The sequence below is a fragment of the Panthera onca genome, chromosome B4 (genome assembly GCF_046562875.1).
Source record: "Panthera onca isolate mPanOnc1 chromosome B4, mPanOnc1 haplotype 2, whole genome shotgun sequence".
Taxonomy (NCBI): Eukaryota; Metazoa; Chordata; class Mammalia; order Carnivora; family Felidae; genus Panthera; species Panthera onca.
The window spans coordinates 15252048-15540405 of NC_138345.1; the positions used below are offsets into that span (position 1 = coordinate 15252048).

The 288358-nt window shown below is 41.9% G+C and overlaps 2 protein-coding genes, 1 long non-coding RNA gene and 1 other non-coding gene across 7 annotated transcripts in view; all 4 read right to left on the reverse strand.

Moving 5' to 3' along the window:
• Positions 1-2748: 2748 nt before the first annotated feature.
• On the reverse strand, positions 2749-205031 carry RSU1 (Ras suppressor protein 1). 4 transcript variants are annotated; one of them, XM_060659563.3, is made up of 9 exons: positions 204903-205030; positions 204555-204666; positions 164762-164812; positions 146306-146426; positions 138856-138974; positions 137148-137230; positions 136763-136877; positions 92048-92180; positions 2749-3329 (listed from the first exon to the last, which is right to left on the reverse strand). In XM_060659563.3, the coding sequence occupies exons 2-9, from the start codon at positions 204661-204663 to the stop codon at positions 3227-3229; spliced, it is 834 nt and encodes a 277-aa protein (XP_060515546.1). In that variant the 5' UTR covers positions 204664-204666; positions 204903-205030; the 3' UTR covers positions 2749-3226. The 4 variants fall into 4 exon arrangements, with proteins under 4 accessions (XP_060515546.1, XP_060515548.1, XP_060515550.1 ...); XM_060659566.2 differs by lacking the exon at positions 2749-3329 and adding an exon at positions 25611-25629; XM_060659565.3 differs by lacking the exon at positions 164762-164812 and having other exon boundaries at positions 204903-205031.
• LOC145715605 (uncharacterized) lies at positions 111435-121482 on the reverse strand. Its single transcript, XR_014137897.1, has 2 exons — positions 116525-121482; positions 111435-116291 (listed from the first exon to the last, which is right to left on the reverse strand). It is a non-coding gene; the product is annotated as an uncharacterized LOC145715605 (long non-coding RNA).
• Positions 155591-155672, reverse strand: TRNAR-GCG (transfer RNA arginine (anticodon GCG)). Its single transcript has one exon. It is a non-coding gene; the product is annotated as a tRNA-Arg (tRNA).
• Positions 205032-212363: 7332 nt separating the features above from the next.
• Positions 212364-288358, reverse strand: part of CUBN (cubilin) — a 273361-nt gene continuing 197366 nt past the window's right edge. Inside the window, exons 49-67 of the mRNA XM_060659546.3 lie at positions 285264-285435; positions 283940-284146; positions 281524-281673; positions 279226-279347; positions 278521-278746; positions 276858-277045; positions 270128-270284; positions 267485-267634; positions 256986-257186; positions 254101-254230; positions 251066-251283; positions 233665-233873; positions 225491-225653; positions 224924-225129; positions 221835-221982; positions 220571-220752; positions 217224-217389; positions 215488-215723; positions 212364-212833 (exon numbers count right to left, since the gene is read on the reverse strand). Of these exons, the coding sequence (XP_060515529.3) occupies positions 212726-212833; positions 215488-215723; positions 217224-217389; positions 220571-220752; positions 221835-221982; positions 224924-225129; positions 225491-225653; positions 233665-233873; positions 251066-251283; positions 254101-254230; positions 256986-257186; positions 267485-267634; positions 270128-270284; positions 276858-277045; positions 278521-278746; positions 279226-279347; positions 281524-281673; positions 283940-284146; positions 285264-285435 (3339 nt within the window). The 3' untranslated portion in view covers positions 212364-212725. The remainder of the gene's footprint in view (positions 212834-215487; positions 215724-217223; positions 217390-220570; positions 220753-221834; positions 221983-224923; positions 225130-225490; positions 225654-233664; positions 233874-251065; positions 251284-254100; positions 254231-256985; positions 257187-267484; positions 267635-270127; positions 270285-276857; positions 277046-278520; positions 278747-279225; positions 279348-281523; positions 281674-283939; positions 284147-285263; positions 285436-288358) is intronic.

Here is a 288358-nt window from a genome sequence, read left to right on the forward strand (position 1 = left end):
TCCAGCTATACGATCACTGAAGTCCTGGGGATGTAATGTACAACAGAAGGACTTCAGTTAACATTGCTGTATGGTCTATTTGAAAGTTAAGAGAGTAAGTCTTGAACACTCATCACAAGGAGAAAACTTTTTTTTTAATCGATATGAAATGATGGACGTTAAATTATGGTGGTAATCATTTCACAATACGTGCAAGTCAAATCATGACGTTGTGCACTTTAAACTTACACAGTGCTGCATATCAATTATATCTAAATAAAACTGGTAATAAAAACTACCTTGTAAGCTGTGGATAAAATGTTAATTAGGGTATCAAGTAACCAAAAAGAGTGTGTGGAAAAACATGTGAAAACCCACGTTAGTGACAAGGAAAAAAAAAAACACCCTGAGATTTTATACTATGCTTGAATTCAAATATATGTTATTTTCTGGACTGCTTAAGATATGCATTTCATCTTGAAAACAAATATTTAATATTTTTTGATTACAAAAGTATACATTATCACTATAGAAAATTAAAGTACAGAGTATTTAAAATTAAAAAAAATAATAGATGATGGGGACTAAAGAGTACAGTTAACATGATGAGCACTGAGCAACATATCGAATTGTTGGGTCACTCACCTGAAACATAACACTGTATGTTAACTGTACTGGAATTAAAATTAAAAAACTGAATAAAAATAAAAAAAAATTTAAAAACATTTGAGAGAGTGCACGTGAGAGTGAAGAGGGGAGGGGTGGAGAGAGACAGGGAGAGGGAGAATCCCAAGCAGGCTCTGAACTGTCAGCACAGAGCCCCAGTGTGGGGCTTGATCCCATGAACAGTGAGATCATGACCTGAGCTGAAATCAAGAGTTGGATGCTTAGCTGACTGAGCCACCCAGGTACCCCAAAATACAAAAATGTTCAAAAATAAAATTAAAAAACAATCTTAACCCACCACAGAGAGATAATTGATCAACCATAAAATCCTGGTCCATTTCCATTTAATTTTTCTACATGTATGTATTACAACCACAATTTCCTTTTTATACAACGAGGACCATATAATTTTTTAATTTTACTTTTTTACTGAACTGGATAGGACATCTCCCTTTGCCCTTAGATATTGTTCCGTAAGTTTAATGTCTTCAGAAAAGTTTGTCATGTGGATGGATACATGGGGGGTGGGGGTAGGTATTCTTCCATGAGGGGTGGGGCAATGGCTTTACCCCTCATGTCCACTGTGTAAAGAGTTGAAAGGACGATTTTCAAACACAGCTCTCTGCGCACATCTCTGACAGGGTCCTCAGGATAAATTGCCGGAAATAAAAATTCTGGGTCCGAGCACACAATTTTGAGGTTTTGCTACATGCTATCAAAATGCTAGCATCTTCCTGGAGAGAAATTTATATTCCCAACAGCAGGTGCCTAAGAACGTTTAGCTCATGTTACTCCCCACCACTAACTACGGCCTTGAAAAAATATTTGCACATTTCTCATTGTTACACATTTTTATTTTTGGTTTGATTTGTATTTTTTTGATTACCAGTGAGCTTGGACGTTTTTTCATGCTCCTTAGAGAGATTTCCTCTCTGTGAATTTATGTGTACTGCCTACATTTCTATTGAGAATGTTCATCTTTTAAAGAAATTATTCGTAAGAGTATATTGTGATATTTTTACTAATGCCTTGTTGCCACTTCACTTTTAGACAAAAGTCTTTCTAATCCACAACACAGGCATTGTCTTTCCTCCAGCATTATGAGCTAAAAAATCAAATTAAACAATTCAGGCCGCGGCAAAGATTGCACCTAGAAAACTTCAGTCAGTCTTAACCCCAAACAGGTGAGGACACCTGGGGATTCCTTAGCCCACAGGAATGTTCTATCAAGACCTTTTCCAGAAACAGTGCCTGTGATCCACGGTCTTTCTGATTTAAATGCCACGTCCAACTCCTAAGTAATTCAGGATTCGTTGTTGTCGTGTTTTGATTCTGGCTTTTCCTACTTCCTGGCAGTCCTGGTCTTGGGGGTTCCGCTGTGAAAGTGAAGGGAGGGGATACAGAGGTAGAGATGCCCCGATCTGTCTGACAGTGTTATGCCTTCACACTCCTTTTGTTCCAAGGCACTGGTGTTGGCAGGCCTCGTTAGCACAAGGGTCCTGTGCCTGGGTTTATTTTCACTTACATCCACATGACTGTTGGTAAGAACACAGCTGCCTATCACAGATGCTAAACAATCGGTTGTTTAATGACCCTGCTGCTGCGGTTTCTACCCCACAAGTGGGGTGGGGGGAGAGCGTGCCCGTTTACACAACCTCGCTGGCACCATCGAAGCCACGCGGAAGAATGCTCTGATGTGAGATTTTCTGCAGTGATGAGAAACATACTTGAGTTTTTCTCCCTCCGTTTCACAACTTTTGTCTACCAGCCACTGGCAGAAGTCACCATTTCTTCAGCTAAGAAATGCTGCTTTCCAAAATCCTTTGGCAGAGTCTCCCAGAGATTTGTTTTTCTGCTCCTTCCTAATTTAGAAACAGTCTTCAAAGGAAACACACACACACACACACACACACACACCCCAACTAACCAACCTAACAAATCCATGTGAGAAGACACCAACTCTGATGTAATTTTGTATTTCTTTCCCACAAAGTTTCAGAGTTTATCATCTACAACCAATACAATCTGGACGGCATAGTTTGAAGGGAGAAGGTAAACAAAAATGTGTATACCCCCAGATCATTCTCTATTCAAGGAGCACCATGTGATACAAATTCAAGATTTTATTAAAAATTACTTGTAAGTTAACACAATACCTTGATGGTTAAGGAAAGCTTTTCACAAAACAAAGTAATGAGTTCTGTGAATAAACAGAAGAGCGAACAGTGTTAGTGGTGACATTTAAGTGATCGCATGATTTTTTAATTATTCTTTTGAGAACACGCACCTTAGTGAACATCTATTCAAGGAGCTGCGGTCTGTGCCTCCTCTGGAATTTGCAGTTGAATTAGAGCTTTGTTTCCTGCCTTTGGCAGTGGTAAGGAAACAAATGGAAATGATTTTGAGAACTTATAAAAATCTACCACCTACCAAAAGCATGTTAAGAGGTGAAGTGGTAAGTGCTAGAAGGAGAGAGTGGAAAAGCGACAACGCATTGTATTTATTGGTGACATACAGTAACAGGGAACAGAAGTAATAGCAAGGAAGAGGAGTAACGAGAAGTCCAGCCCATGCCAACCCTTTATTTGTTCTTGGCTGTCAGGGGTTTCCGGCTGATCTTTTTCGATTTGTCATTATTTTTCTTCGGCGGTTCTGGGTTCGCCTGCATGTGTCTGCCGTAGAGGCTGAAAAGAGAGAGGAAGAAACGTGAGATCCACCTTGCTAACACAGGAAAAGCTTTTACTGGTAGGGCTTTGGAGAACAGATTATTATTATCCAGGAATATTCAGGAAGCCAGAGAAGACTAAAAGACGCCTTCTGCTGTCTCCGGCTCATACCTTTTATTTAGGAATTCGAAATTCTCTTCCACACGTGCGCACACACGCGCAGGGCATGATGAGGTCAATTCTGGACAAGTGTCCCGGAATTTCACGTTCACTGGGCAGAGTGTGACAACACCAAAGGCAGAAGAGATCTGGGGCTGTGAGAACCGGTAATGCTCAGCCCAGCTGTTCCGGAATGAAGCTCTAACGGCTGTGAGCGTTTAAGTCGACAATGACAAAAACTGGGTCGAACTGAAGAGACAGAGTGTCCATTTAGTGAAAAGTGAGCATCACGCCTGGCCGGAAAGCCCAGGGGCTGGATAATGTGACAGAGAGCAATGGTGTCCGAGCCTGCTCAGGCTGCTCACACGTGATTGATGGCAGTGGGACGGCGACCACACATCAATGCCGCGTTAATAAGTACCGTTGATTAAATGTTGACAAAGTACCCGACAATTACAGCGGGTGGCATTCATCCCAGAGCGATGCTAGCCTGTGGCGGCGAGGATTGAACCAAACGGCAGATAATAATTAATCGATAATTTATGAGTGCTTCTGATTAAACAAAATTAAAAGCCACCCTAAAATAAATACGGCTCAATCTTAACCCCCCTTATTGATATAATTGTGTCCGAGAGAGAGCCTGGCGTGTGTCTCAGTTCCTCCGGGGAAAGGCAATGCCTGATCTGCCTGTTGTGATGGTCTTGTGCCAACTGAATGGGACGGGATGACACAAGGACTGACCTCCCGGTACAAGGTGTCCCTCGTTCTAAAGTCCACTCAAGGCATCGACACCCCTCTTGATGCTCGCACCCTGCCAGGCAAACTGGTGGCATCTACCAATGCTCTTGAGGACGTGGACAGCGTGGCTGGCAGGCCAAGGGATGGACCTAGCACACAGAGCTGGCCAACTGATGGAGCAGTTAGGGCAGGTTGACAGGTGATAGTGTGGTCTATCTTCTCCAGAGGCTTCCGAATGTCTCCCTAGAAGTGCTCCGAGCAGGTCCCACCGGCAGTGGCCATGAAAATAGGTCTCTGCTCCCAAAGAGTTCAGAATGCAGGGTCTGGAGCTGGCAGCACGGACCTATGAGCCGGGGGACATATGTGCAGCCAGGTCCTGGGAATGTTCTCCAGGTGAAGTGGACCGGGGGGGGGGGGGGGGGGGTGTTGTTAACCACATGCCTGACAGGTAACATTAGAAACTGCAAGCTCGCTTTCAACTTCTGTAGAAATGAGCTTTAAAGACTCTTGCTCCTCTCACGGAGAGGCCCAGTCCTGCTCAGCCTGAGAGCGTGTCCCTACAGGAGAAACACCTCCTTCCCCAGGACAGCTTGTCCTCCGGGAAAATGGATCTTTTTGAAATCCACATGAGCCCTCCTCCAATGCTCCTCACTTTAAAAAGGGCCAGGGATGCCCCTGAAGTCTATGTCACGGACATTCAGACGTCCTGGAGCCCAGGAAAGGAACCACTGGTTTCAGCAGAGAGGAAGTTTCTGCCCAGCTGTCCTGCTGTTGCTGCCCCAATCCCATTGATGTCCCTGTCCCAGTTCCTGGGACTTGTGACTACCGACTTACACAGGCAAAGGGGCTCTGTGGAAGCAATTAAGCATCTCGGCGATGGCAAGCTTGTCCTCTATTATCTGGGGACCCCCCCCCCCTTCCTTCAGTCCTGCAGCATCTCTCCCACCACATGCATCAAACAGGTTAAAGAAACAGCCACGGTAGACTCATCTATTATATCCCTCAGCTTTAGCAACACATGCCCTGAAACATACTTTTTCCTCTAAGAGCCCCGGCCTAACCCCTCATCCCAGGATGCGGCTTTCTTTGCGTTAACACAGCAGTGTGGTGTGGGGTGTGCCCGGGAGGCCTCTACTGTCCAAGCTCCCCTCACCCGGCATATGGCAAAGGTCTGATTCTGGTCTGTGCATTCATAGGTTCCCTCCAGCCTCAAGGATCTCTCCTCTAGTTTGCAAACCCCTACCCCCATAAGGGGGAACAGTATGCATGTTCTTGCTCACAGATAGCATTTAACTTTGAGGCTTACAAAAATCTGCAGAAATAGTTTATGAACTGGGAAACCCGGCAACAGCGACACAAATAAGAGGTCAGAGGAGGGAAAAGAGAATAAAGATCTGATAAGGGCCCCAGGTATCAATCACATCCTGAATGAGTAAGAGCCGAGGTGGGCACAGAAGGGTTCCCAGAAGAGGTCGGGGTTTCGCTGGGCCTGACGGTGGTAATCCAGCAAAGTCATTTTAGAAGGGGGTGCAAAAGCTGTTTGGAACTCAGCAAGGCTCCCCTTGTTAGGAAGGAACCGGAATGTTCCAATGTTTCAATGTCTGCCTTTTTATATTCAGACACCACTGTGCCTGGATCTCCTGGGGCGACACAGCAAGTCCCTACAGAGGGCCAGGTCAGAGACAGCATTCCTGAACTTGACGTTGAAATCCTCCTTTTGCAAGTTATTAGCTGCTGACTCTGGGCAAATGATTAGCATCCCCCCCCCCCCCCCGATTCCCTCACTGTGCCTCAGTTTCTTAATCTGTAAAAACAAAACAAAACAAAACAAAACAAAACAAAAAACGATGCTGCTTTCCTAGCAAGGAGGCTGCACTAGTGAAATAAGCCCAGTACCTGGTATGTCTACCAGAAGCGGTCAGTGGATGCTTCCTGAGACACAGGACTGATGTGGAGTTAGAGTCGGAGGGATTAAAGAAAGACAATTAAATGATTACTTCCTTAGGACTTTATGCTCTGAAAAAAATGACATGGTATTTTCTATCAGTGCCAAACCCACGTGTCTCTAGGAGAAAGATTTTATTCCTCTCTGAAGAAAGCAACTAAGGCAGAACTAAATGCATCCCCGCCCCCCACCACCCACCACCCACTTCCTCGGTGAGTCACTGCCAGAGCCGGGATGATGCCGTGTCCTCCCGGTGATCCCTCATTCCTCCAGCTGAGTGGGCAGAGGAGAGTGGTGATTTACTAAGTGGCCATTCCCACATGGAGACATCACTGGGGCAGAGCGGTAATGACCAGCATTTTAGGGTCCTAGGTCTGGGGTTCCATTCCTGGCTCTACCAGTGATTAGCCATGGGGCTTCCATTGTGTAAGTGTGGTAGGCAGAATAACGGCCCCCCAAAACAGGGACATTCTGATCCCTGAAACCTGTATCATAAAGGGACTCTGTGGAAAAGGTTAATTAAGGATCTAGAGCTGGAAGATTACCCTGCATTTTCTTGGTGGGCTCAGTGTCATCACCAGGGTCTTTAGAAGAGGGAGGCTGGAAGGTCTGAGTCAGAGAGATCTGAACATGGTACACTGATGGCTTTCAAGGAGGAGGGAAAGGGCTACCAGCAAGAAATGCAGGTAGCTTCTAGAAACTAGAAAGGCGAGGAAATGCATTCTCCCCTGGAGCCTCCAGAAGAAAGCCACCCTGAGGACACCCTGATTTCAGACTTCTGACCTCCACAACCATAGGAAGATATATTTGTTTTATTTTCAGCCACCAAGTTCACGGTACTTTGTTACCACAACAGGGACCTAATACAGGAAATGAACCTCTCTGGGCCTGACAGGGCAGCCTGGAAGTGAGAAGTCTGCTTACCTTCAGCAGAGGACGAACGGGAGACTTCTGGGGTAGCAGCTCATTGAAAAGGATGACAAGTTAAAAAACTGTTTCAAAAAGGACAAAGGATGCCCCAAAGGGGGCAGGGGAAAGGGTGCTGTTTCTATCAGAAGAAAAGGGAACAAGTGGAAAAACTGTCCTCTCTGTACTACAGAAGGATCGGACGCTCCCTGCCCCCTCTGTTGTCTGAAGCTAATGCCTTGGCCCATGTTTTGAATGGACCCAGATTTAACTTCTAGAGGTGAACGAGTGAGACGTGGAGAGGTCAATGCCTTTGAACGAAGCTTCTCAAGGGGAGGGTGCACGCCACACCACACAAGGCCGCGAGGGGAAGTACCAGGGTCCATTAGGAGGGAGAAGGAACAAAGCAGGAAGCAGAATCCAAGTACTTCAAGGTGGTTTCATGGGAAGGAAAGGACGGGGTTGAGTGGATTTAGGATTGCAGAGTTTGAATAGTTCCCAGGGGCTCAAGGCTGTCACAGTGGTCTCCAGGTGTAGGGGACCTGGTCCTGGGGTGATTTAGGGCAGGGGAAATACTGGCTTGGAGTGTGAGTTTGATACAGGAGGTGGTCAGGTGTTGGCTTTGAATCGGTTGGTTTGCGTATCAAAGGCAAAGTAGCAGATAAGTTGGTCGCTATCTCTAGGAATTAAGCTAGCCCTGGAAAGGGCAATGTCTCTCCAGCCAGTAAGACCTCCAAGATGTCAAAACATCATAAAAGACAGAAAATAAACAACATGACTAATCAATGCAGTCATGGCCTTCAGGATGGCTTCTGTCTTCCTGACCCTGTATCTTCCTCTCCTGACACACCTGCCTCTCAGCCTTCCTGAAGATGGCTTCTCTCTTGCCCCACCTGCTAGTTCTACCTCCTTCACCTGGGAAATACCCCACCAGCCCTCAGACCCTGGCACAAGGCACTTCCCAAGCCAGCATGTCTCCCTCATGCTCGGTTCAGGTGGCACCTGTCCGGCCCCACGTGAGCCCATGGCACCCTGCCCAGGGGACCCAAGACAACAGACCTGGGGCTTCACTTACCTCTGCATTCTGGCACCCTGCTCGCCCTCAATGACGTGTGACCTTGGGAAAGTGACTACTTTCCATAGTCAAAAGTCCTCATCTGCAAGGATGAGGGTGAAAATGCCCAGCTACCTTGGAGGGCTTGGGGGAAGATTAAATCAGACACAGAAAAGGTCTGGTCTGTGCAGGTACTTAGCAGATGTTCCAGAATGGCAGCTGCCGCCTTTAACCTCTCACAGGAGGTCCGAGACTCAGGCTAAGCTGGCCAGCCCCTTCCACTTGAGCACACAGTTGCCTTGGAGCACACAGCAGATCCAGGAACGTGGCCCTGCCAGCTTGACAGTGTTGACAAAAGGAGCCTGGCTCAAGGTCACCAACAGTGCAGCCACTGCAGGTGGACGAAATGTTCGACCCACAAAGTGGGGGGACCCCATGTCACAGAGTCTTAGAAACTCTTCTCTCCCCTGACATCTGAGGTTTATGGGGGGAAACTGGGAGATGATAAAGGAGTGTAAAAAACCAACAAAGAACAATCCAAAGTGACAGGAAAGGTTCCATTATGCACAGGAGTCTGATGAGCATGCTTCTGTCACTGAAGAGAATCTCAAAGGCTCTCCCATGGCTGCTCTCGGCTGTGGGAGATGAGCAAGCCAGCACCGATCTGCCCCCCGGGGGCTCTCTGTTCTCATCTGTGCAGGAGGTGGGGGGTGGGCCCTGCCCCAAACAGCGGCTGAATTCCTGCTGAAGACCACCCCTGGAGGAATCCTTGTGAAACGAATCCAGGGAGAGCCAGGGTCATCTGACCGATTACTTCGGACGCATCTGGTTACAAGCAGCCTGCGTGCCGGCCACTTGAAGCAACTGAACACGCCTGCCCGTTGACGTCTGGGACTGCAGCAAAAAATTCCAGCCCACCAGAATCAGAATAAAGTTTGCAACTAATATCAGGGCAGGTGATATGCACGCTTTTCATTTACTGCTATGTAAACTTGCCATATGTATATGGGCATTTTCACCGTGGGAAAAGATCCATTCGAGTCTTATCCTTTCTTTTGGATCCCAGGCTCTCTCACAGACCCTCAGTCCCTCCAAGTTGCGGCAGAAGACCACCGTGGGCCCACCCCTTTCCTTCCTGAAAATTTCCTCGCTTGGCTGCAAATAGACTATCTTGGTTCTTAGTCTCTCCTTCTGACACTGCTTCAAGTCCTTATGTTTCTGCTGTCATCTTTGTTTTTTCTTTCCTAGAAAGGACATCTAATTTTCCAGCTTCAATGATTACCTCTTAGAAACACCTCCACGTCCCCACCCCCTACGGAGCCAACCACCGTCTTCAAACCCTGCTGTGCCTTATTCCCACCTGGACACTGAACTATTAAATCCAACCAGGGCACGGAACAGTTCCCTAGCCCGACTTTCACAGGTCTGTCCCTCTGTGTCTCCAGACCTTCAGGATCAAATCACTTCAGTGGTTTTGACACATGCCTCTTTTTTTTTTTTTTTTGGTTATCCCATGAATGAAGTTTGAGTGAAGCTTCCCCTGCAACAGGCATTCTGAGTCTGGGCCCAGGGAAGTATCCAAAACTCCAAGCAAAGCTCTATGTGTTTTTTCAGCAGAAGGAGAACGCAACTTTCAACAGCTTCTCAAAAGGCTCAGTTATGTAACTCAATGGATTAATCAGTCACTTTATGGTGCTTATTCTTATTTTCACAAACGTGTGATTTTATCTATTCTTTTTCGCCTTCCCGAATAGAGGCCCCTATCAGATGGTCATTAGATTATTATAATGGGTCCTTTCATTCCTCCAACGTGTCCTACGACTGGCAGAATAGTCTCTCCTTGGTTTACGCATGGAAAATGGCATCCACTGTCCACCAGGTCGTATCCCCAACCTGGTATGTGTTATAAAGCAGCCACAAAACGTATCACGTGATGCTTAACTCCGACAACCTTGTCTCTCTGTCCACCAGCAGACCGGAGCACAGTAAGGCTGTTCTGGAGGAAGGCAGAGGGGAGCACAGTAAAGGGGAACCGAGGGTGAGCTCTGCCACCTGTTAACTGAGTAACCCAGAGTCCTTTCTCTTTCCAGAATGTGTGTTACCTTAACTGGAAAATGGGAATACGTGCAGTCAGACCGGCTTGGGCTCATGCGTGTGTTTGAAAAATAAAATGGTGCTAAATCGATCCAAGCCCTGGAATTAGCTCTTCCTCCCGGGCAGCATTCCTTTTGGTCTGTTTCTTGCTGATCTGGGTTAGTATCATCAGGAATGCCTGCCTGCCTGGGTCCTTCTCTGCAACTTAGATCCCATCTGTAGTTTTAGGCTTTTCAGAGCTTTCGTCCCCCTGCCCCAATTTCTGCCTTCACAAAACACTACGCGAGTTATCAGGACTGCACCATTAAGTCCTTGATGATACACAGGTTCCTGCTCTTGGCTTGTTGGTTTGAACTACCAGCAGAGTGCCGTGATAACGACACGTTACAGTTACGGCTACCAGCCATTCAGCGTTCGCTGCCACGACAATCCAGGGAAGAAGGGGCGTTTCTTATTTCCGTTTTTCAAAGGAGGAAACTGAGGCTCAGCAAGTTTAGACCCGGATCAAACCCAGGCAACTACGCCAAAGTTCGAATCCTTAATGCACTATGTTATCTTGTTTTCCATCTTTTTTTTGCATTTCCTAGATCTGTCTTCTCAATAAGCCTGCCATTTTCTTGAGGGTGGGGACTGAAGAGTTCACTTCTTTTGTATTCTGTATACTCAAGGCACTGGTAGAAGCATGTTGTGTGCTATGTAAATATTGTGTTTCCGAATGCCAGGTATATGAGAGGTACAATATGCTGTTCTTAAGTCATTTGCTCGTGTCATATGCCTCCCTCCTGTTGTTTTGGGTGTTTCCATGGAAAGTCCTTATACAGACCAAGAAAAGAACCAATTTGAGAATCCAAGTTATATGGCCAGTGACAATAATAGAGAGAAATAATTCTGTTTATAATCTGTAATCTTATGGTAGGTTGCTAAATTTAACATGTCTACAAATAAATCTGTGGACAAAGTGTGAAGCCTAGATTATTAACAAGCGTTTGCAGTATCTTTATTTATCCTATCTAGCAGCTATGAGGGGCTGGTGACAGAACCTTTAGCACAGAAACTGCTGAGTCTTAAAGAAGAAAAAAAATTAATAGTTAACCATATTCCCGGGAGAAATCTCATTAATTCAAAAGGCAATGATTTTTTGAGATCAAGCCTCCAAGAGATGGTTCCATGCAGGTCGCTAATGGCAGTATGTGTCTTTCACGTTTTTCTCCATTACAACCCTCACCGCCCTCCGTTCCCCAACACCCAGTGTAAAGGAAAGTATAAACATGCATTTGAAATCCACGGAAATAGCCAAAAGGAATTTGCAGATGGCCTAAGATACAGATTAAGCTATACGACAATATAAAATATAAACCGGGTTTTAAAACACCCTATACATTCTAGACTTACTCTCTGCCCCACTGGAGGGGAGAAATGAGGATTCTGGCAGAGCAAAGCTAACAGTCTCATGCACAAAAGATGCTCATTAAACTTCATCATCCTGTCTACTCTAATGATGCTTTTACTTAATAAAAATTCCCCGAGCAGTTGCAAGGATATTAGGCAAGGTCTTTGGTTATGTATCAGAGGTCCGAGCTGTCACGAGCAAGCATGCAGTTCAGGGGGTATGTTCCCTGGGGAAGGAGCAAATCCAGCTTTCACGGAATACATGCAGAGCAAAATCAATAATTCCAACTTGCTTCCCTGCTTAAGCATTTAAGAAAATAGGTAATCCTTTTAAATTAAACTGTGAAGTGCTAAATGATGCAATTTCCAGAATAAACTAAAAAGCAAGAGGAAACAAGTCTAAGGGCATTTGTAAGTTTCCCAAACACGCTTCCTTAATAGACTTCATACCTGGACTGCATATTTTTTATGGAGAGAATTATTTTTTGATTTCATACTTATCACTTGTAGAGATTAAAAAAGAGACATCCAACCACATATGTGTGTGTCTGTAATACACACACATATGTACAGACTTCACCATAAACACAAAGGAAAAATTATTTTCATATGTGCAATTCACCCTCTTCAAAAATTACACTTAAAAAACACTACTATAAAAATTAACTAAATGGAATCTGACTCTCAAAAGCTAAATAATAATTATATAATGGATCCCTTAATGCGGACAGCTGGATATTAATACTACATAACCGTGAATTATGTGTTGAGATTATATAACTTATTTTTAAAATTTTGATTTATTTACTCATTTATTTTTGAGAGAGAGAGAGAGCGAGAGTGAGCAAGGAGCAGAGAGAATCTCACAAGGTGCAGAGAGAGAGGCAGGAGCGAGGGTAAGCATGTGTGGAGCCTGGAGTGGGGCTTGAGTTTACCCGAAGTGGGGCTTGAACTCACGAACCAGATCATGACCTGAGCTGAAGTTGGGTGCTTGACCTACTGAGCCATCCAGAAGCCCCTATATAATTTCCTTTAGAATTCACGACCTGACAAACAGACCTGACTGGAGAGATCACATCAGTTAGGGCAAGAGTGAGGCACCAAGCAAAATCCTGAATTTAAAGGTAAAAAAGACTGTCCAGCTAGGTGTTCGATGATAACATGGACACAAAATGAATCAAAGCATTAACGGGAAAAGTCATTCTGAATATCACCAGCTCAACTCCAATGAGCATAGACAGTAAACTGACTGATGGTATTAACAAAGCTGGAGAGAGAATCTGTCCCTCAGAAGTGTTGGTTTTGGTCAGCGATACAAACAACGGGATAAATGCTCACAGTGGGCATCTGAGGCGCCTTCTGGAGAAAGGGGAGTTCTGGGCATGCCCGGCCAGGGCTGTCTCTAAGAGGAAGCAGCGAAAACAAACACGGAGCTGCCCCCACCCTTCACACTCTGAGCCACACCTGTCAGCTCTCTCCCCTCTTCCACTTCTACCCTCCCACATTCCCAACCCCCAGCATGTGGGCAAATGGGTAAGGCCCCTGCCCACTTCTGAGGTTTGTACTTGCTATTTACCTGGAATATTCTTCTCCTGGTGTCCCGGAGACAGGCACTATCACCAACCCCGTTTTACAGATGAGGGTATAGATGCCCAGAGAGATTAAATGCCTCTGAGGTGAATAGCTATGCTGCCTCAGTTTTAGTGTCAAAACACAACTCAGTCACAGGGCGCCTAGATGGCTCAGTCGGTTAAGCATATGACTTCGGCTCAGGTCATGATCTCGTGGTCTGTGGGTTCAAGCCTCGCGTTGGGCTCACGGATTCTCGCTCTCTCCTCTCTCTCAGACCCTCTCCCGCTCATGCTTTCTCTCTCTCTCCAGATAAATGAATAAACTTTAAAAATAAAAACATGACTCAGTCTGAAACCTTTCCCTTTTTCTGGGGGACAGTGACTATTCATACATGATCCTATGGCTAATTTAAGCCAACTGGAGAAAGACTTAAGGTTTTCCCTCAAACTGCCATGGGGAAAAGTCCTTTGTTTTCTATTTATTTCAGTTAGGAGCCCAGAGCTACTGTCAGACCTGCTGACATCTTGTGAAGAGAGCATTCCTGGGAGAGAAAGCAGCCCAGACAAAGCAGAACTGGAAGACGGAGAGACGTGGGTCTGACGACATCGAGCCCTCGCACCACGCCGGGCCTGAAGTTTACCGTTATCGCTGATTATTTTTAGTAGAAAATGACCAAATAATCGCCACTCCTCTTAGTTTTGTGTTTCTTGCAATCAAAGGGACGCTGAGTCCTGAAGGACACATCGGTCTCACCTCATCGGTCCCATCGGTCTCACCTTTCTCCAAATGCGAAATCCTAGGGGAGATCCTTTTGCCCACGATAGCCATCACATTCTTTTCCTTCATATCAAGAGTCGCCATATAATTATTTTATTTATCTGATTGTTTGTTCTTCCCAGCCTCCCTTAACAGAAGGTTAACTGTGGGAGAGTAGGAACCCTTCTGTCTTGTTTGGTATCCCGTGTGACTGGTACACCACGGGCATGAAATGAACACTTGGTGACGGAAGGAATAAAAGCGTACATCACCGCACTTCCTAGGGTATACTCGAAGTATCCACGTGGGCTTCCTCCCAACTGGATTATTAGTGCCTCTGAAACAGGGACTGTCTTAATCATTTTGCTTCTCTAGGGCCCACCGGCCACTAGTCACCTAATACATACTTAATGGCGGACTGAAAGAGCATCTTAGCCAACGCGTACGTTTCCCCATGTCCTCCGTTCCATGCTCCTCGGGCTGAGTACACATCAGCTTCCCACTGAGAGCTGACTACTGAAAGAATATGTGCTATGCAGACCGAGGCAAGTGTTCTGGCCTTTGGAAGCAGCTACCCTCTGTTAAGGAATCTTGGCTTGTACACCAGTTTCCTATGTGTTTTCCTGGGTTTCTGCAGCATTTCTGAGGCTGGAAGGCTGACAGTGTGGCTGCAAGTTCAGTAAGCGCATCACCTCGCAATTCTGCGAGGCCTCTTGGGACCCCGGTCTGCCATCCTCTCGTGGATACTCTCTCCCATAGCACTGTGGCCAGGGTCTGCCAAAAATTCCTTTAAAGCACGGTGGACTTTTATGGAATACTAATCCTATCTGATACTAGTAAGAACTCACTGAAGATAGTAACTTTCTAAAAAAGAATTAAGCTGAAATGAAAATGATGAAACCAGTGGGGTCCCCCCTGCGTTTCCTTTGGAAAAATTAAAAATCGGAATAAATTTTTCTGGTCATGGAAAGGTAAGAGTCTTTGTGGCCACACGTGGGTCCTTCACAAATGGCTCAGGGTTGTTCACGACCTCTCACGTGATTAAGCTAGTGAGTGAGCACAATAGCAACACCCATCTAGCACTTACTGTACGTTAGCATTTCTTTAACAGGCTTCTGTGGCATTTTCCATCTAGCAGCTCGCATAAGCTTTAAGCAGTATCACATGAATGACAGAAGCCAGGTGACTCCAAATATAAGTGATACGACAAATGAGGAACTAATGGCACAGGACTAGGAACACTAGTGTCTAAACAGAAGCTTTGCTTTTTCTTTTTTCCATCTTTCAGACAAGGAAAAACGGTAAAAGCAGATTGAGAGGTTATTATTCACCCCCCCCCCCCCGCCCTTAACAATTTGGACTCTCTGTTCCTGAGACTGTTCCTTCCTCAGTTTCTCTCTGTCCAGCTGGCTTGGTGATTTGGCCATGGCAGGGGACTCATGGCCAAGCCCACAGAAAGCTAGCCATCTCTTCAAATTTAAGTACAAGCCTATAGGTTGCAGATGCAGGGCAAAGAACTCTGAACTAGATTCACAAGTCTTTGGAATTAATCTTGTTATCTGGGTAATCTGTTTCCCCAGATGGAAGATGGGGTGTTTGGACCTAAATAGGGGCAGTAACTGTCCAGCCTGGATGCTGCCACACCCCTCACGCAATGACTGAGCACAGCCTGACGGTACCTCAACCCCTGTCCAACTTGAACAGTCCAGGCCACGGCTTCAACCCCCTCAGCGTTGGACATCTGAATGGAACTTGCCGACTTTACACATGAAGCTTGCATAAGCACTTTGCTTTTATTAACTTGTCTAACCCTTAAGCAAAATTATGTTAAATGAAACCTTACAGGGCTCACATCTCTGAGGTTCCTTTTATGTTCTGCTCAGATTAAGGCATGATGCTTGCGGTCTGTAGACCACACTGTATTACTTGCCCCTACTTTCTGTGTGTGGATTTTCTGTGAGGTGACTCATGTTCTGCTCCCAGATAAAGCCAAGACATTAAAATAAAAAATGAAAAGATGAAAACGAAAAAATAAAAACCAGAAAGCATCCATCTACGTACAGGTGGACTTATGCACACAGCGCTTTATCCATGAGGCTCTCACCGGAGGGATTTCAGGAAGTGGCAGGTAAAGACCAGTAAATGCTGCCCAAATGCCCCAGCCTGCTTCCCTGGTGAAGCAGAAAGCCTCAGATAAGCTGAGCTCTCTCTAAAGTGGCAGACCCCACCCTTGCAACATGGCCTATCAGGTTGAACTGTGCTTTTCATCCATTCCTGATACCAATGTTTGAATCACTGGCCATGAATAAGGGAAGACTAGCAGGAGGGGAGGAGACCAGCTTTTGGTGGCTGAGAGACAAAGTGGTATTTGGGAACAAGCCAACAACTGTCAAAAGAATAACGGAGAAGACACGTATGGGAGCTCGACAGGAGACAAGCCTGTAGGTCCCACCCTTCTTTGGTTACACTTTCATGTTTCTGAGTTTTGTGGAGAAAACCTACTCCCAAAAGGAATGGAACATTTAAAAAATACTTTTAGCCCTGATGTATTCATCAGACTTAGTGTGTGTCATCCATTTCCTCCTAGATTTTGTAAATCAGATTTTTAAGAGTCTCGAAGAAATTTATGGTCTTCAAGGGCAAAAAGGTTAAAAATGAAGACGTCTGTGGTTTGTGCTTGATGTTAAAAATTATATCAAGGATCCATCCATGCACTAGCAATAAATCTGAGTGGGGACCCCAGGAACCTATCAAGAGGAGGAGAGGACTCTGTCTTGGGGCTCAGGTTTTAGTTGTTTGATGCCCTCGACAGGCCTTGTAGACTCAGAGCAAAACTGTGGCCGTGGGCGGGGAGGGGAGAGCTCACGCTTGTCACAACAGACCTCATCCAAGAACCTCAAGTGTTTCATCTAGGAATCTCACCCACAAAACACTCCTGGAAGGTGTGAGAGCATTCTAAATACAGATGGTGAAAGTCAAAGCAGGAGGTGGAGATGCCAGAGGACCAGGGTATCTGTGGAATACCGCCCAGGGCTGCTCTTTTCTTATGCTTTCCAGGATATCCAGTGGTTGTGGCCATGATGTGGCCAACAGGATGACACTTGGGCAAAAAATGACGAAGGAAGGGGGGCACATGAGTTATTTCAAATACTGACAAACTGTCTGCAACAACTGAATCAAACTGACCTATGTTCTCAGGGAAAAATACCCCTGAATACCTGCTATTCAATAGCTATTCAAGATGTCTGCTCAGGACACCTGGGTGGCTCAGTTGGTTAAGCATCTGACTCCTGCATTAGGCTCAGGTCATGATCTCATGGTTCATAAGATCGAGCCCGGCGTGGGGCTCTGAGCTAACGGTGTGGAGCCTACTTGGGATTCTCTCTCTCTCTGCCCCTCCCCACTTGTGCATTATCTCAAAAAAAAAAAAAAAAAAAAAAAAGATTTCTGTCCAATATATTTCCTCCAGAATGGCAAAAGCCCCTTTTAGTCAGTACTTACTATACTGAATACCTAGTGATTCCCCTCATCAATATTTCAGAAAGTTATTTTTAAAATCTTATTTTTAAAACACATATTAGTACTTCTAATTTGTAGACACGTACTCTATACTTTCATATATCTATAGACTAGCTCTGTCCGAAATATAAAATCCATACAGATAACTTTCACTTTTCTAGCAGCCACATTAAAAAAAGTAAACAAATGAAATCAACTTTGATATACGTTTTAACCCAATATATCTAAAATATGATCATTTCAACATGTAATCAATATAAATGTGATTAATGACCTATTTTATCCTTAATTTACAGACAAAAGACTTAGCAAATCTATCATATAAGTTTAATGATTTTTTTTTTTTTTTTTTTTTGCCCTAAGTGTCTTTGAAACCTGGTGAGGATTTCAAAGCACATCCTAATCAGACAGGTTAACAATTCAAGAGCTCAAGAGCTGCATGCTGTTTGTGGTCACATGCTGCACAACAGAGAGAGACCATGTGAATATGGTGGGGTCAAGCCTTTCTTGTACTAGATGAAAGGCATTCTGAAAGCTGATGGGACTCTTTCTTGGTGCTTGGTTAGTTTTTGCACTTCAGCAAAAGGAAGGATGGACACACACACACACACACACACACACACAGTACTTTTTAAAAAAGTAATCCCACTTAGCTAGTAGGTTCTTCCCTGTTTTTAATTGCTTACAACAGTTCCGAGTATGAGCCTGGAAAAGTCTTCAGGCCAATACAAGTAAGTCCTAAAGCCCATGAAACTACTTGGCTGGAGAAAAGCATAGTTGGGCCTTCTCTTTCCCAAAAGCAACAACACATAAAAACGGCTTTAGGAGCCACAGGTCCTGAGCTCACAGCTGACCAGGCTGCACTTTCCACAAGGCCTTCAGTAGCAGGGGCTCAAAAAGAAGCAGGTGTAGGTCATGTGGACTCATGAGTTTTGCCATTTCCCAAGCAAGCCAGGCTTCCTCACTCAGCTGCTTCTTGTGAAGTGGCAAATACCAAGTCTAGACTCTGGCTCAGTCTCCATGTCCGTCTCTGATCTCTGGGCCAGGGAGTCTGGAGGGTGGGTCTACAGAAGCTCACTGCAGATGTCCACGAGGCACGGCATCCGAGTCATGGCTGTGCTTACAACAGACTGGGGACAAATGTTCAATGTACTGGCTCTCCCATGGCTGACAGTAGTTTTAAATTCTCCATTCCTCACCAGGATATTTTTTCTATGGAACTCAGAAATAAGAAATTGAAACCTAAAGGAAGGGTGAGAGCCAAAGACTTGTCTACTATGGAGCTCCCAGACATGCCTTTGTCGTTCTTTTGACAATTGTTGACTTGTTCCCAAACGCCACTTGGCTTCTTTCCACCCAACAATACAGTCCCCTTACCCACTAGCCTCTTTGGGCTCCCTTGCCCTGCTCGTGTCTCCCATATTACTGGGGCCTGTCATCATTGTCTTTGGCTAACACTGATGGTGACCGTCTCTTATGGGGGCACTTTGAAACTGCCCACAGTGAACAGTGTAATACTGGCTAGATATAAAAGTTCCAGACAGAATTAGTGGCTGTGTAGCTTGGACTATTCTAAGCCCAGTTCTTCAATCTATAAAATAGGAATTTTAATCAGACCTACACTGCCTACAATTGTGAGGAATGAATGAAGCAATCATGCAAAAAGCTTATCACCGTGTCTCGCCACCCATTAAGCATGAACTATTTTTTTCATTACAACTACTCTTAAGAGAGGTTAGGTCAGTTTTTCAGGATTTCTAGCAAATGAAAAAGGAAGGGCCCAAGTCCCGATGTGTCTGATTTCAAAATCCAGCCAGCTTTTCCAGAAATAGAGAAAGTGAGTGACAAAGAGCCCAAGAGAGTCCAAGGGAGTGCACGCAGGAGAGGGAGAGAAAGCAAGAGAAAGGGTAGCTCTCTCTGTGCTCAGCATCTGTGAGGAAGTTGAAACACCTGGCAGATGTTAGTCCTGGTTTTGAAGTTCATCTATAACAACTGGGTTGTTATAGCAGCTGGGTAACCTTGGCCAACTTACCTAACCTCTCTGAACATGCTCTGCCATCTGGGAAGTGGGAATGACACTCATAGTACATACCTCATAGGGTCACTAGGAGGATGAAACCAGAGTGTTTAGCAGGTACCACACAGGTGCTCAGTAAACCAAGGCTGTTACGCACACTGTGCCCTGAATTGGGATTGCCCATTGTAAGCTTGGTTGAAAGCCAGAGCTGAAAAACGGGGTTGTGTGCTACAAGTTTCATGCAAAACACAGTCTTGTCCCAAAGAGATGGTTTTTTAAAATGTCACATGTGTGCTTGAGGAAAAAGGCAAATGGCAGAGAAAATCAGGTGAGGACCTTCAATATAAAATGGCTAACAAGCCTGGTCACTTTCTGACCCTGGTCTTCACTGAATATTACACAGGGCCATGCTAGTCAAAGAGAAGAGAATCATGGCGAATCTTCCTGCAAGAAGATTCACGGGCTTTTGCTCTGTCCGGGGTCCTGAATGGGCGGCTTCCCAGGACTAAGTGAAAAAAATGAATAAGGGCATTGAGCACATTGTGGTCCTCCTCTTGCTTCAGCTCTCCCATTCACAGGCTAAGCTATTCTCAGATCTATTCAGATGGGAACCACATTACGTAAGAGTCAATAATCTTTATGGTAACTCTGCAGTGAAAGTGTCATTTGTTGTAATGAACACTGATCATAAGTTAAGCCCCTAGCTACTCTCTCTGTTATTTTTCATTATACTGTTCCTTGCTCTGTTATATTTCAGGAGTACTGAGGGAATTCATCCAACTATGTTCGCTAGTCAGCTCTTCGTTACTCAGATTACATTCTGCTAAGATGCAACGAAGCAATTTGCAAACACACGGATTCTCAAGGAAATGCATCAGACGCTGGTTATATGTTCTCCTTGCCAATGCCAGCGGGCACCCGCCCCTCCCTGGTTATTTGTCCCCTTAATTTGCTATTTTCCTCTCTATTTATCTTCCACTCAATTCACAGTATGGTTCTTTGGACCCAAATCTGAGAGACTATTAAAGTGTTTCTGGGTAGTTTTTCCTTCGGTAATGACTCTTTGTTCAATTCCACACCCAGAATAACGTTTCCCAAATCATCATCGCCTTTCATGTAGCCCTCACTTGCAAACACCACTCTGCTTACATTACAGTCATTCCCCCCTCCGGCTGCTTTAAAGGGCACTAACTCCAAAAGGCACACCAGTGAGGGAAAGCTGGAGGTTTTCCATTTCTTAAAAGCCCAGTATGAAAAATTCATTTTGCATGGTGTATATTAAGCTCGAGAGTGGAATTTCCATATGCCTCTGTGCTTCGTGCTCTTGGACGTGCTTACGGGTAGGCTGGGAGTCCTCAGAGGGACCACGTCATCGCCATACCTCAGAGGTCCCCAGCATAATGGCTTGGAGACCAGGTGGGCTGGACCTCTGGCCACGAACACTTGCAGGTTTCACCACTCTTACTGAGTCTGAGGCTTCCGTCCATCCCCAGCTAATACTGGGCATCTCCACTTTTCCTGTGGCCATCAGGTTTGATCGTGTTTGCCATGGTGCCAGGCAATTTAATTTAAAATATTAAGAATAAAAAAAATGGCACCTGCAGACACCAAAGTTCTGGGTTTGCCACCCTGGATATCTTTTTAGGGCAGACTTGGCTTTTCAGAGAAATCTAGCTCAATGAATTGAAATGGATTCAGACAGGCAGGCTACAGTAATGCCATATTCTCTTTTACTGTACTTTTCTCCGGATACACAGCAGACAAAAGCTGAGGAGAAGCTTTTATTAAAATGTCTACAGCTCTTTAGAAACATTAAAAAAACTTCCCCCAGACATGATACAGTGCTTCTGGTGAATGCAGAAGGCTATCTATTCACTCATATGAAGATAACGTGTACTGCAAACCAGTATCCAACAATCCTGTGCCAGGTGGTACTCCTTGGGAATTTTGTGGTTGTGGGCAGGGTGGGCATAGAATCAAGGCCACAAAATAAGAGTTCAAGAGAAGGGTAAGGAGGCTAATTTCTTTAAAGGTGAGGTGAGCCATATGGACTCATAACGAACAAGAAGGACAAAATTGGTACACGAAGTTCCCCTCTACTTAAGGGAAATAATCGTGCTGAGTAGTTAATTAACCAAAATCTCAATTTCACATTAGGTGTAACACATGGAAACAGTAAACAAGCAAAAGCATCAGAAAATTCTAGCAGATATAAATTAGGAAACAGCTAGCATTTGACAAGTATAACTGTATGCAGAAGCTAAAAAGAAAGCTTGCTTACAATGGTACAGATTTACCCCACGTTCAAGAAGAATCATTAAGGAATCTATTGGCAAACAGAACCTGTCTGAGGCTCATTTTGTACATGAAAGAGGCATTCTCTGTGCCACCTAATAGGGTTAGTTATGAGGACCTAATGTCAGGTACTCAGCACCTTAATATGGTTCCCCTTGAACGTTAAGGGAATAACTACTATCCAAATGGCCCAAAGTACATGTATTTGTTGTCAAATACTAAGCAATTAAAAGTGAATGGGAACGCATAGATGGAAGGATGCTTAAGTAAATACGTGAGGTAACAGTCCTGTCATTTAAAAAATGTTCTAGGGGTGCCTGGGTGGCTCGGTCGGTTAAGCGTCCAACTTCAGCTCAGGTCATGATCTTGCGGTTCGTGGGTTCCAGCCCCCCATCGGGCTCTGTGCTGACAGCTCAGAGCCTGGAGCCTGCTTCCAATTCTGCGTCTCCCTCCTTCTCTGCCCTTCTCCTGCTCATGCTCTGTCTCTCTGTGGCTCCGAGCCAATAACTGTTAAACATTTTTTTTTTTTGAAAAAAATAATAAAAAATGTTCTATACATTCTGCTGGCAAACAACTATCACCGTGGCTTATGTAGCAGTACCAGTCATGTTTCTACTCCAGTCTTGTCAATTTGGTCCAGTTACAAGTCTTCACTAGTGAAAAAGTTGATGGTGACATGGTCCATAATGAATTACCCTTCTGTGACAGCAACATGAATGGCCGCTGTCACAAAAAGTGAACTGATCTAGGCATGCGGCAAGTTCCTCACCCTTTCTTTTTACAGGTAAGGCCGAATCTCATCCCAGAGGCATTCATATTAAAAACCAGTCACAACAGAGGGAGCGGCCCCACCGCCTGCTTCCCATCAGGACGTATTTTGGCTGTGTACCCCAAGGAAGGAGCCTGCATGCTTCCTTCAACAAAAAAGTAGCTTCCTTCAGCTGTCTGCCCCAAGGGACAGCAAATCAGCTCTGAAAGACTGCTGACCCCAGACCCCAGGACACACGGACATTTATCTGTAATGTGCAGAATATGGACGTTTCTTGGCTGGAATTGTAGAGAAAAAGTAACTGTGACAGGAATCTAAACTGTATCTTCCTTCATTTTTAACTTACAAATTTCACTTTTAAAACAAATAGAATATATTACAACCCATTTAGAAAATCAGAACAGGGTTGGGTGCCTGGGTGGCTCAGTCGGTTAAGCATCTGACTTTGGCTCAGGTCATGATCTCATGGTTCATGGGTTCGGGCCGCGCATAGGGCTCCGTGCTGACAGCTCAGAGCCTGGAGCCTGCTTCGGATTCTGTGTCTTCCTCTCTCTCTGCCCCTCCCAGACTCATGCTTTCTTTCTCTCTCTCTCTCAAAAATAAACATTAAAAAAAAAAAAAAAAAAAAAGGAATTCAGAACAGGTTGAAAAGAAAACAGCCAGAAGTCTCTCACTTAAACATAAATTCTACTAGCATTTTTTTTGTGAATATTTTTTAAGTTTTCTTCCAGAGTATATATGTTTTAATAGTAATCATCATGGCTTATATTATAGTTAGGTTTCTAATTTTTTTTGAAGATTTTTTGGATAATTTCTACACGCCACATGGGACTCGAACTCATAACCCTAAGATAAGGAGGCACGTGCTCTGCCGGCTGAGGCAGACAGGTGCCCTTAGATCGAATAATCTTAAATAGATGTTACTGCATTAGTATTTGCCACATCATAAACACAATTATTGGCAGGCAACCCGTGAATCCATACTGTATGTCATAACTGAAGCAAACATTTCTTTGTTTTGGGGACAGACTGCTTCCAATATTGTTTTTAACAGAATTGCATCTTTAGTAGTGTGGCTTTGGGAAAATCATGTAACCCAGCCAAGCTTCAATTTTCTCAGTGAAAACAAACAAACAAAACAAAACAAAACAAAACAAAAAATAGGAATAAATGATATTAACCAGCATCATTCAAGAGAATACATTTAAAACAGTAAGTATCTCGCAAAGACACAGGCCTCCACTGGTGTTTACTACTGGTGGTAACAAATGAAATCATTTCTCACAATGAGCCCGTCTGCATCTAGGTCAGAAACACACGAGGGGGGTCAGGGAGATCCAACCTGCTCTTACAGGGAAGGGACCAGGTGCTTCCTGAGCAGGTATCAGGAGAGGCCAGGGCCACTTCCATTTTGGGGGTAGGGAAATTATGGGCACAGTCACAAAAAAACTAAAATGTGGTCACAAAAAGTACAGTATATTTTATATTTTATTTTTTAAAATTTATTTTTGATATATACACATATACGTATATATATAGAGAGAGAGAGCGAGAGAGAGTGAGAGAGAGCACGAGAGCGAGCTAGGGAGGGGCAGAGAGAGAGGGAGACACAGAATCTGAAGCAGGCTCCAGGCTCTGAGCTGTCAGCACAGAGCCCGGTACGGGGCTCGAACCCACAAACTGTGAGATCATGACCTGGGCTGAAGTTGGACGCTCAACCGACTGAGCTACCCAGGCGCCCCAAAAAAGTACAGTATATTTTAAATATACATACCTAGCAAACCGACAATTTAAGACAACAACAACATGACTCATATATAACAGAGTGCTACTCAACCAGGCTCGATTTTGCCCTCCACCAGGGCTCTTTTTGGCAGTGTAGAAACATGTTTGGTTGTTGCACCCGGGGGGTGTGTGGCTGGCATCTCCCATCTAGTGGGGGTGTGGTGTGTGTGGCTGGCCAGGGATGCTGCCCAACATCCTATAATGCACAGAACAGTCTCCAAGAACAAAAAATTATCCAGCCCCAAAGTCAATAGTTGAGGTTGAAAAATCCTGGTGTAAACAAAACTTACAAGTCAAATGAAACCAGAGGCCCTTACTGAATATTAAAGCCCGGAAGAAGTGGGTCTGTTTCCCGAACCCCACTCGGCCCCCGAGGACGGAACATCTCCCCCCAAGCAATGTCTCCCAAGGGTGTTCTGTGAGATGATTATGTGTGGAGATTCCAGCTTTAATTACTATGTACGTTTATTAATTGTAAGTGATGCCAACTTATCATCCAGAGTATGGCTAAACCGTTTCATTTAAAAATAAATTTAAGAATGAGAATGGATTTAAGGAAAAATATTAAACCTGTAACAACAGAGGTGCTACCCGGCTATGGTGAAAGTCACTCCCTTAGACAACACGGTTTCTGTACACATTTTATTTTTTGTACAGATACTCTTTAACAGATTCGAGGCTGACAATGACATGAGGTTAGTAAATTTCTCCAAGTTACATAATGGAAAGAGCAGGAAACAGCACAGCCCTACTGTTTCCAAGGTTTCTTTTTCTCTGAAGGGAACTGTGCTTTTAGTGACGCTCAGAGATGTCAGAACCAGGCCATCAGGGCGGCATGCCAAAGACAGGAACCGTTCGGGACTGTATCAAAAGCAGAGGGTAGGATTCTGGAAAATGCTCCAAGAGTTTCTTAGTTGGGCCAAGGACTGTTCTGGATATCTGGATTTAGTGGAAAAGGCCGTTCATAAAGCAAGGCTGGGCAGGGTTCATGCCCACACACACGCGGGTACAACCGGGATGGAAGTCACTAATGCGAAGAGATGTACAAGGTACGAGTTCTGTGGCAGTGTGAGGACAGAGAGGGGGCACGCTCGGCCCCCTGAGAGGAGTCTGAATCTATAGACAAAAATGGGCACGTCTAAGGCTCAAAGTTCAGGACTCTTGACTGACAGCTCTCCTTGGATGGTGTGAGGGAAGCGCTACCCAAGAAAGTCCGTGAAGCAGGGTGGAGACTTGTGGGACCGCTGCGCCCGCCACGGCGCTGGGTCGGGTGCTTTCACGGAGTTGTCGGTTTACAGATCAACGCTGCAACCTGAGTTTCTAGGGATGAAATTAAGAGAGAATTGAAAATTGGCCAATTTGAGCTTGAAGAACAAACACGCAAACAAACTACCGCAGAAAATTAACACTCTGTCGGGCAAAGTAAAAAAAAAAAAAATAAATAAAAGCCTATTACAACTTAATCTTCATATAACCCTTCAATCGCTAGTGATTCAAGGAACTAGAACTTGATGGATATTACCACATCAGTGTCAAAAGAGACTTGGAACACAGAAACACGGACGGACGTTCTGAAGGGCTTCCTATTAAGCCCCTTGTTCTGGGCGCTAGTTTATTAAGGAGCTGAGTGAGTGGTCCCTTTGCGAATACACAGCGCACTGAGTTTGTGCTCCAACCACCACCCCTGCCCTCCAGCTCAGGGACCCAGGAACCTACAGGAGACCACGCCTGAGCCCAAGCGCAGGTACGAGCAGCGCCAACAGGGTCACTCTTTTTTTTTTTTTAATTTTTGTCATGTTTGTTTATTTTTGAGAGACAGAGACATACGCAGAGCGTGAGCGGGGGAAGGGCAGAGAGAGAGGGAGCCACAGAATCCGCAGCAGGCTCCAGGCTCTGAGCTGTCGGCACACAGTCTGACATGGGGCTCGAACCCACGAACCATGAGATCGTGACCTAAGCCAAAGCTGGATGCTCAACCAACTGAGCCACTCAGGCACCCCAGCAGGGTCACTCTTAAAACAGCCGGTGGACAGACTGGGCACGGAGGAGCGGGAGCAAACGTGCCAGCGTGCCGCCCGTGACTTCCCTTTCAGGTTCAACCGGCCCTGCTCCCTTCCTCCCCTGGGGCTGCCCAGGGCTCCTCACCCCTTGGAAGTCTCCCACTCCTCTTCGGAGCTCAGCTGTAGTCATCCCAACTCCTTCTGCCTACAACTGTGGTCTGCCAGCTGGTCCTCAAACCTTTTTGTCCATGCCACTGTAACTGGGGACGTGATGCTCTCCCAGCCCTTTATACTGGCGCACTACTGGGACCCCAGCACAGGGAGGACACCGCGTAGAGAAAGCTGTCTCCCACCACACTGCCATGCTCCTGTTCTGCCGCCTTTCCCTTCCCTGTCCCGATACTGTACTCAATTCGGTGGAGACCCTGAAGGCCAAGACAGTATCCTATAAATCTCTGTCCACACAGCCTGGTCTCGTACACACCAACTATACTTAATACAAAATTGCTCGTGTGCTGATGGATTAAGAGAAGCTCCGACTCACTCCCTTCCTAGGTTCCTAAGAAGAAATACACCATAAAGCTGAAGGATACAGCTGGCTTCCTAATTAATATTAGTCACTTGGCAGTTCTTAATTAAGAACTCCAAAATAAAGACCCACCTTCCTACCATGCCAAGTACATCTCACCTTCATTAGTATTTAAGAGCTGTACCACGACTTCATTTTTATGCTCTTTTCTCTGGTCTGCCAGATGGGAACATTAGCTGCATAGTATTTATTAATATAATAAACAAAGACAAGTGCAGAAGCTTGGGGGAAATTCAGGCAGAATTAGTCACTGCACTCCTTCAGCACAAGCTTTACATGGAAGCGGAAGGAAGCCTTCTCTTGTCGTGCAGGAAGCAGCTCTCTGCCCCAGTCACCACCTACAAAGAGCTTCTGTGCCCTGGGGGTCTGGTGTGGGGTCCCCAGGCCCGCCCCCCACCTATTTTTGTGATGCTCTGAGGGGCACTGATTCAAGGCTTGCCTGTCCAAACCACCTCTGCCCTTGGGAAAGCAGGAATGTCAACTTTGCAAACTGGGGAAAGATCTCAAAAGACAAAAAGGTCCTATCCCTTTCAAGATGGTCACACAGTCACTGTGGGTAGCAAAGCAGAGTTCCTGTGGGAGCCGAGTCCCCAGCGTGTTCTGACCAGGAAGCGCACGGCATTTTCTAGCTCTGTGTGTGATCGTCAGTCACCAACTGGTGAGTGTTCCCTTCCTCAAGCCTCTAAGCTGGCCATCGCTGAGTGACCCACATCCGTGTCCTGCTAAGAAGAGCGCCTGCTTTCATTCTCAAAAGTGTCCTCCTTCGGCCAATCAACTATTTGGGCACCTTACTGAGGAGGAAATGAGAAAGTAAAAGGACATCAAGAAAAGGTGGGCGAGTGGTTACCAACAGGTTATGCATGCTCCCTCCTTCTAACGGCCCAGCTCTAACGAGGTGTGGGAGCTGCTCTCGGCAGTTAAAATGAACTCGAAGCCCAGTTCTGTTTCTCACCGGCTGAGTGACCTTGGGGAAGAGGCTCAAACTCAAGTGTCCCAATTTGTTTAAAGGCAATCAACACAATGGCATTGCAGGTTTGTCGTGAACATTAGGTCATGCATGCAAAGCACCTGGCCAGAGGAGATAGCCACAGCCAGGGCTGAGGGTGGGGGTGTGTGGGGAGGGTTCAATGAATCTCACATCGCAATTCTGAGAAATGACCCGCAAAGCCTACATGTGTTTTAATGCAGGTTAAATGCAGGGATTCTAGCATCAAGGACAGTCTGGAACCCAACTTCATTATTTCCTGCCTATGTGGCTTTGGGAAAATGACAGAGGCTTCAGTTGCTACTCGTGAAAGACAGAGATGAAACCAGGGTATCCTTGCCTCATGGGGTGACCATAACCCCCTGCAGACCTTTTCTAGAAATTGGTGGGGGCCTTTGTGGTTGTCCTCATGCCTGGAAAGCTATAGTGGCATTTACTGGATGAAGGCTGGGGAGATGATGTCTTCTGATAAAGCCAGACCTGGTATGTTGAGAGCGGTCTCCCAGGCCCCAGGAGTTCTCAACGTCTGTGGGACATTCGTGTAGATGGAAATCCTAGAACCTCAATTTGTTTTATGGAGGAACACAAAGTATTTTCTGTCCAGCATCGATGTAGACTGGATATTCCAGCCATGCAGCTTTTGTGCAAATCGAGATGAGGCCATATTTTGCTATGTTTTTGGAGCTTTGCTAAGATTCGTTCGCCATCTTGGAAAATCACATCACTGACATCGAGACATCTTATAGTATCTGGGTAGCCCATCTGTCCTATCTCTTTCTGCCTGTTTAGAGCTGCCAGATATCCAGATAGGATTTCTATGCACAGCTGCAAACATCTGACCACTATGACCCATCCCCCAGGGTAGCCAGGAGCAGGCTTTTATATATTCAATGAATTCAGTAATAAGCCACACTCTTTTCATTTCTCCACTATGTTACAGTTGGAAAATTACAATGACTTTGAAAAAACTATGCGTGTTGGTTACGGTAGCTACAAATCTGTTTCAGGACTGCAGTGGCATGACCCAAACAATGGTCACATAAATGATGTGAGAGGTTTGGGAAACACTGCACTTTCTCTTAGGGCTGCCGGGAATATAAATGTGGTAACTGAAATCAGAGCACTGCACAGAGAGCCTCGTGTGTAGTAACTGCTCAGGAAACGTTAGTGACTTTTCGTATCGGTAACGTTACCAGTAACCACCCCTTTCACCTAACGCTGCTTGACTAACCACTAGTATAAAATGAAACTCACCTTCTGGTTCTCTGGCTAATTCCATCCAGAGGTGAGACCGGCAATGGTGAAGGGCATTCTTTCCTGCATCAGAGGGAGACTAATAACATATGGCAAGACGCCCAGAAGGGAGAGAGACTTTTCCCAATAGCTCTGACACTCACAGAGGGTACTTCATTAGCCTGTCTATTACAAACCACTTCAGACACATATTTATTGACAGCAATCTGCCAATTGATTAAACATCTCAATATATGAAACTGACTTTACGTTAATTAGCAGTTTGGAGAACATGATCCTAGAAGTTAGGATGGATAGTTTTGGAGATCCTGGCAACACTTCATTTGCTTTAACCTTTCTGTAAAATACCAACAACACACTATAAAAACAAGGAGCTGGTAATAATCTTCCTCCATATCACATTATGTACACACACGTATTAACACATTTACATACGTTTCACAGGGGGCTCGATTTATAGTGTCCTCTGTTTATGTTTTTGCACGTAATACTTAATTTTTTTCAATATATATCTTAAAACCCTCATTGAACATGTAATATAACTGCCTCTACATGAGCTAAGTTTCAATTTTCGCTTGTTAGGTAGAATCCAGTGACTGCAAGAAATGGTACATTTTTCCTGTATGTTCTATAAAACGTTGTGCATTTAAGAAACAGCCACGTGAGACAGGAAGGAAAAACATTCGTTGCTGCATGCTGCGTATTCGTTCTTAACGATAAATATGAGTAATTATTTTACACAACATAGGATTTTTCACTTTGGAGCTGTTTTATAAGAAATACGAACTTTGAGGGGAAAAACAGAGGGCCGGGGAGTCCTGCAATTAGCTCAAAATAATAACCTTGAGAAGTATGGCTTATCACTAAGTTTTAGCCTTCTCTCTTTTTATTAATTCTTACTTTTTACTAGTTGGACTCTACTGTTTGAACTCCCAAGCAACCCGGGATGGTTTTTTTTCCAAAGTAAAAACAAACCCGAAAAAAACCCTGTGTTCTTCAACTCCATAAAAAGCAAGGTCCACGGAAAAAGATTTCTCTTTTTCCAGCTTCTCCTGCGTTCAGGTCCTATGCCTTCCTCCTGAGTGTCGCGGTCTTCTGTCGCGATTTGAGAATCGTATTCCTCAAATTCTTCACTCCTGGCCACAACACTATTAATGTGGTTATCGTGGCGTGATACTCAACTGTGCTCTTCTGCCAAGTAGCACAGGGTTCACGTGCAGTCCTGCCAGACGTACAAAGCTCCCAAACTTCTGTGTGCACGGGAATTACCTGGGGCATCTGGGCACATGCCGATTCTGAGTCAGCGGGTCGAGGGGCCCGAGATCTTCCATTTCTGACCCCATTACCAGGTGACGCCCAAGCTGCCGGTCAGGGCACTCCACTGAGTATCAGGGGACCTGAGATTGGGTCCTTGTATTAATTAGCGAAGGTTTAAAAGAAGACCCATTGGCAACAAGATGATCTAGGAACAGTGTGGCCTCAGTGCACGGTGACACAGAACGTGCAGTAACAGTAAAAACAGAGGGCTACCTGAGTACACGTCTTCCAAGTGATCACGTTACAAGTTTCCATCTCATTCCACCCGCCATGCACCCACCAATCACTGAGCCCTGCCTTCGTGACAGGTGGGGTCACTAGCAAGCTGATCGGAACATTATGTGATGGTTCTGTGAGTCATAAAGAAGCTCCGGATTCCAAGCCCATCTTAACATTCCCTGATGTGTAAACCCAGAGAAGTTCCCTAGTCTCTCTGGGTCTCTATCTCCTCATCTGCAAACAGGGACAGTACCTACATACACCCTACGGGTACAAGGACACTAACAGAACCTCCCTCTTAAGGTTGTGAAGAATGAATGAGATCATGTCTCTGTCAGTCTGGACGCATCTAATTACTCATGAAATGGCAGATGTTCTTAGAAATAGTGACTCTAACCTCAGGCAGCACAGAGGATGCTATTTTTGAAATTCAACTTGTCCCAAATGGAAAAAAGTAATTTTGTTTGGTTTTCTTTTCCATTTTGGTAGCACAACTATTAGACCTGTTAAACTTGAAAATCACCTTTTTTACCCACTAAAATTAAAAAAAAAAAGTATAGATTTTAAAAAATGAGGGTGACCTAAATTCACTTTGGTTAAATGTGTTGTTCCGCAGATGAGAAATTGGGGTGTGGTTGGGCCAAATGAGTCGACCAAAGTGACAGGTGGTCGATGGCAGAAATGTGCTCAGAAACTCCCGGAAACCCCAGGCCGGGCTCTTGTCAGTCTGACTGCCTGGCCCTACCCGAAGTCACCCAAAAGGTCTCAAGCGAGTTGACAGGATCCAGAGATAGCCACCTGATGAAACCGCTGTCAGTGTGTGATTATCGAAGATTCAAAAACTAAGGAGTGCAAAATGGTAAGTCTTGTGTCCATTTAAGAAAGGAACACGCCCGGTTGGTGATATAGCTCTTGGGCTGTATTAACTTGGCGTCCGCGGGCTCTGTAAGGACACAGGGCTGCTGCAATGCACAGCTGGGAACGGACCCCGAGGGTGGGGCCCATGCTCTCTTTACCAGGATGGGCAGGGCTCCCATTCACATACCTACTTGAAGTAATGCTCAGCAAGTCTCTGTGAACGAGTGAGTGCACGAACGAGTGTGAGAATAAACGAAGACACTCCCGAGCAAAGCCAGTGTTCATGCTGTTGGCTTGGCCCCTGGCCTCGTCACCCCTTCACCAGAACGAAAATGCCCATCTCTACCTGTGCAGGGGTACTCTGCCACTGCCCAGGTTTCCCTGGAGCAGAACTGGGATGCATGGGAGGCTCGGAGTCTCTTTAAACACAGAGGGTTTTCCTCCCTGGCTCATAAGAGGGAGAAGTAAGGTCACTGAGTTGCTGCCCGGTAAGAATTAAAATCATCAAGAAAAGGCTGAAAGAGGCACAGAGAAATGAGATTTAATGAGTGTCATTCCCTTAAACTTCCTGTTCATCATACCTTGTACTTATACCCTGGAAGCAGGAAAAACTTTCAGGAAATTCAACCGAAAGGGTAACTGCAGAAAAATTTCAAAGCCTTTCAAATAGCTCCTTCTGACACAACTGTATCCTCAACTGTGCCAGGGAACAAAGCAGTGGATCTTTGTGGACCTGTCTTTGCCTCTGTCTACGTTTTTTGGGCTAAGAGTGGTGCAGGAGTGGGGGCACTCGCTGTACTCTGACTTCCCCAGGTAAGGCCTAAAGGCAAGTTTGTTTCTGCCAGACAATCTTATCTGATGATTATGGAAATGCAACATTAGACAAAATTTATTTTGTATATTGTGACTATATATCAGCCACCAAATTTAATAGGAATTATGAGTCACTTCACTTTCCTTGAGGAAAAAACACTATTTAAAAATCCATGGAATCCCAAAAAAAGTACGTAGGGGTGCCCTTTATTTACTTAGTCATTAAAGATGATTCAAGCACATATGCTGGAACGTTGCCTGTAGCCTATCAAAAAGCCTTACTAAAGAAAGCCAGCCCATTCACATACCTACTTGAAATAATTAAGACATTTCCTGTTCTTTTCTCTACTTTCCCCACTAATGCTGGATTGCCTTTTTGCAATCTCCCAACAGGTTATCATCCTTTCCAGCGATCAAGGATCTGCTGGCCTCCTCCTTGCTTGTCCCCAACCAGAGCCGGCAACAGCATCCGCCATGCGTCACACGGCCCCGTGAAGTACGCACCTGCCTTCATGTCTATACCTCATTAACGTAACCGATGATGAGAAAGAATGACATGGTACCCAAAGCCCGTATTAGCGCAGGCCAACTCCCAAAACATCCCTTTGTGAGCTGGGCAGCTTTGTTCACTACATGATTCCACGCTACAGGTGCGTTTCATGATTCTTTCTCCAGTGCTCATGATCCATTTAATTGAAAATAATTCTTCCCAGGTAGAACCTGCTAGAAATTTTACACAAACCCAGGACACAGCATGAAGTCAGATTGGATAATCAAACTCAGACATTATGAGAACACCTTCCCAAATGTCACCTCAAATTTAATCAATGCCTATTTTTGCCTTTGCATTGAAATATCCAAACTCAAACCCCTCTTCACCGGGAAGTAACAATTAATTAACCACTTGTTCAGTCCTTTCCCCGCGAACACAGGGGGAGAAGCTGTTGGCTCAGGTCACGGTTAACCAAAGCTGCATGGCTTGATCTGCCTCGCTCTGAGTTGTTCCCCAGGACCCAACCCACAAAAAAGAAATCCTTTCATATTTTATGGTGTTTCCTTTTCACCGCCACCAACAAACATCAACAGATTTGGGTGCAAGGGCCCAGGGGTCCCAATCATAATTAGCATCCAACTGTCTGCCAGCAAACCACTTGTGATAATTAATCCGGCCGTCACAGACAAAACTGTCATGTGCCATGGGAGAGGATCGGAAGACAAGCTTTTGCCTGAGAGCTGCACTGCCGTCATCGGCAAGGGACGGTTCAGACCACGTCTCCAGAGGGAACAATTTCCAGCACTAAGATGACTGAAGCCGCAAACAAGCTCAGGGCACATCGGTGCTGGGTCCTGCCTTCACAGTGGGGAGCACTCACTCTTCGGAGAGAGCACTTGCCCAGTGCTGTGCATTATCAGGACCTCAGCTGACCCTGTGTTGCCATGAGTCTCACAAAAGGAAACAGAGAAGGGTGATTTTATATATATATATATATATATATATATATATATATATATATATATATAAATTTTATATATAAATATATACTTTTATATATATTTTATATATATATAAAAGAGAAGGGTGATTTTATATATATATATAAACATTATATATAAATATATACTTATATATATTTATATATAAACATTATATATATATAAATATATTTATTTTTATTATATATTAAATATATACTATATATTATATATTTAATATATTATATAAAATATAAATTTTATATATATAAATAAATGTATATATATGTGTGTGTGTGTGTGTGTGTTTTACCATGAATAACTAGTACTACCAAAGGAGGATTTCTAGAACACCTTGAAATCCCAAATGGTCCCCACTCCTTCAACAACAGCTCACTAATCTTAGTTTTCATTTAAAGGTGACAACAGTCATTCGATGCTCATGCTAACCAGCCAGGAAAGAAAAAGGGAACTTCGGCGGGTGGGGCAATTCAGAATCCTCCAGTCGGCCTCTGCTGCCAGTATACTCCTACCACGGTGTTGTCTCCCTGAGTTACATTCACTGTGGGCCCGGGGAACCCCCCGAACCCTCCTTTTACACCCCTAAAGAGTGTGTGTTTCCTGTTTCCATCCCACACACAGGGGGGACCCCAGCAGTGCTCACTCCCACCATTTTCAAGTTTGGTTTTGGACGGAGTCAAAGAAATGGGGGAAGAGGGAGCCTTCACTGACACTTAGAGCAAATGTGACAGGGTGTGTGCTTCTGGAAGCCGTCCAGAGAGGCACTGGAGCTAATCTAATTAGCTTCTGCCTTGACTGACAAGCTCTTCTGCGTCCTCTCTCAGCATGGGTTCTACCCCTAAAAAGGGTGGGTGGGAAATTATTCAGCGTCTGTTCTGTTCTCCTACTATTACACATCAAAACCTGCACTGAGGTCGAGTTTGCCTTCTTCTGACAACGTGAAAAACACATTCATGTGATTTTTCCCCCTTTTGTCTCCCCTACTACAAAACAAAATCCACAAAACAAGCCCTCCACCAAATAACCAACAATGCACCAGATTTAGCAAACTACGTCAACTATGGAAAACAAACTGCTTTCTGGAATGTATGAATAAAGGAGTGAAAACACAAGGCCTTTTAAATCTCTTTGATCTTGACTGCTCACTCTTCTCTTAATTAGAGGTAACCTAGACCTCATTGGTTTATTAGCGAGAAGTTGGATGTATCTTAAAAAAAAAAACCCAAGAGTGCTGTAAAAATAAGTCCCTGTTTAGGATTCAAAGGTGTCTGCCACTCTGAGTTAAGTTACGGATGAAAGCGAGCGAAGAGCAAAGCCGCCAACATCGTATTCTAACCACACACCCCACAACTGATTCTCAATGAATTCTTTCTATGGTGAACTACTTGGCTCCGCTCTAACTCTTCTGTAAGAGCCACGGAGAATATAAATAACTGCAGAACCTCTGCTGCTCATGAAATTAAGACTCTTGCATCTCCCTAGATACCAACAAAGCTGAGTGCCACAGCACAACCCCGTGAACTGTGCTGGCCACCAACGGAAGGGGCTACCGGTGGGCTTGCAACCACTGGCTCCTTTAGTCCAGAGTTTCCCACTCCCACCGCAAAGACCTTTTGGACCAGGTAGTTCTTTGTTGCGCAGGGCCCCCCGGTGCACTGCAGGCTGTTCAGGAGCATCCCTGGCCTCTACTCATTAGCTGCGCGTAGCATCCCCACATCAGATATGGCAACGATGGGGTCTCCAGTAACTGTCAAATGTCCCTTGGGAACCAAACTGCCCTGGTTGAAAATCACTGCTTTTGCATTATAAATACGTGGACTTTTGAACAGCTATGAAGAATGGAAGCCCAATGGAAGAAAGGAGTCATCTTTAGAGATCAAAGTAAAGATAAATCAGAGCCACTTAAGAGATGACGGTCCCTGACTGGGGAAAAGAACGCTTACTTGTGTGGTTCTTCACCCCACTGAGAAAGAACAAAAATAAAATGCCCATGATCTAGTCCCCCCTAGGGAGAGAAACAAAACCAGACACAGCTGCCACTCCATGCTAGTGGTGCAGATGCTTTTGGCTTTAGATTCTTTCCCCATGTCACAGAAGAAAGGTCCCACGGCACGGGCTCGGTAAGGTTGTACCCTGTGGGCATGTCCTGAGAAGTACGTGGGTCCTACAGTGAATGTGCTGAGGTAGTGAGTTCCAGGTCACTCTAGGTTCTCAAGCAGATGCTGGCTGACAATCAGGCCAGGGATGCTGTGGAAGGCACTTCACACGTTGCAAAGAGTTCGGCCTGACCTCTAAAGTTCAAATCCAAGATCCCCTATGAATGCCTTTCAAAACCCAGGTCTTTCAGAATCCCTTCTGAGAAAGCAGAGGGCATTCATCTGTCCCTGAGTGGATGAGGACCTCACAACCGCAGGACCCCGAGGGGTGACGGGCACCAACTGGCCATTTGCCTCCACCGCCAGTCACAGCTTAGTCAAGACTTCCCACTGGCTTGGAGCGGTCTCCCAGTGGCTTGTCCCCTCCCCTCCCCTAATTCTCATTACCCTGAAAGGCAAACTATACAGGAGAATGTGATCTCACACTGATGTTCAACCTGTCTTTTCTAGCATCCTCTATTTATCAGATGGCTTCAACCACGGGAACATGGCACCCCAGTCTTTGCTGAAGCACATCCTTCACTGTGCAGTGCTGAAGTTTGGGAACAGACAGCTGAGATGTCTCGGAGACATGCAGCCATGTACACGGAAGTCCATGTATGGACAAGACGTACAGAAAGACGGCAATGGGGTGCTCTCTCCCATCGCTGGAAGGAAACAGAAATGTTCTCTGCTCTCGGCCGGAGAGCGCCCAGATGAGCAGGACACTTGTCCAGCGGTTCTGCAATAGTAACAGAGGCCAATGTTGCATTCCTCTCATTTCCAAGCAAGCCACAGAAATCTTAACAGTGCACGTGTAGGGAGGGAGTTTGTTCTTAAATCACCCAACTGTGTCTCCCAGTATGTACGTCCTAACAAAAGCAAAATGGGAGCTATTCACAAGCACACAACTTTTCAATATAAAATTCTGAGTTGAATGCTCTGTCACCTTACAACGTTTTCTTCTAAAGACTACATCATTTCCACATGCAACTGTGTGCTTCATGTAAGCCTAATCCGTTTGCCTCTGCACCTTACGTTCTAGATTTTCTTCCTGTGTCCTGCACATTAAACGCAACTCAACTCCCGCAGAATAAAAATGTGCAGGTATCAGGCTTTCTGTCTGTTTATGACCATGTGGTCGAATTTCAGCAAAACTCACAGAATGTGGGATCTCAAAAGGGAACTTGCAGATGACCTCGTTTATATCTTCCGTGTAGCTTCTGGGGAAATTGAGTCTGTAATAGTTCGGTGACTTTGCTAAGACTCGGTAATGACTAAGCCGAGACCATGAATTTCTGCTATCTTGCATTTCCCATTTACTATACGTTTATTTTCTACCCAACAGGGTGAAGCATTCGCCTGGTTACTTTTGCAGAACAGCCACTTCAGAAAACTGGCAGTTTCTTTCCAAGTTAAATATATGTCTATTCTACGACCCAGTGATTCTGTTTCTAGGAACCTACCCAGGGGAAATGAAAACATATGTCCATATAAAGACTTGTACAAAAATGCTCATAGCAGCTGTATTCATAATAACCCCCAACTGGAAACAATATTAATGTACAATAATAGGCCAATGGATAAACAAATTGTGGTGTATATATAAACTGGAACATTAATTATTTTCGCAGGTATTCTGGGCAAGCTCTCCTGATGCAGTGAGCACAAAGAGGCAAGTTCAATTCGCGTGGATTATCACCAGGGTCCTTTGTAGTCCTGGCCATCTTCACTTATTTCTTTGGTACATCCCTTCTCCCACTGCTAGCCGATTTTATACCTTCTTCTCCCAAACCTCAAATACTTTACAACTTCCTCATCCATCCTGCCTCCTCTCGTTACCCTGCATGAAGTGCCTGGATCCCTAGCCAGGCCAACCCCTCTGCTTGCTTTCCGGACCCCCAGCCCTTCTACCTTCACGATGACATTGCTCTAGCAACTGTCCCCTCTCCATCATCGATCCTTCCCTCAACACGTTAACCGTTCACATTAACACAAAACACACTTTATTCTTGCCTGTCTGGACCCAACATCCTCCTCCAGCTATCGCCCATCCCTGCCTTCCCTCGGAGCCAACTCTCCAAAGACATATCTGTGTTTAACACATTCCAAGCTAATCTTCCTATTCCAACCTCTTTGTTAACAAAACAAGCTCCTAGTTTTGATGAGACCTCAGCATTGTTAACTCCAAAGGGCAATCTCAAGTCTTATCTTACCCCAGTTTTCCACGGCAGCTGGAAAAACTGATAAATTTCCACCTCTCTGACACCACTCATTTATATGCTTTCTGGAACATTACGCTTTCTTGGCTTGCTTTATGATTGAGGGCTCGCTCTCAGTTCCCTGTACTGTTTTTTCCCCTCCTGCTGCCTCTCAAACACTGGGGAGCCTGGGGCCTGGTCTCTGGACCTCTTCTCTTTGTACTCCCTAGATGATGGTCTTCAGACTCATGACTTTCAGTCATGCTACCCACCCTGGACGCTCACGCTTGGATCTCCAGCCAGGTCCTTGTCCTGCCTCCAGAATATGACAGCCACCTGCCAACCAGCCCCTTCAGCACATCCAAGCTCCCCACTCTCTCAAATCCACTCCAATCCCAGGATTCCATTCAGGCAATGCCAACTTCTGGCTTTCCATCCCACGTCCAACTCACCAGCAAACTCTGTCAGCCTCTCCCCTTGTGCTGCTTCTAATCCATTCCATCTCAGCCACCCCACCACCACCCTCCTGCTCGGGTTACTGCAATGGCTTTCGAGTTGTCTCCTCTGCTCCCCCTTTCACCCCCCAGGACCAGTGATCCTTCTAAATGATTAACCAGATCTTGTCGCTCTTCTGCTCAAAACACACCCATGGCGTCCTGTCTCATGGAGAGCAAAGCCAACTTTTGTCACCATCATCTCTTTGAGCTCACAGTGGCTTCACTCTTTCTTCCCGCGTGGGTGTACCTGTGTGGACCACTCCTCGCCTCAATTTCTGCATGTCCTTCAGGTCCCTGAGGCCTTTCTTGACACCTCCCACCCTCTCGCTCTCTTGCCATCTAACATTTGTTCACTGACTGTCTCTCTCCACTAGAATGCAAACTTCCCCAGGACAGGTATTGTATTTTATTCCCTGTTGGACCCAGGGCCAGTAATAGGCACTGTAAATCTTGGTGGAGTAAACGAATAACAAAAGAATACTACGCTTTGTATTGAGTGGAACACGCTCCTTCTACTTCCTGCAACCAAAGCATTATAAGTAAATTACATTAGCAACAAATTAGCTCGCTGAGACCATCCGAGCTGTTCTCCAAATCGCCATGAGAGAATCAATAGCAGCGAATCAAACCACGAAGAAATTCAATCTTGCCTCCACATGAAATCAAAACAGCATTTATGGTATGCAAAGTTACTTATTAATTTGATAAACATTTCCGAACAGGCAACTGTGAGCAGAAACTAGCTGAAGAGAAAAAAATGAGGCGGTTGGAGCCAGAAGGAGGTTTCTTGTAGTGCAGGCTGTCTACATATCTGTACAGCAAGGGATTTGCCGTGACTTTCACTCCCTTTGCCCCCCTCACCCTTTATTTAGAGTTTAAGCCAATCTGGAAAAGCTGAGTGTGGGAAACAGACAGCTAATTATAGGGTTGTGTTAATATAAAGACAAAACTGATTAGGCAATATTAATAACTGACAGCGAGCAGTTAGAAGACACTATAAACACAACTAGTAAAACCACTTAAAACTAACGCTCAGATCAACCACATGCTATAAAGATCATTTTTTGCAGTTAGTAATGTGGACACTTAAAGAAGAGATTTTCCCAGCATACAAAAGAGTTGGGCGGGAAGAATAAAAGACACAGAGAACGGTGTCCAGACCACTAGAATCTGAACAATTAAAGAATCTGGCACACGGTTTCTCTGACACTCTATTTCCAAAAAGATCAAAGCAGAAAACCGTAATTGGTTATATTTTTTATGGTACTTCACAGCCTTGAAAATCACATGAACAATCATCATTATATCTTCTACCCTGACAAAATTTGTGCTGTGGACAGCACAGTGTAACTAATGTTTAAAGCAACAACAACAAATAAACAAATAAAAACCACAGACCCAAAATGGCATCACTTAGGTTAAGGCCCCATGGCGGTAAATCAAGACTTCCCACCTAACCTAACTGCAGTTTCAACCTTCTAGATATGTAGCCTTCAACGAGTTAACATGCTTAGTACTAGGAAATTTTACTGATTAGACCCCTTCGGCTCCGTGTAGGAGGGCAACTTTGCCTCAACAATGCATTTCTTGCTAATACATCCCTTTCTTTTTAAAAAAAATTTTTCTCTGCCTTTTATTTTTTTTTTTTTATTTTTTTTTTTTTAATTTTTTTTTCAACGGTTTTTATTTATTTTTGGGACAGAGAGAGACAGAGCATGAACGGGGGAGGGGCAGAGAGAGAGGGAGACACAGAATCGGAATCAGGCTCCAGGCTCTGAGCCATCAGCCCAGAGCCTGACGCGGGGCTCGAATTCACGGACCGCGAGATCGTGACCTGGCTGAAGTCGGACGCTTAACCGACTGCGCCACCCAGGCGCCCCTTTCTCTGCCTTTTAAAGCCTTTCTTTTGTGGGTGGCTCAGTCAGTTGAGCCTCTGACTTCAGCTCAGGTCAGGATCTCACAGTTGGTGAGTTCGAGCCCCACGTCGGGCTCTGTGTGGACAGCTTGGAGCCTGGAGCCTGCTTCGGATTCTGCGTCTCCCCCCACCCCCCTCTGCCTTCCCCTGCTTGTGCTCTGACTCTCTATTTAAAAAATAAACATTAAAAATGATTTTAAAAATACCTATAAAAGCCTTCCATTTGTTGGGCTCCGCGAAACTCCCCTCTACTTGCTGGATGGGATGCTGTCTGATCCACAAATGGTTTACTTATTAAACCACATTATTAATTATTTTATTATTAATTTAACAATGATTTAATAATTTTATTAATTGATTATTAAACCACAAATGGCTTAATGAAGCCAATTACATCTTCAGATTTACCTGATTGAACTTTGTTGAACTCCATATGCTTTTTACATGTTTTATATATTTTGATTTGTATATTTCATAGAGAAAGAAAGTGAGGGTAGGACACTTCCAAAAACAAAAACAAAAACAAACAAAGACGCTCTAGGGTCAATAAAGTTTGGGAAATGCTGCACCCTGCATACCCTACCTAGACACCAAAGATGAACACTCACCTATCAGCGAACAGTCTTCCCCAAAGTTTTCCAAGCTTCTTTGAACAGAACGCCCTTTAACGGGCCTATTAATATCCTTGCAACATACACAGATCACCCTAGCCTCAAGAGTCTCCAATATCACTGGGTGGCCTCAAAAGACTTTCCAGAACTGAGGCCCCAGTGGGTTTGTGATTTAAAATAAAATCTTGATGAAAATGACAAGCATCAACTAGCCGGGTGCCTGCTGTTACAGTAGTCAATCACTGAGTGTGAGTTTCTTTGCTTCGGTGTAAGGACAGGGGCTGGAGGTGTTCTCTCAGGGGCTTGTTGAGAAGCAGCTTGGGATGGGATGAGACTGTGCTTTCCCTGAGATGACAGTGGCTACCCAGAGGCCAGCACGCAAGGAGGCTCTGAAAAGCCTGAGCTAAAAAGTATGCCACATGTGCCATTAAGATACACAGAGCACAATCTAGTCCATCTGATAGCTTCTGACATGCACTGAAGCCTGGAGATGCTGGGCTGGAGGAAGAGTGTTAGACAAGAAAATTCTACAATGCAGCATAAATTCAATCCCTTACAGTTTTCCCAACTGCAAGGATGGATGTGGACCTCACCGGGTAATCATGCTTATTAAATACACGTGAAATGATTGTGATACATCTTCACTCCTGTTTCTCAAATCACTTCGTGAAAGCCAGACTTGGCGTCCACAGAAATAACAGAAGGCCGTACAGAATGATCTCATTATTAAAAGTACCTTTGAATGTAAAATGATCTTGGACAATTATTCGGTTGTGATCCTGCAGGACTCTGCTGCTGTTTATGAGTGCTAACGTATGGGGTAAATTATTTCCCTGATATCACGCAAATGGAACTTCTGAATTCATTATGCATAAATTGTTAAGTTATAAAACACGACTGCTAATAAAATCGTGGCTACAAGAAGTGTGATTAAAGTCACACGTGACTGTGACCTATTAAACAATAATGTATTAATTCATAAAGCTGTATGCAGCTTATCCAGTTCCTATAATTAAAATATGCTTCATCACTAATTGCCTTACCAACCCTTAAATTTCCCCGAAACTATTCACAAATGATGGCAAAACGGCAGCTCTTGCTATTATACGTCTTCTGGCATTGGTAACTAAGAAAACACTTGTAATAAAAAACTTTTTATCTCTGTTCTAATGCAATCCTATTGATTAGTCGTAGATTTACGGCTGGAAAATATTTTGGTAAAATGAATGCGTGTTTAAAGGTAGGGGGGAAAATATCCAGGCACAGAAATTGAGGGGAATAACAATGTTTCACATATTTCTGCCAACATATTAACTAATACAGCAAAAAAAGATCCTTGATATGTCATTTGCTGACTGATGCGTGCACAGAGCTGAGGCTCCAGCACGGAATTTTATTGCCGAAGACATTTTCATCTGCAGCCAAATCACCAGGGAAACACTTTGTCAAACAACTTCATTCTGCATGGAGACTTTGTGACAATATTGGCATCCTAAGAATTTGTTCGGGCTTTTCCTATTGTATCTACCTGTCTGTGCCTGGAAATATTTACAGCAACATTGCAATTCATGCAGACGTTTGGTTTTAGCACCGAGAAACAACCTAGCCAGCTCATGTTTTATCTCCCAGAGAGTTTAAAGTAAGTGCTCCGAAGTTATATGTTTTTAACATAAATGAGACAATATATTTTGGGAAAAATTCATATCAAGCCTCCAATTCATATTAATAGGAACGGATCTGGCATGGGGCACTTGCAAAGTTAGAGACCAAAGTTCCTCTGCAAGCAGCTAATCTTTTGTACCAGAAAGTTAAATAATTAAGAAAGAGGGAGAGGGGGAGAGGGAGGGAGGGAGGGAGGGAGGAAGTGAAGGAGGGCGAAAGAGAAGGGGGAAGAACATAATACATGGCTTGTTGGATTCCAGTTATTTTGAAGGGTACTTTTAATTTTAGACCCTGAATTTATTTTGTCTAAAGTGAGAACACAACCCCTCAAAACAGCCCTGGACACTTCACCCTTCCTCCTATCCAATCATCACATACATGCTTCCAACTTTTTCCCCTCAATAACTTTCTCAACCTCTTCATCATCCCCTGGTCGAAGCTACACTGCCTCATATCTGGGCCCCTGCTGGGGCCCAGCAAGTGGTCTCTCTACCTCCACCAGCCCCCTCACTCTGTTCGGTGCGCGGAGTCGAGAGCAACCTTTCCAAAAGCGAACCCGCTCACACTCCCGCCCTGCCGCACTGGCCATTTTCCCTTCACTCCGGGATAAAAATCCTCAGATGGGCTACCGGCTAGCACCAGGTCGTTCGCGCCCAGCACTGACCTCAGCTGGGACCAGTCTCTTTGCTACAGGCAGAGTCAGCTCCTCACATGAGCCTTGCCCTCTGCTGCCACAAGGCCTTGGCGTGTGCAGCTTTCCCCGCCAGGAATGCCCTTCCACACTTGCTGCTGGACTCCCCTTACCCTTGTCATTCCTTCACTTGTTAGCTCCTGCCACTTCTCACAGCTTTCTAGGCTCTCAGGTCCCCTGCTGCAAGATCTCACAGCACAGTGGACTTCTCCTTTTCCATACTTAACGAGTTTCTGATACGTATCTATATTTGAGACTGCGTAGAGAGTGACTTCCCTATTGCACTGTACCATTCACATGGGCAGGGGACAAATCTAGCTTCACATGAGTCCCTGTCTTGAATGCAGAACAGGCGCTCAATCAATGCAACTGAAGCAGGGAGCCGAACAATGGGTCCCCTCCTCTCAATATTAGGCAGGAAGCCTACTAGCCTTCCCACCACCACCACCATTGAAACTAGGACTCTGCAGAGCCACACAGGCAATCACCTGACGGGATGGCCTGTCACCAGCAAACCGTTTAGGTTATCAAGGGTTTTTTTTGCCTCAAAGTGGTGGGAAGAATTAAACAAGGCTATTTACACACACACTCTCTCTCTCTCTCTCTCTCTCACTCTCTCTCTCTCTCTCACTCTCTCTCTCTCTCTCTCCCCCCACCCTCTCTCTCTCTCACACACACACACACACACACACTCCTATATATGGTATGGGCTGTTGTGGACACATCTTTATTGAGACAGTCATAGAGAAGGGCTTGGTCTGTGTGGAGGTGCTCATGGAAATCAGTTTGATTTTAGTCTGATTTTTACTTCCTCCATCATCTCACACATTACCTGGTGACAGAAAAGCACACTGACGTTATTAAAGTTGCAAAAAAGCAGATGGGTGTGCAAAGGCAGGTAGGGGAGGAGGGAAAGAAGCAAACGACATGGGAAGAGACGGTTTGGGAAAGCAGTGAATGATCGGCTGAGAACCGCAGACCAACCAGGCGCTGCTCTGTGGAGACCCGGAGATCTGGACAGAAACCGGTGGAAAAGGTAGAAACTGTACCAGTACCAGCTTCTGACTTTGAACTCTGGTTGGCAACAGAAATCTCCCACCAGCTACGGCATCTGGATCTCTAATTTTTTTCATCGGCATTTTTTTTCACACACTGCATGCTGTAGGCTGAGGAAGATCCGCTTTCTTTTGTCTTAAATTTTCTGGCCATTAATTATATCCAGGATGGCATGTTGCCATACAGTAGGTAAACAAAGAAATATCGTGCCTGGATTTGGAGGGATATCGGTGTTATGTAAAATTACATTATTCAGGGGCGCCTGGGTGGCGCAGTCGGTTAAGCGTCCGACTTCAGCCAGGTCACGATCTCGCGGTCCGTGAGTTCGAGCCCCACAGGCTCTGGGCTGATGGCTCGGAGCCTGGAGCCTGTTTCCGATTCTGTGTCTCCCTCTCTCTCTGCCCCTCCCCCGTTCATGCTCTGTCTCTCTCTGTCCCAAAAATAAATAAAAAACGTTGAAAAAATTAAAAAAAAAAATTACATTATTCATAAAACCCATTCTGTAACATTCTTTCCCATTCATACAGATAGACAGTTTCTTCAAGGATGCTGAAGAACAATCGATTAGGTAAAAGCACCAACCTTAAGCCTATTTCCAAAAGACTAACCACCTCATAGAACAACATCCTTGTGAATGCTCCATTTGAAATTTATATACGATTCTTTGCTAGCCTCGAGATTTCAAATATTTATGCTTTTCTTTACTTTTTAAAAGTTATATATATACACCAGGTTTCTGGTATATAATATATGCAGCACAGAAAAATCTCACGCTTAATCTTTAAGTAATAAGCCAAAAGAGAAATTTATCAGTGTGTTAAAATTAAAATGTTAATTCTAAAAGGTAAATAGTTCTTTTTGGTCAACACATGTGTTTATTGCTTAATGTACACAGGAGACAAAACCAACCAACCAACCAACAATCAAAAAAGAAACTCTGAACAATATTTTCATAATGAAGGGATGTATAAAAGAGGATGGCTATTCAGAGATACTACTATGAAGGATTGTTAAGGATTTGTACAGAGCTCCTTTATTTAAAAATCAGAATGAGATTTTTATGAGAAGCAAACACAATAACATCCTGCCATGTGAATCATATAGATTTGTCTGGACAGCATCAAACACACAGTGATCATTTGTGGAGAAGGGTAAGGGATGTGATCTGTTACCGAGAAGAGGGTTACCCTTTACCTCAGAGTGGGTTTATTGTGGACCCTTGAAGATGTAAAAATGGTTTTTGCTATGTGAAAAATGGTATAAACTCTTGTTGCACCTTACTCCACCTCCTTCCAAGAATTAAAATGACAACTTGTGTCATAATTCACTCCCACCCAAGTAACATATAAAAGTGATAATACGTCAAATGATCCACTTCGTTACAGATCCTGGTACCGCCTGTGTTGACCATGTAACCTCGGGAAAATCACCTAACTTCTCTTTGCTTCGATTTCCAAATCTACATAATCCTGACAGGGTTGCGGTTCGGCTGAATTAGAAAATACAAGTCCATCACCTCCCACCTCCAGCCCCTGAGCTGTGCCTTGCACAGCCCAGCCCTCAATAAAGAGAAGCCGTGTCAACGATCGACAACGTGCCCACAACGCACCCGGATGAAGACGACCTACAAATGACACAGGGGATTCATGTTTCCAAAGTGAGTTATCACCACAACAGTAACGTTTCCGGACAGTCTAACAGATTTGAATTTAAATACTGGCCTTTCCCACTAAGTACAGTGGGACCACAGTGACAAGGACAGGGTACGGAAGTGGGCTGGCCCACCTGCCAGGTGCCCTGCCCTGGGCTTGCCGTGCGCGATCTCAGTTATTCCTCGCGGCAGTCCTAGGAAGTAGGCAGTATTTCTGATTTTATGTGTTACAAAAGAGGATATCGACATGTAGGTGAGGTTAAAGGACTTGCTCAAGGTCACACAGCAATGCTGGATTGGAACCAGACTCTGTGGGTCTCCAAGGCCTTGGAACTAACTGCCACACAGAGTGCAGAGTTCCGATGTGTGCGTACTGAATGGGTCTGCAGAAAGAAGGGAAGGGAAGGGAAAGGAATTATTTATGGTGAACTGGAGGGTAATGTTCACAAGCACAAAGCACTAGGAAAGAGAGTTTTCTCATCGCTATTAACAGCGATCTTACGCTAAAATATGTAATATGATGTATATTTAATTATATTTAAGAAAATACTTGTACTAATAACTGAGCTTCAATTATTTCATGGCATTTTTGCAAGAGCTTATTTGCCGTGAAAGCATTCCAGAAAATTCCCTGCTCTGGATCTAATTTTATCTAAAGGAAAATAAAATCTGGGGAATTGTGTGACAATAGTTAATAGTTCTGAATCCTCAGCACCCTCTTTCAGGGGGAAAAAGTAATGCTGGAAAGGTTCCAGAAGTTTCAACACACAAATCTATTTCTCCTTAAGCCATCAAACATCAGAACCAATTGGCAAAAGCATGTTATATGGCTTTGTAAAATATCATGTCAGAGTTGCAAATTTAGTAAACATAAATGAGGATTTGAGCTCATTGGGGATGCTGAAAGTTGCTTCTCCTGTACATCTTTTCAAGATGATCTTGGAGTGTCTTTAAGAGGCAGAAGTGTACTAGGTGAGATTTAGTACCAAAGGTGGTTTTATCTGTAAGCTCCACAGAAGCTGATCTTTTTCTCCAAAACCATTATAAGTGCTATCAGAAAGAGAACCGAAAACAAAACACCTGAAAATAAATATTTAATCAGGGAAGAATAAAATTTTACAAAAGAAAAAAATTGTTTTACACACACAAAAGACCCAGGGAGGTCATTTCATATTTCATCAATTTCAGACTACAAATCACATATTTTTCTAAAAGGAATTTTTTTTTTGGGGGGGGGGGTCAGATATCAGTTGGGCACTAAAAGGGATTCTCATGTGCGTTAAAAAAAGGACAAGTAACACAAGCAGCTTCGGGACCAAATGGACACAGCTCTTATTCAGCTGCTGAGTGAGATCCTGTCCCATCTTAACAGATATGAGAAAGCACTTTCCCCCATCACGAAGGCTGTCGTAAAGGAGAAAGACACCAGCCCAGCAGTGCTATACAAAACCGTTGCCTACAAGATTTTGACAGTCAAGGAATCAAGATCCACAATGGCCACTCGTGGTTCTCAAGAGTCAGGAGCTGTGTCTTTTCATTCTGATTGCCCCCCTTCTTGGTTCAATGACTGAGACAGAACTGTTCACGGTATAACGAATATGGCCTCTGCCATGTTTTTCTTTCCCCTCTTGATCAAAGCCCTTCTCTCCAGCAGAAGTAAACTCTTCCACCCTTATGTTCCCACTGTTCGGTGTTCATGCTTCCTTCCACCATCGCGCCCCAAAGACTTTACTTCATATATTCGTTAACAAGTACTGTCCTTCCTTTTACCCTGTAGGCCACCGAGGCGGCGCCCAAAGCTCTTCTCAGCTTAGGTACAGGCATGGCACACGGTAGCAGATACTTCTGGCTAGCAGTTTCATCAGGTCCCACGGTAGCGAGTACCAGTTTGTAAGATACTCTCCCAACATGAAAACCTGTGAATAAGCACATGAAAACAGGCTCCACATCACAGCCAGGATGGAAACGTAAACTAAAACCATAGTACCATTTCACATCCACTAGGATGGCTATCATCAGAGAAGACGAAAAGGAACACGTGAGGGCCAGGATGTGGAGACACCGGAGCCCCCACACATTGCTGGCGTGAATGCAAAATGGCGCACACCCTCTGGAGAACAGTCTGGATGCGAACTGTATGAATATGCTAAAAGTCACTGAACTGTACACTTCCAATGGGTGAGTCGTATGGTCTGTCAATTATTATCTCAAGAAAGCCGTTAGAGAAGCAACAACAGGTGAGCTTTCAGCACGTGACTGTTCTCTGACTGGCCCATAAGCAAGAACTGGAACGGTGTCTGACTGATGCTCTTCGAATCACGTTTTTCAGTCAGGTTCGTAACTTGAGGAACCAGGAAGGACACAAGGGTGAGGGAGGCAGGTATGCAGATGGCGGAGATAGACAACCAACATTCGCTTTTCCCCCAAAATTCAATAGAAACTTCAATGATTCACTCTCGTACTTAAAAGCAATGGGTTTTTTTTGTTTGTTTGTTTGTTTTTTGTTTTTTACAGAGAATCAAATGTACCTGGATTCTATACAGAAGATTTCCAACAAGGGTTTCCATAATTGCTGTTGAAAAGCAAGATAATGTTTTCTAATTACTAGCTCTGCTTAACCCAACTATTAAAAACAGGGAACAATGGGGGTAAAAAGTGCTACATTTGTCCAAATCTTAAAGTATACAAGCATTAGTTATGGCAGATGACTTTTAGGTTCCTTTTAAGGAGGTAGTATATTCCTCTTCCTCTTTCTGCTAAGTGTCCTCTAAAATGAGATTCTGTCCTGAGACGTCTAAATAGTTAAGGGAAATCCATTTAAATATTTCTTGAAAAAATACCACGAGAACTTTATGAACCTGGACATCAAAGACCTTAACAATCTCATTTTTATTTTTAATTTATTTTTTGAACCATCAATGCAGCTTTAACTTAAAACGTGTTTTCACTCAAATTTATTCATAAGCAAGACAAACACCCTGACAAAATGTAGATTAGGAGGGGTCCTTGTGAATCGCGAAGACACAATACTCAGCGTGTTTGAAAACAGAATTAAATTACTCTCCCTCTCTGAGATACGCATCTTATTCCTTCAATATCCAAACAACTAGGATAACTTATTTATCCAAGTCAATTAACAAAATTAAAAAGAAAAAGTGCGTTCAAAGGGAAGAATCTTATCGGCATTTAAAAAGGAGTATGGTACCTGAAAGAACCCAAGACAGAGCTTTGTAAACCCTAAGAGGTCCTTAAATACAGAGCTAAGAAAAGAAGACAAAGAGGAAGATTTTAACTTTGCTACATGGGAGAGGCACAAAAAGAAAGAAAAGGAAATCAAAGGCTTTGTTACCACTATCTTGCAAATCACGATAGAGAAAAATGCACCAAGGGGTAGAAACATCCTCTCCTCTCCTCCCCACTAAATTCTTCACAGGCAAGTGATTTCAGTAGGGGGATGGATGGAACACAACTGAGTTCTTCACTGAGCTCAGTATGAAAATCCTTGGCAGGAAAAAGACACAAGGATCTTCACACATCATGAGTGGTTGACTGAACGGCCCAACGTTACTGGAAATCACTCCTTAATCTTGATTGAAATGAAATTTGGTAAGACATTAAGGACATTTGTTGGGAAAAAACCCATTTACACACAGTGATAAAATGAATTCCCAACTTCATAACCATCGAAAACTTTTTATAGCACTGAACACTAGTTCAGGACTTCTGTTTAAAAAATAAGACATGTTCTGCTCTTGAAAGCTCTTCCCCAACTCCACTCCCTACAAAGGATGATTTGGAGCAGGCATTTCTCATCACAAAGTAACACACCTGTAGAATGCTTTGTCAACTTACACGTATGCAATTATCTCATTACTTTAGACAATAACTAACTTGCTTCTTTCCCTTAGGCTCAATCTGTTATAATGGAATAATGCTAATACAAAACTAAATTAAAGCACAAAGACACGGGCATTGAGGAGGGCACTTGTTGGGATGAGCAGTGGGTGTTGTACGGAAACCACTGTGTCAATAAATTATGTTTAAAAAAACAAAAACAACAACAAATGAAACATGAAGGCATGTCCACTCCGTAAAAGCAGAGACCATCTTCTTAGCTCGTTTTGGTTGTTTTAAAGATCCTCTGTATCTGCGGGCACGTCACAAGGTTGAGAAGACAATAAGCAGGCTGGTACTGTTCCATTTATCACCTTCCCGATACAACAGAGGTTTGAATAAAGACTGTACGGTAAGTAGTAGCATAGACAGCGAAGCATGAGTTTAGCAACATTTTTCTTCCTACTGGAAATAATGACCTACTGTCGGTGTTTGTCAAACATGGCACACAGTAGTTGCTTCATAAACACTCGCTGCTACTGATAACCATAGTGAAAAGGGTATCCTTTGAGGAGAGACTCTAACAGACAGGTACCGAAAAGAGACACGATGGCAAGAGGTGAATTTAAACTAACACTCTGAAAATCAATGAAAGGAAGCCCTGAAAGACTTTTTATGTTTTTGTCTAAAAAAGAGAAGGCAGTGAATTTTTCATAATATATATTTCATTCGGGTTTTTAATATTTATAACTGATGTGTATGATTTATGAACAAAAATGTGAACTATGGAATTTATTTAGATCTGATTTACTAGCATCATCTTTATTAGATAAATTAATTTTTTATTGTCACATATCCAAGATGATTCTCTGCCCATGAATTTTTACTACGAAATAGTTTAAAAATTTAAATGCTATAGGCTATAGTCTAAGTTTTTACTACTGAGCTATCATGTTTCTTTTTATGTTTCGTCTAAAGTTTATTTTTCAAGCTGATGTCAAACAAGGCATGTGCGATTGAATCAATGACACGAAATTACCTCTTCATTCTTTTCTTTCCAGGTTAAAAGGCGCTCTATTCTCTCTAGGCTAAAAGGTGTTCTGTGTTTAATGACGAAACTTATTCACTTATTTTGCCTATTTTTCATCTAAAATTTATTCGAGGAAGAGCCAGTTCAAATTTACATTTGAAGGAAAAATGCCAAATGCTCACCCTTCAAGATTGTATTTTTTACCTTCCTTTAGCATAAGCAGATAAATTCTCCATGTCACTGCTGCTGAGTTTCCCCTGCTATTTTTATTTTCTACTGACAGAATATTCAAAGCTGACAAATGTTGTAGAACAGACATAGTTATTAAAAGCTTCAATTTACAGCAAATAGTGACAGTTTGCTTTTGCTGCTCATAAAGCAAAATCGAATAGGTGTAAATACACAGGGAAGGTAGAACAAACATACTTTCGATCTTTTTAAAACAGTTCCAATAAGCAATGCTCATTTGACGAATTATTCCAAAAGTATTAGTTTAGTCATTGATTCAAAAGATAAAAACAGAATGATGGCTGGCAATGTTCAGTAATACTTTAAAAACCTTACTTATGGTCATCCTTTATATCTAAGGAATGCTTTTAAAAAATCACAGATAAGTGACTTAAAACACAAGACGGAGAGTTCTGTACTAATCAAGAGCCATCATCTATCTGCAGGAGGAAAAAAAAAAATAAGGCAAATAAGCAAAGTACTTCCTGGTTTGCCTCTGAGATGAATTTCCTAAAATTGACAATCACGCAGATTTTTAGTACATTTTGCTAATTTCTGAGGGGAAGAAAGACTTCTGTACACAACAACTACGGAAATTCTGGGTAATGGAAGGGGTCAGATAATGTCAAACACCAAAACGTTTCTGATATGGAACATTCCAAAACCCTTACATGACCTCCGTGGAGGCTGAATCACAGTAGTGGTAAACCATAAAACATACTGCCAGCAGAATTTAGTAATGGGAAGAGAGACCTGGAGCGGGGTGGGGAGAATGGACACGGGAAAAATCATAGAGAAAAAGCAAGCAAATTGTCTCCCATTCAAAAGTCATGTCCTCGGCCAAAGGGGCTAATTCAGAAAGTCTGCTGTAAGGCTATGGACGAGGGACAGTCAACGTGAGGAGGTGATGGACAATGCCCCAAAGCAAGAAAATCAAGGAGGAATCTGGAGAAAATGAACCATACCCAAACACAGACAAGCTTCTGCCAAAACTCCCAAGGTGACAGGAATGTTCTATATCCTGACAGGGGGGACCTCGATATATTCATTTGTCAAAACTCAGGGAACTACATGCTTACGTCTACGCATTATATTATGTAACTTCAATTAAAAAAAAAAACTTACAGATGTATTCCAAACATATATTTATTTTATCGCATTAGATGCAAAATTAACAGTCTTCTGTTAGTTTTTTTTTTTAAACTTTCTTCAAGAGAAGAAAAATATAAAAGGGAGAACTGAGAACATCTGCGTTGGGGGGGGGGGGGAGAGATAAAAAAACAGGAATGGAGCAGAGAGATAAACCATCAAACTCTGAGTCACCATTGAAAAAAAAAAATCTTTCCAAAGACTCAAATGGTGCTCCCGGGAGCAAGTGAAAAAAGGGAAGGAACGATGCCTCCTATTTTTGTATGACTTGACATACATTATCTACATTTAATAAAGAAGCTTTTGTTTAATAAACTAGGCGGTGAGGAGCATCTCCGTTGTAAAGTCGATGAAAGACACAGAAGAGTTCAGTGATGTGCCTAAGGATACACAATTAGGAACGAGCCAGGATGCAAATAGCTCTCAGACTCCCACACATAACTCATCTCACAAAACAATACTCTGTGTGCATAATGTGTGTGTGGTGTGTAAAACATAAAAAGAAGGACCACTGTTAGCTTCATATAGTAGAGATGAGGCTTTCCGCCTCGCCTCCACACAGGATGGGCGAGTATAAATGTGCTGGAAACTATGCACATGAACTAAAACAATCAAGGGTTCTTTTTCTTAAATATTCATTCATTCCGTGGCTTCAAATCTGCAACATTATACTTGGGTATGCAAATATATATCAGCTAAACGCTTAACAGCCTAAGAGCTCTCTGACTAGATATGTTGAGTATAATTTTATTCTCTTAGCACAATTTTTAATTACGATTTGATTAAAGTTAGTTGTACTTGATTTTAGGAGAGCAGGCAGAAGAAAACGCCAGACGAGACTGCGTTTTCCGTGGATTAGTTACCAAGATGTGCTTTTTGGGAATCTCACAGAAAGTGGGAAAGCATGGGACTCTCAAAGGGATTACACAGAAGTCCACTGAGGCCCAAATGTGACACCAGAGGTAATGGATGCCTCGGCTGGTCCTGGAAGCAGTGTTCTCACTTATACCCCTTAGCTTCCTACACACACACACACACACACACGATTCTGCACTAGCAATGCCCTTCCTTCCATATGCTCTCTGGTAACCTCAGCTGCCCAGCCTCAGTCACTGCATGACCTCGAAGCACAAATAATTTGCCCTATGTGGTTCACTGCACTTACTCACACTTAAAACACACATCCCCACCCCCACCAAGCAGCAAATCGGTATAAATTTCAAAATCGCAGTCACTGAGGCAACCTACATATATCTTTCCTTCCTAAATAGAAACATACATTTTGCCGTCCTCTGTAAAATGTGCAAAATACAATCTACTGACTACTCAGTGGATGTTTCAGAATGTCATATGGGTGCAAACCACCCATTTCAATTCAGTTGTGACAATCTGTAATATTAACTCTCAAATGGAGTTTGTATGTTCTTCCACCATGAGAAATGGAGACCAGTTATAGGATGATAAAGGCAAAACCACTGCTAACATTTAATGACAACCAAAAAAGGGCATAATGACAAAAGTGTGGTGCTTAAGAGCACAGGCTTGAGTTTCAGACTCCTGTTCAGAGCTGGGCTCTGTCACTCAGTAGCTGCATGACTGAGGGCAAAAAATCCAACTGGCCAAAGCCTCAGTTTGCTTATCTATAAAGTGGGGATGATTACATTTTCTTTCAACTTCATAAATTACTCTGAGGAATCAATAAGAAAACTTACATGAAGGGCTTAGCAATAAAACATGTGGCATATATGATCAATAGTTACATAACTTATATATAATTTTGTATATGTGTATACATAATAACGCATATATAACTAACTCTGTAACAATTATTTGAACAGTGCTATAATAACAAAAATGCACTAAGTGTGTGTTTCCTTTTTTCCCTTAATACTTTACAAAATTTTATTAGAACATCTATTTACATGATGTGACTGAAAATGTTAAGTTGTATGTTGTTAGAGAAAAATCAGACAGTCATAGAAAGCATAAAGAATAGACACCACATACAATACTACCACTTGCAAAAACTATATATACTTTACAAAATTTTATTAGAACATCTATTTACATGATGTGACTGAAAATGTTAAGTTGTATGTTGTTAGAGAAAAATCAGACAGTCATAGAAAGCATAAAGAATAGACACCACATACAATACTACCACTTGCAAAAACTATATATACTATATATATATATATATGGTATATATAGTTTTTTTTTTTTTTTTTGAGAGAGAGAGACAGCGTGCATGTGAGTGGGAGAGTGGCAGAGAGAGAATCCCAAGCGGGCTCCACTCTGTCAGTGCAGAGCCCAATGTGGGGCTCAAACTCATGAACCATGAAATCATGATCAGAGTCAAAATCAAGAGTCAGGTACTTAACGGGCTGAGCGACCCAGGGACTCCAAGAAAACTATAGATATTTAAGGTCCATCCTTTAAAGCTTTTTTTTTTTTTTTTTAATACAAATGGGCTTGTAAATATAGGTATAGAGCCTGCTTTCTAAATTCATAATATATTATGAAAATTCTCCAAAGCCTTTTGTTTTATACATTAAATGGCTGTGTAGCATTCAATCATATTCCTGCATCATTATTTCCTTAATCATATATGGTGGGGCCTCTGGTATTTCCCATCATTGCTATTATAAATGAGGTTAAATTTTTGTTATGTACTTACATAAACACATTATGTAATACACAAAGTAGAGCTTTAACAAAAGTGAGAAATTTTACTCAGGGTTTTACGGGAAAAAATTGTGAGAATATGTCATTTAATAATAATAAAAAAAATCTCTTGTACTATTTAATTAACAAAATTAGAATCAGCAGAAACAAAATGAGACACTAAACATCTTAGTAGCTGTCTATAATGTTTTTCAGTACCATAAAAATAGCAGAATCAAAAGGATAAATAATGTTTCAAGGAAAAAACACCCTTCACTTAAATCCTGGAAACATGCAAATACAATACAGCTTCGTACACTCAGGAAACTGGTTCTTTATTCCGCAGAGATTTTTCTGTCAGTGTTACAAGCTAAAAACAAAATATGAATGACAAGTGCACATACTTAGCTGATGGAAAATACAGAGCCCAACAGTAACCACATTAATCTCTCATAGAGGTTATGTGACTTCCAGGCAGAAATATTGATTCAGACCTAGTCTCCTGCCACCAAGTTTGACAAGTATTCTAATCTGAGCTGGGAAATTTCTCCCCAAAATGGTAACTTCCTGTATTTCCTATAACTCATCTGGCTAACCAGCTAACTAACTTGATGGTCTAGTTTAATTCATGCATTAAGACCTCTTCAATAAAAAGGCTGCTGGATAATAAGAGTATGTATACACAGATGTCACAGATACTGAGTTATTCAAAAGCTACCAATTGAAAGAAGCAGGCAACAGTGTCCATGTAGTTATTCTAGGTTACATTTTTAGCTTTGGCAGGGGGGGTGGTTCTCTTCATTTTTTTAACATTACCACACATCTTAACCATGCTCAACGACAGCAACTATTCGGTAAACAATTCTAGAGCTTGAAATTAGACTTTGGTGCGTGCCTAACTGAGAGTTTGGAAAATTCTCATCCTGCCTCTCCCACAGTTTCCTCTAGTTGCCCCAGGGTCATCCCCACAGACCGCTCTTGAAACCGTGGTCGTCTGAGTCTTCAGTCCTCCTTGGCCCATGTCACGGCACAAGATTTTCCAAAGGATTCTTTTTCTTGTGGATAATCGGGTTTTGTGGCATGAATGTCTTCATCTCAAACACAAGGAGTTCTAGTGGCTTATGGCTTTTCCTTTCCTCTAATCACTGTGCGTCTTGTGTTTTGATTTTTCATTTTGCACGTAACTTGTATGTCAAGTTAAATCACGACAGAAATAAAAGCACGATACAGAAGACTATTCCTTGACATTTTCTTTTGAATTATCTAAACTTGGGGGTTGGGATTAAAAACAAACAAACAAACAACAACAACAACAACAACAACCTGGTGTCATCTGGTATGTTGTGAATCTCTCAGCAGACCTTTCTTTCCTCTTGAAAATATAAACCAAATCTACCCCCGTGTTCAAGGTTTGAGCAGAGAATATTTTGGCTTCAAAGATAACTTAGTGCTTATTAAGAAAGCAATGTAACTTTTTTGTTAAGTTACTTTTCTCCTTACATGTGATAAAACGCAAGGAAAGTCAGACTAGATTTGGCTGCCTGGGTCTTGGAAGGGAATAAGATGATGAGAACATGAGAATCCCCTCTACTCTCATCCTTCCCCACCAACAGTACTGCCCCAAATTTTCATCTGGCCAAACTGGTAGATATCAAATGGTATCACTGTGATTTTGATTTCCGGCTCTCAGATTACGGAGGCTGATTGCCTTCTATGTTCATTCACCAGTCATGTTTCCTTTTCTTTAAAAATGTGTGTTCATACCTCTGACCTATTGTTATTTTATTCATATGATTTCTTTATCTGTTTTAGATACTAATCCATTGTCGGTGATATATGTTGCGAGATTACTTCTCCCCACTGGGGCTTGTCTTTTCAATTTGTTCAAGATACCCTTTGGGGTGCCTGAGTGCTCAGTTGGTTAAGCGTCCAACATTGGCTCAGGTCATGATCTCACGGTTTGTGGGTTTGAGCCGCACATCGGGCTCTGTGCTGACAGCTCAGAGCCTGGAGCCTGCTGGGGATTCTATGTCTCTGTCTCTCTGTCTCTCTCTCTGACTGTCCCCCGCTCACACTCTGTCTCTATCTCTCAAAAATAAACATTGAAAAAAAAGATATCCTTTTGATAAACCATTTATTTTGCATATAGTTGAATTTATCAATTATTTTCCCTAGCAGTTTGTGTATTTTGGGTTTGGTATGAGAAATCTCCCCCTCCCCCGCTTTTTTTTTTTTTTTTTTTTTTTTTTGCATTCAGTTTCTTTTATTTTACGATAAGGCTAATTTCAAATCTACATTAAACTAAGTTGAATACAAAGTCTTAGTGCAGGAAGTCTGGTGGTCTCATTTATAAAAACGTATGACCACCGTGCTTAAGTCTTCGAGTTTCAGGAAGGATCCTTCAGACGGCTTTGTATTTGCATGTTTCAGTGCTGGAGCACAGGGAGAGACCTCGTGTTCACTCGGCTTTCACCAGCCCCCAGCACCTCATCTCCTCTGCAGATCACTTTCAGCTAAAGAAATTATGTCCACAAACTTTCCACCCCCTGGCTTTGCCTCAGGTCTTAAATTTTCAGCCTCATCTTCACTAACAGTTTCTGTCATAAGGTGTATGATACAGTCTGAAAACCATGGATCCATACATGCAGCTAGACAGCACTTACCAACATCACTTTTGTTGCCAGTTTCTTCCTTAAACTCCCAGAGAGAATCTCAGTCTTAATCTCTCTCTCTCTCTCTCTTTTTTGGTTCATTGAAAATTCCACAGTTTTGAGGCACCTGGGTGGCTCAGTCAGTTAAGCCTCTGACTTCAACTCGGGTCATGATCTCGCGGTCCGTGGGTTCAAGCACGGAGCCTGGAGCCTGCTTTGGATTATGTGTCTCCCTCTCTCTCTGCCCCTCCCCTGCTCACGCTCTGCCTCTCTCTGTCTCAAAAATAAATAAACATTAAAAAAAAATTTTTTTAATTACAAAAAGGAAAATTCCAGTTTTACTTTCCTCTTAAAACTTTGTTCCATGATTTAAAGATTCAACTATTTAGGGGCACTTGGGTGGCTCAGTCGGTTAAGCATCCGACTTTGGCTCAGGTCATGATCTCCCGGCTTGTGAGTTCAAGCCCTACGTCGGGCTCTGTGCTGACAGCTCAGAGCCGGGAGCCTCTTCAGATTCTGTGTCTTTCTCTCTCTCTCTGCCTCTCCCCTGCTCACACTCTGCCTCTCAAAAATAAACATTAAAAAAAATTTAAAGATTCAACTATTTAATCTACCTGGAACTGACTTTCTGTGTATGTCACAGTCTGTTTTTTTTTTTTTTCTTCACATGTATAATCTTGTAACTGCATCGTTAATGAACAGTTCATCCTCTCCCCACTGATCTGCAACATGCATTCTGTCATAAAGCAAGTTTGCATGTATGCATGGTACTGTGTATAGGCTTTCTATATAGTTCCAGTGGTTTCTTTGTCTACACCAATACTCTAATTCCATAGTCTTGATTACAATAGTTTTTGTTTTTTAATGTTTAAGAGAGTGCAAGTCGGGGAGGGGCAAAGAGGGGGGGGAGCAGAGGATCTGAAGTAGGCTCTGTGCTGAGAGCAATGAGCCCGATATGGGGCTCGAACTCAAGAACCATGAGATCATGACCCGAGTGAAAGTCAGACGCTTAACCCACTGAGCCACCCAGGTACCCCAATTATTATAGGTTTATAACAGACCTTGGTCTCCATAAGGCAAGACATCTTACCTTTCCTTTTCTGGTTCTTTTTTGGAAAGGTCCTGGTTATTTTTGACCCTTTGCTTCTCCAAAGAATTCTAGAACTAGCCTGTCAATTTGAACTATGCTTTCTCTTTGGGAGCCTGCAGTACCACCATGATATGTCTAAATATGTATTTACGTTGCTTGTTATGCAGGGTGTTGTCTCTGTATGAGCATTCTAAACTTTCAACATTTCTGGAAAATTCTGTGTTGATACCTTAAACAAATTACCTCTCTGCTACTAGGAAATAATTTTCCACTGGACTCCTATTTCTGCATGTTTTGTGAGTACAGGCACTGATAGCTTTGGCTCTGGGATAACTTTCCAAGGATATCTGTATAGCAAACAACCTTAGAAGACAGTCTCCCTCTGGAGCAGAGAGCAGATTTGTTTACTGTCCTGGAGATAAAATAATGTCTCCCTCCTGGCCAAACAAAGAGCAGATTTGCTTATAGTCCATTTTATTTTTGTTTTCTCCAAAAAAATTTTTTTAAAGTTTAGTTTTATTTATTTGAGAGAGAGAAAGAGAGAGAGAGAGAGAGAGAGAGAGAGAGAGAGAGAGAGAGAGAGAATCCTAAGCAGGCTCCATGCTATCAGTGCAGAGCTCGATGTAGGGCGTCATCCCATGAATCATGAGATTATGACCTGAGCAGAAGTCAACAGTCGGATGCTTAATCGACTGAGCCACCCAGGTGCCTCTATAGTCCATTTTAAAAGATTGGGGGGTCTCTGGATGTGACTCTGACTTTCTGCATATCCCACTCTGCATCACCCCCAGGGGACATGGGAGGCAGGGGGAGCTGGCTTGAACATATAGCTCATGCTGCTTACTACGCTGTAATAAGATCCTTCGCGTTTGGCCCAGGAGTCTCGCGTCTTCAAAAACCATCTGTGAAATTGTAGCAAGCTCATTTACTAAAATAAAGACAAAATTTTCCTTATTTATTAAATTGTTATTTGGATGAAGTTTCAGATCCTTCAATTCTGGACCACTCCCTCCATTTTCAAGATTTTAACATCTGGAATTCCAAATGGACATATGTTCCACCTTCTCCTTCTATCAGCCCTCTAACTTACTCTGGACTCTTTCTCACCCCCGCCGTCTCTCTGCCCTTCATGTCAGATGTCCTTCCTAATCTTTGAGGCCATTCACCCCTCTTCAGCTGTGTGTAATCTTCTACTTAACCCACTAATGAGTTTTTATTTCCAACTATTCTTTTTTTTTTCTTCTAATTCTATTTGCTTCCTTTTCAGATGTTTCTATGTTTGATGGTCTCTTATTCCTTGTTCAATTTTGTTCGTATGGACTTCCTGTACATTGGTTTTATATCCAAAACCAGCATTCCAGTGTTCTTCGGCATGGCGGATCTAATCTATTGTTTCTGTTGACTTCTGTGAACTATGCCTTGTGTTATTCCCCATTTGGTAATTTCTGGATTTCTCTGTTGAGTGTCTGCCATTTTTTTTTTTTTATAGGTAACCTTGTATAAGCTGAATCTGTAGGACCTTCTGAGAGAACAGGACTGTTAATGTTTTCCTCCAGAGAGGACTTAAATGCTTATATTTACCAGGTCCAGAGGGTTCTGCCAATCCAGAAACTTGTTAAGTTTCTTAGGCTAGGGTTTCCATGACCTTGCAAGAATTGTAAATTTATGCCCCAGACCCACTGGAAACAAGCTTGTAGTAACAAATGCTCAAAGATGATGACTACAACGTTACTACCTTCCTTCCCCTTAGACCAACAGCAAAACAGTTTTCCTCAACTGCTCCCTTTTCCTGGGGAGCTCATTTTCTTGTCCAGCTCTCACTCGCACCTGCACCTGAGGGTACAGTTTCTATGAAGGTTCTTGCTCTGTGAGTGTTTCATGTTTGGCCTTCCGACTGTACTCAGACCCCAGAACTCCTCGTCTCTTTTTGCCCAAGGCAGTTAAGCTGCGAGTCCCTGATGCAGGCAGTCCCAGTAGGGCAGTCCTGGCCTCTCCACCATAGCACTTTGGTTTCAAATTACTATACAGACTTTTTGCCTTACAGATTTCCCTTACTCTCTTCCAAGTTGAACAGAACATCTACAAGGCAAGTTTCTCTGAGTTTTTTCTGCATCTAGTCTTTCAGGGTGAAAAGGCTTCCAGAATATCTGCTTTCCCACACGCTACCATTTACCATGTTTTCTTTTTTGTCCACCCAGCCAAACCATGGTCATCTTTTGTTCTGCAAGTGCCTTTTAGAGATGTTTGAATTTAGCTGACCATGCAAGTAGGCAAGAGAGACTGAAATAACAGCTTTTCTGTAAACTACAACATTTAGACCAAAAGCCTTCTGCAGCTCCCATGCAGCTGGTCTAATCTGATACTACATTCGTCAGGCTGACGTTTATATGTTCCTGTGAACAAATGCTTAAGACAAAGCATTTTCACTTATCATTTTGCCCCATGTGGCCAGGGTAGCTATAGGTACCACTTTTCTTTGAGAAACATAGGTGAATTCCGTGACTGAATATCTCATGAAGCAAAAGACCGGAAATCCTTGCGATCCAATATTTAAGATACACCATAAACTACTACCATATACTTGAAAGAGAAGCCGCCTTGAATTTTTGTTGAATAACATAATACAGCTTAGTTTCTTAAGGTCCCACAAAGACTTCTCCATGTTCACTTTCCTAATAAAACCACACTGCCACTTTTTAAACCATCCTTCTCATACACATCCTGACCTGTCGTAACTCTTAATAGACTTTTGGGCATCTTAATTTTGGCCGTTTTTGGTCACAGCTTTAGAAATATGTGTTTGAGGGACACCTGGGTGGCTCAGTCAGTTAAGCGTCTGACTCTTGATTTTAGCTCAGGTCATGATCTCATGATTTATGAGTTCAAGCCTCACACAGGACTCTGCACTGACAGCATGGAGCCTGCTTGGGATTCTCTGTCTTCCTCTCTCTCTGTTCCAAGCTCTCTCTCACAAAAATAAATAAATAAACTTAAAAAAAAAAAAGAAGTATATTTTTGGCTATTGGAAACATGAAAAAAAATCAGAGACTGTAGAGAAGAATCAATAAACGAAAACGCCCTTCAAATTCTGTGTGTTTAAAGCCCAGATGCTTCCAGACATCAATTAGTTAGATATTCTCTGATAGTTCATATGCTAATTCATGCTTACTTTAATTAAAGAAAAAAAACTGGAAGCACTTTTTCTTGGCGTTTTGAAATGAAGGGACAAAATAAAGGAATCAAGCAAAAGAAGACTATTCTGTGGCCTTAAAGAGAAGATTAAATTTGAATGTAAGCCAAGGCTGACTGGGATGTTGGCGGTGGTGATAGTTTGGGGGGCATCTCTCAGCAGTCTTTGAAAAGCCCCTCTAAATTTGAAAGCATGAAAGCATATTTACTCATAAAAACAAGAAAGGAGTCAGAAATCATGACATCATGAAAAGCCCACTCTTGTTCCTTGGACTGTTGCCTTCTCTTCACGTGGCCTGTACACCTTGAAGTATCCACCAGTCACCTCTCTATGGGCCATGACTAGACTAGCACCCATGTCCACTACCGTTCTGAAACAGGTTTCTCAGGATGGTCCATCCAAAGTCATCCTGCTCTAAACCAGGGGCACTGTGTGTTCACATTCACCAGGAGGAAGAATCATTTGTAACGGCCTCCCTCGTTCTGCCCCTTTTTGTGCCCTCCGAGTGAAGAGTCTTTATCTTGGGAAGATGAAGGGATTAAAAATAAAGATGGATTACTATTTTAGGTTATAATTTGTTCATTTGGGAATCTACTTTCTTAAATGGAAGGAGCTGCAAAGCTTCATCAAGACTCTGAACATTTCCTCCTACTGCTCCTGGTAATGGGTTAAAAATATTCTTCAATTAAGCCTCAACACTGCTCTGCAGAGCAAGCCTGCGACCATCAGCTCTCCCATCGTGTGCTCAGAGCAGGAGGCTGGCAGGCTGGGAGCGGTGCTGACAACCAGAAAGGTCACAAAACTCGCCACTCGTGGAGCAGGAACCACCACCTGTGTCGTCAGTATGCAAAGGTCAGCCATTGGTCACTCTCAGTCTCACATGTGGTCTCCATGAAAACACACAAGAAGGACTCCACTCAGCACACCCCACAAGGCAGTGTGACGACAATCTTGTTACTTTAACCACAGATACAAAAGTGCAGCTGAGTGGGAAGGCGAGAGCCTAACCCCATGCTGTTAAAGAGGTGAAATCACTCCTTTTCATTTTCTCCCATGATGAAAGACTGGCCCCAGACTCAGGGTGGTCAGTATCTCCAAGAAAGAGAATGCCCAGGCAGGCAGTGGGGTCAATCTGGGAGTTGGTGAGCAATGGGGCACTTTCAAAGAGGAGCAAGTTCGATTAATATACACTCCAGGAATTCCAAAAGGGACTGGGGTTAAATATGCCCCCGTGAACACTGTTTACGGTACAAACACTGACCTTTCCTTTACTGAGAATTTTATAGAACACACTAAAACATAACAGCTGAGAAGCATCTAATACATCTCCTTTAACACATGACTCTGATTTATAAGGAAGAAAGGGTTCATTTTAATGTTAGAAATTTATGAGATCTCCAGGGAAATTCTACACCACTTCAAGGGCATTCCCTTTTCCGACGGATAAGGCTATTGTCCCATCGAGGCATTCAGATAGAGCTGCTCACATTCACTGAGGACATTGCTAGTTCGAGGACAGTCAATAGTTTTTTCCATGACTCTTGGGTGTACAGAAATGTATTTCTAGAGGATTAACAACCACCAGGACATCAAATCAAGAGGAGCTAGAAGTGTTATATACTGGATAAGAAGTCACATACATAACACAATGACATCTAGGACAGGTTCAATGAATGTGCCTGTGGATAAGTCAGCATTTTAGTAAAATAGATGGAATACTTAACTTTGAGCCAGAAGACCTGGGTTATAGAGTCTGCTGTCCTAGCTTGATAATCCTGAAGAGGTCACTCAATCTTTTACAGCTGCCTTTTTCATCCACACAAAGAGAGAGGGGATTAAACTAGACTGTCTGAGACTCCTATGAACTCTAGTATAATTAATATTCTCTAGTTTAAAAAGCTTTTATTCTTCTTTCCTAACATCATCTTCTGAGTTTGTACCAATTTAGAGATGTGTTCTCAGTGCTCTATCTACATTATCTCATGGAATCTTCCTTAATAACCTTGCAAGGCAGACACCATTATCATTCAATACTAGAGATGAGACAGTGCTCAAAAAGTTAAATAAATAAGTAATAAGTGGTGGGCTTAGGATATGAAATGAAGGCATTTCAGCTCCAGAACTCACCACCACAACTACTGTCACACTGACTGGCCACAGCAACACACGACTCAACAATACCTAAAGCAAACACAGCTCTCCATAAAAATCTACATAAAGATTGCACACTTCTATTTTCTATTATTCTGAAAAATACACATCTTGTCCGAATTTTTAGGTAACAGGAATATTTAGATACCTGCAGATTAATGATACAATAACTTTCCATACTAAATAAAGATTTCTGTCTGAAATACACTCCCTTAAGAAAAAAAAACAACTTGTGATTTTCCTATGGAGACAGATGATTTCTTCTAAAGCTATGTAAAAGATCACATTAGGCAAAATAGAAATGATAAAATATGTATTTAGGAGACGGTGATACTGAAAATATTCCATGGATCATTCTAAAATTTAGACAAAGTTCTATTACAGTGCCATGATAAAATGGACAAGATAATATATTGAATCAAGGAACAAGAACTCAACAGTTCATCTGGGCAGCTACGCAGTTATGAATAATTTTAATAAATATGCAAAGCTGGTATTCTGCCACATAAAATAGCTAGGCAATTGTGAATCTGAAATATATTTTTAGACTATAATGTATCTGTCCTTGGAATTAAATAATTGATTGTCACTTTCATGAATACTACTATTTTTGATTTTAGGATATCTGCATTTTGTCTTGTTCTTTCTTAAGATTAATTCTAGTCTCTTCACCATTTTATCTGTGACTATTTTATAGATTAATTTTATAACTCAATTTTTATTCTACAGCTAGGTTTTTGCATACCAGAATACACTGCTGATCACTTGCCAAATGCATTTCTATACCCTAGAGATAACACCGCTGAACTAAGTTCAAGGATATGATTTGAAATAATAAATCCTATCTGCACCACACAAAATATATACACGATGACATGGAATACACACAGAAACAAATGCATCTTAAAGACCAAAGAAAGGACAAAGAAGTACTCACCTCTTGCTGTAACTGAATGAGGACATTAACAACTACACCGTCGAATTACATGCTAATTTGAAAATATTTACTCTAGCCTTTCCTAATGGTCCATACCCAAAAGACTGGTTCAGACAGTTATGTTAACTACCACCGTATCATAAAGACCCTGGATCCATCTTGTTCTCAAGGATAAAACCAACAAGTTTTTCATCCTTAGCAAGGATGAAACTTATACCTAGCTGCCGATCTAGTTAAAAAATCAGCTCTGGAAAGCAACAAATTTTTCCAGATTCACTTTTCTAACTGTATTTAGTACGGGTACCAAACAGAAGTAGGGAATAAAAGTTAAGAGCCTTGGATACCAGGTGAGACTCTGTCTTGGGTCTCAAGCTAAGTCACCTCTAAGCCTGTTTATAATTAAAGCCCCTCAATTATTGAGTACTTACCAACTGACACGACCTAGTGTGCACCAGGTGTGCATTTTCTCAGAGTTCTTCTAACAATGCAGTTGTACTATGGTACCACAGGCAACTGTATGACAGTGCAGTGCAATGAGAATAATACTATAAAAATACAGTAGTAACTCTACATATGAAAAAATATATGCAATGAGCCTCGTATCACATAATCTCACAGATAAATATAACATTATAAGAGCAGTAAGTGCCAAGACAGGCACAAGGTATCTTGACAATAGAAAAGTGTGGTGAGTTGACCTCAGACCTTGAGTAAGACTGCGTTTGAATTCTGGTTCTAGCACATATAATTATATCGCTGGGCAAGTTAGTTAGTTAATGCCCCTGTATTTCAGTTTCACCCTCTGCAAAGTGCAGCTAACCTCTATCTACCTCATAGAGTTGTTATGATGATTAATTAGTAAGTCTTCAATAAACAGATGTGGGTGCTTTCTTGCTATTGTAATTATCTGATCTTATCAAGGGGTGAGGGCAGTGGGGTAGACTCCTCAGATAAAGGGATCCCTAACTTAAAATTTGCAGAATGGTGGGGGAGGAGGGGTGCTGGGTAGGAGAAATATTTCAGACACTTGAAGAGGTTCAATGAACACAATATGACATGAACTAGCTAGCTAATCTTAGATCATTTAATCATTTGGGGATTCAATTTCATCACCTGAAAAATAAGGAGGGAAATGAGATAATCTCTATGATTTCATGATACTTATACTTCTATAAAATTTGAACACAGTAAAACAAAGCATTGGAAACAGATTTGAAACAAACAGGTTTTACTCCTTTTTCAGTTCCAAATGCAGCCCAAAAGGCCTTAGATGTAAATTTTAAGACCATTCCCACTTTATCTCCTTTCTACTCCCCTTGTTCTGGTCTCCCTCATTATTAACTTTCCTACATCTGTAAATAAAAGTAATCACGCTGCAGTAACCTTGTTTTCCACCTGTGAAGGTGGTTTACATTTCTCTAACTGTAATGTTAATTTTCTCCTTCAGGAGTATCATCCATCGACATGATTCCAGGTGGCTATGTTTTATCAAAAGGACTGCTGTATATAAATATGGCCGGATGTTTAAATTTATGTTTACATTTACCAAATTGCTGATATGACGTTATATATATTTATGACCAAATCTTCCTCCTTAGTTGGCAGGCTGGTGTCTAGTTAAAGGAGAGGCCCTGGGAAGACTTAGCCAAAAGAAAGATGAACTCTATCTCTAGCCTAATTGGCTTCCTAAATTCTAGGACCATAAAACATCATCCTTATTAGATCTCTCTCCATTGAGGGTAGTCCAGAAAAGTCAAATTCAGGGTATATAACACCAAACTCATCTTTCATTCCTTCCTGCCCTGCCTCCTCCCTTTCCTCCGGGGTCCCTGTTGGACAGCACTGGTCAGCACCACGGATAGCTCCACAGGCACTTTTAGCTCCAAACTGTGGGATGAAAAAACAATCTTTTACAGCTTGCTGGGAAGAAATGGGTGGAGGGCATGGGATCTGAGCTATTTTTTATTATTTTAAGGTCAAATAATGTAACATGGAGTTTAACAGGCACTATCTCCACAACAATTCTATCACAGTGGCACTAATAATTCTTCATTCATTACATTTAAAATACTGTCAACTTTATTTGGAAAATTTTTACCCATACTCAAAAGTCAAGAGAATAATATAAGTCCCCATGTACCCATCCATCCCGTTTCAAAAACTATCTATACAGGGCATGTTCTATTTCATTTGTTTTCACTTCTACTTCCCTCCTCCTTAACTATGACCAAATCTAAAAATTCCTTACTCTCATCAAATATCCACTATCCAAATTTCCTGGTTATCTAATATATCTATCTATCTATATGTATATAGATAGATAGATAAATAGATATTTGCATTTTGTTTGAATGAGATTTTCTGAAAACATACTGAATGTGTTTTAATAAACTGTAGTTATTATTCTTACTGATAATCCAAACAGTCCCAGTTTTGGCCAGTGGGACCCTCTTCAACCTGGCATCTCAAATTCTTCTGACACAGTCTTTGATAGCTTCCTTGCTTTCTAGATTGACAGGATATTACAGGCTCCGTTGTATATTCTCCTCATAAAGACCTGGAATTAGCTTTTTTATTTTATTTTATTTTTTAAAGATCCCAGACTTCTTTCAATGGGAAATGGTATTTAAAGACACAATCCAGGGGCACCGGGGTGGTTAAGCATCCGACTTCAGCTCAGGTCATGATCTCGTGGTTTGTGAGTTCGAGCTCCACATTGGGATCTCTGCTGATCCTCTGTCCCCCTCTCTCTACCCCTCCCCTACTTGTGCTCTCCCCCAAATAAATAGATATTAAAAAAAAAAAAAGACAACAGTCCAGAAGCTAAGAGTGGTATCGCTACTGTATTAGTCATTTTTTTTTCTAGGTCTCTTTGGTGGGCAGGAAAAAAAAATTTTTTTAAGGGAAAAAAAAATCATTAGTTTTTCCTGTATTTCCAATTCTAACTTATGATTGTAGGATTTAACTTCTCTAATTTTTGTTATCTCCTTGCTCTTTTGCTGAAAATTTCAATCCTTAATTACACTAACATAATTACTCTTTGCTTTATACTATAATAAATACGCAATCATTTCAAAAACAATGCAAATGTTATTACTAATAATATATCTGAAAACATATCACTTCCTCCAGTTCTTTCTGTCATGGGAGTTTAACCTAATAGAATGTAAAACCAAATCACTGTATTTTCAAGTCATTTATAACAGTTTTTAAACTGTAAAAAAGAAGTATTACCAAAAAGTCCATAAAATATATATCCTTTTAACAATGCAAGTTCATTTAACAAGAATTTAAAAATGAATAATCGTGTAACCATTACCTAAGACAAGAATGAAAACAAGGTAGAGCCACTCTCCCTGACATCTCCTCCCTTTCCTCCAGAGTTAATCAGTATCCTGACTTTTGTGAGAGATAAAAAAAGATCCAAATAATCATGAGATGAAAACTATAATGGGGTAGTTATCAATTTTTAATTCAAAGTAACAAAAAGATCTAAAATGACACTCAGAACACAGGATTAAACAAACGAACAGAACATAGCTGTGGAACAACTACAAGAGGCTAAATAAAACATGTATAAACAGAGTCCTGAAAAGAGAGTCAAGACTGGGGGACAGGGATGGGGAGGGAGAGTGAAAAAAATATTTGTAAAAACAACAGCTGAAAATTTTCAGATTTGATGAGAACTATAAACCCACCGATCCATTAAGCTCAGCAAACCCCAAGCAAAAAAACAAACAAATGGACAAACAAACAAAAAGCGAGGAAAACTACACTAAGGCACATTAAAATCAAATGCTCAAAACCAGTGATAGAGACAACCTTGAAAGCATCCAAGGTTGGGCGAAAGGGTTACATACAAAGGAACAGAAGGAACACAGCAGATTTCTTGTCAGGAACAATTCAAGTGAGAGACAGTGGAACAAAACCTTTAATGAAAGACAAAAAACTGTCTATCCAAGATTCTACACCAGTGAAAATATCATTCAAAAAATAACGTGGAAGAGTTCTGGAGGTATATGAAATCTGAAATAATTCATACGTGGAATATCCACACAATAAGAAAAGCTAACAGAAGTCCTTCTAATAAAAGGAAAATTATAGATAGAAATACAGACCTATACAAAGGAGTGAAGAGCACTAAAAATGCGTAAATACCTAAATGCATAAATACATAACAAAATGTATAAGATGCTTTACTTCTATTTAGATCTCTACAAAATAGATTTCACTGATATAAAAATAATAAAAATGTAATGTGGAGTTAATAACATTAGAAGTAAAATGTATGACAACAAAAGCATCTGGAGGATGAGATATCCAAGTATATTATGTTAAAGTTCTCCTAACTCTATGTGAAGTGATAACATCACTGTGAAATGTCAAAGATGTAAATTATAAACACTAAAGCACACCCTAAAATTAGAAAAGATTACAACTGGTAAGTCAACAAAATAATGATAAAATGATGTCTTCAAAAATATACAATCCAAAAGGCACAAAAAAATAAAAGTGGGAAAAACAGATGGAATAGGAAAAAAACATATACTAAAGGATAGATTCAAACCTGTCCACATCACTAATCACATTGTGTAAATGGTTAACAAACCCCAATTAAAAGAGACTGTCATATGAGATGGAAAAATTGGTCCAAACTATATGCTGCCCACAAGAAACTCACTTTAACATAAAGATATAAAGAAGTCAAAAAGCAAAAAAGGAAAATGATATACCATGCTTACATTAGTGAAAATAAATATGGAGTACAGCTACATTAATATTTAGCAAAGTCGATTTCTGGCCAAAGAATGTTACTATCGCTAAATAATTTCACTTCATAATGTAAAAGGAGTCAATCAACAGGACATAAACAAACTAAATATTTATAAATCTAATTACAGACCCTGAAACTACATGAAGCAGAAACTGACAGAACTGAGAAGAGAAAGAGACAAATTCATAATTATAGTCTGAGACTTATACCCCTCTCTCCATAACTGATAGAACAAGCAGACAGAAAATCAGAAAGGATCCAGAAAACTTAAACAACATAACCAACCAATCTGCACCCAAATGGGTAGAAAATACTGAATATGCAAAAAAATATGAACTTTGATCCACACCCCACATCATATAAAATATGAACTCAAAATGCATCACAGACCTAAATGCAAAACCTAAAATTATAAATTTTCTGGACTAAAACAAAGGAGACAATCTTATTAATTTGAATTAGGCAAAGAATACTTGGATAGGACACCAAAAGTACAATCCATAAAAGAACTAACTAGACTTCAAAAAAATTACAAATATTCTTCAAGAGACACTGCAAAGAGAATGAAAAGAGAAATCACAGAAAGACAGAAAAGCTTTGCAAAGTATACAACTGAAAAAGGATTTCTATCTGAACACATAAAGAATCTCAAAAGAATAATAAACTATTAAAAATGGATGGATTTGAAAATTTCACTAAGGAAGATAGAGGGATGGCAAAAGCTCAACATCATTTTTCATCAGATAAATGCAAATCAAAACCATAATGGGAACCTACTATAATGGATAAAAATGAAAAAACTGGCCATGCAAAGTCTTAACAAGGATATGGAGGAACAACACTTAGACACTGCTGGTTGGTACAGAAAATGATACCATCATATTGAAAATGGCTTGGCAGTTACTTAGGAAGGTAAATCTATACTTACCATATGATCCATCCATTCCACTCCACATAAAAAAAGAACAGCACATATCCAATCAAAGACTTGCACACAAAAACCCATCACAAGTTTATCTGCAATAGCCTCAAACTGGAAACAACCCAAACATCCACAAATAGGCAGCTGGATAAATGAACTATGGTATCCCCACTCCATGGACTACTACTAACCAATACAAAGAAATGAACTACTGATGCATGCAAGAACAACTCTCAAAATCATTACGCCGAACTAAAGGAGCCAGTTTAAAAAGAAAACAAACAATACACGCTGTATGTCTCTATATAATACTCTACAAACGTATAGTTAGGAAGTAAATCAGTGCTCACCTGGAGACGGGCTAAAATGAGGGACAGCATGAGGCAGGGATAAGGTCCACACAGGAGCACAAGCAAACTTTTGGGTGTGACAAATAAGTTGACTCTCCTGATTCTGGTGACTACTCTACAAGTGTATACCCACATCAAAATGTATTCAATTATGCACCTTATATATGTAGTTTATTGTTTAACAACGACTCAATAAAGATGCTAAATTAAAAACAAAATCAAATTGGCCCAATGTTACGAAGCTAGCAAAAGGTAAGAGTGGGATTTGAACTAGGGAAACTGCCTCCGGAGCCAGTGCTCACATCCACTGGTCTCCTGCATGCCTCCTGGAGCGCGTTTATGCACCAAAGCCGCACAGGCTTGATGTTAAGTGACTGAGCCCTCCTCTTCCTGTGTTCCCTCCCAGGTAGTACCAAGAGACACTTCACTGTGTATTTACATTTCCTTTGGGAGAATCCAGAAGCCCTTTGGGTTCAGGAAAATGCTTCTCTAGGGTCCCAAGTTCGCCTGGCACAAGTGTGCACCTCCAGAAGCCGGCAAGGCTCTGAGCCAGAAGTAGGCTGATCCTGGCTGTGGTTCTGACGGCTGCCGTGCAGCCTCTAGTTCTCTTTTGTAATGGAGGCAGTTACATTTATTGTTGAAAGCAGGAATCTTGGCATAACGTAAACAGAGTGGTGACAATTCTTTCACTCACGTGCTCTGTTTTGGTGGTGCACGTAAATTAAAACTAAGTCACACTGCTGCCATCACATGCCATGCCATCTTTTTGTCCTTCAACACACAATTAGCAGTAAAAATTTGACAGAGAGAATTTTGTTTGCAATCTACAAAACTAATGAAACTTGTGAGACAATTTAATATCAAACTTGGAAGTAGCGCCCTGGCAGATCGTTCTGTGTGCAGACAAGCCAAATATTTCTACGAGCACACACACTACTCACCCTTGTTGGGAAACTCCTGAGTTCAACAAGTCAGACAGCACATCAGTGACACGGGTGAGGGAGGTAAGTAATGGCAGGCAGCCTCCTCCAGGCTATGGCTCCTCTTCAATGCAGCTGATGAGAAGTCGACTGGTTCCCCAAAGCTGGGCAACTACTGAGGGCTTCTCTATACCCTTTCACATCTAGGTTTTTACGTTCAGAAAATGGGCTCCAAGTACTTTTTCTGACCTGTCCACCAAACTTATTTCGAGGGCTGGAGCTAGGGGGGATGAACTATCTCCCATTCCCTTCCTTGGGCTTTGCTATATGTTTCTAAGCAGTTGTTATAGTTCAAAGCCTGCCAGTTCACCTTCTACAGAGTCTCTCACACCATCATGATGGAAGGCAGCAGCCACACCTGCATCATGGGGTGCTCAAGTGGCCAAGAGCTAGGTCCCTCCCATTGACCCCCCAGAAAGGTATCTGTTAGAGGATGGAGGCTGGCTGACTCAAAAAATAGAAACACAAACAGGCTCACGGGCTGAACCTAGGTCAAATACCCCCTTGAGGGCTCTGTTAGTTTTTTCCATATTACCCTCAAACATTCCACGTGTGGGGTTTCTTTCAGAGCCTAGCTGAAAAGAGCTACGACATTTGATGGGGAATGGCTGGCTAGGGAAGGCTGCAGCCTTGGAAACATCACAGAAACATTTATGGTGATGGAAGCGACACTAATAATATCACGAAATCTTAGCAACTCAGACACGAGAAGAAAAAGGGAAACACTTAAGAATGTGTAATGGATGTGCGACAGAAGGTTTTTAAAACTGTTCCTCCAGCAGCAACGTCGAACCTGCAGGCAGCAACGTATACTTGAAAGAAACACCACTCTCATTCACCGAGGATTTCGAGAGCTGAGGGGGTGCCAGGCACTGTCTGAGGCTCCTGGCGACGCACAAGTGCACAAAACAAAGTCCCAGCTCTCGGGGGAACCTTCACTCTAGAAGTTACAGGCAGGGGTGCGTGGTGGGGTCTGTTTTAGAGACGGTGATACAGAAGGTGTTTTGCTGAGCTGACGTATGAGCAAAAACTTGAATGGGATGAGAAGGAGCCAGACGTCATTTGGAGGTTAAATCCAAGAGCAAAACTATGTGTGTTTACAGACAAATATTCGTGCCCAAGAAAACAAAGAGGGTGAACACACATCAGAAGTTCAAAAGGTTGTACTGGTATGTCTTTCCTGCTTCTGTGTTTCTATCTTTTAACTGAATGGGAGTCTACCTAGAAACCAGGTGATCCACACCTTAGTGTTACTGAGCGGCTCACACCTTTGGTTTTTTTCACTATAAAACCCAGAAGGAAATTACTGTTTCTTTCTCTTTTTGGGTGTTCTGGGGATAGCGACAAGGTTTCCTAGACTTCACACACTTAGCAGTTCATTCCAGAACACTTGAGGCCGGGTCAGGAAGAAAATGACGGCATGCAAATGTGGAGTCGCTAGTCACGTAAACGCATGCATGATTTAGTATGTGGCACTTGGCAAAGGGGGAACTGGGTTAATAAACCCCAATAACTGGGTGTCCGGGTGGCTCAGTCGGTTAAGCGTCCGACTTCGGCTCTGGTCATGATCTCGCAGTTTGCGAGTTAGAGCCGTGTCAGGCTCTGTGCTGACAGCTCGGAGCCGGGAGCCTGCTTCAGACTCTGTGTCTCCCTCTCTCTCTCTCTGCCCCTGTCCTGCTTGCTTGCTCGCTCTCTCGCTCTCTTGCTCTCTCGAAAATAAACATTAAAATATCTTAAAAAATAAAAATAAACTCCAATAACAGAGTAAAGCCAAGACAGATTTAATGTTCAGGTAAACTGGAATGGTCAACGGAACTGCACGCTCCTTTGAACACAGGTAATTTTTCTGTTTTGTCACTCTAATGGCTGGCAGATCTCATGTCACTCTAACTTTGATGCCTGTTTGGAAGATACATACTTCTGGACCTTAGGTTTTGAATTCTAATGTTATCTGCCACTTAAAAGAACCAAGACTCCTTGGAGAAAAGTCAGTTCTTTTGTTGAGAATTATAACCTGGGACTGGCGCTAATAAGAAAACTAAGAAACAGGGGAGCCTGGGTGGCTTAGTCAGTTAAACGTCCAACTTCGTTCGGCTCAGGTCACGATCTCGCGGTTTGTTGAGTTCGAGCCCCACGTCAGGCTCTGTGCTGACAGCTCAGAACCTAGAACCTGGAGTCTGCTTTGGATTCTGTGTCTCTCTCTTTGCCACTCCCCTGCTTGTGCTCTGTCTCTCTCTCAAAAATAAATAAACATTAAAAAATTCTTTTTAAAAAAGAAAGAAAAGCAAGACACAAAGAAGAGATCACGGAAAACTTGGGAGGGGCTGTAGCAGCCAATCTGATTTCAGTCGCTGGTACCTGAATGTTATATCCTATGCTTTCAACTATAGGATGGGGATATGGCCCTACAGGGCACTGGGATTTAAAAATTTTCTTCAACATTTAGTTATATGTGAGAGAGAGACAGTGCATGAGTGGAGGAGGGATAGAAAGAGAGGGAGACACAGAATATGAAACAGGCTTCAGGCTCTGAGCTGTCAGCTTGAAGCCCGATGTGGAGCTCGAACCCACAAGCTGTGAGATCATGACCTGAGCTGAAATGGCATGCTCAACCGACTAGGGCTGGATTTAAGAACCAGAAAAGCTGAATGATGATAACTGTACCATTAAGCGTCATACTTTAACTTCCTTTTGAGAATGTCGGTATAATCTCGGCATTTCCTTTCTCTTCCTAAATAATACTCAAAAAGCAACAGGTAGAATATGAGAATATGAATTTTTTTATTAAATTCTTTTTTAAGTGTTAATTTATTTACTTTGAGAGAGAGAGAGCATGCGCGTGAGCGAGCAGGGGAGGGGCAGAGAGAGAAAGGTAGAGAACCTCAAGCAGGCTCCACGCTGTCAGTGCAGAGCCCAAAGTGAGACTTAATCTCATACACTGTGAGATCATGACCTGAGCCCAAATCAAGAATCAGACGCTTAACAGAATGAGCTGCCTAGGCACCCCCAGCAGTGCTCTTTTGAGTAAGACTGATGGAGTTTGATGTCTGGCTCTACCACTCGGGTAAACCTTGGTCATTGTACTTAATCTGCAGCTCTCCATTTTCACATCTGAAAGCCAGGTGAACTGACACTTAAGTCTCACGGAGTCATAAAACTGCAGGAGATGAAGCCTGCAAGGAACCTATCAGGGCCTCGAACACAGCAGGACATCCATGAATGTCAATTCTCTCTCCTCAACGTAACTAAGGCAACTTCTCTCACTCACTAATCCACCTGGATGTTAGTCCATGAATAAAAGCAAAATGGAGGAAGCGGAGAGGGTACTGGACATCCTCATGTTCCGAATGTTTCTAGTAAAAGCTTGTATAATGTATTCACATGCTGGTCTCGAGGGAGCATTTGCCTCATATCCCATTGTATCTTTCTCTAACCGTGTTTCAGTATCAAAATAATAAAGATAATAAAGACATTTTCATTCAATCAACCTCATGACTGGTATGCTCCCTGTTGATCTTATTAAAAGTTTATATAAAAATAAAAAAGTCTGTTTCAGAAAACTAGAAAAAAAAAACAGTTCCAAGATTTTAAGTATTTCAAAGCAAAAACTGTTATTAACAAAATTTGCATTCCTTAGGAATTATCTAGAATTGAGTACCAAAATAAATTCCCTAGTTGCAAGACATAGTCTATTAAAAGATCACCACTCACGCAGTTTCTATTGAGAATGCACAGGAACAGATTAAAAATGCTCATAATCTCACATAAACAGTCTGAAACACACACGTCATCTTAACTTACAGCCAAAAAAAATTAAATGAGAGAAGAATTATAACAAAAAAAAATCCATGTCTTACATGGGAACCTGAAGCTTAATCTCATCATCTCATATGTAATGAATTCTTCGAACATCCATTCTTTCTTATTTCAAACTCTCATGACATTTCAAATATAGAAAAACTTACTTTCAGTCACTTCAACTCTAAGGGGGGAAAATACCTCTATTTAAAGAAACTCAGCGCTCAAGTACGTTTTGTTTTTTCCTTATTTTCCTCTGTTACATCTTTGTGAATGACCACCTTTTCCCATCTCACATTGGATTATGACAGAAAAATGGATTGTTGCAGATTCTTCCAAGGACGCAGGAAAGCCTGATGCTATATCTGTGACATGTTATAAAAAAACATAGGATTTCACAATACTTAAGCAAAGAATAGGAATGATCAACCTCATTAAGTAAGAAACCTTCTTTCAAGCTCTCTCAGAGAATCCCTTTCTAAGACTCAGGACTTCTTTCTTATGAACCTTCTTTAAGAAGGTTTGGGTGTACCTGGTTAAAGAAAGACTGTAAGAAGGGTTCTACTCAACTGAGGCAAATGAACTGAAAAGAGCTATCACAGGAGACAAAAACCAATCACAGGCATGCATTCCTCAGACATAGTGAGGGTTTGGTTCCAGGCTCTACAATAAAGCAAATACTTATTTACTTATTTTAATCAGTAAGCCAAACGAATTTTTTGGTTTCCCAGTGCATGTAAAAGTTGCGTTGACATTATCCTGTAGTTTACTAAGGGTGCTATAGTATTATGTCTAAATAAATGCATATTTTTGCTAAAAATGCTGACCATCACGTGAGCTTTCAGTGAAATCATCATCTTTTTGCTGGTGGAGGGTCTCCCCTCGATGTTGATGGCCGCTGACTGATCAGGGTGCTGGCTGCTTGATACTGGAGTGACTGCGGCAATTTCTTACGATAAGACAATAATGAAGTTTGCTGTCTCGACTCACTCTCTTTTACCGACAATTTCTCCGTATCACGTGATGTTGTTTGAGCATGCTATTCACAGGAGAACTTCTTTCAAAAGTCAATCCTCTCAAACCCTACAGCTGCTGTATCAACTAAGTTTGGGTAACTGTCTAAACCTTTTTTGTCATTTTGAACAATCTTCAAAGCACCTTCACTTCACCAGTAGATTCTGCTTTAGGAAACCACGTTCTTTGCTCATCCATAAGAAGCAACTCCTCATCCAGTCAAATTTGACCATGAGACTGTAGCCATTCAGTTCCATCTTTAGGATCCACTGCTAATTCCAGTTCTCTTGTTATTCCTACCCTATCTCTCAGGGAAGAGAGGCCAGAGGAGTAGGACAGAGACAGGGGAACAGCCCATCAATGGAGTAGTCAGAACACACAACATCTATCCATTCAGTTTGTGTCTTAGATGGGCGCAAATCATGGTACCCCACAACAATGACACTAGTATCATCAAAGATCACTGATCACGGATCACCATAAGAAATGTAGCAATACTGATTGGGATTGCATTGAATGTGTAGATAGCTTTGGGTAGTACTGGCATTTTAACAATATATTTTCTTCCAATCCATGAGCACAGAATATTTTTCCATTTCTTTTTTCTCGCAGCTACAACAAGCAATCCTAAAATTTGTATGGAACCACAAAAGACCCCGAAGAGCCAAAGTAATATTGAAGAAGAAAGACCAAAGCAGGAGGCATCACAATCCCAGACTTTAGCCTCTACTACAAAGCTCTAATCATCAAGACAACATGGTACTGGCACAAAAACAGACACATAGACCAATGGAATAGAATAGAGACTCCAGAATTAGACCCACAAAAGTATGGCCAACTAACCTTTGACAAAGCAGGAAAGAATATCCAATGGGAAAAAGACAGTCTCTTTAACAAATGGTGCTGGGAGAACTGGACAGCAACATGCAGAAGAATGAAACTAAACCACTTTCTTACACCATACACATAAATAAACTACAAATGGATAAAGGACCCGAATGTAAGACAGGAAACCATCAAAACCCTAGAGGAAAAAGCAGGAAAAAACCTCTCTGACCTAAGCCGCAGCAATTTCTTACTTGACACACCTCCAAAGGCAAGGGCATTAAAAGCAAAAATGAACTTTGGGACCTTATGAAGATAAAAAGCATCTGCACTGCAAAGGAAACAATCAACAAAACTAAAAGGCAACTGATGGAATGGGAAAAGATATTTGCAAATCACATATCGGACAAAGGGCTAGTATCCAAAATCTATAAAGAACTCACCAAACTCCACACCCGAAAAACAAATAATCCAGGGAAGAAATGGGCAGAAGACATGAATAGACACTTCTCTAAAGAAGACATCCAGATGGCCAACAGGCACATGAAAAGATGCTCAACGTCACTCCTCATCAGGGAAATACAAATCAGAACCACACTCAGATACCACCTCATGCCAGTCAGAGTGGCCAAAATGAACAAATCAGGAGACTACAGATGCTGGAGAGGATGTACAGAAATGGGAACCCTCTTGCACTGTTGGTGGGAATGCAAACTGTGCAGCCGCTCTGGCAAACAGTGTGGAGATTCCTCAAAAAATTAAAAATAGATCTACCCTATGACCCACCAATAGCACTGCTAGGAATTTACCGAAAGGATATAGGAGTACTGATGCATAGGGGCACTTGTACCCCAATGTTTATAGCAGCACTTTCAACAATAGCCAAATTATGGAAAGAGCCTAAATGTCCATCAACTGATGAATGGATAAAGAAATTGTGGTTTATATACACAATGGAATACTACGTGGCAATGAGGAAGAAATATGGCCTTTTGTAGCAACGTGGATGGAACTGGAGAGTGTTATGCTAAGTGACATAAGTCATACAGAGAAAGACAAATACCGTATGTTTTCATTATGTGGATCCTGAGAAACTTAACAGAAGACCATGGGGGAGGGGAAGGAGGAAAAAAAAAAGTTAGAGAGGGAGGGAGCCAAACCATAAAAGACTCTTAAAAATTGAGAACAATCTGAGGGTTGATGGGGGGGTGGGAGGGAGGGGAGGGTGGGTGATGGCTATTGAGGGCACCTGTTGGGATGAGCACTGGGTGTTGTATGGAAACCAATTTGACGACAAATTTCATATTAAAAAAAAAAAGAAATGTACCAATAATGAAAAAGCCTGAAATATTGTGAGAATTACCAACACATGACACAGAGATAATAAGTTGGCAAATGCTATTGGAAAAATGACACCAACAGAGTAGTTCAACACAGGGATGGCCACAAACCTTCAGTATGTAAAAAACCTCATTATGTGAGAAGCATAATAAAGCAAAGTGCAATAAAACGAAGCATGCCTGCATACAGCTACATGCTTTGTGGTTTCTTAGCTTCAAGGGCCCTACAGGTTATTCTTTGGTTTTTAAACAATCTGTTAAATAGTGATATTAATATTTAATAGTGTACAAAATGATACATATTATATATACATGTAATATATGTGTAATATATACACATAATAAACATGTATGTATATATGTAAACATAAACATCTATGTATACATTGTGTACATAGATACAGAATGATATAACAGCTAGTAACGGACAAAATAGAACATTCAATCGGTTCCAAATGGTAAAAAGGGAGACTATGTCTTGCCCTGCCTGCCTCTACCCATAAAGTTTCCCTGCCTGGAGATAACCACCTGTACCAGCCGGTACACTATGTCTCTCTCGAAAATATTCCAAACATTTACAACACAACCACACACTCCAGACAGCACGAAACACTCTTCTTGATGGACAAAGAGAAGGCACAAGAAATGAACACAGAGTCTGCAGATTCACATAGAGGAAGGTCTCGCTTTCCAAATACAATTTGTTTGTGAAGTTAAAACACAATTTCGTTTCTAATATGGGAGTATGGCGGGAAAAAGAGATCAACAGAAACAATGAAAGACTACTGTGAAGACAGAATTTTCACTCAATACTATACTGTATAGTGAGAATGGATTTTAATGTTTTGACTATTGTTTACTGTGCACAGCAAAAACAAAAACAAAAAACTGTAACTTGGTGCATTCTAGATGCCAGAAAGGTGTTTTGTTTTTTGTTTTTCTTCTTTCTTTCAGGAATCAGGGCAGCCTATCTGAGGCTCCTCTGCATGAGGCAGGTCATTTATAGAAGACACAGAGGCTATGCCACAAGCAAAGCCCAGGCATGAGGGAATCTTGAGTAATGCTCTCAGAAAGATTACAGCCTCTTAAGGGAAAGAAAACATGTACTCAGTTCCCTTCACCAACAAATAAAGGTAGTATTCACAGAAATGATCAACAGCATTTATAATGAGTTTAGCACAATGCCTGTCACATGGTAAATACTCAATAACTGATCATTATTATCATTAAAATTGCTACTAAGGAAAAAGAAAAGGCACTGAAGAAGGATGATAAAAGGGATTTGGAATAGATGGGCAATAGGGGAATATTCACAAAAAGGTCTCTAAGGAAGCAATATTTGATACTTGAAAAACACTTGGGCATTCAGTAGGTAAGTACGGGAAGAAGGAACATTCCAGGCAGAGAAAACAGCACTTAAGGAGGTGCGAGGTGGGAAGCAGGTTGTATCTCTGATGGGAAGCAACCCAGCCTCATCTTTTGGGTCCACTCCCAGTGGTTCCGTATTTAGCTCCTCAGTGCAGCTCAGCTCTTCCTTGGGCCACTGCCATGACCCTTCTGTCTTGTAGACAATTGGGAGTCTGGTACCCTCAGGACGGGGCTCAGGTGATGGAAAAGCTCCCCTCCCAACAGCTCATCCCACATGATGAGGATCCAATCTTTTTTTTCCACGCTGTCAGAATGGTGTCAAAAACAGGGCCAAGAATACAGCAGACGTAAACCTGTGCCTCATTTCTCAGAAGGTACACGCGGAGCCCGTCCACAAGAGCGGCAGTCTGCCTACTGCTGCCTCCCCAGGCCACTTCAAAGAGTTCAAGCTTAGTAATCTCGCTCCGATTGGAAAGGACAGAGCTTGATAGTTCTGAACTTTGGATGACAATGGTAACAGAATCCCAAAGAAAAATGTAGATCCTCTTAAAATAAATGCTGTAAGCGAATCATTGGAACATGATGTTTCCTACTTTCTGTCTGTTTAGCATCCCCAGTCCTACAGTCAGACCCAACGGAATATTCTACTGGAGAAAAACAAAGAAAAGAGGTTTCACCTAAGAAGGTAACAATCACCCTGCTGATTCTTCGCATGAAATTGTAGGTAAGTTCTCTGATACTGGTTGTAAATATAACACACAACCGACAAAAAGCACAGTCTTAAACGATCCTTTACATGCCACTTTCTCTACCCTATTAAGATGCTCGTTGTTTCTTTGATTTATCTGATAATAAATTTTTGATGACTGGTAAGTCTCATAAAATTGCTCTGGTGCTGACTACACTGATTAATAAGTCTGAAGAATCGAAAGTGTCAGGAATTCATGTGTAGGAATAAGTTACTGCCAAACATATATTAGGTATTCCATAAAATATAGAATAAAAAGGTTGATCTGGTAATTTTATCTTGTATCCATTTTCCTGTAACAATTTATATTCAGGGTCATCATCATCTTCTGTTGCCTTAAAAAAAAAATCAATGAAGTAAAGCCATATGGAGGGGCAAATTAAGGAATTAAACTAAATTTTTTAAAAATAATGAATATACACAATAAAACATGTTTCCCAGAGGGGGAAAAAATGGAATTAAAAATCATTGCTGGGGGGCGCCTGGGTGGCTCAGTAGCTTGGGCGACTGACTTCGGCTCAAGTCATGATCTCACAGCTCGTGAGTTCAAGCCCCGTGTCGGGCCTGTGCTGACAGCTCAGAGCCTGGAGCCTGCTTCGGATTCCTCTCTCTCTACCCCTCCCAAGCTCATACTCTGTCTCTCTCTCTCAAAAATAAACATTAAAAAAAAAATGATTGCTGGGGCAACTTTGAGATGATCTAGTTTGAATCACTCACTTTGAGATGGGGAAGTTGAAAGTGGGTGTGAAGAGGCCGTCTGCCACCGACCAGCAGGTGGGACAAGAAGCCACCTCTAAGGACCAGGACATACACTAAGAACAGACTTCTTTTTCCTCAGAGTATGCCTTTGTCTTTACGTCATGGTGCATCATAAGAAAATATGCATGCTATCTCTGATGTCTCTCTCTCTCCCTCTGCTGGGAAAGCAAACCTGTCTTAATTAGGTAAGAACAGAACTCCCTACTTTGTTATGAGTAGTCTCATTCTTGCCTGTAAAGACTCTGGAGATCTCTGGAGATAAGGTAAAGAAAATGAAGCAAAGTTACAAGGGCTCCAAATGTGGTTACCGCAACTCTGAGACGAGTCAGGAAATCCCTGATCCCTTACTGAGTACAATGCTAGGAGCTACCACTCAAGACCACAAAGTCCCAGGGAGAAGATTCCTTACTTACTAGCATGGGTCCCACGGCATGAAGCAGACAGGAGGACAAAGGCCCCCTGCACAACATCTCCCCTCTAGAAGATTCTGTGAAAGAAACAGCATGGGGTCCAGGGGTTGGTGCTCTATGTAAGCCTTCCTTGTTGAATTCTCTAGCCAATGGGACAAAGGAAGGGGCTGTGTTAGGTGCCTTTCATTCCCAAGGAACGTTTAAATCCTGACCAGTTTCTGTTTTAATGTGGTCTGCTGTTACACGAAGATGAGAAGTAAAAAACACTGACTCCTCTGCCAAGAACAAGAGCCTATCACATGTGTCCCTGAAATGAAACAGGAGTCAATCTGCATGCTTTGGGGGAACAGAACCCCAAAAGCCAAGCACATTAGGAGAGGCATGGGGTGGGTGGGGGGTAGATCAAGCCTCACACAGTCAGTGAAACCTACTAATAAACAGAACATGCCTACGGTGAAGCTATGGGGGTGGCGGAGGAAAAGAATAGAGAAGGTGGTGGACAAATAGAGAACTGAACGCAATTTGTGGGCGTCTGAGTAACAAGAGTGCCATGGGTTAACTGTACCCCTATCCGCTCCCAAACTCATCTGCTGAAGTCCTAGCCTCCAGCACCTCAGAATGTGATATTTGCGTCCTTATAAGAATGGGAAATTTGGACGCAGAAACAGATAAACACGCAAGGAAGATCATGTGAAGACACACGGGGGGTGGGGGGGGGGGGGGAGAATGGCCATCTGCAGGCCAAGGAGAAAGGCCTGGAACAGATCCATCCCTCAGCAAAAACCAACCCCTCCAACCCTTGATCTCAGACTTCCAGCCTCCAGGACAGTAAGATAATAAAGTTCTGCTGAATGGCTTCAACAGCCACAATTAGACAAAACTAGGTATCAGCAGGAAGAAAAAGAAAAAAGCTATGTGCTTATCTGGTAAACGTGACATCTAAAACAACCACATCCTCAATGATAATTTATTTATTTTCTAAAAACACACTATCTACTTGGATGGAGAATAAGACATACATTTTGAAGGTGATGAAACAGTGTATGCTACAAGTGAGACTACCTAAAAATTAACTGTTGTGGGGAATATGCCTGAGGAACTCCCGGAGCTTGCACCCCTGGGTTAACAAGGCATAAAGAATTAGGAAGCCACAGAATGTAAGCATCCAAGATTAGGTAATCAAGATTACGTATTTTGGGTGACAACGCCCCCCAACTTAGTACAATAGCTGCTTTCACAGGAGAGAAGGACCAAAATAGGTAAACACCTAAACTGCGCTCTAGACCAAAGCAGGGTGAAATTGCCAGGAGCAGAGCTAATTAGCAAAAGAAAGGTGCCTTGTTGACCCTGAGGTAGCATGCTGGGTCTTATCCCCTAGGCTAGCTAAGATAAAAAGACCCAAAGGGGAGCCTCTTGCCCGCCCAAACAACCATCTGCCTGGCTCCAGGATTTTGTTTTGTATTGACCCAACCCCTAACACAGCAGTATCTTCGAATCCTTATTTCCCCACACGCATGAGTTAATGTTCAAGGTTTCACTGTCTCTTTCTGCACATCTATCACGCTTGTAAGCCTTCTGATCCTAATAAAAATGGAGCACGGACCCTCACTCTGGGCTCTTGTCTCCTCCTGAACATTAGCCTCTCTTGCATTTTAATCCTGTGTCTGCTCTCTTGCTGGACGAGAGAACTTCAGACCCAGAGTCTACGACAAACTATTACAGTGGAAATAGTATTTTTTTAAATTTTTTTTTTAACGTTTATTTATTTTTGAGACAAAGAGAGACAGAGCATGAACAGGGGAGGGGCAGAGAGAGGGGGAGACACAGAATCTGAAACAGGCTCCAGGCTCTGAGTGGTCAGCACAGAGCCCGACGCGGGGCTCGAACTCATGGACCGTGAGATCATGACCTGAGCCAAAGTTGGACGCTTAACCGACCAAGCCACTCAGGCGCCCCAGAAATAGTATTTCTTGACCACAAACTTTTTGTACCATGAGTCTTTTTTTTTTTTTTTTTAGGTTTATTTATTTAGAGAGAGGGTGGGGGGGAGCACACAGGAACAATTGAGGGAGAGGTAATGGGAGAGGGGGAGAGGGAGAATCGCAAGCAGACTCTGCACTGTTAGCTGTGGGGCTCAAACTCACAAACTGTGTAATCATGAGCTCAAGTTGGACGCTTAACCAACTGAGCCATCCAGGTGTACTGATACCATGAGTCTTAAAAATATACATGAAATAATATACAAACAGAAGAGGATAAAATATGAAAAGTTGTTGCCCTAATGGCTGACAAATAAATTGGAACATCAACAAGTGCCTATAAACGTAACTCACAGTTGAGTTTTTTATAGGATAAAGCTGATTGAAACTCCTTTCATATTGTAAAGATTCTAAACCAGAATAGCTGACAGTACTGAACTCCCAAAAATTTACCAAAAACTCCTCCTCAAAACCCTCCAGTAATTCGCAACCAGAATAGGAGACCAGGCCTCAATGAAAAGCCCACATGTAATAAAACAAGGTATTGCTGTGTAGAGAATAGAAACCACAAGGTTTTTCTTTATTATAAAAGCACCACTTATTAATTTATCTCTCAAATAAAAACTGCAAATACAGGCAATAGCTCATCTTAGCTGGACAGAAAGCATCAAACATTGAACTTAAGACGAATGGAAGTTAAAAAAAAAAAGTTGTCAATACGCAAGGCTGATCAATTTCATTTCACTGAGGAGGTCAATACTCAATAGATCAATGTGATTCTATCAAGTGAATACCATCTAAAAATGGAACTCAAAATAGCTCTTGAAGAGGAAGTAACCTGACACATTTCCCCTTCAGAGGGCAAGCTGGGTCTAGGCTATGTTGATTTTCTCCTGTCAAGTGGAACAAATTATCTGTATTCTATTTACCTTAAATTGAAACTGTAACGAATCACACTGTACATAAACAGTACAGCTGTACAAGACAGGCTTAATGCAAGCTGGACAGTCAACATACAAGCGAGGAGATGGGGTGGGGGAGGGAGGACATGAAGGTTCTGTTCTTTACAGTATTACATAAAGGTGTGAGGTTCAGAATAAACATCACTCTTCTCCCTTTGACGTGGAAGTTGTGTTTTTTTCCCATTTATTCTAAATGTATTCAACTTTTTTTTTTTTAATGTTTGTATTTAGTTTTAAGACAGAGAGAGACAGAGCATGAGCAGGGGAGGCAGAGAAAGAGGGAGACACAGAATCCAAAACAGACTCCAGGCTCTGAGCTGTCAGCACAGAGCCCGATGCGGGGCTCAAACTCACAAGCTATGAGATCGTGACCTGAGCCGAAGTCGGATGCTTAACCGACTGAGCCGCCCAGGCGCCCCTAAATGTATTCAACTTTTTAGTGGTAAGGACACCAGTGGCTACATAAAATGCAGAAAGACTGACACAGCTCCTGCCCATCGGCCAAACATGCCCGAACCTGTCCCCACAGGGCTGGCAGGCCAGCACAATGTGGCTACAGCGTGACCACACTGGAGGACCACAGCGAACATGGGTTTGGGAGGGAAGCTTTTCCAAGTGTGCGCGTATATTCAAGTCAGAGTAAAAAACATCGCGAAATATGTATAAGACAGGGTTTCCCAGATGCGTTCAGGAATAACAGGTAGCATCCTGAAGCTAGTTTGTAAACCCTGGCAAGGTTCAACTTTGACCTTACTATGTTTAGGGGGTAGAGGTTCCCTCCTTTAACTCTCCCAAACTTCAGGTGCACCGGCAATATCGAATGGGAAACACCTTCCATTTAAAAAACCAAACCATTTTGCACGAACTATAAAATAAAATAAAACTAGAAAAATAAAGCTTCACAAGGCATGTAAAAACTTCATGTATTGAAAGAAATGTGCACATGTACAAAGAAAATGGAAAATTACTAATTACCTCTCAAGTTTACCTGAATAATAGTGCTAAACAAGTTAAAAGCAGAAGAGCAAAAATCCTTTTAAATGTAAATTACATTAATCTAATCAAAAAACTCGTAAGAGAGAGAAAATTGTTATGTACTCTTTTCTCACATGATCTGTTTTCTTCTTGTTACCTTAAGAGGGAGGTATTAATTTACCAGAGCAATGAATTGCTCATGGCCACAGACAGCAACAGGTGAATGAGTATGTCAAAGGACGACAGCTGATACTACATCCCAAATTACATCTGTTCAGTGGAATAAACAGGTCTCAACTCCTTGTGCTGGTAACATACTATCTGGAGAAAAAGGAGCGCTGTGTAATTTTACCACTGAAGGTAACATCAGATAAGGGATATGACCTCATACTACCCAAAATATACTTTATGGACAGTTTCCCTTTTCTCTTTGCTATTTCTTAGCGATGTTAGATAAATGCAACATATTTGCATGCAAATAGATCTGGAGATGTCAAGAATTTGAATCATATTTTATGTTATGGTGCAAATGTGATAATATGTTTATTAACAAGAAAAAAATACACATATGTAACATCTATAGAGGAAATATAAATTACCAGCCACCCAATACACAGTCAACCTTTAAAAATAAAAACAATCTTTTATGTCCAAAGCTTTAGGGGGGAAAAAAAACCAAAACTGGTTCTTCATTTTCATGTCTACTCTAAGGAAATATTGTTTTTCTCTGACTTAATTTGAGCTGTTTTCAGATACAGTAATGAAAGAGAAGTCTACGTTTTTTCTGCATTCCTAAGTCACTATGTAAAATTCACTAACTGCTAGAAAGGTCCTGGAAGTTTAACACTCTCCTTCATCTTTCCATGATATTTATAAAACCATCTGCTAGTTCTGTGCATCCATTTTTATACTTCACCAGAGAATAATAAGGTTTGGAAAGTTTTGTTAAATGGGATTTCCTTCCTGAAAGGCCTGTCTTAAAATGAACGGGTGGTGGTGGGGGGGGGGGGGTCACCTATTAGGTTTGAAATGCTTTAGCCTTTTGGTAGACCAGATATATCTGTTATCTAAGGATCTTCTAGGTCACAGACTCAGCAGGCATTAGAGGATATGACAGTTGTTTAATAAAGCCCATTTACGTCCGTCCACTAGAGCCTGTGATAGGTTGGCACACAGTGAAGAAAAAAAGAAAACATTACTTAGTTTTAACTGTACGAGTAAAATAAGTTTGGAGATGATACCCAGAAGATCAAAGTATTCCTCCTTATAAGCCGAACAGGATGACTTATTTTGCCAGATTTGTAGTGAAAAGAAATTGCTGGCATTTTTCTCATCACTGCCCACCATCCACCAAATACTGCTTTGTTAAAATGTTTCCAAGAACCGGCATGAATAATAGTATGGCCAGTCTCCACTGAAGATTAAAAAAGAAAATAAAGTAAGTGAGTGTGGCGCCTTCCCCTAGAGACAAAAGCAAGTCACAAGACAGGAAAATGCCAGGGAAGCATCCTTTGAGTTATGCCGCTCTGGAAATGAGGCTTAAGGACAGCCATGCTTCTCAAATTGCAGCCTTCATGAGGGTGCCTGTTTTCCAAATGCCTCTTTCAACCAACACATTTTCAGCCTAACATTTGTCAAACCTCTTCTTTTGTTAAGAGTTAACTTGTCAGCTTTTAAAATGGCTTGCGGTTCCCATCCACCTTCCTTGATGGAAATGTGAAAAGTGTGAGTTACTCCCTTTCACAAAGAATCTTGTCAAGGATCCTGACTCTAATCTGACTTCTCCTCCTGGAGGTAAAAAAAAAAAAAAATCTACCTTCTGGAAACTAAACAAGTGGTGACTATTCTATCATAATTCTGCTTCACAGAAATAAAAGAGGTCAAACAAGGAGAAAACCACCACCGGATACAGCGTTAGGAGGTGACCCTATGGCCTAAGGACAGCCTGAAAAATGCTAATGTACTTGTAGGGTGTACTTGTAGGGTTTGCTCCTCAAAAACTGGATGAGCGGCTTTTTTTATGCAATGACACCAGCCAATATGTTCCCCTGGCTGAAAGTATGACAAATAACAAAGAACAGTCCCCACCTGAGAAATGAGTTGGAAGGCATGATGAATGCCCCAAGCGTGTTCTACAGCACGCTACCATAACACGCTCCCGGCCACACCTACCCGCGTCTCCCCGGCCCCTGCTCCACTGCGCAAGTTCCTATCTTCCTCGTGTCAAATCCTCTCGGAACATTTTAATTCTTCCTCAACACTGATTGCACTGTTTTGTTGCCAATGTCCGCGGCTCCTCTTGGAGTCCATTAGAGCCTGGAAATCAGATAATCTGTCTTCTCCACCTGTCCCTGCTCTACACTCAGAAGGCCTCTGAGGATGTGCCTGGAACGTGAAGGTCGCTGTGAAAGTCGACCGCAGACATGAATGAAAACGAGACATGCCGGTGAGGTGTTTACTGATCTCACTTAGGAATGGGTCGATTGGTTAGAAAAAAGGAAAATAAGGAAGCAGAGGCGTTGGCAAGTAAGTGCCAAAGCAAAATGAAAATGTGCTTTCATGGGAGTTGTCTCAAGATCGATACACAAAAAAGGGACTTTTTGCTGGAAGGGGTATATGTGGCTTACACAAAAAAGGACAAGCGAGAGTAGAAACTGCAGCTTTTACAACGGAATATCTAAGGTGAAGGTGCTGAATGTGAAATTGGCTTTTTTGAAAAAAATATGTGTAATGAATAAACCGGCTCCTTCAAAGTCATCACATGCCCAGCTTTAAAAAAAAAAGTAGCCAAGCACCTGCTTAATTAGAATAACATTTTTTCAGGTAGTTGATAAGGATGCAAAAGGTCCTCTAATTAGGAAGTGGCTGCTGAAAAAAATTAAAGAATTAAGTTGGGTTCTAGTTACATGAGGACACAGTAATGTACAGCTATTCATATAAAAGAGGTTCTTCCCTTTTATTGTATTTTTTAAGTTTACTTATTTTGAGAGAGAGAGAGAGAAAGCCTTTACGAGTCAGGGAAGGGCAGAAAGAGAGAATCCCAAGCAGGATCGTCACTGTCAGCACAGAGCCCTTCACGGGGCTCAAACTCACGAACCGTGAGATCATGACCTGAGCCCAAACCAAGAGTAGGAAGCTTAACCAACTGAGCCACTCAGGCGCCCCAAGAAGACCTTACATTTTAACACTCAGTGAAACATAATGGTGGCATTTTTGTGTAAGTACTATTTTAAAAAAGACTAAGAGTCTGACTTAGCACCTAACTCAGTTAATAGGCCACGTGTTCAGCTAGTACGTTCAGTAAAGGAGCGAACCCAGAAGATGTGGGAGAATGGGCGAAGGACAGAAAGCTGAAATACCAAGCCACTAACACTTCTCTCCTTCCTAAGGAGAAGGGGAGAACTCTGAGGGAATTCACCGAGGGTCCCTGCCCTTAAGGAGGTCACATCAAGTGTATCCTCCCAGTTGAGGCTCCCACAGACTCCTCTAAAAGCAGTGAACGTTGTACTAACTGGTCCCCCAAGAAAGGGGGTTATGACTCCCCTACGCTTACTTAAGCTTGTGGATGCTCTTGTCACTGTATAAAGGATAACATCGTTCTCCAGGAGGAAATCAGAACATAAGCCAGTGGGCAAATTGTTTACATTACTCTGATCCTCAAAACTAGGATGCTAGTAAGAGAGACGGGGCCAGAGGCAACAAATATGCTACTGATGAAAATGCTGTGTCATATACAGTCCCTTTCAAAGAGCCCACTAACGAACTCAATCGAAGCCGTGAGCCTCATTCATCCAACATCCTAACCATGTTCAAATAACCAGAAATAGTTCGTAACATACAACAGTTTGTGTATGATGGTGATTAGTCAAGGACTTGGAGTTAACACAATATCCATCAATTCAAAACGTAATCTTTTAAAATGAAATTAAAATTAGAAGTGCTTTTATAGGCAATGTGCTCTAATACTCTATAGATTATAAATTAATGGATGATAAAATAAAACAGGGTTATCTAGAATGAAAAACAGAATATTTTCCCCAGTTCTGAGTTCATAAAAGCTTGTTTGTGTATTTTTCTCTATGTTAAGGTATATACAATGATATTCTGAAAAGATAACCTGCAAACGAAGATCTATGGAGACTCCCATTTACTGAGAAAATATCAGACCTCTATCTAAAACTGATGATAGCAATGATTAACAATTTAAGAGGAAAAAAATGAACAATACGCTGCTCATTTGCAATTATATTTTCACACATTTTCATAATGAACTAATTTCCAAGGCTGAGCTATATTCATATTTAAAGACACTATATATATCATTGCAAGTAACTAGGAGGCTCATGAAACAATAAAACACAGCTTCTACTTCTCTCAGTTTACTCTTGAGGTAAGTCTTGAAAGGCATATTGTAAATGTCACGGTATCATCTTAAAAGAAACCTAAATCATGCTTTAAGCGGCTTTCACATATGAGGATATGCTATCATTTCAGCAATTTAAGCGTATTTAATTTTAACGCCATCGTTCTTCCCGGATCATCTTCTCTGTGGCTCTGCCCGAGGCAAACAGGACTACATCAAGTCCTAGATGTGAGACCAGGAACACGGTACACGGGAGGAGGGTCCAGAAGCACACAGCTGACAATCTACCGGCAGGGATTCTGCCCTGTGGGTTAATCCTGACCCGCTGCCCCAGCACGGACTCAGTGAGGCCTGTGTTGAGTGGGGGGGATTTTTTTTAAGCCCCAAAAAGCAAACTCCTAACTGAATGTGACCTTTAATGATTCTCGCGCTCTTCTCTAGTAGCTGGGATGTGAAATTCTCAAAGGATGGTGCTGGACACAAAATCTGATTAAATCAGAGTATGGATTTTTTTTTTTTTCCAGTCTCTTCTGTATTTGTTTAACACTAGAAGGGACTAGATTTCACCATTAAGGATCGGGAAGCACTGCGATAAATGATCATTTCAACTGAGGGATGGGGGCGGGATGAGGGGGAAATAACGTCAGAAGATGCAGGAACCAACAGGGCAAGTGGGGATGGAAGAATTCCAGCTGCCCTTTGACACAATGAGGAAGAAACAGGTGTGGACAGTTAGGCCCTAGAGCTGGCTCCCCAAGGTCGCCCTTGACCCAGGGCAAGGACTTAAGGGATTTTGATGCTGTGACTAAAGCTGGCTGATTCCTCCTCCTCTTTTTCTGCCTTTTCTTTTTCCCTTAGAGAGATTATCATCTTGCTAGAGTAAGAGCTTCTAAAGAATAGAATGATGCTTTCCTAGTATCTCCTCCTAATGCTATAAATAAACTGCTTAACAATTTTGTTCATAACATTTCTTATTCTTTGCATTCAAAGGAGAAAAAAGTACGTGCTGATCTTAATGTGTCTGGTGAATTTCGTTAGTGCCATGAATATGCAACCAATTTAATGCCTTAAAATTTTTCTCAACAACTCTGGTGTGAATTCCCCTTGAAAACGTCAATTAAGAATAATCTATAAATAACAGGGGCAATTACTACCTGTGGTTATTAATAAAACATTTAAAAATACTATAAGCTAACCACCACCAATATGACAAGGTCATATGATAGTTTTTAAAAATGGCATAATTACAAATACTGTAAAACGACAGTATACTAATTTAGAGAATCACAGTCTACTTACTATTTGTATGTCTCAGAACGGATATATTCAAACACGTGGGACACGCCAAGCTGGAACTGGTCAGCAATGGGGGTAACCCAGGGATTGTTCTCTGCTTTGAACACTTGCTTCTGACCAGTTAAATCCAAGTTTCCTGAAATGATGGAAGGAAAAGAGGAGAGGTGACGTTCATTTCATCTAACACAAATCAGGTCTAAGGAGTCCTGCCCAGTAACCACGGCACAACCCAAAATACCTCTTGGATCATTTGGGTTGATTTTTTAAAAATGTTACTTCAAGTCCTCACTGGTATGCAAGAAATGTTAGTGATAGTACCCTGGCCCAAGAAATTAACAACAGAAGGAAGGAAGGAAGGAAGGAAGGAAGGAAGGAAGGAAGGAAGGGAGGGAGGGAGGGAGATAAAAAGGTAAGAAGGAAGGAAACCTGGAAGGAGTTCGTGCACATGCAGCACATACTTTATTTTTCTAGGTATTTTTTACAGAGAAGGAAATGACCCATCCAAGACTGAAAGATACAAGCCTTTTAGAACCTCCTGAAATTCTATTTGACAATGTATATTATTGCTTGTCCAATCTCATCTAAACCCAATCCAATCAACATCACCATTCATCAAAGCAGACCATGAGTGAAGGAAGATAAGAACGTTGCCCAAGTAAAATTATTGTTTTATTACTCAGGGACCATAAGCACATCACAGAATCAGCACTGAATCTCATTAACACAGAAATGCTGGAAACTCACATCTGTATACTCCTTACCAGCTGATGAATTAGCTTTAAAAACCATTTCTTCATTTGATTACCTAGCAATCCCTAAGGTCAATAATTGACATCGCTTTATAGATGGAGAAATGGAAACATGGCAAAATTAAGTAATATGTCCAAGATCAGAACATGTCAAAGTCGGGATTTGAACCCAAGGCTCCTGACCCCAAATCTTGTGTTCTTTCTACACTGTCTGGTGAAGCTTTCAGGTTACATATTCTAGATCAACCACGGATGAGTTAAGGAAGGTAGCATAACAAAGTCAGCAAGTGCCACCCATCTGAATATCATCTGTTAATAGTCAGCTGACCTTTTCCCCCCCGTTTGGTATATTCAAAAATGGTAAAGGCTACGTGTGAAAGAGCTTCCCACCACACGCTTGCCTACGCAAGAGACAAGGACAGCACGGTGTTGGAGCAGCAGCGTATTCAGGTTACTTGGCATCAGACTCACCTAAAGCCTTCCCCTAAAGGCCCTACTGAGGAAGTCCACTTTCAGACTCCCAGCCTGCAGGACAAGAGACTCACCGATTATTCTTCCCAAGATACATCCAACGTGCCTTGCCTGTCCAGTTTTGAAACTTTACTTGCCAATTGTGTCATAACTGATAACTCAGGATAAGGAAAACACATTCTGGGATGCAAGTATACCATGAAGCACATAATGTCCTAGCTGATCTGAACTTAAGAAATGCACAAACATTTGTACTGGGAAGATGGTGTAATACTTCTTCTTAAAACAATTGATGGTTTCAATTTGTCTTTTTGTTATACGAACTTGTAACTATTCAGAAAAATAAAGACCAATATAAAAGTGATTACAATTTAATAAAATGCTTCTCAAGAAAACAGATATTACCAAATATAATGAGTGGGTAATTCGTCATTTTTCCAAAGCTACTTAGAATTTGTTGGTGTCAACTACAAAAATAAGCAGATAAATTTCTCTCCAAGATTATCAAATTGTCAGTTTCCTCATCCTAATGGTTAAACATCATTAGTCAGATATTAAATCACTGGGTAAATTAATAGGCTTTATTCTCTAAACCAGGAGTCAGAAAACTGCCTCAGGCAAGTCAAAATCCCTGAGTTGTCCAAATTCTCTTAGCTGCATATCCTACTTGGGTGTGAGCTATAAGTCCTGAGCTATTTGTTTTTTATCTTCTCCTGGGGAGGGGTTTTAGCTTTCCAAGAATAAAAATTTGTATCTTGTTTAAATTCCTCTGTAATTATTTTTTTCTTTTAGGATCTTGTTTGCTGTCTCTATGTCCTCTCTTCCACATAATTCTATTACTTTTTCCAATTTTTTCTTTTCCTAAAAATGAATATAACATCTGAAAAAAAGTCTTCCGTTTAAAAACAATTCTAGGGGTGCCTGGGTGGCTCAGTCGGTTAAGTGGATGACTGTTGATTTCAGCTCAGGTCATGATCTCACACTTCGTGGGATCGAGTCTCACATCAGGCTCCATGCTGACAGCACAGAACCTGCTTAAGATTCTCTGCCTCCCTCTCCCCCCTCCCCTGCTCTCTCCCTCTCTCTCTAAAAATAAAAACAATTCTAAAAGAGACAATAAAACCAATTCCATATTTAAAAAAAATTTTAATGTTTATTTATGAGAGAGAGAGAGAGAGAGAGAGCGCATGCAAGCAAGGGAGGGGCAGAGAGAGACACACACAGAATCCGAAGCAGGTTCCAGGCTCTGAGCTGTCAGCACAGAGCCTGACACCGGGCTTGAACTCACGAACTGTGAGGTCATGACCTGAGCAGAAATCGGATGCTTAACCGACTAAGCTACCCAGGCACCCCAACAATCCCGTATTTCTTAAGTGGCCTGTTTTAAACGTACAGTGAATATGCTGCCCATTGTTCTTAGGAAGCATGGTCACTGAGGGAAGGCCCCACAGCAGGCAACAGTCACCATGGTATAGCAAATTCACTAATAAGCTGGGAGTGGAGGCAGTGGAAGTAAACACCTCTCTTAAAATCTTCACCCCATAAACAAGCTATGTTTATCCTGCCTCTGAGGCCTGCCCACTGACATCGGCATGAAACCAACTATGAAAAAATAAATAACAGACATCTGGAAAAATATACGTATTCCAAAGTGGCTAAGAAAAAAAGGAAGAGAAGCCACAAAAGGCATGAATGGCATAAGGAAGCAAACCATTTCCTAAACAAGGGGATCTCCCTGTTAGTGGCTACTCTGACCTGAAGATCTTTCCTCCTTGTTCCCCAAATCATCTATCCTACTGAGAAATACAGTCTGAATTTCTAATGGGTATAATTTAATCTGGTGAACATCTGGGACTCCCCAACATTCGCATATCACCAGGAATTAATTCAACGGGATTGCTTTCTCTTAACATGTGGTTCAGACTAGTCTGCGGAAGAAGAGGGGGAGGATGAGGGAAGGGAACTCGATACCTGGAGCACAGAGCACTTCTCACCATGCTGTGTTTTCAGGGCCCTGGGTCCATGTGAGAAAACTGTGGACCAGGGACAGTCTCCAGGAAAGACCCCACAGGCAATCCTCAGCTCGGGGATGACGTCCATGGGACAGTGAGAGAAAGAAGACTCTCTTTTCTCCTGGGCTGCATCATAAGCTTGCTTCCACCAAGGTCCAAGGGTTGTCCCGAAACTGCGGGAGTACAGGTATGCTCTGAGCGAAGCAAATCTTAATGGATCATCTTTGAGCTTGAGATACAAGTACATGTCTCTGTGCGAAGGAAGAGCCTGCTTCCTACCACCTACCCACTTGGGAATGCACGTGGCCTCTTGTTAACTTATTAGCAGCCTCTTACGAAGCCGGTAGCCTTTTTAGTGGTAAGCCTCTGAAAATCACGTACTAAAGTTCTATGCTCCCTGACTGCCACACATGGAAGACAGAGCTAGAGGAGTAATGCCAAGAAAGGTCAGCCGTGTTCTCTGGGCCCTTTTGTCTGAAGCCTCTAACCCCCTGGAGATCTGTCAGTCCCTAGCAATGTCTCTATTTAAGGGCTGTCAACGGAGACAGAAGAGACGGAGGGGACTGCTAATGACGTCTGCTAACTGGAGCACGCAGGAGCAGGAGACGCTGGATGCCAGCTAGACACGTACCCTTTGGGGAAAAGGAGTGCGAAAGTCGGGGTACAACACAAAGGATCATGGGATATTCATGAGCATTCTCGTTTCTAACACTTTACACTCATCTGTGCATTCCAGAGGGGGAGGGGGCCTGGGGCACCCTCTCCCCCACCCCCATGTGCTTAATTTTAGTATCAAACACAGCTACTGAGTCAGATTCCCAGATCTTCACCGGGCTGCCAGAATTGGCAGGGAGTGATTCAAGTTCCCTGGGGGGAGGGGGCGAGCCAAAACAATAGCTCGGTGGTGGTCGAAGCTGCTCTTTCCTTGTAAACAAAGAAGCAGGAAGACCATGTTTAACATCCACAGCAAACCCTAAAGCAGACGACTGCTGCAGGTGACAGAGACGGAGATCGTGCAAGCCAAACCCGGGCACTGCCTCTTCGGAGCTCTAACCCGGCTCGGGGTAATAGGACGTGCTTATTTTGCTTTTCAACTTAATGTCATCGGCGGAGAGCACAATACCTGCCTCTGTGCGGCTGGAATCTTCCCAGCCGGCTATTTGTCTCCGGCCTCCCTACCTGCCGGTGTGCCGGCCCAGAATGCAGCAATTTCAGAAGGGGGTTAATATAATTAGAGTAAAGCTGGGCCATTATACTATGTGAAAAGATGACACCCGTCTCATATTGGCCTAGCAACAAGTTACCCTTGCCTCGGCAAAGCTCATCTGTCAGCTGTCGGAGGTAGGTTCCCTTTTAAGTAATAACATGCAGGAAGCGTCTCGCCCCCGCTGTCAGTCAGGATGCAATCCCCCTCACTGCCGCACGCTTCAGTGCGTCTAGTTAGGCGCCCTCGCCCAGCTCCTTTATTAGAAGCCCGAGCGGCACTCTGGTGGTGTTCTAACAAGGATCAGGCAGCAGGATTAAGCACTGTGACAAAGAGGATCTAATAAGCTAGAAAGTGGTGCATCTACAGACAGGCTGGCTGGCTCCCAGACATAGATTCACTCTGCTCACTCTTCGGTGGGAAGGCCCGGGCCACAGGGGAAGCCAGCCAGCTCCGTGATTAGCGGTGACCCCCTGACCGAGGCTGCTATGAAGATCATATATCACTCAGAGGCTTATTCTGCAATCGCAAATTGGATTTGCCATTTTATTACCTGCAAAAGGACCACATATGCTTCTTTCCAAAGCCGCTGGTACAGTAAGCTTTGCCGTGCCACCGTAATTTTGTAAGCACTAAATCATGCAAAACAATCGTTCTCCTTGCTGGTTACAGATGGGATTGAATGCAATAGGCAATTGCGGCCCCATTAATAAACATGGTCATTTTCACTTACGGAAATTGGTTATTTTCATAATCACCCTGTTCAGAATTCTTCCTGTGTACTTGGAATTCTGAAACATGTGGCCGGTAAATATTATTTATCATATATTAGGAAATCCAGAGGATCTGGGCCAATTTTTCACACCATCAAAGCGGCATTCCCTTCTTTCGTAATTCCAAAATTCCATGGAGCGCTTTTTTAAATTAATGCACTCTAAAAGCCAGGTGCTCACTCCCAGAAATCTAAGGCCATGGTCTAACAAGGTAAAAGTAGCAAACCATGGCTGACTGGGCAGTCTATCATTAGTGTACTAGGTTCGCCCAAACGCAGATAATTGATTTGCTCTGGAAGGGGTCTAGATGGGACATTATAACAGCTGAAAGATCACCCCTGCTCCTCAGTGAAACCACACACTGAAGCTAACCACAAATGACTCCAACACAAAATACAAGCTACATTTACGGCTGCTCCATACATAAAGAGATACTCTACACCTAAATCTCTATAATTCTTATTACCACAAACCATACCACTCATCGCAAAAGTACATGATTACAGGTAACAACTCAATACGGAAGGCTCCTACTTTTCCCCTTCTTTAGCAAAACACTTTACTGAATGGAAAATGATCATATGGCTCATAAAATAATGCTTACATTGTAACAGTAAATGTTTGTGGTAATAAAACACACCGTAAACAAACAGAATGTTCACCAACAGGTGAGAAGCAGAATAATGTATGTTCCAGCCCTATAGGTATGGAATGGATTTATTTGCATGTCCTGGCCTAGAAAGAGGTCTACAGTATAATTAAAAAAAATAATAATAAGAGTATTCTAAATTTGCTCTTATTTTTGAAAAAAGTACCTCAAAAAAATCCCATACATGTGCATGAGTAAATGTTTATGTGAAAAGTAAAAGAAGAAGGCACATACGTCAAATCGTGAATGTGGGTTTCCCTGAAGAGGGGAAGTTAAGGCAGGACAGGGATTTGAACCAGCAGAGCAAAGGATAAACTACTCATTTTCTCTTTTGAGAATTCCATGTGCTTACAAGTATGGATTATTTTTATAATAAAAGCATAAAGTACCCTGAAAGGAAATGCCAAATACAATTTCAAAATACATGAAGCACATTAATTAGCACAAAGGAGCCCATCTTATTTAAAATGGCATCGTCCATGGGGCGCCTGGGTGGCTCAGTTGGTTGAGCGGCCGACTTCAGCTCAAGTCATACAGCTCGTGCGTTCGAGTCCACGCTGGGCTCTGCGCTGACAGCTCGGAGCCTGGAGCCTGCTTCCGATTCTGTGTCTCCCTCTCTCTCTGCCCCCAACCCACTCACATTCTGTCTCTGTCTCTCTCAAAAGTAAATACACATTAAAAATAAAAAAATTAAATGGCATCATCCTACTGCAGTGAACACCAAACTTCGTAGATGATGGTCTATAAAGCCGTAACTGGACTGAGAATCTAGATCTGAAGGTGCTTCTCTTTCTGGGCATCATCAATGCAATCAAAGTAAGCTGGGATGTCTCATGACAGCTCTCAAATTTATTCCGTGGGGAATTCGAGGCCACACTGTCATTCTGGCAATTGTCTGCTTAGCCTTTCTGGCAACACGTCATTCATTTAATACACCCAATGAATGCACTGCTGCTTTAGGATACATACTTAAATAGACAGCTGCTCTTCTGATCTTGTTGGGGAAGAGTACAATTTAAATAAAAAAAAAAAATAAAAATAATATCCTGCCAAATGGCTCCAACAAAGTGGCCTCTGATTTATATGTATCCCTGTGTACAAGGGTTCAGAAACCCTTTTCACCAATGAAGAAAAATTGCATGTTACATAGGTTTCCCTCTGATACTCTTCTTGGCCATTTGAGATCTGTGTTCCAGGGTCAGATGGAAAAAGGGGGCCCTCGGTCACTTATAAACATGACGGCCCAACAATGGAACCGCAGCAGCCCCAATACACACCACCATGGTTGTTTCTTCCTGCAAGGCACCTTCTATGGATGTTAAATAAATAATTCGTGTTTTAACCTGCTGCTCATATAGGATTTCCCAATCATCCTTTCAAATGTGGGAGGTAATCTCATTTGTGCTTGCCAGATTTCCCTTTGTTATGTAATGCTACCAAGGGTAGACAGAAGCCCAGGAGATCTGGCCAGAGGACCTGGCTCCCGATCCCAAATAGCACACATCAACTTTGTGACAGACACGTTTGGGGTCAATCTTTGTTCTTTTTTTCTGAGGTTTGCCTTCCTCAGCTGTCCTGTGGGGATAACAGTACCAACTGATAGGACTACAGACAAGAGCCAACAAGTGTACAGAATGGTTCCATAAACTGGAAAGCACTATATACAGTATGCTCCTCGTTATTATTATTTCAAGTGAAATCTGCAAAGGAGTGAAATGTATACTCGAAAACAATGTGCCTAAAGTGGGTTTGCTGAATGAATTTATAACCCCCGGAAACAGGAGGTGCCCTAAGTCAGTTATTATTTATGCAGTGACACTCTTATGAGGAAGGGGCCCTGTTCATGATCTTCTCAAGGGTCTGTGATTGAAAGGAGAGGAAAAATAAAATTTAGCAACACTGATTTCATTTCCTGGAAGTCTGAATGATGTCTAAACAGCAGCAGTCTGAGGCACCCTCCTGGAGTCAGTTCCCAGAGTACACTGGGGGCACCCACCGTCCCCCTAGCCCTCATTCTCTCCATTCTAATTCCCGAGTTCAGGACATCCTTATGCCTGCCTGGGAAGCTGGGAATGTCAACACCGAGGGAGCTTCCGTTACCCTGGAGACTCCAGAAGTCACTAATTAATGCAACATAAACTAAAATAAATTTATGTTCAAAGAATAAGTTTCAGTATAATCTTTTTTAAGTTTATTTATTTTGCAAGAGAGCAAGTGAGCAGGGGAGGGGCAGAGAGAGAGAGGGAGAGAATCCCAAGGAGACTGCACAGTCCGTGTAGAGCTCAATGCAGGGATTGAACTTGAACTAACCATGAGACTGTGACCCGAGCCAAAATCAAGAGTTGGACACTTAAGTGACTGAGTGAGCCACGAAGGTGCCCTTCAGTATCATAACTTTTAATAGGATTGATAAATATATATCACAAACCGGCCTTCACCATAGCTGTTTAAGATAAACGTATACAGAAAGGCCACCTTCTTGATAAAACTTTTTTTTCAGCCAGTGTAGCATTCAGTTCATCTTTTATCTCAGGTTCCTTCAACAATTCCCTCATTAGCAAGATTTAATATTTATAATAGCATTACCTAATTGATTTGTGATACTGCAGACAGGAACAATTTGTTGTTTTCTTCCTTGAAGGCCCTCTAGTCCCTAGTTAATCCCTACAGGTATATGGGGCTCACCATCACATCCACATTGCCTAGTTATTTTTGTTCCATAGCACACCTTTAGAAGACCTGCAACTCCCTTTCAGTGAAACATATGGAGTCTTGAAGAAGTAAGGAGCAGGCTGTATAAGAAGAGTAAACTGTATAAATTAACACCATTAGCATGTAAGAAACAAAATCCAAGACAGCATCTACCATTCATGCTTGTGAACACACAAGTATAAGGAAACGCAAACACTAGAAGACAGTGAGTTCTATCCTGTTCACTTGCAGTTCAGAAACATCCTCCTCTCAAATTAGCAGATATTCAAAAAGACTGGGGCTCCCAAGGTTGGCCAAGGGTCGAGAATTAGACAGTTCCCAATATGGCTGGTCAGAGTACAAAATGGCACCTCTTTACGGAAAGGTAATTTTGGCAATATATATTCAGAGCTATAAAAATGTTCATACTGTTTGACCTAGTAATTCCATCCTGGTAATAAATTTATGCTAAGGAAATGATCATAGATATCCCCAATGATTTATGAATACAAATTTTCAACTCAGTGTTGCTTATGTTCCTCCTCAACATCTGTAAACAACTCAGATGTCTAAGGGCTTGGTTAACAAATTATAAACACTCATATTATGTAGCCACATGATTAAAAATGTTTTCAAATAAAATTTAATGACATACAGTGATGGTCATGACTTAATATTGAACTGAACACAATAGGCTATTGAACTCATAAAGTATGGTAGGTTTTTTTTTTTTTTTAAATAGGTATTTACACATACATGTAAGGAAAAAGGCTAAAAAAATACACATAAGTATCAATACACAAGAATAGAGAAAAGGTGGGAGGGAAGTACACTCAGAATCCTAACAGTGGCCATTTCTGAAAGACAGGATCGAGAAAGTTACCCCTTTCTGTGTTTTTCAGATTTTCTAAAGCTGTTTCTAAAGTTGTTAAAAACACTATATTGTACACCTGAAACTAATAGAACACTGTATTTTAACTATTCTGGATTAAAATAAAAAAAAGTAGGTTAAAGCAATATAGAAAATAAATAAATAAATAAATAAATAAATAAATAAATAAATATTTAAAAAGACTTGGGTGAGGCCCAAGAGTTTCCATTTCTAACAAGTTCTTACGGGCAGATAATGTTTCTTGTGGAGACCACACTCAGAAAATAGTCACTACTGACAACCGTAATTAGAAATTAGAAATAACTGTATAATGTGTAGGCATTTTAAATATAGACAATTATATCTGTCAATTACTCCTCAATAACGTTAAAAAAATTTGATCAAAGGTTTTTTAAATTTTAAATAAAGCAGCCAAAAAATAATAAATCTTGACTACTGAGAAAGAAATCTAACTTTTAGACAATATTACTAGTACTATTAAAGACGTCAAAAAAAAAAACCAAAAAACCCACAGATCAATGAATACTCACCATTACCATCATTTTCATCACTGTAATTACAATAGCTCTTATTTGCAGAGCGTGTACCATATACCGGTCGTAGCTTCAGGTGCTTTGCATACACGTTATCCTAAGCAGTTACTAAGATCTTGCATGGAAAGTATTATCATCTCATTTAAGAAAAGCAACAACATTCAGGGCGGTTAAGATCCATATCCAAGGTCACATGAGTAGTACAAGGCAGAGCTGGGATTCAAAGGCCAATTTATCTGGGCTCTTGGTCTTTCCAGGACAGGACACGCATCTCCTACCACAAAAAGGTATTGATTGAGGAAGCATTGGAACAGTCAATAACTTGACCAGGTTTAATGAGCACCAGGGAGGCATCTGCGGAAATACACTCTTTACCTCCCTCACAGGTCTAATATTCCATTATCAGAACCATTATCTTAAAGGTTGAAAGCCTAGTTGCCTCTAGGTTATTTTCTTTTTATATTAAAACACCCTGGTAGAGTAATGCATTATTAGGCTGATACACTTTCATTAACAGGACAGAGTGACTACTTTTAAGAGGTAGCATTAATACAGACAGGCATGCACTTCCCTATCCGCCGTTTTTACTCAAAATCTGCAACTATGCTTTGAGGTGGCTCATGTACAAATACACTGACTGTAACATTACTTATACAGAAGCTGATCAAGATCGAGATGTCAGTTTAACTCAGAAGCCCATTCAGGGAAGTTGGGAGGGAGGGGTCTTGTGGGGATGGAGTCTTAAACATATGTAGATTTCTATGCGATTTTATTTTCCAAATCATGTGAAAAGAGGAAATGACTGCTGAGATAACTTTACAGGACATAAAAAGCCAGAGAAATATAAACTGATTCAATTAGTGTGAATACGGTCCCATAATCTTAATAATACTAATGGTGGGGAGCCTGGTAGCTCAGTTGGTTGAGCATCCGACTTCAGGTCACCATCTCCCTGTTCTTGAGTTCAAGCCCTGCATCAGGCTCACTGCTGTCAGCATGAAGCCCACCTCACATCTCTGTCCTCCTCTCTCTGCCCATCCCCTGCACTTTCTCTCTAAAATAAACATTAAAAACAACAGTAATAATAACTGTAATGACCTTTCCAAAAGGCAACAACTTGTTTAATGGCTAACCTCAAAAACGGTTACTAAAAAAGTATGGCAATTGTTCCGCCAACAGGACCAGGACTGAAGTTTAAGTGTCATTGTAATATATTACCAGGTACTTGCTCATGAGGAAGTATGAAACGAAATTAATTTTATTTTTTATTTATATATAAATACCCCTGAATCCAACTTTATTAAAGGTTAAGTAAGGGATCAATCTACTACACAGGACCTAAACTTAAGTTATATGTAAAAATGGCTTGTTTCGGCTTTGCTCCTCACTCTGGAGCTTATATTTTTATTACTTTGGTGCCAGGTGCCACGCTCTCTGCAGAGGCTGTAGGTGGTAGGAGTGTGGATATTATGTCACGTAAAATATGTACTAAGATAATTAAGAATCGTGAGTGACACAAATGCTAAAACTACATGAAAAACTGCAACAATTGTAACTCAATTTCCAGTGAATTCAAAATTACTCATGCTAAAAGAAACCCCGAATGTTTTTTAGGTAATGTACTAACAGCCCATTTTAATAAGTTTGATGAACTTACTTTTGCTTATTTTCAAGTGTAACAATAATAGCTTAGAACCAAGATGTAATGGAAAGAAAATCACAACTATCTTGAAGTGGTATTTCCATGTGTGTGAATACACACATGCATGTACGTACCCACATACACACTCACCCTACTGTAGCATCTGACAAATAAAAGAAAAGCAAAGACTACACCCAAAAGCAGAAAAGCCGTATAGTTGTGGGGAGCGGGGGGGGGGAAGTTCAAAAAATGGTAAGTTTCTACTTTTACAGATACCTATATACTTCTTTTTCAGTATAAGTGATATAAGGCAAATAAACATCCCAAACTAATATAAACAAGAGGACCTTACTGTCTGGTGCTAATCCGGAGTCAAGCACAGGCCAAGGATACAAGCTGATGACTATGTTAAAAAAATTTAATAATAAGCCTTAAGAAACAGGAAAGCCAAAGGACAATACAACTCAAGGTACAAAAGTCTGCCCCACTTCCCAAAGCTCTACTTAGACAATTTGCCATTCCTAATGTACGAAGGAAGTATTAACTATAAATAACCGAGAGAAAATGGAGATCTACCACAATTTGGGATTTGGGTGAGGATGATCACATCATGAATTTGTTTCCAGTATTTTTGGAAAGCCAACTGTCTTGGGTTAAAAATATGAAATCCTGTCACAGTTAACAAACAATAAAAAAGGAAAGTACTATGATACTCTACTCAAGGGAAAAACAATCAACAACTATGAGACAGTTTTCAGTGTGTGAAGGTGTTTCAGAGACTCAATTTATTTACCGAAGAATAGAGTTTGAATTAGCCAAGTCCTGGCTTCGTTCCAGGCAGTGGCACTTCGCGACAAGTGTCGTGATTGCTACTGGTTTACCCAGCGTGGTCTATCGGCAAACTCCATCTTGCTACTGTCAAGAGTCAGACTATCCTGAGAGTCCTTAACCACTATCATCATAAACACTTACCAGAAGAAAAGAGAAACAGAATTAATATCTTTCCAATGACACCACCTGTTTAAAACACAAAATAACCACCTTAAGAAGTAACTAATTGATACGAGACATTTTTGACGCTATTTGAATTTACTATCTTATTTGATCTTCACCATCCGGAGACCTAAAGAGATGTTCACAAGGGAAACATTTTTGCTTGGTAGTAAATTTGACATCAACAAATAAAAACAAATGGTGTCCTATGGCTTCAGCAAGAGCCAGGTCCCTCTCTTCGATAATGCAAATTTATAAGAGTAAGAGGGGCAAACCTAGAATAAATAAAGCAGGCTCCGCACAGTGGCCAGAACGGCGGCTTCAATTTTTAAACAAGTGTATTTTACAAACGGTATTGTGGGGGCACCTGGGTGGCTCAGATGGCTAAGAGTGTCTGACTCTTGATCTTGGCTCAGGTCACGATCTCATGGTTCGTGAGTTTGAGCCCTGTGTCGGGCTCTGGGCTGACAGCTCAGAGCCTGCTTGGGATGGTCTCTCTCTCTCTCTCTCTCTCTCTATGCCCCTTCCCCGCTTGCACACTCTCTCTCTCAAAATAAATTAACTTAAAAAAAATTTTTTTTAATCATTCACAGGGCATTCATACTCACTTTCCATCAACAATGTGTGACTTACTTGGGACGACCATGAGCAAACATACCATAGTGTTTCTTGCTTCTACACCTACCTCCATGCTTTCTCCCCTGTGCCTCCTGACAAAAACCCCATTCCATGTCACCTCTTTAGGGAAGCCTGCCTGGACTTCTCCACAGAAATCTGAGCCCTATGATTCTTGTCTATCACAGCACTTATTTGTTTTGCAGTACTTATTACATTGTATAATTTTTTCCTGGGTTGTTTTTTTCCTTTGGTCTGTTCTTCCACCTCCACTGGAAGCTCCGTGGGCACAGAAGCTCTTATCGACCGTCTTGCTCTGTGAGGTGCCTGGCTCCTCTCACAGCAGCGGCTGCTGTGTCTACACTCCCATTACATAACCAAAGTGGAATTACAACCAAATTGTTTCCCTTTCGGAGTCCTTCATGAAATAGGGTGGGCATTTTGTCTTACACGTTTTTCTTTTCCTGGTGTCTAATGCATAATGATGATGCGTTTCTCCAACGGGATGAGAGGTGGTCCCTCTCCGGGTGCCTTTCACCTGAACTGGGATAGAGTTTTAAAGGCAACTATACACTTGTCCACCTACACTTCATCCCAGGCCCACCACAGATTGCGACGTGTCCCCTTCTGTCCCACTTGACAGTAATGACTGGCACTGGAGACGTCACTGAGCTGGGCATGGAAAGACTACCCGGGAGGGGGAGAAGAAACACTAACAGCAATGCAGCAGGCTCTCACAGGTACGTCGAATCAGTAGACTATCCGTGTTTATTCCCAGTGTGCACAATGGCTTAAGTGATAAGCACATAATCTGAAAATGAGAAAAATGCTTCTTGGATCTACGCATCACCGACTAGCCTAGATGCCTCATCCATAGCATCTCAAAGGTGTCTGAGAAGGGGCCACACAGTTAAGGAACAGGAGGTTCAGAGAGGATTCTGTCGTTTCCCGAAGGCGCATGGCAACATTGAGATTCACACCAAGGTCTGCTCCTTCCTACATGCCACGGTCAGTCATCAGGAAGGACCAGTTTGTCTGTTTGCTCATTCTTGCCCATTTTTCCTCCTTCCTCTCTCTTCCCTTTTCAAGAAAAAACCACAGTGACAATATAAACACACTTTCAAGTGTGTTGGGGTCAGCACAAAATAGCCAACTATGCCTAGAACAGCACCTAACCATGGTTGTGATGTAAAACGTAGGTTATCCCATAAATTATTCTAGAAGACAAATAATTATATATACATATGTGTTTCAGAAACACGTCTGCAAATATCAATACCTAATAAAAATCAAATAGAAAACAGAAATGCACAGAATCACTGAGTACAGACAGTAGCTGAATTACACAGATGATCTCCATTTCACAATACAAAACAGTATGTATGATACCAATAAGAACGTTTAGGGAATGAAAACGTCCTGAGTCTTTTACAGCTAACTCAGGTTCAGGTTCAGGAGAAAACCCTCCTTATTTCTCGCTAAACATTTTCTCACGTACTAGAGGTTTCTTATTAAGACTCCTACACCGAAAATGAATTACGCCAAGGACTGCAATTCTCTTTCACGTGTTGTTTATGTGCACACGTGAGACTTTAGAGATTACACAGGTTTCGGAAGTGATTTTATATGCCACCACAGTCCTATGCCGGGACTGCCGTCCAAAACAGCACAGACTAGGTGCCTTACACAACAGAAGGTTATTTTTTCACGGTTCTGGAGGCCAGCAGCCTAAGATCAAGGTGTCGGCAGATGTGGTTTCTCCTGAGGCCTTGCTCCTTGGCTTCTAGATGGCCACCTTCCAGCTGTGAACTCACATGGCCTGTGGGAGTACCAGCCTGGTGTCTCTGTGTCCAAATTTTCTCTTCTTAAAAGATACCAGTCAAATTGGATTAGAGCCCTCCCTAAGGGCCTCATTTTAACTTAATTACCTCCTTAAAGACCCTATCTCCAAAGAGAGTCACATTCTAAGGTGTTAGGTCTCCAGCATATGAATCTTAGTGGGGGTGGCGGTACGGATGGGCATGGAAACCAGTTCAGCCTGTAACAGCCACTGTCTCCATTTTCTTAATAGTCAAGTGGCTGGAGTTTCAGAAAGTCTGCCCTACATATCTGTTTTTGATTAATCAAGGTACTTATCCACTCACAAACACCTGTTTAGTAGAGTTTATGTCCCAAAGATAAGAAAACTTGTCCCCAGTGAGCTTGTGGTCTAGTGATTCAAATGAATACAAAACAGAGATAATTACAACACAATAAGCCCTTGATTCAGAGTGGAAGTGGAGGCAGAGGGTAGGACCAACGCGGGGAGTGACTCTTAACAGGATCTCAGTGGAGTCTCCAGAAAAAGGGGACAGGGGCAAAAAGTAGAAATCACAATGACAACAGGAAGACTGGGAGCTTTGTCTGGAAAGGCAGGCAGGGGGCGCTAGATCACCGGAAGCCTTATCTGGCAGAGCACCTGGGGCTTTATCTGCGTGTGCTTACACCAATGGAAGGTTTAAAGCAGGAAAGCCACAGCTCACATCTCCACAGACTACACAGGTCAGTCATTTGGTGCAAAACAACGGTCTTTGCTGCAGAGGCACTCTGGTATGTGGCATGAGCCCTTAGCGGCTTCCTAAGCCATGTCCTACACGGATTTGTTACTGAGAGTCGAATGATTTATAAAATGTTCTTTAAAAATCAGACTGGATCTGCGACCAGCTCTATAATGTCAACATGCTTATACACCCGGGTGAGAAATGGATGGAGAACAGCCAGTGTACCCATAACCGCAAGAGAAGAAACAATGCTCGGGGCGATTCTTATCCATTTCCATATACGGTATTTCCATTCAAATCCCAGATGCATTTAACTAAGACTCTAGACAGATCACACATGCTCTCCTCTGCATGATGAAGAACGTTAAGTGTTTACCTCCCAGGGTTATTAAGGGACTAGAATGGTTAATAAATGTACAGCTCTCAGAACGTTGTCTAACACACAGCAGTACAACAGAAATATACTCTATTACTACCACAGCAATTGATACTGCTCTACCGTTAAAGACAGTTAGAACTTCTGATCTAGAAAAGTGATGTGACTCTTATGTGGATCCTGAGAAACTTAACAGAAACCCATGGGGGAGGGGAAGGAAAAAAAAAAAAGAGGTTAGAGTGGGAGAGAGCCAAAGCATAAGAGACTCTTAAAAACTGAGAACAAACTGAGGGCTGATGGGGGGTGGGAGGGAAGGGAGGGTGGGTGATGGGTATTGAAGAGGGCACCTTTTGGGATGAGCATGGGTGTTGTATGGAAACCAATTTGACAATAAATTTCAAAAAAAAAAAAAAGAAAAGAAAAGTGACGTGAAAAACCCTAAGAATGGACACCCTGGCTTTTACACGGCAAACACATGAAGAGTGGTTTTCACTCTTTGACACAGTTGTGTCTTCAACACAATTCAGGAAGAGAAGAACACTATTTCAAACATGATGTGACGGACCTATGGGATATCAACATGGAAACGGTCACGAGGCATAGGATATAGGGCCTGCACTCTCAGGTAAGTGGAAGAGCTAGCTGGAGATTACGAAGGTGGAACTTATAAGTAATACAATACACAGTAAGTTAAGTGTCTTTAAAACAGGCCTGCCTAGCATTTATGCAAGAGCCAAATAGACAACATTCCAGAAAACACAGGTGGGAAAAAAAAATGAAGGAAGAGCAGACTACTTGTATGTAATCCAAACTACTATATATTTATATAAAATATTATGTAATTTAATATATTAATTGACGAGGCACTTGGGTGGCTCAGCTGGTTAAGCATCTGACTTCGGCTCAGGTCACAATCTCACAGTTCGTGGGTTCGAGCCCCATGTTGGGCTCTGTGCTGACAGCTCTGAGCCTGGAGCCTGCTTGGGATTCCGTGTCTCCCTCTCTGTCTGCCAATCCCCCACTCACACTCTGTCTCTCTCTCTCTCTCAAAAATAAACATTAAAAAAAAAAAAAAAAAAATATATATATATATATATATATATATATATATATATATATGAATTGACATAATGTGAGCTGTAGGAGTAAAAATCTGATTTTGTTATTCTTTTGGCATTTCTAGCTATGGACATCATTTGGTGGGTCAGAAAGACAAGGAGACTATCAGACATAAAGATTAAATTTCTCTTTAATTATATAACATCCAGTATTTTCTCATCCTTTAGATAAAAGTGCTTCCTCAAAAACGTTGCTGCCACTTTAAATCTTTAAGCTGTGTATATTCTTCAAAGAAGTGTGGCTCCTTTGTAAAGTCACCGCTCTATTTTCAGGGGGCCGCCATGTTGGTACCAAATGGCACACAGCAGAACACGAGGCACCTCACTACAGTTCAGTTAGGCATGAGAGCAGGAGCTCCGATGGCAGTTTTCAGATGCTATTTGATGATGAATGATAATATTAAGCTCCTATTCAAAGGCAGCATACAATAATTCTCCATTCCCTGATACTGAAAACCTGTAAAGGAACATAAAGCTAGCCTCATACTACAATTTACCCCCACTGGTGAAAGCACTCTTCTGAGGGAACCCCTCAACGAAAGCAGGGGGAAAAAGAGACAGGTCAGCAAGAGACTGGGCACGGAAGGGCGGTGGCCCTATGCCAGGTAAATTAGGAAGAATGCCGAGATGGCACCAAAAAGCCACTGTTTTCCCATAATGGTAAATCTGCACGATCGGCCTTAGATTTTATATGTACTTTTTCAGGGGCACCTGGGTGGCTCAGTTGGTTAAGTGGCCGACTTCAGATTGGGTCACAATTTCAGTTTGAAAGTTTGAGCCCCGCATCAGGCTCTATGCTGTCAGCACAGAGCCTGCTTTGGATCCTCTCTCTCTCTCTCTCTCTCTCTCTCTCTCTGCCCCTCCCCTGCTTGCTGTCTCTCAAAAAAAAAAAATAAAATAAATATTTAAAAAATATTAAAAATAAATAAACGTCCTTATTCAAATCTAAGGTAACTTAGGAGACATCCAGTTAACCAGGATGGAGTAAAAGCACTTTTCCATCAGGGGAAAGGGTTTCCCAGAGAAACCCCCTTCCACAGCAAACTACACAAGAGGAGCTGACAGGTGAGATGCAAGATGCCTCTTTGCCCCCTGCTGCCCAGGGCAGCGACGAGGGAGCAGAGGCAGTGGTGCCACAGTGGCACTCTGAGAGCCTCTGATCCCACAGTGGGCCCCAAATGGGGAAGGTCTCAAAGGTGGGAGAGATTTTGCTTTAAGCAAATACATAGCTCAAGCGAGAAGTGGGACACAGGCACAGCTAATTCCCATTGTAGGACCAGTGGGAATGAATGAAATACAGCCATATGCGACCACATAGATGAGCCTCTAAACACAGAATAACCTACTGAATGGTGCCCTTTATGTGAAATTCAAAAACAGCAAAATTCAATAATAGTATTAGAAGTTAAGGCAGTGGTTACCTGGGGGCAGAAAGGAAGGCCTTGCATATGACCAAGAGGCCTGAGGGGGACTTTTGAGATGCTGTTGGTTTTCTATTTCTTGATCTATGTAGTTGTTGCTTGAGTTTCTACAGGGTGAGAATTCACTAAGCCATAAGCATATGCCACATGACTTTTATCTATGTGTTATGCTTTAATAAATATAGTGGAGAAAGAGGGAGAGATAAAATAAGTAAGTATTCTTACACTTCCTCAGTCAGTGAAAAATCAGACCGGCCTCTGATATCTGTCTAGCAACATTCAATGTCAAAAGACAATGCCCACAAAGATCCAGGAAAAGAAAAGGTTATTCAAGAATTTTATACCCAAATTATCTATCAAATAAAACAGGACAGATATTCTCAAGTATGCAAGAACTTAGGACATAAAACAGCCTCTCTGAAAAACAACTACCTAACAAATCTAACCAATTAAGCAACAGAACAAAAAGCCATCAATCCACTTTGAAAAATAGTTTAAAAATATAAATGTATTTACATATAAAACTTTGGTATTTATCTATAGATTGACACCTAGTGTAGGACACCTCAATATTATCAGTAATTTTTATTTTTACTTCACATGATCTTTTAGGAATTAATACCTTAATATTCTTGGTCAAGTGGTACAATTTTCGTAATTTCCTCATTTGATGGTCCTTTCTTAAATTCAAATAAAATGTAACATTTGAAACAATATTGTTTTTTACTTATAAATGTAGTTGCCTTTCTACCTCCTGACACACCCTTCTGTCCACATCAGAGACTCGTCTTGAATGACAATCACTAAAACGTAGTAATTAAATTGCTGAGGTTTTTAAAAAAATGTTTATTTATTTTGACAGAGAGAGAGAGAGGATGTACATGTGCATGTGCATGTGCATGAGTGGAGGAGGGGCAGAGAGAGAGGGAGAGAGAGAATCCCAAGCAGGCTCCTCACAGTGTAGAGCCTGACGTGGGGCTTGACCCCACAAAACACAAGATCATGACCTGAAATCAAGAGTTGGACACTTAACCAACTGAGCCACCCAGGTGCCCCTAAGTCGTTGAGATTTGGAGTGAATTTTTTGACCTTTGCGAATGTTTTAGTTATTTAAAATAATGAACATAAATTATAATAGCAATATGGTGTTTTTTTCCAAATTGAATTATTTGGTACCAAAACTGGTGTCCCTTCATTTTGTTCACCACCATCCCTACCCCTACCAAAGACGAGCAAAAGAAAAAGAAAGCAGTATTTAATGTACTAAAAACACAGACCTCAGGATCTATGATCCGTCCCTACTGGACTAAGTGAACCCTGAGTTTCAAGGAAGATCCGGTGCCTCAATGACAAAATAGGATCCCACACAAGAAAAGGAACTGTATAGGATTTGACTGTTTTACAAACAAAATTACCGTGGGGACACCTGGGTGGCTCAGTCCGTTAAGGATCCAACTCTCGATTGCAGCTCAAGTCATGATCTCACAGTTGATGAGGTTTTGAGTTCAAGCCTCACATCGCTCCATGCTGACAACACACAGTCTGCTTCAGATTCCGTCTCCCCCTTTCTCTGCCCCTTCCCCACTCTTACACGCACGCCCTCTATCTCATCAAAATAAATAAATAAACTTAAAAAAAAAAGATGACATACTCCGATGACTGTGACGGCTAAACTTGCTTTCTTGTTGTCAAAACCAACACTCTGCGCTCCAGAACATTTTCTCTAAAAACTCACCTGGAGTGAACGAGGCAAGAGTTTCAAGCAACTGATCACTGCACATCCCTCCCAACGCAAGACGCCAGTCGGCCGTGTCCGTGGAGAGGCCCACCAGAGAAGGAACAGGTTTTCACCCCCACCCCTGCGGTGACAGCAGCCACTGACTTCAGAGGCCACTCATCTGGGAGGCAAGAGTAAAGACGGTCCGCCTGGCGGAGTAGATAACTAAAATGGACACAAACGGATACGAATCCTCCCAACGCACCCCATTCAATTTTCCCATTAAACAAAAACCAGCTCTACCTTTTCTGAGATAAATATGTGTTTCCGGTAAATTCACAATCACCGTGAAGGCCAGTAAAAGTTCAAACATAAGCCAGCAAGCATTTTGGAATTCCTTTTCCTTGACCACGGCAGACTATGTGTTCAACTGTGGATGACATCTAAGTGTTCCTGATCATGCAGGGTAATAAGAGAGCTGGAATTTCAGAGTTCCCATCTCTCAGAAGACACGCTACGGATCACTCATGGCCACTGTTTTTGGCACAAGTTTCAGGAGACTCTTTAGGAGAACGTTTTGCATTTTTCACTCCAGATCCATACTGTGAACCAGGGACTGAAATTTCCAGTGGTGAAATGAGTAAACATTAACAGTAAAGTGATAAAATAAGAAAAATTTAAAAACAGTATCGAAGACACCTCTAGCCAAGCGGCGTCGTGCTAATGACTTCTACTTTTAGATGACAAGTCGCGCTATTTAAACAACCAAATTTCACTGCAGACATCCTTCAGGAACAGGTACCAAGGCAACCGCACTGGTGCCAGGCTGTGGGGGGCTGTGGGAGGCTGTGGGGAAGCGGGGGCGTCAGAGCGCCTCGATATACTGATAACGATCCAAAACACCGCCGCACACTTGAAAAATTATCTGAGGAAAAACTAAAAAACTGGACCTCATTCAACATCCATCTGGCATCCCCAAAAAAGAAATAACTTAGGACTCCCTGTCTCTTCAAAAACTTTGATATTTCAAAACTGCAAGTAAGGAAGAGTCAAGTGTTCTGAATGAGATTATTTTAACGAGGTTTTGTGGTTGACACTTTAGAGGTATTTCTGGACATGCCGTCGTCTTTGGCTGATTACTCAGGTACGGGATACGAAGCTAGCATCCTGTAACTTACTCCTCTCAGAGCAGCTAAAAGCACGACAGTGCTTCTGTCAAAATACGTCATAAAAGACTCCTATTTCAAAAACGGTTTTGTGTTAAAAACTATTAGTCATAATACCAATATGTAGAATGAGGGAAGACACACAAACTTCATTTCTCCTCGATCTGAATAATGAAAATCAAGTTACACATACACCCACATGCTTCATCAAACTCAGACTCAAATCCCAGGGGAATGAGGATCTTCCAGTCAATAGATACACTACAGACCAGCCAGCTTACGTGATTCTGGAGGATGGGAGGTGGGCCCACCAAGAAGCGGGGAAAAAGAAATGATTTTCACGAAAGCAGCTGCATTCTGAAGCTCTTGTGTACTTTACCATGTGGGGTACGGAACAAGCATCCCCCAAATATCTTCATGTCCCAATCCCCAGAACCTGTGGGTGGCAGCTTCTATGGCAAAAAAGACTCTATAGATGCGATTAAGTCAAGGATCATAAAATGGGAAGATTACGTGGGTGGGCCTGATGTCACCGCAGTGGTCCCGCTATGAGGGACGGAGGAGCCATCAGTGGGGTGGCCACAGACCAAAGAATGCAGCAAACACCGGAAAAGCTGAGAAAGGCAAGGAGCTTGATTCTCCCACTGAGCCTTCTGAAGGAACCAATGCTGCTGATACCTTGACTTCAGGTCCGTGCAACTGACTTCAGATGCCTGACCTCCAGAACCGTAAGAGAATAAATTGTACTGTTTTAAGCCACTAAATCTGTGGCAATCTGCTACGACACCAACAGGAAACTCATACACTGTGAAAAAATATTCTGGGTGCTTAACTACATTAGGACTTGCAGGTATTCATTCACAACATCACCTTTCCCCAAATGCCTCATGATACTATTCACAAAAGGTCTATGAACGTTGTTGCCTCCTGTCACACAAAGTGAGAGCAACATAATACATTTCTATCCTGATACGGAAAATTTCCAAGTTAAATGAAATGTTTTCATTCTTATAGAAGCTGTACAACAATATTAGCAATAGTATAAAAACAAATATGTACTTCACATCACACCCGGAAAACTGGGCATTCCTCTAATAAACCTATTAACCCTCCATGCCATTTCCATTTGACTGGTTGTCTTCTGCATGTGTTAGGAAGTTTCAGTTAAAGAGAAAAAAAAATTAGGGGTGCCTGGCTGGCTCAGTCGGTAGAGCACGCAACTCCTGACCTTGGGGTTGTGAGTTCGAGCCTCACACTAGTGGTAGAGAGGACTTAAAAATAAATAAATAAAATCTTAAACAGAAAAAAAAATTACTGGACAATCACAAGCTCCTGGCTACTCTGCCTGGGGAAGGGAGAAGGGAAAGGAAGGCTGGAAAACCAGTGGAAAACCAACTGTATGTCGTTATTGGCTCACTACCTGCCTTCCTACTCATCATGACCAAGAAGGAATATAAGAAGAACTATGATGTTATCAAAACAAAGATATTAGGACTCTCAGAGGCTGTCAGATTAGGACTTCAAGTTGATTAGGGGTTTCTTTTAATTTTTTTTTAATGGAATTTAAATATCCTTGCTTATGTCAAAGATGGCTTAACAGAAACAGCTGCAGTAACACCCCCCACCCCCATAACCAGGCCCTTATTTCCTTTGAACATTGACCCTGGGCTTAGTCACATGACTTGCTTTGTCCAATGTGACACTGGCAAATGTGAACCAAGCAGAGACTTGGAAAGTGCTTGGCTGACAGCCTGCCAGCCCACAAACATGTGAGCGAGACCATCCTTCGTCAACAGCCATCAGCCAACCCCCAGCTGACCCGGATCCATGAGAAAGCCAAGTAAAAACGAGCTGCTGGGGCAGTCTGCACCAAGAAGTCTGACCAAATAAAATGGCTCTGTTTTTAATCCACTAGGTTTGAGGACGGTTTGTTGTACAGTAAAAGCTAACTTGATATCGTTAATAAAGTTAACACAAATACGTTGTAGAAATTTTGAAGAATTAAAAAAAAAAGTAGACCAACATACGAAGATACTAGTCAAAAACTTTTTGATTAATTCATTTCACTGTAGCTATCTAAACACTCTCTATAATTAGAATCACACTGCAAACTCAACCTTAGAGGGTACTGATGTTAGCATTTACCATGTCATTTTATATTCCATAATCTACCACGGTTTATTTAACCATGATTTTATCACTGGACTTTAAGGTGGCTTCAAAATTTTCATTATAAATACTGCTGCAAAAAAATTTACATATAGAAATTATTTATATAGATTTCCCCAGAAAGAAACATACTACAACAAAAGGTGAGGAGCTTCTAATTTTTTTTGAATTTATTTATTTTTGACAGAGAGGGCACAAGTAGAAGGGGGGCAGAGAGAGAGGGAGCCACAGAATCCGAAGCAGGCTCCAGGCTCTGAGCTGTCAGCACACAGCCTGATATGGGGCTTGAACCCACAAACCAGGAGATCATAACCTGAGTTAAAGTAGGATGCTTAACCGACTGAGACACCCAGGCGCCCCATGGTGGTGAGCTTCTATAGTGCCTGATACATACAGTTAAAATACAGTCTGGGATGACCACACTAATTTACCACCCAACAGCAATGTACGAAAATGTTCATTTCACCAAACACCCACCATCACTTTGTATTACTATATTTTAAAGTCTTGGGGCGCCTGGGTGGCGCAGTCGGTTAAGCGTCCGACTTCAGCCAGGTCACGATCTCGCGGTCTGTGAGTTCGAGCCCCGCGTCAGGCTCTGGGCTGATGGCTCGGAGCCTGGAGCCTGTTTCCGATTCTGTGTCTCCCTCTCTCTCTGCCCCTCCCCTGTTCATGCTCTGTCTCTCTCTGTCCCAAAAATAAATAAAAAACGTTGAAAAAAAAAAATTTTTTTTAAAGTATCTGTTAACTGACATACTTAAAAATGGCAATATGACTTAACTTGCATTTGATTGCTAGTAAGGGTGACTAGTTTTTCATATGGCTGGCCACCCGTCGTCTCCTGTGAAACATGTGTTCTTATTAATTTTTCCTACTGAGATATGAAAAGTACGTGCCATTTATCTCCAACGCCTTTAACTGGAGCTAAGATAAGTTGATGAGGTCAGGGCAGAGATTTTTAACCACAGGTACAATGGTGCTCTGTATAGAAGTTGTTTGTGTGTGACCTGTCATGTACTTCTGTGCCCAGGGCCGCACATACGCCATTGTGGGGGGCTTAGTTGGCCAGCCTTGGAATCAGAACTGGCCCTTCCGTTCCTGATGCCAAGAGGGATTAACTTGCTTCACCTCCTTGAGGCAGACCAGATCTATCTGGAATAGGTCAGGGAGGACAGAGAAACATGCAGACGCCCAGGCTCCTGAGATTGTGAGATACGATAAAAGAAACAGAGAAAAACCAGCTCACTCAGGACTCCACTCAGGCAAACCTCGTGACTAACTGGAGATCACACACGGGTGGTGCACGTACTGCCCTGGCGGGAAGAGCCAGTTGGAGGCCCCGCCAGAGGGAAGGACGCTCTGCCCGGGACCCTCAATTCCAACTCACAATAAGCCTATTCACCGAGGGCCATCCCTAGTCAGAAGGTTGGATGGTGCGAGTATCTGATTTGATGTATTAACCCTTCTTTGCTCTTTGCTATACTCTCTCCCTCTGTATGCTTACTTTAATTAATTCCACACATTCCCTTTCCCTTATACTAAAGTTTTCCTCCACAAAACATAAAGTGTGGCTATCTTGAATTACTATTACTCAGAACAAATGGTCAGGTATGTACATTTTTTTTCCTAGGGTGAATCCACTGCCTTCATCAGCTTCCTTAAGTAGTGCATGGATCTCATAAACTCTGAGAACCAACTGGCCTAAATGGTAAAGAAGAGACAGCATTAACAGGTTTCACCATTGGGATGCTCTAAGTTGTCCAACCAGTCACAGAATCTGTAACTGAATGAAAGGCAGGAGTTCTGGTTAGTGACGGAGGAAGATATATGAGGAGACAGGAATGATGGCAAAACCATAGGTTAAATGTGTATTTAAGTCCAGAAATTTAATACATATCATGATTTCCTTTTTTTTTTTTTTTTTTTAAAGGCCAGCTGTATGCTCATCTCTACCTGCTACGGGCTGTCTCATTATTGAAGTCCTAATCACCAATGTGATATTTGGAAGTGAGGCCTTTGGCAAGTGATTAGGTCTTATGGGTAGATAGATCCCTCATGTTGGAATTAGTGCCCTTATAAGAAGAGACACAAGAGAATCTCTCTGTCCGCCACGTGAAGACATGACAAGAAGGAGTCTTTTTGCAAACCAGGAAGAAGGCCCTCACTGGAAACCAAATCGGCCAGCACCTTGATCTTGGACTCCCCAGCCTCCAGAACTGTGAGTTTAAGGCTCTCCATCTGTGACATCGTTGCTCTAGGGCCCAAGCTCAAGTCTTTGTAGATCACCTGAAGCCATGACGGTCTTTGCCTGGGCGCAATCCTACCGCAGTTATAGCGGGTATCCCAGTTTATCAGTCCCTTAACTGTTCTTCAGGTTTCATTAGACTATGGGCTCCATTAAGAGAGAAGTCTGTGTCTTTCACAAGGCCTGGGAAGATATTAGAGAATACACACTTGATAAACATTTAACTGATTCCTAGTCGCTGCCACGGAACATACATATTGGGTGAAAGCAGAGAGTCTGACAGACACAGATTCTCCCTGTGGCACTCTGTCAAGGCAGCTCCTCTAGCCTTCAGTTTCCTCACCTGTAAATGGGCAAAACAGTAACCCCCACCTCACGGGAGTGTCTTATTTAGGAATAACTATCTGATTTAGAAGAGGTAAGTGCTCATAAATCGTAGCTATTAGTATCATCATCATTATTAGCAGCACACTTTCAAGGTCACACATTTATAAAAACTGCTCAATTTAAGAGAGCAAAACGGCAACTTATGAAAAATCTTACCAACACAGAAAACTCCTTGTTGTTCAAAGTGGTGTTAGCTACAGTCCGTGCGTCGAGGTCATGATCTGATATAGCAAAATCTGCTAGTATGGAGTAAGAGAAAGTTGTGATAAACTGAGGTTCAAAACATTAGGAAGGATTCAAACACAGACCAGGAAGAGTTTTGTTAAAGAAGTAGGTGAACAGCTAAAGTAGCATAAAAATTAAAGAAAAAAGTATACTGAGTGAGGAAAAGTTCTGGAGTATCAATTAAAAGCATGCAAGAAAAGACCAGTCTTGATCTTTTGATCTTCTGGTCACTGTCCTAGGAACATAGTAAGCTGAGAAATCTTCTCCACACTCTTATAAAGTTGGGCAACTCACTTTTCTGCATTCTATTTCAGCAAATTATAGCTAGTGAAGTCTTTCAGATAGCAATTGCTTTTACTTCGGTCAACCGAAATGACCAAACAATGAACCTTTAACACCAACCATTGATCTTGTTAATTGCATCTGCCACTATATTTGTTTCTTTTGTTTCCAGTCAGTCCTCTTTCCAACACTATTCCAACTGTTAAATGGTCAGAACACACAAAGTGACAGATTTACTGCTCCACTGGCAATTTATGTAACTGACTGCAACGTTGTTGTTGTAGTGAATCATGATTTATCTGTCTCACATTGCAGCACATAACCTTTTTAAATGCAAGGGGAAAAAGGCAACACCTCCTTAAAGTTTATATATTACCATCTACCACTATAACCTATGAACTAGATTTGAAAGAGAACGGGCCAAATAAGTGATGGATTTCTCTTTCTGTAGCTATCACTTTATGCACAAACCATTCATGTATCTTGGGCTCAATATTCTTTATTTGCATGTAACTCACAGGAAGATCTGAGATATACATAAATGATGCCCATCCCAGTTAGCTAACAGAACCCAGAATTAAAGGGTTCAAACAAGGAATACTTGGGGTGAGAATTCTAGATTTAAGAGTCCATGCATGGATTGGGGGCATCTTAAAATTCCCCAAGTTATACCTAAAATTTCCTATATTAAAATGCACATTTTGGGGAGAGTAGCTCTATAGTTTTCACTGGTTTCTCAAAGGGGTGATTCTTGAAAAGATTAAAAATGATGGCTTAAGGGAGCTAGACCTATTGTTGCAAAATAAAAGGGATCAAAGGCATAAAGAAGCTCGTGAACAATGAAATATCCAAAGACATCAAGTTTTACACCAAGGTTATAACTAAAGAAATGAGAGAAATGATTGGTGCTATGGACTGAATTGTTTCTTCCCCCCTAAAATTCATGAAGTCCTAACTCCTAGTCCTTCAGGATGAGAGTATATTTGAAGATAGGGTCTGTACAGATGTGATCTGCTTAAAATGAGATTAGGATGGGCCCTAATCGAATATGGCTATTGTCCTTACGGGAAGAGGAAATCTGAACACGCAGAGTTATATGTGTATGCACAGAGGAAGAACCATGAGGACACAGAGAGAAGGTGGTCATTTACAAGCCAAGGAGAGAGATCTGGAACAAATCCTTTCCATACGGCCCTTGGAAGGAACCAATTCTACTGATACCGTGATGTGGAACCTCCAGACTCCACAGCTGTGAGAAAATAAATCTCTCTTGTTGAAGCTAACCACTCTGTGGTACTTTTTATGGCAGCTTTCACAAATTAAATATTTGGTCTTATCTACAACAGTGAATTAAGAGATAATTCAAAAAGCAGTTAAGACCAGGGCACCAGGCTGGCTCAAATGGTAGAGAAAGTGACTCTTGATCTTAGGGTCATTAAGTCTGAGCCCCATGTTGGGCATAGAGTTTACTTAATAAAGAGTTAAAAATTTAAAAAAAAAAAAAAAAGCAGTTAAGACCAAGAGATTATTTGGAGATTAAAAACATAGCAATACCAAAAGTGAAAGTGTAAATGGTCTTGAGATATTTAAGTAATATGGAAGTTGACAACCATAATACTTCCACTCCTGCTACAGTACCCAGCCAGTGAGTGCAAGGTTGAGCAGATAAACAGTAAAAATCACATCCTGAGAACACCGTAAACAGGCAAGAAAGAGGCAGAAGATATTTACATTTCAACTGCTCACCCTGAAAGTTATCGAAAATTCATAGAGACTTCTGCTTCCAGCCATGGTAACGTGACTAGAAAAAATGTATAATGTTAATTGCTTCTAGATCCTGGACAAGCAGCAGCACCAAACTCATCATCTCTGAGAGAAAAGAAACAAGTGTACGGAACCCCACGATCACCCTAATTTTCCCCTGGAAGCATCTCCAGTCATGGAGGAAGTGGGAGATCAAGCAACATGGTGGCGCTGTTGAGCTAAAAGGAGAGATATCAGAGTTTGAGGCTGTGGAGGGAGGAATAAGGAGCCGGCGCAGGGTAGTAGAAACAAAGTAGCTATAAAGAAAAATAGCTCCAGAAAACTGCAGAGGGGATCTTTGAGTCTTTGGCTGAAGAGTAACTGCCATGTCCAGGGCAAGGCTCTCAAGGCTAAGAAAGAAAGATAAAACAAAATAACAAGGGGAAAACTACAGAGGAGATAAAGCCAAATCATCACTGGCATTAGCACAAGGCTAGGAAACATTCATTTCCAGCAGCCAGAGAGGAGATACCTCACTGAACACCCTGGTCATTCGACAGAGATTCCAGAAGCCTTAGGAAAGGACTCATCTAGCCCACAAGTAAAGGTGAGTCTGGACCAACTCCAAGCACGATTAAAGGCAGGCCTTAAAAAAAAAAATCAAGCTGGTCACAAAGAAATTGCTTCCTTAAATGAAACTCAGCAGCCCACAAAAGGAGACAATAATATCTCTACATCAAAAACATACTATTCATATCTACAATGACACCATAATAAAAAAATACTAAGCATGCAAAGAAACAGAAAAAGGTGATGTATAAACAAGAGAAAAATCAGTCAACAGAAACAGAATCAGAAATTACATCAGTAGACCAAAAAAAAAAAAAAAAAAAAAAAAAAAAAAAAAAAAAATTAAAACATATTTAAAATGTGTCCAAAAATTTAAAGGACAATGTGAACATAATAAGGAAATAAAGAGGAACTATTCATAGAGAAGTGCAATTACAAGAACTATATGGATATAATTGAACTCAATGATACAAGATGTGAAATGAATATTTCATTGAATATATGCTTGTCAGGAGATTAGACACTGCAGAAAGATCTGTTAACTTGAAAACACAGCAAAATAAACCACCAAAACTGAATCGCAAAGAGGGGCACACGGGTTGAAAAAAACAAAATAGAAGAAAAAGTTTTGGGCAGCTGACTTGTGGAAAACATCAAGTGATCTAACCTAAGTGTAATCTGACTTCCAGAAAAGGAGGAAGAAATAGGAGGTAACTAGCTAAATAGGTAATAAGTAGGTAAATACATAAATATAGAAATAATGGCTAAAGTTTATCTAATTTGGTGAATATTACAAACCATATATCAAAGAAGTTCTACACAACCCTTGAGAAGAAGAAACAATGGAAACCGCAGGAAGGCACATAATTAAACTGCTAAAAATCAATGATGAAGAAAAAATTTTAAAGGCAAAGAAAAATAAGACACAGTACATATTACGGAGAACAATGGTAAAAATGACACCAAAACAATGCAAATTAGAAGACAACGGAACACTACCTTTAGAGAGTTGGAAGGAAAAAATAAAACTGTCAACCTAAAATTCTCTGTCTAGAAAAAAATTCTTCAACATGAAGGCAAAATAAAGGCAATTCAGATGAAGAAAAGCTGAGAGAATTTGTGGCCAAAACAATACAACAAGAAATATAAAAGGAAATTCTTCAGGATGAAAGTAAGTTATACTCATATCTCTATCAAGGGCTAAAAAGCACTGGAAATGGTAAGTGTGCCTTGAAATACTAAAGATTTTTTTCTCTCTTGTTAACTTTTTAAAAAGATAGCTGACTTAAAAGAACTTATAGCACTGTTACTTGAGGTTTTAACAAATCAACTAATTTGACCTGATATTTATATAACACTATAGGATACTTAACCTTTTAATGTGCATATGGAAAATTCATCAACACAGACAATATACTGGGCCATAAACCAAGGCTATGAACTTCTAAAAGAGGAGAATCATACAGATCATGATTTGTGACCATAATTAAGGTTTAAATCAATAACAAAATGACTACAAAATCTTTGAAAACAAATCATCTCTAAATAACCCACATGCCAAGGAAGAAATTACAAGGCAACTGAAAAAAATTTTTATTTATTTATTTTTTATAGAGAGAGAGATAAAGAGACATGTAAGCAGGGGAGAGGGGCAAAAGGAGAGAGAGAGAAAGAGAGGGACGGAGGGAATCTTAAGCAGGCTCCACACTCAGTGCGGAGCCTGACACGAGGCTCGATCCCATGACCCTGGCGTCGTTATCTGAGCTGAAAACAAGAGTCAGACGCCCAACCGACTGAGCCACCCAAGTGCTCCGAAAATATTTTTAAATGAAATGATGGTTAAAACACAAAATGTGTGGGACGCAGATCAAACAATGATTAGAGAGAAATACATTTCTTTATTTCTAGAAACGCTTATAGTAGGAAAAGAGAAAGACTGAAAATCAATGATCTAAGCTTTCCCCTAAAGAAATTAGAAAAATCAGAGCTAATTGTTCTCAAAGCGAACAGAAGATAAGGAAATCAATGAAATACAAAACAAAGAATTAAGAAATTCAATTAAACACCAGTTTTTTAAAAAGAAATAAAATTGATAAAGCCTAGCCAGACCAATCAAAAGCAAAGAAAATAGAAAAAACCTAAATTACTACTACCATAAATAAAAATGGGGATGTCATTATAGATGCTACAGACCAACTTAGAAGAAACAAAAATTACCAATGCTAAAAGAAATAGAGAAAACTGAGGAGCCTGATATCTATGAAAATACTGAATTCATAATTCAGAACTTTTCTGCAAAGAAAATTCAAGACCCAAAGAGCTTCACTAATGAATTCTGTCAAACATTTAAAAATACCAATTTTACCAACTTTATGAGACCAGGATATCCCTGATACTGTACAAAGATACTGTTAAAAAAAAAAAAAAAGTACAGACCAATATCTCTCATGAACTGAATGAAGGAGAAAATCTTTCGAGAAAATATTAGCAAATCAAATCTAGAAATACCAAAAGTACAAAAAACAAAAACCACATTATCATCTCAACAGATGCAGGAAGTGCATTTAACAAAATCTTAATACCTTTTCATGATAAAAATCATCCTACAAAGAACAGAGGGCACTTTCTACATCTGACAAAGGTCATCTACAAAGAACTCACAGGAAATGTACTCAGTGGAGAAAGACCAGCAGCTTTCTGTCTAAGATCAGGAATAAGATAAAAATGTCTGCTCTTGTTACTTATATTCAACACTGTTCTAGAGGTTGTGGCCCAAGTAGTCAGGCATGAAAATGAAATAAAAGGCATCTAGAAGAGAAGGGAGGAAGTGTAACTATCTCTAATTGCAGATGACAAGACCTTGGACACAGAAAATTCTAAGGAATCCACTAAAAACTAATTAAAACAAACAAGTTCAGCAACATTACAGGACACAAGATCAGTATGAAGATCAACTGTATTTTTCTGTACCAGCAATGAATAAACTGAAAATAAATTAAGAAAAGAATTTTATTTACAATAGCGTCAAATAGAATAAAATGTTGAGAAATACATTTAACAAAGGAAGTGTAAACCATATACTCTGAAATTGACAAACTATTGTTGAAGGAAATTTAAAAAGATCTAAAGAAAAGATATTTTATGTTCATTGATCTCAAATTTAATATAAGACAGCAATACTCTCCAAAATAATCTACAGATTTATCGTAATCCCTATCAGAACACCAGTTGGCTTCTTTGCAGAAATTGATAAGCTGATTGATTCTAAATTTATTTGGAATGTCAAAGGACTCAAAATAGTCAAAATAATGTTGTAAACGAATAACAAAGTTGGAACTAACAAGTCCCAATTTCAGAACTTACTAAAAAAGCAACAGTATTAACAACAGTGCAGAACTTATATAGGATACAACTATATACGTCAATAAATAAACATGAGTCCAGAAATGAAATCACATATCTATGGTCAAATAAGTGTTAACAAGGATGTCAAGACCCAATGAGCAAAATAGTCTTTTCAACAAATGGTGCTGTAACAACTGGATAGCCACATGCAAAACAATGAAACTGGACCTTTATCACACCACATACGAAAATTAACTCAAGACGGATCAAAATTCTAAATGTAACTGACAAACTATAAAAATCCTGGGGGAGGGGGGGAATTGTGGAATGCTAGCTATAGGGTATTGAGTTTCTTTTTAAGCTAATAAAAATGTTCTAAAACTGTGGTGATGGTAGTACAACTCTGAGCATACTAAAAATGCTGAACTGTATACTCCAAATGTGTGAATTATATGGTATGTAAATTTTATCTCGATAAAGCTTCCACCCAAAAAAAAAAAAAAAGGATAAAAGAGTAATACCAAGTGGGATTTAGTATAAAAATACAAGACTGATTTAACATTGAACAATCACTGTCATTTGCCACAATGACAAATGAAGCAGACATATTAGTTATGCACTACTAAAGAACAGAGTACTGCAAAACTTGGAATTTAATACAATTAACATTTATTATCTTAACATTTTCCCAGGGTACGAATCTGAGAGTGACTTATCTAAGAAGTTCTGGATCAGGGGCTCTCAGGAAACAGTCAAGTTGCCAGTCTGGGGCTTGTCTAGCTTGACTGGGGCTGGATGATCCACTTCCAAGTTCGGTCAGTAAGGTTGTTCACAACAGAACAACTGGCTTTCCCTAAGAGTAAGTGATTCAAAAGAGAGTGAGAGAGACAAAGGACAAGACAGCATACCCAAGATGGAAGCTGCAGCGTCTTTTATAATTTAATCTCACAAGTGACATGCTATTATTTCTGCTGTATTATATTGGTCACAGAAACCCATAGGAGCAGACCACACAACGGTATTAATACCAGGACACAGGGATCATTAGAAGCCACCCTGGAGGATGGCTACCAGAGGAGAAAAATCATATGATTGCCTCAATAGAGGGGGAAAGAAAAAAAAAAAAGCTTTTGGCAATATTTAATACCTATTCATAAAAACTTGAAAGAAGCCAGGAATAAAAGGAAACTTTCTCAACCTGATAAAAAAGTGTTTTTCTAAAGACATATAACTAGTATCCATTTAACAATGAACAATAATACTCTCCCCCTAAGATCAAGATAAAGCAAGGATATTCCTTCTCACGGCTTCTATTCTACACTGTAGTGAAGGGCCTGGCTGGTGTAATAAGACAAGAAAAACAATAAAGAATAGTAACCAGAAAAAAAGAAATACAATGTCTTTTTTGGGAGACAAGACTTCCATGTACATAGAAAATCTTAGGAGATATGCTGTGCTACGCCCTGCCAGCAACAACAATGAAAAAGCCAAACAAATAAATAAACAAAAACCCTATGAAAACTAGACTCATAAGAAAATTAAGAAAAATCACAGGAACCAAGGTCAATTTACAAGAAGTTGTTGTATTTTTAAGTACTAGCAATAATTAAAAATGAAATTTAAAAAGTTCCACTCACAATAGCATCAAAAACTGAAAATACTTAAGGATAAATTTAACAAGATATATGCAAGTAAAAACTGTAACATTGCCAAGAGAAATTTTAAAAACCTAAACAAATGGAGAAAGAGATCATGTTCACAGATTGGAAGGCTCTATATTGTTAAGATGCAAATTCTCTCCAAAATGATCTGTCAGTTCAGTCAAATTCCAATCAAAATCCCAGCAGGCTGACTCTGAAATCTATATGCATGTACAAAGGACACAGACTAGCCGAAACGATTTTGAAAAAATAATTTACACTACATGATTTTAAGACTTCTTATGAAGCTATAGTCATCAAGACAACATGGTAGTGCTATAAACGCAGAACAAGGAAACATAATATACAATCCAGAAATATATCCACATTTATATAGTAAATTGGCTTTTGACTAAGACCAAAGCAATTCTTTAGAAAGAAGAAACTCTTCTCTACTAATGGTGCTATAGCAATTACTTATACGGGAAAAAATATACATACCACACACTAAGTTTAATTCGAGCGGATCGGAAGAAAAAAAAAAAAACAGCATGCCATAATAAAAAAATAACAGGAAGGGGCTGGTGAGATAGTGAACGGTCAGGAGAGGGATCACTGAGGAGAAACCACATGTGAGTTGACACCTGAAGGTACCACCTATGCAACTATTCAGGAGAGGAAAATTCCAAGCAGAGTGCAAAGACTGTGAAGGACCACGAAGCAGACACGGAGGGTAGCCCATGAGCAACGGAGGGGCCAGAGCAGCATAAAAAACAGGGAGGCAAGATAATCTTGGGCCTCCAGACTCAACAGGGTACCTTCAAGAATTCGAAATCACAGAAGTGGTCAAAAAAGCACCTGGAGCGCTGTGTGAAGAAGGGATCGGATGGAGCGAGGGAGGAAGCAGGGAAACCAGTCAAGAGGAGGCTCTTGTGGCAACCCCAGCGACAGAAGGCGGTGGCACACTCTTGTCTTCAAGGATGGATGTTCCAGTCTAACACCAGAGCTGGCATTCCAGCAGATTTGGGTGTTTATTGTCATTTCTGCCGTCATTTTCAACCGTTTGTTGTTTCCTTCAAAGGTTCCCTTTATGAGGGAAGGGATCATGTCTATTTCACTTACTGCTCTGCGTCAAACCCAAAAGGTCAGAGGAATACACCGTGTGAGGAGCTGCAGGTCAGGATGTGACATGGTAACATAGACAGGGGCTGTCCAAGGAGACGAGCCATTCTGCTTAGAACAGCAAATATGAAAGGTAACAGAGTACTGAGGTCTATTAAAATCACTACACAAACGTTGACAATGAACATGAGCGTGTAGGTTTTGGGTCTGTCACTAAATTTCTGGTGTTGCCAGCATAAAGGTCATCATCCTCCACTTCACCCCATCCCAGCCGTGACCCCCAAAAGACACTCACACAATACCTTTCAGGACTAAGTTAGTATAAAATTGCTTTAAAAAAAAAATACAGGAATAATGTAATATACAGGAGATGCTTTGAGGGAGATGTTACATAAACGTAAGATATTATATACGTATTCGGGTGATAGGAACTGTATTTACAGATATGCCACTGGAATAAAAAAAATTAAATCTAGAATCTCGGTACTGCCGATATTTCTCCCAGGGCAAGAAGAATACATTTAGTGTCCTATTAAATCAAATAATGGTCCACTGCAAAGAGTTGCATGCCTTACCAGCTGGTGTTAACACAGAATGATGCACATGTTCAATCACAGTGAACCTGACATTGGGCTTCCTGAAATTTATAATACAGAATGGAAACGTTTTATGTGTTGCAACTTCCCACCCCCTTTAAGGCAGTAACTCACCAGGCAGAAATATAATTCACTTAGCATTTTTAAAACCCACACTTAGAGCATTCTCTGGGGTTAAAAATTCACTGAAATAGAATATATAAAATGGAACTTGTTAAAAAATATCATGTAGGAGACTGACAGGAATCATTTTTGATTATCAACTAAGACCATGGGAATGAAAGAATAGGAAATATTTCCTATGAAGTATGTCAAAAGAGTATTAACATCAGAATAAAATGTAAGAGGATGTAACATAATTCAAACCAAAAGTCAAAGTTTGGTGAAGATTCTCTATGCCTCACGCTTTATTTTTCAAAGAATAAAATTAAGGCCTATGTTTGGAATCACTGTTATCTGTCATTTAATGATAAATGATGTTCTTCTAATTGGTTCAATACTGATACATGTACAGATATACTATTTAGAGGAATACTTTCATTTTTGAGGGGGAGGGTTCTTTTAGCTCCTTAAAAAAAATTTTTTTTGAGTATAGTTGGCACACATTTCATCAAGTTTCAGGTGTACAACATAGTGATTCAACATCTCTCAATGTGAAGGCTTTGTTCACCCCAAGTATAGCTACCATCTGGTACCACACAACACTATTACAATATCGTCCATCCCGTAACTGGAATCCTGTATCTCCCACCCCCCTTCACCTATTTTGCCCAGCCCCCCACTCCCCTCTGGCAACCATCAGTTTATTCTGTGTATTTATAGGTCTCATTCTCCTCCTTGTTTTGTTTTTCAGATTCCATGTAGGAGTGAAGTCATACGGTCTGTGTCTTTCTAGGACTTATTTCACTTAGCATAATACCCTCTAGGTCCATCCATGTTGTAAGAGATGGCATGATTTCAGCTGTTTTTATGGCTGTATAATATCCCACTGTACACGTCTACCACATCTTCTTTCGACAAACGCTCGTTTTTGAAGTCGACAGACCTGAACTAAAAATCTGGCTCTGTCAGTAACAAGCTGTGTCAGTAATGGAGCTTAGGGCACGTCACAAGCTCCCTGTACACTTTGGTTTTGCCACCTTCAAAAAGTGACCCAAGAACTTTCCTTGCCTACAGTACAGAACCGAGATTAAAGGCTATGGAACCGTTTTGTAAATTACGACATTTTGTGTAAAACTCAGGTTTTTATGTAATTCCATCAAGCCTAAAAGCAACTTCAAAGAAGTGTTTATGATCAACTGCCAAATTCAATTTTGTACAAGCAGCACAGTTTATAATTCCATGAAGTAAGTACGTGCCACTCACTACACTACGAAGCTAACTTATCATGACATCTGGCAACCATTTCACAGACTAACAATTACCTCTTGGGAGGTGCGTGTCTGTTAGCATCCGCTCCAGAGAGACCTCTCCCCTACAAAATGCTGCATTTTTACATTTTCCTGAGTCCTGGAACAGACGTAAAGCAAAAGCAGTAAATGGTCCTACCCTTTGATAACCTGGGGTAGTTACCACCAACTGGGGACAGGAGTTCCACCTTCCAGGGTACTTTGTGAAACTATAAGTTTGTTATTACACAGGGCACCTAGGTGACTCTGTTGGTTGGGCATCTGACTCTTAATTTTGGCTCAGGTCCCGATCTCACGGTTCATGGGTTCGAGCCCCGCACTGGGCTCTGTGCTGGCAGTGCGGAGCCTGCTTGGGATTTTGTCTGTCTGTCTGTCTCTCTCTCTCTGCCCCTACCCCCCTTGCTCTGTATCTCTCTCTCTCAAAAATAAACTTAAAAAAAATTTTGTTATTACAATTGTGACCATGGAATTGAAAGGACGCCAGTGCCAGGACTGTCCCACACCAAGTGTCTGTCATGTGGAGCCACTCCACGGGACCTACACTCTCCTCTATGCGCAGCACCCCCGCATGCCTCTCCCCACACCTACTGTGCTTCTCCTCGGCTTCCACGCCAGAAGCTGATGCACAGCCATTCTTCCACCCACAGGATAAGCCAGCCCATCACAGGGTGCCACGGGGAATCTGGATTTTTGACCTTCTCGGTCATTCTTCCTCTCCGGGTGCTCTGCGGTAAGTGCTTCTCCCTGTCAAAAGGGTGGGACTCGGGCAACCCCTATGGTTAGACTGCGTGAGAGGAGCCCAGGCTTCAGAAAACCAGCCTATAGAGAGTGAAAACTCTACAGTATGAAATCCAGTGTCTGTACACATACACACACACACACAAACACACAAACACACACACACATACACACGCACATCTGTGTGCCTGTATTCGTTTACCTAAGGTTTCCTGGGAAGTCGTCCTTACTCCTGGCAAGTGGCTAAATTCTCCGGATGGATTATTCTCTGATGCTCAGGACAGCACTATGAGGTGGGACCACTCTTACCCCCATTCTACACGAGGCGCAGAAAGTAAAGTAATTTGTCCAAAGTCACAGAGCATTGAACCCAAGCCTGGTGATGAAGAGGTAAGTGTCCACATTCTACTGTACACATTAAAACACGTGTTGTTGGTTTTTTAGACTTCTGGGTTAAGATAATTGGGAAACAACTGACAGAGTGAAAATAATGCAAAAGACAATGAACAAGACACAGCCTGGGACTTGACTGACCAAAAAGAAAACTGCATTTCCTTCTTGCCTGCCTCAGTAGAGTATTTTTCTTTAGCTTCTCAACACCATAAAGAAAAGGATTAAGAGGTGTAATACAAAAGAGTTTAGACAGGTCTATACCCTCTTTCTTAATTCTGTTCCTTCTACAGAACTATAATTGGAGAAAAATTCCCAATTCCTGACATCACTTACTCTTTGAGTGGAATTAATATTTGTCTCTACTCTTCACAAATATGCTAGAAAGAATACATATACTTCTCCTATTTCTGTAATAAAAAAAAATATTGCTTCCTGACCTACAAAGTAGGACGCCAGGCCAGCCAGCCCCAGGTGTATGTGGCACTGCACACGTCCCTCCTATAGGCGGCTTAAATTGGTGTAGACAAGGTTCCAACATCTAAAACACTTTGCTCTGCTGCATACCCACTGACCAAGGCCATTTCCTTCTCTAACGGCAATTATCTGGGTGACAGATACGGGAGAAGAGGTCCCAGGACTGTCTAGGGGCCAAGAAACCAGAAACGACTCCAGCAAGAGCAAGTAACTGAACCCTGGACAACCGAGCGGAGACCATGCAAAAACCTGTAAGTCACATCCTCAGTTCACAAGACAACAGCGGTCTCGGGCGAGAGAGGAAATGCCAGAGCAGAGCAGAGGACCGCCGCTCAGAGAGCACCTCCAGGAGGCTGTCCACTCTGGCGCTCTGTCTGTTCTGAGGACTGCTCGGGGCGTCCGTCTTTCCTTCCTCCCTACCGATGCAGGCCTTTCCTCCACTCCGCTCACTCATTCTGCCACTAATTAAAACCGGGTGAAACTTCATTCACTCACATCGCTGCTTTACTTTGAAGAGATTGGCTAAAGGACGGGTCCTGAAGAGACATTCGGATTCAGGCAGGCTCTGGACAAGATTTCGACTGTGTCTGTTTCATGCTTTCAATGGCAGAATTAACTGCACATGTCAGGAAAAACATTTTTCCTCTGAAGCACAGCATCCCCACTGCACCAGCACGAGGGAGTCATCGTGGAGCCAATCAGGGGAAGCCACAGTCCCCAACCTGGCCAGATACCTGCCTGGGAGTGAGCCAGACACATCCCTCTGGCTTTAGGGTCTAGGAACCACAGTGCTCCCAGGCTCTATCTTCTACAGTCACACCCGGGGGGTCTCGTCCACTCGGTGGCATTGCATCTATGTTCGTAACGCCCCAAATCATCTATTAGCCCAGACCTCACTTCCAACTTCAGATCGCCCTACCCAGCTGCCCTCTCGATTAGACATCCAAAAAGGCATCTCGATCTTAAGACACCCACAACTCGGCTAATCACTAGCTCCGCTCCTCCCCACGTCTCCCCACCCACCCTTCCTGTTCTCTTTCCCATCCTTTTAGCTCCCGGGGTCTGAAACCTCCACTCTCCCCCTCACCCAGGTCATCACCAATTCCTGTTCGATCTGCCTTTGAAACAGACCCAGAAGCTGACCATTATCACCATCTGGATGAACGCAGCTGCATGCCTTCTGGAGGCTTCGGAGGAAAACACACTGCCTTGCTTTCTTCAGCTTCCAGAAGCTACCCGCATTCCCTGGCTTAAGGCCCCCTCCACGACAATCCAACCTCTTGGTTCTGTCATCACACCTTCGACTACTGACTACTGTCTCTGACCCTCCTGCCTTCGTCTTCTAAAACTCAGGTGATTATACCAGGCTCACCTTCGTAATCCAGGATAATCTCTCCATCTCAAGATTCTACATCACACTGGCAAAGTCCTTTAGCCATGTGAGGTGACAAATGCCCGGAGACGGGTGGCATCTTTGGGGACCATTATGCAGGCAGCCACGACACCTCAGAGAAAAAGCCAAAGTCCTTAACAATGCCCACAAATTCTCATGGGATCTAGTCCCCACTTCCTAACTGGGCTCCCCTCTCCCCACCCTCCCCTTGGGAGTGCTAGGGACTCATGCACTTGAAGTGTATTATATGCGTCCCTGCTATTCCTCAACACACAACTCATCTCAGGACGTTGGCACTTCCTGTTCCCACTGCCAGGAAAGTCCCCTCCATTGTTCAGGTCTCTGCTTAAATGACACCAACTTATAGGCAAACCTTTCCCTGTTGACTCTGGTCAACAGAGTAATATTGCCCCCACCACAATCTAGACACTCCCTTCCATGCTTATTTTTTTCACAGAGTACTTACTATCTAATATGGTATCCATCTATCCACTCATCCACCTTCCCCCAGTGCAGGATCTGTCCCTTGTCCTATCTCCAAGAAACAAGCATGAAGCAGGGGCCCAATAAACAGTTGAGGAGTTAGCGAATTTCACTTTATTGGAAAGTCAGTTCCTTGGAGACAAGACCTGGCCTACAGTAGGAACTTAATAAATGTCTGAATGGGTGAATGACAGACCTGATTTGTACCTAATTTGCTATATGCATATGGACCAACATGAAATCAAGTGTACTACTTTCTAGGAATCAGACACAGCAGGTAAAATAACTTATTCAGGGATTTCCAACGAAAGGAAAGTAATAGAAAAACACAGAAAAAACTCCAGCCAAACTCCTGACTTCATTTTGCCGTGTCCCTAAACATTCTTAGACCTGACAAGTCAGAACACATCTGGATTCCACTGCTTGGTTCAAAGACGCTTACCAATAAGGCTTCAAGTTGTTAAACTCCAAATTTATTTTTATTTTCTTTAATGTTTATTTATTTTCAGACAAACAGCGTGAGTGGGAGAGGGGTAGAGAGAAGGAGAGAGAGAAAATCCTAAGCAGGCTCCACACTGTCAGCACAGAGCCTGATGTGGGGCCTGAACTCACAAAACCATGACATCGTGACCTGAGCTGAAACCAAGAGCTGGACACTTAACCAGCTGAGCCACCCAGGCGCCCCACCTCCCAATTTATTTTTAAAGGAAATTTCACAGAAATCTCAAAAGCATTTGCCTTGCTTATGCCGATATGTATAATACGAACATACAGGGGAGAGAGCATCATCCACACTTGAGGGTGCACCCAGAAGTAAGCCCGTAGCCAGTGGGTGCTGTTGGGACAGATATAATGCACTTCAAGTGCATCAGTCCCTAGTGCTGCTCATTAGCTAGGCCAGGGCGACTCCAGACGATCATCTTAGCTACTGTGGACAAGCCAAACCAAAGACATTTCTGCTGTGGCTGTATGTCTATGGGGACAGGGTCGGGTGGACCCAGGGACCATGCACTTTGGAGGGTCTAGCAGAAGAGCACTGTTTTACAGAGGCCGTCTCATCTGCACTCTGCAGGGTATTACAACCTGCTGCTTACACCCCCACCCCCCTCCCCATGCTGGCCATCCAACCGCCAGAGGAGAGCAGCTTTTCTCCTGCCACTAGGGGGAGTGAGCGGGTGCTGCACTTTCTGGGAATCCTTTTGCCGGCTGGAATGGAAACGAGAACACCACAGTGGGGAGGAATACTGACCTGGAGGACAGCCTGACACGATGCCAATCAAGCCTCTGTGACTCGTTAGCTGTGCCCCTACAGACAGTGCTAAGCTTCAGTGTTCTTACCTCTCAAAAGTCCGCTGACAAGTCTTAGGACAATTACAGGAGCTAGGGCAGGAAAAGCACTTGTCACAGCACCCTAATACGTACTATTATAATAATTATTATTACATTACTATGTATTAGATTATTCTTGACTCAAAAAAAAAACCCACCATTTAAAAATAAAGAATACATCTGTCTTCATCTCTAGTTTCGACCTCTAACAGAAACTCCCAGGGGGTCATGATTTATTTCCAGCTAAGTACTTGCCTGTCATTAGGGAAATCTGCCATGAGGCAGATGTTGGGATTAAGCTTTCCTAGGTATGGCTTGAAAAACAGTCATTTAGTGACTTTCTCCTCAACTGTACTCTTGAGTAAAATATATATATATATATATATATACACACACACACATTAATAAATTATCTATAATAATAAAAATTAATATATATATATAATTTGTTACTGGAGAGCTTAACAGAAATGTTAGATAAGTAGGACTAGATTTTAAGCAAGATATTTAAATGGATAAGCAATATGATTTAAGATTTCAAAATATGTAAGGACATAGGTGTTCACTTGGGTTTATCTTCCTAACAAAGTATTACCTGATAGAAATCACTGATCAATGCCCTCACTCGCTTCTCTGCTTGAAAAATGAAATAAAATAACAAAACACACTTCAAAAGAAAGGAAGGAAGGAAGGAAGGAAGGAAGAAAGAAAGGAAGAAAGAACAGTTTCTCCTAATCACACTGCCCAAGAACGCACGCCAGAAGCATGGAGGGAGCTTTTCCAAATGGCACGAGAACTCATCTCCTGCAGGGGGATTTTGATTCACCAGGTCGGGGAAGAAGCAGGTTTGTGTATTCTGCCAAAGCCCCCCAGGTATCACTAATGCTACCACCCCTGGTCAACAGTCACGGTACAAACCCTTTCTTCTGACAAGGAGTTTTTCGCCTTAAAAACGTTCGCAACGATCTTTCCTTGGTCCCGCAGCCTGCTCCTAAGTGACGCATGACAACTTGTAACTGTGAGGAGAACGTGCTGAGCTACTTCTCAGCCCTTCAAATTGGCGCAAGTTCCTCCAGACCTTTTACAACGACAAAGTTGACCAAGGAGATGGGGCAAGTGGTGCTGAAACTTTCCATCGTTCCATGAAACCACGGGAATGCTTTTCCTTCACACCAGCGCTGCCCAACAGAACACCCTGTGATGAAAACGTTCTGTACCTGGGTTTTCCCCGGGGGTAGCCACGAGCCGTACATGGATACTGAGCACTGGAAATGTGGCTTGTGGCTTCCACGAGGGGAGCATGGCTCTGGGCAGACGTCAAACTCTGCCTCCGCATGGCCTTCCCAGCACCTTGCCAGGTGAGTCCTCATTTCATTAACTCATTCAGTACCCATTCCTCAAGCACCAACCTGAAGCCTAGAGCATGGCAGGCACGGGGCATCCAGCAGGGAGGGAATATAAAACCCCACCCCGCTCTCATGGAGCTTTCGTTCCAAGTGGCAACCCCTGGCCTCTTTCAAACGGCCAGGTTCACTTGAGGTACTTGCTCAAAAAACTCTGGGTTAAATGTGGGTTTTTTTTTTTTTTTCTTCAAATTATGGGAATCTGGAGCAGAAAAGCAAATATTCACAGTTTGAGGAACAATGCAGTTCAATGGGTTGAAGGAGTGAGAGAACACGGAGGGTCTGCACGAGAGAAGAGAAGTAAACTCATGAAACCTTTCCAGAAGGGCAGAATACGTCGGCAACAGAGTAACAGGTTTGAACGTGATTTCCGAGGGACGTCATAAGCCCACCCTGGGCCATGTGAATGAGCAGGCAGAGGACTAAGATGCATCTGCCACAGAAGCAGGACCAGGGAATTCTCAGCTGGAACGTATTTTGCAATTCCCATGGAAGTGGAGTCAGGCTAGAACCAAATGCACGATGGCAAAAGGTATCTTCACACAGCTGTAACAAATACTTTATGTGGCAAAAGTTTTCAAGGGATTAAAACTACAAACTAAGAGAGTAAAAAAAAAAAAAAAACATAAGAGTGGTGGGTTGATTAAAAAGTCGTTGGGGTGCCCAGGAGGTTCAGTTGATTAAGCACCCGACTTTGGCTCAGGTCATGATCTCACAGCTCGTGGGTTCGAGCCACGCATCGGGCTCTGGGCTGACAGCTCGGAGCCTGGAGCCTGGAGCCTGCTTCCGATTCTGTGTCTCCCTCTCTCTCTGCCCCACCCGTTTGCGTGCCCTCTCTCAAAAAATGAATAAATGTAAATAAATAAATAATTAATTAATTGTTAAAGAAATCATCAGCCAGCAAAGGAGGAGACACAGACAAGACCGCTACGACTACTCTAGGGCTGTTTCCCCCGACCCCGTGCCCGGGCCGAGCTGGGTTATTCTTCATCAGCAGTTTCTCTGGGTGCTCGGGCTGCCGAACACAGCAGCACGCCAGGTCAAACCCTTAACAGCTGAACCCTGGTCAAGGACAAATGCTTCTAGAAATGATCAGAAGGAGCACCTCGGAGGAGGGTGCTTGCCAAGAGGAGAGAGCGTTGCTCAGAACTGCCACACTGGGATCACTGATATTAATGAAACCCCGAACTGACATCATCAGCAACCTTACCTAGTTCTGGGGGCAGAACGGTCAGGCGGTTCCCCTGAATGTGGAGTTCCTTAAGCTGAGTAAGCTCTCCGATTTCTTTAGGCAGCGAGATCAGGTCGTTATCCCTAAGGCTGAGCTAAATATAAGAAAACAAGGGGTTGTCAAAACAGTTTTCACGTAAATAGGCGCTCAACAGAAACTCTCGTCCTTTCCATGCCCTCTCTTCTTTGAAGGCTCAATGCTTTCAATTTATTTACAAGTGCCTACAGATGAACAACAAACAGTATAGGGAGTGGTGGCTGATTCCTACACAACAAACCTCACCCTGCTCAAATTGACTTGATTCTACTCCTACAAGGGCTGCAGAAGTGAATTGATTTTCCAAGAATTTAGATAAATTACTTACTATCTGCAACTTTGTGAGCTTCCCGATATCTGGCGGCAGGATTTCAAAATCGTTGTCACTTAGATAGAGTGCGCGCAGGGTGGCTGCGAATTAAACAGCGATATATAAACAGGGTGGCATGAAATCCAACCATTTGAGGTCTGATCAATACAAGGGAGTCAGCTTTGATTAATAACCCCGGCTCGGTGAAAAGCCTGTGACACACCTAGGGCTCCCAATAATAAGAAGCAGGTCAAACTTAGATTTACTGGCTTATTGTGGGGCTGGTGTGGTCAGGAAAACATCTATATCCAAGAGGACTGACACAATTAGCAACCGTGGGCATCGGCAGTTTCTGGCACAGGGTTTCAAGACGCTTTCAGGAAAGAGAGCGACTTTTCTTCTATCATTTCCGATTCACATTTATGCTTTGCGTCCGTATGTGTAACAAAGAAAACCACTGTGACATTGGTGTCAACGCTTCAGGCAAAAAGGTTCTGTCGTGTAAATGCAACTATGTTAAAAATAAATAACTAAAAGGCTTTCCGGTGATGAAGGCCATAATCACAGTTCATTGTTTAATAATCGGGCTAATTATTATTAATTGTTTCTCTAGCCTTAACCACAAAAAATAAATGAGAATGAGAAATAAATGAGGACAAAGGAGCTAACATGACGACATGGGAATTCACAAATAGAGAAACCCTAACCCAGGCAGAATATCAGCGGTCAGAAATTTGTTCACAATACTACACAGCCCCGAACTACGGAAGGAAAAAATCCTAAGGCATCTTTTTTATCGCTGACCAAAAAGGAGAAGTATAATCAGAGGTCTGTTTTGTTTGCTTACAGGTATTCAATTACACTCAAATGTTTTAAAATTCGACAGAACTCTGTGTTAATATACACAACAAAATCTCCTTCATGGCCCATGAAAATATTTTAGAATTGGCTTCATCATGTGCTTGGGAAAATCTGGGGGAGAGAATATGCATAAGGTTATAAATGAAGTTTTGGAGACCAGCTCAGAAAATTCAGAATCTCTGGATGCCATACGTGTCACTATTTGGAGAAGCAGAACACTCATTTAAGGAAAGCAAATCTTTCCTAAATATTTTGTGAGTTCTCAGAAAAATCAGTTTTCCCTCATTCTTACGGGTATCTGCAGCAAGAAATCTGCTTGCAAAGAATACAGTCGAAAAGATAAAGTGTGTTTATCTATGACAATTTCTTGACGTTTGATTGTATTCTATAGATGAAAAAGACCGCATCATTGACAGTATTTTTTAGGAGGCTTAAAAAGTTGTCAGTAGCTTAATAATGCATATTTTTATATATAATTGTTTGAAATATCTTTGGGGAAATAGCTTACAAAGAGTTAATTGCAACATGGGAGAACACATACATTATTATTATTTTTTTGCATGCTCTTTAAGAAGGAAGTCAAGTTCTTTAGCTAAATGTGAGACTCGATCTCATTTAGGTACATAATCTCTATCTGGAAGTTAATATGACATTACTAAGTCCACTTGAGCTCAATGGTGTCAGCTAACTATATATCAAACATACATACTGCTGAGCTATGAAGGAATATTCAAAAGAAATGTGCGAAGAAAAAAATATATACGTCCAATAATTTCTCTTGGAGTTTGGGCGCTGGCAAATAAATTTCACTTTCAGAACGCAAAGTACCATTTTAAGGAGATTTATAGAATTAAAAGTTTCTTACTAAGGTAGAAGAAGTTTCCGGGAAGAGAGTTTTCATTCAAGTTGTTGTAAGTCAAATCAAGGACCTCAAGAGCTGGGAGAGAGCCAAATCCTCGAGGCAAAGTGTTCAGTCTGTTCATGCTGTGGTTGGGGAAAAAAAAAAATCCAAGACGTCACACACAAAACGTTTATGTTCAGACATCACCTCTGTGTCACAGGCCGAAGAGCCGTGTGTAAGAGACTGAAAACTCAGAAGAGGCCATAATTCTGCAATCACTTTATGTTCTTTTAACCAACACAGTAATTATAGTTAGAGAGCCTCTATGCTCATTAAACATCTGAAAATGTCTCATCATTTTCTGCAAGGAAGCTCAGTCCCTGTGTTACACAGAAACTTCAATCATCACAAAGTATCTGTCCATCCAGAGAAAAACTGCCTCACGGATGTGGCAATAATAATTCCTCAAAAGATACAGATTAAGCTTTGTCGTTTTTAGACATTTGCTTTATTTCATTTATTCCAATGGAAGAAAAAAAAATCACTTTCTTGTTATGCAATTACTAACATTCAAAACGATCTCCAATTACAACAGTGGTTGCCAGGGACTGAAGGAGGGAGAAATGGGGAGTTGTTGTTTAATGGGTATAGAGTTTTGCCTGATGAGTAACTTCTCGAGGTTGGTGCACAAGAACGTGAATATACTTAACGCTACAGAGTCATAGACTTAACAATGGTTAAGATGGTAAATCTTATGTGTATTTCTTCATAATTGAAAACTAATATATATATATGTATGTATTTCCACTGAAATCTAAAGTAAATATCTTTTATTATTTTCTTTAAGACCCTTACTTTTCTTAATGTGGTTCCCTTTGAGCATACTTAAAAGAGGATTTAAAAAAAAATTTTTAAATATTTACTTTTGAGAGAGAGAGAGACAGAGCATGAGCAGGGGAGGGGAAGAGAGAGAGGGAGACACAGAATCCAAAGCAGGTTGCAGGCTCCAAGCTGTCAGCAGAGAGCCCAACACAGGGCTTGAACCCACGAACCATAAGATCATGACCTGAGCCGAAGTTGGACACTTAACCAACTGAGCCACCCAGGCACACCCCAAAATTTTTTTAGTCTAATATAAGATTAAAGGTAGGAGGATTGAAGGGTAGGAGGAACTGTGACATTAAAATGCTTCGATTGGGGCACCTGGGTGGCTTGGTCGGTTAAGCGTCCGACTTCGGCTCAGGTCATGATCTCACGGTCCGTGAGTTCGAGCCCCGCGTCGGGCTCTGTGCCGACAGCTCAGAGCCTGGAGCCTGTTTCAGATTCTGTGTCTCCCTCTCTCTCTGACCCTCCCCCGTTCATGCTCTGTCTCTCTCTGTCTGAAAAATAAATAAACGTTAAAAAAAATTGTTAAAAAAAAAAATAAAATGCTTCGAGGCCTCGATCCTTCTCATACTAGATACAATCCTGTCCACAGCTGCCAATCACCCACCAACCAGGCCTCATAAGAAAAAATTGATAGCACAAGTAGAAACCGAGGTCAAAGCGATTTCTACCTTTTGGGTAGGAAAGTCACTGGTTAACTTTACACTTAATAAAAGTAACCTCCATGACCCTTTGCCGTAATGACAACAACGGATTGTTTCTACCAATTCACCGTGTGTGAAACACATTGACATCAAGTTTCACCTGGGTCACCAGAACGATCGCGTAGTTCAGGCAGGACAGCGCTTACTATCATCTCTTTAGAGCTGACATGAATTAAGTGACAAGGACTTCTGGCTCACCTGGGGAGGGTGACAGGTATCTGGGAGCACCTAGCCCCTCCCCCCGATGCCTAGATTCCAACGCAAGGATCTGAGGAAACTGAAAGAAAAATCACCAACACTGGACAAAGCACGGAGGTGTACATTAGGTGTTTCTTTACCGCTCTAAGTTACCTCTTTTTGAAAATCACCAATAAAGTTCATGTTTCCAAACACAGTAGACTTTGGAAAGATGAGGTGCAGGAAAGCGCCAGTCAGCCTTCCTCAGAGCAAAGAGACATCTCCAGAAGGAGATCTCCATCTCCAGCCCAGAGTGAGCCTGAGTCTGTCCACCTGATGGACAGAGGTGGTTCTCTTTGCTAAGAGAACCAGAGGTGGTTCTGAGCCAGAGGTGGTTCTCCTTGAGACAGAAACCAATACCCCCAGGGTGTCCGGATCACTGCAGAGGCCCCCCGTGCAGTGACAGCAGTGACGGCAGGGAGCTCGCCAACCTGGCAGGCAGAAAGGAAGCCCCAACTCAAATGCTTAAGAGGGCCTGGAGGCGCTGCTGGCCACAAACAAGGAGCCGCAGGGGCGCAAGTGGTCCCCAGCCATCTCCACGCCCACGCGTGGGACCGCGGCTCTGGGGGCCCCTGCGGGTGTCCGTGAGAGGTTACAGCAGGGGCAGACAGAGCTGCGTGACAGTCGGAGTCCAGCCTGGCACCGCTAGCTGGGTGACCTTGGGGAGGTTGCTCAGCTTCTCTGAGACCCAGTTTCTTCAACGGGAACATGAGAGCAGTACTTTCCGGAAGGATCGCCAGGGGGCTGACAGCTGAGACGTCTGAAGCAGCTCAGAAGATCTGTGGCTCACAAAGGGTCCTCGAGAAAGGAGAGTCATCAACTACCACTGGTTTTCAGGAAGCCTGAGAGAAATTTTGACTCGGTTTCCAACAGGTAAGCTCACCCTGGGAGAAGACCGTTGTGGGCAGCCTGAACAGCTGAGCGGGGCTTTCCTGTCTGGGTCACCAGCTTACCCTCAGATCACCTCCAGTGTTTACACACAAAGTTGCTTACGGCGCTCATGCGTGCCATGATGGTATGAATTCTTCTGTCTGCCGGTGAACTTTGTTTCCAGTGTGTTTTGGAAAAGGGAAAGCGCCTGCACACGATGTAGAAATTTATAAAAGCAGGGGGTCGAAGGCTGGTCGGCATGTTTTTCCTTTCTCTTTTTCAAAAGCTAGGAAGGTCCTTCCTAATGCTTCCCTTCTGGAACGTTTTGACTTCCAGAGGTCCTCTTGGGCTCCTCTTGCTTCAGTAAAACCTTAGTTATTAGCTAAGGGTAATAATTCTTCTCACGTCCACGGTGACCCACTCACACACACAGCCACTCAGAACTGTACTTACTGAAAACTTCTAAGTTTCGCATGATGAGCTCCAGCATCTCACGGGGTCAAAAACCATTCCAGAAGAGTTAGCCCGTGGTGCTACTGTACTGAGATTATCCCAGAAATAATTACCAGCAAGTAGCCAATGTGGCTTTATATTCTGTAGAAAATGACCACAAAATGAACCACATTTAAACAATTAGAAACATAATAAAACTTTATTTATTCAGAGGGCCTAAAAATCCCTTCAGGCCTTGCCATCATCAGGACAAACAGCAAATACCGTATATAACTTTGAAAGCAACTTCTGGTTGAGCGTGCTGTTCAGAATATGCATATACGTGGCCTAAATGCTGTGCTGTAGGGTCTCGTCTGTGTGTGTACAGACGCAATTTTTATTTTAACTCCAGTACAGTTAACATACGGTGTTACATCTATACATAAGTCTCGGGTGTACAATACAGTGATTCAATGCTTGCATGCGTCACCTGGTGCTCATCCCAAGTGCACTCCTTAATGCCCTTCACCTATTTCGCCCATCCCCCCACCCACCTCCCCTCTGGTAACCATCAGTTTGTTCTCTTAAGACTCTGTTTTGTGGCTGGTCTCCGTTCTTCTTTTTTCATTTGTTTTGTCTCTAAGTTCTGCATATGAGTGAAATCATATGGTGTTTGTCTTTCTCTGACTTATTTCCTTAGCAGCAGGCCTTCTAGATCCATCCATGTTGTTGCAAATGGCAAGACTTCATTGTTTTTTGTGGCTGAGAAGTACGTGTACACATACACACCACGTCATTCCTTCATCTACTGAAGGACGGCTTCTATGTTTGAGCTATTGCAAATAATGCTATTAACGCAGGGGTGCATATATCTTTTCAAATTACTGTTTTCGTATTCTTTGGGTATGAAAGTAGTACTGAGTACTAACACACAGTAGTGGGGTTACGGGATCATATGGTAGTTCTGGTTTTAATTTTTTGAGCAACCTCAAATGTTTTCCACAGTGACCGCACCAGTTTGCATTCCCACCAGCAGGGCATGAGAGTTCCTTTTTCTCCACATCCTCACCAGCAGTTGGTGTCTCTTGCGTTTTTGACTTTAGCCATTCTGCCAGAGGTGAGGGGATGTCTCATTATGGTTTTGGTTTGCATTTCTCTGATGATGAGTGATGCTGAGCATTTTTCAGGTGTTTTTTGGCCACTGAATGTCTTCTTGGGTGACAGGTCTGTGTATGTCTTCTGCCCGTTTCTTAACTGGATTATTTGGGGTTTTTTTCGTGTTGAGTTTTTTGGTGTCTCCTGTGTGTCTATTTTTATTCAGACTGCTTCCTCTAAAGAGTCCTCTCTCTAAAACTTTCCTTAAACAGGGCTATGCAGGTATAATTCTTTATGCCATTTGAGAACAGAAATATCCTTTATTGAAACTCATGTTAATTCCTCTCCCAGAGAGCTAAGAATTTTTGTTCAAACTTTGACAATTCCATCTATATAGCAATGTAATTAAATACACAGAAAGTTTTACACAATGAATAAAACACCGAGAGCCAAAAATGCAAACAGCTCCAAAGACAACAGAGAGGGAACTAAGATGCGTTTGACTAAAAAAAGAAAACTTTTTAACTCTGTCCTAAGGTACCTCCAACCCAACTGAACAAAACCTGAGCTCACGATGTTATTCCCACAGCTGTCCCCATCTTTATTTCTATTTCAGCTGCCCAGACAGACCCCCAGGCATCACCCATACCATCAGTGACCGTCTCGTGAGTTTTAGCTCTTAAGTATTTTTCACACAAAACCCCTCTCCTGGCTGGGCATTGCCACCGCCCTAGTTCACCTGGAACACTAATTCAGCGTGCTTAGGGGTGTCCTGACCGCTTCTTACCCCAACCTCCCCTCCGCATGACCTTTCCTACAAAAATCCAATCTTTTCTCATACCTCCTGTTCTGCCTGCCGTAAAAGCTCCTCATGGTCCGCAGGATAAAATCAGAGCGCCTTTATTTGGCACCCAGGGCCACCCTGCCATTGTAGACATTTATTTGTTTATCGTTGGTTTCCCCAACTGTGACGAACGCTCCATAAAGGTTGGATGGCTACTACCTAGAACGGTGCCTGGCACATAGTTGGGAGCTCAGGAAATACTCAGGAACGAAATAGCAGACACTCGTGCTTCTTTACCTGGCCGCACCTCTTCCCTCACTGCTTCCTGCCTCACACTTTACACTCAGCAACACTGAACAACTTGCGTGGAACATGCAGTACTCTCAGCTTGTAACCATGTCATTCTTTTAAAAAAAAATTTTTTTTAATGCTTATTTATTTTTGAGAGAGAGAGAGAGAGAGAGAGAGACAGGATGAGGGGGGGAGGGGCACGGAAAGGGAGACACAGAATCCAAACAGGCTCCAGGCTGTCAGCACAGAGCCCGACGCGGGGCTTGAACTCCTGAACCGCGAGATCATGACATGAGCCGAATTCAGACGCTCAACCGACTGAGCCACCCAGGCGCCCCACAATCATGTCATTCTTGCAGCCTGGGATGCATTCCCTCTGCCTCTGAGTCTGAGAAATTCATTTCCATGCATCAAATTTTGGCTCAAATACTGCCCCCTATGGGAATTTTCAGACAACCTCACCTGTTGACTAACCCCCTTGGCGGTCTCTCCCACCTGCCTTCAGACAACCTCCAGCATGTCAGTGATGTGGCTGTGAACCATCACTGCTCATTTACAGCTGGCTCCGCCCCCACACTTCAGGCCAGGGACTGTGATTTTCACCACTGAACCCCAACACTAGAAAGGTTCCTGACACAGATGAGACACTTACATAGTCCTGAAGTAAATGAAACAAGGAAGAAAGTGATGATGACGGCGAGGGCGATGGACACAGCCAACACAACGTACTGCTTACCGCGGACCGGGTACTGTGCCTGGCACCTTATATATAAATGACTCGTTAAACCACTTAATCAAAAAATTAACAGTAAGAATGTACCTAGTTTTGTACAGCTAGTATACACATCTAGTTTTAGCTTCTTGCTTACATACAAATTAAAATCAAGACTTAATAATTCCCAAAACAAAGATATAAATGAGGGATCCTTTCTTTTCTGTTTTACCAGATGGGTACACAATCTCCATATGTGTAGGGGTAAAAGCCATCTGATTTAAGTCATATTCCCCTTTTCCTTTAAGCTCTACTTCCCCTCAGACATTAGGAAAGAGAATGCTCATGGATCTTTCTAAGATTATATCTTAAGCAGAGTGAACATCATATGAGTCTCTAACCAAACTCCCCCTAGAAAGAATATGCTCAACTAAAAATCCTTCCATGAATAAGATGTTTCTTTTTTCTTCATGATTGCTTCCTATGAAATTGATAAATACCTGGCCAGCTTCTATCACCATTCCATGTAAATCACTAGCTTAACTAAAGCATTTAATGGCTATAATTTAATGAATATGCAATTTCACACAGCGGATGAAGCATGAGTGGACAGCTTCACCTCACAGCTTTAACAATGAAGCTGGGATTCAGAAGCCCAAGTTCTGGTGTCATCTATGGAGTCTCATGGAGAGGGCTGGACCCCAGATAATGGGGTCCTCTGCCTGGCTCGGTCACTAAGCTCGGGGGCAATCAGGAAAGAGTCACTGAGGCTCTCGGAAAGGGCCTGACTTCCACTCCACAAAATGAAAACTACTGCCCGTCCTACGTCCCTCATAATTGTTGAGAGGGTCAAATCCCGGCATGAGGACTTTGAAAACTGGAAAGTAACAGATGTATTATTATTATTCACTGCTACCTGGTTCTGCCACCTCAGCTGAATCGAACCTCCTCTCTTCACCTTTGTACAAAGAAAGACACAGGATTATAACCTCTCAACTACATAAAAGAATTGTAAGAATCGATGGAGCAGTGTTCGGAAATGTATTTCCCTCCTCCCCCCTCACTTCTGTGGAAGGAAGACGCTTTGTAAACGATTTCTACTTAAAACAGAGAAAAAAATCAACCACACTGCAACTGGTCTGAACAGTTAACGCTATGCAAATAAGTCCCTTTCCAGTCAATGTAACTGAAATAAAATTTTGTTAGAAACCAAATATGACAAAACACACACACACACTCCCTTACTGCACCAACAATTAGCTTTGCAATTACTTCTCTAATAGATGTGCATAACGCAGCCCACTGAAAAGACATATTAAAAGCAGTAAAACTTTTGTTAAAGTCCTACCACACAAAAAGAAATTAGAAGTCAGTAACAGACACAGTCCCTCCTGTGCTCATAGCCTGCACGCGCCCTCCCCCTCTTCCTCTTCTTCTGTTCTTTTCTCCTCCAGGGATACTCACCCCAGATTCAGGTGTTTGAGTTTTTGAAGGCTGCTGATCTGTGTGGGCAGCTCCTCAATCTGGTTATTAAAGAAGTTCAGCACTTCCAAATTCTTCAGCTCTGCTATGTTTGGCGGCACAGCTAGGGAAACAAAGATGCTGGGTGTGAATACAGGAACCTCGCTCTGCGTAAGGAACGCCAGCAACACACTGTGTTTTTCTTGCCCAGGAAAGAGAGATGAAACTCCAGTATGACCATCTGATTCACATATACATACATATTACTTTTTGTAGGTTTTTCTTAGGTTCGCAACTCACCATCGAGTAGAAATGAAAACGCTTCTTTAAAGGGCAAGAGAGAATTTCAGGCTGCCATTAATAGCCCATAGGTGAATATTCCAAAGCATAAATTCTTTTATAACTGCCATACGATGCCTCACAAGCACGACTGTTTTCTTCCTTTGGGTTTCCTTGCACCTCTACCTGAAGGGAGACCGCAAACGCCAAAGCCCTTCCTGGTTAGTGATACCTTCATCAAGGTGTTTCAATAATCTGATATCTGAAGAGCTGTTTTCTTTTTTTAAAGTTCATTTTTATTTATTTTGAAAGATAGAGTATGAGTAGGTAAGGACAGAGAGAGAGAGGAGAGAGAAAAATCCCAAGCAGGCTCCCCACTGTCAGTACAGAGCCTGATGCAGGGCTCGAACTCATGAACCGTGAGATCATGACCTGAGCTGAGATCAAGAGTCGGACACTTAACTGAGCCACCCGAGGGGCCACATGAAGAGCTGTTCTCTTTACAGTGCACTAAATCACAATGTAAGTTCAACCTCAAATGATGAAATATTCAACCAACCTCTTTCATGATTTTGGTTTCTGGTCTTTATACCTTGATCGATCTCTCACACACACACACACACACACACACACACACACACACACACTTTACAACAGATTAGCAACAGATCAATGCACTGTTATTACACAGAAATATGAAAAACCAACTCAGTAGCATTATATGAATACTAGCATTCAGATCAAAGGTTAAAATAAACCAATGAGGACCTAAAAGAGTCTTCCTTCCCTAGAGCATATACTTGCAAATATCAACTTGCAGGCCAAAGGCATCTTTACCTCAAAAGTACTAACTCTCCATTGGTAGCAAGGAGATCTGTAACAGATGCCCCCCATCGCTAATCCAGCCTTCCTACAAACATTTGATACAAACTGTTGGCTCGTCCACGGTTCATGTCAATTCTAACACCAAGACTACCCATGTTACCGAAACCACTGACATGGGCCTTGGGTACAGCACAGCAAAGGGTCATGTCAGTGCCTTTACTTCCCATCCCAACAACACCCTCCAGGGCGCACTCCGGAAGACTGGGAAAAACCAGGAGCACCTTTACTTAGAACCACTACAAAGGTATACATCCGATTCCAAACAGACATCTGAAATAGTTAAGGAGGGAGCCGCTGCGGGAGCTCTGGTGCATAACTCCCAGCGGAACAAGAATAAGGAGGACAGGCACACTGTGCGTTACAGTTCTGAGTCCTCAATTTCAGCTTCATAAAATGTCTAAGGTATTGATGATCTGACTTCCGTTAGAGGGAAGAAGGCTTGGTAAAGGCAAGGGAAATGCTTTCACTGGAGGAAGGGATTGTGAGGAATACGAATCAGTCTGGATTCAGACACTTGGGAGGTGGCAGCGGTCCCAATGGAAAATGCACAAGGCACAGTTACTCAAGGGGACGGTTTGGGGAGGAGATAAAAGGGTGGGTTTCCATGGGAAAATTGAGGCAGCTAGAAATTAACCTCCAGAAAGTGTACTCTTGGATACCAACATGAATGCATAGAAGCCCTACCTGTACAGTTTGGCCTTAAAAGCACATTTATAGGTGTGTGGTCGGGGAGACACTTTGCGGGGAATCAACGGCATTCACGTTGCATAAAGGATCGCAGAGAAGTTCACTCAGGTGCACCTGCTGAGTCGCTGGGTGTTGTCAGCTGACTCTTCTCTCCCCACAACGTTCAGTGTGTAAGGCACAGCTCTACTGATGACTACACCTCTGCTAGTCAGCCCTGCTCGGGGACCTCACCCTTTTCCCCTGTGCACCCTCCAGCTACCACTAAGCTTCTCTCACCGCATTCATCTGATTAGTTTGAAGAGCAATAAAGAAAGTTAGTGCAACCAGGAGAAAATGATGATCTCAATTTAGCCACAAACCAAGAATAATGCAGCCAGAATTACTGCTGCCTTCCCCAAGTTACTCTGCCAATGCAATTAAATGCTGGTCTGAAGGTATCGCCTTTTTGACAGGATGAGAGATTATTTCACTCTCCTTGCTAAATCAGTCCAATTTAAAACCACAAATTATGCTAAATGTGATTTAGGGCTTTGTTTTGTGGACACAAACAATAACCCTACATTCAATTTACTCTACTTCTCCCAGCCTTTTGTATGCATATGAATTTTGTTGTTGAGACTCCATTCAAGCTAAAAAGGGAAAAACATTACACAGCTAAAATTCTCTCTCAATTACAGAATTCCCGCCACCTGGCCGTAGCAAAAATCAGAAGAAATTAACATTCAGACCTGGCTGGATGGGACAGCATCCACTCTTTCAGCCAGTATTTAGAGAATGCTTATGATGTGTATAGAGCCACACTTTTAACACCTAGCATTTCAATACGTCTGGGATTAAAGTGAGAAAGGTGATCTATTTAAAGAAAGTGAGTTACAAAAGAAGTCTCAGAGTCGATAAAGGGAAACAGCTCTTGGGCTTGGAAAACTAATTCTAATGAAATTATACATAAAAAAAGAACCAGTTAACAATATGAGCTGTGCAATAACTAAATTATACACACATGCAACATGAGCAAATGCAGCCTTTAGGGAAAAAATGGCAGTAATACGTCACCGGTCAGAATACTCTGGTGAAATTTTTCAAGATCTCTGCCTGACACATTAGCATGAAGTATTTCAAAATGTAAGTGAATGGTCAGCATCGATAGATTTATTTTCTTTAAAGTTTATTTATTTTGAGAGACAGAGACAGAGAGAGAATCGCAAGCAGGCTCCGCACTGTCAGCATGGAGCCCAGAGTGGGGCTCGAACTCAGGAACCGTGAGATCACGAACCGAGCCCAAAACAAGAGTCAGATGCTTAACTGACTGAGCTACCCAGGTGCCCCGATGTATTTCTAATTACACCCTTGCAACATGCCTTTTCGTCGATCTGTTCTGTTTGTGAATGTGACCGCAGCTGAGCACAAAGTCCAGAGACGACAAGGAGCTGAGTATACAAGGGAAACAGCGGGCCATGTGCTGTGTGGACACAGGAGTCCTGGCTGGATTGTGACCCTTTCTAAGTTCTCTTCCACCTGGCTTTAACATTCTACGATTCTCCAAAGAGCTGGATTAAGAAAATCAACAATATGGATTTAAATAATGCAACAAATGAGGTCCTCAATTAGGAAGCTCAGTCATGTAGAACTTTGCTTATGACAGAGCACTGAGTGTCATTTTCTGTCAAAAACGGCTGCTTTGATTTTAAGACTCCAGTTGCCACGTTTGAGAGAGAGGTCCCTGACTGCTCTCAGGTGTCCCCTGGCTCCTAAATGCCACATTCTGCTTTAGTCACAGGATCAGAGGACCACTGGGAACACTCTCGGGCCAGAGTTTCCGCTGTATTTTAGCAAGGGTGACAAAGATGTGGTCCTGCCACCCCAGGAGCTATACCCAGGGACTAGCCTCAAGTTATCTTCTGGCAGTTAACAACAATTCAGACTAACGAGCCCAGCAGGAGCCTCTTTTCCTTCAAGCCCTCCTAAATCTAGAACCTGAACGTTATTCTCATTTGACGTGAGGAGCATGAGCCAGCCAGACTTAGCAGTCGGCCTCTGCAGTTCTGGGACAACCCTACGAGTCAGCCCAAGCCCCAGGGTGGGCTCCCCAGTCAGGGCCGGAAGGGGACCTGCCTAATCTCCTACATTAACACCCCCTGCGAGGCTCCCTCTGGCAGGAAGCCTCAGAAACCACTCGCTGGACATAATGGACAGGCCAGAGCGCTCCAACTCTAATCAACAGTTGACCCAGTAGCGAGCAAGAGTCAGCTGTCTCGTGCAACGGAAAAACCCGAAGAAACGACTGTTATGGCAATCGGACCTTCATGAGGAGTGTTTTGTTCGGGGATGTAAAATTAACAATTCCATAACCAGTAACTTGTTTTTAAAAGCTTACTAGTTCATCACAATAGTTTATCACAATAAACTATTGCCTATAGTTTATCACAATAAAAAAAGTACAGGTACACTCTGGAGCTGGGTTGCCCAAGGCGCAGTCATGACGGAAAGCAGTATGGACGTCCCTCAAAAAATTAAAACTAGAATTACCATATGATCCGACAGTTCCACTTCCGGGTATTCATCCTGAGGAAATGAAATCACTGTCTCCAGAAAATATCTGCACCCGTGTTCACTGCGGCATTAGTCACAGGGACCAAGATGTCCACCGATGCGTGGATGGACAATGAAACGGGGTGTGTGTATACATAACGCAACACCACTCACCCATAAAAAAGGAAATCCTGCCATTTCCAGCAACATGGATGGACCTAGAAGGCATCATGCTAAGTGAAGTAAGTCAGAGAAAGACGAAAACGGTATGATCTCACTCATATGTGGAAGCTTACAACACACACACACACACACACACACACACACACACACACAAACTCACAGAAAAAAAGAGATCAGAGTTATGGTTACCAGAGGTGGAAGATGGGGGGAAGGAAGGGAATTGGATGAAAAGTATTATAAATAAAGAAAAAAGAAATAAATTTAAATCTAGATTAGTTGCAATTAGGTACAATTAATAATTCAGTTGCCTGGTCACACAAGCCACATGACAAATGGCTGGTGGCTGCTGTTTGGACAGCACAGATAGAAAACATTCCCTTCACTGCAGAAAGTTCTAGATAATGCTGCTCTAGGGTGGGGGGGGGGGTCTCAAACGTTCGATGTAATTCGAGTATATTGGAATTACTGGAAGGCTTCTGACAGCACAGATGGGGGGTGGGTAATGCAAACCACAGAGTTCCTGACTCAGTAGGTTTGGGATGGGGCCCAAGATTCTGCATTTTCTACAAGTTTCCAGGGGATGCTGATGCTGCTGGTCCAGGGACGACAACGCTTTGTTCAGAAAACTTTTAATTTACTGGGGACATCAAAATCATTAATCCAGTACGTATGTCCCTTCCTTCACGATATAATGCTAAGTAAGATCACCCAAATTAAGACTTCTCTGTCACCTCAGTAAGCTACTGAGACTCTGAGTTGATGAAAAGTGGGGGGAAAAAAACCCACAAAAGGCAATCTAGATGGTTGATTGACCCACCCAACCTGGGGGCTATAATCCTATACTTTCCAGTCAGCTTCTGCTTCCCCAGGAAGCTAGCATCCACATCCTCAGTTCAGAGGAAAAAACAAACACTAGAGGTCATATGACGCCCAGGCACAGCTGGGCCTGGCACACACAGAACCAGGCCCAAGAGGCGGGACTTCCTGCTTATCACTCAAAGGAACAGGAAGTATACAACCCCACTAGCTTACACATGTACCCAGTTATCCTGAGCACCTACAGGCAGCTAACCAGCAACGCCCTCAACACAGAAGCACCAAATGCCCCTAATGAAATCTCCAACATGAAGCACAGAGGTATCTTTCAGATTCCAAGTATCTTGGGATGGAACCCCTTCCACGGGAGCAGATGAAGTAGCACCAGAAGTAACTAAGCAGTATCTGTTAATGTGACTTCATGGGCCTCCCATCAACAGCATCCACCTTCTCAGAAGACCCTGCCTCAAACCGTGCCCTTAAAAATCCTCACTTGTGGGGCACCTGGGTGGCTCAGTCAGTTAAGTGTCTGACTCTTGATTTCAGCTCCGGTCATGATCTCAGGGTTCGTGGGATGGAGCCCCACGTGGGGCTCTGAGCTGACAGCATGGAACCTGTTTTGGATTTTCTCTCTCCTCCCCACTCTCTGACCCTCCCCCACTCTTTTTCTCTCTCTCAAAATAAATGAACTTAAAAAAATCCTCACTTGTAAGCTACTGGGGAGTTCAGGACTTTGGGGTATTAGCCCCCCAACTCTCTTGGGTGGCACCAGACCAACAGATAAAGCTTATTTTCTTCCACTGCAAAAGCTTGGTCAGTTTTGTTGATCTGCTGTGCGTCGGGTGGATGAACTCTCATTTGCTTCAGTGACACCCATACAAATCTTTATGGTGAGATACTGAGGAAAAAGAACAATCTAAGAGGCAAAGTTCTGAATTCCCTAGTTCATCGAATTAAGTCACTTAGCAGCAACTTCATCATGACCAAGCGTGGTCCTATGAAGAGATGCCCCTTGCTACACTTCTGGCCGTCAAAACACAGAGAATTAAATGGAGAATGCTGGGTGGTAATGACAGCACAGACAGACCAGCTGGGGTGCAGCCGATCCGGGGGCTTCTCGAACAAAAGCATCTTGTGGCCCGAGGCAAAGAAACAAAACTGAGAAGAGTGACAGGCTCTGGGAGCAGCAGGCACCCTGCAAAACATAAGGACAGGCGCTCGCCTGTGTGCAACCCACGGAAGGGCCGGCGGGTCAGGCATTGGTCTTTAGAGCCATATGGTTGGCACCGACAGCCGGGTCCTCTTCAGCTACAAAAGGGCAGCAATAGACCATGCACCACGTTACCACCCACGGCTGCTGGGAAGCCGGAAGCCGCTCAGAACACATGTAGGTTTTCATCATAAGCACGGGTATGAAATCCGGAGTTGTGAACCCTACCCGCCACCTTCCACCAAACTTCTGAGTACTTAGAACTACGCTGTGCCTAACTATTTTTGCAGAAACACCAGGCTTGTTTTGGGGGGTTTTAGTTAATCTGGAGATTCCTACAAAGGAAAGGCACTAGGCTATAGCATGAAGGCCAAGAGGATTCGGCCTGCACGCCTCTTTGTAAAACTGAATTCGGGGCTCAGCCATTGCCTCCACATGGGAAACCAGGGAGGGACTGCCACCCGCCCCAAGGGTCCAAAGAGGGAGACTCAGAGAGGGTTCTTAATAGGAACCACTGCCCACGGCCAGGGCTAAGACCAGCACATGGCCCAGTGGTGGGTGTGCTCCTGGCCCTGCAATGGGTGAAACGCTACCAACTCGCGCCAATCTCCGGAGTGCCACTGACCCACAGGCCACACAAAGCCCAAAGATACCATCATATGGGATAAGGCAGAGCAAAATAAATCAGACAGCACTCCTTCCCCAAACCTTTCCCCAAACCCTGTATTTATATTAAAAAGAGGAGACTTGATTGCCATAACAAATGAACATGTTCGGTTAGACTTTGACATGCTTCTGCTGCTTTGTAAGATTTCTTTAACAGAGAAGGATAAGGGAAGGTGGCAGGTAGTTAAATGAGGCCAGTTATTAGATCCCTAAGATAAAGTGCTACAAGAAAGTTATTAGAAAAATTACAAAAACCATGCGAATACATCCAAAGGAGTGAGATTATTCATTCTCCGTACAGTGAGGGAACAAAGATCACATAAGTGGTGAAAGCAAATGTTTCCTTGCCCCAGTATTGGATGAATTCAGTCCTGGTCAACCACCATCCATCCCCCTGTACTCTGAATAAGGTAAGTTGGAAAGAAACCAAAAGAACAGAAACCACATGAACCATGAACTTGGGGCATTCCTGGCCAGAGTAAAAGGACAGTCCCTTTAATCCTCAGTAACAGGGACATTTGTCTATTCCTACCACAGACAGGACGTCTAGACTCATTATATAGATGCCAATTCTTCCAGCGAATTGGCAATCACAGTCTTGAATGCCATTTTAATGATTACCTGTAAAGAAGAATCTCTTTAGTCTCGCATACAAATAATTACGCTCTTCAGAATTTTATATGCGAAAAAGGTCATTTGTATTTATAGTGATTAATGACTTTTGTTTTCTGGCCAAAAACACAAGGTGGGTAACGAACTAATTATATCTTAGCCCAAGAATGTTTAGTTCAAAAGTATACTAACGCTAACCAGCTTTACAGATTTCATGGGATTTTCCCCAAAGCAGCTATTAAAACAGTGAATTACAGTAGTTATGGGTTATTTAAAAACATAAAGTTTATGAAACAGTAAAACAGGTTCTCATTTAAAAGGATCTACATGTTCCTCAAGGTAAAAGTAAAATACCAAAATATCTAAATGTCCACCCAATAAAGGCCAACATCCCCCAAACCATTATTAGCTTTACAAACGACAGCAGCAATGCGACTTTAAGCTAATCAACAGTATTTACTAAGCACCACACCTAGAGGTACACATTTATTGTATCCTATCATGGGCCTCCTTAAGGTTCTGCAGCTTAAGTAATTTTACTAACCAAAAATATCCTGACTTAATTCACTGCAAAAAAAACCCAAAAAACCAAACCAAACCAAAACAAAAAACCCCAAAACAAAACCCTCCTCTTTCAGCAACATTGAGAATAATCAATTCCACAAAAATCAGGGAAGAAAAGTTACAAGCAAGCGTTATGGCAGATTTTACAGTATAAAGTCAAACATGCAAAAATATATGTCCCTGGGCTATAAAAAATGTGTATGCAAGGCCAAACAAATCTCCTAAAAAGCTGACAAGCACAGATTTCTGCTCCTCTGAGGATGCAAAATTTACTTGATTTCTGAATCTTTTATTAACTGCCCAAGCAATGTAGAACCAAGCAATGGTCTACACAATCTTGAGGAGGACTTCCAAAGCCGGAATTCTTTTAGGAACATACCTTGGGAATTACAGTCCAGGGCCTGAGACTTCACTGCCAGCAAGGCAGGATGTCAGCGAACAGCTTTAAGCAGGGAGCTGGGTGAGAGAAGCAGCACTGGGAGGAAAGGCAGTGGCATTCGATGGTCTGGAATGGAGTGACATGTAGTGAAGGACAAGCAGAGGACAGAGATTTCTCTAGAAAAAGATACCTAAGAAGTTCTGAGAAGGTGATGAGATGGTGAGAAGGAAGAGAATGTGAAAACAAAACCAAAGTTCAATCAATGCAGAAAGCAAGCTCAGTGTCATAAAAAGAGCTATTCCAGGCTCTTAAATATCATTATATGATACACACACACTCAATCCTCGAATATTTTTTAAAAATGTTTATTTAACTTTGAGAGAGAGAGAAAGACACAGAGCACGAGTAGGGGGAGGGGCAGAGAGAGAGGGAGACACAGAATCCAAAGCAGGCTCCAGGCTCTGAGCTGTCAGCACAGAGCCCGACGTGGGGCTCGAACTCACGGACCATGAGATCACCTGAGCCGCAGTCAGACGCTTAACCGACTGAGCCACCCAGGCAGATGCCCCTCAATCCTCGAATATTAACATGAAGAGGGAGACATCAAATTCATACACAAACACAACATGCTTTGCCAACAGTTTGTGTCTTCTGTTACAGTTAAGAACGACTTCAGCAAGAGAGCACGCAGGGCTGCTTCTCTTCTTTCCCCATCTTACATTTCAATGCCAAGGAAGGCAGTAATTACATGAGGAAGAAAGAGAGTGGGGGATAAATGCCCATGGCTAGAAAAATCCACACAACCTGCACCAGTAGCTTTGGGAAGGCCCCCTCTAAGAATAACACCTTCGCCTTTTAACTTCTGGAATTCTCCCTACTTTTCCATCTGAATATGTTAAGATCCAGGGCCAAGCTTCCTCCTAGATGGACAGGGGTGGGATATTTAAACTGCACACCTACATCATCGGGAGGGGCAGCAGGGCAATGATGAGCACAGAAGCTTGGAGGCCGTGAAAAGCCCTCCACCTTCCAGCTCCAGCTGCCTGATGGCTCCAGGCCTGTGGCTTCTATCAGACATAGAGGAGGACGTCAATACATGCTAGTTCTTTGCCTCCCTTCTTTCCACGCTCTAGTCATGATGTATGTAAGGTCGGCCCTTCAGAGTCTAAGAAACTTGGGAGGGCCTTACACGTCATCTGCCACACAGGGCACGTGGTGGGACAGGCGGATTTTGTGGGGCAAGAAGAGAATTCATCTCAACTTTCTGAAGGATGAGTAAGATTTGAAGAGGGGCAGGTCCTGCAGATACGAACCAGGTGATCAGAAAAGCATATATTCAGGCAGGAGGAAAAGGCTACAGGAAGAGTCAAAAATTAGACAAGAGGGTTCATACTAAAAATATCTGAAAAGGACGTGGATGAGTTTGCTAACTGGTGGCCAATCACATCAGAGTGGCGTTCTGTCCTAGCAGGCTGACTGGCAAAGAGAAAGAAAAATTGAAATGGGAAAGGCATTCATTCTCAAGGTTTTAAGGGAACTGAAATATGTATATACTGTGAAAATTACCCAAGGGAAATCTCACTAAAATGGACTTGGGAGGCCAGCAGGGGGAGCACACACGTCCTACCCTTGCCAACTGTAGCTCCAAGAGGAAGAGCTGGACCTTGCACACAGATAACCACTTTACCATCTCTGCCGAAGGAAGAAAGGCTTACCTCCTCCCCCTGGCAACAGACCAGCCAATGAGAGACAGTCACAACTCAGCCAATGAAAAACCACTATACTTCCAGCAACGAGTTTACGCCAACGGGCTTTTTGTTTATAACAGCATCCCCAACTTCTCCCTCTCCTCCACAGAGGAGCTGCCCCTCTCCTTTGTTCTCCCAACTTGTCTATGGTTTTGCCACAGCAAATTGCAATTCTCTGCTATTCCTGAATAAGCCCATTTTTGCTGGTAAAACAATGGGTAGTTTATATTCAAGGTTAACAATATATATGCATTCCGCTCAAGATTACAAATTCTTATTTAACAAAATGTAAATTTCAGCAGCTAAAGTAGGTGGAGCTTTTGAACATTTTTTACAAGTTATCAAAAGTGAATTTCACATTGTACTGAAAATCATCTTTTTAGGGGCGCCTGGGTGGCTCAGTCAGTTCAGCATCTGACTTTGGCTCAGGTCATGATCTCATGGTTCTGTGGGTTCGAGCCCCATGTCGGGCTCTGTGCTGACAGCTCTGAGCCTGGAGCCTGCTTCGGATTCTGTGTCTACCTCTCTCTCTGACCCTCCCCTGCTGTCACTCTGTCTCTCCCTATCAAAAATGAATAAAAGTTTAAAAAAAATTATTTAAAAAAAAAAGAAAGTCATCTTTTTAAAGTTTTGTACAATTTTCCAGCAAATATCTCTAAGAAATAGCACCAGTATATCTACAGTGCAAATATACTGTTATCTTTCCCCTACTCTAGGGTTTCTAAATCTGAGTTACATGCACCCCTAAAGAATTTATGGATGGTTTTTATAGGATCCACAAAACCTATGTGCATTTTTCTAGGGGCCATTGACACAGTTTCACCCTATTAAAAAAGGCTGGTGAGTTATGCAATATTAAGAACGTCTGTAAAGAATATATACACCAATGAAATGTACCTCCTAGAATATCTTCTCCCACCCTTCTCCATAGTACACACATGAACGTGCGTGCACACACACACACACACACACAATTTAGGAGAAATAGTCAACAGATAATTTAGATATAAATTTTTGCTATTCAATCAATCGTGTTTGAGAGTCTTAGTAAAACGAAATGCTTTTCAAGATCAGCTTCCCCAGACAGGCCAGTTATGACCTGCAAAAGGACAGATCCAAACTGCCCCCACATTTATTTTCTCCACAGCCTGCCACCGTTCTGAAATTCTCATAACTGAAGTCATTCCATTTAAAAATAGACCGTGGAAGAATTAACACACTACACGTCAGCTGGCTTCCTTGTAGCACTGAGTAGGACCCCAAGAAAAGAGACCCTAGAATAGGAACGTATCGGTTTGTAGCGCGGGATCCGTGCATCACCGTCTCTGAACTAAGGACACGTTGAGAGTCAGCTTCTCCAACTTCACCCAGTGGCCTCAGACTCGGCTGGTCCCGGACTACAAGGGCAACAGATTCTTCCGCATGATGACCCTGCAGGCTCATTTACTAACTAGAACCAAAAGGAACGACAAACTCCCAAGTGCACGTCAATTTTTTTATGGTAAACTAACCACCGGTATCATCGGATAGATACTGTCTAATTAATAGCTGCTAGACCCCAAGATACTATGTATGTAGTTCTCCAAATCCAATCATTCAAATGATGGCATAGTAACAAACTGATAAATGTGCACTAATTAAAAAAAATAAGCTATTGATCAAAGCCTCTGTATTATAAATACATTTATACTCTCTTAAAATGCATACAGCAAGCTGTTTTGACATTGTCACAAGATAAATTCATGACACACAGACGATTTATTTTGCATATTCCCCCTCGATTTAATTTCATACAAGCCATGCACAAGAACTTTTGCATAAGGCATGACAAATAATCTATGGAAGAAGAACTGACTAGAGACTTCAGAACAGAAAGGTGCTGCACTCTGGTGAAGGTCATTCTTATGAGTTGGGACAGTTAATTTTTCTCATTCATCTCAACAATCTATGAGCTCTGTAGAAAAGGGTTTAATTTATCAGGCTTTAAAAAAACTGCTTCATTTTCTTCAATATAATTGGATCTGCATATTCTGAGAATTATGCCATTATTTTCACGTGGAAAATGCCACTTAATTCATTTATAACAACATTTACCTTTAGCTATCTTATCAATACACATATCTACATAAAATTTTAAAACATTGTATTAACCTCTACGTATTTAAAACCTTATCTTCTATAAATTATTGAAATAGCTAAAAAAAAACCCTAGTACTTCTTATTCATTATAATTTCGAATTCATACATAAGCTGTAACTAATAGGAAATAGTCTGTTAAAAAAAATAAAACATGTTTCGCCATAAAACTTAGGTTTACTGCCTGACTAGCCATTTGCGATACATTAAATGACAAGATACGGTCACATTAAGGCCTCATACTGCAGGCAAAACTCCTAAAAGCTCAAGGAAAGGTTTTATATGACAGTTCAGAGTTCAAAGTATAAAAGTGAACAGTTACATCCAGAGACCTGCACTCATGAAAGGTTTACAGAGCTGGCTGTTCAACGTTTACACACAGTGAAATGATATCCTCTGCATTTCTTACACAAAATGATGAGTAGTTAAGCCTCAAAATGCATGAGTCATAAAATATAAAACACTATTGTCATATTCAAGGTGCTAGCAATATCTGTATGTGGGTTTTGCTACAAAAATAAAATTGTTTGTAAAATTAAGAAAAGCTTCATGTTAAAAAATTATGCCCAGAAATTGTTTTATCACTGACTCAGAGTGTAATTCATTTCATAAAGCATAGTATCCTTCCCGACACAGTGGCGTTTAGTAGAAAAATCTGTTAAAGTACACACAAAATGCACATTTCCCTGAGTTTTACATAGTTGTTTTTCTCTTTTTGATTCAGATCAAAGAAAGTCATTTTAATTAAAACTTCTATTAGGGAAGAAAATATTTAAAGAACTGTGATCTCTTTTAATGTCTCAGATTTGGCAGATTCGAGAAAAATAATACATGCCTATAGTCATCTGTTCAAATGTTTGGAGATTATCAAGATTAAGAATTTATTCTGTAGCTTTACATTTGAAAAAATACATGGTTATTAAAATCTGGTTACACATATACATATTTTAAACTTTCTTCCCCAGGAATAAAATCTCACATGTGCCAAATACAAAATACTACAGAAGGCGATAAAATTCTTCTGACGTAAAGAAGAAAACTTCGTAGCTTGAGAAAGCAGCCATAATAAACACTAAAAAATAGTATGTTGAGACTGAACGATAATTACAGGAGCAAAACAAAAAAATAACATATATCCTTAGAGGGATCTACCTCAATTATGGCACAAGCTGCACCACGTAAATGGCAACAGCAACATACCCTACTGGACACAGCAGAACAGCCTGCAAAAAATTTAATCTGACAACACAAATTTGGTTTTTAATCTTTGGGCAAAAGACCTGGGGGGAAAAAATACATATCTCAACAGTGACCTCTGGTGGAAAAGTCCTAAAATGACAGCCTCAAAATGAAATTCTAAGACTGAAAACAAGTAGAAAACAAAAAGCACTTACAAAGCTAACGCTTCCAAACCACCATAAAAACCAGGTGTGAGATTATGGAGCCAAATAAAAAGACTCAGCTTACACTGACTTAAAAAGCAGAGTAATGACAAAGACAAGGACTGGAACAGAGGGACAGACGCACAGGAAACAGCCTTTGAAATCACCGCTACTTTCCCTTCTTCCAACACACGGAGAGCTGGCAAGCCCTTGGGTATGTCATGTGTCTGCTCTGACTTAGCACAAAGCACAACTCATCACCTGCCAATCCATTAATCAACCAGCATTAACTGAGGGCCCAGCATCTGATGTTCACCATGCTTTTGGTACTTTTCTGAGGGTAGATACAAAACAGCATCAGACAGGGCTCCTCAGCTCAAGGAAATGATAATGCGATTACCTCAGTGAAGGAATCAGTAAGTAACCTAGGCCCTTAAACATAGAAAACCACCTTTAAGTGTTAGAGGAAGAGGCCCAGAAGCTGTCACATCCGTAAGAGCCAAAGGACGCCCTCCTGAGAAGTGACAGCCGAGTCCAGGGGGGCCTCTGGGGGAAGGTGTGCCCTTGCTTCCTCCTAACATCAGCGCCAGTGTTCCCACCTGTGGATTCTTAGATGCACCTGAGGGGCGCCCTCCCAGCACCTCATTCCTCAACCAAGAAGGGTCCCTATGACTAGGAACGCGATAAGGACATCAATTTCCAGGACATAAGGTAACGCTTTTTTTTTTTTTTTTTTTAAATAAGTTTATTTATTTTGACAGAGAGCAAGAATGAGCAGGGGAGGAGCAGAGGGGGAGAGAGAGTCCTAAGCAGGCTTCCACACTGTGGGCACAGAGCCTGATGCGGGGCCAAATTTCACGAAACGTGAGATCACGACGACCTGAGCTGAAATCAAGAGCGTGGACACCCAGGTGTCCCAGATAACGCTCCTCTAGGGCACTCGTAGTCCAGTAGGTGTCGCACGAACCCACGAGTAAGAAACAGAGTGTGTGTGGGGGCCACATCGACTCAAGTCCCCATCCCACTTAGTCCTGACACCGTGCAGTTTGGACACAGACTGCTTGACCTCAGGCCAGCTGTCTCCTGTCAGGACCTCCCTGTCACCTACTGTTCCCCGCTATCAATCATTATTGCTTGACACAGGCAACTGCTGGCAAGCCACCACGTGCTGGGTGACAAGTGTCAAAGTAAGAAACGAACGGTCCCCACTTTGGAGAAAACTTCCGATCTGTCTGGAGAGAGGGAATAAATATCAAGCAGAGAAGGACAAGCGGGGCCACACTGGTGTAAGGGTCTGTGAACAACAGGAGTCTGGGGAAGAGAGATTTCCCACTGCCCAGGGTAGTCAGGGGAGCCTCGGGCAGAGGATGAGGAGGCAAGTCCGCGCAGAGTAGAAGAGAAGAGGCAAGGTGGCACAGGTGCAGAGGCAGGGCCGGCCAGGGGAGAGACCGACCCCCCATCCATCTGCCGCACTGGAGGAGGACACACTGGCTGGAGGAGGACACACTGGCTGGAGGAGGACGGGCCAGATGAGGGCGGGTTCTGAAAATCAGGCGAACTGTACCTTCCCCCAGGGGTGCTTGCTATCACAGCACGAATGCGGTTTCAGAAGGGGCAGCGCGGCGCCATAACCTCATCTTCACTCTGAAACCAGTCTCCCTGGGCCACGAAGAACCTGTGCTGGGCTCCCAGCTAGCACCTGCCCGATCAGAGCAGAAGGGAAGAAGGGAAAAGACTCACTCATTGCTCTGCCTTTCCTCTGAACGCGTCAGGGAGACGCTCCCATCTAGGAGAGTTGTTTCGGGCAGGGTGAGCCCCCCGGACTCTACCAAAACCCGTCCACGCTGCCCCAGTTCTCCCGGCTCAAATTTAAATAGTGATGCTGTAATCATGATGAACCTCTCATAGCGACTGGCTTGACGATTTGTAAGTATTCTTTGTGAACTCAGATAGGGAAAACTACAGAATCTCGGGCGAACGAAAGGATCATGTGACTGACCACGCCCAGCTTCCCGTGGCCTCACTTGGACCACGTGGATAGGACCCGTCGATGTCACAACCACCAACAGGGAAAGAAGTCCATTTGATGCCATACGGTCCCTGATGGCTCTGCAGACACTGACTCCAGCATCACACGGTGTCCCCAAATCGAGGACCCGGTCTGTGCAAGCCCGTCACTCATTCGCTAAGTACACAGGTGGAAATGTCAAACAACAGCGTAACTGGCAGACTCAGAGAAAAACACCACTACTTTTGCAAGATAAAAGCGGGGCTGAGCGGTTTATCTTTCGTGTCCCACTGGCTTTAATGTAGCAATGTCAGCCAGGTCCTATTAAAAAACACAGAAAGTGAAAGACACTGATTACAATACAAAGTGACAGGAGGGTGTGCTCAGCCTCTTAGATTTCATGCATATTTATATTTCCATCAAATGGACATATTTACTATAAATACTGGAAAAACCATAGCGAAGTCATTCATTTAAATGCCAGAAAAATAGTAAAGGATGCTAATTTGACCTTAGTGGAACAGATCGAGTGTCACTGACACTGCACACAATGGCTTGAAACAGAATTTACCAAGACGATTAATTAGAGTTTACTGGATTAGGTCAAGAGTGTCTCACATGGGGGGAAAAAAAGAACAAAAAACAAAAAGCAGGGAAGGAAGAAATCTGAAGTCTGAATCCATTCACAGTCAATGTTTTTAAGAGATACAATTTAACTCCATGTTTATGCCTCTCTAAATTCATCTTGTCTTAGATGCCTGGAGAAAGAAACAGATTCACCCATCTAAGATTTCTGTCTTTGTGGACATGTAAAAAGAAATGAACTACAACTGAAAAAAATCTCAAAACACCTGAAAGGTTTCTCTTTCTTTCTTTCTTTCTTTTTCTTTTTTAAAGAACAGATAAATTAATGATGTAATAGGAACAAAGCATTTAAATGTAAACTCTTTTCGCTCTACTGATGATGCAAATCTAACCACGGGAACCTTGGCAATTAGCTATTTTTGTGAATTGTGCAACAGCTTCAGGAACTTCTCACGCAGTCTTGGGGAATTCAGGGGTTACACGGTCCACCTTTCAAGATAAAACTGCAGTACCCTCTAAACTAGGACCATGGTCTCAGTGGACAGCTGGACTGTTTGTTTTGAAACCCATGAAAATGCCAGCATATCAGCTAGTCGGTTAAGCGTCCAACTCTTGATTTCGGCTCAGGTCATGATCTCACGGTTTGTGGGTTTGAGCCCCCATCTCAGGCTCTGCACTGACAGTGTGGAGCCTGCTTGGGATGTGCTCTCTCTCGCTCTCTCTCTCTCAAAAATAAATAAATGAACTTTAAAAAAAAAAAAAGGTCACATGAGACTTGGAGCCATAACTTTCAGCTTCTATAACCACCATTACTCAAACGCGACCATTGTGCCACTCTGCCTTGGCCTTACAAATATGTGCTTTTTGCTGAAAAGGAACTAATCTGCCTGCTTCCTGCACATGAGGGGCCTTAACTGCCTTCTTAATTCTCAATAATCAACAGCTCAATGACAATGTCTCGAGCACTATATAATGCACCCACACACACACAGATTCACGACACAAATCCCTCAACATGACACCCAGCTCAATTTCATGGGACTCAGAAAGCTCCCTAACAAATTCTCGCCACATGATTAGAGAATCATTCAAGTCTGCAGGAAGTATGGCAAGCACAAGGAAGTGACAGTCAATTAGGAATGAGAAAGGAGAGTGGGTCCCTGTCATTACAATCTTTAAAGGCACAGCTCTAAGAATAAAATGGCCCATTATCACTCACATGAGGTATTGTCATAAAAATAGCTATCAAATGTCCTCTAGGTTAACCAGGCCATGACACCACCCATGCCCCCAGGGAATTCCTCTTGGGGACCAGACTCAAAATGTGAAAAATACAGATGCAGATTGATAGAACTTCTACAATTTTGTGGGTTTCCCCCCTTTGATCAGAGAAGAAAAGTATCACAACAGTTAATTATTCCCCTTTTCAGGAGAAGTACAGAGAAAGCCAAGAACTCTTACATTATTATTTTGGAGTACTTTTTTTTCATGAAATACTAACGAATCTCCTGGCCATTCAGATCGCTGTAGCACTTACCACCCCTGAATGGGACCATTTCCAGAGAAGCAATGTCATTCTGTCTTCAGTTTACACAGGTTAGGCGAGAATTCTCAAAAAAGCACAAAATACAGGACAATATGCTCATGTATCATAGTGTCACCAAAAACGATTTTAGGTTTCCCCAAATATCATCTGTCATGAGTGTCTTCAAAGGAAACAAAAGAATCTACAGTATCACAATATTACCTCAAAGTCAGAAAGTGTCTAACAAACGATAAAGTTAACTCACTTGTTAGCTTGTTATGGCTGAGGACCAGTTGTGTGATGTGGGATAAGGAGACTGTAAAAAAAAACAAAAAAACAAAAAAATCACAGTCAGTAAATGTACACGAATTATCCCCACACTCCTACAAGGTAAAGCGTTAAATTATTTTCACCGGTTGAAATGCTACCACTCACAAAAATGGAAGCAAGCCTTCATGTAACACTGTTAAATGTTAAGCCAAATTAAGAAAAGTTATACAATTAACACGGCAATTAGCACAGCAAGTTAGAGCTAACGAGATTGATGTCACAGGATCAAACATTACGAGGGCCGACTGGCTTTGCTAGGCGAACTGTTCTGCTGGCCTAGCCTGAGGCATCCATCTCAATAACGTGTGCCAGTCAGAAGAAGGGTCCCCAGAGCCTGGAGAGGCACAATGCCTTACCTGTACTCAAACGAACATCAGGGGCACCTGGGTGGCTCAGTCAGTTAAGTGTCCAACTCTTGATTTCTGCTTAGGGCATGATCTCACGGTTCATGAGTTCGAACCCCGCATCCGTGCTATCAGCACAGAGCCTGCTTGGGATTCTGTCTCTCTCTCTCTGCTCCTCCCCTGCTCATGTTCTCTCTCTCTCTCTCTCTCTCTCTCTCTCTCTCTCTCAAGATAAATAAACTTAAAATTTTTTTGAATCATGTGAAGACAGAAAGATCATGTCACAATAAACAGGTAGCACAGTACTTCATCTATGTCCATTGGCAACCCAGAAATTCCTCTACACGCTATCAAGTTACTAACATATTAAAAAAAATCCTCTGAAATTATTTTGGTTGATGTTGCCAAGCCCCTGCACATTGTTCGCCAGTTTCATATAGTATTGTGAAGTTTTAAACTAAACAAGAACAGACTTGATTAAAAGAAGGTTTTCCAACCATAAAGAAAGAAAATACACACAGATCCACCAGGAGAGGAAAAAAAAAAAAAAGTCCAAGAAGAAAAGTGACCTGCCTTCCATTTTGGGTTCTAAAGCTCCACAGGATGACCAGCATATGTTTTAAATACACATTATACATAATAAGCAAACAGATTTAGGCATCTTTCCAACATTCTTTCTCTAAGAACATTATTGTATTAATGCAGAATTTCTTCCCTAAGAAGAAGACAAAAATGTTTCTCAAGCAAAGTCTTAGCATCCCTGCAAGAAAATGAATAGATCACTCCTGACCATAACTTGTATTTTTTTTTTCAGTCCTCAGAAAGTTATAGGAAATTCAAAATGCAGTACAGAGACCTATTTTCCTGCCCTGAACCATTAGAGATTACGCCGCGGGCCCGATGCCCCATAAGCTCGGAGTATTCGTACGATGACATCCTATGGCAAACCACAGCACAGCCACCCAGGCCGAGGACTTCCTGTCACCCGTCGGAATCGCCTAATCGTTGGCCCTCACCTGTCTCCACCAAATGTCCCAATCATTTGTTCTAGAGAAAGCAATCCGGTTCAGGATCCCGTTGCACGCAGCTGCCGGCCCTCTTAGGTCACCTGTCGCCTGCATTTCTCTCTCCTGGACTTTCATGAGCTTGGCAACTGTGAAGGCTGCAGGCCAAGTTATTCTACACTATGTCCTCGGGCAGGTTTGTCATCTGTTCTTAGATTTAGGTTAAGCATCTTTGGCAGGAGCGTCGAAGAAATGCTGTGCTCTTCTTCCTATCAGGTGGCACACGATTTCAGTCCGTCCTGTCACTGATGATCTTCCCTGGATCACTTCTGCCTGCCAGGCTTCTCCACTGAAAATGTATTCTTTTCCCCTTTGTAATTAATAAAGGGGAGAAGGGGGATGAGGAAGGGAGAGTACTTCATGTTTCACATTTCCTGTTCCACATATTTCATGATCCCCCACCAGGATAATCCTTACCCTCAGGGTACGTCTGGCAATGTCTGCAACATTTCTGATTCTAACAACCATGGCCACTAAGAACCTAAACTTTCCCATGTGGCTCTCACTGCATCCGTATTAGGACAGCACCGGTCTAAAGCAGAGGCGTCTTGAGGGCAGGGGCCAGGACGCTTCTAAGCGTCCTACGAGGCACAAGGCAGCCCACTGCCTTGCAGGAATGTCCAGAGCTAAAAAACAGTGTGGGCGCTCCTGCAAAAACAGTTGGGCGGAGCAGGGTTTTAACTGCTCAGGATCATCCAGCCCAAATGTCAACAGTGTTGCTGTTGAGACACTGCAATGTACTTCTTTATTTTTGTAGAGCTTTGTGATTTCCTATTGCAGTCAATGGATTATTATCTATTGTTATTATTCGTGTCAGTGTTCAGATTGTCTGATTTGGCCAGAGGGAGCCCATCCAAGCTGGCTGCTGTCCTTGTGACAGGTCTCCATTGCTCCCTGAGCACCTCCCTGCTTGCTGGCACAGGATATCCCGGATCATCTTGTCCTTTTTCTGCCACAGCCCTGAAATCACCATTTCTCTAATGAGCTCTGGGTCCTTTTTGTGGAAAATGGTATTTATAAGACACAATCTGAACACCAGATGTGCTCACTGCTATTTGGGGCTCAGTATTCTCAGCTCCTCTCAGTGGACAGAGCTTGCACACGCATACACATGGACATACACACGCGCGCGCGCACACACACACACACACACACAATCTATACCGATTCACTATTCAAAACCTTGAGTTCACAACAATACGTGCAATTCTAATACAACATCATTCGGTTCACTCTAGCTTTTTCCCTTTCCATATTTGTAATTCCCTTCTCTAACATGAGCACCCTGGCTTCCATTATCTCTAACCTACTTACCATGTAATCAATAAGCCTATATATAACTGCATGAAATGGAATTCTGTTACAGCTGGGCGGGGACGGCTCTATGCGTATTTGCAGGGGGACCCGGAAATCTGGTTCTGATGCTTGGTCAAGATCGGGACAAACAGAGAGTAGTTAGAGATGTACAACGTTCAGCTTAAACTTGAAACCCCCAGGGCCAGCTTGTTTACACTGTTTAGGGATACGGAGGCTGATGGCTTATGCCTGGCTACGAGGTACATGCCCAGTTGGGCATAAGAGACATTGCTGGACATTTCTGCCCAGGCTCTCCTCAAACACTGATTCCTCACTCACGTCTTGATGGTTCATAAATCTGGAGAGCAAGGTCCTGAGCAACTAAGAAACGACTCTGGGAAGCAAACCCAGTGAGCCGCTGAGGCCCCAGATGTTCACCAATGCTTTCTCACACCTGGTAAGCCATATCCTGTGCCTTTATTAACTCCTTAGGTGAAGAGCCTCTGTGGAATTGGTGTCCTTTCCACTATCCAACTCAAGAACCAATGCAGTAACCAATCTCTCCTACCTCCCTCCCTCCTTCTGGGACACCTTTGCTTTGCACTCTGCTCAGACTCCCCTGCTCACCTGTTCCTCCACAGCGACACGCTCCTTCTCCTGCTTGGGCTGGAACCTCACGGGCCAGGCTCCCCCACCTACACAGATGCTCACCTCTCCCCGCACAGGTTCCCACACCCTGTTCTAGGCCACCAGGCCCTCCTGACCCCAACCACCTCTCTTTTTCTGTCCCACTGACTGGTTTTAGGATTGAAACATTAAGAAGGGGGAAGAGAAAGGCAATGGGGGAGGAGACGAGCATTTTCATGGTTTTTCAAAAGAGTCACAGTGGTGGCTTCTCCCATGATGTTTAAGATTTTAAACAGTGCAAAACATCTTGCACATTTTAAAAGTCAAGATTCCTTGTCTACCAATGAAGCATTCCTTGATCTGAGGTATACAGTCTGATATGGGGGGGGGGGGGGGAGAATCTCAAACAGCTACCCTCATACCAAACCAGATGAAAAAAATTTATAGATGTACAGGTTAAGATTACGGTCACATTCATGTGACAGCAGGCCACAAATAACAAAGAGTACACACAACGGGGGTTTGTCTCTCACTCACTCACAGGCGATCCTGTGTGTGCTGAGCAGGAAAACATCAGGGACCTTGCTCAACCATCCCCAACACATGGCTCCCACCTCACGGTTCAAGATGGCTGCCTGAGCTAAGCCATCCAGTCTGCATCCCTCTCAGGAAGACAGAAAAAAAGAAGGCTTCCTCCTTCTGAATACTTCTAGGAAGCTGCACATGGTACTTTGACTTGCAAGCAATTAATCACAATTTTGTAATACGGTGAGGCCTCGCTGCAAGGGAGGCAGAGAAACGTAGTCTTATGTTCCAGGTGGCCTTGTGGCAGCTAAAAATCAGGGGCAGAAGATGGGGCAAACTGAAACCAGCAGACAACGAGCAGCCTCACATACTAGCAGACCACTCCTCTTGAGCGCCACAGGAATCAATCCTGATTACAAAAGAAAATGAACAATCTCCCATCTCTTCCTGTCTTAATGTTTCCTAAAATATCACAACTAATTAGAAAAAAACTTTTTCGGCTCTTTCTCCCAGCCACCATTCACAATGGAAGGTTTAGTTAGGGAAAGTGGATTCTTTTCAATCATTTCCTCACGTCCCTTCAGCAAGCATTTAGCAGGAGAGAAAGTGACAAAGTTTACAAGTTCTTTTTTCTGGTTTAATAAAGAGAAATGCAGTTGTGGCTTCACCTGATAGCATCGCGAGGACATACTTTTTCTCTCATGCTATTGGGACAGAGCTACATGTTAAAGTAGGTGGGGGGGGGGGGTTGGGGGGGAATTAGAGCAGTAAAGAGCAAGCTAATAAAAGGTCTTTGAGAAAATATTTAGGGCAACAAAGGACTCCAGGCTGGGTATGCGGGGAGGGCAGTTAAGTTGGACAGAATCACAATCACAGAATCAATCACAAAGCCTGGAACAGGCAAAGACCAGTTGCGACAAACGTATTTATACAGTCCGCCACTCCCCTCCACTTGGCAATGGTGAGCTCATTGTGAGTCTTGTATAGAAACTGTGCTGTTAAAAAAGAAGGGAGAAAGGGTCTACCAAAATAGAATAGATTATTTAAAAGCACAAAAGCCGCCATGGTCAAATACATTGGGAAAATGGAAGCAGGTTGTACCCACCGACCTACCTTGCAAATCTTAATCACACACTAGGAGATCTTTCACCGTGTGAATAACATACTTTAGCGGTCCCACTAGCCACAACCCATCAAGCATGAGCAGCACCAGAACAGGACGAACAAACTGTTATTAAAATTCCTCAAGCAGTATTAGACTATGCCTTGCCTAGGCATTTTCAAAGCAGAATATATTTCAAAAATCAGCCAGATGACTACAGAGTGTGTTGACATACACAGTTAAAGCCTGCGGTGTCTTGCCCATCATTCTGCCTCTAGCCTTTAGAAATGGCACTTGGGTGAATAATGTTCTTCAGGCCAGAACGAACAGTGGGAAACAAAATTGTTGTGAAGGAGGTATTAGTGGAGGAAGGAGGGATGGGTGAGGTTGCTGGCACTGGACACGTGATTTATGACTATTTATTCTCCAGCCAAGAATGGAATCAGCAGGAAAATGCTCAAAAAGGAACCGGCCGGTTAAATAATTTCACAAGAAATATAATCAAGGACTCATTCGGGCACTCAGCACACTCAGAATGCTAACAGGCTCTACCTTGGACATTCTCTATGAAGTACCATCGGCTATGCGTCCTGCTGAGTCTGGAGACGTCTTGGATTATGCGGACTGCCCCTCTCGAAACTGTCCCGGTTTGGATGGCAAACTATGTAGTTTCTCACTTTAGGGGACACAGAACATGCCCCAAAATGCTAAAATGGAGGCTATGAAAGGAACAGCGACACAAGAGTAGCAGATTAAAAACGACAAAAGGTAGTTGAGAAAGAGGTGTTACTTATTATGGGGTGACACATCCAAAAATGCTTTAGGGCAGAGGGTATACCTGCAGGACCCAGAAACAGGAGGTTATGGATGCCATCCCAGGTTTCCCTGAGCAAACGGATGGAAAACAGGCAAAGTACAGGACTGGATGGGACAGCCAGTATTTTAATGGAATCAATCCAGAAAACTCAAAGAACTAAATATTCCTAGGAAAAGAATCGTAATTTCTAGATAACACATGGAAGCAGATGTTATCATTATTATTATTATTATTTATAATCAGTTTGGGGGCACCTGGGTGGCTCAGTCGGTTAAGCACCCGACTTCGGCTCAGGTCACGATCTCGCGGTTTGTGAGTTTGAATGCTGCATCGGTCTCTGTGCTGACAGCTCAGAGCCTGGGGCCTGCTTCAGATTCTGTGTCTCCCTCTCTCTCTGCCCCTCCCCCACTAGTGCTCTGCCTCACTCTGTCTCTCTCTCAAAAAAAAAAATAAACATTTAAAAATATATAAGAAAAAACAAAATCAGTTTGGCTTTTTCCTTCTCTCAGCATAAAGTAGGCAGCGTAAGAAAAAAACCACTTGATGAGGTCCACAGCACCATAAGATGACATTACAGCCTTGTTTTCAGAACAACCTAACATAACACAGTGATGGGCCCACTGGAAATTGTCTCTACGTTTTCTATTCGGCAAATGAGAAGGCAAATGTTTCCTCTGGTAGCCCTTCAGAGAAGGGACAAAGTTGTAACTTCACAGAATGGCATTTCCATCCAGAGGGAAAAAACAAAGCCAGCGTGAACCACAGGGAAGGAGACCTGAAAACACGCAATATGATATGGGACCTGAAGGATTCCGCTATCTTGCTATAGGTCAGAATTGGCCACCTCTGGATTTCAAATAAAAGGTTCTTAACTGGTGACAGAAATTGGACTGGAATTCCCAGTTTACCTCAGAGACTGCGTCCCAAAGGGAAGAAGTCAGAGAGACACTGCTATCACCAGAGGGCAAATGGTTTACCCCTTTCTGACAGTTCTTGTGGAGGTAAAGACCTGCATGTTTGAAAAACTACCATACTTCTGGATGTTCAAAGAGGGCGGCCTTGTTTGGCAACTCTCGGGGCATGATTCAAATTCTGTGCAATGACAGATTAGATCACAAATAGTGCCCTCCATTAATTCAATTCCCCCCAAAGTTGTAGGCCAAAAAAGAATTGAACTTGAAATACAGGACGGTTCAAATGGTTTTTCCACTTTGGCTCCCCAGTAGGCTGGAAACAGCCACAGCCCTAAATAACCCTGATTCGGAGACTCCAAAGGGATGTGGAAGCCAGCCAGATGTCAGCATCCGAAAGCAATGCTGACCAATTTGGGTTCTGCGTCTCCGTGATGCATGATTAAAATGCCTGCCTGTGTCGCGTGGCTGAAATTATTTCACCCCTGGTAGTAAGATACAGATCGGATCTTCTTAAATATGCAGCTTTTGCCAATATATCAGAGTGAAGGCAGAAAATAAAATGTTCAATACTAAGATATAATACAAATATCATATTCATCAACACACCCAGAATCATAAAAACATTTTTTTTCTGAATATTGCTCATAACTAAAAACCTAAAAAAAAAAAAAAAAACTATCACCAGGATATGAAAGCTTTCCCTTATTTCACAACTAATTATTGAAAGTGAGTTGAAAACTCTCCGGTAGCAAGGTTTTGAAGCTGCTTGACTAAATTATACTATTTGCAGATAACGGGTCTAACAACTGTAATTAAATTGCCCTTTCATTCAACAGGAAAGCAAATGAATGTACGTGACCAAAGAATTCACAGGTGTTGAGAACCCCCGTGAGCAGGTCACTGATTGGGGGCTTTCTGCCCATTGGGACATTAAGTCAAGAGATACTAGTCCCGAGTCACTGCGTGATTAAAAAAGTGGAGGCCACACCATTCCTGTTCAAACGCACCACCTCCCAGTCTCTCCTTCAGGAAAAAAATACAAAGAAAATCTGTACTTCTGAAGATGGCTGGGAGAATCCAAGAGAAAAATAGGCCAAGTCACCTAGGGTGTGCAGTCATTAATTGCTCCTGAGGTGTAAGGAGGGCCGTATTAACACATGCTCAGTGAACTGCAACTGTTTTGCAGGACCGAACTTGGGCAGTGTGACAGGGACAGCATGTGAGTGGGGCACACTGACTGCCCTCGACAAGATTACTCTGTAATAATAAGGGGATGCAAGAGAACACGAGGCCACATTGTGGAATGTAAGTGCCATAAAGGAGATAAGCTGATTTGAAAGTCCCGTGAAAAGGGAAAGGCTTGAAAATTTTTTCAGGGTTGGTAAAATCTTCACGGTCCAGACTCAATTTTATTCTGCATCCACCTACCTACCTACCTGCGTGGTGTTACAATCTACACTACTTTTTCTAGCATAAACCACGTTATTGGTGTAACGAAAAACAGGTGCAGCTTTAGAAGTCAGTTACAGCATCCTAGAAATCAAAATGCTGAAGCCCCTCCCATTTTCTAGGTAAGGAAACTGCGGCCCACAGCGGCCAAGTGGTTTTTCGGGTGTCCCACCGACCACCGGACTTGGAACTAAGACGACATCTGAGGTCTTCAGATTCCACCCTGAGCTGCTTCTTTCCAAGACGGTGGAAATTCCAAACCATAATAAAAAGTATAAACGTGAATGGAAAACTCTGTTCTATCATCCTGAATAAAATATGACAGTTACATGAAGGGACTCAAAGCAAAGAATAACCAAATTCAAGCAGTGTGACATCCAAATCGTACTGCCACGAGATCCTGAGAAAATCACTGGAATTTTCTAAGGTGCAAACTTCTCATCTTGAAAATGAAAGGCTGAATTAAATTATGGGACTCTGTGAAAGAAGCAAGAGTGGAGATAAGAATGAACTAGTATTTATGTAATGCTTACTACATCAATGTGCTATGCTGGGCACTTTAATAGCATCAAAACTGTTAAAACAAAATAAGGGAGTGACCACAATAGCCCAGGTTTGCCAAATGCTTTAGAGGTAGCTGGTACCATCCTGGGAACTGTACCACCTCATCCGTGCCTCACAGCGACCCTACATGCTAGTACTGTTATTAATCACCTCCCTCCCAATTTTAGATCAGAAAAATGAGGCAGAGGGCGGTTAAATAGCTCTGCCATGGTTTCAGAGCTCATCAGCAGAGACAACCCTTCAAAAGTTGTTTCCAAACTAAAAGCTGATTAATTTTCACTCTGGTTTTTATTGGCCAAATAAAGCAAATAAACGTCAACAAGAGGCCGACTGTTCGACATTTTTAAGACATTCGAAAGATTTAAAAAAAAAAAAAAAGCAGCTTAATGCATAGGTTCGTTTTTTACCAAAATCAAGAATGGTTAAAATCAACACCACAAGAAACAACGGGTGTTGGTGAGGATCTGGAGAAAGGGGAACACTCTTACACTGCTGGTGGGAATGCAAACTGGTGCAGCCACTCTGGAAAACAGTACGGAGGTTCCTCAAAAAGTTAGAAACAGAACGACCACATAGTCCAGCCATTGCACTACTAAGTATTCACCCAAAGAAAACAAAAATACTAATTCGAAGGGATACATGCACCTCGATGTTTAGAGCAGCATTGTCTCTAAGAGCCCTATTACGGAAACAGTCCAAGTGTCTGACGAACGGCTAAAGATGTGGCACACGGGCACAATGGAATATTATTCAGCCGTAAGAAAGAATGACATCTTGCCACTGACAGTAATATGATGGAGCTGGAGAGCATGATGCCAAGCAAACGAAGTCAGAGAAAGACAAACACCATATGGTTTCACTCATATGTGAAATTTAAGAAACAAAACAAACGAGGCAAACCAAGAAACACAGTCTTCGCTAGAGAACACACTGATGGGGACCAGAGGGGAGGTGGGTGGGGGGCATGGGTGAAACAGGTGATGGGGATCAAGGAGCGCACTTGTGATGAGCACCGGGGGTTGTTCAGAAGTGTTGAATCGCTCTCTTGTACCCCTGAAGCTAATACAACACTGTACATTAAATAACTGGAATGTAAATAAAAACTTTAAAAAGACCAAGACACCAACAGTATCAAATATGTGTGCTTTCTCCATTTCAGACAACATGGTGCATTCTTTTTTTTCCTTTTTTAATTTTTTTTTTTTTTTTGGATGTTTATTTAGAGACAGAGCACAAGAGGGGGAGGGGCAGAGAGCGCCAGGGACAGAATCCGAAGCAGCCTCCGGGCTCCGAGCTGTCAGCACAGAGCCTGACACGGGGCTCGAACCCACGAACCATGAGATCACGACCTGAGCCAAAGTCGGACACCCGACCGACTGAGCCACCCAGGAGCCCCCACCATGGCGCAGTCTCAACCTCCATGTGTCCCTGCGGATAAACAGGGAGGTAGGGCACAGGTATTTTTTTTCCTTTCCAGGGTGCGACGGCAGACGTTGCTATTTCCTCATTTCTCTGGTTCTCGGCTTCCACTGCCATCTCTGTCCACACGTCTTACTCCACCCCCAAAGCCCCACGTCTCCCTGCAAAGGCAAGTCCCCTTCAGAAGCAGGACGAGCTGGAGTCCTACCCCTCCTGCCTACACAAGAGCCATGCGGTTCCCCGAGCTGGAGCTCTAGTCCTGCCGGCCACCAAACACTTGAGGACCCTGTGCCACCTGCTCTCACTCATACAAGACTCGATTTGGTCTCGTGCCGGTTCATCTTATTTTCACTCCTGGCGTTCAGCCTCTCTCTCCACATCGTCAGACGCGGACCTCCGAGTGTAGTAAGGGCCAGTCCTGGCAGTCAGTCTCCGGGACAGACCCACGCTCAAACCTGGGCCTGTCTCCTGGGACCCGCTACAGCATCTCCCCAGACCTCCCCCTGGCTCGTCATGTCTCCCCACGCTCCTGCTCCGATGCACCTTTCCATCTGCCTCCGCCCTCTCCATACACGGATCCGGCCAGTGGATGTGTTCCAGGGGACGCCACCACACCCTCCCCTGCGCCCATCACCCCCAAGACCGTTCACCTCTTCACCCCCAAACTTCCTGCCCCACCGGAGCTCACACAATGAGATCTTCCCAAATGCCCGAGCCTCAGCTTGCCACACACACCATTTCCTAATTACTGACCGTAACGGCCACCAACTCCGCACCGGGCACTACACAGACACCGACTTTCATTCAAGGAACAGCGTGGTAGGTTTCCCATTTCCCCACTGACAAAACTGAGGCATGGACGCCGTGAGCTCTTTCTCAGGACACGTTAGTAATAAATAGCAACACTGGGATAACTGACTAAGACCATGCCTCCAAAGTCCACGTGCTGAGCCAGGACATGACACTCTCTCCTTAGATCAATCCTCAGGGTGTCGAAATATACCCAAAGAGGAAGCACTGCAACAACGAATCTCTCTTGGCACACAAGGTCTAAGACTCTAAGTGAAACAGAAAGGATGGCAGACAGGGCCAGGTGTGAGAGGACCTCTCTACGGCCCCCTTGCCCACGGAAGCCTGTGCTCCCTCACCTGCGCTGTAACGGCTCTGGAGCAGGATGCTGGGCTCCTGACTAAGAAGCCACTGTCCAGCCTTCCCTCCCGAGGCAAGGAACAGACGGTCCCCGAGAGCCCCGAGGAGGGAGTGTGGCTTTGCCAGCACCCTGACTTTTGGACTTCTGGCCTCCAGAATTAGAAGAAAACCAATCCCTGCTGTCTTAAACCATCCAGTCTGTGATAATTCATTACAGCAGCCACAGGAAACTAATACACCTGAACTTAAAGGAAAACAGTCTTTTCAGCACCTAAGAAGGACTAAGCGTTTATGTAGAAAATAAGACTACCAGCAGACCTGCGGAAAGCAATGCTTTTTGTCAGAAGAAAACAGTAACACGTTTACAATACTCCAGGAAAAGAAACTGTGAGTCTTTCTATCTAGTAAAATGGACTTTCAAGTAAAAGCAGCACAGGCTTTTACCCATCAGCAACATGTAAGAATTCTGGTGTTAATATCCTCATGACCCCTACTGAGGAATCTAACAGGTACAAGTTTCAGAACAGGTACATGTCTGTGGGCTCTTCCCAAGGGAACCTGAGGGTCTGCTCTCCTACCAAGCTAAGACCTAGGTGACCTGCTGGCCACCTAGCTCTGAATAAGCAGATGAGGATGATACCCCAGGTGGCAGAGAAAGGAATGGAAAAGAACGGAGATCCCTGGATGTCACAAGGAAGAGAGATGCCCACTGACCGAGAAGCGCATGTCTTGGACTGTGCTGTGAAAGGGACGCACTTTTTCCGCGCTTTAAGCCACCCACCAACTTTTCGGTGGGTCTTCTGTGCATGCAGCTTAGCCACTGACTCCAGATAATCACCATTTCCCCTCCCACAGTGAAAACTTCAGAAACCCGCACAACAGCCACATCTGTGTTACAGAACAAGCCATGGGAGGTGGACAAGCTGGGAGACTCCAAAGCTCAGGCTCCCAGAGCGCAGGCTGGAAGACACAGGTAGGTGCCCGTCCGCAGTAGGACAGAAAGCCGAGCGATCAAGGCCTGGAGCCTGCCAGATTTAAGAACACAGTGTGTGTTCTTGGGAGATGGCAGAAGCCTGGCAGCACATTTTAGGAATCTTGATCCCCACATAAGAATAGAGAACAGACAGCAATAAAAAACCCAAGGACAGGAGCACCTGGGTGGCTCAGTTGGTTAAGCGTCCACTCTTGATTTTGGCTAAGGTCACCATCTCGTGGTTCGTGACATTGAGCCTGGAGTCCGGCTGTGTGCTGACAGCCAGAGCCTGACTGGGATTCTCCCCCTCCCTCTTTCTCTGCCCCTCTCCCATTAGCGCACGTGCACGCTTTCTCTTTAAAAAAAAAAAAAAATTAATAAACATTAAAAAAAATCTAAGGACATAATTTACAACAAAACTAGAAGATAAAGTAACCCCCAAAATTCCCACATACAAGTGGGTCAGAACAAACACCCCACAAGACCAACATGACATCAGCATCTGTGATGAAAGCAGAGACCGGCAACAGGGAACCTAACAAGCCTGGGAACACAAGAACTAACCAAGTTCACTAGAAAGGGCAGTGCAACAATCTAAGGGAAGCAGCCAAAATTGGGGAGGGTCTGTCCACTGCAACAAAGGAGGGCCTGTAAGACCTGACTGGACAGGACAAGCCCAGCCCCTGTGACCTGATCACCCAGCACTACCTTCCAGGACAAGCCTATATTCAAAATTAACCAAGACAGGGAAAAAAAAGGGAACCAGTGTAATATTATGATTTCTAATAAGTACTTATTTGGTCTTCCTCCCCTTTCTGGAACAGGTGTTAAAATCCTAGCAATTTCTTAAGCTATAAAAGCTACAAAGACTTTTTTTATGTTAATGAGGTGACTTTTGGGAAGCGCCTAAGACTGGGTGTGGTTGCCAGTGGATCCAACTATGTGATTAGAGTCTTACCCCATTGACCTCCAGGGGCGGGAAGGGAACTGGAGGTTGAATCAATCACCAATGGTCAATGATTTTATCAATCATGCCTATGTCACGAAGCCTCCATAAAAACCACGAAGGTGGGGTTCAGAGAGCTTCCAAGCGGGTGAACATGTGGGTATTTGTGGGGAGTGATGCTCCTACAGAGAACGTGGAAGTTCTGCACCCCTTTCCTTTCATCATAACCTGCCCTATACATCTCTTCTATCTGGCTCTTCCTGAGTTGCATCGTTTTATAATAAACCAGTGATTTAGTAAGTAAAACCTTTCTCTGAGTCCTTAGAGCCACTCTAGTAAATTACTTGAAATAAGAGGGGTTCTCTGTAACCTCTTATTGATCTCCAGTTGGTCACTAGCACTGGTGACAATCTGGACATGCAACTGGAATCTGAACTGGGAAGGGGCAGGAGGCAGTCTTACAGGACTGAGCCCTTCACCTATGGGATCTAATACCATCTCACGTGAATAACATCAGAACGGAGTTGAATTGCAGGACATCCAACTGGTACTAGAAAGAATTGCTTAATGGTGGGCAAAAGTCCTTCCACATTGTAACTGGTGCCCCATCATAGCTGGGGATCCAAAGTGAAATTGACATCACTGAGAATCAATACCAAGGACAGAGGAGGTTCAGATACAAGTGCAGAGGGGAACTGGGTCAGGTCGTTATCAAAAGCAAGCTACTATATTTTTACCACTACGTGACAGCAAAAGAAGAGAGAGCTCTGGGATGTTAGAAAATCTATCCAGTACCATGTCTCCCTCTGAAAGATCACAAAAACATCTCATAAAAATGAGCAGCATAATAGTACCAAGAGCAAATCCAATGAAGTCAGTAGGAGAAAAAAGAAAATAAGAGGTAGAATACCATCCATCCTTATCGATAATGAAAGCCCACCAACCAGAAAGTTGTGCCCAGAAAACAGATCAAAACTGTTATCTACTCTTTCAAAACAAGGGAAAACACATTTTAAAAAATTATATGAGACAAGAAATGACATAAACCAGAATTGGGAAAACTCAGGAATGAAAGATCAGAACTCAAGAAAGAACTGAAAATAAAAGAAAAAAATATCCCAGAAATAAAGACGGAGGAGGACGACCAAGATGGCAGAGTAGGAGGATTCTGGGCCTGTCAACTCCAATGGACACAACAAGGCTACAATTACATACAGAGCAACTCTGAGAATGACATGAGGATTACCAGAATTACCAGCCATTCTACAGCTACAGATATAAGGGAAAAACCACAATGGGAAGGGAGGGAGTAGCAGGGATCTGGTCTGGTTGGGACCCACACCCTGACACAGCAACCCACAGGCAGGAGGGATATCACATCCTTCCCGAGCAGCAAGAAGTTCAAGACCCACATCAGGCACCTTCTCCCTGGGAATCTGCACTGGGGAGACAAGTCCCCATAATGTCTTGCTTTGCCAAACAGGAGGGCTTAACTCTGGGAGAGCTAGCGGGCTACAGGAAACCAAGACTCAGTCCTTCAAAGAACCATACACAAACTCATTTGCTCCAAGATCCAGCACAGGAGCAGCAGTGTGAAAAGTACCTGAGCCAGGTGTGAAGATTTATGCCTAATTTTAAGGGGTATGCTGGAGAAACAGGGATCTATAGGAATTTTCTCCAGGGATGAAAGTACTGGGAGGGTACCATTTTTCTTACCCTCCTTCTGCCTAGCCAGCCCAGCACTGGTGGGTGCCATTTCTGATACTATCCATCCACCTTGCTAGCACAACTTACTCTCCCTTGGCATTTCCCAACAGACCAGTCCCACTAACCCACCAGGTACCCCTTCAAAATGGTTCTCAACCTGCTACACCCAGCAAGTGGCCTCAGCCTGAACCACTGCCCCACCCAAAGTGGTTGCCACTCAGGGTGGGGATCCCAACCATGCCGACCAGTGGCCTCACCACCAGCCACACTGGGAGGAAACCCCTAAACAGCATGCCCATGGCAGTCCTAGTCCAGACATAACAGGGGGATACACAAAACCCACACAGAGGATATCCTAGGAAAGCCTGGGTCTGGTAACCAAGGAGACTGCACTTCTGTACCCAACATGTCATCTTCTACATAAAGCCACTTCTTCAAACAGGGAGCCATAAGTGATTGTCACACCACAGAGAAACAGAGTCAGGCAAAATGAGGAGACAGAAGAATAGGTTCCAAATGAAAGAATAAGACAAAATCTTGGAAGAAGAACTATACACAAGGAAGATAAACCATCTACCTCATAAAGAGTTCAAAATGATGGTCATAAAGAAAACCATCAAACTCGGGAGAAAAATGGATAAACACTGAGAATTTTAAGGGAAAGGCATGAAATACAAAAAAAGAACCATTCAGAGCTGAAGAATACAATCATGGAAGTGAAAAATACAACAGCAGAATAGAGGATGCAAAAGCACACATCAGTGACCTAGAAGGCAGGGTAGTAGAAATCACCCACACTGAAGAGCAAGAAGAAAAAACAAAAAATTAAAGAGAAGAGATTAAGAGACCTCTGTGCAACATCATGCACATAACATTGCATTATAAGGATCCCAGAAGTAGACCGAGGGAAAGGGCAAGAAAACTTATCTGAAGAAATAATTGCTGAAAATTCCCCTAGCCTAGGAAAGCAAACAGATATCCAGGTCCAGGGATCACAGACAGTCCCAAACAAGATGAACCCAAAGAGATTCAGATCAAGAAACTAATTAAAATGTCATGAATAAAGATAAACAGAAAATATTAAGAGAGCTTCAAGAGAGAAGCAAAAAGTTACTTACAAGGGAAACCCTATTAGGCCATGGGCTGATTTTTCAGCAGAAAATTTGCAGGCCAGAAGGAAGTACCATGATATAGTCAAAGTGCTGAAACGAAAAAACCTAAATATTCTACCTGACCAGGTTATCATTCAGAATTCAAGAATTCAAGGAGAGAGAAAGAGCTTCCCAGAAAAACAGAATTTAAAGGAGTTCGACATCACTAAACCAGTCTTACAAAAAACGTTAAAGGGAAAAAGAAAAGGCCATAACAAGAATTAAGAAAATTATGAAAGAAAAAAACCTCACTGGTAAAAGCAAATGTATAATAATGGCAGTGGATCAACCACTTATAAAGCTTGTGGTAAAAGACAGAAGTTGTAAAATCAGCTGTATCTACAATAATTGGTTAAGAGTCCACAAAAATTTTAAATGTAAAATACGGTATCAAAAAGAAAATCTGGTGGGGGGGGGGCGTTTAAAAACGTAGTGCTTTTAGAATGTGTTCCAACTTACACAACCATCAACTTAAAATACTTGGGGTGTATACATAGGATGTTATATACAGACCTCATAGTGACCACAAACCAAAACCTTTACCAGGTACACAAACAGAAAAGAATCCAAACTGTTAACACTAAGGAAAGTATCAAATCTCAAGGGAAGAGAGCAAAAGAAGGAAAAGAACTAGGAAACAACTAGAAAACAATGAAACAAAATGGCAATAAGTACATACCTATCAGAAATTAACTGTAAATAGACTAAATGCTCCAGTCAAAAGACAAGGTGACTGGACGGATTTAAAGAAAAAAAAGACCCATTGATATATGCTGCCTACAAAAGGCTCATTTAAGACTTAAAGATACACACAGACTGAAAAGAATAGAAAAAAATATTCCATGCAAACGGAAATGCAAGGAAAAGCATGGGCAGCGATACTTAGGCAAAACAGACTTTAAAACAAAGTCTGCAGCAAGACACAAAGAAGGGCATTACATAATGAGAAAGGGACGAATCCAACAAGAATTGGACAATTGTAAATATCTAGGCACCTAACATAGCAGCACCTAAACATATAGAGCAAATAACTGACAGACATAAAGGGAAAAACTGACAGTAATAATCATAGTGGACTTTAACACTCCACTTACATCAATGGATAGATCACCCAGGCAGAAAATCCGTAAGGACACAGTGGCCTTAAACAACATTAGATCAGATGGACTTACCAGATACGTATAGAATAATCCATCAAAAAACAGCAGAACACACATTCTTTTCAAGTGCAAATGGCACATTCTCCAGGACAGATCACATGTTAACCCACAAAATGAGTCTTAGTAAATTTAAGAAGACTAAAATTGTATCAAGCATCTTTTCAAAACACAACAGTGTAAAGCTAGAAATCAATTACAAGAAAAGAACTGGAAAAAGCAAACACATGAAGGATAAACATGCTACTAAACAAACAACGGGTCACAAAGATCTCAAGAGGAAATCCAAAAATGGAAATGGAAACATGGCAAAAATCTATGGAACATAGCAAAGGAGTTCTAAGAGCGAAGTTTATAGGTGCCCATAGTACCTAATATACAGACGCACCTCAAGAAACAAGAAAAATCTCAAATAAACAATCTAACCTTACATCTACAGGAACTAGGAAAACAACAAACAAAGCCCAAAGTTAGTATAAGGAAGAAAATAATAAAGATCAGAGTACAAATATAGGAAACAGGGACCAAAGAAATAGAAAATATCAGTAAAACTAAGAGCTGGTTTTTGAAAAGATAAACAAAAGTGATAAGGCCTCTGGCCAGAATCATCAAGAAAAAAAAAAAGAGAGGGCCCAAATAAATAAAATCAGAAGTCAAAGAGAAAGTTACAACAATATCACAGAAATAAAATATCATTGCAAAAGACTACTATGAATAGATATATGTCAACAAATTTGTCAGCCTAGAAGAAATGGATAAATACACAAGCTTCAAAAATACACAAGAAATACACAAGATTCAAAGACTGAATTAGAAAGAGATAGAAGGGGCTTCCGGGTGGCTCAGTCAGTTGAGCCTCCGACTTTGCCTCAGGTCATGATCTCCCAGCCTATGAGTTCAAGCCCCAGGTCCGGTTCTGTGCTGACAGCTCAGAGCCTGGAACCTGCTTCAGATTCTGTGTCTCCCCCTCTCTCTGCCCCTCCCCCTGCCCATGCTCTCTCTCTCTCTCTGTCAAAAATAAATAAAACATTAAAAAAAAAAAGTTAAAAAAAAAAAAAGAGATAGGAAATCTGAACAGACCAAGAGCTAGTTACAAAACTGTATTGGTCATCAAAAAACTCCCCAAAACCAAAGTCCAGGATCAAACAACTTCACAGGTAAATTTTATCAAACATTGAAAAAAGAGTTAATACCTATCCTTCTCAAACTATTCCAAAAAGCCAAAGAGAAGAAATGCTTGTAAATTCATTTTACAAAGCCAGTATTACCCTAACCAAACGAGACAAAGAAAGACATTACAGCAAAAGAAAATCATGAGCTGATAACCCTGATGAACACAGATCCAAAATCCTCAACAAAATGTTACCAAACCAAATTCAAAACACAGTAAATGGATCATACACCAACGTCAAATGAGATTTAGTCTAGGGATGCAAGGATGGTTCAGTATTTGCAAATTAATTGAGATATACATTAACAAAACAAAGGATAAAAATCCTATCTCAATAGACAAAGAAAAACCATTTATCAAAACTCAACATCTACTTATGATAAAAACTCAACAAAATGGAAATAGAGGGAATATACCTCAACATAATAAAGACCCATGTATGACAAACCCACAGAAAACATACTCAATGGTGGAAATCTGAAAGCTTTTCTTCTAAAATCAGGAGCAAGACAAGGATGCCTATTCTTGCCACTTTTTTTTAACATAATACTGGAATTTGTAGCCACAGTTCTCATGCAAGAAAAAAATAAAGGAATACAATGGTGAAGAAAAAGTAAAACCGTCACTACTCACAGATGACATAACATAAATAGATAGCCCTAAAGACTACACCAAAAACCTATTACAATAAACTCATTAATGTCGTACAATACAAAATTAATATATATAAATCTGTTGTATTTCTATATACTAAAAAGTATCAGAAAGAAATTTTAAAAACAACCCCATTTATAATTGCATCAAACAAAACACCTAGAAGTAAATTTAACGAAGAAGCTGAAAGACCTGTACTCTGAAAATTGCAAGACAGTGATGAAAACAAATTAACAGAAAGCAGTATCATGCTCATGCCTTGGATGAATATTGGTAAAATGTCCATTCTGCCCGAAGTACCCTTACAGATTCAAGGCAATCCCTATGAAAATAGAATGGCATTTTCTAAAACAAAGAATCCAAAAATTTGTATGGAACCAAAAAAGACTCTGAATAGCCAAAGCAATAGCGAAAAAGAGGAACAGTGTGGAGTTATCGTGCTCCCAGATCTCACACTTATACTACAGGGCTTTAGTGATCAAAACAGTATGGTAGCAGAACAGCAACAGACACAAAGGAACGAACATCAACCGAACGGAAGACCCAGAAATAAACCTATGCTTATATGGTCAAATAATTTACAAAGTAGGACCCAAGAATATACAATGAGAAAGACAGTCTTTTCAATAAATGGTATTGGGAAAAACTGAACAACTACATGCCAAAAAAAATTAAAGTGAAACACTTTCCTGCACTACATAAAAAATACATTCAAAATGGATTAAAGACCTAAATGTAAGACATGAAACCATAAAAGTTCTAAAATAAAACACAGTCAACTTTTGGGCAATAGTCTTATCAGTATTTTTTGGATCTATCTCCTCAGGTAAGGGCCACAAAGGCAAAAATAAACCACTGGGACTACATCAAACTGAAGACTTTTGCAAAAAGAAGGAAGCCATCAGCAAAACAAAAAGACATGCTGCTGAATGGGAGAAGATATTTGCAAATTATAGATCCAATCAGGGGTTAATATCTTAAATATATAAAGAACTCCTACAACTCAATTCCGAAACAAACAATCTGTTTAAAAAATGGACAGAGATCCAAAATAGACCTTTTGCCAAAGACATACAAATGGCAAACAGACACAGGAGAAGATGCTCAACACTGCTGATCATCAAGGAAATGCAAATCAAAACAACAATGAACACCTCACAAGTGTCAGAATGGCTACCATCAAAATGACAAGAACACAAGATGTGTTCTCAGTGTTGGTGGGAATGGAAAACTGATGCAGCTGCTATAGCAAACGGTATGGAGGTATCTCAAAAAATTAAAAATATAAATACCATACGACCCAGCAATTCCAATTCTAGTATTTATCAAAAAAAAAAACCACTAATAAAAACTAAACCACTAATTTGAAAACATATATACACCGTGTTTATTGTAGCTACTTACAATAGCCAAAGTAACTGAAGTGTCCAACAGATAAATGGGTAAGGAAGATGTGATATATACATACTTGGCTATAAAGAAAATGAAATCATGCCATTTACATCAACATGGATGGACCTAGAGGATATTATGCTAAGGGAAATCACTCCGAGAAGGATAAATACCACACAAGTGCATATATGAAATCTAAAACACAAAACAAATCAATCAACAGAACAGAAACACACTCGTTGTTAATATAGTGAACAAACTGGTGGTTGCCAGAAATGAGATTGGGAGATGGGCAAAATAGCTCAATGAGAGTAAAAGGAATAAACTTCCAGTTATAAAAATAAGCAAGTCACAGGGTTGTAAAGTACAGCATAAATAATACAGTCAATAAAATTGTAACAGTTTTGAATGGTGACAACTGGTAACTAGACTTATCATGGTGATCATTTTGCAATGTGTATAAGTGTTGAATCACTATGTTGTACGCCTGAAACCAACATTGTTATCAACTATACTTCAATCAAAATTAAATTAAAATGCAGAGCTTAAAAAAAAAGATGAGACTCAAAGGCAGAGAAGAACAAATCAACATGGGGCACCTGGGTGGCTCAGCCAGTAAAGCATCCAACCCTTGATTTCAGCTCAGGTTATGATCTCACGGTTTATGGCAACCAGCCCCACATCCGGTGAGTGCAGGGCCTGCTTAAAATTCTCTCTCTCCCCCTCTCTTTCTGCCCCTCCCCAGCTCACGCTTTCTCTCGCTCTTAAAATAAATAAACATTAAAAAAAAAAATCAACACAAAAGAATGCCTTACAAGAAATAGGAAGTAAAGTGGAGATTTCTAAAAAGGAAGAAATAAAGAGATAAATAAGATTTGGGAGAAAATAATACATATGAAAGGCAGGCAAGATTAACAAATACAAAAAAATGCCTAAAGAAGAAAACACAAAGGGAACAGATATATACATATATAAAATAATGTGGAAAAAAATTCCCTGAAATAAGAAGATTTCATCTTCCATAGTGCAAATATAAAGAGCATACCACATACCTGGGAAATAATCTACAAAGTCCCTTACCAAGACATAACTAAAATTACTGGACTTAAAGGAAAAGTAAGAAATCTGCTCAGCATCTCAAATAAGGAACTATGGTTTATATAGGAAATGAGGATATCAGGTTTTGGGGCAGCAGTGGCTTATGCTAGAAAGAAATGATACACATTTGAATATTCCAGGTAAGACACTGTGAGTCTTTATATCCAGTAAAACTGACCTTTAAGTAAAGAGGATACAAATACTTCTCTATCATGAACGTGCAAGAAAAAACAAAAACAAAAACAAAAAACAAAAAACAAAAAAAACCAACCCTGGAAAATACTCGTTTTAGGGTCCTTCCTGTGAAATTTATCATGGCATGAGGCTCAAGCAATCAACATAGCAAGAGAGACTGACCTGAGGACTGGTGTAAATATATACAGGTAAAAACTATATAAGTATCTGTAGAACAAAGAGTAGATGATAGTTAAACAGGGAGAGAGTGTAATAATGGATATATGCCCTAGAAGTTTAGATATGACTCATGTATTAAAAAACAGGGAGACGCACTATAAGAATTATAATAAAGCTGTATCTGGTTTCTAGGCCAGCACATCAAGAACCTGGAAATCGTTATTCTCATCATCACAAGAAAAATGCTGATTAAACACAATATAAACAACTCGTCTTCGGGGCGCCTGGGTGGCTCAGTCGGTTAAGCGGCCGACTTCGGTTCAGGTCATGATCTCGCAGTCCGTGAGTTGGAGCCCTGCGTCGGGCTCTGTGCTGACAGCTCAGAGCCTGGAGCCGGTTTCAGATTCTGTGTCTCCCTCTCTCTGACCCTCCCTCGTTCATGCTCTGTCTCTCTCTGTCTCAAAAAAAAATAAACATTAAAAAAAAAAGATTTAAAAAAAAAAAAAAACTCGTCTTCAATCCATAAGAGAAATGAGGTCACAGAGCAAACGACCACACAGAAAACCGCAGAGCCAAGTGATCGAGAATCACAGCTTCCCAGCAGCAGAAACAGCCAGTACTGCCGGCAACTGGTAGCAACACTTCCAGGGTGGCTAATTTCTGGAGACTGAGTCATCAAATCACTTGAGAGAGAAAAACTCCTAGGGCCCCACCGGGGCCCCACTGCAGGAACCCCACCGGGTTCTCAGGCTGAAAAATCACTGAGAAACATCCCCCGTTGCTTCTAGCGAAGAAGGGAGTAAATAAAAACCTTGAAGGGAGACAGCATTCTGTTTTTCTTAAAAAAGGAGAAACGATGTACCACACCCTAACCAATATGGAAGACAGAAATACCCAAGTCCAGTCTCCTCTTACCCTCCTATCTCACCTAAGGAAAGAAAAATGCTGAAAAGCAGTCTGGAAGGTAAAGGCCCAGGAACTCCCTCTCCACACCTCACCAATAGGGCTCCCATACAGTGACAAGGTTATAGCTGAAAAACTACAATGATCAGACACTACTAAGGAGAAGTCTCTAGGGAAACTCAAAGACAACAGGAAAGACAAAACAAGGATACTGGAGGAAATTCTAGCCTATGAATCCTGTAGCCATAGCAAACAAACCCTACACTAAAAGCCTTTTTACATCAGTTTTGTCTTCTTAAGACATCATGTCTGGCCTTCATCAAAATTACAAGGCATACTAAAAGGCAAAAAAAAAAAAAAAGTCTAAAGAGACAAGGCAAGCAAAAGAATCAGACTCAGATATGACAGAGACTTCAGAATTACCAGAACAGGAATGAATATAAAATAATTCTCATTGATATGTGAAGTGCAAAATTAGCCAGCATGCAAAAACACAAGAACACATGATGTAGGCAGAAGGCGACTCTAAGAAAGAATCAAAAGGAAATGTTAGAAATCAAAACAATGTAACAGGTATGAAAAAGGTCTTTGATGAGTACATCCGTAGACTTGACAGTCATGTGAGCTTGAAAATACGTCAACATAAACTTGACAAACTGAGAAAAAAAGAATGAAAATAATGGAACAGAATAGCCAAAAACTAGGTGACAATTCCAAAAGGTGTAATATACATATAATGGGAATACGAGGGGGGGGAGGGGAGGGGGGACCACAGGGGTGGTGGTGATAAGGAACATGAAATATCTGAGGTACTAATGGCTGAGAACTTTCCAAAATTAATGATGGACACTAAACCACCAAACCAACATATCCTCTGTAGGTACTTACCCAAAGTTAAGGAGAGGATAATTACCTACAAGGATAATTACCAAAATAACTACACCTAGGCAGACAGTATTCTGCCAAAGACAAAGAGTAAACATTCACAGAACACATGAAAGAGAGAAAAGAAGACAAAACACTACCTGACACGAACAAGAATAAAAACTGCCTTGGCCTTTTGTTTAGAAACCATGCAATGAAGGAGACAGCAGAGTAAAATACTGAAGCGTTGAACAAGCAAGCCCACCAACCTCCAAGTCTACATCCAGCAAAATTATCCTGGACTTTCTTGCACTAAGAAAAATCGAGAGATTTGTCTTGGAAAAAAAAAAAAAAAAAGTATTAAAAGAAGTTCTTCAGAGAAAATGCTAAAGGTCAGAAACTCAAAACTACGTAAAGAAAGGAAGAGCATTAGACACGTTATATAAAGTTATTATTAAATGGTCACACAGATAACAGTTTATAATTATAGCAACCAACGTATTCATTGATTATTGCTTATGGATACGTACAATGAATGACAGCAATGCACTAAGTGACAAGAAATGGGAATGAGGATACTATTCACCAATTCAAAAAGATCTATGCGCTCCTATGTTTATTGCAGCATTATTTACAACAGTCAAAATAAGGAAGCAGTCTCAGTGTCCATCAATAGACAAATGGATAAGGAAGACATGGTCCACACATACATACACACCCACATACTCACACGAAATATTACACAGCCCTAAAAAAGGAGTGTGTTATGTCATTTAAGACAACATAAACAGACTAAAAGGGTATTATGCTCAGTGAAATAAGTCAGACTAGGAAAGACAAATGTCATATGATTCCACTCATAACTGGAATCTAAAAAAATAATAAATGAATAAACAAAAGGCAGAATCAGACCTATAAATACAGAGAACAAACTGATGGTTGCCAGAGGGTAAGGGGGTGGGCAGCGTGGGCAAAATGGTGAAGGGGAGAGGGAGATACATACCAATTAAAAGACAGAGACTGTCAAATAAAAAACAAAATCAATTATATGTTGTCTGAGATAAATAAACCACTTTAAATATGAAGCCACTGATAGTCTAAAAGTAATAGAGCAAGATATACCACACTAACACTTAAAAACAGAAAGGAAAAGCCAGAGTAGGCATATTAATTCCAGATAGACTTCAGAGGAAAGAATATTATCAAGGATAAAGAGGGGATTACAGAATGATAAGGGGGTCACTGATCCAAGAAGACATAACAATCTTCATCGTGCACGTAAATAACACAGCGTCAAAATAACGTAACGTAAAAGCTAATAGACCTGCAAGGAGAAACAGGCAAATCAACTATGGAAGTTGGAAATTCAACACCCCTCTATCAGTAACTGAAGGTCCAATAGGCAGAAAGGGAAAAACTAAGCAGCATCGATCAAGCGTACCTAACTGACATTTGTAGAATACTTCCTCAGCAGAATACATCAACAGGAGAATATACATTCTTCTCAGGCTCACATGGAACATTTACCAAAACAGACCACATTCCGGATATCTAACACACCTTAACAAACTTAAAATAACAGAAATCATACAAAGTATGCTCTTGGACCACAATGAAACTGAACTAGGAAATAGTAATGCAAAAAATACCCAGCAAATCCCAATACGTGGAGATTAACAACGTACTTCTACATAACACATGGGTCAAAGAAGAAATCTCAAGAGAAACTTAGAATATTTTGAAGTGAAAATGAACTATGACTTAGTAAAATGTGTGGAATCCAGCAAAAGCAGTGCTTCCTGCGAAGTTTATAGCATTGATGCCTATATCAGAAAAGAATGATCATCTCAAACGAGTAATCTAAGCTTCCATTTTAGGAAACCAGAAAAAGGAGAACAAAATTAAATCCAAAGCAAACAGAAGAAAAGAGACAATAAATACTAGAGCAGGAATCAAGAAACTGCAAACAGGAAACCGGTAGAGAAAATCCCTGGGACCAAAAGTTGGTACTTTGAAAGATCAATAAAATTGATAAACCTTCAGGCAAGTTAGCTACGAAGAAAAAAAGAGACCCAAATTTTGGAGGCAACCAGAAATAAAAGGAAGGTCATCACTACTGATCATGTTAATGTTAAAAAGGATAATAAAGGATCATGAAGAACTCTACATCCATAGATGCAATGTAATCCCAATCAAAGATCACGGCAAGTTTATTCTGTGGATGTCAATAAATTAACTTTATAAATGGGTGTCGATAAATTAAACTTTATATGAAAAAGCCAAAGACCCAGAATGGCCAATAAAATACTGGAGAAGAAAAGCAAAGTCAAACTCAGAAAACTGATACTACCCAACTTCAAAATTTACCATAAAGCCACTGTAATAAAGACAGCATGGTACTAATAAAAGAACAAACAGATCAATGGTCAGAACAGAGCCCAGAAACAGACAGGTACAAATACAGTCAAGCGATCTTTGACAAAGGAGAAAGGCAATTCCGTGGAAAAAAAGGTAATTTGCCAACAAGGGGTGCTCAAACAACCAGACATTCACATTCAAAGAAAAAACAAAAAGAATCTAGACACAGAACTTAACGCCTTTCACAAAAATGAACTCAAGATGTATCACAGACCTAAGTGTAAAATGCAAAACCTTAGAATAAACAACGGAAAAAATCAAATCAAGGTGGCCCTAGATTTGGAAATGACTTCTTATTCGTAACACCAAACACTATCCAAAAGCAAAAAGGTGGTGAGACTTCATTAAAATTTAAAACTTCTCCTTGGTGAAAGAAAATGGTAAGAAAATGAATAGAAAAGCCACAGACTGTGACAAAATTTATGCAAAGTAAGTATGTGGTATAGGATTGCTATCTAATGCACACCGATTTTAAAACGCAACAATAAGAAAACAACCCAACTAAAAAGTGGACCAAGAAACACCCCTCATCAAAGAAGATACACAAATGGCAAATTAGCATGTGAAAACATTGTCCACACCTCACGTGATTAAGGAACCGGAAATTAAAACAAGATACCACTATACACTACTACAATGGTTAAAATCCGGAACACTGACATCACCGCATTCAGGCAAAAACAGAACTTTAATACATCATTTGTGGGAACACAAAATGGTACAGCCACTTCTGAAGGCATTTTGTTGGTTTCTTATTAAACTAAATATACTTAATCACCCATGAATGTTTACAGCAGCTTTATTCATAATTGCCCAAATTTTGGAAGCAACCTAGATGCCTTTCTGTAGGTGAATGGATAAGTAAACTGTGGTACATCCAGACAATGGAGCATTATTCAATAATAAAAAGGTATGTGAAAAAACAAATGAATAAAAAAGCAAAAAGCAGGTCAGACCTATAAACACAGAATAAACTGATGGCAGCCAGAGGGAAGGGAAGAGGGAGATAAAGGCTTCCAGTTATAGAATAAGGCATGAGTATAAAAGGTACAGCACAGGGAATATAGTCAGTGATCCTGTGATACAGTGTGGTATCCTGACAGATGAGAAGTACACTTGTAGGGAGCACAGCGTAAGGTATACAGACAATGAATCACTATGTTGTACACCTGAAACTAATGGAACATGGTGTGTCAACTATACTCAAAAAATTTCTAAGTAAAAAAAAAGATAGGCGCTCTCAAGGCAAGAAAAGACACAGAAGAATCTTAAACGCACAACGCTAAGTTAAAGGCGGCTTTCTGTAAAGATTACATACTATATAATTTCAACTATATGACATTCTGGGAAAAACAAAACTACGGAGACGTAAAATTTCAGTGGTTGCCTGGGGTTCGCAGGGAGGTAAGGAAAGAGAGAGGGAAAAATAAGTAGAGCAGAGGGGATATTTAGGGCAGTGAAAGTCTCCTGCACGACACTACGCATTGGTTAAAACCCACAGAGCGTTACAACACAGAGTAAACAGTAAACTGTGGACTACAGTTAACTTATGGACACTGGTCTGTCAATTTTAATAAATCACCACACTTATGCCAGATGCCAATGACAGGGGAAATGGTGGGGGTTTTAATAATAGAAGAAACTGCTTTAAAAAATAAAGTCCAGTTTAAAAAGAAAAAAGAAAAAAAAAAAGGAAGGGGGAGAGAATGGGGACAGCATACACACAAAACAACTCTTTTCAGCACTATCAGTGGGGACCCTGGGTATTGACCAAGTAAGTGAGATATTCCAATTCTACCAGTTTGTAGCCCCGAGAATCAGGATGCTCAGTGTAGAAGGAAACAGATGTGGAGCGTGAAGAATAACAGCCTTACGGTCCTACATTTGAATTGGAATTCATTAGTATCTTCTCCTTAAAAACATACTCTTCTTAGCCATGTCCATTAAAAAAGCCTAAAAACCACCAATGACCCAGCAGTAAAAAGTACGCATGGAGCCCACTTTGGGCCTAAAATACTTCCCACTAAGACATACAAACAAAACCAGGGTTTCTCAGAGGACTGGCCGATTCTAGGTCTGGGGCAGGAAGTGACAGACACATCGGGGACGGCTTGGTACCTCACGTGGCAAGGAGATTGGCGGAGACGGTCTTGCAAACGGAAAGGCCATGTCAAATGGATGGGAGAGCAAAGTAGAAGAGGCTCCCACGGGGCAAAAATGAACAAAAGGTGTTTGAACGAGGACAATGGCTGCACAGCTATGGTGCGCAAGCAGGCAAACACACTCTTTTTTTTTTTTTTTTTTTTTTAAATTTTTTTTTTTCAACGTTTTTTATTTTATTTTTTGGGACAGAGAGAGACAGAGCATGAATGGGGGAGGGGCAGAGAGAGAGGGAGACACAGAATCGGAAACAGGCTCCAGGCTCCGAGCCATCAGCCCAGAGCCTGACGCGGGGCTCGAACTCACGGACCGCGAGATCGTGACCTGGCTGAAGTCGGACGCTTAACCGACTGCGCCACCCAGGCGCCCCCAAACACACTCTTTTAAGAAGCAAAAATTCTGATACCTGCTTCTACACTCAGAGCTTCTCATGTAATCGGCCTGGGGTGTGGCCTAAGCATCAGAAACTTTAAAGGTCCCCTAGGGTCTAATCGGCAGCCAAGTTTGCGAGCTAATTGCATAGAAGGTATTGGTCAACAGACAAGGTCCTTCTCAGAGACAGGCTTGAGGTGTGGTGTGAACAAGCCTTCTGGGAAGACGGCCCGGCCGGGTCGGACCAGCACGTTCTGTGAGATCTCATTATGCGTTAACAATGTTTACCCTTTGCCCATCACAGAAGTTTCCAGTATCCTCCCTATTTGGGGAAGTCTTGCCTTCCATTTTTACAAGTATGTAAGAGCACATTCCAGACCCAACAATTCCACTCCTGGGTCCACAACCCACAGAAATGACCGTGTGTGTGTTCACCCAAAGGCATGGGCTCATAGGTTTACAGCAGCACTATGCATAACTACCCTCATCTGGAAATGATCCAAATGCCCATCAACAGCAGAGTGGAGGAATAAATAGGGGCAGAACTCACACAGCGGATCCAAACCCAACTTTACGGCATGAATGACTGTCACATGATGCTAAGCAAGAGAATCAGACACTCAAGAGTGTGCACATATACTCCTCTTTTTAATTTTTTTTTTTCTTGAGAGAGTATGCGCAGGGGAGGGGCAGAGGGAGAGAGAAAAATCCCCAGCAGGCTCCACGCCCTGCACGAAACCCAACTCAGGGCTCAATATCACAACCGTGAGATCCATGACCTGAGCCCAAATTGAGAGTCAGACACTTAAAACCGACTGAGCCACCTAAACACCCATATAATCGTCTTTTATATAACAATGTGCAAAAACAGGCAAAACTATGCCTTCAGGGTCAGGACGGTGTTTATCCTTGAGGGGACAGTGACTGGGAGAAGAAAGGCTTCCGGGCTCTCGATCGTGTTGTTTCTCGGTTTAAGAATGTGTCAGGCTGTACAGTGACACGTGCACTTATCCAAATGGTTGCTTCAAGAGTTTTTTGGAAGTGGATATTTTTTTTAGAGTGTGTGTAAGCGAGGAAGAAGTAGTTTCCTGCTTCCTCAGCCCAATCGGCCTGAGCACGGGCAGGTCGGCATCCCCGAATGCGCTCCTACATCGACACCGAACTGTTAGCCCACAGACGGCAGTACCCTGGCGTCTACGACAGAACCGGACTGCTAGCGGTCGCTCACTGTGCACCTGCTGAATTAGCCGCTCTGTCCTTGTATGTGCATGCGCCCGTCGAAAATGTTAGGGACAGGAGGCAAGACAGCATCAGCTGAGAACGCAGCTTCTGAAGTCTGACGGCCTGGGTTCAAATCCTGGCTCTCTTTCTCATTAGCTGTGTGACTGGAAGTTAACTTAAGTTCTCTGAATCTGCTTCCTCAGCTATAAACTGGATGAGGATGAAGACAACAATCATAATGAAACTGTGGGTTTAAAAGAACTCATCCATAAGGAGAGCTTAGTACAATACCTGGTGCCTGGTAGGCAATGTGTGTTTGAACATTTGTGTGTATCACTATACTATGTATATACGGCATAGTATTTTAATTACGTGATGATTTTTCATCCTTCCAATAAAAAAAATTAAAAGGTACAAATATGTAATAGGTTAATAAACAGGTACCTTCCTCACGACCTAAAGGCTTAAGTATTTATAGCTCTGAGAAACCAATTTACACCTGAACATTTGCAAAATCATTAGTATACTGAGGCTGCAAAGCACGTCAGCAGTCTCTGGTCTCAGAGGCCAAGATCCCTTCCCAATAACCTGGTGTGATGTGTGCCTTTCAGCCTTTCAATGGGCTCAGTACGGCCCAAAAATTGCAAACTATTCTGAGTCCAGAGAAATTACTAACATATATGCAGAGAAATTTATTAAACGAAAAGGTGCTGCATAAAGTACAGGTACATTATAACTAAAGTTACCATTTCATGTAATTCAGGTTTCTTGTAAGAAGCAATATTTCCCCAACACAGTCTCTCCAGCACCATACTTCGTCGTGTTTTAAACTAACGTTCTGTTGGAAGACGGGAGAAATGAATCCATATACAACAGAAAAAGATCTCGCATTTGGTCACTAAATTCAGTTAAGATTTGTAAGTGTTTCAGAAAACCATAGAGGGGGAGGGTCACACTGACCAGATCAAAGAGTAAGTTGCTTCTAGTGGTTTCTTCGACCATTAACGTTCTGCAACAGCATGATAAAACTAAGTTTCCAAGCCGACGGGCTGGCCGAATGCACGTTATTTGCCCAGTGTGGGTTTTTTTTTTTTTTTTTGTTTTGTTTTTTTTCAATGTTTTTTATTTATTTTTGGGACAGAGGGAGACAGAGCATGAATGGGGGAGGGGCAGAGAGAGAGGGAGACACAGGATCGGAAACAGGCTCCAGGCTCCGAGCCATCAGCCCAGAGCCTGACGCGGGGCTCGAACTCACGGACCGCGAGATCGTGACCTGGCTGAAGTCGGACGCTTAACCGACTGCGCCACCCAGGCGCCCCCAGTGCGGGGTTTTTAAGGAATTCTGAAACTGACGGCCTTGAGGTCAGGTCTGTGCCCCAGTCAGCCCTGGAAATCATCACTCCTTAACATCTGAGCCAGGCCCTCACTGTACTTCAGGGGTGCAAAAACGTGCCACAGTGTTACAGAAGCGTCCGACACACTGCAGCGTGTACCCCACCACCGGGACTTTATAGACCCTACATAACCTTCCGACTCGCCATCTGTAAGATGCTGACAATTACCATGTGCACCACAGGGTGATAGAATGCAAGCGTAACAACCACTCACCCCGACATAAACACGTGTAGATCATTCAGAACCTCTGGTGTAGACGTTATGAGCTGAATTGTGGCCCCTCAAAATTCATACGCTGAAGCCCTAACCCCCGGTGTCTCAGAATGGGGCTGTATCTGGAGACAAGACCTTTAACGAGGTGATGAAGTCGACACAGGGCTGTTAGGGTGAGCTGTCATCCAAGCTGAGTGGTGTCCTCCTGAGAAGGGGAAAGTGGACACGCACAGAAACACCACACGCGTGTGCGCACAGAGGAGAGACCGTGTGAGGACGCAGTGAGGGAGCCGCCATCTTTAAACCAAGCAGAGAGGACTCAGGAGAAACCAACCCTACTGACACTTTGAGCCTGGTCTTTCGGCCTCCACAACTGCGAGGCGTAAATGCCTGTTCCGTAACCCCCTAGTCTAGAGGGTTTTGTATGGAAGCCCTGGCAGACGAATAAAGCAGGGAATGTTATACTATCATTTGTCTTCCTGGTTTAACCAACACCTCCAATCCAAAGTACTCTTTTACATCGGTAGGCATCACACACGGGTGAAATCCGCCCAAAGGGGGCCCTGCGGATTCCATTTCTCTTGTGTTTCATTGAGAGAAATGCACTGACTGGTCAGCACCTCTCCATTCAGAAGCCCCTGGGTCTCCAATAGGGTTCAGGTCTGCAAGGTAATTATGAAACACGACAATATTAAAGATACTGGGAATCAGAACATAACAAAGGTGAGGTTGCTTTGACTGTGAAGTTCATGGAAGTACCATAAAGGGGGCTATCTCTACCCAAAGGAGGCGGCATGAGGAGAAAGGAAGCAACCGCCTAGGTAGCACTGGATGACAGAGCAGGAGGAGGTGTAGAATGTCCTGAGGAAAACAGAGGCTCAACAGTGACCTCTGCCGGCCAGACACTTGATCTACATGGGGCAGGAAGTCCCATGAGAAGCCCTGAGGAAAACACAGTCTCAACAGTGACCCCTGCGGGCCAGGCATTTCATCTACATGGACTGTTCCTCAGCCACATCTTTATGCTGAAATTGCTTTAAAGAATAAAAAATAAACCAGGGTGCCCAAACGTGCTATTCAAAGCAAAGGTACTGTAAAGAAATCATCTCTAGCTTTTGCTTGGCAAAACTATAACTACAGGAGTGGATCTCCTATAACTAGATAAAATTTCTTTGAACCAGGTTCCTGTAAATTTATGGAAAGAGGAGATGTGATGCGGCTCTCAATTAGTAACCATATCGATTTTAGCACTGATTAGCACAATTAAGAGCTCGCTGTAATGGCAAAGTGGTGGGTGTTAACAGTTTCTGATGCTAAAAATCCAACTCCTGCAGATTGATTACATAGTTCACAGTTTTCTTAACATAGCAAATATTAATTTATCAATGGACAGTTTAAAGTTTCAGTAGGTAGGAAACTCCCAGAGACTTGGCTTGGATAGCACCCATCCTGAAAAAATGCTAGGAAGTTCAACACACAGTTATTGGGGGATTTGTGGTACTTCACTTAGTCGAAAATGGCCACCATTTTTCCATGCCTGTCATTCTCCATAGACACAAGCACATCACCACCAACATCCTGTGAAATGCCCTGCTGCCTCCCCAACTACCTCCCACGTTGACCAAGGCTCTGAATTTGCCGTGTGAGGCCACGGTTCTTCCTCCTGACCTTGTCACACCAGACATGCCCATCTAACTTCCTGGCAATTCTCAGTCGGGTGGGGAATGAGGCACTGGGTGCCCAGACACCATGCAGCAGAGAGATAAGCAGGCGAAGGTCACTGGAGAAGCACCATTACCGAGAATTCTAAAAGCTAAACAGACACTGCTTTGCATTTTTTTTTACACAATCATGGATAAAACAGATTTTCAGATATTAGAAATAGTGAAGATGAAGACTAATATGTGCCATGCTACTGAACTAAAGTGTGTGGCCCCAAAATTCATATATTGAAACCTAATCCCTATCTGTGATGGTATCAGGAGGTGGGGACTTTGGGAGGTGATGAGGTGAAAAGGGTGGAGCCCTCAGGAATGGGATTAGCATCCTTGTAAAAGACACCTGAGAGAAGCTCATTCTCCAGTCACCATGTGGAGGTTCTACGAACCAGGAAGTGAATCCTGGAAGCGAATCCGCCCGCGCCCTGACCTTGGACTTCTAGCCTCCAGAACTATAAGAAATAAATTTCTGTTGCCTGTAAACCGCCCAATCTAAGGCACTGTTACGACAGCCAAACGGACTCAGACATGATGCACCAGATGGCCCTCTAGGTACTTTACAGATAATGACTCACAGCGAGTCTCTGAGGTAGCTACTTTACCTTCATCATCCCCACTTTATAGATGAGAAACCTGAGGCGCGGAGAAATGACGTGACTTGCCCAAAGTTACACAGCTAGTAACCAAAAAGCTGCTTCCAAAAAATAAGAGGCCGAGGCTGACCGAAGCCGCAACGTCAATTGACTCATTATTAAATGTTCAGTCACACCAAAGGCATCATATTTTTTCTTTCTTTATTTCCTATCTGGATGAGACATTTTCCGTTTTTACACTGTCCTAAAATCAGAACTAGAACACTGAGCAGTTTATAGCATGTTCCTGATGGTTGTAACCAGGCTTCCCTCTGGAGAGTCAGGGAGGGGGCCGGGTAGGGGAGTCCTGGGTCGTGTTCCCTCCCCTGCGCTGTGCTTTCTACCCTAGCCTGCAGAGGCACAGCTCTTAGCAGAGAGCAATCCTTCTGGGGGAGCTTTCTCCAAGCACTGTGCCAGGTACAGAGGTAAGAGAGGCATGCACACCAGGACCAGAGGAGACATGTAAACCAGGATGGATGGGATGGTGGGTTAAAAACAGCACCGGGGCGGGGCACCTGGGTGGCTCAGTCGGTTAAGCGTCCGACTTCAGCTCAGGTCACGATCTCGCGGTCCGTGGGTTCGAGGCCCGCGTCGGGCTCTGGGTTGATGGCTCAGAGCCTGGAGCCTGCTTCCGATTCTGTGTCTCCCTCTCTCTCTGGCCCTCCCCCGTTCATGCTCTGTCTCTCTCTGTCTCAAAAATAAATAAACGTTAAAAAAAAATTAAAAAAAAAAAACAAAAAACCCAGCACCGGGGCAGGGAAGTGGATGGATCAATCATACCGTCTGTCAGCAAGCACTGACAGGGGTACAGGAGGCTGGCTGGGGAGAAGAGGGGAAAGGGCTTCCCAGGCCAGGATACCACAGGGTTAAAAACACAATGGTGGGCGTATCTATGCAAGTTAGAAAAATAAAAAAGGAAAGGTCTAAGAATTATAGCTAAGGTGACATGTCCTCCAGCTCCTTTATCTTTCCTAGAAGACAGCCTATATTGATAAGAAAGTACTAAGGGGGTGACCACGTCCAGGTTTAACAGAGCTTGTGAAACAGCCCTTCCAGAAAACCCATGATTATGTTTGTTGATTATCTTGCATGGTCCTTTAGAAAGACCACTGCCTCGGGGCGCCTGGGTGGCTCAGCGGGTTAAGCATCGACTTTGGCTCAGGTCATGATCTCACGGTTCTAGAGTTCGAGCCCCGTGCCAGGCTCTGTGCTGTCAGCTCAGAGCCCAGAGCCTGATTCTGATTCTGTGTCTCCCTCTCTCTCTGCCCTCACTCTGTCTCTCTCTCAAAAATAAACAAAACATGGGGCGCCTGGGTGGCTCAGTCGGTTAAGCGTCCAACTTCAGCTCAGGTCATGATCTCGCGGTCTGTGGGTTCGAGCCCCGAATCGGGCTCTGGGCTGATGGCTCAGAGCCTGGAGCCTGCTTCCGATTCTGTGTCTCCCTCTCTCTCTGCCCCTCCCCCGTTCATGCTCTGTCTCTCTCTGTCTCAAAAAATAAATAAACGTTAAAAAATAAAAATAAAAAGAACATTAAAAAAAAAAAGACCACTGCCTTGAAGGTGAGTTATTTTTCTTTATAATTTATCTGAAAGATATTTTAGCCTAACCTGAAAAAAAAAAAAACCACCAAAAAACTGATAAAGGTTTGACATCCAGAGGGCAATACACTTGAAGAGATAAAAAAAAAAAAAAAGTCACAAAAGACTTAAATAAAAGAAACGAAAAAAGTCTCCCTGGCTACTAATGGGATTCTCTGCTCCCACAGAAGCTGATTACAGGGCCCTTCAAAAGCGGCTTTATCATCCAGGTGAGGACAGCTGCACACCGCACAGGTCTGCAGCGAAATCTCTTCAATAAAGAGAACAAAATTGCTACCATTACTCTTGGAAGCTTTAAGGAGAATGTGTGTGCAGATTTCACGCCACGTAGGAAGAAAAAAAAAAAATAAGAAGGAAATAAAATGAGGGAGTAATTTCAAAGGAAGAGCAACCTGAATCTTTAGGAATCCTAGGCCAAAGTGCCAGATGCTTCGGGATCTGTAAAGTTACCACAGAAAACGTCAACATCTGACACAAATGCCTGACCCAGCCTAAGGAGCCCGCTCTCCTTGGTCCAGACTGTCGACTGCGACGGAACTGGTTACGTCTGAGGCTGATATTCCTATTAAAGTCAACATTCACTATGTGCTCACGCAGTACTAGGCGCGGTGCTGAGCACTTGACATGCATCAGTGCCCTCGTGGCTAATCCGGTCCTACGAGGTGGGCACTTACATTTCCATGTGATGATGAGGACTCAGAGAGGTTAAGTAGGTTCTCTGAAGTTCCAAAGTATGAAGATCTGAACCCAACCTATGCAACTCCAGGGCCCCACTGGTAAGCACTGTATTCTCCCACTCGGGGGGGGGGGGGGGGGGGGGGGGGGGGGGGGGGCTGGCTCCGCCCAGAATCTGGCTGGATGGAAAACAGCAGCATCTGTCTGATGTCTGTCTCTGGCCCATGAAGACTTCCCCATCAAAGCTTTTGGAACCTGAACGCCTGAAAATATTTTTTAAAGACAATTTACCGTCTCAGAGAAAGCAAAGTGCTGCATTTATAAGACACGATTCTCCCACGCAGAAAGACAGACGGTTCACACGCTTCAAGGAAGTACAAAACCTCCATTCTTAGTTTCAAAACTTATTTCTTATCTTTTGCGAAACTCAACAAAGTAAAGGATAATGAAGGGAAAACTTGAGACACAACGACTATTCCCTACCCATGCAAATGAGTTGTTCCCTGCGGTGAATCTTCATGCTAAGACAGAAAACCTCACGGTTACAGTTAAAATTTTACCAATAAAGAAATAGGGGAATTCTTATGCTACAGTTTAAGTGACCAGGTCAAACATTTTAATATCTAGATTGTTAAAATATACACAGTAAGCATTATGCGTACTACCAATAAATGAGCCCCAGTCAAGAAATGGGCTTCTGGAGGCATCCTGGAACCTTCCAGACTCCAGGAGTCCAGAAGTCAGGCAGTTACAGCAGAGAGGGGCCACTCTGTGGGTCTCCACACACCCCAGAAGCTGGAGGAGGTCAAAATCTCCGAATTTACTCCCCCAACTCCCCGAGACGCAGCCTTGCTCTTCCTTAAAGCTACTTCCCTGGGAGAATAAGGATCTTGCTCTGCACCACCTGATATTACACCGGAAACAGCTTTCTCAGGAAGCAAGTGGCTATCTTTTCTTCTTCAGTAAAAGCCAAGGCTTCAAAGAGATAATGCGAGTGAACCGAAATAGCTATGCCACTCTCCCTACTTATAAATATTACATCAAGAAACGTCTTCAAAGCCGAGGGCTAGAAAGCTCCTTGGCCATGATGGGGAGCGGAAAGCCACGGGGCCACAAGTACAGCAGAGAGAGGCCTCCCGCTCACGCTCCCCATCCTCGGTTCCAGCAGAGCCTCCGGCGGTCACCGTGACCTAAGCAGAGCCGGGAAGGGGCAGCACAGGCACACATCCAGATCTGCAACTGCCAGTTCAGTCCCGGGGACAGTGGCTCTGTTGCTGCCCCCAAGATGCCATCACCACTTGGGAGAGGCCAACACATCTCAAGAGGCTGAGATGCTAATTAGCACAAAAGCTAAAGCTGGAGGGCAGGCATCTTAGGGTCACCAAATACAAACACTCTAGGACTTCTCGCCCCCGTTCCTTCTGCAGAGATGGTTCAAGAGCACCAGCGCCCATCTGTCCTGGGCACAAACCACGCATTCACAGTAAAGTTGACTCTGCTCTCTCCATGCCTAACAAGGAATCCATCATCTTTTAGGTCTCCTGGATATCTCCCCTCCTTCTCCAAAGTCACGTCCTGGTCTGGGTCTCATCAACTCTCGGGCCTAGTCCATCAGGCTTTCCGTGATCCATCCAACTTTTCTGAGCACCCACTGTGTCCCCGGCACTATAGCGCAGACAAGTATGATTACCGCACGACAGCGTTGCCCCCACTCTCCAATGTGGACGAGAGACATCTCCAGGAAGAACACATCACAGTCCTGTGTAACAAGAGTCACGAAGCAAGGCATATCCAACTTCACAGAGAAAGGGCGGTGTTTGCTCGACACTGACAGAGAGGGCTTCACAGAGGCTATGACAACTAAGCTGACTCTTGACAGATAAGTAAAAAGATGTGGGGGGGGGGGGGGGAAGGAGAAGAAGAAAACAATACTTCGAAAGCACAAAGACCTGAAAGAGTGTGCCCTGGTTCGGGATGGGCAATCTATTCAGTGGCTGGGAAAACAAATGTGTGGAAAGGACAGGCACTAAGGTAGGTTTCAGTAAGATTCAGAATGGCTCTGCCTGTCACGCCAAAGAACCTGGAGCATTACTGTTGGTAATGAACAACCAGGAGAAGTGTTGAAGGGAGAAGGTCCAACCTTAAGCCACGTTCTGCCTGAAGAAGAGTTTTATTTCACCTATAAATTATTTTTTCAGGGCGCCCGGGTGGCTCAGTCCGATGAGCATCTGACTTCGGCTCAGGTCATAATCTCGCAGCTCATGAGTTCGAGCCCCACGTCGGGCTCTGGGCTAACCGCTCGGAGCCTGCAGCCTGGAGCCTGCTTCAGATTCTGTGTCTCCCTGTCTGTACCTCCCCCGCTCATGCTCTCTCTCTCTCTCTCTCTCTCTCTCAAAAATAAGTAATAAACATTAAAAAAATTATAAAGAAATTATTTTTCAAAATTTGGAATTGGTTGTCAACGTCTAAAACTTAGGAAATTTCATATAAAAATCTGGATTCTTGGCTTCTTAAAAAACAACTCTGGCAACACTAAATCCGCATCCCCAGGTGGTGACAATTGTTTGGATGTGAGTAGCAGGTGTAGCAGCCGCCCCCTTCAGATGAGATACCTCTTATGAAGTCCATGACCACCTTCACCTGGCCCCAATGGACATGCGACTTTGCGATCTCTGGTTTAGAGAGCTACACAGTAAGGTATGTTGCAGAAAAGCAACACTTGAAAACAAAAGTGGGTAAACAGGCTCAGCAAAACCGGAAGAGGGAAAGTTAGGGAGACATCACAGTAGCACAAGAAGGCAGTAACAAAAGCCTCAACTAAGTAGAATAAAGAGCCAAAAAAGGGTAGAGAGTCAAGAAACGTTTAACATACTCCACGCATAAGAATAGTGATCACATAACTTTTCTGTGGCAATTGTTCAAGGATCAGAGACTGTATTAGGAGAAAGGAAGCATGATTCAAAAATTATTTTTTTTTAATGTTTATTTTTTTTTTATTTTATTTTTTTAAGTTTATTTATTTTTCACAGAGAGATAGAGTGAGAGCGTGAGCTAGGAAGGGGCAGAGAGAGAAGGAGACACAATCCGAGGCAGGCTCCAGGCTCCGAGCTGTCTGTCAGCACACAGCCTGACGAAGGACTCGAACTCACAAAGGGTGAGATCATGACCCGAGCCACCCAGGCGCCCCAATGTTTATTTTTTTAAGAGAGAGAGCTTGCGAGCCTGCCCGCAAGCAGGGGAGGGGCAGAGAGAGGGAGAGAGAAATCCCAAGCAGCAAACTCAAGAACTGTAAGATCATGACCTGGACAGAAACCAAGAGTGGGTCTGACGCTTAACTGACTGAGCCACCTAGGCGCCCCCAAAATGATTTTCAATTGAAAATAAAGTGGGTATTAAGTACACTGTGTGGGAAATCCACCCAAATGCAAACGATCAGCATAGACGACAATGAGGTACAGCTACACCTATCTGTGTGATTCTTTCCCTGGACTCTCAGGTTCATCTTCCAATCGGAACGGAGCGTAATTCTGATTGCAAACTTTCTGGGCTAAGCTCTCCACAAGCGAGGTTGACAAGCAAGGAGCGGGATGTAAATCTTTACAACCTCTCATACCGGCCGCCAGCTACTTGGAAAATTTGTAAACCCTCCAGCGGCTCCAAGGGGAAGACCCTGCCCGAGAACTTACACAAGCCGTTGACATCCAGCATGTTGGAGATGCCCCGGTCACTCATGTCCACTTCCGGCTGGTTCTTCTCCCGGCTCTCCTCCACCAACTTTTTCAGAGACTTGGACATGTTCTGTAGCAATGACAACAACAAGCACGTGGGCGACGGCCAGGGTGGTGCAGGGAGAGAAAGGGGAGACGCCCCGGGCTGGCACTGTCCAGTTTTCCCCCAGGCTTGGATGGTGGGCAACTGCCGGCAGGGTCCGGGTGCAGGGAGGGGGCGGGGCGGGGCAAGAGCGTGGGAAGCGTCCAGTACTACTCCGGTGGCGCGGAGAGAGGCGAACCCAAGTGCAAACCACACACACTCACCGCGGAAGGCAGCACCTAACAGGTGGGGCGAGAGAACCACAGGTTTCCGCAGGGAGGACTTGAGTGGCAAGAGATGCACTCGTTCGGAGCAAAACGCGGACCGGAACGGCGAACACGCCCTGTCCCGGAGCTCGGCGCAAGCGCACACCCTGCGGCTCGCCGCTCCACGCCCCGCCCGCGCCTGACCCTTTCCAAATTAGGAAAACAGTTTACTAGACGTGGCTCTAGGGTGAAGCTCCGCCCACAAAGGAATGTGTACCCGGGGGCTGACCAATCACGTCCGTCATTTGGCCTGGCGACTCCGCCCCACCCCGAGGTTCGTTTGTCCCCCGGAATGCCTCCGGGTTTGCAATCCGCGCAGACCCGCCTGGGAGCCTGCGCAGCAGTGTTGGCGCAGGCTCGGTTCGTGGGCCGAAGCACTGAGTGCTTTGGGAGGAAGCGGGAAGGTTTGGAGGGGCATTGCGGGGTGAGGGTGTTGTAGCTGGGCTTGGGAGGTGGGGAAGGGAGAAGTTGCCTGTGTACTTCTTCTATAATTGAGGTTCCATTTATCAGCAGTCGCTGCTTCCCGCTGTATCAGGAGCTCAAACGCAAGAACTGCACGGGGTCTGTATTCCCAGCACCCAGCTCGGAGTCCCGGACCTCTGTGTCACGTGAAGGGGAATACACACAGATAAATGACTTCTCTTTTCTTATACTACACTCAAAATTATGACATACTTTAGTTTACTTTCTATTGAATGATGAGTTTTTAAATGCAATTTTCATTGTTGGTTTTTTGTTTTGTGTGTGTGTGTGTGTGTGTTTTACTGGAGTTTCTCACTGCTTTTCTTTTTCTTCCTGTAAGCCTCTTTATCGTATCTCCCGTTGCTTTAAATCCACTCAATTCGGGGCGCCTGGGTGGCTCAGTCAGTTGGGCGGCCGACTTCGGCTCAGGTCATGATCTTGCGGTCCGTGAGTTTGAGCCCCGCGTTGGGCTCTGTGCTGACAGCTCAGAGCCTGGAGCCGGTTTCAGATTCTGTGTCTCCCTCTCTCTGACCCTCCCCCGTTCATGCTCTGTCTCTCTCTGTCTCAAAAATAAATAAATGTTAAAAAAAAAAAATTAAATCTACTCAATTCTTCTTGAAGACTTTAGGAACCTACTAGCTTTCTGCTCTAACTTAGACTAATTATTTCTGCTCTTCCAGCTGAGAGCTGATCTGTGGTTTCTTTAACTGGGTTCCTGGGTTTAAACAGACCTTTCTTGTATACATCTTGCTGGGGTACCGCTCAAGTAAACTTCTCTGTGACCATGTATAGGAGGCACAAATTTTGAGTAGCTCTGTGTTTTAAAATGTTCTTATTTTGCCCAACCCTTTCTTATTTGCCTAGCATGGAATTCTAGGTTCAATATCAGTTTCTCTTAGATCTCAAAAGCATAGTTCGATCAATCTATGCTTCCAATGTTGATGCCCAGAAATGTGTCAATCTCCTCCAGTCTTTGCAGAACTATTGTTTTCTCTTGGGAAGCTTTTGTGATCTTTGAATTGTTTATCATGTTCTGAAATGCCACCATAATCTAATTGGGGGTCTTTTTAAATTTAATCTGTTTAGCGTCCGTTTGGGCCCTTCCAGCTGAAGATTCATTTCTCTCTTCCTCTCTGGAAATTTTTTTCTGTTATTTCTGTGAAATGTCTTTCCAGCCATTTTCTCTGATTTCGCACCTTCAGGAAATCTGTCAGAGGGCAGCATCCTAGGACAATTTCCTATAGGTATCTTGTTTTCCACCTCATGTATTTCATTGATTTATCTTTTTTTTACTTAACGTTTTCGGAGATATCTTAATGTTGTCTTCCAAACCTTCTATTAAAATTTTAAGTTCTGGTATTAACCAAAAATACTGCCTAAGATCTCCTCCTTGATTACATTAGCCCCGAACTTTTGTTTGATGAGCTCACTCTTCTCAAATATCTCTGAGGATAACACTTTAAAAAAAAAAATTCTTTTTTAATGTTTATTTATTTTTGAGAGAGAGAGAGAGAGAACGAGTGAACAGGGGAGGGGCAGAGAGAGGGAGACACAGAATCTGAAGCAGCCCCCAGGCTCTGAGCCGTCAGCACAGAGCTCGACACAGGGTCTCCACCTAAAGGGGCTCCATCTCACAAACCTGGAGATCATGACCTGAGCTGAAGTCACAGGCTTCACCGACTGAGCCACCCAGGTGCCCCTCTGAGGATAACAATTTTCAGATTTCTCTTCTGTTGACTGAATTGTGTTTTCTTGTGCCCTTTTTCTGTTATGTTCTCCAGTGATTTCGCAGTCACACTACTGCAGTTCTTCCTGTCTGGTGATTCTTGGTTGTTTTTTCATATTCACGCATGAAGATCGGAGCTAATTTTTCTAGATAGCCAGGGTGTGGTTGTTTTCCTCTTTTATTTGTGATGCGTATTTGTTTCCTTCCTAGGTCAGCATTAATTTTACCTGGGCTGTGGGTTAAATTTCTTCAGAGGAGGTGTCCCAGTTTTGTGCCTGCGGTGTAGTCACATGGCTGCCTTTGCAGGGTCAGGGAGACGGTGAGTGGCGCGCTCCAGCTAATACAGTACTTGCATTGCTGGTCTCACCTGCTCACGCTGCACCTGCCAGCCCCATATCCACATAGTGCCTGGAAAGCCGATTCCCAATTCTGCTGCATATCTGTCTGGAAATTACTTTGGGCGGCAGTTTCTTTTTTTTCTGATTCACTTGTCATCATGCTTTTATTCACTTCCTCTTTTCCAGAAATTTATTTTCATTTCTTCATAGTTCTCCTCTCCTTCCCTTCCCTTTTGCAAGTACAGCTCTTTTTTTTTTTTTTTTTTTTTTTTTTGAGAGAGAGAGAGAGAGCACACATGCGCATGTGTGAGCGAGTGGGGAAGGGGAGGAGGGAAAGGGAGAGAAAATCCTAAGTAGGCGCCTTGCTGTCAGTGTGCAGCCTGATGCAGGGCTCAGTCTCACCACCGTGAGATCATAACCTGAGCCGAAATCAAGAGTTTGACACTTAACCAACTGAGCCACCCAGGTGCCCCTTGCCAGTGTAATTATTAATAAAACATGTCCCTAAGTTTCAGAATTTTATAACATGGAAAAGGGGCCCAGGCTCCTTGGATATGTGACCTGTGCAGTAACACAAAGTTCCATGCTTAGCTGGGCCCCATGTTTGGTTTAATGCTCTGCTGTCACCATCTTGAAATGTCTAATAAGATTTGAACAAGGGGACCTGAGTTTTCCTTTTGGACTGGGCCCTGCAAATTATGTAGACAGTCATGCATGCAAAAGTTAATATTTATCAGAGCTTAAATCCCTTCCACAGCCTCACTGCCAAGTGCTCTGTGCTTACATACAGTCTGTGCTTCAATACTTCCTTCCCATTGGGAGAAATGTTCTACCCCCCACCCCCAGCCCACAGAGTGCTCCAATCAAAGACAGATATGGAAGATGCCTGGGCCACACGAGGTACACTAGATTATGGCAACTAGCAAATTTACATAAATTATTACATATGTCATTACTTCTAAAAATGCCTTTTTATTCTCTAGACTTCTATACATTTATATATAGTTATCAAATTAAAATTTGAAAAACCAATTTTTCATGAAATATCCAATAGTTAATATATCATTTTTCTTCCAATAGCTTCCTCTTTATTTTTTTTTTAATTTTTTTTTTTAACGTTTTCTTTATTTTTGAGACAGAGAGAGACAGAGCATGAACGGGGGAGGGGCAGAGAGAGAGGGAGACACAGAATCGGAAGCAGGCTCCAGGCTCTGAGCCATCAGCCCAGAGCCCAACGCGGGGCTCGAACTCACGGACCGCGAGATCGTGACCTGAGCTGAAGTCGGACGCTTAACCGACTGAGCCACCCAGGCGCCCCAATAGCTTCCTCTTTAAATGGATAGCCATGGGGTGATTTGTAATCCCATAGGTAAAAAGTTTTTTTTCCATTAACATTATTTTTGATGCTGTTGTATAATCTCTATTTTTTTACTAAACTAACAGCAATTACATTTAAAATTTTTTTCTGGGTCATATAACAATCTTTTTAAATAACTTTGACAGGCCTATGAAAATAGTTTATAATAATATTTAATAATATTTCATATTTAATAAGTTCACACCTACTGCTTCAGGCTGAATGGGAGGCACACTCTTGGGTGGTTGTCAAGGTTAGAATCATAGCTCTGTCACTCAAGTTTTATATAAGTTTTCAGACCTCATTTTTCTCAACTGTAAAATGGGGGTGATCATTCTTCGTGTTTTATTTCAATGAGTGATATATGAGAATGACACCTCGCAGAGGGCAAGTGTTACATAGATATTTGTTCTAATTATTCTTTGGGTTTTTTTTAAGTTTATTTATTTTGAGAGAGAGAGAGAGAGAGAGAGAGAGAGAGAGAGAGAAAGGGAGCACCTGGGAGCAGGGGAGGGGCAGAGAGAGAGAGAGAGAGAGAATCCCAAGCAGACTTTGTACTCTCAACATGGAGCCCAATGTGGGACTTGATCCCATGAACCATGAGATCGTGACCTAAGCCAAAATCAAGAGTCAGACGCTCAACGGACTAAGCCACCCAGGCATCCCAGTTCTAATTTTTCTTAATATAATTAATATTGTTAGTACTCCCTTGGTAAGTGTGTGGCATATATTTAACAAATTCCTTCCAGTAAACGGAGTTGAAATGTAATAGAAAATTATGGCAAATTATGACATCTCTTAGCCCCCAACTGTCACTGGCCCCGACCATGCCCTAGGGATTCACAAGAATGCCTGGAGTGACAGAATATTCTACTGGGTCCAGAAAGAGCCAGTGGTGGCCTCTTGCTGAGCTACTTCAAGGCTAAGTCTGGCCCAATAATGGCCAGACTTACCCTTGAAGACTAAAAGGCATGAGGTTTGTTCTTCCTGCTAAGGTCCAGTTGTTTAGGGAGACAGAGACTCAAAGGGGAAAGAGATCAGGTAGTAGTGGAAGCCTGGCTCGCCCCAGTCCTGGGTTGCCAGATATAAGCAGGTAGGGATGGGTATTACCAGGAGAACTGAAATCGGATTGTGCTGGAACAGGGTCCTAAAGCCACCTTCTATGCCAAGCATCAGCCCTTTGTTTGCTGGATCCTGGGGAGGCCGGAGGGGCGAGGTGGGTACTGGAATCTGTCTCTTGTCCCCGCCCTGCTCTTCTCAAGTTCCCAATGTCACCTAGAGTGGAATGGGGTCAGAAGGTAACCATGAGACTTTCTCAGTTCGGTGTGTGATCAGTTGTGAACAGTAGTACTTTCCCTTGCTTTACATTTGTACTTGCTTGTATTCCTTCAGACCCACGTAGACTATCACGTGCCATTAACTTCCAAGTAAGACCTCCCCTCACCCGCCCCTCAAACTCATTCATTTTATGTTCTAGCTTTTTGGATTCCGCTTTATGGCCTGCAAGCAGCATTTGGGTGTATCTCGATATTTAACAACCAGGAGGCCTGCACCAGTGTGAACTTGTTGATTGTTAGCTCTGTGCAGGGCTGATCGCTCCCGATGGAGCTCCGTGATCATGCAGTTTGGGAGCCAGAAAGTTATCACTTGGCCACCAGATCTGGGAAGGTGGCTTAATAGAAGTTTCACCAGCTAAGGAAATTAAAAATTTTGCCTCGGGACAGGCTCAGGAAACCAGACAAGATGGACGTGGGTAATGGGGTTTTTGAAGTAGGAGGACATCAGTTGTATGTATGGCTGTCTTGTTCACTACTTTATCCCTGGTTGTTCTTAGTACATGTCACGTAGTAAATGTTCAATAAGTATGTATAAATAAGTGAATTAAAACAGAACCAGTGGAAATTAGATGCATCTTATTAATGGGAGATGATGTGATCTTATATATAAAAAACCCTAAAGATTCTACTAAGAAAACAAACTGTTAGAACTAATTAGTGAATTCAGTAAAGGAGCAGGATGCAAAATCAACATACAGAAATCAGTTGCATTTCTATTCACTAACAACAAACTATCTGAGAGAGTAAAAAAGCAATCCCAATTACAACTGCATCAAAAACAATAAAAAAAGAACACTTAGGAATAAATTTAACCAAGGAGGTGAAAGACCTGTACATTGAAAACTGTAAGACAATGATAAAGAGATTGAACAAGATGCAAATAAATGTAAAGGTATCACATGTTCTTGGGTTGGAAGAATTAATATTGTGAAAACATCCATATTACCCAAAGCGATCTACAGATTCAAAGCAATCCCAATAAAAATTCCAAATTCATTTTTCATAAAAATACAAAAACAATCCCCAGATTAGTCCCCAGAAAAGACTCTACATAGCCAAAACAATTCTGATTAAAAGAAAAAGATGGGGTGCCTGGGTGGCTCAGTCGGGTAAGCGTCTGATTTGGCTCAGGTCACAATCTCAGAGTTTGCGGATTAGAGCCCCGCTTTGGGTTCTGTGCTGACAGCTCGGAGCCTGGAGCCTGCTTCGGATTCTGTGTCCCTGTCTCTCTCAGCCTCTCCCCTGCTCTCTCTCTCTCTCTCTCTCTCAAAAATAAACGTTAAAAAAATTACACAATAATATTGCCTATGTTTTCTTGAAAACTTTGTGCCTCCTAGATATTTTAATGTACCTCCTGGGAAAGTGCATCTCTCTGTGCATAACTCTTGTGGATACCATCACTCTCATGACGCGACCTGAGATCAAATCCTTTTACTGTCTGACAGCTGCATATGTTTGTCTTGCCTTCAGATAAAATTCCCATCCTTTCACATGTTAGTGTCAAATTTCTCTATATCCTGTACCTTTGTGATTCATTTTCAGGTAAAAGAGCAAAATGTTGTATCTCCCCCTACAGAACTTCATCTTGAGTTTTTGTCCATCGCCCCGGCTCGTCAGGACCCTGTGGATTGGATGGTTCCGTTCGGTGCATCACGGCTCTGGCCAATAACAGGTCGTCTGTGAAAGTCACGTATCTACCCATAACACAGAGTTCAAGGAAGCGGGAATTGTAAAGGTGAGAATGTTTTATTCATGTGGCTCTGTACTCTGTGCAGAAGCAATTTTTCTGGCACTTGAGTATCCGAGTAGGATGAAGTCACACATTCCACAGCGTCTTCCTTTCACTTTGTCCCATGTTGTTACGAAGACTTAACTTTGCATATTTAGCATAACATGTTTGGTTAAAGGCAGCAGAAAACTTTACAAAAGCGTTGTTAAGCTATGTAGGACTTTACATACAGTGCTGGTAAGCTAGAAATGGACAATGGTGGGACATAGGTAAATGAAAGCTCAGAGAAATTAAGGAAGCTTCAGCAAGGAGGGCTAACGGTCAATGCAGGCAGCATGGCTCCATAGTTCGTATTCTGAAGGATCTGCGTGCTTCATCCACATGTAAAAATTCAACTTGAAAATCTACACCTGCTAGTGAAGGACTAAATGCTAATGAATTAAAAATGAGTGCAGCGTCATCACGTACAATTCATTACTGTTTATTACCCCTCATTTGACATTCACAGCGAAAATCATACTCCTGTTTTATCATTAACTTTTGACAGTTTCCATCACGTTTGCCATAATCATTTCCAACTTTTTAAGGGATATTAGGAACTTTTCGGCTCAAAGTGTTAGAAGGAAGGGTGACGAGCACGGCCAAGGCTAATGAAGCTACATTCTATATTAAAACAAAAATATAATGTATGCATATTGATTCCACACGTACGTTGGTGAAAACAAAATTCAGATTATTCCCAGTGGCAGAGGCAGAATCCTGCGTCAGGATGGCAGACATGTGCTCATGCCCCAGGGCCCCTACAGTACAGCCAACACACCGTGTTACATAGTTAGCTGTCCCAAGTTAACCGGATGGCTGATGGCCGCAGTGCATACTCTGCATGAAATTTTACGAAGACCCGATGTGAGGAGGCCACAAAGGGAGCTATGTTCGTGTCCTAAAATTGGAAAGAAAAAAACAAAAGTAACCAATTACACGTTTTGCACATTTGAGCATCTTTCTGGAAACGTTAGCCTAGGAAGAAAGTACTACATAAAGAAATTTTGTTGAATTTACATACACCTGCATATTTTTCTAGAAGGAATCTTGCTAAGAATTAATATGGATACCTCAAAAAAGAATATTGGTGGTGGGAGGTGAGGATCAAAGGGAAATGGAGATTAACTGGTAGTGGATACAGGGTTTCTTTTGGGAGAAAGGAAATGTTCTAAAATTGTTTGTGGTGACAACTCTGAACTACATAACTCTAAATCTACTAAAAGCAATTGGATATACACTTTAAGTAGATGGATTCTATGGTACGTGAATCATACCTCAATAAAATTGTCATAAAAGTTGAATTTCCAATCCAACTTCGTACTAAAATTTTAATTTTTCTGACGGAAACACATACTTATTCTTCCAACTAAAACAATCATATCAGTAAAGTGTATGACTCTCCCCTATTAACATCTGCAGTTTCCTTTTAGGGTTTATTTTCATAACCTTTCTGTCTTCAATAAATGGCGCCGTGAAACATGGATATTCGCATCCAATAGAACGAAACTGCACCACACATAAAAATCAACTCCAAATGAATTAAAGACCAGAGACCATGAAACTCCTAGAAGAACACATAAGCAGTAAGCTTCTTGACATCGGTTTTTGGCAATGATTTTTTGGATGTGATACCAAAAGCAAAGGCAACAAAAGCAAATATAAACAAGGATCTACATCGAACTAAAAAGCTTCTACACTGCAAAGGAAGCCATCAACAAAATGAAAGGGCAATCTACTGAATGAGAGAAAATATTTGCAAATTATGTATCTGACAAGGGGTTAACATCCAAAATACATAAAGAATTAAAAAACAATCAAAATATATAAAGAACTCAATAGCAAAAACAAACAATCCGATTTAAAAAATGGACATAGGACCTGAATAGTCATTTTTCCAAAGAATACAGATGGCCAACAAGTACGTGAGAAGATGCTCAAAATCACTAATCATCAGAAAAATGCAAATCAAAACCACAATGATATATCCCTTCATACCTGTTAGAATGCCTATCATAAAAAAGACACGAAATAACAAGCATTGGCGAGGACGTGGAGAAAAGGGAACCCTCGTGCACTGTTGGTGGGAATGCAAATTGGTGCGGCCACTGTGGAAGGCAGTATGGAGATTCCTCAAAAAATTAAAAACGGGACTACCATGTGACCCAGCAACTCTACTTCTGGGAATTTATCCAGAAAAAAACAAAAACACCAACTTGAAAAGATATCTGCACCCCTGTGTTCATCACAGCATTATTTATGATAGCCAAGATGTGGAAGCAATTTAACTGTCCGTCAATGGACAAATGGATAATATATAGGATCTATATTTATAATATTATATATTTGTATATTTATAATGTGATGATAAGGGAGTATTATCCAGCCACGAATTGAAGGGAAACCTGCTGTTTGTGACAACACGGAAGGTCCTTGAGGTCATTATACTAAGTGAAATAAATTAGAAAGAGAAAGGTAAATACTACATGATCTCACTTATTTGTGGAATCTAAAAAAAACAAAATGAAACGAAAACAAAAAACCAAATTCTCAGATATAGAGAACAAACCGGTGGTTGCTAGAGGCGGAAGGTGGGAGATTGGTGAAATGGATGAAGGTTGTCAAAAGGTACAAACTCCCAGTTATAAGTAAGCCCTGGGAATGTAGTGTCTATTTGAACGTTGCTAAGAGAGTAGAGCTTAAAAGTTCTGGTCACACACACACACACACACACACACACACAAAATTCATGTCATACACCTGAAACTAATACGTTATATATCAATTGCATCTCAATTTAGGAAGCCAAACAACTCTTTAGATTTTTAGCTGCTGTAGTTCACTGCCTTATTAATTAGCAAGGCTAATAAATAAAGAGCAGAACGGTAAGAACTGATATTCTGTCTACTGTGGTCACATTTCCCTTACTGGAAAGCTCCGTATCTACTTTCACATAAAACGAGAAGGTGGCGAGGACAGACGCAAGCAAAATTGAGTCCCTGTCAGAATCCTATCTTGACGTTTAAGGGAGATCTATCACACCAGAACTTTACAAGAACAACTACTAGTTACTAGACCCATTTTCAATATCTCTATTTATTTCTTCAAAGAATTCCTACGATTTTCAACAAGAAGTAGATAAAATGGAGTCAGGTGTTCAAAGGGTCTGTAGTTGTATTCACGGAGAAAACAATATGGGTATTCAACCCTGGGAAGTGCATTGAAATCATGTATGGAGCTTTTAAAAAACAACGTACAACAGCCCCTGTCCTAGAAATTCTGGTTCAGTGGATGGGAGCGGGCACTGGAAGGCTGGACCCCTACGTGGCGGCCCAAAGCGATTCTGATGCAGTGGAGTCTGGGAACTATTACTATTAATTTAACGCAGTGCCCACTAGGTGGCACTCGTGCTCCCCAAATAGAAAGGAAAATCTGGAAACTGCTGAAATTTGCAAAAGGCTTGTGCTTTGTACTTTGCATGTGTTGCCTTTAAAAGTGTACAGTAAGTTATTTAAAAATAATAAGTGGGAATTTTAAAATGTTTGTTTTACTCACTGCCCCACAATATGGTCCAGAGGCTGGAGAATTAGCATCCGGTCCATTGTAGAGTATGAGATAGTTCTGGACACAGTCTCCGGGATCATCAATGCTGACAAAGTAAAAGCTGACCGTGACAGGTCTGCCAGCAGGAGCAATAATGGTCCATTCACAGTGAGTGTTGTTTGGGTAAGTTCCCGGGTAGCCAGGGCTGGTGAAGGAGCCACTGTGTCCGTAAAGAGTTCCACCACAGCCTACAAGGAAACCAACACAGGCCGTTATATTCAACAAAGTGGAAACCATCTCCTTGTGAGGCAGGAAGACGGTTGCTATTTTCTCAAGGTGCTGAGACACTCTGCAAGAACAGAGGTGGCAGAAAGCCCTTTCCAGTTCCTTCTGTGGGCTATATCCCTTCCAATGCCTCAACACCACCTCATCCCACCTTCCCCCACCCCTACCATGTATTCTGTTCCCTGTATATCATGACTTGGGACCACTTCCTCTAAGTCCTTTCTTTGAAAACAGTGGGTTGGGAAAACAAAGAACTTGATAAAATAGCTGTAGGCGAGAGTAATTCAAGTTATTGTGTACTTTTGATGGCGTGGGGCTCTCCATATGCAGCAAGTTGATGATAATGATGGGAGTGAAGTAAAATTAAAAGTGGAATTCCAGGGCTGACCCGAAAGACTGTATCCTTGTAGGTTTTGACAATAATTATTTAATTGTAAAATGACTTTCCTGGGCTTATAACTGACAGTACCGAGACTGACATACTCAAAAACAGAGCCCTGTAAGTATTGGTGTTAATTTGCAAATGCTGTCATTATTTAGACCAGATACCCTGGGCACCCAGATATCCCACTGAACAGAAAGAAACCTCATGGTAAGATTAAATGGCGCTGGGCTGGGTGTCTAACCCCTGGAGGTTTGGTCTTGCTTTTGCCAAAATCTTGCTGTGCATTCTGGAAAACTCATTAACCTCATTTTTATTTCCTCCGCTGCAAAATCAGGGCATCGGAGGTCATCTGTAAGCATCTTTAGCTGCCAAGATTTAAGTTATTTCTTGTCCCTCAGTATATTTAAGTCATTTTTATCATTCTTACCTGGAAATTTTTAGATATTTTGAAATACCTCAACGGGACTTCTCATAAAGATATTCCTCCTCTCTGGAGTGAAATATATTAACATGACTTAAATTTCCTCCAGTTACTTGATAACCAACCAACCAAACGTGCAGGAAGTTACTTGACTTCCCTGAAAAAAATGCACTTTCACCCCCGGGACTGCTGAAAAATGACTGGTGCTATCAAAGGCACAGCTGTTTACTTACACCCAAGTATGTGTAAGTAATTTGGCTTTAGGTACACATTTTTTTTTTTTAATTCTCAGAGAACTACCTTGATGATCAAACCGAAAGTTAAAAATATGGCAAAATCAGAATTTATAAAGGAATTTAAAAATGTATATCATATCTATGCTTTATACGTATGTATATTCATATATCTACTCTTTCTATATCTCTTCATATTACAAGAAACATGTAATGTAGAAATAATGAGTGAGAGTAGAATTGAAAAGGATATCTGTACTGTCATTGTTAACAAAAATCTCTATATTTATTGGAAAACAATACAGTATACAGATGGCTAAGAGGTAAGGTCACTTTTAATTGTCCTTTTTTATGAGACACCACCCCCCCCCCCAAGTTTTTCCTCACTTGCATCAATTTCCCTTACAAAGTGCAAGTGTCTTACCAGAGGGTGATGAGGTCCAGACAATTTCATACCCAAGACCGGAAGTTGCACCATCACTCTTAAACCGTAGGTACAGTTCATTGTTTTGAGAAAAGATAGGATTTGGCTGCAGGGTTCCACAGTATGTGCCCAGTAAGGGCGAGCTGCTGTCACTGCCGTTTCTTACCTTGAAAAATGAGCCATTAATTATTATACTTAAGCATTTTATTCTTCCTTCTCTGACTTTCCGTTGCCATCCACTGAGACATGAGACCATCTGAATGACAACCTCTTTTGGAAAAGCTTTGTCTTTTTGTGTACTTAAGAATGAAGAGTTTTCTGAACATACACCCAGAAGTCACGTTCTCTTGCAAAGGAGAGAAACATCCAGTTTGTAGATCAAAAACCATTTGCATTTGAATTCAGAAATATCTGTGAAATTTCAAAAAGATGGGAGGGGGATATTGCCTGCTCCATTTCCAGTCACTTCTATTGTAGTTTATTCATTATACTGTGTGTATGTTTTTTTCCCTTTGAAAATTGCTTGGCTATGAAGGGGCTATGAAAAAAAAATCAATGTAGGACGTATAATAAAGTCCAAAACCAAAGGAATTTCTGTATAGGAAAAGGACACAACTCAATAAATTTATAAAACTTGACTATTAGGTAATTTTAAAAACATTCTGAAGCTGAATAGTTTTTTGTTTTTTGTTTTTTTTTAGATTCACTGCTTGGAGGAGAGGCATATAAAAAATGGCAATGAGTCAGTGTGTGAGAATGGGTAACCACAGTGAACTTGACCACCTTCTGTTCCCAGTGTTCCTTCTGCGCATTCACAGCCTCCCTATTCGGAGGAAGACTCTTGAGGAGTATTAAGGAAATGTTACCCAGGCAATGGAGAGCTGGAACCAGCTCAACATGTATGAGTGGAGATTTTACTCACATATGTATTCAAAATTCTTGGAAGTTCCTCCGTTGCCTTTATAATTTCACAGTTTAGCATTTGGCTAATTGCTGGCTGTCTTAAGTCATAAGAGGCACAACGGTTAGTCTTCGTGTTGATCTAAACCGAGATTCTTTTTAGGTCTATGCAGTAGCCAGTGGGAGAAAACAGTGCCTTTTTGTCCTTTTTGGATTATGCTGCTAAGTGGCCTTGCCATAGTTGGCATAGCCAGTGAACTACCTGCATTCAGAGAAGGCTGCCATATTCAAGAATGCTGGAAGGTCAGACCTGCTACCACTCTATTCTTTTTTTTTTTTATGTTTATTAATTTTTGAAAGAGAGCACAGCGGGAGAGGGGCAGAGAGAGAGGAGGACAGAGGATCTAAAGTGAGCTCTGCACTGAGAGTAGAGAGCCCAACGCGGGGCTCCAACTCAGGAACCGTGAGGCCATGACCTGAGCTGAAGTCAAACACCCAGCCGACTGAGCCACCCAGGCACCCCTACCACTCTGTTCTTCCCTTTGGGTCTCTTTCCTCTGGGCCCTGTTTGAGAAGGCTGTGCTCTGAGAGCGTAAGTTCGATCTCAAGTCCCACTAGCATCCTATTCATTTATCTCTGTAGAGGGGGGATGGGACAATGAGAGCAAGAGACATCCTTGAGCCTGCAGACGATCCTGAAAAGGGGGGATGAAGGCACTAAAAACAAACGCAGACTCCAAATGTGGTCCAGAGCTTGACTTTTGTGTGGTAGTAACATGGTCCGAATCCTCACCAGGAAGTTTCTGTTCCTGCCGTGGTTAACGTCAATGGGATGGGGAGGTTTGCTGTTACGGCTGCCGATAAGCCCTGCTACGGTCTTGCCATCAAAAACCAGACTTGGCTACACTTTACAGGCCACACTTGCAGTTTCCTGTCTTTGCTTACTGGACAGGAAGTTTCAAACCAACTTCCATGGGATAGGAAGGGCAGCCAGGAGGAGTAGTTCCCACCTCTGGTGCTGGAGAGCTAGCCTGCACGTCCCAGCATTTCCCAGAGGAAAATGGCAACTGTTAACTCCAGTCACTGACAGTCAGCTCAGGCTTGAGGTGGACCCAGGGTAGCTGCACTGTGACTCTGAACGGGCGGGATTATTCTGTCCTTTCTCTGTATCCCCTCCTCTGGCTTCTGCCTCACACTTCACAGAAGTGGGTGAGGCACAAAGGTCTGCGTTTAATGCCCTGATTGATGCAAACAATACTGCAGTTCTCTCATTTCCTCCCTGCTACATTCATCTCCTCCTCATTTCCTACCATGACAAGGATATTTGCCATGATAAAGGCCCAGGCTTCCTTCCAGCACTTGCTACACTATAGACGCAGAATATTCATTAGCAAGGGGCACCTATGTGGCTCAGTTGGTTGAGCGTCGGACGCTTGATTTCAGGTCAGGTCATGATCCCAGGATAGTGGGATCGAGCCCTGTGTCGAGCTCCACACTGAGCGTGGAACCTGCTTAACATTCTCTTTCTCTCTGCCCCTCTCCCCTGCTCTTGCTCTGTCTCTCTCTCTCTCTCTCTCTCTCAAAGAAAAACAGAATGTTCATTAACAAAAGATTTGGATTAATTCTATAGGGGAGAGCTTCCCAGAATAATAAAACTCCTTAACAGATGTAGAGGAGCAAATAAACTGCTTGGAAACCTTACAGAAGACTCTTGTTTACATGAAACAAAGCCCATTTAGAGCAACTTCGGGTAAGATTTAGATTCAAATTCATTTCATGGAGGAATTCAGCATTTTGTATATACAAGTCTCAGGTTTCACCTTAGTCTGCTCCCTAAGAATGAATACATTTCCAAAAGAGTGTGCAAAGAACACCCGCGTGAGCTCTGGGGTTTTCATGGTAAAATATAGGCGCTGTGCTCCACACGCTGTCTGTGCTGGTAATGGGCTCATCTTCCTGTGAACAGCAATGTAATGGGTCTGCTCACTGAGTGTAGGTGGTGCAGGGCAGAAGGAATGCAGAGGGCGTTCGCATGGTGCTGCTGAAGAATCAAAGTGCCAGCCCCCACCCCAGGAGCATGGCTCTGCTTCCTCCAAGTCCTTGCCGGTTCTCTCTAAACCCACACATCGCCTCCCTCCACCCGGAAGCTTCTCTTCCCCAAACTGCTGATTCTGTTAGTCCTTTCCAGGTGTGAGGGAATTGACTCTTTCCTATCTGTCTTTGCCATGGACTCTGAGCCTCGGGGGCCCTGCCTATGTCTTGTTCCCTACTGGATTTTCGGTGCCTGTACCTGGAAGGATGCTTGGTAAATATTTATGGGATGGAAGAATAATGAATAATCATGAACAAGTAAGGGATCCAAGATTAGAAGTAGCAGAGAAAGAGGTGAAAAATCTTCAGTGATCCATCTTTTAAATAGTTCTTTAGATGCGATCAGATGTACATTACCTCCAAGAAATCGTGCGCGCATTCACTTGAGTCCTCGATGCCAAATGAATGAAAAAAGAGGGAAATGGTGTGGTTCTGAGGGGCCGTGAGAGTAACAGTGCAATCCATGTTATTGTTATAATTATCTGGCCATCCCGGACTCTTGAGATTGCCAAATGCCTTGTTATACTCTCTGTTGCAACCTTAGAGAAAAAAAAAAATCGCAATTAATGTAGGCATCCCAACTTTTAATGTTCTTTCAACCTGACAGAATTCAAGATTATTAGATTTGAACACACTTTAGAAAAAAAAGCTATTTCAACCCTCTCACCTTTGGGATAACTGGGGCCACAGGAAGTGAGGTAACGGCAAATAGCGCGGATGCAATGTGGTGTCTCGTTAACGTAAAATGCCCCCATGAGAAATATGAAATATGAGCATTCTCCTTTGAGGATGAACTTTCTAGAATTCTCTGTTCTCTTCTGATCACATTTAAGTGCAGTTGGTTGACGTTTAGGCCTTTTTTTAGGCACAAAGACTCTGCAACCATAACTGACTTTTGTATGAAGATTTCTATTTATATCCTTTGATAAGTTACTCATTCTGATAGAATCGGTAAATTGTTCATCCTTATCATTTTGGGTGAAACCACCAAAAGCTTTTCTATTTGTTTGTGGTTTGTTTTTAGGCCGGTTCCCACCCAGTTTGGAGCCCAACATGGGGCTTGAACTCATGACCCTGAGATCAAGACCTGAGCTGAGATCAAGGGTCAGACACTTAACCGACTGAGCCACCCAGGTGCCCCACTATGTGTTTGTTGTAATCAAAAGCAGCTGTAGTTTTAATCAAGCTTGAAATGAACATCAAATAATTTCTCCTGGAAATAAACTTCTCAATTGTTACTGTAGTCAAATAGCCCTTTCAAGATTTGTTGTTTTTTGTTTTTTGTTTTTTTTACAAAATAATTTCGTAAGACACAGTGATTTCTATTTGAGGCCAAGTGGATAATTAATAAAATAACTGGTGTACATTTAAATTAAATTAACTACATGGATTTGAAAAATATGCTGGCATTCTAAACATTTTAATTAGTGTTATTTTCACTTTACTTCCTCAGAAACCAGCTTTAGTCATCTGCGGACGTGGGCCTGGCTTCTAGTTACAATTTCTTACCTTGTTGTGGACATGGTTTATGGTAACAGACCCAAATTTGCTTACAGGAGTCCATTCTAGCAGGAATTGGGATGGTGGCAGGTTTTCTGAATAACAAAGTTCCACGGCTCACCTGCAATCTGATACGTGAAACCCACTCTGGAGTTTCTGTCGAGAACTTCGGATTTGAAAACGACAATTGCCGTACTCGCAGAAGAATAGAACGTCGGTATAGCCGAAGCATTTCTGCCACAGAACTGAATTCCTGGATTTCCATCGCTCTGAAATGAAATGAAAGCCAAATCACACTAGATTGAGTTTCAAAAGAGAATAGACCTTAAATCGAATGCACATGAAAGGGTGGCCTCAATATTCACCCACAGAAACTAGTTACAGTGTTCCAATCCTGCTTCACCCGGGCTCATGCTGGTCTTGGAATCCACAAAAGTCTCACACTCCCCGAGGGGTGCTAGGGGGAGGCCAAGCTTTTGCTGAAACCAGGAGACAGACACGAAGGACAAGACCCTTTCTCCCTCCTGCAGCCTCACAGCCAAAGGCCTGTGCTGTGGCTCTGCACACACCCAGGCTGACTGAGCTCAACACAGTTGAGCTGGGGTTTTCCCATAGTCCGGAACTCCGTTGAGACCAACCCAGGGGCACCTGGGTGGCTCAGTCGGTTAAGCGTCTGACTTCAGCTGGGGTCACGATCTCACGGTTCACGGGTTTGAGCCCCACGTCGAGATCAGAGCTGGGAGCCTGCTTCGGATTCTATGTCTCCCTCTCTCTCTGCCCCTCCCCAGCTCTCTCTCTCCCTCCCCCCACCCCACTCTCTCTCAAAAATAAGCAAAAATTAAAGAAAAAAAAGACCCACCCAGTGCTCCTCCCCTTAGCTCCCAGCTCACCACCCCTGAGCTCATCCAACCACACTCTGGCCACACTGTGAATCCCAGGAGGCAGTCCCTGCCTGCAATGAGGTCCCCATTTCCCCCCTTGTAAAACCCGGGCAGCCCTCCTCGCCTCTCCGGATAGTAGGGTAATAGGGTCCAGCGCCTACCCATCCTTCCATAAAAGCCACTGGCACCGAAGTTGAGACATTTGTGGCCTCTAACTTTTGGGCGCCTACTGACAGGCCCGCTTCCCACTCCCGCTCAGAAGCTCTTGTTGCTGATGTATGTTTCTCCCCTGCACTGTCTCCTGCTGCTGGTCCTTCCCTAACCTTGCCCGCTGCCTCCTCTGAACTCTCACTGCAGTGATAGCTGCCCCCTGTATACATCCATCCATTTCCACTTTGTGGCCCTGAGTGAAGCTTGGGTCTCCAAGCCTCCACCAGGGGGTTGCAGGAGGCCATTCTTTCCCCATCCTCCACCATTCCTTGAGTAGGACTAGTGGTGGGGGGCTGGGACGGTGGGTGGGGTTCTCCAGGCTGCATCTATCCCCGGACCAGATCCAGCTCTCCCCTGAGGGTCTCCACCTCTGGCCAAAGGTTCCTCTGACCCTTCTCACCATAGCCACTTTCCCTCTGGCGTCTTTCCCTCATTAAAGACTTGGGGTGTCTCAGCTCTTGGCCATCCTCTGCACCCTTCTTCCTTTCTCAACTCATGGAGGTTTCAGTGTCTTTCCAGACGACCCACTGAGCACTGTAATCTGCATTCCTCCACACCAGCGCCTTTCTCTCCACCCTCCATGGCAGCCCCTGCCAGAGCCGGCCGTGGTGCCTTTGCCACACGATTCTTGCGTGAATGTCCAATGTCTTGCCACTCTCAGACGTGGGGAGAGTTCCAGTTTCTCCTAGTTATCAGTCACTTTCCTACCTCTCCTCCCAATCTACCCACGCTGAAACCCTTTGTTCTTTCCTTTATTCCTTCAGTCAAAGGACATCCTTCATTCATGACAAATACGGGGTCTTATTCGAAGCCAGTCCAGCTGCGGTTATGATCCAGAGCTGACCTGTGCACTGGAAGTAGGCTTTCTGTACCCAGGTGGTGGTCTGCTCCGATCCCCATTGTCTCAGCTTCAGGAAACAATGGGAAACTGAGAGCTTTAACCAAAGGGCCTTGTTCCACTTGGCTTGAAGAGCCTCTAGGAAGGGCACCACCAGGGAATAGGAGTCTTGTTCTGAAAACCACTACCAGGGGAGTGATGGTAACCTTGCATGCGGACCGTGGTGGGAGCCTAGGCTGTGTCTCACTGTCTGCCTTCTGAAAATTCAGCAAATATGGTATCTGATCAGAAGTCAGCTCTTCTCAGATCTCTCCAATTGGAGTCAGCCAGACTGGATTTTTCTATACCCACCAAGATCCATACGTAAACGAAGGGGCCCTGGATTTATAGCGAGGAGACCCTGAAGACTCAGGAAGTGATAGATTGGATTCTCTGCAACTGCCAGCCATCGGGGGGTTGAATATGACACTCTGGGAACGAGCTGGGGTGAATTAGCTGCTTCTCAAACTGCTAAAAGATAATTCAGGTATTCCGGGAGGTTCTCCCCAGGTATCTGGTCATGCCTTCTCACTTTACAGATGCTCCCTGAATAATCTCATTACTCGCATTATTGTAGCTACTGATCCATATAATGATGACGCCCAAATCTTCAGGCCTTCTGTGAATATTCATGCATCTACGTGCAACTGTCTTCTCAATGTCTTGGCATCTGGGCAATTCTCTCTTTCTCTCTCTCTCTCTCTAACTAAAACAGATTTTTCTTTTTTTCCCTCTCATATTACCATGAATATAGTCCCAAAGGACTGGTGCCAAACGGCCTCGTAACTGATTTCCCTGTGTTCCGCGTGGACCCCTTCAGTTTGTCATACACACAGATCCCCTTCCTGCACAAATGTTTCTCTGGGCGTGGCCCTTGGAGCACTAATGGCAGAATACTGAAGATGTGCATCGAAAATTTAGGTTCCTGGGCACTGTGTAGGGAAAACGGTATCTGAGCGGGAGGTGGGGAGCCCTGGGGCATGCACTTTTATCTAGACACCCAGATGTTTCTTGTGCACACGGCAGTTCGAGAGCTCCTCACCTACAAGACCAAGTGCAAGTTTCTTAACACCTAAATAGAGGGTTTTGTATATGGCAAAAATAGAGGGGTTTGTATATGGTGTTGTATATTTTGTATATGTGAGTTTGGGAATTTAATTATGCCCTCATTACTTCATGTGTTTCGTAAATACTGGTGAAAAGGCCACTAGATGTCACTGTCCTGCATCCTATAATTATTACCTCAGGTGAGTCCTGAAACTCTAAGTAGTTCTGGTCACAGTCTTGTGGGTGCAGTTGCAACGCCCACACAGTGATCTTGACCTGCTGATGTGGAGGGGCTTCGAGGACCCAAGTACACGTGGAAAATGGGATTTCTGGGTCTGATGAATTGGGTGACGAAATACTCTGGGGGGTCCAAGTTGCGTTATATGTTCCACCACAAGGCACTGGGGAAAAAAAGAAAAACTTGTAAGACAAGTTTTACTCATGTCTCTTCATACACACAATATTTAAAATTCACTCTTCCTTATCCTTCCAGCCCAAAGAACTCTGTTTACATCATTCTATAGAGAAGTTAGGATATTCTTGACTAAGAATTATACCAAATGTGTATGACCGATGAAACACAGAGTGATTACCATGGTGTTTAGAAACTGACATGGAGTTTCCATAGGAATTAACACTGAGTTTGGTAATGAACATTGAGTTTGGTAATTAACGTTGTGTTTGCATATAGGCATGGCATTATTTTTAGCGCATAAATATACATATGTTTCATAATAGTTAAAAATGTCTCAGTTTACTCACTGTCCACAATGGTATAAGTAGCATTAAATCCTTGTCGTTCTACAGTTATGTCACTGACAAATTGAACCGTCAGGAAATTGCCAGAAGAGATAAAGGGAGCAGGTACAGTGGAACCACAAAACGTTCCAGCCAAGTTGGCATTTTCACTATCCCCATCATACAACTGAAAAGAAAAATAGTTCATTAGTTATCCATTACTCCCCAAGAAGCTGCAAGCTTTACACTGAAATGGATGCGGAGTCACAACAGGTCATGATTAAGAATCTTACACTGATGTTGTTAGAGCTAGTTTTAGCTTAAGGACAGTTGCTAATGAGTCGGTGCAGTTATAATGATCTTCAGTAAAAACCTGCTATGATGCCTAGAAATCTTTCCTCACTGCAAAGGTAATACCTGATTCAAAACTATCATGTCATTAGAGCCAGCAAACGCCTCACTGTCTTGCCCTGCGTTGCTCTCTCTTCTACTCCGGTGCAAGCCCCTGAAATCGCATGCGTGGGTTCTCAATGTGGCTTCCGTGTGGGGCTCCCTCGTTCCACTTTTGTCCCTCCCTAGCCTGTCCTCAATATGTGAGCCAGAGGATTCAGTTCTGTACGTATGTATGTATGTATTTATATTTTTTAAATTGGCTTATTCATTTAAGTAATCGCTACACCCAATGTGGGGCTCCAACTCACAACCTCGAGATCAAGAGTCTCACGGATCAAGAGTCCGACTGAGCCAGCCAGGCATCCCCCAGAGGATACAGTTAAAATGTTAAGTCAGCCCGGGGCACTGCTAAAACCTCTCCTAGCTGCTCCCCAGGCACTCACTATAAAAGCCAAAGCCAACACGGTGGCCTTTAAGGCCTGAGAGAATCTGCTGTCCACACCACCCCTGCCGCCTTACTGTCCCCATGTCATTCTCTCTGCAGCACACTGCTGCTTCATGGCTGTTGAGTTTGTTGTTCCCTCTGCTGGAACATTCTTCTCCTATACACCCATATGGTTTGCTCTCCTTCATTCCTTCACGTCTTTACTCGAGTATCACTGACTCACTCAGGCCTTCCCTGACCACCCTACTTAAAATGTCAACTCTCCCCAAATTCCCTTTCTTACTTCCTGTTTGATTCTTCATTTAGAGCGCGCATTATCTTTACATACTACATATATCACTTAGTGATTGTCTTCCACTCTGAAGACAATGCAGGTTCACGAAAGCACAGGTTGCTGTCTGTTCTGTGCCCTGCCATGTCCCTAATTTTTAAAGTTTATTTTATTTATTTTGAGAGAGAGAGCGTGAGCCAGTGGGGGAGAGGCAGAGAGAGAGAGAGAGAGGGAGACAGGGAGCTCGAACTCACTAACTGTAAGATCATGACCTGAGCCGAAGTCGGATACTTAACTGACTGAGCCACCCAGGCGCCCCTGTCCCTAGTTTTTAGAAGTGTCTGGCACATAAAAGGCACCCAGTAAGTGTCTAATAAATGAGTAACGCTTTGATTCCTCTCTCCACTACACACCCCTCCCAAACCTATCCTCCCCGTCTTCTTGATGTCACTAATCTGCTCAGGCCTGACACTTTAGTCATCCTTGATTCCTTTCTCTCACCCCTCCTGCCCCACATCGCTTCCACTCTACCTTCAACATCCACCCCAGAGGGCTCCTCCCCGTTATGACCATCATCGTCCTCCACCTTGGTTATGGTAACATCTTCCTAAGAGATCCGTTTCCACCAAGCAACCACAGTACCGTCTGCAGAGCTGACGGCTGAGTGTTTGCAGGCTTAAACCAGATTACACTCTTGCTCGGCCTTAAATGCTCCAGTGGGTCCCGACTGCACCTGACGTGAAAGCCCATGTCTTTATGGGGGTCTGCAAGCCCCTACCTGGAGTGGCCGGTTGCTTGTTCCAGGGCCCCACTCCCTGCCCTATTCCCATACTTTCTCCTGCCAGGAGGGTCTCTGTAAGGCTGTAAGCTCTGTAAGCTCTGGAATTGGGCACGCCCCCCCTCCCTTGTCATATGGTCTCAGCTCAAATGTCACCTCCTCAGACAGACCCAGCCCATCTAATGTTGCCTGGCCCCCAACATCTTCCTATTCAAAAGGCATCTTATTTGTTGCTTATTTACTTTTCCTGGTCTCTCTTCCAATAAGAACATAAGTCCCAGGGCGCCTGGGTGGCTCAGTCAGTTAAGCATCCAATTTTGGCTCGGGTCATGATCTCCCAGTCTGTGGGTTCGAGCTCCACGTCAGGCTCTGTGCTGACAGCTCGGAGCCTGGAACCTGCTTCACATTCTGCGTTTCCCTCTCTCTCTGCCCTTCTCCAGCTCTCACTCTGTCTCTCTCTCTCTCTCTCTCTCTCTCAGAAATAAACATTTAAAAAAATTAAAAAAAATAAAACAAAAGAACATAAGTCCCGTGGGTCGGAAGACTGATCATACACTGCGGTGTCGCCAGCAGCCAGAACAACTCCCAGCCTTGAGGAACCTTCTTCAACAGACACCTGTCCAAATAGTGGATGCCTGAATTCTCTTCAGGTGTGTTACCAGAAAACAGATTTCTCCAGCTGAATAATCTTCACGGTATTTCCAAAACAAGTATGAGTGTGTATAGCCAAACATTGAATTTATAACACAACTATGATGTGCTATAAACTTCAGAATAGCCGTGACCACAGACATTATTCGAAAATGCTGGGAATATGTAAGATAGAAATAATTTAAAATAAACAGAAAATAAATTTACCACTAGGTGGCACTGTTTCTCCCACTTACGTGTGAATTTGGTAAATTTAGATGGATAATCTGATCCCTCCCATTTTAGAACACAGCAGATTTGCCAAGTTTTAGGTAATGTACCTTTTCTGGTAAACAAGTTAAAATGTTATTATAATGGATACCACATTCGTACCAGCGTTTTAATTCTACACACCGTGTGCCAGATCCTATGTATATGAGGATGTCTAAGGCACTTTCCATACGTTCGATTTACTGACTGATGCTAACTAATTAGAGAGATCCATACATTGAATATACATATATATTTGTGTTTTTTCCAGTGCTTAGAGCAGTGTCTGGAATGTGGTAGGTACTCAAATAAACATTTATTGGAACCTGATGCCTTGATAGAGTACAGATCTCCCCACACTGACCACAGACTGAATGGTTAAGCCCAGTGGGTTAAGGCAGAGGTTCTCAGTGGGGGCTGTAGTATCTCCCAGAGAGCATTTTTTTTTTGCAAAAGTGTCTTGTTTTGGGGGTCATCACAATAATTTGGGGCTATGACTGGCATTCAGTGTTTAGAAGCCACCTTGCAGAATCTCATGCTGCAATTCACGGGACAGCTTTGCAAAGTGAAGACTGATTCTGTCCCACATAACTTTTCAATGTTCTGCCAGACATTTCTGTAACAAAACTGTTCATTATTGTGTGACCCTGGAACCTAACTCTGTTCTCTATATAAACACAAAAACATTTTGCATAATGCAATTACTGTGTCGGTGGAAGGAGGACTCTACTTTGTTTTGTTTAGAACTATTTTTTTTGAGTTTTTCCACTTTCTTGGAAATTCATATTGCAGATGGTGATGTTAACGGCACTTAGTTGCAAATACAAGCCCCCCCCCCCATATTAGTTTAGATTTATGCTTTTGCATTTGCCATGATGCCACATAGAAGAATCTTGACGACTTTATCACGTGACATAAGGTAGTTGTATCAGCATTTACATATTTAAGTGTGCCCTATTTTATATACTTTCCTTTTATTCCTCCTTTTTCATTGCATTTAGTATGTTAATATTAAGTTTCTGAAGCTATGGATATGGGTAGGCTATAGCGTACATGAACTCGACTTCAGATGGTCAAGGAAGCACTAGGAAATACTGGCTGTTCAAACGGGCAGATTAGGTTGAACAGGAAGTGCTCCTCTGTGATATTCCTCCAAAACTCAGCTCAGCCATCTCACAGAGGAAGCCTTTCCCAAACCCCAAAATGACGTCAATCATACCTTCTTCTCTACTTCTGTTCGCGGTTCGTATCTATTGTTTTTGTCACATTGTATGATAATTTATATGCTTATGTGTCAGTCTCCTCCTTTTTGCTGACAGCTCCTCGAGGAACCCTAACTTTATCCCTCCTTAATGACGGTGTGGGATGCCTGGCACATAATTATGCCACGTGACTCTTTATGGAATGGATGTGATGTTAATTTCAACAGACACGCTCAGTGAAACACACCGTCACGATGTACTGCAGCTATCTTAGTAACTTCCCGAGTCAAACCTTTCAAAAGCAAGAGTGATAGGGAGCCTGGGTGGGTCAGTCAGTCGGGCATCTGGCTTCAGCTCAGGTCATGATCTCTCAGTCTGTGAGTTCGGGCCCTGTGTCGGGCTCTGTGCTAACAGCTCAGAGCCTGGAGCCTGCTTCGGATTCGGTGTCTCCCTCTCTCTCTGCCCCTCCCCTGCTCACACTCTGTCTCTGTCTCTCTCAAAAATAAATAAACATTAAAAAAAACTTTAATAAAAAAAGCAATAGTGATATAATTATGAATGAATGATGGAATCACCACATTTTCATTTGTATATCTACCTACAGAAATGAATTAAATTAGCTTTTCTAAAAAGTGATTTGATTATAATATCTAAGAAACATTCTACAAGGAATCAAATGCCCCATTTATCACAGAGAGTCGCTTTAATAAAGATACCTCCTAGACTCTACATTCCAACCAATGTTCTTTGATCTGCCAGTTTAGTAAAAGCTGGAAAAGTTGCCAGTACAGGGACATTGCTTTCCTAAGAAGGAAAGCCAGAGTAGACCTGAACAGAATTTCTTTAAAAAAAAAAAAAAAAAAGGAATAGGAGGAGAGGACATTTTATATTTAAGCTAGATGGTAACTTCTTGTTTTTGATATTGCTATTTTTCTCCCAAATAACGAAGAAATTCAGAAAATTGCTAGTTGTGTTAATAACAGTATCAAATCACACTTAGAAAATGATGAGAAGAAGGTCAATCGACCGTTCTCCTAGCAGGACCACACCCAAAACACCCTACATGAATTTACACCTATAATAATTTCTATGTAAATCAATTATCTTTAATATTTTAAGGAAAGGTGATTCCACAGCCAGCATGCCCATCCGGAATTACACAAGCTTGGGGAGGGGGAATAAATTTGTTTTTAAGTTGCATTTCAGACACAGTGCTGAACACTCCAGCATTCATTATCTTTATCTTCAAAATAGCCTTGCAAAATAGGTATGACTATTTGATTTTCTTCATTTTTTAAAGCTTATTTATGTATTTTGGGGGGAATGGAGGAGGGGCAGAGAAAGAGGAGAGAGAGCATCCCAAGCAGGCTCCAAGCTCAGCAAGGGACCCACTCGGGGCATGAGTCCATGATCCAGGGATCATGACCTGAGCTGAAATCAAGAGTTGGACACTTAAACAACTGAGCTACCCAGGAGCTCCTTCACTTGTTTTTAAATAGATGAAATGATGGGGCACCTGGGTGGCTCAGTCGGTTAAGCATCCAACTTTGGCTCAGGCCATGATCTCATGGTTCATGAGTTCAAGCCCCACATCAGGCTCTGTGCTGACAGCTCAGAGCCTGGAGCCTGCATCGGATTCTGCGTCTCCCTCTCTCTCTGCCCCTCCCCCACTCGCACTCTGTCTCTCTCTGTCTCTTGAAAATAAATACATGTTAAAAAATTTTTTTTAAATAGGTGAGGTGATAAAGAACTGGGGAGGTGAGGAATCTTGTGGCAAAACTGAGTTAGAGTCCATACTACCTGCCTCCAGAGTTTACTACCTTCCTGTAAAATCAGGGTAGCTCTCAAACATTTAAAAAAAAATTTTTTTAATGTTTATTTATTTTTGAGAGAGACAGAGTGTGAATGGGGGAGGGGCAGAGAGAGAGAGAGAGAGAGGGAGACACGGAACCTGAAACAGGCTCCAGGCTCTGAGCTGTCAGCACAGAGTCCAATGTGGGGCTCAAACTCACGAGCTGTGAGATCATGACCCGAGCCAAAGTTGAACGCTCAACCGACTGAGCCACCCAGGCACCCCGCTCTCAAACAGTCTTGAATGTCAGCTTTGTTGTTGTGCAGGCCATCTGGTGTCATTTTAGAAAAGAATTCAACCTGAACCGATGTCCCTTGTTATCTCCAATCTTTCACCAACTCCCTCTGATCTGACTTCTGTGCCAATGCTTTAGCTAAATGGCTGTCTATCAGTCAGAGGAGTTTCTTTCTTCGTCTTTACCTTTCTTGGCCCCTAACTTATCATTTAATGGTATCGACCACCCATCCTTGGTGGACCACTCTTCTCCCTTGACTTCAGGGATCCTCCACTATTCTGGGCTTTTACATGTTTTCCATGACTTGTCTGTTTCTCGTCCTGCGTCTTCTGTCCTCTCTGACCGCCTCGCTGTGTCCCTTTCCCAGAGTGGAGCAGAAGCCTGGCTTCCTAGTTCCATGCTGCCTTCCTGGAAAGAAAACAGGACTTCTTCTGACAGTAGAAGCAGTCCTTTGCTGTCTCCTCTCTGTGCTGCTCTCTTCTCGCTGGAGCCCTATTCCAGCCTTTGCTCACCTGTCTGCCCTGCTGTCACCCAAACTAAACCCCTACCTTACAACACAGGGTCTTCTCCTAATCGAACTGACATTCTTTGGGCTTAGAGCTTAGCACAGTAAAAATACAACAGTATATAATTAAGTGCCCAATGGGTACTCCAACTCTGACTCTTCCTTCCCCCTTTTTAAAGAAAATGGCTTCTTTAAAATTTAAGACAAGTTTTAAACTTAAAAGTGCTTGCACCAGCTTGTGATTTCCATCTCTATCCCCTCCTTACCTAACGGTAACCTCTCCCTGGGGTCCTAACTCCAGACTCTCTGCTCACCATCTACCTGCAGTGCTGATTCCATATTAGTCTTCCGTAAATGCTGCTCTCATCATATTACTCAGTGGAAAGCCTTCAATCCTTCTTTATTTTCAACTGCATAAAATCTGAAGTCATTAATTTGACTTTTCAAGATTCTTTGTGATCTGGGTGTATCTCCACGTAGGCGATCTTATTTCTTGCTACTTTTTTGCAATATTCCTCTCAAAAAAAAAAAAAAAGGCAGTCCCTTCACCCCTTCAAGAACACACATATGCCAACGTCCATACTCCCCTTCTTTTTATGTGTACCTTGCCTGGAATGCCTTCTCTCCTGAGAATATGCTTTCCAGCACCCTATGAAGCCTTTCTTTTTTAAAAAAAAATTTTTTTTTAACGTTTATTTTTTATTTTTGAGACAGAGAGAGACAGAGCATGAATGGGGGAGGGTCAGAGAGAGGGAGACACAGAATCTGAAACAGGCTCCAGGCTCTGAGCTGTCAGCACAGAGCCCGATGCAGGGCTCGAACTCACAGACCACGAGATCATGACCTGAGCCGAAGTCGGACGCTTAAACGACTGAGCCACCCAGGCGCCCCTGAAGCCTTTCTTGTTTAAGCCAGGTCATCATGAACTTTCCTCCCTTTTAAACTTGCACATTGCTTCGAGCCTCTATCCAATGCATTAGCTGGCCCTTCAATATTGACTGTCCTGAACTGTTTATTATAGATTTGCACGCGTCACCCACTACCTTAACAATCAGATTTAAGTTCCCTTGGGCACAAATCTTGCCACACTTGTCTTCCGCCCCAAAGCATTGTAGAATACACTGGCTGATACTACTTAGACGGTTTAATCTGAAGTCATCTAGCCTGATGGGTACAGTAACTTAATATTAACGAGTCAGCAAAAATTCAGCTTCCTTTTAATGGGATTTCAGAACTAAGTTATTTTCTACATCTACAGGTCATATGGCCAGTAAAGATACAAACTTTATTCTAGGATTTGCCAAAGGTCTTTTGAGTGTCTCTTTCCATACAACCCACCTTTCCACTGATCATCTCTCAACAGAGCATGAATGAAGAGGGAATCTTAAAGCTAATGTTATAAGCCACATGCAATTTCTGGCTCATCCATCCAGATTAAAGATTAACTTGAGATGAAGATAGGACATCTGTAATAATAAATGTTATGTCATTGAAGAATATGTCATTTTAACCACTAGTGGTACTCAACATTTCATGACTTCCTGAATGGTGCCAACTGGCATGTATCATATTAAAGTCCGGGTTAGAAGACTCTGTTAAGAAACACAATGGCCTTACCTTTACATAATCATATATGCATCTTTGTGCACTACTTGGTGCCTCCAGAGCAAATGTTTTGAAGGTGAGTTTAATCACTTTGTTTACAGGTGCAACTATGAACCATACACAGTTTAAATTCTTGTCATATCTTCCATTGGAGTCAGAATCAGGAGAGGCAAAGGTATCGCTCGAACCTGTCAGATAACCACCACATCCTTGCTGAGGCCCTGTGTTAAAAACAAAGACACATCACTACGCAGACCAAAGGGAATAGATCTTAAATTTTACAGGGAGGGTTTTAAAAATCATATAGTTTCTAGTTCGGTCACACGTGCATGGACATTATCAGATGGTGCCCGGAGCTTCAGGTGGACACTATCAGATGGCTTATGCGGGTGTTGTTCCCACCGTATTAGCTTTTTTGTTCCATATTTCCTTTCTGCTCCTATCACCGACACTTTAGTCCCCATCTAGTCACCTAGAAAAGTGGGGAGTTGTATTTAGTTTTATGGGCATTTCGAGAACTGTGGATGGGATTTATTGAAGTTTTTCCTATCCTTCAAAAAATCCAAAAAAAAAAAAATCCAATTTTATAGAAAATAAAGTATTTTGCATAACAAAACTTCTGGAAAGCATGACCATATTTTACTTTTATGTTCTGCGTTTATGAACACTATCAGATGGAAAACTGAATTTATGAAGAATTTACCCAGCACTCCAAGAAAATTGGTTCTCAAGAAACGTTTTACTAAATAATCTGTCAGAAAGAGGCTGAGGGGCATCTCATCTAACACTATCTAACACATACTAACACTACACATCTAACACTACTAACACTCATCTAACACACATCTAACACTAAGGTCCAGTTTATATTAAAACACTCTACATGTGTGATTTTTATTCCAAAAAGAAAGGGAAACTGAAAAGGAACTTAATTGGGGAAAAAAAGTCTACTTTGAAATTCATGATAAAAATACAAAAGACAGATAAAGAATACTCTCAAGGTGACAGAAACTTCTACTACAAAAAAATATAGAACAACATTATCAGAACATAGGACTTGGTTTTGTCCATTTCACAGTCCAAGGCAATTACTTCAGAAGTGACGTCAGAAGAGAGTAAAAGGAAGACAAAGTTATTGACGATTTTGAAACCGTGCACATGAGCTAAATTGAAAACAACCCTCGTAGGAATTGGGATTAAGTGGCCCAAAATAGTGTTCATAAAGCTTACATTCTGCACAAATATAGATCATTATTTGTTCCAAAGTTGAATCTCACTGACCCTGGCCTTTCATTTTTCCATCTCATTGTATTTATTGATCTGTTAACAGGGAAAGGATTGCTTTCGACATTAGGGGGCACCAATATTTTGGACTTGGAGCTCGGCAGGAAGTGGAAACACAGCAGCCCTCCTGAAATGAGGAGGGTATCAGTTGTGCAGTGTTTCTCAGTACAGGTGCATTATTTAGTAGGTCAGGCTGCCCTGTCCAGAGCTTCTAAGTCAGGTAAAATGATAGATTATTTGCAGAGTCAGATGTTTCCTAGAGTTGAAATGCATCCAAAGGCCCAATCCCTGATAAACCCATAGATGGTATCCAGGACAAAATTATTCTGAAAAGAAAGCAACGCCCAGGGCTGAACTGCATATTGCTAATGATTCTGCTCGTGTGAAACGGGCCCGCAAACTAAAGAAAGAGCCGGAATTTGCACAGCTTTTGTATCCAATGCGGACTGACTGTTACTTAAGAAAACCACTTAACCTGGGTGCCTGGGTGGCTCAGTCGGTTAAACGTCCCCCTTTGGCTCAGGTCACGAACCATGGTTTGTGAGTTCAAGCCCCGCATTGGGCCTGTGCTGTCAGCTCAGAGCCTGGAACCTGCTTCAGATTCTGTGTCCCCCTCTCTCTCTGTCCCTCCCCTGCTCATGTTCTGTCTCTCTCTCTCTCTCTCAAAAATAAATAAACATCAACAAAGGAAAAAGAAAACCACTTAACCTGATTGACACGCAAAACAGGGAAGAACAACTTCCCCTAACCGGGAAGAGTTAGGGTATTAATGAACTGACAAATGTATTTATTAAATATTGTTTTAATAGTCAAAAGAAACATATTTAACATTGAAGGGGGAAAAAATAAATGGTAGTCCAACAGCAGTGACAAGACAGATAAATGACAATAATACAATTCAGAAAATAATAGGTGCCATATAAGAGGCAGGAAAGTCTTGTGAGTTCTGCAGGAAGGGAGAGACTACTTCGGGCTGTGAAGAACGTAGAACGTCCGAGGAAGAGGTGACATTTGATTTGGGTCTTGAAGGATAAACAGGACGAGACCGTGTGGAAATGGGATTGGGATTGGCACTTCTAGGTTCCTTCAGAACTTCACAACCAAAGGCGAAGTGTACAAGGATTTGGGTTATATGCATAGGAAAGCATGGTTCTGTTAGTAACAACGATAGAGTCCATGAAGGAGAATAACACGACTGGGAAACAGGACTCGCTGTTCTGGAGAGGGCCTCAACTGTCAAGATCATTGAGTTTGACCTTGAGAACCGTGTGCATTCTGTGCATAATGGGGATGCATTTGAAAGGTTTTTGATTAGAAGAGTGGGAGGGTCAGAATGCACTTTCTAATCACATCTGATGGAAACCCTATCTGGTGGTAGCAGCATCTCACGCAAGGGAGCAGGACAGACGGAGGAAGGTAAGACCAGGAGAGAGGACACGCCAATGGCGTGGGCTGGGGAGAAGAAGGGTGTAACACGCGGAGGTTTGTGTGTGGGAAACTGGTGTTGCTGGGCTTTATTCTGTTCCTGCGTCAGCCTTAAAAATTAACTGTTATTTTTAAAAAGCTCCAACTGTCTTAGTACCACTTGTGTATTCATTGTTACTAACAGATTAATAAGGGCAAAATGACGACTGTACTTGGGCAGAGTGGGGGCTCTTATACACACTTAATATTCAGCAGTACTGGTGCCCCCAGGACTAAGGTCATAAGACAGACACACCCTCCCTCCAGGGAACCCAAAAGCAAACACACAAAATTCCTTGGTGTGGGCTGTCACAGACTGACTGATCGAATGGATGATTCTTAACCCTTTAGCCTCTCTCTTGGCAGTTCATTAGAATGGACAGGGTTTACTTTTCTGTGCTCTGATTTGAGGCTTGCGCAAGTGACCTAAGAATATTAATGGGCTGGAAGTAGGAAGGGGTCTGAAGTGGGCTTTGTGGTTTTTGGCTGGTGCTCCTGTGTGCCATCCACCGGGAGCTCATGCCCTAGGTAGCTTCTGGTGAAAGACAAAGCGGGGTCACATAGAGCAGACTTGAACGCGCTCTGAAATATAAAGCCAAGTGCCGTCCTTCTGCGGCCTGGAACAGGCAGACGACGAGTCTGATGAGCCCCAAGTGACAACAATACATGCTGTGGGGATGAGCGCTGAATTTGGGTGATTTGTTATGCAGCATTGCTGTGGCAATAGCCGACCAAAACATAAATGGCTGGTTCGAGTTATTAAACTGTAATAGAGTGCATTGCTTAATTCACAGAATATACACACAGAATTTTAAAGAAGGAGAATTAACACGGTCTTCAGACAATCCTGGCCAAAATATTCAAATAACTGAAGTAAGCATAACATTATGTGAATGAATTCTATGATTCATACTATATTTGAATAATATTATATACTCAAATATACTATATTTGAGTAATATATTAATATGAGTGAATATAATTGACATAAGTATAATATTATATGAGTAAACACCTTTCGGTGTTTGTTTGGTGAAGGAAATGGTTATAGTTGCCCTATCCCCCCACTTTAGTACTTAAACATGGTACAACTGCTCTGTGCTTCTGCCCCTCCTACAGCAAATGGAACCATAAATGTGTGTATTTGGGGAAATATAGAGAGAAATATTAACCAAGAAGGATCCTTTACCAAAAATGTGCTTTGCCACACTACCAGTTCTGTATTTTTTTTTTTTTTAACGTTTAATTATTACTGAGAGACAGAGCATGAACAGGGGAGGGGCAGAGAGAGAGGGAGACACAAAACTGGAAGCAGGCTCCAGGCCCTGAGCTGTCAGCACAGAGCCCGACGCGGGGCTCGAACTCACACATCGCGAGATCATGACCTGAGCCGAAGTTGGACGCTTAACCGACTAAGCCACCCAGGCACCCCCCCAGTTCTGGATTTGTATAGTTCAGCAAAAACATGACATAACACGAAGAACTCTGTGACTGTGAAATAGTTTCATACCCAAGAAATTAATATCTGTTTACTATATTCATATTTTTAAATCTCCCTGTCCTTTTTAACTAGTATCAACCCTTAACCTTGACACGTCGTTTAGCACCATAAATCCATCATCTTCCTTGTTACTACACACATTCTACCATCCAGCAAACTCTCATCCATCAGCACCCAGTTCATCAGTCATGTCCTGTCAGAAGCGCTCTGTAACGACACTCCCTATGCCCGAGAACAAATGTCACTCCAACCGTCTTCTCCACGTTGGAAACACTTCCTACAAAAGAGCTACTTCTTTAGAGAAAGAAAACGTTTGGCTACAGAAATAGTGGAAATATAAACCCACTGTAAGCAGTGAAATGTGGGTTGAGCTCTACTTAATTAAAAATCAGTAACCGAATCCTAAATGATTGCCCTCCAGGAAATTAAACCTCAGAATGAAGCTCAAGCCAGGACAAATCTGACAAAGCAAAATAGTTATATTATCTAAGACAAAACATCTTGAAGCCTTTAGTGGGGACAGATACATTTCTAAATAGTTATCATGAGGATTGACATTTTTGTGGCTGCCGTTACATTGTGGCTGACATGCTATGGAGGTCTTCTGGATAGGATCTCTGCCTGCCTCTGGACGGCTACCACTTGGACACATGGCAAACGGGAAGCCATACTTACAGCTAAAGACTGGCCTGACTTCAGGCATTTTCCTGTTCCCCAGTGAGCCAGCTGGGGCTTTAGCCGGTAGTTAAAGGAAGCAGATAGAAGCACAGGAAACAGAACACAAACCCTTTAAAGCTGGTGCTTCGGGGAAATGGGGGTGCACCAGATTAGCTTCCCTTCAACCACACAGGACACAGGGCTAGCGCTCCAGAACCCTTTCTTGGAATAAATCTGTGATTTTCAAAGCTGCATTGTTCAATTGCCCTAAAGCCATGAATTCATTTTTAAAAATTCAGCTAGGTTCCAGATGAACGTGTTTCATCTTTTTCTCTAAAAGCAGATTGGATTTATTTTTCTACCCCCCTAACCTCAAACAGGCATGACCTTTTAGGTATTATATTTATGTTATACTAGAAAAACAATTTAGTGGTTTTTGTAACACGAATTGTGTGTTTTTGTTTTCATTTGTTTGTGTTTGGTAACGTGACTCAATTGGACTCATTGTAAAAATCCTAATTTGAGACCCAGCCTAATTTAACTTAGAATATGTACTTAGTCTGGTAATATTTGGGAAGCATAAAACTAAAATACTAAAAGAAGGGTAATTTCAGCAACTAATCAGTAGCTATAGTCACTAGAAAAAGAGTAATACAATGTATAACAAACTTAGGAGAATTTTATCATTATCTTTCTACTAATTTCGCATTATTTAGATATTACTGAAAACACTTTATGTATGCATCATCAGTCTACGTGCATTTCATGAGAATTAGTCTCACTAACTTTGAAATTTTAAAAATGATTTGCTAAATCAAATGTTCTGATCATATTATCATGTCAACTGTTGCAGGAAAGGATTTAGTACGATCCGACTTGCTTTCATGATAAAAACGCTCAGCAAACTAAGACTAGAAAGGAATTTTCTCAACTTGACACAAAGTATCTATAAAAATCTGCAACTAACATGATATTAATGGTGAAAAACTACATGTTTTCCTTGTAAGATGAGAAACAAGGCAAGGATACCTTGTTTTCATCACTCATGTTCTACATCATTTTGGAATTCTTGACAGTTAATAGGCAAAAAGAAATATATAGACAGACTGGAGAGGAAGAAATAAAATTGCCACTATTTTCAGATGTAGAACATCCCAAGGAATCTGCGTAAAAATTCAAAAACTAGTGAGTTCAGCAAGAACTCAAAATACACGAACAATACACAAAAGTCAGTCACATTTCTATATTTGAATAATAAACATATGGAAACCAAAATTAAAAATATGATTGCTCCAAAGAAAACTAAATCCTTGGGTATACACTTCATGAAACACACACAGAACCTATGTGCTGAAAATGACAAAATGATAAAAGAAATCGGAGGAGACCTAACTAAACGGAGGGACATACATGTTCACGGACTGGAAGACACAACATAGTAAAAATGTCAATTATTCCTAAATTGATGCACAGGTTTAATGTAATTCTTATCAAACCCCCAGCAAGATCTTTCTGTTTCTATTAAAAAATGCTCACTTAAAAAAAAAACAACACGCTCATTTTAAAATTTAAATGGAAAACTATAGGCCCTTGAATATTTAAAATGATCTTGACAAAGAAGAATAAAGTTGTTCTCCACCTTATATCCCAAAGCATCACCAAAGGTTGCGCCGATCAGTCTGTAGCCTCTGAAATGGCATGACCTACAACATGATACGTGTTTCTCCTTCTTCATAGAATGTTTTCCCAATGAATGCCTTTTCACCCTCCCAAGCCAGTACCATTTAAAGCTAAGATTTATTACATGCTAAATGAGTGCCAGGGAATTTTTTAGTCTAACCTTCACCACAACCTTATCAGGTAGTTATTATTAGCATGCCCATTTCAGAGATGAGGTAATCAAGATGTAGAGAGGAAAAGTGTCCAAGGCCAAACTTGTTGGGATGTACAAGAACTGAGTTTGCACCTAGGAAGTCTTGCTCCTGAGCTTACACTCTTTTTTTTTTTTATAATTTTTTTTTAACATTTATTCATTTTGAGAGACAGAGAGAAACAGAGCACAAGTGGGGCTGGGGCAGAGAGGGAGACACAGAATCCAACACAGGCTCCAGGCTTTGAGCTGTCAGCACAGAGCCTGACGTGGAGCTTGAACGCATGAACCGTCATGTCCTGAGCCAAAATCGGATGCTTAACAGACTGAGCCTCCCAGGCGCCCCTAGAGCTTACACTGTTAACGATCACACTACAGTTCAGGGTTCACACTCTGTAATGCTTTCTCTAACAATCCTGTGTCCTTTTTACTCAACACCAAGGAAACACAGGTCCTTCTTTTCTGCCTCCACTGTCCTTGGCACATTCTTCCGTCAAAAAGCATTTATTATCCCAAATTTACAATTACTTACTCTTCTACTTTAAAAAAAATGTTTATTTTATTATTTTTGAGAGAGAGAGAGAAGAGAGAGAGAGAGAGAGAGAGAGAGAGATGGGGGAGGGGCAGAGAGAGAGTTGCACACAGAATTTCAAAGCAGGCTCCAGGCTCTGAGCTATCAGCATAGAGCCTGACATGGGGCTTGAACTTACAAACCGTGAGATCATGACCTGAGCTGAAGTAGAAGCTTTACCGAATGAGCCACCCAGGACCCCCTAACTCCTCTACTTTAAAAAAAAAAAAACAAAACTTTATTTAATGAGAAAGAAAGAGAGAGAAAAAGAGAGAGAGAGCGAGCTCCTGTATGCACGAGCAGGGGAGGGGCAGAGAGGGAGAGAGGATCCCAAACAGGCTCCATGTTGTCAGCACAGAGCCTGATGCAGGGCTTGATCCCACACACCGTGAAATCATGACCTAAGGCAAAATCAAGAGTTGATACTTAACTGCACCCAGGCACCTCCTAACTTGAATCAACCTCTCAAGAATACGGACCTTGTTCAGTTCATCTTTGTATTCGCAAGAGAAGTTCACTGCCTACACAGCAAGTAGCTGGTGAATACTTTTGAATAAACAATGAAGGAATGAATAGAAAATGTAAATAGTTATTAGGTGGATCTTCGCATCTATGCTGAGTTTACAAGGGGAATTCTTGGAATTAAACATATTTCTTGATTTATAGAGTTGTTATTATATTATAAACATGTATTCGATGTATACAAAACAACGTTTTTGTCCAATGTATTAACGTGTTTTTAAAGCTAACTTAGTTGATTTTTACGGCATATTTGATGGTCAAGAGACAATTAGCAGGATAACAATAAAACATCACTAAAAGATTTAAAACACTGCCTGAGCAGTGGAAAATGCTTCTGTAGCTAAAAATTTGCAATGAAAAATCATGTTAGGTCTATTACTTAAGAAAATTTAATCTCTGAGTATTAGGTTTCAGCAAGCAGAGCAAATTTAATCATTTGTAAAACAGAGGATACGCGAATGTGCAAACTACACTATATAAAAGAAGTACGACTTACACCGAAAGAATGGCTATTAGCAAAAAGACGAGAAAGAATGAAGCATTGGTGAAGATATGGAGAAAAGGGAGGCTTCTTGCACTGTTGGTGGAAATGTAAACTGGTGTAGCCACTGTGAATAACAGTACGGAGTTTCCTCCAAAAATTAAAAACAGAGCTACCCTATAGTCCACCAATTCCCCTTCTAGGTATTGATCTGAAGAAAATGAAAACAGTGATTTGAAAAGACACAGGCACTCCCATGTTCATTGCAACATTATTTAAAACAGCCAAGTAATGGGGGCGCCTGGGTGGCTCAGTCGGTTGGGCGTCCGACTTCGGCTGAGGTCATGATCTCGCGGTCCGTGAGTTCGGCCCTGCATCGGGCTCTGTGCTGACAGCTCAGAGCCTGGAGCCTGTTTCGCATTCTGTGTCTCCCTCTCTCTGACCCTCCCCCGTTCATGCTCTGTCTCTGTCTCAAAAATAAATAAACATTAAAAAAAAAAATGAAAAAAAACAGCCAAGTAATGGAAGCAAAAGAAATGTCCACAGATGGATGAATGGATAAAGATGAGCAATATACAGACAAAGATGCGCGCACACACACACACACACACACACACACTGGAACATTACTCACTCATAAAAAAATGAAATCTTTCCATTTGCAACAATATGGGTGGACCTAGAAGGTATTATGCTAAGTGAAATAAGTACAGACAGAGAAGGACAAACGCCATATGACTTCACTTATGGGTTGAATCTAAAAATCAAAATAAATGTGGGGAGGCTGGGTGGCTCAGTCGGTTAAGCCGCTGACTTTGGCTCAGATCACGATTTCTCAGTCCGTGAGTTCAAGCCCCGTGTCGCGCTCTGTGCTGACAGCTCAGAGCCCGGATCCTGCTTCGGATTGTGTGTCTCCCTCTCTCTGTTCCTCCCCTGCTCCTGCTCTCTCTCTGTCTCTCAAAAATGAATAAATGTTAAAAAAAAAACTTAAAAAATCAAAATAAATGATCAAATGAAACAGACTCATAGATACAGAGAGCAAATGAATAGTTGCAGGAGTGAGGGGATTGGATGAAGTGGGTGAAGGGGACTAAGTGGTACAATCTTTCAGTTACAAAAAAAAAAAGTAAGACATTGGGATGTGAAGCACAGCATAGGGAATACAGTCAATAATATTGTAACAACTTTGTATGGGGACAGATGGTAACTAGACTTACTGTGGTGACCATTTTGTAATGTACATAAATACTGAAACACTATGCTATACACCTGAAACTAATGCAATATTGTATGTCAATTGTTCTTCAATAAAATAATAACAGAAGGATGGCTTTATTTACTTAACATTGACAATTACAAAATCAAAGTCAGAAAAAATCTTTAAATGTTCTGTTTGGAGAGAGCAGGCTTAATAGCAAAGCACTATTTAACCGTCATAAAATAGATTGTAATATAAAAGAATTTACGGAATTCATAAAGCCAGACAAAGTTTCCCACAGCTTTTTAAAAAATCATGTAAATGGGGACACAGAACCATTTGGTTGTTCTTCTTGATATATTAGCTTGTGCCCTGTGCTCAGGATATTTCAACTTTTGTTACTCTGGTGGAGACAAAATGGAGACAAGGATTACTTTCCCACTTCTGCTCAAGACTTGCTAAGTGACCTTGGCAAGTCACGTAATGTCTTTGTGACTTAGTTCCTCATTTCATAAACTCATCTTTATAAGAGTACCAATCAGGGCTAAACCATAAAAATACATGTCCAACTCACTTCATTTTGTCAGAATCCTGTGGTAAGGAATTTTACTAAATTGGAAGGCATAATTTGGGGCTAGGTTTTATTTGTTACACAGAGATTTATTACCCTTACATTCCAATGCAACTGTATTCCACATAACTGTGCTAATTCTTTATCAAAATGCCATGGAAAGCCAATAAAACAGATGTGACATTTACTTGTCAACATCAGAAGACAATGTTATTTTATGGCATATATTCTGTGATATTGTAGAATTATACTAATATAATATGTATTGTGAGCTATAATATGCATCTATTAAATGTATATTGCATATACATATATGTTATATATTAATACATGATATTTCATGTAAACATTACTTATAATATAAACATTACAAATATATAGTACAAAATATATGACTATATATTTATTTGTAAATTGTAAATATAGCCTAGTATAACAAAAATATAACTGTTTTAGAATATAAAATTATAATAAAAATATTATATAATATTAATCTTATAGATATGATATAATATGATTGCTGTAGTTACACACACTGTTTATGTAATATAGCCTATGGGCTAATGTACTATTTGGGGCTCGGTACAAATTGGAATGCTGTTATTAGAAAGCAGGTAGCAGCAAGAAGATGAAAGCAGAGAAAAGTAGCTCAGTCTACCCCAAACAGGAATTAGAGACATGACCTGCCTGTCAGACAACTCACCCCAGAATCCCTCTTCGTCCCTGGCTATGTTTACTGACTGCCACAGAGATGATGTGGGTTGATTAGGAAAAAGGCGAATCTGGGAGACAATTACTCCTGGTTCAAAGCTTGGCTTTGCCTCTTACAACACGTTGACCACAGACAAATAACTTAATCTCTTAACTTCCTATTTCTTCCTTTGTAAAATGGGACCGTCCCTGTCTTGTGGGCAGTTGTGTAGATTAGATGAGACCATCCAGGGAAAGCCCCTGTGCTACATCCAGAGCATAATGGATGCTCCGGGACAGGTGGCCACTGTCATCACGCCTTGGGAGTTTGTGATGTCTTCACTTGGGAGTGAGAGGAACATACGGCTACTGCACATTAACAGATTTGTTTGTGTATAAAATGACAAGAAGAATACAGCCCCATGGTCCTAGTGATGTTTTGTTTCTGAACTGATTTATAACCAAAGAATTTTTTTAAGTGTTTATTGCTGACCAGAGATAGTTTGCTTTTATGCTCCTGCAAACGCTACATCAAAGTCAAGCTGATCTGAGTAAGGATAATAATTATTATAGGGGATCTATGGTTACAAATAATGTAACTCAAAGCACCTGGGTTTGAGAACATCTGCGATGAGGCGGGGTTCCATTTTGAGAAGGGCTGATGTGGTTTAGGTTATGCAGAATAATTGCTTTCCAGGTCTTGTGCATCTGAATGTTTCCCAGTGTTATCTTACGGTTTACCACTAACTCAATTTTGTCACTCAGCTTGGTCTCCACAGCACCAACTGGTTTTATTTCCCCAGTGACCGCTCTACTCTTGGAGACCAGACACAGCAATCAGGTCATTGCAGAGGTGGGGGCGGGGGTGGGGGTGGGAGCACAGATTCTGATGTTGGAATACATTTTAATAAAAATCTTTCCTTTCCTTTTACTGACCTGGAATTTTACTCCTGTCTACTTGCCTTCATAAGGTTTTGGTGAACCAAGCATTGTTGTTTTCTTTATCGAAGCCCTGCGTTCTCGGCTCAGCAAAAAAACCTTCTCAGCAAAACCCACCAAGAAGAGATTGCAGATAACCTTGGCTTTGACATCATCTCTCAAGGGAAGTCCAATCAACAGTGAAATTTAGAAGGCTTAACAAGGGCGGAAATAAGCTTAGTCTAATTTTCTACAAATGGGTGTACCATTTCAGCTCATCTCATTCTCAGACTTCATCAGAGGGAGCAAATGACATTAAAAGAACAGACAAACGCCAGTGCTTTCGAGTAATACCCTCATTATTGCTAAACTGAGAGTTACTAGAGCAATGATTTATAAAATTATTCAAGTTTTAACTCAATTCTCTTATTGTATTTGTACTTTTAAAAGTAATATGGTTTGGCAGCTTTTATCAGGCTGTCAGGAAGCACATGGAAACGTACCCATATCAATATTTAGAGTTACTGGATATACTTAAGTTTATTCTTTTATTGTTTAGCTACAGATTTTTAGAGTGCCTCTCAACGTCCAAACATAACACCAAAACTGTGAAACTAAGAAATAACTAGAAACCAGAGTCTGATTCTGACATGTTGTGATATTTTTCTCCATCTGTTTTGACTATATTTTCCATCTTTGGGGCTGCAACTCTCGTTGCCTTTGTCAGTCTCCCTTTCCTTCTTCTTCTCCTGTCCCCTCTTACAAACAAAGTCAAGTTCAGCTCCCTTGGCTCTCTCCCACTGCTCCTGGTGCCTTCTTTCAGCATGTTAGGGAGCCGTTTTCCACATGTTACGGCAGTGGGCAAAAATCCAGAGAGCAGACGCACATGACCCAAAGGTTGAGTGTCATCTAGAAGTCCTGATTCTCTTGGTATGAAAATGATCCAAGTTTCCACCCTGAGTCACAGCTGAACTGCATGAACCATGATTGGGAAGGAGGCGCATCTAGATATAATAATGTAGAGTCTATCATTTATATTACCTATAAGGTAATTGTTAAGGAGGTGCAATGTGCCCATTTATTCTTCAGAACAGTCAACCAGCCAATAGTGGTGGAGTATTACGCGCTAGACCTCTGCCAGGCATTAGCATTTAACCAGAATTTAGCTTTTGATTTCAGTTATAGTTATAAAACAAACATTAGGGTTTGCTAGTTAGATTTCAGTGCAAAGTGAGTAAGAACAAACAAAAAGATCAAGGCACCCTGGAGCGGTCCTGTTGATGATAATGACCCCAGCTGTACACACACCTCTTCCCCACCTTGGAGATAGGGTGGGGAAGGTCATGCAACCTTGCAGAAATCCAAGACCTCAACATTACTTTCTGATGACATAACAGCCTCTCTCTTTGACATCTAATGAACTGTGCACAGGGATTAGCTACTTTATCCCCATCACATTCTTAAAAGAAAGAAAGTGATAATGTTTCAAACTTTTCTTTTTTCAGTGGATAAAAATGGAGCTCAAAAATGTTACAGGACCTTTCTAAAGCATCTTACCAGACAACGATGCAATGGAGCATTTATGTCATGGCCACCTGCTTTCCCGTCTATGGCTCTTCCCATCTGGGCACATTCCCATCTTGTGGAGCACGATTCATTTTGTCCTTGTTAAACATGCACTTTGGTATTTTTGCCATTGTCTCACAGCAAGGTCTGTGAACCTGACCGTATTGCCACCTGACTAGTTCTCCATATGGTGAACACCCCAGCTAGCGACCGGGAGTGGCCTCATCCTCAGCACGCGGGCTGTGGGTAATGGGGGGGCTGGGAGCTTTAGTCATACATCCAGTGTTCACAGTCTTAGGGGAAGAGAACCTCTTGTCCCCAATCCTGTCATCTTCCCCAGGGTGACGTCTTTGTCCTTCTAGGACATGTCATCCTGAAGCGTCACTTTTTACTCTCTCCTGGGCTACTCGCTGAGCAAAATGCCTACCAACCTCACACCTAATTAGGCCAGGGTCAGTTTTGACCCCAACATTTTGCTGAAGTGTTATAGAAGACATTACTTTAAAATACACATGAAAGTACCGTGGCACTGCACAAGTAAATGTAATTTAAATCCCTGATCTAATCAAGTATCTAGAAGCCTGATGCCTAACGTGACAAGCATGTTGTGAGTAAGACTGACTGAGCAGCACCCTGGCATGAGACCGGGACAGTAAAAGGCAACAGGGGCCTTGATGGTTTAAATATACATTTGCAATGCAATATGCAATTGCAATGCTTCACAGGACATACATGTGAGCACAGTCATGGCCAAACCAGCCACTGGTGGTCAAGGAGGGACAAAAACTCAACTAGCAGAAGTGAACAGACTATAGGGCACTTAAAAATGTCAATTCTGCACTATATATAGCATTCCCATTTCAGCCAAACCCACAGGACTGATGGCTTTTGAAACTTGATAAGATCATCAATACCAGTGACAATCAGAGGAAAGCAATGCACGCTCTTGAGAAAACACTCAGGTAATTTCAGAGTTGCACAGATCCCTAAAGCCCAGGATGATCCCTTTCCTGGTTATCTTCTTTCAGGGTGAATTATTCATGGAATGCTGAGGTGCAGGGGGAGAGAGAGGAAGGCAGATTAATGTTACAGTTAGATGTGAGCCCCCATGAAGGACCTGCCTTCCTTTCTTTTTACCTTACGCCCTGTGCATTACAGGCCTGGAATACAGAAGGAAACTCCGTTTCCCTTCACATTTAGTAATTGACACAAACTATAGGATATTTCCCCCAAATTTGTTCTGACCCATCAGCAATACAAAGGAGTTCACCTTATGATCACAGACTTATACGAATGGGGCTCTTTACTGACCTCTGAAACGTTGAAGTAAATTACTGTCAAGTGTATAATGCAAATAGTGAACGTGCAAAACTCCAGTGCGTGTCAAGATGAACGAAACTGGGATGTCACAGGCTAAAATGGTCTCGTCTTCACAGCAATTATTTACTCTGTGAAAATACTCTTTTCCGGACTGACCCGCACATCCCCCGTCAAAAATTCAGTTGACTGTTGACTGTCGGGTCCACACAGGCTCTTTCCCCTCTTTATGGAAAAGTGGGGTGGCTTTCGATGGGTGAGACAGATGTGAAAGGTGCAGCTTACTGGCTAGTTTTTTTGTTTTTTGTTTTTTGTTTTTTTGTTTTAATGCAGATCTGTAACTAAAAGGTTCTATAAGCCCTAGAATTCAATCTAATGTTATTGCTCTTTCCCCCACTTCCTTACCACAAACAAACAAACAAAAATCAAAATTGAAAAGTTATGCAGAGTGATCAGCAAACTCACCTGTGTGGTCTTGAAAGCTTTGTGAGACCAAAGCAATACGAAATGGTAACACCGAGGTTTTCAGTAAAAAATTACTATTAAAGATTACCTAAAATTACTTCTTAGATATTTCCAAGTGGCCAACGGCAATTACACAGATGAAAAAGAGGTCAAAGTCATGATCATGAAATGCAGTGGTCACACAACTCGGGCAACTAATGACAGTCCACTTTTTGTTCCCTGCACTTGAACCCTTCCTATAACCGTGACCAGAGGAAAGCAGTCATTGACTGATAGAGCAAAGTGCTCATACGTGAACAGTGCCTCTGGCAAGGCAAGATTTTTCCTCCTGTGCTGCTTCACTCCATCAAATCACAATAAGTCCACAGATGCCTTCTTTGTAGCTCAGAAAAACAACACGGTCATTAACGAGGCTGGGGAAACACTGACTAACTCGGGAAGCTTTGTGCAGATGACAACAGTGTGGAGCACTTTAAGACCATTTCAATGGTCGTGTGAGAATAGATTAGGAAAAAAGGAAAACAACTTGAAAGCAGGTAGCAAGAACAAATGCAAATATATGTCATTTGATTCTAAAGTCTGTGCTAAAGGCAAGAATGTGGGAATTCTTCCGTGTATTAAAAAATAAAATCTCCAAAGGCAAATGAATTTTTCTTTCAAAACAGCCTCTGCGTTTTGCACACCACTTCGCGTAGGCAAGTCTATTGAGGCAATACTCCCTGTCTGCCCGTGAGGCTGGCTCTCAAGTTACTGTTGATCGAGCCAAGTACGATAGGTGGCAAAGTGGTTTTCTGATACAGTTTGTCATGACGTCTGCATTTTGTTAGGAAGCCTTCACACCACGAACGTCTAATTGCTTCCCTCAAGAAATGCACAAAAAAGCGACACATCAAACGTAAAGAAAGCTTAAGGTAAGCTTTGCTCTGTATCAGAGGGATGAAGGTGATCCACAGCATGGGGTAAAGAGAAAGAAAGAGTTTCAATAGTGACTCAGAAAGCTTATTGCAGAAAACGTCTCAGGTCTCTTTAAGTCTTCACTCACAGGGAATGCGATTCGTTTGGTGAGCTGTTCATTGGCAGAACATGAATCACATCTATATCCAAATGGAGGAATCAAAGCACTTTGCAGAGTCAAACGTAAATTTTCTTAGACTGTGCCATTGACGCTATGAATATAGATAAACAGAATGGATTAACTCATTTAGAGTTTAAATGACTCAAAGCTCTGAGTCCATTTTATATAATTACTTCTCACACGCAGTGGGAATAAACGGTCTTCAATTTAACCTCACATCTAGCTTTTCCTTTCACCTCTAGAAGACTTCCAGATCATTCTCTCCAGCCCAAGTTGCTTCTCGAGGATCAATTTCCTCCTGTATTTCTCCACTTAGGTATCTCTGAGGCCTCCAACCACAACTGCTCCAAACTAGTCGAGTATTTCTTCCCTAAATCTTAGCCTCCTAAGGTGCCACTATCCAGAAATCGTCAAATCCTCTCCTCCTGCAATATGTCACCAACTTCCACACTGTACTCCCCACGCACTCTACCTTCTCAGTTTCTCTGAATTCTTACCTTTCCTTCATTTTCCATTCCCACTGTGCCAATGTGAGCCTTCAACCTTTCCCATCCAGAATTCTGCAGTGAGCTTCTTCTTGTCAGGTCACAGGTTCCCTCCTCTCCAGCCTTCCTCCACCCTGCTACCACTGTCACCTTTCTAGAAAGAAGTCAAGTCTGGCCATGCAGTTTTTACTTAAAATCCTCCCAAGGCTCTTCATCATTTTAAAGATAAAGGCAACACAGGTCATGAGGCCTTTTTTCCTTGATGGAGCCCTTGCCTGCTTTTAGGCTAAAATTCCACCATTTCTGTCAGTGATAAAATGAGGCTCAGGTCTCATTAGAGATGGTTGTGTACATAGAGTTTACCTTTGTATACCTAAGAGGTATATTAGTTGAGTCATTTTTTTTAATGTTTATTCATTTTTGAGAGACAGAGACAAAGCGCGAGTAGGGGAGGGCCAGAGAGAGAAGGAGACACAGAATCCGAAGCAGGCTCCAGTCTCCGAACTGTCAGCACAGAGCCCGACACGGGGCTCGAACCCACGAACCGTGAGATCATGACCCGAGCCGAAGTCGGATGCTTAACCGACTGAACCACCCAGGCGCTCCATTGAGTGATTGTTTTTTTAATCAAAATACAGCATATGTAATTTTTAAAACCAAAACGTTATGTGACCTATTCCTCAAAATTTAAATGAAAAGCAACTTTGGTCAGGTGAAAAAAAATAAAGCAGAAAAATAACAGTCATGAAAAATAGATTCATATATCCACAATTCTTACCCAGTGTCTGACGGAAAGTTATTTTCCAACCTCTTGCTGTTTGAAACGAATCTGTCTTGAATACCAGAAGCATGCTGTTATTGTTGCTCTTAATATTTGGTGGAAGAATGGACCCACAGAATTTTCCAAGAAGAGGATTACTGATGTTAGAACCATCATAAATTGCCAGATAGTCTTGGGAGCAGAAGGTGGAGGGAACCACATCAAAATCACTAAACCTGTGGAATGAACCTTGTTAATACTGATGTTCTCCATTTGGATTTCCATTACAGTATACCTTTAGTTCTTGTAAAAGAACAAAAGGAACCAAAAAATCAAAAAAAAAAAAAAAAAAAAAAAAAAGACAAAGACTAGAAGCAGAATATCCATGCTTTACTTGATAGAAAATATTAGAAACAATATGCTGTGTTACTGATTTGATTGCTATAAGCGAAAACTGACATTTAAGATCACTGTGGTTGTTAACAGGAACTTCACCACATATCCCCAGCTCTCTGCCTTCCTGATGTTTGGGAGAATTGCCCATCTGTGCACACTCTGAGGTTCACCATGGCCCCAAGACTTGCTTTGGCCACAGAAATGTAAGCAGTAGTGACATGCATTACTTTTTGGAAGATGTTTTTAAAAAGTTACTACTCAGTTGGCCATACTGCCTTCCCACTACACTGATGGACCATGGATTCAAATGTAGAAATGAAGCTTCTGTCAGCCTAGGCTGCTGAGTGACCAGGCCGCATTGGACATACTCATACAGGTGAGGGTGAGAAATGAGCTCATGAAGCTACTGTGCTTTGGGCTTGCTTGTTACCACTCAAAACTATCCTGACAGATATACCCTTAGTTTTACTTTTATGGCCTGAGATACTATATGGATCTAAGGCCTACACTCTGTCATTTCAAGTAACTAATCCCAGAGTTCCCAAACAATCAAGCCTTTCCACATGGTTTATCTTTAGGATTTTAGGGTGTGTTGACTATAACATGTTTTTTCTTAAACCTATTTGAATTATTTGATATCCTTCCCTCATTGTTTTGGAAGTTCTTCTGCTTTCTCAGTTTTTTTTTTTCTTTTTGCTAGCAGCTACAATAAATAACATATCGGCAGAATAATTTGAAAATATCTAATTTGAAAATTCCTTTTAAGAGCCTGAAGGAAAAAAAAAAAAAGATCGGTAAATTCTTTTAAAGCTTTTCATTAGTTCAATTTTTTCCAAGCTGGTGATTAAGAACAAGATGAAAAATTCTTTATTTTCTTTAACCACATGTAATATTTAATGTCCTGATGATGATGATGATGATGATGATGGTGAGGGCAGAGCAATAGCCAGGTCATTTCTAAAAATACTGCATTTATTTTCATCCTCCTTGGATGACGCATTTATTTTCCACAATGTGCATTCACAAAGAAAGATAAAGATGTGAGTTTCCTAGAAGACTCAGAGAGGCTTTGGCTTTTTATGTTGTATCATTTTTCCCAGAGCACAGAAAATATGTGGAAAGTCCCATTGATAGAAAAGTTTATTTCGCCAGCATACTTTGGGAGCACTGGTGGAGGAAGTCCTCTTTTACAACTGTCTACAACTTCTTTAATGCCTGAGGTAGTATCTCTTTCATCGGCTTTAGGTTCTTGGAAAGAGCCTAATAAATAATTTTCCAAACATGCTGACATGGACTTTGACTATGATGAGCCCAGGGCCCAGCGAGGAAACAGAAATATACGTTATCAACATATGTAGTATATAGATCAACTATAATCCTGCGGACATAGAAGCAAACGCTGTCGCATCATGGCAGATGACAAGACTGACTCCTTACACTTCTGTTCACAGGCCTCCTGCTCTGGACCCTCTGACAGCTTTGGTTTATTCTTTTGTTCCTAAGACTTAAAGGGCTTTTTCACCCTTTGGGCACAGCTTCGTTACAAATAATCCCAGGGGAGATCGGCTTTCTTCAAGATCCAGTCTAGAGACTACTTACTGTCTGCTACAGGAACCCAGTCAGGCTGGGTGAGACTTGTCTTTACGTCCAAAGACCCGTTTGATATATGAGGTCCCTGGAGGCAAAGTGCAGAAAGGATATCGTTTTTAGGGATGAAAGTGATCACAAACATTTAGTCGGGGTGGCAGGGGGCTAGGTAGGGGAGAACCTAGCCCGTCAACCTTCTATAAAGAATTCTAGATTGCTGTGAACCACACCAGCTTTCAGAGTTTTCTGCCTTAAACTGTATATCACTGAAATACAAGACTTACAAATACGTCATCTCAGATGAATGTGATTTTGAACTTTATCACTTATAACTGGAGGTCGTATTCCCTTACTCAGTCCTGCGGGGAGTAGGTAGGATTAGGGGGCAGTTTTACTGATGATATAAGCGATATTGAATAGCACCAGTTTAGAGGTGTTCTGATACATGGATAAAAATACACTTCTTAAGTAGTCAGGAAATATTTGCCCTTCAAGAGATAGCACAGGGAAATATTAAGGACATGGCTTTGGGAGAAAATATGATGTGAATTCAGATTTTGAGTCTTCATTTAATAGCATATCACATTGAGAAAGTTATTTGACCCTTCTAAGCCCCAGTTTTCTCATCAGTAAACTGAGTTTAATAATAAATACCTCATATGACTGTTTTCAGAATGAAAGAAGGGAATTGAGTGAAGTGTCAATTAAAGTCCCTTGTGTATATAATAAGTGTCCAACAAATGGGTACTACTTTCTCTTGCTGTTCCCAAGACAGGTTTATAATTTTACAACCCATTATACGAGGCTCTTTGGAAACTGTTGGAAAATTATAATATTCATTTTCACTGGCGGAGTGCCTGCTTTTCTCCCTAATCACTACTGGCTTGTGTAGGAGGAAGGACACCCATTTTCTGGATTTATATTTCACTCTCAACAAAAACTTCACTCTCCCTTCCTCGAGGTTCCCTTATATACCTCCAAGAAGAATCAGTGTTCTTTATCGTGAAGGACTGTCTTTTCCGTAAATAGAGCTGAACATATTTTAAAGAAGGTACATCTGTCTTACATACTTGAGCTGAATCACTCTGTCCTCTCTGCCGATGATGGTGTACAAACAGTATATATTGTTGGGGTAGTCTGAATGTGCATAGGCAGGGCTCCTGATGACCCCGATGGAGAAGTTGAACACACCGCCACAGGCTGCAATAGAAAACAGAGAACAAGTATTTCATGAGAACAAGTATTACTCATGAAAGAATAATTTTGAGATACCCTTTCTATTGTACCTTTTCCCCTAAGAGATATAACAATCATCTGTGTTAAAAAAAACTCAACCCCCCCTTCATTGTTGTTTACAAATAATATTGATTGTTCCACTGAGCTCAGAGAAGGAGACAGTAAGGGAGTAGAAGCAGGGAAGAATACTTTAAGGCACATCTTAGAATAGAATGAGTCTGAGTCAAATTAATGACTAGGAGGAAAATAATGAGAAAGAACATTTCATGTGGTTGGGGTATAACTACCCTTTCCTTTCCTAACGTGTTTTTTTTTTTTTTTTAAGTTTTTAAAATTTATTTATTTATTTATTTATTTATTTATTTATTTATTTATAATTGTTGCTAGAGAGAGGGACAGAGCACAAGCAGAAGAGGGGCAGAGAGAGGAGACACAGAATCTGAAGCAGGCTTCAGGCTCCACGCTGTCAGTACAGAGCCCGACATGGGGCTCGAACTCACAAGCTGTGGGATCATGACCTGAGCCGAAGTCGACCATTTAACCAACTGAGCCACCCAAGTGCCCCTTCCCTATGTTTAACTGACAGATTGAGAGGGATGGCAGAGATAACTGGAAGCTTAGAAAAGGCATGCAGATTTGTTGTGAGCATCTGAACCCAGGAAGGATTGTGATCTGGAAATCTTTAATACAGATTAAAGATCTTAAATATAGAGTCTCCTCTGTCAAAGATAGACTATTATAAGGTGAAGTGTTGGAAATAGTTTTTAGAACTTTCAAGGTTAGTTCCTTTCATGGGCTCAGATGCATATCTTGTGGGTCCTTTGTATTTTCATTTAGTTGTGAGACTGGTAAGGACTGTATTTGCCCAAATTTGGAGTAATGGTCTTTAATTTAGCAAGCATGAAGAGGCTAGTTCTACTCCCCACCCTAGCTCCAGCAGTCAACAGCCCAGAGCCCTCAGTTATTTCTATTAATCAAAAAACAACAGCCATAAAAAGAGAATCAATTCCCATTATTAAAAATATAAAATTATTATTTTTGCTTGGCCTTACATATAAGGAGGATTGGATTATGCCACACAATGATAGAAAGTGCCCCACTCCTTACAGCGAGAAAGGCTTATGTTTATCTTATGATCCCAAAATTACAATGTTAGTATATTTTGATGATATCTCTATGGTTTATATAATGTCAATAGATATATTCCATTTACATCTCTTATAAATGACAAATTACAGCTGCCATTTAAGGTTATTAAGGTTATTTGTTGGTTGGCTGCTTGCTTGGTCAGTTTATAGTCCCTCAGGTAAGCCCATTTTTCAAGGAAGGCAATTCTCTGCATGCCCACAAGTATTCACACATTCAGACCTCTGGAGACAAATGTAGTGAATTAAACATAAGATTTGTGTAACCATTATTTTATTTCAGCTTATACACAGTTATTTGGTCTCTGAAAGCTTATCAATGTCCCCGAGCCCCCAAATTTGTACCTTGTCAGAATTTGAAATCTTAAAGTCAACACTCTGTAAATGAGACTCTCATCATAGATACGGTAAAGCTTACCTACAGTATTTTGGGGAAAAGGAGAGATTAAAAACTAGAAGAACATAAAGCAGCACCTAAGTCCCCAAAACACCAGTGATGCCACAAGAATAAAACAACCTGATGCTCCTCTTCATTCAACAAGACAACTGGGGGAAGGAATGCTTACTGTGCCCACATCCATTCTCTTTGTGCCCATGGACCTACGGAACCACACACAGCCACACTTTACAAATGGGGTTATTAGGACTCAGGTCACAGCTAATGTGAATGAATTGTAGAAGCCTTTTTCATGAGTCAGTTTCCAGTCTTCTCTGTGGATGGGGGGCAGTGAAAGAAAACGATTTAACTTCAGCAATGACCTTTGGTCAAGTAAAGACATAACAAAACAAAGCTTTGGCCAGATTTGTGTGCCCATGTTACTGAAACTGGGATGGCGTGTTAAAAATGGCCAGTGACCTGACCAAGTTTATTGCAGGAGAGGAAAAGACTATTGAAAATAGGGAAACATAATCTTATGGTTTTCAAATACATGATTAAATCGTCTATAGCGAATGAAAAGATCCTGGTAGCTACCAAGGTCGTTGCTCAATCCATGACCTGCCTTTTCACTTTGCCTTTGAAATAAAGAAGTTGCAAATTATAACAGAGTTGAATATATCAATCTTTTCTTTTCCATTAGACCTTATGCTTTTTGTATTTATTTAAAAATTAGTTCCGAACAGAACATCACAACAATATTCTCTTCAACTTTTTTTTCTAAATCATAAAATACTGCTTCTCACATTAGCAAAGTGATTTGGGGAAATGAAACAGGTATCTGGATAGTCGAGGCCAAAAGTCACCTTTATATAATACACTAACAACTAAAGACAGCAGGAACGTTAATTCTAACTTAAATTACCAAAATAAATCCCAATCTTCCATTTGGTTTTCAAAGAGTAGTTCTACCCAAAGTTCATTGAAAAGGTCCCCTCCCCCCATTTTTTGTTTTTTTTGTGTGTTGATTTTTGAAGAAAATGCCTAAGTACTTGTAGAGCAGGCATCTAATTGATAATTTTTCCCCTTAATGTGTCTGAGTCTTCAAGTGGTGATGTATGAATCACCATTAAAACTCCTTATGGGAATGACTCAAGAAAAGAAGCAAATTCCAGACAATATCATTATAGCTACTCACGGGTTATCTTATAGTCAAGCTTGAATCCCAAGGCAGTGGTGTATGCATTTGAGTAGAAGTTGAACAGCACCGGGCCTACGATGGTGACAGGAGGTAGGATCTCGTCACCACATATGGTGGCAAAAGGCGTGGAAGAGAAGCTGGAGCCTCTGATAATGTGAAGGCCATCACTGTCACAGCTACCCGTTACGGCTGAGCGAGCTGCATAGAGCACGGAACAACCAGCGTTAGAATCAGAAACAACACGGGTGATCAGTGCTATCAATGTTCAGACAAAAATGTAATGCAGATTCATGCAATGTGCATAGAAATTAAAAGAAGAGTCAAGAGCTATTTTGGCAAGTCGCTATTTAACTTGATGTCCTGATGAAACCATGTTTACCCTAGTTATAAAGCAAGCGGTATGAGAAAACAGGTAGATCTCCACAATACATAAATCCCGCTCTCAAACAATCCAGAATTTTCTTCCTTTATAAAATGGCTCCTTTCATTCAGTGACTACAGACTGAGAACAATTTTGCCTGCCAGGGACACTGGGCAAGACGTGAAGACAACATTTCGTTGTAACGCTGGGGTGCACTAGTGGCATGGAGTGGGGAGAGGCCAGGGGTCCTGCTAAACATGTTCCAGTGCTCAGGGCAAACCACACCTTCCCCTCCTCCCACCAGGACAAAAGTCACCTGGCCCAAAATGTCAACCACACTGCTTTTGCAAAACCCTGCTCTAAAAAAATGTCTTTAATGTGTATTTACCTCTTGACAGAGAGAGACAGAGCATGAATGGGGGAGAGGCAGAATGAGAGGGAGACACGGAATCCAAAGCAGGCTCCAAGCTATCAGCACAGACCTCAACGCGGGGCTCGAACTCACAAGCTGAGTGATCACGACCCAAGCCGAAGTCAGATGCTGAGCGCAGTGAGCCACCCAGGCATCCTGCAAAACCCTGTTTTAACTTAATGCATATGTACAGATAAGGGACTCCTACCATGGAGAGATAATGAGAAATTCCTTAATATTCACTGAACAACATTTTTAAATATTCACACAAACAACATTAGTTAAGAGTTTAGTGACTGTTAGATATACATATCTATATATCATTGTTTTTTTTCTAATTATATATGCATAGAAATATATACTCTAAGCCATTCCACAGAGAAATGCAAAGCGCTATAAACAAAATATTTAAAAGACTTATTACTGCACCCTATGCAGTCATTTTTACAGGTTAATGACACTGTGAAAACATTATTGGGATCATACTGGGCATGATCTTTTGTAACTTAATTTTTATTAACATAAAAAAACATAACCACACACTTTATGTGATTAAATATTCTTTTAAAACATTGAATTTAATGCATACATAAAACTCTAACATATAGATGTACCATATTAAGTTCAATTAATCCTCCATTGCTTGCTAATTCTACCTTTTCCACCTTATTTTGATTAAAAATACTGTTGAAACAAACACTCTTGTGCATAGATATTTGCCGAAGTTTCTCATTATGTCATTAGGATATGTTTTTAGAAGTTGGGTTACTGGTACAAAGGTAAGGTTCTTTTTAGGTTTATCAAGTGGCCCCTTGGAAAGTTGTTTTTAACTTACAGTACCACGGCAACTGAGGTATCTAACATGGTCCCCAGTTCTACATTTGCATTCTCCTGGAGATAAACTCTGCCCCATTAATAATCACTGCCCATTTACCCCTCCCTCTTTACTGCTCTCCCAACCCTAGGCAACCACGAACCTACTTTCAATCTGTATGGATTTGTCCACTCTGGACATTTCACATAAACAGAATTGTGTCACATGCAGTCTTTTGTCACTGGCTGCTTTTACTCAACGTGATGTTTTTGCGTTTCATCCATGTTGCAGCATGTGTTAGTATTTCATTCCTTCCAAGGCTGAGTAGTATTCCAATATATGGATAGACCACAGTTTGTTTATCCATTCAGCAATTAATGGACATTTGGTTTGCTTCTACCTTTTGGCTATTATGAATCATGCTGCAGTGAACATTCACGTACAAGGTCTTGTGTGGACATATGGCTTCAATTCCCTTGGGTATTTAAGCAGGACTAGAATTGATGACTCATATGGTAACTCTCTGTTTAACATTTTTAGGACCTGACTATTTTCCAAAGATGCTACACCATTTTACCACCCCACCAGCACTATATGAGGGTTCCAGTTTCCCACCCCCTCACCAACACTTGTTATTGTCTGTCTTTATTTAGCTATCCTAGTGGGTACAAAGTAATAGCTCATTATGGTGTTGATTTGCATTTCCCTGCGACTAATGACACTAAGCATCTTTTCATGTGCTTATTGGATACTCTCTTTGCATACTCTCTTTGAAGAAATGTCTATTCAGACCCTTTGCCATTTTAAAATTAGGTCATACATCTATTATTGTTGACCTGTAAGAGTTCTTTCATATTCTGGACACCAGCATGGTCACAAATCTCTATTTCTTTTGGATAAATACCTAAGAGTGGAATTGCTGGGTCAGAAATTATAATTCCAGGGGCAATCATAATCGTAATCATTGTTATTATTTTTATAGAATCCCACTACCCTGAGCACTGTTGATAGATTGATTACTTCAAGATAGGATGTCGGACCCAATCTAGACCAATCAGGTGTGTTCAAACTGTAACTGAGTAAGAGGGAGTCAATAGAAGAAGCCACAGATGTTCAACTTGGAAAACATCAGCAGCTGTCTCCTGACATGTGATGGAAGGTCCGCTGCGGTAAGAGAAAATGAAGTTGTCGTGCGGAAAGCAACAAAAGATGGGGGTGGGGTGGGAGTGGGAAGGAAAGAGAGCATTCTGAAGGATTCTTGTTCTTGCTTCCGCTTGTTCTGGAAGCCCATAACTCCCTTCTTATTTTTAAACCTCCCATTTATGAGAGAAGATAGCCCAGCATTCTTCCTATAAACTCTGTATCAATGCTAACCTGAAGATCATCTACCACTTCTAACTGAAATAAGCTTGATAAATGCATTTTGTTTTACATATCTGTATATTAAAAATCCCCCTCTCCTTTTCAGATGTATTATCTTAGAGAAAAAATTGATGGAGGACATTTGGCTCCCTAGCTATGTTTCTACCCAACTTCAATCTTGAGTATGAGTTCAAGATATTTATTAAATTAACCTCAAAGAATTTCTTCATTTTGGAAATCCTGGAATAGGAATGCTTCTAATTGGAGATAAATCTCCTAGAAATGTGAAAGACTTAACTCCATGACAATACCATATAAATAGAAGCAATATGTTGTTGGGAAAATAGGACAAAAAAAGAAATACATTAAACTCAGATGCATAGTTTGAATTCTGGAAGATTATGTACCCTTAATTGTAACCTCTTAATTTGTGCTCCAGCCACCAAAATCTTTATTGGAATTTTAAAAATTCAGAGTAGGTGAGTTTGAGAATCAAAAAATATTATGCATTAGCTTAAAAATATCTTTAGCCATCAACAATATATAAAGTTATAATAGCAAAATCACAGAATGAAAGGAAATATTGCCAATGCTACATTAAAAGCTTGGTTCCACTTTGATCCAATAGTTTGCTATGCAGATATCTGTTAAGTATTAAAGAGTTAGTTTTTAAGTTGTTGACCTAATGATATAGACTATCACAGTGGTGGTTGTCTTAGAAAATTACGGAAAGGCTGTGAAACATGGGTAAAACGTGTCATAGAGTTGATCATGTTTCCAAAATATTAATTAAAGGAACCAGTTCAGTTCTAGAAAGTTTGCCAAATAGCAGTGGTACATCTATAACAAGATACAACCAAAACTCATTAACTGTTCACAAAAGATCTATGTTCAACAATAAGGACATTGGGTAGGGGAGAGGCAGAGGAAGTTGAGAGAGGATTTTATAATCTTTTTGTAGATGGCGAGATAGTATCAAACAACTAAACCATTCAAAAAAATCTGCTCATCTGCACAGCCTGACTCAATATTATGAAAGTTATGATATTTGGCAAGTTGCTTGGCGGGTTAAGACATTCTTATATCCTTTCCAGCAGTCATTTCTTGAAGGTAGGATGTCCTTCTAAATTTTATCCATAAAAAAATCAAACACTACATGATATCAGAATTTATAAAATTTACCTGAAGTCTAAGAACATAACAAGGATTAGCGTAAACAAGGTAAAGTATAAGAAAATGAGATATAACTATCTTGATAGGGATAAAGTAATTCACACATATATATCCTTTCCTCAAGCTCTACTTATCACATCACCACACAGTCTGATTCTTGGTGACAAAGACCACAGTTATCAGATAATAATATTAAACACTCTTCCATAATCATAGGGGGAAACCAATTGAATATACAATAAAAATATACACAAACCTCTCAAATAGAATATAGTTAAATGCAACTAGCATGATCGCCTTCTAGGAAGAGAAAGGAACTTGGTCAAGGCTTGAAGAAGTTCTTCAAGGACCAAGGTAAATATCCAAGTTGAGTTTATGGCCAAGAGGTAACATTTATTACACATATGAGGACTTAACAGGAAGAGGTAACCTGAGATTGAATGATGCATTCTCCTTGGACTAGAGCCTGTATCATGAGAAAAGGAGCTCCAGTCATTCTTAATTCTATCTTTAGTAAATAATTTGATGTATATTTACTACTGAAATCTCTGAAGTGTAAAGCAATCCTCCATGATTTGTTTTGATGATTATTTTCCATCCTTCTAAAAAACTTTGAGATTGTATTGTTTGAAATGGGTAAGGCTCTATCCAATGTATTGAAATACAATTTTTATCACACTCTTCTGACTTTATTACCGAGAAATGTTCAATTCTGAACGCCATTATGATTCCAAGAACTTGGAGAGAACTGAAAGGAAACCAAGGATGAGTAATTCAGCAAATAGTATAAACTTGTAAAATTTAGATTCAGAGTGCAATTTTTCTTGAGAGCCATGATAGAGAGGCAGAGATATCTAAGAGGACTACAGATAGGGAAAAATCATTTGGGTTGGACTATTTTAATACTGTAGATAAGATAAAGTCTTTTCAGTAAAGCAGTGAAGAGCTCTAGGACAAGGTACATGAAGTAGGGGGCAGCAATGCCTAGTCAACATTGCTCCTAGTAGCTTGGAGACTGGATTGCCCAATGGGGGAATGGCCGAGTGGGACCAAGAAGCATGTGCCAGCATAGAACTAAGCTCTACAGGATGTGCAGGCCAAAGTCTTATAACCCAGGCAAGCAGGGAATCCCACACAACTGAACTCTCACCTCTAGTGCTTGACCAATTTGAATAAACCATCAAGAGTAACTATTTCAAAAGAAGCATTGCCCAATGCTTTCTAAAATAATACATTGTGAAATGTGCCTACATTCTGATTTCTTTAGAAACAGTTAAGAAAGCAAAGAGAAGAAATGGTTAAGTAGTTGAAAAATGCCTTTAAAAAATAAAACCTTAGATTATATGGCAGGGGGTAACGTGAACTAAGACAATTGACAAAATGTAATCATTGGGCTTCTTTGTGCGAAAAAGAGCAAAAGGAAAAATCTAAAACTAAATTTTCTTTTCTTTTCTCTTTTAGCTTATATGAGGTATGATCTGTAAACCAGGAGCTCTCAGTAAATTTTAAAAATTCAGCCAAATATTACAAAGGACTTACCATCTGTCCACTCTGTGAATCTAGCCCTAATCTTCTTGGGGCCTTTCGAGGCCATCTTTAGAGGAGAGTGAGCAAAACATTTGCCTTTCTGTTTGTCTCCAATTTCTGTGCCAAAGTGCTACTCTACTATTTAGTTCTTATCAACTGATCTGAGAAAAACTGAATTTAGAATTTGCCTAGGGGTGCCTGGTTGGCTCAGTCGGTTAAGCATCTGACTCTTGGTTTCGGCTCAGGTCACGCTCTTGTGGTTCGTGAGTTTGAGCCCTGCATCTGGCTCTGCACTGACAGCACAGAGCCTGCCTGGGATTCTCTCTCTCCCTCCCTCTGCCCTTCCTTTGCTTTCTCTGTCTCTCAAAATAAATAAACTTCAAAAAAAAAAGAAAAAAAATATTGCCTAGATTTAGGATTTTTTAGTTAAGAATTTTTAAACTTTTCATTCTCACTAAGGTGAATCAATGTTATAATTGATTTTAATGATAAAAAAATCAAGAAATAGAAGGCCTTCACTTGCCATAGGGTACCTCATCTATAGTATCTTATCTATAAGGTAGAAAATAAATCAATAAAAATAAAAATAAATGGTCTGTCATCTTCCCAGCAATGTCGAGGCATCTCCTTGGGCACATGAATAATGACAACACAAAACTACACTTTGTGACCATTCAATATTTGGGAAAATTAAACAAATATTTCTTTAAGAACGTCTGATTCCAAAATAAGTACAAACATTGACAGTTTCTCTCTTACACTTTGTTGTTAGCTTTTGTCTGTTTTTGGTGTTTCCTTTTTGACCAAAAGAAACGTATTGAATTTGTCAATTTTCTTCTATTTTACAGCCTTTTTTTTTTTTTTTTTTAAGAGATAGCATGAGTAAGCGAGAGTGTGAGCAGGGCAGACAGGCAGAGGTAGAGGGGAGAAAGACAGAAAATCCCAAGCTGGCTCCACACTCAGCATGGGGCCCAACACAGGGCTCAATCCCACGATCCCGGGATCATGAGCTGAGCCAAAGTCAAGAGTTGGATGCTCAACTAACTGAGTCACCCAGGTGCCCCTTTTTAAAAATTTTTAAATTTTATTTTTTAAATTTTTATTATTTTATTTTTTTAATGTTTACTTTTGAGAGAGAGAGAGAACACAAGCAGGGGAGGGGCAGAGAAAGAGAGGGAAACACAGAATCTGAAGCAGGCTCCAGGCTCCAAGATGTCAGCACAGAGCCTGATGCGGGGCTTGAACCCATGAACCGTGAGATCACGACCTGAGCTGAAGTCAGACACTTAAACAACTGAGCCACCCAGGCACCCCTGGTTTTCATTTTTTATATTTTACAACTTTTAACACCACTGTTAAGAATACCAAGAGCCAATGGGGCGCCTGGGTGGCTCAGTCGGTGAAGCTGCCAACTTCAGCTCAGGTCATGATCTCGCGGTCTGTGAGTTCGAGCCCCGCATCAGACTCTGTGCTGGCAGCTCAGAGCCTGGATGGAGCCTGCTTCAGATTCTGTGTCTCCCTCTCTGTCTGCCCCTCCCCTGCTTGCTTGCTCTCTGTCTCCGTCTCTCTCTCTCTCTCAAAAATAATAAACATTAAAAAAAAAATTAAAAAAAAAAAAAAGAATACCAAGAGCCATTTCAATCTTGAGGTGACATTCAGGGAAAAAAAAATGTTGCCTTGTAAATGCTCAAACAGAAATTTTTCCCATGACTTTTAATTGATTTCACTGCAATTTTTATATTTCATCAGTAATTATATAGAATATATATTATAGAAGATTATATATGATATAATACAGAAGATCACATAACCTCCTGTAGTAGAAGGTAGGTCACTGAACGTTTGCAGTGTCCCGATGGTGAAAGCACCAGGGTACAGTGGAGTCATCAGTATGCTAGCCTGAACAGCAATACCTTCCCTAACCAATTGTCAGTGTTTGGGAGATACAGCATACAAGTATATGGCCCCGTTGTATTTTGTAGTCTGGGATAGCCCATCTTGTTTTTGCCAGATCTACCTTTTATGCTGATGACCCACCAAAAGAGTAGATCTAGAACCCTCATCTCTGCCAAGGTCAACAGGGCTCTGTTGATGTGCTGGGCTCAGAAATGCTTAGACAAATGTGGACAGTCTTTCAGAAACAGTTCCTTTGGCCTAGCTAGAAAGACTAAGTCTCCTGAAAAAAAATGAAATGAAACGAAACGAAACGAAATGAAACAAAACAAAACAAAACAAAACAAAACAAAACAAAATAAAATAAAATAATAAAATAAAATAAAATAAAATAAAATAAAATAAACCTGCAGCTTTTTGAGGGGAACAACTTTCCGTTTTATCACAACATATGAACATGAATTCCTCAGGCTCACTTTGGAAGAGGTGGAAGGTTATTTTTACTGTAGCTAATGAATATCTGGCTTGTTAATGATATTCAGTGAATGTCACCATTGCTATGCTTAGCGATAAGAATCTAATTACAAGATAAATTTGATTAATGTTACCCTTTTTGGGAATCATCAGAATTCAATTAATCTATAGCCGGAAATTACTCACTTAAACATGCTAAGTACCTGCAACACTGGAAATGTCACAAGACATTATCATAAGCCTATCATCTTATTAAGAAAATCAACCTTTCAATGGGGTGAGGGTTAGCAAATAACTTAATCTGGGAAAAACAAGTATTTGTTCTAGGCAACTCATGTTAAGTTCTATCTGGAGAGCCAGAATGGTGGCAACAGCAAAAATAATAAAACAGTGGCCACTCTGATATATTATAATTCACAAAATAGGCTTCTACAAGCATTATTTGAGTTTCATAACTACTATTTCATATTTTAAAAAAATTGAGTTTGAGAAAGAAAGGTTAATTTGCACAAAGTCACCTGACTAGTACGTGGTTGACGTGGCATTGAGACATATTCTAATTTTTTTTTAATTTTTATTTATTTCTGAGAGAGAAAGAGACAGAGACAGAGCATGAGTGGGGGAGGGGCAGAGAGAGACACACACACAGAACCCGAAGCAGGTTCCAGGCTCTGAGATGTCAGCACAGAGCCCGAAATGGGGCTTGAACTTGTGAACTGTGAGATCAGGACCTGAGCCGAGGTCAGAAGCCCAACCGACTGAGCCACCCAGGTGCCCCGGGATACATTCTAAAATGCTGTGCACTCTCCCACCACCCCAGGCCAGTGGTCCCAAGGATGCTTGGGGTCAGTATGGGTTCCTTTGTCATAAAACATATACCATTGGCGTTGGCAGTGTTTTTGTGGCTATATTATATGGTATATCTACCAGCGTCTCTTTTTTTAATTCTAAAGGATATTGGCAGATGACATTTTTATGGTTATGTAATTTAATGAGAACAAATGCACAATCCAAGCCACGTGCTTTTCTCCTGCTATTAAAACAACTTTTCCCCAATTATAAAAATAATAGAAAAGGTATGAAGAAAATACATATCACCTATAAATCTATGCACAGTGGTAAACTCTTAACGTACTGCTTTATAGCCTTACACATGTTATTATTATTATTTTTTTTGCTCTTATAATACTTCTATTTTTTTAATTTTTTTTCAGGAGTAGAATTTAGTGATTCGTCACTTACATACAACCCCCAGTGCTCATCCCAACAAGTGCCCTCCTTAATGCCCATCACCCATGTAGCCCATCCCCCAACCCAACACCCCTCCAGCAACCCTCAGTTTGTTCTCTGTATTTACGAGTTTCTTATGGTTTGCCACCCTCTCTATTTTTATCTTATTTTTCCTTCCCTTTCCCTTTGCTCATCTGTTTGGTCTCTTATGTTATTTTTAAATACAAAATTGGATCATTTTAGATACACTGTTTTACCTTCCCCTAATACTTCACATACTGTGAACACATTTTTATACTACAGAGATGTTGTGCCAGCAAATGCTGAAAAGATACATTTTACTTCATTTTCCATTTTCACAGTGACAGACATCAATTCATACTTGGCATTTTTTAGCAAACACATGTGCCAAAATTTACAACCTGTAGAGATGTGGGAAAAGGAGGTCATAGAAAAAGGATAAAGTGAGAGAAGCTTTGTATAATTTATCAATGTAGCAGTACTGACATGTCATTCTTATCTTTATGAAACATAAATTTCCTCAATGCTGAATACTGTAGGATATTTTGCTTACTGTAGCTTTTCACGGGCATGGGAGACTAACCCAAACAGAAAGAAATTTGGGTTACACGGAGGTAGCGTGACAAATCTACAGGCTAATTATAATTTAGAAATGGAAAGTTAATTTGTAAAGAATAAACTTTAAAAAATCTTAAAAAAAAAAAAACCTCTATCACTAACATGTGCTACCTTTCAAGACTTTTTTTTTTTTTCTTTAAGCAATTCATATGATGCTTCTGTTACATTCTTAAAGCTCTTATGTTACTTTTTCATATCTGGAGGGAATATATAGAATGGTACATATGGTCTTAAAATACCAAATGGAATTTTAATCATGTTTACATCAAAAATACTCTAACATTTTATTTTTTTAATGTTTATTTATTCTGAGAGACAGAGAACATGCCCGCGAGCAGGGAAGGGGCAGAGAGAGGGAGAGAGAGAATCTCAAGCAGAATCCACACTGTCAGCAGAGACCAATTTGGAGCTTGATCTCACGTATCCTGAGATCTTGACCCGAGCCCAAATCGAGTAGAATGCTCAACTGACTGACCCACCCAGGTGGCCCCAAAATACTCTAACATTTTAAATATTTCCTTCAAGTGATGAATTTATACCACCTCTGGCTCTATTTATCACTCATTCATTTATTAAGAATCTAAATGTAATTTACATAAGAATAAACTTACCTTCCAAGTGGAAAGACACAACAGTCAGGAGGACCAGGGACAGAGGATCAGCCTCGATGATGTAGGTGCAATTCATGTCATTGTCATAGTGCTTTGGGTAGTTTGGAGAAAGGATGTAACCTGAAGGGTTGGTGAAATTACCTCCACATCCTACGTGGGAAGAAAAAGGCATAATCAGAACATTTGTTCTCAAGTGTAGGATCTTATCAGCGAGGGAAAGACTCAAGTTCTCTAGAGACATATTTCCTGACATATTCCAAATGAAAGAAACAATAACTAAGGGGATGGGGCTCTGATTTTTAAAATACATATGCCGCCAAAATGAGTACATTCTATGTGTTTTAGAAAATGCTGCAGAGTTTGGGGCTAGGTAGTAGACATTTTACCAAAAATCCATTGCAGATCACTTAATTTGAAGATAATATGGAAAGGATAACTGGGCAAAGATCGAATATGGTTCATGTAGATAAAGACATAAAACAGATGAAGTGATTTGTACACTTACATGGTTTTGTTCATTTGTTTGTTTGTTGTTTTTTAAGGAGGCTCTATGTTCAATGCAGGGCTTGAACTCATGATCCTGAGATCAAAAGGAAAATGTTCTACTGACTTGAGCTAGACAGGTGCCCCCACTTAATGGTTTTAAAATATCTTATAATAACATTAGAAAACTATGTTATTTTCATTAATATTGTAATCAGGCCACAAAAGCAATGCCTGCTTTTAAAAATGTTGAATTTACTAATGCCAATTCTTATCAAATTCTCACATGGATGATTCCCTGGTGTCAGAAATAGAGAACCATCCTCTTACTGATGTGGAAAACAAAGGCAAAAGAAATGTAGAAAAAAGTCAAATTTCCTTACAACTTGCAGCCCATTGACAAGGACTTATGGCAGGCAGGGTGACCTTCCTCTAGGAACTCATATGCCTCAATGGTAATACTTTGCTAGGGGCAAAAGGCAACCTTAGCTTGATATTAGCCCCGACCTCCTGTAAGTCTCCTTTAACATATAAAAATCTCTTTGGGGGAGTCTGGGTGGCTCAGTTGGTTAAGCTTAAGTGTCCAGCTCTTTGTTTCGGTTGAGGTCATGATCTCATGGTTCATGAGTTCAAGCCCCACATCAATCCACAGGGATTCTCTCTCTCTCCCTCTCTCTCTGCCTCTCCCTCTCTCTCTCTCAAAATAAATAAATAAACAAACAAACAAACAAATAAATAAATAAATATTATTTTTATATTTATATGTATATATTTATAATATAATATAATATAAAATAATATGATAATATAATATTTAGTATATACAATTAATATTATATATATATAGCCTCTTTGGAAACTTCCTGTATTTCTAACCACCCCCCCCCCAAGATATAAGTTAGCAATCATCCTGCAAACGTATGGCACACTGATACACATCTGAAGGGTCTCATGACTAAGGGTTTACTAGACAGTAGTAAATCACCTTATCCTAACAACATCTAGCCCCTCAAGGTCCTGGAAACCTTGCTTCCAAATTCCTTAGAGACTCAGCTATCCCTAACGTCCTCCCAGCCTGAAACTATATAATCAGTCAGTCCTCACAACCCCAGTGCAGTTCTTTCTACCTACAGGTCCTGTCTCTGTGCTTTAATAAAACCACTGTTTTCGCCCCGAAGATGTCTCAAGAATTCTTTCTTGACCGTTCACTCCCATACCCCAACATTTCACATCAGCACTACTAAAATGACATTTGTTTGCATATAACCACTAACTAGTTAATCCACATCACTCCCTGACCTATCACATATGAAAATATCAGTATCCTTCTAAACGGATATTGAAACATACAATCATGCACTCACACACACACGCACAAGAACCAAGCGAAGGAGGACCCGGAATTAGGCCTGGGCTGGCCTTTCCTTCCTCCCTTTCCACCACACTGTCTCTCCTTCGTGTCTGAAATACCTATTCACTACATCACTCTCTCTAATTGTTTTCATCAGACTTGTTCCGAAACAGTGGTTTGTGTTTAGTGGCTACTCCTCTGAACGCAGCCAGCAGGCACACATCACTGCTTCTCAGACTTGAAACCTGCCGCATTTCTCGCTACTCTGATCTGTGAGTAGTAATCGCAGAAGGAAGGGAAAATCCTGAAGAAAGTGACGCAAAGTTTACTGACTTCGAGAATCATCTGGGTGAGAGTGAAAACATGCAAGTCCCCACAGGTAGAAATTGTGAGTTCCGGTGGGTCAAGTGAGGCCCGACCATCCAACACTCAGTGGGTTCAAAAAGCCCCAGGGTGATTTCCATGGAGGCCAGGGTGCCGCTCACCAGGCACACCGATTGTCTACTAATTACCAGCCTCCTGGGCTTCCCTAATTCCTGCCCCACACTGGGTGTTAGGGTCATTTTTAGACATTGGCTGGTGGCACTCAAGCCCTCTCCGTCATCTCTCAGTTGGCCTCCCATTGAATTCAGCTCCAACTCTCACTGGTTTTTGAAAGAAGAGTGTGCTATCAGGATCAGGCGACCCTCCCTCTCCCCTTTGAACCCCCAGGTCCAGCCAACCCTGGTTCAGCCCCCACTCCCACACGCCTGCCTGCGGCAGCCCCACCCTTTGAAGGGCCACCCGATTTGGCTTTTAGGGCTACTTACGGCTCACAAAGGATGCAGAGAAGCCCTGAGCCGGGGCTTCCTGAGACTGGAACACGGCTGTGAATGCATTTCTTGGTGTCATGATGGAACCGGGAGCCACACTGCCACAGCTCGAGGCTAACAGGGCTTTGTCCATTTCCTCAGTTCCTGCCCACACCTAGCAGAGCCATAGACACGACTTAATGCTTGAAGTTTTCCCCTGTAGATAGTCTAATGTGCTTAGGCTGGAAAATTCACAGAACCGGGGTGTAATAGACCTAAACACGGTAGTAAATCAAACACATGCAAATCTATAATATTTTCTTTTGAGAATAGTGTTTTTAAGCTGCTTTTTAATGAGATATCCCATTCTTGACTCTTGCAAAGAGACTGACCATTTTCATGTAGCTAGCCAGTGATTTCTAAAAAAAAAAAAAAAAAAAAAAAAAAAAAAAAAAAAAATCAACCACTATTCATATTCTTCTTACCTTCTCCTCATTGGCCTGATCTAGCTAAGATCATAAGGTGTCAAGGGAGACAGAGCAGTGATGTGTGCTACTGTGAGGCTTATCATTTGTCCCGGGTAGACGGCAGACTGTGGGCTGCAAGGAGACAACATGTACCAAGAAGCCCATGGAAATTAATACATTTGTAGAGCTTGAGGAAAAGGGACATGAATTCCAAGTATACATGTAATCATCATGAACTGGAATAAGTCATGGAAGACTTCCTGGCAGTGTTCACCCTTAAGGTTCATTTTGAAGAAAGGGTGAGATTCGGCCCCGAGGTGCTATTTACCGAAAACTGGGTTCCTAACTCCCAAGTGGACTTAGGCTGTCATTTCATTGGTCTGGCCACTGTAAAAGGAGTAATTCATATTTGAACCCATGAGAAAGGTCGTTACTGAGGAATAAATTGTGAGCATTAAAATTCCAAATCAAGCCAATCCTAACCAGCCTAACCAGAGAAAAATAGTAATCATAGAATCATTTAAATTTTTTTTAAATGTTTATTTATTTTTGAGAGCGAGAGAGAGACAACATGAGCGGGGTAGGGGTGTAGAGAGAGGGAAACACTGAAGCAGGCTTCAGGATCCAAACTGGCACAGAGCCCAATACAGGGCTCGAACTCACTAACCGTGAGATCATCACCTGAGCTGAGGTTGGACACTTAACTCACTGAGCCACCCAGCTGCTCCCATAGAATCACTTCCAATGCAGAGTTCCAACCGTGAAAGGAGCTGTCATGGAGCTAGCTAGAGTATATAACAGGGGGCTTCACCTGGGTTGGGGAGGGTGTCACTGCCTGAAGAAGCACCTGTGACAGGAAGGGGCGGGGCTATTTCAAGGAACGGAGAGCAAACTGAGGAGTGAGGAGGGTTGCAGAGTCCCTGCAAGCCTCCAGGCTAAGGTCCTGAAAATGGCAAGGGGCCAGTGGAAAACAGGCTCTAGGACACTTTTGAAAATCATTATGATGTGAAGGGTGCTGGGATGGTTCAGTCAGTTAAGCTTCCGACTTCGGCTCAGGTCACGATCTCACGGCTCGTGAGTTCAAGCCCTGCACTGGGCTCTGTACTAACAGCTCAAAGCCTGGACCCTGCTTCGGATTCTGTGTCTCCCTCTCTCTCTCTGCCCCTCCCCTGCTCATGCTCTGTCTCTCTGTCTCTGTCTCTCTCTCAAAAATAAATAAACATTAAAAAAAAATTAGAAAATCATTACAATGTGGAAAATAGGAGGAAAAGAGAGAATACTGGGAGTTCCTTCAGGAGAATTCTGCAGTCGTTCAGGCAAGAGATCACAGCAACTAAAATGTTGGGTGACTCAAGGAAAATATTGGTATTAGGTAATAACTATATGTTACTGGGGAAAAGAGACCATTCAACATGTTTAATCAGGGAAGATCCCCCTTGTTGAGTGAGGCTCAACCAGGAGCAACTGTGCCCTCCCAAGGGGACATTTGGCAGTGTCTGGGGGGCATTTTTGATTGCAACATTTGGTGTGGGGGCTGGCACGTAGTAGGGGGCAGGGGCCAGGGGCCAGGGAAACTGTAAACCTCCTATAATGCACAAGACAACCCCCATCCCCACCCTCAACTAAGTATTACCTAGCCCAAGAAGGTAAATGGGTTTGGATTAGTCTTACTTGACTATTCAACATTTTCTTCATATCAAATTATATGAATGAAATTATTCATTTAGAACATACTACTTTCAGGAATATTCCTCAAAGAAAGCAAAGAAATAACAAGCCATTAAATATTATTTCTATGGACAGATCAGTCCATAGGAAGAGGTGTGAAGTAAAACTGATTCATAGCACTGATTTACTATTTCTCAGTTCTTTAAAGCCATATCATTTCCAGTGATTTTCAAACACTGGGTATCCAGCTGTTAATTACATTACTGAAGTCAAATTATGTTGCCGTTTATCAGATATAGAAGGTGTCTGTCATGGGAGTTACTAAGAACAAAGGCACAGATATTCTGCCAAATATCTAAAATCAAAAAAAGCATCAGGAGGGGGCGCCTGGGGGGCTCAGTCAGTTAAGCGTCCGACTTCAGCTCAGGTCATGATCTTGCGGTTTGTGAGTTTGAGCCCCATGTCAGACTCTGGGCTGACAGCTCAGAGCCTGGAACCTGCTTCAGATTCTGTGTCTCCTACTCCCTCTGCCCCTCCCCCACTCATTCTCTCCCCCCTCCCTCTCTCCCTCTCTCTCAAAAATAAACATTAAAAAAATTTTTTAAAGCATCAGGAAAGAATCACACACTTCCAAATTTCTGTAATATATCCTTTAAGATGCCCCCTTTGCTATCCAGGAAAATAGTATACAGAACTTTTCTATTCACATGTTTAAAAATTATAAATATGACTTAATGAGAGAGAGAGATATTTGCATGCACTATTTTTACAGTATTACTAAAAAGGCAAAGTGACAGATAAAACTTTTTATAAAGAATCTCAAGTGCTTTAATTAAGAACTTCAAGAATGATCAAGGGCTTATACTTTCCTGAAGCCATTAATTATGGATCTGACATCCTACCTTTTGGCCCAGGGACGTAAGCGTTGTAATGATAATAATGGCAAAGAGTTATTCAATATGCATTGCTGCCTTGTCAGTCAAGAGCTCATTTCATTGCCCAGATGACCCAGGACTCATCAAAACCATATTGGATCTACAGAATGTCACAGAGCTGTCATTAAGTCAAAAACTTTCTGACTTTTGTTAAGGTTTGTATAATTCCGACTGGCTGTACATGATATCTTATCATTCAAGTAATTTTTTTAAAAAATATTCCTTACTGGGGTGCCTGGGTGGTTCAGTCGGGTAAGTGTCCAACTCTTGGTTCAGCTCAGATCATGATCTCGCTGTTCTGTGAGTTTGAGCCCTGTATCGGGCTCTGTGTTGGCAGCGTGGAGCCTGCTTGGGGCTCTCTTTCTCTCCCTCTCTCTCTCTGCCTCTCCCCCACTCCACTGTCTCTGTCTCTCTCAAAATAAATAAATAAACTTAAACAAAATTATTGCCTATTAAGATACCTACAGATTCACATGCAGTTATAAGCTATAATCTAGAGAAATCTCTTGTACACATTTCCCAGTGACCCTCAACCTTGACATCTTGCAAAATTAGAGTATAATATCATAACCAGGATGTTGATGTTGATATAGTCCACTGATCTTACTCAACTTCTCAATTTTACTTATACTCATATGTGTGTGTGTGCGTGTGTGTGTGTGCGCGTGTGTGTGTTCAATTATGTACCACACATTCAAGATGATGAATAATCCCAACACCATAAGGGTTCCTAGAGTTGCCCTTTTATAATCATATACAATTTGCTCCCACACCCACATCTTTCTAACCTATGGCTGTCGTTCATTTTTAAGTATTGTTATTTTGAAAATGTTATATAAATAGAACAAAAGAGTATGTAACCTTTGGGTATTGGCTATTTTCACCTGCCCCAATGGTTATCTGTCCAAACGGTTAGTGGGTCAGTGGTTGGTTTGCTTTTACTGAGGACTTGCATTCCCTGCTAGGTATGTGACAGCTTGGCCATTCACTTCTTGAAGGACATGTGCACTGATTTCAATTTTTGGCTATTACAAATAAAGCTGAAATGAACATTTGTATACAGGTTTTTATGTCAACATAGTTTTCATTCCTCTGGGATAGATGTCTAAGAGGGCAGTTGCTGGATCTTATAGCAAGTGCATGTTTAGTTTTATAAGAAACTGCTGAACCATTTTCTGAGTGTCTGTACCATTTTACATTCCCGCTAGCAATGCGTAAGTGATGACAGCTTCTCCACCACCTTGCCAGGATTCAGTGTTGTGACTACTCTTTATTTCAGGCATTCTGAAAAGTGTGTCGCAATATCTCCTTGGGGCTTTAATTCTCATTTTTCCTAATGGCTAGTGATGTTGGACATCTTTCCATTGTCTATTTACCATCTGTACATCCTCTGTAGTGAAATATCTGTTCAAATCTTTCCCCCATAGTCCAGTTGGATTCTTTGTATTTTTACTGCTGGGCTTGACTGTTCTGTATGTATTCTAGATAGCACTCTGTTGCCAGATAGGTGGTTTGTACGTCTTTTCTCCCAGTCTGTGGCTTGTCTGTCCATCCTCTTCATAAAAGCTTTCACAGAACAAAAGATTTTTAATTTTGATGAGCTAAGATTTTATTTTAATGTTTATTTATTTTTGAGAGACAGAGAGACCAAGCACGAGTGGAGGAGGGGGAGAGAGAGAGGGAGACACAGAATCCGAAGCAGGCTCCAGGCTCTGAGCTATCAGCACAGAGCCCAATGCGGGGCTCAAACCCATGAGCCGTGAGATTGTGACCTGAGCTGAAGTCAACACTTAACTGACTAAGCCACCTAGCCGCCCCAATTGATGAGGTAAGAGTTATTAATTTTTCTTTTTATGGATTACTCCTTTGATGTTTAATCTAAGAAATGTTCATCTATCTCTAGGTCCTGAAAATTTTCTGTTATTTTTTTTCCTAAAAGCACATAGCATGTACTTTACATTTCAGTGTGTGGTCTATTTTTAGTTAATTTTTGTATAAGGTGTGAGGTTAAGGATCGCTCACTGGAGCTGGTCCCTCTTGCTGGTTCTGCCCACCCTGCTCAGTGTCTCCTGGCAGAAACAGGAGGCTCAGTCCTGGCAGGGAAAGAGTGCTTCCCAGGCCACTTAATTTGAGCAGGGCTCCCAGTGGATTCCACCTGCCAATTATGTTGGCTTTGCCAGAGGTCAGAGGGGTTCCCGTTCGGTCCAGAGGAGAAATGGGCTGGGGTACCTGGGTGGCTGAGTCGGTTAAGTGTCCAACTTCAGTTCAGGTCATGATCTTGAGGTTCATGAGTTCCAGCCCCGTGTTGGGCTCTGTGCTGACAGCTCAGAGCCTGGAGTCTGCTTCAGATTCTGTCTCCCTCTCTCTCTGACCCTCCCCAACTTGCTCTCTCTCCCCACCTCTCTCTCTCTCAAAAATCAATAAGACATTTAAAAAATTTTTTAAAAAGAGGAGAAATGGGCGTAAATAACTTTTCATATTCCATTTGTACAACTGATGAATGCGAAAGGCTTTATGTATGTCTATGCATTTGCTATTGACTCAATCCCTGAGAGACAGTTCATTTGTTCCATGAAAAAAAGCAATTAGGAAAACTCGTATTAAATGTGTTTTATTGTAGACATATTTTATAAAAGTATGGGATTTTTATTTAAACAGCATGGATCAGGTAGATATAAAACATAATGTGAAAGATGATGTAAAATAATAACACCCAACAGAAAAAAGCCACTGCTATTCATTAGGTGGTTTCACATTCTAAGTACCTAGCACCGTTCGCGTTATTATATCATATTACCACTAATCCTTAAGACAGTCCCACTAAAGGGCGAATTGTTCTCTTTATTTTTAGGTTGAGTCATTTAAGGACAAATGTGTAATTAGCTCACAGAAGAACATGCAGGTAGTAAATGCAAGAGACATGAATGAAGTCTAGGCTAATGTGAACTTAAGGCCGATGTCCTTTCCATTAACAGGTAGAAAGGTCTTTTAGAGATATAACATATGACATGAAAAATAGCACAGATGGAATGAATTTATCTCACTGTCATCACATTTATAAATCAGTGAAAAGTGAGGTCGGTGCCACCCAAAGTGCTTTTCTAAAGCAGTAACTTTAGAAAAAGAGAGCCTTCCTGACCGCCCCACTGCCATCATTTTAGGTGAGCCTCCCATGTTCTTCTTAGCTTGTGGGCTCCTGAAGCCCACAGTGGGTGCTGACACCAGCCTCATCTCTAGCTTTCTGTCATTTTTATAGCACATTTTAAATGTTGCCTTACATTTGTTTTGTCCTGGAGGGTCTATTAGAAAACAAAACCAAAAATGAACGAATGAATGAATGAAAGAAAGAACATAGCAAAAAAAACCCTGGCCTTCTTTGTTTAGTTTCCATGGTAAGGAAGAACCCCAAGCGCTCAAGAAGAATTTAATAAAGCCAGAAAACAGTGTCCTTAGTTAAGTCACTTGCCTATGTACTCGCAAATGAAAAGTCACAATACGTTGGGTATTGTGGTTCAAATGTTAACTCCAAATAATTGAGGTTTTTCATGCTTTTATTCAAGAAACCCAAGCAACAAAATTGTCTTTTTCTTACTTCTAGAGGCAATGAGTCATTTCTGGTCTAAATGTTTATGTTCACAAAACCAGTTCGGCTCCCATTAAATAAACAAGCCCACTCACCTTCACAAAGCTGTTCTGACACTGTCCGTCACCACTGGGGATTAGGAAGTTGTTGTCAAAGCTGATCTCCAACTGCTTACTTTCATGAGTAATGACTGTCCAGGAACATCTGCTGTTCTCGGGAAAATTCTGAGGCCAGTGAGGGGATCTGATTGTACCATTGTCTGAATGAAGTATTCCCCCACAGCCTGAAAAATTGTCACGGAAGAAGTCATTAATTTGAGAGGAAAATAACAATTTTGGTAGCCCAAAACTTCCAGAGGAGACACATTTCTCAATGTGAGAGTTCAGTCTATTTTTCCTTACCTGTGAGCCACTGGCCTTCAGGGCAGGTATGCGACAAGAACTCCCCATAAGTGTAAGGGGCACTGAATCCAGAGGAAGCTTCAGCTGTTACTGTTTTGTTACATTTCTATTGAACTCACCCGAGACCACTAATCCTTGCCATAAAAAGGATAGATTTCTATTCTGTTTTCAAACAACAGCACTATTTTTCACTCCCCTTGAAGCTATATAGTATTTGAGTAGCAACAATTCTACGTTCTGTGTTTTGTTACTGCGAACACATGAGAATACAAGTCTACACTCATTTATGATTTTACTCTAACATCCAGGACTAGAGAAAATGATTTTCAAGAGGATAGATTTCTTCCATTAAGGAATCTGCTTCGTTCATATTGAAACATTAATGGATGAAAATAAATTACATGGATTGAAAGAAAGAAAATCTAGAATTATTTTATACTATTAAAATATGTCCTTAAGAGATGACAAAAGAAAAAATATGAATTCCAAACAAAATGAAGTTAAGTTAAAGAGTATTCCCTGTTATCTTTTGCTTTTAAACCCTTGGAAAGCCAGTGGTGCATCTAAAACTCCCCTATGACTTCAACAGATTTAATAAGATAAAGTTTGACTCATTCCACAAAAAGCTTTTCACAATAACTCTGACTCTTCTAGAAAGAATTGCCCTGTGTGATGCTGCAAGGCTTTAAAGTAATCCTGACTAAAGTATCCAGTGCAAGTTCTTATGTTTTCTGGGAATTTCCATGAAGTTCATACTTTACATACAGAAAAACTACCCTTTTGAAATCAAATCTATTATATTTTGCCACATACAGAGCATTCACTCTAAATCACAAATCTTGTCACTTTGCTGCTCAACACTCTTCAATGGCTCCCCATTGCTCACGGGACAACAGAGAAGACAAGGCTCTTCGTGATATGGACCACCTAGATTCCTGCCCTCAGCTTACCACCCAGCCTTCTGCCTCCAAGCTCCAAATATTCCAAACTACTTGTGATTCCAATACATATTTTCTATTATTTTCAATTCTCTGGTTATGCCATGCCTTTTTGCCCATTTAGGCAACATGGTGAAGTGTTAAGATCAAAGTTTCTGGGCCCAGTGACTTTATTCAAATCCTGACTCTACCAATTATTAGCTTCACGACCTGGAAAAATTATCAAATTATCAGTTTCTATCCATGCGAAATGGAAAAAATATGTATTGATATTGTGTCTTCCTTACGAGGTTGTACATGAGATGACACGGGTATAACATTTTGGGTTCAGTCTGGCAGAGAGTAGTCACAAAACATACTTGTTAAATTAGCTAATACATTTTAAGAACAGATCAATTAAAAATGCATGTTCCTTTTACCTAAAGTTTGTGTGTTCCATGTAGCATAAAATCCACCATTTTGCACCGAATGGTCCGAGTTAAAAATCACCACCAGCTGGTTGGAACCAGACTGGATCGTCCTGGGGTTTGAACTTCCACAGTATTGTCCTATTAGGGGCGATCCAGGAGAACCGCCATTCCTGACGGTTACAGAGTCCCAAGCGCAGGTTGCATGGGCTTCGATATCAAAGTCACTAAACGTAAGCTGCAGGAGAAAAAAAAAGAAAGAATGAGGACTCTGTGTTGTTCACAGACCTTTTTATTTTGTTTTGATTTATCTAATTTTGTGTTTATGTTCATTCTCCCCTGCCCTCTTCTCTTTTTCCTTATTGGACGTTCTACTGGAAATTTTGAGAGGAGATATTCCTCCTGGAACCGCAGTCACTAGAGAGACTGCCACAGTCCAGCGGGCTGGGATGGACGCTCACATCAAGAATGCGATTGCACTTCTCTCCTGGGTGGGGAACATCGTCTACATATACGCTCTCCTATGCTTGCAAACTAGATTTCTTCAGTAACCGTACACTTGGAGATGCCAATGTCTGTACTCTAACGAGAGAAGACTTGGGGAAGATGATGATCTGATTGCAGGATCAAAACCTATTCTAATTGCTTGCTTATTAAAAGAAATCCGTTTCCACACAGGATGTGGTATTTTTGTTCCAGAACAGAATCAGAACTCACAGTGATGGTATGGCCTTGTGGGGCTTCTAACAACCAGGAACAGTGAGTCGAGCTGTCGTAAGAGGCTGGATAGTTGGGACTTGTGATCACTCCACTCTCACCCAGCTGTATTCCACCACAGTCTGAAATGAGATTTGTAGCCTTCTAAATTAGATACAAGAAAAAAAAATCTCTGCAAAGCCAAAGTAAGTAGGTCTTACAGCCATGATTTTAAAAAAACAATAAATGAATAGAAGAAAGTGGAAAAAGCAAAGTAAAACTGGGGAGAAGATTAGAAATTACCAGAATTCCATATAGTGTTAAACAGTATCACACAGTGAAGACAGGACCATTTTTTAACGTTTATTCATTTTTGAGACAGAGAGAGACAGAGCACAACCAGGGGAGGGGCAGTGAGAGAGGGAGACGCAGAATCCGAAGCAGGCTCCAGGCTCCACACTGTCAGCACAGACCCCTATGTGAGGCTCAAACTCATGAACCACGAGATCATGACCTAAGCCAAAGTCAGCTGCTTAACTGACTGAGCCACCCAGGTGTCCCAAGACAGGATCATATTTAGTACAAAAGAGAAGGAAGATAATCTGTACCATAAATGGAGAATAATTAGATGTGCATATAACCCACACTGTGTAATAACATTGCCTTGCTTGAAAGAAAACAAGCCACTGAAAATAAATATAAGCTTGAAGAATGTGATGCATAGCATAACTAAAGAATTTGTCATTTGATAAAAAGCATTTATGTCGGTGGTCAGCTATCAAAGTATAGATTAGCATGGCAAGTTGAAGAACAGATATATTTTTAAAACACAGGATGGTCTGACATTCTACATGAATAATACTGCTTCCTGAAACCTCGTTCTTTTCTTTCAGTTCAATAAAGAAAAGTCAACTGGCAAGTGGTTGACCAATTTTACTCCCTCTTCCAATCAACTGTTTGATTATAACACAAAGAGATGTTAGATAAAACTATAACCAAAACGTATTTTGACTAATAGGTAAACTTAATAGAAAGAAAGGGGATTTCCAAAATCTATAAAAAAATTAAGTGTAGGGGTGCCTGGGTGGCTCAGTCGGTTAAGCGTCCGACTTCGGCTCAGGTCATGATCTCACGGTCCGTGACTTTGAGCCCCACATCGGGCTCTGTGCTGACGGCTCAGAGCCTGGAGCCTGCTTCAGATTCTGTGTCTCCCTCTCTCTCTGCCCCTCCCCCACCCATGCTCTGTCTCTCTCTGTCTCAGAAATGAATACCTCTCACATTCTGAGAGGTAATCCTCTACTGAAAGTTCATCAGTTTGAAAGGATGTAGAACGAAGATGTGGGCCCCAGAGATATGGGTCTGAGGTTTTGAACACCTGCATAAGAAGAACATATGGCCTTGGACCCTCACAAAAGGAAGGGCTGGAGTTGAGACTTTTACATAATGTTGAGGGTCTAAAAGAACGGCAATGTTAGTAGAAAGGGACCCTAGAAAAACTCTGATGGCCCAGAGAAGCAGCAAAGAACAGTGCTGTCTGTCTTGGGTTGAATTTTCAGATATAAGCAGAATGTCACAGATGCAAATCCAGTACAAAAACATTAGCAAATAATATGTAGTAATATGTTCAAAACACATGTCACACCAACTAGGGTTTATCCTGGAAATTAAAAGATGGTTTAATGAAAAGAAAGTCTTTTAATATACAACTTGTCATATTAATATATTAAAGGAGGAAAACAGAATCATCTCAAAAGATGAATCAGTTGGTAAAATCTTATACCCATTCAGAATTTAAAAAAAAGTACACTAACAATTGAAGGGATTTCTTTAACCTGATAAGAAGTATTTACTGAAAACCTAAGAGAAATCAATAAATTTAACAATAAAAGGTCATAGGCATTCACATTAAGGTCAGAAACAAGATGCTATCACCCCTTCTGTTCAATATTGTGATGGTGGCATAGCCAGTAAAATAAGACGAGAAAAAACATTAAGTTTTGGGGTTGAAAGAAACAAATACTAGCATTTGCAGAAGACAGGATTGTTGACACCGAAAAAACACAGATAACCTACAGACAAAATACCAAAGCTAGTAAGAGTGTAGTGAAATCTCTGGGCTAAAGATCCACGTGTAAAAAATTTTAAATTCCTGGATATCGGCAACAATTAGAAGACGTAATTTGGAACATCTCATTGACATTAGTAACAAAACTAATAGCTACCTAGAAATGAATCTAACAAAATAGATGTGAGATCTTTGTGGGAAAAATTGTTAACTATTCTATTGCCAGAGTTTGAGAGCTTAATCACAAGTCTTACCTGTAAAAGAATACTCCGCATGAAATCCAACATATTCTACACGTTCATTGGTGACGAAGTGTATCCACACCTGAGGATAAGGTATGACCAGTGGCACTGTAGGTTTTGAAGGTCCACAGAGTCTCCACATCAGAGGCCCATCAGCATCCCCTGAGCAAAATAATACGCCAATTGCCATAATTTATGTAGCTTTTGAGAAAGACATTCCATGAATTCAGTAGGAACAAATAATAAAAAACATTTCAAGGTATTTATTGACACACATCAAAATTCTGACGTAGTAGCTGCCATTTCACAAAGTTCCTTTCTATGTTTGTCAACTGCAAAAGAAAGAGTCCCTCCAACAGGGTAAAAACAAACAACAACAACAACAACAAAAACAAAAAAACAAAGGAAAAAAACTCATGCTTTTTTAGTATGGGCATCTTTCTCTACTGTAGGTGCCATTTTGTTCCAATTTGTGTTTTCATAACTATTTTAGCATACCTAAACAGAGATACAATTAATTAAAAAGAAAACAAAACCTTTTGGATGTGCCTTTTTTTAGGAAGTAAAAAATATAATGCCAACAGTGATAAAATATATCATCAAGATAAAAGTGATAATTAGCTAAAATTTTAATGATTTCTTCACTGCATTTAATCAACTAAAATGAATAGAATATTCAGTACTCAGGCTAAGAGTTGAGAGAGCTGAGTATTTTTACGGAGATTATTTTTCACGGTAATTTGATTAACCTTTTTTAAAACACCTGCAGAGCTCACATTTAATCTTCTCTTTATCCTGTCAGATCAATATTATTGATCGCATTAGTCAACAAAATATAGTATTTTAGCTGTCTCTAAAATGAGGGACTATAAGAAATTTAATATACAGCTACTCTGCTTAATTCAATAAGCCAGTGGTTTTGAGCCAGGTGGCAGTGGTGTGGGTTTGTCAGAATCACATGGAGAACATTCTCAAACTACAATTTCCATTTTCCTCGTAAGTCTCCTCTAGATTCATCTACCTAGAAGGGTCCAGATGATTCTCCTGCTGAGTCCCTTGGTCTGTGACCACAGACTTTATCAAGTTCTCCCTGAAAATTCTGTCCAACATGGTCTCAAAGTCAGCAATGATTTCCCTAGCCACCGTAGAACATTGCCACCACCTAATTGTATTAGTTTCTGCTGCTTTCAACCTCCTTTAAAAAAATTTTTTTTGCAATGACATGGAACTCGGTGAACCTTAAGTAGCATAGACGATCTACCATGTTACGTTATTTCTCTTTTTCAAACCACAGAAAGGTTGTCAATGTAACAATGGGGGGCAATTTGATGGATAACCCACTCCTCAACTGCAAGAAAGAACTAAAATGGATTCATCTTCTATGAATGCAGATTTTTGAACATTCTGGAGACTTATGGTTTACCAAGTAAACCTCAATCCATTTCCACCATGAAAACAAAGACAAGCTTGACTCCTCTGGGGATAATTCCCCAAATAACTTCCATGTGCTTCTCCATCTGGTACACTGCAAAACTTCTTTTGATTTCTAAGTAGAATTCCTGTAAATTTAGGAAATCACTGATACAGTTCTGACCATGCCAAGTCCCAGTCTCTGAGGAAAGAAGTCTTGAGTACTAAAAGATTATTGAAGGGACCACCTGAACTCATGAGGAGAGAACAGACAGAGGCACCTTGGTGGCTCAGTCGGTTAAGCGTCCGACTCTCGATTTCCTCTCAGGTAGTGATCTCACATTTCCCTTAGTTGGAGCCTTGCATTGGGCTCTGTGCTGACAGTGTGGAGCCTGCTTGGGATTCTCTCTCTCTCCCTCTCTCCCTCTCTCTCTGCCCGCACCACCTCCACTTGGCCTTTTGCTCTCTCTCTCTCTGAAAATAGGTACATAAACATTAAAAAGAGACAGAGAGAGAATACACGCAAACCGATTCTCTCCTGGGTAAGTCTCACATCAATTGAAACACTGGTCTAGTTGTAAACACTGACCCATCTCACTCACTGTTAATAGAGCATGTTACCTCAGCTGGGTGTCCACAGAATTATAGCTTTTTTCTGACCAACATTCTTTTGGATTCTATGTACATATATTGTAGGCACTTGAGTCCCTTCATTGTTGGTGGTCCCCAGGTATAAGAAGAATACCGTGGATAAATGGGAGAACAGTTGGGGCGCCTGGGTGGCTCAGTCAATTGAGCATCCCACTCTTGATTTCAGCTCAGGTCATGATCCCAGGGTCATGATCCCAGGATCGTGGGATCGAGCCTGGAGATGGGCTCTGCACTGAGCATGGAGCCCGCTTAAGATTCTTTCTCTCTCCTTCTGCCCCACTCCCCTGCATGCGCTTTCTCTCTCTCTCTCTCTAATAAAAAATATAAAAAAATAAACTGGGAGAACATGCTCTTTGATTGAACTCACCCACTCGTAGCTCAAGGACATCAAACTGACAGTCTTGGTGACTTTCCAGGTAAAAATCTTCAAAGTGAATGTAAATGGATGAATTTCCCTGATTTGGATTGCTGAGAGTCCATTCACAATTTAAGTTTCTTGAGTAATTACTGACTCCGTCATAGCCAGGGGAAGTGAAGTTTCCTTTGGCGGAATTTGTAAGGGACCCACCACATACTAAGAAAACAAGGGGCAACAGAGAAAGTAGCAGTGAGGTCCAGGCCATAACAGAAGATGTAAATAATACAATAACAACGAAAATAACAACAAGATTTTTATTGCTTTGTTTTTGTAGATGACGTTAAGATTATGGGTGAAGGGCTGGTTCGTGCATGGAGAAGTTTCTGTGAGTTTCTGTGAGTGTCTATGGAAGTTTGTGTGAATTTCTACGGAAGACGTTTCTGAGAGTTTGGAAATATGTGTAAAACTAAACAGCTTCTTTATTTTCCTGTAGGGTAGATTAGGTGGATTTGCGGGTTTGGCTGGGCATCTGTTTCTCCTAATTTAAGCCTATTGTTCGTTAATATTTAATTTGGAGAAATATCTAACTACAGTGGTGGTCTCAGTGGCTTCTCATTAGCAATTCTCCACTTGAGCCTTGTTATTTCATCAAACAAATAACATCATGGGAGTGCCAGTGAATTCGCTCCTTTTCATATGGGAATGAATGCTCCTATCAATGAAACAAAGATTTTTTAAACATTCAGTTCCAACTCTTTCTACTATTTAAAACTCTTAGATAATAGCACCAATCCAGAAAGTAGGCGAATATTTAGACCGGAAAGGCCATATCTTGCATAAATTTTCAATACTCTGTATCCAATGTGAACCCTCATTCATTTACACTGGAAATATATATACAGATGGCTGGCTAAGAAACCATAAAATCTGTCTATCTTCAATTAGTCACTTTCAGGGAGTCAGTTACCTTTTAGAGATAGAAGGTCACTTTCAGCAGAAAATAATTGACCAAGGACTGTGAAATAGGCAACCAGTATTTCATGGCGACATTATACGGGACTGAGCTAGAAGCTCTCCTAACAGCATTGTTTTTTTTTTTAATTCACAATGGCAGCTTTCTTTCTGAAAGCATAACTTTTTTTTTTTTTTTTTTTTTTCCTGCCTGGCATGGGTCTTCTCCCTGGTTATATGTGTTTACCTGCTGTAGAAGCTCTTAGGTGTAATTTTGATCTCGAAAGGGAAAATAGACGGCTCGGCGGCTACTGGTGGTAGCTGTGCGAACATCTGCGGTGCCCATGATTGAAACAGGTGTATTTATAACGTCTTCTCTTACCTGCATCTTCACTGGATGTGTAGGAAGCACTGAAACCTCCATATGGCCTGGATCCATCAGTGAAAAACACGACTCTCATTTTGTGTCCTGAAGATTTGATCTCCTCGCTCACGTTCACACTGCTACACAGTTTCCCTAGCTGGGGTGAGTTACTTCTAATGCCATTGAATATCTGTTGGAAAAATCATTTAACCTTTAGTCACACAGTCCATCTTACTGAATATTTCCTGGGAGATTATATTCACAGCCCAGATACACTTCCTTCTAAGGAAACTCTGGGCTAAAATGAATTACTTAACAGTCCGGGCTCCTAGCCCAGTGCCACAAGCCACTTTGTTGCCCGGAGCACATTCTGTGGCCTCAGGGTCATTTCACTAAAATGAGAGTATTACAGTAAAGCCCTCCTGCCATGTGCTGACAAATGAAAAACTGCTGTACTCTTTGCAACTGGAAACCAAGCTCTAAATGTAAATTAGACAGGCCAACGCTCTTACATCTTAGTTCACAGAGTTCACTGATGGACCATTTTTCTTAACAATGTATCAGGACCTTTCGTATTTGGAATGAAGGCTTAAATGTTAGTCTCTGATGATTTGAAGCCTATAATAACTCAAATATTTTAAAATGCCTTGAAAAGTAACTTTAAAAAATCAATATAATAGTTCTTTCCTGAGTACTTATGGATCCAAAGCCTCACTTTTCTTATTAATTTGAATTTTAAAAAATGGTTTTGAGTAGTGCTGACTCCAAAATATTAAACAATAATTCTAGTTATGCACATACTTATAATAACTGGAAAGTATTATTCCATTTCTGTGCAAGACCGAGGGAGTTTTAGCCTGCCCGGTTTTCACGGTTCAGGAAAGATCCAGAAGTAACTAAACAATAATTGAGTAATTGATATTCCTGTTTTTAACAAGAATTTGAATCATTCACAATTAAAAATAATGATTCAGAGGATGGCACTGACAGAAACGAAAGAGGAGGATGCACTCCATAACAGACGGTGTGAGCTTTTTTATTTACTATCATTGATTATTAAATTGAGCTCTGTGGGCTTTTGGTTTAAAGTGTCTTCTGACTCAAAGGACCAGACACAGCATTTCCTATTGCTAACTGAGCACCAGGCTCTGCTAATAGCCTGCTTGTATTACTTGATCCAATTAGCACAATGCCCTCTCAGACATAAAATATCATCCCTGTTTTCCAGATTAAGACAGTAGAATTCAGAAAGGGTTATGCAATTTGCTTAAGTTCAAACAACTAATGATCATAAAACTGGATTGAAATCGTCCCTCTGATTGCAAACCATGAAGTCATGTAGAAGGCAACAGAAGATGACAAAATTTCAGTAATACTGGAAACAGGAATGGGCAACATTTTGCCAGAATCAGAGGGATTATCAGCAACTACAGACTAATGGAACACATTGGAAACCATGACCATTGGCGGTTATCCTTGCGCCAACGTCTGCCTGAGCTTAGAATCACAATGACTGATAATGTTCAGGCATCCATTTATAACATGAGCTCCTGCTTTTAAAGGCCACCAAAGTGCTGTTTCCACTTTCCTCCTCTACTCACATATGTACGCAGAAACTGCAACTCCCAGAAAACAATGGGGCAGGAAGTAGGCATTTGAGACTCAGGACAAGCTCTAAAATTTGCTATAAGCAGGAATAAAATCAGGCACATGTCTCATTGTAGTGCATTTCTTCTTTATTTCTCTCTCTTCCTGTCTCTTTCTTTCTCCATCTCCATCTCTTTCTCTTTCTCCTTCTTTCTTTTCTTCTTGCTTCACCCCCACCTTTTTCGAGAAGTTCTCAAAGTAAATAAGGTACAGGCAAAGGGCAAGCCACATCCCCTTATTTATAGCAGAGTGAAGAGGAAACAAAACATGCAGTGAACCTATAGAAATAGATTTTGAAGAAGAAGAATGGGGACATGATATTAAAGATTCATAAAAGAAATTAATTCTGAGAGGTACTGTCGGAGTTTTAACCTCCCCAGGAAAAAAAGAGACCTGTAGACAGGACATTTGTAGTTTCCCCTCATTGATTGGTCAAGTCCCTCCCCTCCCCACCCAATGAGGACCATAAATTGACAATCCCATGCACACAGAGATTCCAAGCAGCATTTTAGTACTTCATTCTTGAATATCAATAAGCAACCAAGCGTCACCACACATTTAAGGAAACATCTAATGTAAAAGGCAGAGACCACTCAATATACATAAATAGGAAACAGGAACTTGAAAGAAATGGACCCTTCCAAAAGGAAGCAACATAAAACTTTAAAATTATGATTAACATGTTTATATCCATAGGTGAATGTATCAAATACATATGATATTTTAATGGAGAGAGTATATTCAAAGATCACTGGTAAAATAAGGATAATTCCAGGTACACCCCTTCTCAAAAAGCTTAACATCCATGCCTACATCCTTATGGAAATACAAGAACATATGCCTCACCGAATGAGGAAATGAGCCAAGACAGGGAAATGCACAAATCATGGAGTCTGGGGCCAGCCCAGGAGAGGAATGAAGGGGCTTGCAAAGTTGCTGGTGAAGGGCATGTCTGGTTTGACAGCTGGCATCAGGCATGTAGCTGATGGAGAAAGGTTCCATCATGGAGAATATCCATGGAGAAAGGATTTTGCTAAGGAAAACAAATGAACTGGTGGGTGTGCTTTACTATACAAGGTGGGGACGTACACCAGGAGCGAGAGTGTGTGGGAGAATCAGTGATATGTGCATCAACACTAAATATTAGAAAGGACACAATTATTGTTATTACTCAGAAAAAACCAAGAAAATGCTACCATAGTATATTACTTGGTTGGGTTGGGAATGGCATCTATATAATCATAATCTTGTAAACACTGAAGAGAAATTTAAGCAAAATCTGTGACATATGTATTTTGGGAACAAGTTGGCAGAGGCTATGAATTGTGCGTAGCCCTGTGAGCATTTGGGCTAAGGGGGTTGGATTGTGAAGAGAGCTCAACCCTCATCTTCCAGAGTTGCATGTGGCTAGATAATGTCTAAGACTGAAAAGCAAACAAGGAGCAGAATAGGAATATTATTTTGAA

Coding starts and splice junctions, on each gene's coding strand:
- RSU1 (XM_060659563.3), bottom strand. CDS start 204,663: ATGTCCAAGTCTCTGAAAAAGTTGGTGGAGGAGAGCCGGGAGAAGAAC. Junction 164,813..204,554: donor GCTGGATGTCAACGGCTTGT/GTAAGTTCTCGG, acceptor TTTTTTTTACAG/TCTCCTTATCCCACATCACA. Junction 138,975..146,305: donor CTCAAACACCTGAATCTGGG/GTGAGTATCCCT, acceptor CCCCAACCACAG/CATGAACAGACTGAACACTT.